The 249,761-nt window shown below is 48.7% G+C and overlaps 4 protein-coding genes and 2 long non-coding RNA genes across 10 annotated transcripts; 4 read left to right on the plus strand and 2 right to left on the minus strand.

The window, feature by feature from the left end:
* Positions 1-30,696: 30,696 nt before the first annotated feature.
* On the minus strand, positions 30,697-53,032 carry LOC140386710 (uncharacterized). The gene is made up of 2 exons (XR_011933657.1): positions 52,786-53,032; positions 30,697-31,288 (listed from the first exon to the last, which is right to left on the minus strand). It is a non-coding gene; the product is annotated as an uncharacterized lncRNA (long non-coding RNA).
* Positions 53,033-60,259: 7,227 nt separating this feature from the next.
* On the plus strand, positions 60,260-88,028 carry rad51d (RAD51 paralog D). Of its 3 annotated transcripts, none has more exons than XM_072469297.1 (10): positions 60,261-60,622; positions 61,807-61,868; positions 62,739-62,857; positions 68,532-68,613; positions 74,845-74,979; positions 75,513-75,608; positions 75,796-75,886; positions 80,887-80,957; positions 84,588-84,797; positions 86,775-88,028. In XM_072469297.1, exons 1-10 carry the CDS (start codon positions 60,541-60,543, stop codon positions 86,874-86,876), a joined length of 1,050 nt encoding a protein of 349 aa, XP_072325398.1. In that variant the 5' UTR covers positions 60,261-60,540; the 3' UTR covers positions 86,877-88,028. The 3 variants fall into 3 exon arrangements, with proteins under 3 accessions (XP_072325400.1, XP_072325398.1, XP_072325399.1); XM_072469298.1 differs by having other exon boundaries at positions 60,338-60,622; positions 84,588-84,752; XM_072469299.1 differs by lacking the exon at positions 84,588-84,797 and having other exon boundaries at positions 60,260-60,622.
* A 401-nt stretch (positions 88,029-88,429) lies between these two features.
* On the minus strand, positions 88,430-133,827 carry LOC140386711 (uncharacterized). The gene is made up of 4 exons (XR_011933658.1): positions 133,553-133,827; positions 131,147-131,211; positions 104,449-104,494; positions 88,430-89,154 (listed from the first exon to the last, which is right to left on the minus strand). It is a non-coding gene; the product is annotated as an uncharacterized lncRNA (long non-coding RNA).
* On the plus strand, positions 100,761-210,546 carry LOC140386708 (complement factor B-like). Of its 3 annotated transcripts, XM_072469293.1 has the most exons (18): positions 100,761-100,873; positions 108,054-108,260; positions 110,505-110,690; positions 115,100-115,270; positions 135,972-136,046; positions 137,270-137,406; positions 138,975-139,107; positions 145,405-145,539; positions 146,604-146,684; positions 149,647-149,799; positions 160,177-160,316; positions 181,682-181,784; positions 182,608-182,752; positions 197,170-197,255; positions 200,319-200,449; positions 204,458-204,539; positions 205,146-205,195; positions 210,323-210,546. In XM_072469293.1, exons 1-18 carry the CDS (start codon positions 100,768-100,770, stop codon positions 210,443-210,445), a joined length of 2,244 nt encoding a protein of 747 aa, XP_072325394.1. In that variant the 5' UTR covers positions 100,761-100,767; the 3' UTR covers positions 210,446-210,546. The 3 variants fall into 3 exon arrangements, with proteins under 3 accessions (XP_072325394.1, XP_072325395.1, XP_072325396.1); XM_072469294.1 differs by lacking the exon at positions 115,100-115,270; XM_072469295.1 differs by lacking the exon at positions 110,505-110,690.
* An 11,865-nt stretch (positions 210,547-222,411) lies between these two features.
* Positions 222,412-228,222, plus strand: LOC140387112 (P2Y purinoceptor 1-like). The gene is made up of 2 exons (XM_072470122.1): positions 222,412-222,582; positions 227,215-228,222. The coding sequence occupies exons 1-2, from the start codon at positions 222,412-222,414 to the stop codon at positions 228,220-228,222; spliced, it is 1,179 nt and encodes a 392-aa protein (XP_072326223.1).
* Positions 228,223-244,724: 16,502 nt separating this feature from the next.
* Positions 244,725-245,897, plus strand: LOC140387249 (hydroxycarboxylic acid receptor 3-like). The gene has a single exon (XM_072470209.1). The coding sequence runs from the start codon at positions 244,826-244,828 to the stop codon at positions 245,813-245,815; it is 990 nt and encodes a 329-aa protein (XP_072326310.1). The 5' UTR covers positions 244,725-244,825; the 3' UTR covers positions 245,816-245,897.
* Positions 245,898-249,761: the final 3,864 nt, after the last annotated feature.

Below are 249,761 nucleotides of genomic sequence, written 5' to 3' on the forward strand. Positions count from 1 at the left end.
GGCGGCGGATACTACTGAACTGGAGGTCGGCAGCCCCGCCAGGGGTCACAGCTTGGTTGGGGGATTGGTACGGATTTCTTAGGCTGGAGAAGATAAAGTTCGCCTTTAGGGGGTCGGAGGAGGGTTTTTACGTGCGCTGGAGGCCGTTTCTGTCCATGTTTGAAGAATTGTTCGTCACGGGTTGGGGATTAAAAGGGGGGAAAATTGAACACACTGTATGTACTTTGTTTATTTTGTGCTATGTTGCATGGTTGAAATAAAATATATTTTTTAAAAAGGGATCAGCAACAACATAGAACTCAGAGCTGGAGCAGTCCATTCGGCCCCTTGAGCCTGCTCCCCCATTCAGTAAGATCATGGCTGATCTGACAGTAACCCCAACCCCACATTCCTGACTACCCCGGTAACCTTTCACCCACTTGTTCATCAAGAATCTATCTAGCTCTGCCTTAAAGATATTCAAAGACTCTGCTTGCACTGCTTTCTGAAGCAGAGAGTTCCAGAGACTCACGACCCTCAGAGAAAAGAATTCTCCTCATCTCGGTCTTAAAGGAGCGGCCCCTAATTCTAGATGCTCTCACAAGAGGAAATATCCTACCCCCCCATCCACCTTGTAAATAACCCTCAGGATCGCAAAGATCAAGTTGCCTCTCACTCTTCTAAATCCAGTAAATACAAATCTAAGCTCTCCAACTTTTCCTCAATAGACAACCTGCCCATTCCTGGTGTTAGTCTAATAAAGGCTGGGGTTCTCTTTCAGAGGGTCAGAGCAGACTCGATGGGCCGAGTGGCCTCCTTCTGCACAGTAGGGCTGCTCTGAACTGTTTCCAATGCATTTACATATTTCCTTAAATAAGGAGACCAATAGTGTAGTCGCCGGTGCAGACTCGATGGGCCGAGTGGCCTCCTTCTGCACTGTAAATTCTATGTACACAATACTCTGGATGTGGTCTCACCAATGCCCTGTATAACTGAAGTAAAACCTCCCTACCTTTCTACTCAATTCCCGTCACAGTAAACAATAACATTCTGTTGGCTTGTCTCATTAGAAATGCTGGTCTCTCCAGCAACACCACATCCCATCAAAGAATAAATGCAACTTTTTGCATCATTAGCAGGCACATGGAATCAGACATCGTGGGTTGAATTTTTCAGTGGTGGGGGTCATACTGCACATGCCCACATTAGCGACCGACCAGCTGCTCGGCAGCGACATTACCCCGCGCGGGGCCTTCACCAGCGGAGAGTGGGACCTCTGCCCCTCAGTGGGAGAAAATGCCACCCTCGAGCAGGTGGCCAATCAGACTGGCCGGCAGCCCTTGCAACCCCCCAATGGCTCCGGAACTCGGTGGTGGGCGCCGTCAGAATGTCAAACAGTCCCACAAGGATGCATCATGGACACGGGAGCTCTCGGTAAAGTCCCAGGTTTTTGGGGCAGGGAAGGATGGTGCACCTTGGGGAGAAGGTGGAGAGTTTGAACCTGTATGGGGAGGTATAAGGGGGGTTATTATCTTGGGCGTGCCCTGATGCACAAATGGCAGCCCCACATAAAAGGAATACCCCTACTTCCTTCCCATCTATCGTGAAAAAACAGCCTTCCCACTCTGCCTACATTCCACTGCCCGCTTGGCCACTTCAGGGACCCACAGCCCCAAGGGTAAAGGGCACCTTATCCACCCATGATGCTTTAGACTTGAACGGTGTTGAGGGGTATGGGAAGAGCGCGGGAGCAGTTTCCAACCTCGCATTCGTGCCATTAATACGAATATCTATTTCCACATCCACAACACCACCTGACTTCACCCCATTTCCTGCTGAAACCCTTATTTAAGCCGTTGTTGCCTCTTGATTATTCCACTATACCTCCTGGCCGGTCACCATATTCTCCACTCATATTCAAAACTCTGCTGTCTGTGTCTCAACTTGCATCAAGTGCCAATCCCCTACCATCCCCTACGTAATCCCCAGACAAGCAGCATCTTTATTTGAAAATTCTCATCCTCGTTTTCAAATCCTTTCATGGCCTCACCCCCCCCTCCCGATCTCTGTAATTTCCTCCAACCCCACAACCCTCCATGATATCTGCGCTCCTCTCTTTCTGGACTCACTAACGTAGCTGATCTTGACCACTCCACACTTTGTACCCGCGCCTCAGTTGCCAAGGTCCCAAGCTCTGGAATATCGTCTCTCCACATCTCCTCTTCGTTACCTCCCTTTCTTCCTTTTTCTTAAGTGTATCTTCACCCACAGACTGTTTTTTTACTAGTGCGAGAGTGGAGGAAGGATACACAAGCTATTTATCAGTCCATTGACCACCTTATGATCACTCTTTCCATGGCCAACAGTTCTGTTGTAGGACTCGACCCAGAGCTTCTGGTCCAGAGGTAGGGATGCTACCTCTGCACCACAAAACCTCCTCTACTTTCTTTCTTTGACACTCCTTAAAATCTCACCTGACCTAATAGCTCCTTATGTCACTCGGTGTCATACTTTATTTTATAATGCTCTTGTGAAGCATCCGGGGACCTTTAAGTATGTTATTGGTGCGATAGAAATATAAATGGTTGAAAGAGTGTAGGGAAGGGCGAGCCGGAGGCAGAGGGCGAGCCGGAGGCAGAGGGCGAGCCGGAGGCAGAGGGCGAGCCGGAGGCAGAGGGCGAGCCGGAGGCAGAGGGCGAGCCGGAGACAGAGGGTGAGCAGTGAAGTGTTGGGTACTCTGATACACAGACGAACCAACACGGTTGCGTATGGTACAGAGCAGTTTTATTTCAATCAACTATAAACATAGTAAACTCTGGTACTCAGCACATGGTGAATGTCTGAGTGGCTGGCAATGAGCTCTGTGCCCTGAGCCGTCTCCTGCTCGAGTGCCCAGGATGTGTCGTGTTCCCTGTTTTGTACTGTGTATGCTCTTGTCTGTGATTGGCTGTCGTGTTGTGTTTTGATTGGTCCGTTGATCTGTCCATCAGTATTTATGTATGTATGTGCTGTGATGTTTACCTGAATATCATGACGTCCCCCCTTTTTTACAAGATTATGTGCCTACGTGTTTATAAATAGAGATGTGTACTGAGTGTAGCTAAATGTGTGTGTGTGCAATATCTACAGCATGTACATGGGGCTTAACTATATACAAGGGGCGATGTCGGGTGTGACATAACAACGAGGTTGTACCATAAACAAAGAACGGGGAAATGTTGAACGATAAAACAAATTCCTGTAACGATAAGAACATAAACATATTAACACAGTGGTTGCATGAGTTCAATGTATAAACAGGCTCATAAGTCCAGCCTAGTAGGTGGGCGACGAAATCGGGTTGACCGCCTCAAGGGTAGGTCTGGAACCACCGGCTGAGGAACGGGCCTGGCCACAGGCGACGATGGCATGGTAGCAGGCAGCTCCACGAAGTCGATATCAGGAACAACAGGAGGGCACGGTGTCAATGTAAGGTCTCGTAGCGAGCGTGAAAGCAGGCGAAGAGCCCGTCGATTGCGCCTACGAACGGATCCATCAGGCATGCGAACCAGGAACGAGTGGGGAACCACGTATCGGAGTACTTCGGCAGGTGCTGACCAGCCACCTTCTGGTAGGTGGATGCGGACCTCGTCTCCAGGGCGGGAAGATCAGTTGCCCGTGTGTCATATGACCTCTTCTGGCGACCGCGCTGCAGTTGCATGCAGGTGTCTTTGCAGGTCCTTATGACAGCGGACGACGTCAAATCGTGCAGGCGTATGACCTCTGGGTTGTTGGAGAAGTAGTCAACGATGATGACATAGTCCCTGCCGAGCGCGTGAAAGAGGTCCACACCCACCTTCGCCCAGGGGGACGTCACCAGCTCATGGGGCAGAAGCGATTCAGGAGGTTGCGCCGGCTGAAGCCTTTGGCAGGTGGGGCAGTTGAGCACCATGTTGGCAATATCATCACTGATGCCCGGCCAGCATACCGCCTCTCGGGCCCTCCGTCTGCACTTCTCGACCCCCAGGTGGCCTTCGTGTAGTTGGTCGAGAACCAGCTTCTGCATGCTGTGCGGAATCACAATCCGATCCAGCTTCAGAGGGACACCATCAATGACGGCCAAGTCGTCTCGGACATTGTAGAATTGCGGGCACTGCCCTTTGAGCCACCCTCCTGTCATGTGGCGCATCACACATTGTAGAAGGGGGTCGGCCGCAGTCTCTCGGCGAATACGGGCCAGACTGGAGTCGTCAGGTGTGAAGGCCACCTGCGCCTCAACCTGACATACGAACCCCTCCCAATCTGGCGGCGTGCTCACTGCTCTAGATAGGGCATCCGCAATGATAAGGTCCTTCCCTGAGGTGTAGACCAGTAGGAAGTCATACCTCCTGAGTTTAAGTAGGATGCGCTGGAGGCGAGGGGTCATCTCGTTCATGTCCTTGTTTATGATGCTGACCAGGGGGCGGTGGTCAGTTTCAACAGTGAACCGGGGAAGACCATACACATAGTCATGGAACTTGTCTAACCCGGTTAGCAAGCCCAGGCACTCCTTTTCGATCTGCGCGTAGCGCTGCTCTGTGGGGGTCATGGCCCGCGATGCATAGGCGACCGGGGCCCATGATGCAGTGTCATCCCGCTGCAGGAGCACTGCCCCAATGCCGGACTGGCTGGCATCAGTCGAGATTTTACTGGCACGAGACGTGTCGAAGAACGCCAATACCGGTGCTGTGGTGAGCTCGAGTTTGAGCTCCTCCCATTCCAGCTGGTGTGTGTGCTGCCACTGGAACTCAGTGGACTTTTTGACGAGGTGGCGCAGAGCTGTCGTGTGGGAGGCAAGGTTGGGAATGAACTTCCCCAGGAAGTTGACCATGCCTAGGAAGCGTAACACTGCTTTCTTGTCTGCCGGCTGCGGCATGGCTGTAATGGCGCTCACCTTGTCTGCATCCGGACGGACCCCTGACCGGGAAATGTGGTCCCCCAGGAACTTCAGCTCGGTTTGGCCGAAAGAACACTTGGCTCGGTTGAGGCGCAGGCTGTTTTCACGTATGCGTGCAAAGATGCGTTGGAGACGATAGATGTGCTCCTGTGGTGTGGTGGACCAGATGATGACGTCGTCCACGTATACGCGCACCCCTTCGATGCCTTCCATCATCTGCTCCATGATCCTGTGAAAGACCTTGGATGCCGAGATGATGCCAAATGGCATTCGGTTGTAGCAGAACCTGCCGAAAGGGGTGTTGAAGGTGCACAGCTTTCGGCTGGACGGATCGAGTGGATCTGCCAAAAACCCTGAGAGGCATCCAGTTTCGTAAATATTTTCGCCTGGGCCATTTCGCTCGTGACCTCTTCCTGTTTGGGTATGGGGTAATGTTCCCTCATAATATTCATATTGAGGTCTTTTGGGTCAATACAATCCGGAGCTCGCCGGAGGGCTTCTTGACACACACCATGGAGCTGACCCATGGCGTGGGCTCCGTGACCCTGGATAGGACCCCTTGGTCCTGACGATCCTGCAGCTGCTGCTTGAGGCGGTCTTTGAGTGGCGCAGGGACTCTGCGAGGTGCGTGAATGACCGGGGTGGCGTCTGGTTTGAGCCAAATTCTGTAGGTGTATGGCAGTGTTCCCATGCCCTTGAATGACTCCTGGTTGTGGGCGAGGAGCGATTGGAGCTGTGCGCTGAACTCTGCATCCGGGAAGTCAGATGTTCCGTCTGGAGAGAGCGAGTGGACTCGTTGCACGAGGTGGAGAGCCTTGCATGCCTGTGCGCCGAGCAGCGAGTCCTTCGATGAGCCGACTATCTCGAACGAGAGTGTGGCCGTGTGTGTGTTGTGTGTTACCTGGAGCTGGCAGGATCCCATAGCCGGGATAACGTTCCCATTGTAGTCGACCATCCTGCACCGGGACGGCTGAATTTGTGGTCTGACCTTCGTGGCGTAGAAGGCTGACCATGCTATGAGGTTGGCCGAGGCGCCAGTGTCCAGGTGGAAAGTTATCGGCGATCGGTTGACCATCAGGGTGGCACACATTCATCACCCGGGTTGATCGTGTTAACTCAGTTCCCATCAATGACCGCAACACGGAAGGCGTCTCGGTCGTCTGTGTCACCGGTCTGGATGTCGTCTGGGCACGATTCGTAATAAGGAGGCTGAATGGTCCGCACGTCCCTGCGAGGTTGTCGGAGTTGGGGAACGTTGACAGGTTGAGCTGGTCGACAGTAAGCAGCATAGTGGCCCACCTTGCCACAGAGGAGGCATTGTCGGGTTCTTGCGGGACATTGCCGCTTTAAATGTGCAGCTCCACCGTTGCCGCACGTCATGACGTCATGGCGTTCGTTGCGCCACTGCGCATGCGCAGTTCGGTCTTGCGTCGAGCACGCCTGCACATCACGTCCCTCAGTGTTGCCATAGGTTTTGGCGCGCACAAGCGCGGGAGGCCTCGAAAAGCGCGCGAAATGGCTGCCCTCGTCCGGGCCGCGGGCCGGGAGGAACTCGATCTCCTGGACCCGTTCGGCCTCATTGGGCACCTGGCTCGCCGATCCGGCCGCGTAGGACCCCCGCCGCGCTGATTCGGTCACCTGAAATTGGGCATAGCGACTAGCCGTGTTTTCGTGCAGGACACAGGCTTCGATTGCGGAGGCTAAGGTGAGGCCTTTTATTTTTAAAAGCTGCTGGCGTAGGGTGACCCCAAAAAGATCTGGTCCCGAATCATGGAATCGGAGGTGGTGTCGTAACCGCAGGACTGCGCGAGGATGCGGAGATGCGTAAAGAATGACTGAAAGGGCTCATCCTTACCTTGCAGGCGCTGCTGGAAGACATACCTCTCAAAGCTCTCGTTGACCTCGACGTTGAAGTGTTGGTCGAGCTTGAGAAGGACCGTCTTGTGTTTGGATTTGTCCTCGCCTTCCGCGAACACCAGGGAGTTGTAGACATGGATGGCGTGCTGCCCTGCGGTGGTGAGGAGGATGGCGATCTTTCTGGTGTCCGAAGCGCTCTCTTTTTCGTTGGCTTCCAGAAAGAGCTGGAAGCGCTGTTTGAACAGCTTCCAATTTACGCTGAGGTTCCCAGCGACTTGCAGTGTCTGCAGTGTGTTGACGGTGTTCATGGCGCAGGATGGCAGATTTGTGGGTAGGTATCAAATCACTCCTGGTATCATGCAGTGTTAGGTTCTCTGATACACAGACGAACCAACACAGTTGCGAATGGTACAACGCAGTCTTATTTCAATCAACTATAAACATAGTAAACTCTGGTACTCAGCACATGGTGAATGTCTGAGTGGCTGGCAATGAGGTCTGTGCCCTGAGCCGTCTCCTGCTCGAGTGCCCAGGATGTGTCGTGTTCCCTGTTTTGTACTGTATATGCTCTTGTCTGTGATTGGCTGTCGTTTTGTGTGTGTTGATTGGTCCGTTGATCTGTCCATCATTATGTATGTATGTATGTGCTGTGATGTTCACCTGAATGTCATGACAAGCCGGAGACTGCGGGTGAGCCGGAGACTGCGGGTGAGCCGGAGACTGCGGGTGAGCCGGAGACTGCGGGTGAGCCGGAGACTGCGGGTGAGCCGGAGACTGCGGGTGAGCCGGAGACTGCGGGTGAGCCGGAGACTGCGGGTGAGCCGGACGGAGACAGAGGATGAGCCGGAGACAGAGGGTGAGCCGGAGACAGAGGGTGAGTGAGAGTTGGTCAATGTTGGCATTCCAGATTCAATATCGAATGCGACAATTTCTGATCATAACCTTTCATCAGAACAGTTTATGATCCTGTGATTGCCTTTGACATCTTGTCTAGAGATATCTTTTGTTTATTACTTATCCCTTTGCCATTCCTTTGTGCCTTACCCCATCATCCCTCTTATCACGTGAACATTCCTGCCTTCCACCCGATCACAGACTTTCCCTTTGTTCTTTCCTCCGCCTGACCCGCTGTTTTTCTCCGTTCTGGCTGCAAACCGGTTACATCTCGAACCTTTCCCAGTTCTGACCTATGGCCACTAACCTGAAACGTGACCTCTGTTCCCCTCACCAAGGACACTGCGACCGCCATGCTGAGAATTTACATCATTTTCAGTTGATGGTTCAGGTCTCCAACATCTGGATTCTTTGTTGCTTCTACACTGGCATGGGGTGACATTCATGATTTGTTTCGGAATGTTATGGCAAGGCAGAAACCTAGTGACAAAGCTGATTGTAAAAGGATCGACACGTACCCAGGAAGACTAGTTATCAACGGTTATTAACGGATAAGATGGTGGCAGCAAGTATAACTGCTGTATATACGTTCTGCACTGTAAATTCTATGAAATAACAAAGGTATGCAAATATATTAGCAATGTAATAGTGGGGCAGAGACTGTTATAGAATGGAATTTGCATGGATACACTATCTTGTCTCCATTCCTGTACATGTATCATAGAATCATAGTATTTACAATGCGAAAGGGGGCCATTCGGCCCATCGAGTCCGCAGCAGCCCTTGGAAAGAGCACCCCACTTAAGCCCACATCTTCACCCTACTCCCACAACCCAGTAATCCCACCAAACTTTTTGCACACTAAGGGCAATTTAGCACAGCAAATCCACCTAACCTGCACCACCTTTGGACTGTGGGAGGAAACTGGAGCACCCAGAGGAAACCCACGCAGACACGGGGAGAACGTGCCGACTCCGCACAAACAGTGCCCAAGCCGGGAATCGAACCTGGGACCCTGGAGCTGTGAAGCAACAGTGCTAACCACTGTGCTACCGTATACGCTTAAAGGGAAAATAGTACATGAGCAGGAGGTGCAGTGAGAATCTGTGGGGTTCTTCTCAGTTACACGGTGGTCAGGTCTTAATGATGAGCTTTCACACAGAGGTGGTACGGTAGCACAGTGGTTAGCACTATGGCTCCATCGCGCCAGGGTCCCGGGTTCGATTCCCGGCTTGGGTCGCTGTCTGCGTGGAGTCTGCCCTTTCTCCCCGCGCCTGCGTGGGTTTCCTCCAGGTGCTCCGGTTTCCTCCCACAAGTCCCAAGAGATGTGCTGTTATGTGAATTGGACATTGAACTCTCCCTCTGTGTACCCGAACAGGCGCCGGAGTGTGGCGACTAGGAGCTTTTCACAGTAACTTCATTGCAGTGTTAATGTAAGCCTACTTGTGACAATAATAAAGATTATTATAATACATCAGTAAGATCACATTGAGGAGTACAATTACTTGATTGTGTATAACAATGGAAGGTGGTTCTCATTACATCGAAAGAGTCCATTTTCAGATTTGCACTGCCTCTCCCACATCGAAGATGTAATTGGCATGGCCACAAACTGTGGAGTAATCAAGATGAGCGATGTTTGCGAGTCCAGAGTTAGAGAAGTGCAGATATCTTGGAGGGTTGTGGGATGGAGGAAATGACCGAGATCTGGATGGGGGGGAAGGCAATGGAGGGATTTGAAAATGAGGGTGAGAACGTTGAAATAAAGATGCTGCTTGACTGGGGATTACGTAGGGGGTGGTAGGGGATTGGCACTTGATGCAAGTTAAGACGCAGTAGGCAGAATTTTGGATGATTGAAGTTTTCTCATCACCAATTGGCCTCAGTAATGCTGTCTGCAGTCAATGATCCATAATTATTGGCCAAGTCACCTTTCTTCAATTTGGCATACATTTATCGCCAACTTCAATTCACGTGGAGAATGGCTTCAGCCAATCGGGAGCAAGAGATTCTGAGGCCTAGATGTCTATTGGTCAATGATGAAACAGACTGGTGGACATTGTGAAAACTATCCCTTTATCAGTAGATTTTGAAAATAGCGCACGAGTATCCATAGAATCCCTACAGTGCAGGAGGTCATTCGGCCCATCGAGTCAGCACCAACCCTCTGAAAGAGCACCCTATCTAGGCCCACTCCCCCGCCTCATCCCCGTAACACCACCTAATCTTTGGACACTAACGGGCAATTTTCATTGGCCAATCCACCTAACCTGCACATCTTTGGACTGTGGGAGGAAACTCGGAGCACCCGGAGGAAACCCACGCAGACACGGGTAGAAAGTGCAGACTCCGCACAGACAGTGACCCAAGTGGGAATCGAACCTGGGCCCCTGACGCGGTGAGGCTGCAGTGCTAACCACTTTGCCACCGTCCAGTTAGAGCACATATCTCTGTGCTATCACAAGGTCCTGCATGTATACATTGCCCGATATCTTTGGCAGACTGTTAATGATTGTGTGGTTTTGCTCCTTGAAAATCTCACGATGTTTCACTACATTAAAGACAATGTTTAAATGCCAGTTTCCTGCTCTTGAACGAAACAAGTCTACAGTGACTACAGCAAATAATGCCCTGACATAGGCACAGCAGCGTTACACTAAATATAACGGTCACACCTCTCTGTACTCTGTGTCACTTGGCAGTTAAAACCAAACTGCCACAGCTAAAGCACCTTTCAGTACCTCAGAATGTCCCAAAGCACACTGCAGTCAATGAAGAACCATTCAAAATGTAGTCACTGTTATAGTATATGAAAGACGGCAGCCAATTTGCATACAGTAAGTTCTCATAGATAGCAATGTAATAATAACAGATAACGTGTTTTTGTTTCAGAGATTTCAGGGTTAATATTGTCCAGTATGCCAGGCAGAATACCCTAGCTCTCTTTCAAGATAAACCTATTGGGTATTTTACATCTGACAGGGAGGGTGGAGCCAATTCGAACATCGCATTCAAAAGGCGACGCCCCCAACAATGCAGCACTTGCTCAGTCCTGCACTGGAGAGTCAGCCGAGATTCCACCATGTCAGTTAAGAGAACTCCAGAGTTGCCCTCCGAGAGGCCCAGCGGGCACCATCAGCTAAATGAATATTGTGCTGACCTTCATTGACATTCATAATGCATTGCAGTCCCTACAGTTCTTCCTGTCCCGGATTGGACTCTGCAGTCTCCTCACGTGGGGTTCCTCTGCATCGGACTGTTTTATGGTAGACCGTACACACACATTATTATCCAACAACTGCAACAAGTTGTATTCATATAAATCATTGAACGTAATAAAACATGCCAAGGCACAATTTAACATGGAGCCACACACGGAGTTCCAAGGACAGGTAACCTAAATGCTTGGTCAAGCTGGTAGGTTTTAAGGGTGCCTTACAGGAGGAGAGAGGTATGGAGAGGCAGGGAGGTTTAGGGTGGGAATTCCAGAACTTAGAGCCTAAAAATCTGAAGTGACAAGAATCAGCTTTTCCTTGCTCACTTCACTAAGATTTATAAACACAGTTGTGCAGTGGTGGAAAGCTTCAGAGAGCTTGCCCTGTACTCAGCCCTGTACACTCCTGTGAGACTTTGGAATAGCCCTATCGAGCAGAGGAAGACACAGTCCTGAAAGAATATCAATTTGGCAAAATTGTTGTTTTAACCACAAATCTTTGACCACAGAGTTTAAACAAAGTATATTCCCCTCAGTGTTGCTGTAATGTCTCTTGAAGGGGTATCAGCATGACATCACTCGTAATGTCAATCAATCCAGTCTTCCTTTCACTTTGGAGCAGAGTTCACGTATCGCACACACGCACGCGCTCACGCACCTCACACGCACGCACTCACACGCACGCGCACTCTTGCACACGCTCACGCACGCGCACCCGCGCTCACACTCGCACTCACGCACGCACTCACTCATGCACGCACGCACGCACTCACGCACGCACTCGCACTCACACACACGCACACGCACTCACACACACGCACTCACAATTTCCTCCCACAGTCCAAAGATGTGCAGGTTAGGCAGTTTGCCCCTTAGTGTTCAGGGTCTGTAGGTTGGATTAAGGGGTTATTGGGATAAGGCGGGGAAGTGGGCTTGGGTAGAGTGCTACTTCAGAGTTTCAGTGCAGACCTGATGGGCCGAATGGCCTCCTTTGGCACTGTAGGGATTCTATGACAATGCTCTACTGCTGATGTCTTCAGCCTTTCTACCTTTGTATAAATGCTCCCATGTTCCCAGCCAAAATAAATCAACCCATAATAAGTTTCCCTTATGCGTGATTGGTCCCTTTATAACGTTATATAAATATGGCAAGTGTATCAGTGCATCTTGTCATCAGTGTGCTAGCAACCTCTTATGGAGAAGTCCTCTGTAAATAGTGACCAAAATCATAAAGGGGATGGATGGGGAGAGACCACTCACAATGGCTGGAAGGGTTGAGAATCAGAGGACCCCATTTTGAGGTGATTGGCTAAAGAAAAAGACAAAATGAGAGAAAATATATTTTTTTATGCAGCGAGTGGTTAAGATCTGGAATGCACTGCCCGGGAGTCTGGTGAAAGCAGGGTCAATTAAGGCATTCAAATGGGATCTGGTCAACTAACTGAAGTCCAGGGCTGCAGGGAGCTTGTACAGGCACAGCAGGGCGAATGGCCTCCATCTGTGCTGCCATGGTACCAAGAAAATGTGACACAAGGGCGACACCCAAATAAGGAGCGCGCAACATACATGGGAAGTGTAATATATTCCAGAAGGTTTAATAAGGGTCAGGTTGGGTTCAGAGTCCGGTTTCCTATTTATTAAATGCAAGTTGTTTCAGAATCTAAAGCTTGGTCTATAAACTATTACTCTTGCTGCAGTTCAACAACAGACTATGCTACACGAGAACAATGAGGTGCTAAAAATAGGCCTCGATCATTAGCAACAACACGATCGATGGGGGCAGCATCGCAGCCAAACAAAAGCAGTTTTTACTGGTTGACGCGATCCTCTCAACTGCAGCCCGCGTTGCGATGCTCTCACTGCAGAAGTATGAAAGTGGACTGATTGGAAGGAGGAGAACAAAAACTGCAGCTGAAAGCGCTTTGCCCGTCAATGCTCCTGCCAGGTTGCCATGGTGACGGGGAAAGAAGGATGTAGAATCCAGCACACAATCTCCATTCAGCAACAGTGCAGATTCAGATTGGGGGGGGGGGGGAGGAGGAGAGAGAGAGAGAGAGAAAAAACCTGCACTCGGCAGAACAGTAACCGTTTATATCCAGGCGTGCAGTTCGAGTCCCTCACAAACACCCAACCCATTCAATTCTATGGGCCCAACTTCTGAACCCAGTCTCTTTAAAACAGCCAGCGGCTGAAAAGGCATTTTGTGCTCATGACGGAGAGATCCCCGGCTCGAGGAAACTCCCTTCCAGCTGATTCATCTTTGAATGAATTATTAAGTCGGAGTGATATTTGTCAAAAGATTTACCGCTAAGGTGGTGGAGCTCATCTCACCTGGGACCTTTGTGCTGGCAGAAGCTTAATATTTAAAGAAAAGAAATCTCTCTTTGTCAAGTTAACCAATCCCATTTGGATCTTTCTGACCACTAGCCCATGTTTAAGCTCCAGATAAAACGAGCAGCCGCTTGGCCAAATGGTTTAATCCAGAATAAAATGGGAATTAATTGAGATGCACCAGTAGAAAAGGTAGTTCCAAGGCTCTAGGGAGTAGAACTTCAATGAATTTTAAAAAAAGATTTAGGGTACCAAATTATTTTTTTTCCAATTAAGGGCCAATTTAGCGTGGCCAATCAACTTCAGCTGCACATTTTTGCGTTGTGGGAGTGAAACCCACGTTGACACTAGGAGAATGTGCAAACTCCATATGGACAGTGACCCAGGGCCGGGATTCAAACCTAGGTCCTCAGTGCCGTAGGCAGCAGTGCAAACCACTGTGCCACCTGCCACCCTTAGAACTTCAATGCAAATGATAGAATTTAAATTTTAAATGAAAGATGGCAGGTTACATGACTGTAAACTGGGCGGGGAAATTGCCTCTGCTTGACCTGGTTCCAATTACCTTCTACCCTCTAACCTGGCTTGCTTCCTGCCAACAAAAATAATGTTTGGGCCTCTCCTAGAATCCTGACAGTGCAGAAGTGGGCCATTCAGCACATCGAGTCTGCACCGATCCTCTGTTATTTCAGAATTCCATGGATTCTGGAAGGGTCCCGGTTGATTGGAAACACGCTAATGTGGCACCTCTATTCAAAGAGGGAGAGGCAAAAAGTAGGAAACTATAAACCGGTTAGCTTGACTTCTGTGGTGGGGCAGTTGCTGGAATCAATCATTAAGGAGGACATTTGGAATGACAAAGCTCAATCCACCATTGTCAGCATGGTTTTATCAAGGGTAAAACTTGCTTGGGTTCTTTGACAAAGTTGCTCGAGTTCTTTGAGGACGCAACCAGCAAGGTGGATAGTGGGCATCCTGTGGATGTGGTATATCTAGATTTGCAGAAGGTGTTTGGCAAGGTGCCGCGTAAAGGACTGATCCAAAAGGTAAGATCTCAGGAGACTGGGGGATAGAGTACTAAATTGGATTGGGGATTGGCCGACTGCCAGAAAGCAGAGGGTTGGGATAAATGCGTCCTTCTCTGGCTGGTGAACTGTAACTAGTGGGGTGCCCCAAGGGTCAGTCCTCGGACCTCAACTGTTTAAAATCTATATAAATGATCTGCAAGCAGGGACAGAGTGTAACATTGCAAAATTTGCGGATGATACTAAAATAGGTGGGAAAGCAGGCAGTGAAGAGAAGACAAAGAGTCTGCAGATGGATTAGATAGGCTAGGAGATTGGGCCAAAATTTGGCAGTTGGAGTTTAATGTACATAAGTGTGAGGTTATCCAGTTTGGTCAAAAAAAGTCAAATTATTATCGAAATGGAAAGCAGATTCAAAATGCATCTGGACAGAGCGATCTGGGTGTCTTTGTTCATGAATCGCGGAAAGTCTGTAAGCAGGTACAGCATGTAATTAATAAGACAAATGGAATATTAGCACTTATTACAAAAGGACTGGAGTATAAAAGTAGAGAAGTATTGTTGCAATTGTGTAGGTTGTTGGTGAGACCACATCCGGATTATTGTGTCCAGTTTTGCTCTCCTTATTTGAGGAAGGACGTGGTGGCATTGGAGGTAGTTCAGAGGAGGTTCACCAGATTGATTCTGGGGATGAAAGGGTTGAGGTAAGAGGAGAGATTAAACAGTTTGGGTTTATACTCGCTGGAGTTTAGAAGGTTGAGACGGGATCTGATTGAGGTATATAAAATACTAAAATGGATTGATAAAGTAAACGTAGACCAAATGGTCCCCCTTTTGTGGCAACCTAGAACGAGTGGTCAGGGATTTTGGTTGATAGGTGGAAGATTTAGAACTGAGATGAGGAGGAACACCTTCTCGCAGAGGGTGGTGAAGTTGTGGAACTCGCTGCTCCATAGTGCGGTGGAATCGGAGTCATTAAATGGTTTCGAGAAGGAGATAGATATATTTCTGATTTTAAAATGGGTTAAATGGGTAAGGGGACCAAGTGCGGAGGTGGATTTGAGACCAGAAAGAGATCAGCCATGATCTGATAGAATGGTGAAGCAGCCTCGAAGGGCTGAATTGCCTATTTCTGCTCCTGATTTCTATGTTCCTATGAAAGAGCACCCTACCCAGGCCCACTCCCCCACCTTATCCCCGTAACCCCACCTAACCTACACGTCTTTGGACACTAAGGGCCAATTCAGCATGGCCAATCCACCTAACCTGCACATCTTTGGAGTGTGGGACGAAACCGGAGCATCCGGAGGAAATGCACGCAGACACTGGGAGAAAGTGCAAACTCCACCCAAGGCCAGAATTCGAACCCCAGGCCCTGGCACTGTGAGGGAACAGTGCTAACCACTATGCCTCCATGCCGTCCTGTTCCAGGTTGCCCCAAAACCCCCAAATCCACAGGATCCTGAAGAACGCCACCTCCCCATGCCCCCTTGGCTGTCTAACCTTCCACTGCCAATAAGTGGCTGTTTTGTGCAGGCAGCCTGATAGACGGAAGGTAAAATAGCCCAGGACTCAATTTAATACCTTTAGTGCGGCTTTGATCCTTGCCCCTGCCATTCCCAGTTAACGTCCCTCCTCGCCCTCCAAGGGGGGTGGGGTAGGGTGGGGAGGAAGATAAGAAAGTGGAGTGACATTATACAAATGTACAGCATGTGAAGAGTTAATGTTATGTTAAGTCTAGCCACTAGAGAGAGCGCTAAGGGACAAAACTATGAATTGCACTGGCTCTTGGGCTTGGGGGAGTGGGGGGGGAGAGAGATTAGATTGGAGCTGAAGAAGACAAGATTCATAGTGTATTGCAGAGCTAGTTAAGATATAATAGTTATAGTTAGTAGATAGAGATAGTGTTAGTGAGTGTAGTTTAATTCTTACATGTATGTTTTCAATTTAGAATAAGTGTCGAACTCAAATTTAGAAGTGTGAGTAAAATTAGTTTAGTTCTTCAAAAGAACTTTGCGTGTCCTTGTGATCACTACGCCTCCCATCCTGAAAACCCCTCACAAAGATCACCACAGATGGGATGCGTGCTTTTGACAAAATAAAAAGGGTAAGATTTTGACATCAAACCACCTAGGGAGAGATTAGAGAGGTGATCAAATGCTTGGTCAGAAAGAGGGGGCTTAAGGCAGAGAGGGGGTTAGAGGGTGGAAAGATTTAGGATGTGAATTCTGGAGCTTCAGAACCAAGGCCTGAAGGCACGGCCATCAATGGTGGAGCGATTAAAATCAGGGCAGCTCAAAAATCAGAGAGTGAGAGGAGCACAGAGATCTCAGAGGGTTACAGGATTGGAGACGTTTACAGTGACAGGGAGGGCGAGGCCATGAAAGGATGTGAAAATAAGGATGAGAGTTTTAAAATCAAGATACATCATAGAAAATTTAAAAACAGAAAATGCTGGAAAGACACAGCGGGACTGGCAGCATCTGTGGAGAGAGAAACAGGAGTTAACGTTCTGAGTCCAATGGGAGTCTTCATCAGAACAAATTCAACTCAAAACATTACCTCGGTTTCTCTCTTCACAGAGGCTGCCGGACCAGCTGAGTGTTCTAATTTCCGATCTCCAGTGTTTTACTTTCATTCAAAATCAAGGCATTGCTCAATTGGGAACCAGTGCGGGACAGTGAGCGTGGAGTGTGTGGGTGTTAGGGGACAGGCAGCAAGGTTCTGAATAAGCTCAGGCCCACAGCGGGCTGGCCAGGCGTGCGTTGGAATAAAAGACTCAAGTGATAGTCGATCGAGCCACTGTACACTGCTTGACCTAATGCAGTACTCCCTATCCACTAGCTGTGTCCATTTTGAAGTCCAATTCACTATCTCTGTCGCAGCCCCATCATGGCATGGTGGCAAGGCGATTAGGGACCTGGGTTCAATTCCAACCTTGGGTAACTGCCTGTGTGGAGTTTGCATGTTCTCCCCATGTCTGCATGGGTTTCCTCCGGGTGCTCCGCTTTCCTCTCACAGTCCAAAGAAATGCAGGTTAGGTGAATTGGCCATGGTAAGCCACCCCTTAGTGTCCAAAGGTGTGCAGGTTAGGTGGGGTTACAGGTGTAGGATGGGGGAGTGGGCCTAGGTAAAGTGCTCTTTCGGAGGGTCGGTACAGACTCGATGGGCTGAATGACCTCCTTCTGTACTGTAGTGAACTGAACACACATACATAGGGAACATGGCTGTCCCAAAACCCTGGGGCTTAGATTGTTCATACGAAGGACAGCAAAGCCTGCGGGAAAAGGATTGTGTAGGTTGTTGGTGAGACCACATCTGGAGTATTGTGTCCAGTTTTGGTCTCCTTATTTGAAGAAGGACGTGGTGGCATTGGAGGCAGTTCAGAGGAGGTTCACCAGATTGATTCTGGGGATGAAAGGGTTGAGGTAACAGGAGAGATTAAACAGTTTGGGTTTATACTCGCTGGAGTTTAGAAGGTTGAGACGGGATCTGATTGAGGTATATAAAATACTAAAATGGATTGATAAAGTAAACTTAGATTAAAGGATTGGTTAAGTGATATGGGCATATTGGAAATCCCATCATGGTTCACTCTGACTTCCCAGGTGCTAGCACTCACTGGGAGTTTGCGGGGATAATGCGGGAAGGTGGAGTTGCAATAATAGAATCGTGAGCATTTTATTGAATGGCAAAGCAGACCAGAGGGCCTTCATGGACTGTTAGGAAAGAGTTAATGTTCCCCAGTGCTCAAGTGCTTGGAGTTTTTAATTATTTGATAGACCACACTTATTGTTTGACAGACTGCACATAAAGGGGTGGCACTGTGGTGTTGCATGAGAAGTAATTGTAGAATACAATAAAATTGGAATTGAAGATGCCAAGACTTGCTTTCCAGTTTTTATTACTGAGATACCATCAGAGCTAAACATGGACCACTGCTATTACTTTTGTCATAATCGGCATGGGGCTTAAAAGTGGTAATGATTAAACTCCCTGGAGCCTCGCTGAATACGAGCTCCCCCGATAAAGGGGGTGGGAACCCTAAACCATGTATAGTTAATCCTCTGTATAAAGTCGGGCAGTTTAGATACCGACAAGTAGGGGAGACCCGGCTGGGATCTTTCTTGCCAATTAAATAATAGTTATAATAATAAAAATTTATTTCTTTCGACACCTCGGTGTGGGGGCTGCCTTTGTGGTCTACTAAATGTTTATTCTTAGGTCCTCAAATGTATTATCAGCACTAATATCCCTGAGTTTGAGAAGCATCAAATGTCAATCCTGTCAACTACTGGATCAAGAATAAATTGAAAAATAACAAATTCCCTCCCTCCTCGTAGCATTGATCTTGATTAATTCTTGCCGATGATAGAGTAAATCTTCGGTAGACCTGCTGAGTTTGAGGGAGGTTCAGGTCATATTCATAAAGGTTGTGTACAGTATTCGCTGGACAGACAAACTACACTTAGACCCAACGTACTGACCCTTAAACCTACCGACTGTGGTATTGTAATAAAACAAACAAGTAACAGCAGAAGGTTTCATTTCAAATCATCAGGAAATTCCGGAACCATCTATGATGGAGGAAAAATGTTGCACAGGAAAGATTTATATCTGGTTCCATTTAATCCACTGGCAGTATTGACATTGAAATAGATTTAATTGGTACGTTTACAGAATTAATGTTGGCTTCCTGAGGTAGATTTAGGGTAAAGTCACTGGCAGGTTACTCTACAATCTTTATCACGGTCAGGGACAGAGAATGTTAGGAACACTAAGAATAATTCATCGAGGCATCATCCGCTGTGCATGGATCTAGACAAACCAGGAAAATCCCGGGTGTCAATACTCACTACCTGGGTTCATACCAAGATGCTCTGTCCATGCCACTCATAATCTTGTAGATCTCGATCAGGTCGTCTCTCAATCTCCGTCATTCCAATGAGAACAGATCGAGTTTATCTAACCTCTCCTCATAGCTAATGCCCTCCATACCAGGCAACATCCTAGTAAACTGCTTCTGTACCCTCTCCCAAGCATCCAGATCCTTCTGGTAGTGTGGCGACCAGAATTGTACACAATAATCCAAATTAGGCCTAACTAAGGTCCTGTACAGCTGCAACATGATTTGCTAATTTTTATATTCAATGCCCGTTCGATGAAGGCCAGAGTGCCATTTGCCTTCTTGACCACCTTATCCACATGCATTGCCACTTTCAGTGATCGGTGGACATGCACGCCCAGATCTCTCTGTCTGTCAATACTCGCAAGAGTTTGACCATGAACTGTAATTCCTACATGCATTGGACCTTCCAAAGTGCATGACCTCACACTCGTGCGGATTAAACTCCGTCTGCCATTTCTCCGCCCAAGACTCCAACCAGTTTATATCCTGCTGTATCCTCTGACAATCCTCTTCACTATCCACAACTCCACCAATTTTTGTGTCGTCTGAGAACTTACTAATCAGACCGGCTACATTTTCTTCCAAATCATTTATCTACACCACGAACAACAAAGACACCAGAACTGATCCCTGTGGAACGCCGCTAGTCACATCCTTCCATTCAGAAAAGCACCCTTCTACTGCTACCCTCTGTCTTCTGTGTCCATGTGTACAACATCTACTGCCTTTCCCTCATCTGTCATCTTTGTCACTTCCTCAAAAAACTCAATCAAATTAGTGAGGCACGACCTCCCCTTCACAAAACCATGCTGTCCATCACTAATAAGTCCATTTGTTTCCAAATGTGAGTAAATCCTATCTCTAAGAATCTTTTCCAATAGTTTCCCTATCACTAACTTAAGACTCACCAGCCTATAATTTCCTCCATTATCCCTGCTGCTTTTCTTAAACAATGGAACAACATTGGCTACTCTCCAGTCCTCTGGAATGTCACCTGGAGCCAATGAGGATACAAAGATTACTGTCAAGGCCCCAGCAAGAGTCCTGACCTGTGCTTCAGTGATGGTCTCACTGCCCTACGCCAGCTGATGTGGAGGCTGCCAATGGGCTGAAGAATTTCAAATTTGACATCTCGCTGTTCAACAGTGCAAACTATAGTAGTAGTAATCAATACAAAAACCCATCTGGTTCACAAATGCACTTTAGGGAAGGAAATCTAGCATCTTTTCCCAGTCTGGCCGACATGTGACTCCAGACCCATAACAATGCAGTTGACTCTTAAATTCCCTCTGAAATAGCCTAGCAAGCAACTCAGGACAGACCCAGGGCAGCACAGTGGTTAGCACTGTTGCTTCACAGCACCAGGGACCTGAGTTTGAGTCCCGGCTTGGGTCACTGACTGCGGAGTTTGCACGTTCTCCCCGTGTCTGCGTGGGTTCCTCCGGGTGCTCCGGATTCCTCCCACAGTCCAAAGATGTGCGGGTTAGGTCGATTGGTCACGTTAAATTGCCCTTAGTGTCCAAAAGTTAGGTGGGGTTGCTGGGTTGTGGGGATGGGGTGCTCTTTCAGGGGCCGGTGTAGACCCAATGGGCCGAATGGCCTCCTTCTGCACTGTAAATTCTATTCTATGACCCAGCAAAGGTGGCGGTGGCACAGTGGTATACAATGGGAATGAGCTACACTGGGAGTCCTCAACATGGACCCTGTACCCCATGAAGTCTCATGGCATCAGGCCAAACATGGACAACGATACCTCCTGCTGATTACCACCTACCACCCCCACCAACCCCTCTGGCGATGAATCAGCACCCCTCCATGTTGAATACAACCTGGAGGAATCACTGAGGATGGCAAGGGCACAGAATGTACTCTGGGTGGAGAACTGCAATGTCCATCACCAAGCGGGGCTCAGTAGCACCACTACAGATTGAGCCTTAAAGGAGATAGCTGCTAGACTGCGACTGCGGCAAGTGGTCGAGGGAACAAACAAGGGGCTGGTTTAGCACAGGGTTAAGTAGCTGGCTTTTAAAGCAGAGCAAGGCAGGCCAGCAGCACGGTTTAATTCCCGTACCAGCCTCCCCGAACAGGTGCCGGAATGTGGCGACAAGGGGCTTTTCACAGTAACTTCATTTGAAGCCTACTTGTGACAATAAGCGATTTTCATATATTTCAAGTATTTAATAGATTGAGCTAAGAGATCTCACACCCAATGGATTGGATCTAAGCTCTGCAATCCTGCCACATCCAGCCGTGAATGGTGGTGGATAATTCAACAGCTCACTGGAGCAGAACGCTCCACAAATCTCTCCATTCTCAACGATGGAGGTGCCCAGCATCAGTGCAAAAGACGAGGCTGAGGCATTTGCAACAATCTTCAGCCAGAGGTGTGTCAAGTGGATGATCCATCTCGGCCTCCTCAGGAGATCCCCAGCATCACAGATGTCAGTCTTCAGCCAATTCGATTCACTCCACGCGATACCGAGAAACGGCTGAAGACACTGGATGCAGCAAAAGCTATCGGCCTAACAATATTCCGGCAATAGCACTGAAGACTTGCCGCACCTCTAGCTAAGCTATTCCAGTACAGTTATAACACTGGAATTTACCTGGCAATGTGGAAAATTGCACAGTTAAGTCCTGTACACAAAAAGCAGGGAAACCCCAACCTGGTTAATCACCACGCTATCAGCACTTGATCAACAGCAAAGTGATGGAAGGGATCATCAACAACGGCACTTACTCAGCAATAACCTGCTCACGGATGCCCAGTTTGGGTTCTGCCAGGGTCACTCAGCTCCTGACCTCATTACAGCCTTGGTTCAATCATGGACAAAATAGCTGAGCTCCAATGATGAAGTGAGAGTGCTTGCCCTTGACATCAAGGTAGCATTTGACCAAATATGGCATCAAGGATCGCTAGCTAAACTGGAGTCGATGGGAATCTGGGGGAAAACTCTCCGCTGGTTGGAGTCATTGCTGGCACAAAGGAAGATGGTCATGGTTGTTGGTTGGAGGTCAGTCATCTCAGCTCCTAGACACCACTGCAGGCGTTCCTCAGGATAGTGTCCTAGGCCCAACCATCTTCAGCTGCTTCATCATAAGGTCAGAAGTGGGGATGTTTGCTGATGATTGCACAATGTTCAGCACCATTTACCACTTCTCAGATACTGAAACAGTCCACATACAAATGCAGCAAGACCTGGACAATATCCGGGCTTGGGTTGACAAGTGGCAAGTAACATTTGTGCCATACAAGTGCCAGACAATGACTATCTCCAACAAGAGAAAATCATGGACAAAAGAGCGGAACACCGGAGGTGAGGTGAGAGTGACAACATTTGACATCAAGGCTTCATTTGACTGAGTGTGACAACAAGGAGCCTCCGTTCCAGGACATCACTGCACCAGTTCCTCAGGGTAGTGTCCTACGCCCAAATATCTTCAGCTGTTTCACCAATGATCTTCCTCCATCATAAAGTCAGAGGTCAGGATGTTCGCTGATGTTTCCATAGTGTTCAGCACCATTCACGACTTCTCAGATACTGAAACAATCTGTGCCCATATGTAGAAAGATATGGACAACATTCAGGCCTTCCCTAATGAGTGGCAAGTGACATTTGTGCCACATAGGTGCCAGGCAACGACCATCACCAACAAGAGAGAATCTAAGCATCTTCCCTTGGCATTCCCATCGCTGAATCCCCCACTATCAAGATCCTGGGGGTTACCATTGACCAGAAACTGAACTGGACGAGCCATATAAATACTGTGGCCACAAGACCAAGTCAGAGACTTGGAATTCTGCAGAGTATAACTCACCCCCTGACTCCCCAAAGCCTGTCCACCACCTACAAGGCATAAGTCAGACGTGTGATAGAATACTCCCCACTTGCCTGGATGAGTGCAGCTCCATGAGTGTTTCAAGAGGCTCAACACCGTTCAGGACAAAGCAGCCCACTTGATTGGCACCCCATCCACCACCTTAAACATTTACTCCCTCCAACACCGATGAACAGTGGCATCAGTGCGTACTGTCTACAAGATATACTGCAGCAACTCACCGAGGCACCTTCGACAGTACCTTCCAAACCCGCAAACTCTACCATCTAGAAGGACAGGAGCAGCAGATACATGTGAACACTACCACCTGAAAGTTCACCTCCAACCCACACATCGTCCTGACTTGGAAATATATCACCGTTCCTTCACTGTCACTGGGTCAAAATCCCAGAACTCCCTCCTAACTGCACTGTGAGTGTACCTACACCACATGGACGCAGCGGTTCAAGAAAGTGGCTCACCACCACCTTCTCAACGGCAATTAGGGATGTGCAATAAATGCTGGCCTGGCCAAGAACAAATAAACATAAAATAAACTGCTCCCAACAGTGAACATTTTCAAGAGAGGTGGGAGCAAAACTGCCATAAAATAGACATGATTAAAAAAAAAAACAAGGAATAATTGAGAGAAAAGTTAGAAACTAGTATTTATTTATCCAACCTATAATTATATTTCTTGAATGGATGGGATTCAAACAATGCATGAAAGGTGGCCAGGTTTAGGATCAAGTGACAGGGTTACTGCCAAAGTTAAAAATTACTGCTGCTTTAGGTCAATGTGCAAAAGTATCCTTGCCGCTATTTTAATAAAATCAGTTGCCTCTTGTTAGTAAAGAGTTAACATCTTGGTTAAAATGCACGTGAGAGATGCTGTCATACTGGAGTCTGGATAGTCAGAGGGTTCTTCCGATTGTCTCGCTTAATATCTGTGGAGATGCTGGAGTGATGGCAGAAACACACGGATATGCTCTTTCTCCATCTCTGCACAGTTATTCCAATTATAACAGGCAATCGGAAAGGGGGGGTGGGGGAGGTCTTGTGGCGCAGTGGTAGCCCCCCTACCTCTGGATCAGAATCTGTGTTCGGAGTTATTGGGGTTATTGGCCACGGAAGAGTTCATACTGTGGTTTCAACGGGCTGGTAACCAGCTCAGGAATCCTTCCTCCACTTCCCCACTAATCCCCAAAAGGGTCAAAAAAACAGTGTGGGCATAAAGATAGGAAAACAAAAAATTGCAAGTGGCCCCAGTGAAGGTCCGACCCCTCGCATATGGTTATGCATAATAATACACATCATATATAATGTAAATGACATGGGCGGCGCAGTAGCTAGCACTGCTGCCTCATGGCGCCGAGGACGCGGGTTCGATCCCGGCACTGGGTCACTGTCCATGTGGGGTTTGCACATTCCCCCGTGTCTGCGTGGGTTTCGCCCCCACAACCCAAAGATGTGCAGGGTAGGTGGATTGGCCATGCTTTGTCCCTTAATTGGAAACAGAAATGAATTGGGTAGGTAAATTTAGAAAAATAAACTTAAAAAAGAATGTAAACGATGAGCTCACCTTCCCGCTCGAAAGCAGCACAATGTCGCTCTGGGCTGGACATTCCTGTGAGCCATTTGAACTGTTTAGGGAAGAGTTTCTATTTGCAAAGGGATCGGGCTGTAAATCACAGATTGAGAATGCGTAATATCCTGAGATGGACTTCCAGGAATGTGGAAGTGGAAATTCTCCCCCGTGGTTCCCCAGTGAAGGCGCCTAGCGGCTGAATTTTGATCCTCGGTGCTCCTATCCTGGAGCTCTGTGTTCTCCTATTTCTGATGTTTGCTCCTCCTGTGAGATTGCAAGATGCAAGCTCCAAAACTAATGCCTGGCTCCCACATTAAGTCCTTACTTATACAGACCGTGTAACTTAAATGTAGTAATTTTGTGTTCAGACAACCTGAAGACGTTGTGAACACAAAGACACTGTTATTGCTACTCTTTTTATAATGATTGAATTAACACTGGTAGCTAAAGCCTCAACTAATGTTTAGTGAAGTGTTATTCTGAAGGCAAGGAAGCTCTTATCAAGGTCGGAAAATCAAGAATCAGAATCATAGAATTTACAATCACAGAAGGAGGCCATTCGGCCCATCGAGTCTGCACCATAAGACCATAAGACATAGGAGCGGAAGGCCATTCGGCCCATCGAGTCCACTCCACCATTCAATCATGGCTGATTTCAACTCCATTTACCCGCTCTCTCTCCATAGCCCTTAATTCCTCGAGAAATCAAGAATTTATCAACTTCTGTCTTAAAGACACTCAACGTCCCGGCCTCCACCGCCCTCTGTGGCAATGAATTCCACAGACCCACCACTCTCTGGCTGAAGAAATTTCTCCTCATCTCTGTTCTAAAGTGACTCCCTTTTATTCTAAGGCTGTGCCCCCGGGTCCTACTCTCCCCTGCTAATGGAAACAACTTCCCTACGTCCACCCTATCTAAGCCATTCATTATCTTGTAAGTTTCTATTAGATCGCCCCTCAACCTCCTAAACTCCAATGAATATAATCCCAGGATCCTCAGACGTTCATCGTATGTTAGGCCTACCATTCCTGGGATCATCCGTGTGAATCTCCGCTGGACCCGCTCCAGTGCCAGTCTGTCCTTTCTTGAGGTGTGGGGCCCAAAATTGCTCACAGTTTTCTAAATGGGGCCTAACTAATGCTTTATAAAGCTTCAGAAGTACATCCCTGCTTTTATATTCCAAGCCTCTTGAGATAAATGACAACATTGCATTTGCTTTCTTAATTACAGACTCAACCTGCAAGTTTACCTTTAGAGAATCCTGGACTAAGACTCCCAAGTCCCTTTGCACTTCAGCATTATGAATTTTGTCACCGTTTAGAAAATAGTCCATGCCTCTATTCTTTTTTCCAAAGTGCAAGACCTCGCACTTGACCACGTTGAATTTCATCAGCCATGTCTTGGACCACTCTCCTAAACTGTCTAACTCTTTCTGCAGCCTCCCCACCTCCTCAATACTACCTTCCCCTCCACCTATCTTTGTATTATCGGCAAACTTAGCCAGAATACCCCCAGTCCCGTCATCTAGAGTGTTAATATATAAAGAGAACAGCTGTGGCCCCAACACTGAACCCTGCGGGACACCACTCGTCACCGGTTGCCATTCCGAAAAAGAACCTTTTATCCCACCGACCCTTGGAAAGAGCACCCTACCTACCCAAGCCCACAACTGCATCCTATCCCAGCTAACCTATTTGGACACGAAGGGCAATTTATCATGGCCAATCCACCCAAGCTGCACATCTTTGGAATGTGGGAGGAAACCGGAGCACCCAGAGGAAACCCAGCCAGACACAGGGAGAACGTGCAGACTCTGCACAGACAGTGACCCAAGCCGGGAATCGAACGTGGGACCCTGGAGCGGTGAAACAACTGTGCTAACCACTGTGCCGCCCTGAACCAATGAACCAATTTCTTAAAATGTATTGCTTGATCTGAGAGTGCTCCACGAATTTTACAAAGCTACTTCTTGGCAAGTAAAAATACTCTCCGAGCATCGAGGGAGCTGAGTCACCAACAGGAACACTTAAAAGAGACAGAAGCCAAGGAAGTCTACAATTTAAGATGGTGTTAAACTGCACATTCTGCAGGTTCTTCAGTAGTACAGTCTTTATTGACTTCCAGCAAGCCCTAGCTGTAGAATTGCAATATAACACTTACCCTGAGAGTTCGATATCAGGAGAATCAAAATAAGTGAGGCAATCTCCAAAGCATGGCATTAGTCAAATAAATCCCACTATTAAAGCTCAGGTGATCTCCACTGCACTGAGTTATTGATCAGAGAGAGTCGATAAGACATTCAATCTTCGAGCGGCTCAAAGGTGCGTGAACTCTGCCCCATCAAAAAAAAAAAAAAATGTTCTCTTCTCTTCTGAACATAAAGATCCATGCTGTGATACAAAGAACTCAACCAAGGGCCCATTCCTCCTGCAGGAATCTGGGTTAGACAGCAAATGCTCGCAGGTTATTTTAACCAAGTCAAGGCAGACCGGTTAGAGTCACATTCAGCACAAAGGAAGATGGTTGTGGTTATTGGAGGCCAATCATTTCAGCCCCAGGACATTGCTGCAGGTGTTCCTCAGAGTAGTGCCTCAGACCCAACCTGCTGCTTCGTCAATAACCTTCCCTCCATCCAAGGTCAGAAGTCGGGACTTTTGCTGTTGATTTACAGTGTTCAATGCTATTTGTAACTCCTCAGATAAGGCATAGGAGCAGAATTAGGCCACTCGGCCCATCGAGTGTGCCCCGCCATGCAATCATGGCTGATATTTTTCACATCCCCATTCTCCTGCCTTCTCCCCATGACCCTTGATTAATCAAGAACCTATCTATCTCGGTCTTAAAAACACTCAGTGAATTGGCTTCCACAGCCTTCTGCAGCAAAGAGTTCCACAGATTCATCACCCTCTGGCTGAAGAAATTCCTCCTCATCTCTGTTTTAAAGGATAGTCTCTTCAGTCTGAGATTGTGCCCTCTGGTTCAAGTCTTCCTTACTGGTGGAAACATCCTCTCCACGTCCACTCTATCCAGGTCTTGCAGTATCCTGAAGTTTCAATAAGATCCCCCCTCATCCTTCTAAACTCCAACGAGTACAGACCCAGAGTCCTCAACCGATCCTCATATGACAAGCTCTTCATGCCAGGGATCATTGTTGTGAACCTCCTCTGGACCCTTTCCAAGGCCAGCACATTCTTCCTTAGCTACGGGGCCCAAAACTGCTGGCAATACTCCAAATGGGGTCTGACCAGAGCCTTATACAGTTTCAGGAATACATCCCTGCTTTTGTATTCTAGCCCTCTCGACATTGCATTTGCCTTCCTAACTGCCGACTGAACCTGCACATTAACCTTAAGAGAATCTTGAACTAGGACTCTCAAGTCCTTTTGTGCTTCTGATTTCCCGGATGCTGAAGTAGTCCATGCCCAGATGCAACAAGGTTAACATTCAAGCTTGGGTTGATTAGCGGAAAGGAACATTTGTGCCAGACACGTGTCAGGCAATAACCATCCCCAACAGGAGAGGATCTAACCATCTCTCATTGACATTCAACGGCATTATGTCACTGAATTTCCCACCATAAACATCCTAACCAATAATGCCCAAATCCCATGAAGAATTAAAAAACACTCAGTATTCATCGTGCACTTTTCAGCTATGTCAGGTGATGGGAAGCAAGGTGCAGGAACTCTGAAGGATTATTCCTTTGTTTTACATTTGGGGGCTTGTCCAACAAGTGTCCCCCTACTGTAGCTGAAGTCAGTTAAATCTGAGAGGACTGGAGATCGAACCCTGGGCCTTTTCTGACTTGATGCCTCACCAGGGCATTGCAGCTCGCAATCATACTGTTCTTTTTATTGTACATTCAATTACAGTGCGCCAAAATGAAATAATCAAAACATTTGAAAAGCTTGAATGGACATTTGGATTACTGCCCATTCTCCAGGTTGTCCTTCAATTATTCGCGGAATTGCAGTAATATTTACCAGAAGAAATCAGGTGGGACGAGGTTCAAGGTGGGTAGTAGGTTATCCACCTTGAAAACATGGGACAAAAGGGTGGTTTTAACAGCTGGATCTCATTTACAGCTATGCTGCTTGACTGGCAGGATTCAATGCCCAGTAGCATAAGGCGGAGGAGTTCTGAGGAGGGGCTCACAATTGGCTATCCATGTGGGCTCTGGAGGAGGCCTTTTCTGGCTCTCAGTTCCTATTCCCACTGAAGGGACCTGATGGATTGCTCACTCAATCCTGGATGACACCAGCAAAGCCCAGCCTACAGATTGGAAAAAAGGACCTTGGCAGGTGTCGTTCCTGCCTACTTAGGAAAGCTGGTTAAAATCGATCATGATGGAAAAATAATATGAATCTTTATAATAATAATCGTTATTGTCACACTGCAATGAAGTTACTGTGAAAAGCCCCTAGTCGCCACAATCCGGTGCCTGGTCGGGTACACAGGGAGAATTCAGAATGTCCAATTCACCTAACAGCACGTCTTTCGGGACATGTGGAAGGAAACCAGAGCACCCGGAGGAAACCCACGCAGACACAGGGAGAACGTGCAAACTCCACAGAGACAGTGACCCAAACCGGGAATCGAACCTGGGACCCTGATGCTGTGAAGCAACAGTGCTAACCACTGTGCAGAGAGAGATATCAGTGATTAAATCCCCTGGGTGATTTTAATTGTCCATTCCATCAGGTGGGGAAGGTTAAAACTGCCCCTTAAATACCTGGCGTATAACACAGCGAGATAACCAACTCAGGGCAAGGTTTGAGCAGAGATCCAGTTCTCACAAGAACACCGTCCTACTTCCATCTCACTTTTAAAAAGCCCTGCATCACAAACGAGTCCTCACCTACCAGTAACTCCGACTGACAAGGATAGAGTGGCTTCCATCAAAGCTGCTGAGGGTACAAACTGCGCAGTGATTGTGTAGAGTGGCCTCGTCACACAGATACTCTTGAACTGTCTAGATTATGTTCAGCAAGGAACTAGGTTGGTTTGGTGTCACTGATATCTGGGAATGAGTTAAATAAGGAATACTGGATCTGTCAGTGAATTTGAAGATCTACGTCTCCATGCAGATGGTGGTTTAGTGTGCGATAGGAGGCAGGTGGACTGTTGTTGAATCATTCCAACAGAGACTCTCTGGGCTCAAAACCAACAACAATTCTACAAATTCTGCGGGGTTGGCTTTGACTTTGTGTGACAAACACAGGGCAGCACGGTAGCACAAGTGATTAGCACTGTGGCTTCACAGCGCCAGGGTCCCAGGTTCGATTCCCCGCTGGGTCACTGTCTGTGCGGAGTTTGCACGTTCTCCCCGTGTTCGCGTGGGTTTCCTCCGGGTGCTCCGGTTTCCTCCCACAGTCCAAAGACGTGCAGGTTAGGTGGATTGGCCATGCTAAATTACCCGTAGTGTCCATAAGGGTTGGGAGGGGTTATTGGGTTGCGGGGATAAGGTGGAAGTGAGGGATTAATGTGGGTCGGTGCAGACTCGATGGGCCGAATGGCCTCCTTCTGCACTGTATGTTCTATGTAATCTATGTAATCTATGGAGGGAGTCAGCTGCCAAGTTACATCTCTCCCGATATTTATTCCCATTGAAGTCAACTCATTCACTCCGGCCCACCTTATAACACAAAGTCAGAATTACCCAACATCCAACAGCATTGGCCTCTGCTGCCCATTCATTACGTTGATGACATTGGTCAGGGACTCAAACATGGATGACAAAGTCAAGGCCCGAATTTCTACACAAACCCTTTGCTCATTGTCGGAGATGCAAACATCGTGCTGTTGTAAGAGCTTTGAAACGTGAAGCACCTCGAAAACTGGCTATGCATTATCCCTCTTGCACAAGATGTGAAAATCTAAGGCTAACATTACCATCCTGCAGCCTACTTATTTTGGTTTGGTACAATCACTGTGCTCTGCGGATCAGATTGGTTTTGACCAATACCGTGTTAAAAGGAAGAGGTTTCAGAGACAGGAACTCCAGTAGTAAGCGCCGCCGTCATTACTCCTTGTTTGAATCCCTGTCTATCCTTTATTTAAGACACTAAACATTGAGGTGGAGAGACAGAGAGCTGGAAAACCACTGAAGCTCAAAAATAAAGATGTAATCATTCTGCAAAAAAACAAGCACACACACGCAATCATAAATCACCTCGTGTTTTATTATTGGTAGGAAGTGAACATGAAACAAATTGGTGTGGAAAAGTGCTGTCAGAGCAACTCAGCAACTGAGAACTCACATTATAAACTTGCCTTTTTGTTTGCTTCACTCTCTCCATCTGGTCCATGTTCTTTCTCTCTTTGTTCTCCCCTCCCCTTCTTTTATTTCTTTTCACATCTCTTCTCTCCTACTTTCCCTCCTCACTTTCTCCCCTTCTTTATGTCATTGCATTGTCCTGCCCCTCTCTCGCTCCCTTCGTTCCATCCCCCTCCTCAATTTTGTTTCCGTGTTTTCCTCTTCCTCCAGGTCAACTTGAAGTGAGGGTGGATAATTGGAAGTGAACGCTGCTTGGCTTTGTTGCGCTTAACGTGCTCAGCCACCATTATTATGTTCAGCACTCTTCATGAAAAGTAAAACCACAGCCGACACTACATACAGCTGCTCAGTGTTGTTCCTGCAATGGAACTTCCTGCTTTGCTGTTCCGCCAACTGATGAGCGAAGCCCTTTTAATGCATCGACAACCCAGGCGACTTTCTCTTGATTGCTGCCCCACCCTCTCGAGCTGATCTTTCTACTAACAATAAAGATGGGGGTGAACGGTTACGAAAGACCAAAAGAACAGCAATGTCCCGCGGGAGGTGTTTAATGTCCCAGTATTCTCTGATCCATAGTTTATGGAATATTCGGATATCATCAGTTGGGCATTATGCGACAATCTAGCTTAAGAATGTACAAGCTAATTTACCCCAAAGGGGAGGGGGATCTGGCTAGAGAGGGGGGTGTGTGTGTGAGAGAGAGAGAGAGAGAGAGAGAGAGAGAGAGAGAGTGAGGTGGTGGAACGCAGACAGGTCGGATCATGTGTAGAGTTCTGATGGGTGGGGGTTCCAGCTCCCCCTCCCCATCCATCACAGTCCTCACCCATTTCAATGGGAGGGCAACACTTGTTAAGTAATGGGTTAAGAGACGTTGCAATTAGTTGTCTCATTTATGTTAAGTAGCCATTAATTGACACTGATATGTAAAAGGGCTTCAGGTGGCCTCTGTCAGGTGATGGATGGTTAGAGTTTTGTGCAAAGGCTGTTGGAATAAAATAAATGTGTGTTTGTGAAAAAGGAACAGAACTTTAGACTCTTCATATCACAGCAACTAAAACGTCTAACAATTGGTAGCAGAGGATGGGTGCTGTGTAAATGTGAAGGGTTGAAAGATACAACTTTTCCAGATCAAACCAAGGAGTGAGTGAGAGAAAAAAAAAAGGGATATATGGCTGAACCGAGGATAAAGATGGCTGGATATGACTATCCTCCCTTATTTTCTGAAAGGGGATCGTACGACCAATGGAGAAGTGCAGTAGTTATGTGGACTAAAGTAACTACTTTGGGAAAGAGAAAACAAGGTATGGCATTGGCTCTTTCTCTACCATATGGCAGTAAAATCCGAAACAAAGTGCTTTCTGAGCTGGAATTGGAAGAGTTAGACTCAGAAGAAGGTCTGGAGACTTTATTACATTATATGGATAAGATTTATAAGAAAGATGACTTGTTAAGTGCGTATGAAGCATGGTCGGATTTTGATAAGTTCCGGAAAATGGAGGATACTTCCATGGAAGACTATATAATGGAATTTGGCAGACTATATAAAAAGCTACAGAAACACAACCTGGAATTTCCACAGTCTGTGTTGGCCTTTAAATTACTTGACTGTGCTAGAGTGAGCAACATGGATAGGCTCCTGGTTTTGACAGGAGTTCAGTTTACTGATAAGGATACCTTATTCGAACAGATGACAAAAGCTTTACAAACGTTTCTGGGGAAACATTCGATTCCGATGGCTCTGATGACCCAAATAGGTCAGCCTGCAATAAGGAAGATACACTACTAACAGGATGGCGAAATCGTATGGCTACGAACAGGGCTCAAGACTATAGAAGGAGACCGAGACAAGGAAATTATGAAGACAGAAACCCAGTTAGAACCTACAATAGGAAGATGAACCCCAGAAATGCACGGGGCATGATAAATCGATGTTTTCGATGTGACTCTCAATACCATTATGCTTTCAACTGTCCAACTCGTTATGATAGAGTGTTTGAAGCGACACATGACACGGAAGAGTCAGAAGAGGAAAAAGATAGTGACTAGAAAGAAGGTATTGCCCGATTGACAAGCAGTTTTACGCCGGTAATGAGGGTGTTGGTTGCAGAATCCTTCAACTGTGCTGTATTGGACAGTGGCTGCACATCTACTGTGTGTGGAATTGACTGGTTAAAATGTTACCTGGACTCTTTGAATGCTGAAAATCGTAACAAGGTTAAGGAATTTGAAAGTTCCACAAGTTTCAGGTTTGGGGATGATAATACTCTGAAGTCGCTGAAAAGAGTGGTGATCCCTTGCAATATTGCTGGAGTGAATCATTTCATTAGCACGGATGTTGTATCAAGTGAGATACCTTTGCTTCTGAGCAGACCGTCGATGAAGAAAGCACACATGAAACTGGATATGGAACAGGATAAGGCAACCGTTTTTGGAAAGACAGTGGACTTACAATTTACACAGACAATTTACACGGTCGGGACACTATTGTATTCCATTACTGACAAATAATATTTCAAGTAGAGTGGTTAAGGATGTGTTAATGGCAGTTGAAAATGGGACTTTAGCTGATAAAAAGCTTGTGGTACTAAAACTGCATAGGCAATCTGCACATCCATCTCCTTGGAGGCTGAAAAATGTATTAAAGGATGCAGGGGTAAGGGATGACGACTATACTAAACTGATAGAACAGGTTAGTGACCGCTGTGAAGTTTGTAGGAATGATGTGGAGATGCCGGCGTTGGACTGGGGTGAGCACAGTACGAAGTCTTACAACACCAGGTTAAAGTCCAACAGGTTTGTTTTGATGTCACTAGCTTTCGGAGCGCTGCTCCTTCCTCAGGTGAATGAAGAGTTTGTAGGAAGTACAGAAGGACACCAGCACGACCGATTGTAACCCTACCTGTGGCCAGGGATTTTAACGACATTGTGGCCATGGACCTTAAGATATGGGATAAAGCAAATAATATATTTATCTTGCATTTTGTAGATTTAGCAACCAGATTTAGTCAATCAACGATTGTACGAAGTAAAGAAAAGAGAGTAATTCTGGATCAAATAGTGGAAAAATGGATAGGGACAGGAATGGGTCCACCGGCAAAATTCCTTACGGACAATGGGGGAGAATTTGCTAATTGTGAGTTTAGGGATATGTGTGAAAACATGAATGTCAGAGTTATGAATACGGCTGCAGAAAGCCCATTTAGTAGTGGTGTCTGTGAAATAAATCATGCTGTCATCGATGACATGCTTCGGAAAATTTTGGCAGATCGACCAAATTGCAGGCTAAATTCAGTTTTAGCATTGGCAGTACATGCAAAGAATTCATTGCAGATGGTTGGGGGCTATAGTCCTTATCAATTAGTGTTTGGTAGAAATCCTAAAATTCCGTCCATTTTGGATGACCAGCCTCCAGTTTGGGAGGGGACTACAATTAGCTCTGGTTTTGCTGAACATTTAAATGCATTACATAGCAGTAGAAAAGCTTTTTTGGAAGCAGAAGTCTCTGAAAGAATTCGCAGAGCTTCAAGGCATAACGTACGGCGTTTTTCAGCAAGGAGGCATGGTATACTATAAGAGAGACAATTCTAATGAATGGAAAGGCCCAGGGAAGATCATAGGCATAGATGGCAAAACAATTATTTTGCAACATGGTAATCAAACTGTTAGGGTACATTCATCAAGGATAATGGGTACAGATTACAAATTTTCTAATTTAGACAGAGCAGACAGACATGACGAGGAACCAGAGTCATCTGGTACACATGTGTTACAGAACTATGAGGACCAATTAACTGATATAGACAGGGTTTCTGTGGAGGAACACAACACTTCTGATGAATTAGAACAGGCCATTTTCCCGAAAGGGCAACTGCCAAAAGTTGGTACAAAAGTGACATACTTACCTGAAGGGTCTAGTCAATGGAAGGATGCAACTGTTATTAGTAGAGCAGGGAAGGCCACTGGAAAGTATAAACATTGGTTGTATGCACAGCATGCAGGGGAAGGAGGCAGGACAATGGATTGGGAAAATGAAGTTCAAAAATGGAGGGCACAGAAACGCAGTGCCAGTTCAGATAGTACATCAGATAGTGAACAGGTCCGCAGGAAAAGGTCGAGAACTATTGAAAGGACATCCCACAGCAGAAGGGAAAGATCAAGCAGTAGCAGTACAGAACGAGATACCAGGCGGGAGAGGGGACGTAGTTTATCAAGATCTCGGAACAGGAGTAAGACTACGAATACTAATAGGAGTAGAAGCCCACATGCACGTGAGATTTTGGTGGCTTCAAATAAATTAGATGAAAAAGTTATCAAAGAAGTAAAACAGCAAGAATTGCATAGTTGGAGTGAATTTATGGTATACACGGACGTACCGGATAGGGGACAAAGAGCTCTATCCCACAGATGGATTTGCACGGAAAAGGTTCTTCCGGATGGAACTTATAAGGCAAAGGCCAGGCTTGTGGCAAGGGGATTTGAAGAAAACTTAGAAGATCAGGATTTAACGGTAGATTCACCTACAGCAGGAAAGGTTATTTTAAAGATCTTCTTGGCTTTATTAGCCACAAAGGCATGGGAATGCAAATCTATAGATATAAAAGCTCCCTTTTTGCAGGGGCATCAGCTCCAGAGAGTCATTTTTCTCCGTCCTCCTAAAGAAGCAGCTAACATAGAAGGGGTACTCTGGAAGTTGAACAAATGTGTATATGGATTAAATGATGCATCTAGAGTCTGGTATTTTTCGGTAAGGTCAGTTTTGTTAAAGTTAGGCTGTTGCCAGTTGAAAGCAGATCCTGCAATGTTTTACTGGCACTATGAAGGAAATCTTTCTGGCATTTTTATGATGCATGTCAATGATTTTTCATGGGGTGGGACTAGTGATTTTGAAGCTACTGTAATCTCTGGTTTGAGGAAAGAATTCAGGGTTGGAAGTCAGGCTTCCGGTGCATTTAAATATATTGGACTGGAAATTGGACAGACTAAGTTAGGGGCAACTTTACGTCAGCAACCTTATTTGGAAAGCATCAGCCCAATAGCAATTAGTCGTGGCCGAGTTTCACAAAAAGACGCAATGGTTTCAAAGATAGAAAAAGAGCAACTGCAAAGTTTAATTGGGCAACTGAACTGGCTAGGTAGACAGACTAGACCGGACGTGAGTTTTGATGTCTTAGAGTTGAGTACAAAAATGAATGATCCCAAACTGGAAGACATAATAAGAGCAAATAAAGCGTTGGCCAAACTAAAAATGCAGGGGTATGCTTTGAAGTTCCCGGTTTTAGGTGACCGTAGGCACTTGAAACTCATCGTTTATAGTGATGCGTCCTACGCAAATTTATGTGATGGGGTTTCAAGCGCAGGAGGTTTTATAATTTTCCTTTTGGGGAACAATGGTAAATGTTGCCCGCTTGTGTGGGAAACAAAGTAAATAAGGAGAGTGGTAAAAAGCACTTTGGCTGCTGAGACGTTAAGCCTTGTAGAGGCGGTGGATATGGCTTTTTATATAAGTATGATATTGACAGAAATTTTGGGATTAGGGGATTTGGGTAATATACCCATTGACTGTCACATTGACAATAAATCCCTGTGGGAAAATGTGCACTCTACAAAAAGTGTCAATGAAAAGAGGTTACGGATAGACATCGCAAGTTTGAAGCAGATGTTGGACAGAGGGGAAATAACAAAAATTAAATGGGTCGACAGGAGCTATCAACTGTCAGACTGTTTTACGAAAAGAGGGGCGAATTCACAGAAACTTTTGGATATTGTTAATGAAGGGCGCTTGTTTCTGTGACTGTTTTTTTTTTCTTTCTCGTCCAAACAAAATAAAAGGGGGGGAAAATCATGTGTGTGTTTTTGAGTTTCTTGAAATTTTGTTTTCACCTAATTATTTTTTTTCCTCCAAGGGGAGACTGTTAAGTAATGGGTTAAGAGACATTGCAATTAGTTATTTCATTTATGTTAAGTATCCATTAATTGACACTGATATGTAAAGGGGCTTCAGGTGGCCTCTGTCAGGTGATGTATAGTGAGAGTTTTGTGCAAAGGCTGTTGGAATGAAATGAATGGGTGTTTGTGAAAAAGGAACAGAACTTTAGACTCTTCATATCACAGCAACTAAAACGTCGAACAACACTTTCCCGTGGGTTCTGTAGTTTATCTGAATCTTACTCGGCAGGTTTTTTCAAAATTCATTTACGGTATGTGGGCGTCATTGACTAGACCAGCATTTATTATCCATCTCTAGTTGCCCTTGAAAAAGTGGTGGAGAGCTGCCTTCTTGAACCACTGCTGTCCACGGGGTGTAGGTGCACCTACAGTGCTGTTATGAAGGGGGTTTCGGGATTTCAACCCAGCGACAGTGAAGGAACAGCAATTATATTTCCAAGTCAGGAATGTGAGTGACATGGAGGGGAGCTTTCAGATGGTGCTGTTCCCATGTATCTACTGCCCTTGCCCTAGGTGGTTGCAGCCGTGGGTTTGGAAGGGGCTGTGTAAGAAGCCCTGTTGAGTTCCTGGAGTGCACCTTGTAGATGGTACATACGGCTGCCATAATTTGTAGGGGGTGGAGGGGCAGGATGTTTGTAGAAGGGGTGTCAATCATGCGGGCTGCTTTGTCCTGGATGGTGTCGAGCTTCTTGATAGTTATTGGAGCTGCACTCATCCAGGCAAGTGGAGAGTATTCCATCACACTCCTGACTTTGTGCCTTGTAGATGGTGGACAGGTTTTGGGGAGTCAAGAGATGAGTTACTCGCTGCAGGATTCCTAGCCTCTGTCCTGCTCTGGTAGCCACAGTAGTTACATAGCTAGTCCAGTTCAGTTTCTGGTCAATGTTGATATATATTGGGGAGTCAGCGATGGTAATGCCATTGAATGTCAAGGGGCTATGGTTTGATTCTCTCTTTTTGGAGATGGTCATTGCCTGGCATTTGCGTGGCACAAATGTTACTTGCCACTTGTCAGCCCAAGCCTGGATATTGTTCAGGAGTTGCTGCATTTGGACATGAACTGCTTCAGTGTCTGAGGAGTCACAAACGGTGCTGAACATTGTGGAGTCACCAGCCAACATCCCCACTTCTGACCTTATGATGGAAGGAAGATCAGAGGTTGCAGTCCAGTGAGTTGTGGACACAGGCTCACATCTCCCACACATCTGTGTTCATGAAAATGGAACATTCCGGTGAACAGCACACAGGCACAAGGCTGTTTGGAACTGCAGACCTCGATGAATTGATTTCATTTATGCTCACACAAGAGCTTCATGACGGCAATTATGAAAATAGAGATCTGGCAGGAAATGTTCCAGCCAATGTTTCAGCCCACCCTGGTGGGAACCTTGTGCGAATTGGGTACAAGTTGTTGCCCACAATGCCATGTCCAATGTTGCAGGTCTGAATGCCAACTGATATATAGTGGGAAGAGGCTAGTGTGCAGCACAAATGCTGGTATAGAGCAGTCAGACAATGGGGATGGTCTGTTTCTGTGCTAGAAACTCTGTGTAATTTGATGATGTTCACACAGTGCGTGTGCCAAGAGCTGAGAAAGTAAAATCCTCAGCCAGCTCTTGCTCTCTGTCACTCTGCCAAGAAGCAGTGTAACATTCCAAGATACTCCAGCCCACGTATTGGTCAGCAATACTGTGAGAACTGGGTTTGATCCCCATTCAGACCGTTGGAAGGATTGCCTCAACTACCTCTGGGAGTCAATAGATGAAACAAGTTTACAAGATACGAGTCCGAAGAGGAAAATTGCCCAGAATTAATGACAAACTGATATTAGCTGGGTGGCACGGTGGCACAGTGGTTAGCACTGCTGCCTCAGAGGGCCAGGGATGCAGGTTGGATTCTGGCCTTGGGTGATTGTCTGTCTGGAGTTTGCCCTTCCTCCCAGTGTCTGCATGGGGTTTCCTCCGGATGCTCCGGTTCCTCCCACAATCTAAAGATGTGCAGGTTAGTTGGATTGGCAATGCTAAATTGCCACTTAGTGTCCAAAAGGTTAGGTGGGGTTGAGGATAGGGTGGGACCCTAGGTAGGGTGCTCTTTCAGAGTGTTGGTGCAGACTCGATGGGATGAATAGCCTCCTTCTGCACTATAGGGATTCTATGATGAACACTCTCACTCAGACACATTTTCTGCGTGATCACAAAGATGGCGGGGATGGGAGGATGAGAAGTACTTCAATACTAGAACCAATGACGTAAAGGATGATTCACCAATGTTATGGCCAGGTTGCATAGTTTGAACGAGTTTCAGGGTCTTAACTCTTTACCTGACCCATGCTGCATCTGAACCGGCAACGCCTGATGCCCACTGGAAGCCTAATCCATGATACACACAACTGACAAGGCTTCAACTGGAAACACAGGCCAGGATTTTGTGCCCTCCTGCCTTGTGGATGTGCCATTCAATCTGGCAGGTAGAGATTATGCTTCTTACTTTACTATGACTTGCAAATCTCAGAGGTATGAAATATTTTAGAGCAAATTGTGCCAATACTCTTACGTATAATTGTCAGAGGGCTTTATAATGTATGTGTAAAAGGCGAGGTTTAAAATTAGGGGACTAACTTATGCAGGAGTAATATTTACACGAGGTTGAAATCCATGTGTGTTCGAGCGACAACTGTTAACATGAAACATGGAAAATATTTACCAATTACTAGTAAGCTGCACCATGTTTTCAGTACGCTAAGCAGCAGTAGCTGTAGCCTAGATTGCATCTTACTGGATACAATGAGAGAAAAACCACATTTAACTGCTATTATCCACTTCAAATCTAGAAATAATGATTTACCTCCCACTTTAATTTCTATTCTTTGTGGTGCCGTCCTTTCCCATAGTCTAGCTTCCTAACTGTTTACGGCTGTACATAATAATTTTTATTATTGTCACAAGTAGGCTTTGTACTGTGGGAGGGAACCGGAGCACCCGGAGGAAACCCACGCAGACACGGGGAGAAAGTGCAAACACCACATAGACATTCACCCAAGGCGGGAATTGAACCCGGGTCTGACACTGTGAGACAGCAGTGCTAACCAATGTGCCGGCCCATGTAGATATAGGATTTTTTTTGACGGCAAGTCAGGGGTCAGCTTTTACTCAGGATTAACTATTATTAGAGGATATGTGATAATTAAGATTTATTTTTATACACACACTCTGCTATTCCATATTATGTTTTGAAAAAGGTTGGTGCTGGGCGAGTAAAGCTCCATTGATGCATTTTAGAAAAGTGTTGTTTGTTGCCTGATAACTGATCTGGAGTTAAACAAAGCACAGACAATAATAGATGTTTAAATGCAAGAATGAAACGGATTTGTTTTCAGTTGATTTACTGTCGCATGGCGAGGGTGTGGGGAGCGTGTTCAGTGACTCATGCCACGACCTAGAAACATGTCACCCTACAGCCTGGAAAATGGATCAAGTAGTACAGCAGAAATAACCATTCTGGTCCAAATGAGTGCGCGCTCCTATCAAAGCCCGTCATTTGAATGGCAGATTTAGCCCCTTTCTCTAATGATTGGTGATATAATTAAACTGGGCAAAGAAATACTGGATACCTGAACTGTGATATTACACCAAGTATTTTTGACGCTGTTATGAGTTCCGAGACCGCAGCTATCGGATTTTGTGTTGGTCGGGATGCGTTTAGTGACAAATTTACTGGCTCTCCATTACAATTCAGAACAGCTGCATAGCCAGCCTCTACTCCCAATTAACAGCTGCTGTAGATAACATAGACGAGGTGCTCTTACCAATATCCAGGGTCTTAAGAGCCCAGTAAAGGGGGACAGTAACTGGCATCGGACATTATAAAGGGTTGTTTGCAGAAGTAATTCTTCTGCCTTTTACGAAGGTTAATGAAATTATGCAGTCAAACTAGGAGGTATGGATTCAAGGTCATTGAGGAACCCACAACCCATTTATTTTCATTCTTTCATGTGAGTGTCACTGGTTAGGCCACCATTTGAAGCCCATCTCTAATTGCCCTTGAGAAGGTGCTGGTGAGCTGCCTTCTTAAATCGCTGCTGTCCCAGAGGTGTAAGTAGAACCACTGTGCTTTTAGGGAAGAAGTTTTAGGATTTTGACCCAGCGACAGTGAAGGAGCGCCGATATATTTCCAAGTCGGGGTGGTGTGTGATGGTAAATTACAAGTGGTGATGTTCCCATGCGTCTGCTGCCCTTGATCTTCTAGCTGATAGGGTCGTTGGATGGGATGGTGCTGTGTAAGGAGACTTGGTGGGTTTTTGCACTGCATCTTGTAAATGATACACAATGGCTGCCACTGTGCAGAGAGAGTGAATGCTTGTGCAAGGTGTGCCAATCAAATGGCTGTTTTGTCCTAGATGGTGTCGAGCTATTTGAGTGTTGTTGGAGCTGCACTCATCCAGGCAAATGGGGAGCATTCCATCACACTCCTGACCTGTGCCCTGAGGGTGGTGGACGGGCTTTGAGCAGTCAGGAGGTGAGTTAGTCTCTGCAGAATTCACAGCCTCTGACACAGCATTTATATGGCTAGTCCAGTTCAATTTTTTTTAAATCAATGGCAACCCAGGATGTTGATAGTGGCAAATTCAGTGATAGTAATGTAATTGAATGTCAAAGGGTGATGGTTAGATTCTGATTTGTTGGAGTTAGTCATTGCCTGGCACTTGTGTGGCGCAAACATTATTTGCCACTTATTAGGTGAAACCGTCCATTCCTTGCTGCATTTGGACATGGACTACTCCAGTATCTGAAGAGTCACAAATTGTGTTGAACACAATGCAAGCATTGACGAACATTCCCGCTCTGACCTGAAGATGGAAAGATCATTCATGAAGCAGCTGAATGTGATCGTGCTCAGCCCCGGGGAACTCCTGTAGTGCTGAGGTGATTGGTCCCCAACAACCATCTTCGTTTCTGCCAGGAATGACTCTAACCAGAGGAACGTTTTCCCTGATTCCCATGCTCTTCAGTTTTGCTTGGGCTCTTCGATGCCACACCCAGTCAAATGCTGCCTTTATTTTAAAGACAATCATTCCCACATCACCCCTATAGTTCAGCTCTTTTATCCATGTTTGGATCAAGGCTGCAATTCAGTCAAGGCTCAAACGGCCCTGGTGGAACCCAAACTGAGAATCAGTGAGCAGGTTATTGCTAAGCAAGTGTAACTTGATAGCATTATTGACAACTCCTTCCATCACTTTACAATTACAGACCAATGGGGCTGTAATTGGCCGAGTTGGATTTTTCCTGTTTCTTGTGGACTGGCCACACCTGGGCAATTTTCCACATCATCCGATGTAGTTGTACTACACTGTAGTTGTACTGGAACAGTTTGGCTGGGGATGTAGCTAATTCTGGAGCACCAGCATTAATACCCGCAGGCAGGATGTTGTCAGGGCCCATTGCCTTTGCAGTAACCACGGCTTTCGGCCTTCTCACGATATCAGGTGGAGTGAATCGAATTGTCTGACGACTGGCTTCTGTGATGCTGGAGATCTTTGGAGGAGGACGAGATGAATCAGCCACCTGACAGTTCTTGCTGAAGCATCGGAAAGGGTTTCTTGCCAAGGTAACACAAATGCAAGGTCAGACACTTCAGATATGGAAAAATAAAGCGGGTGTTTTACCATCTGTGCCCCCTGAAAAAAAGTGAGCCTCATAATATTGACCCCTTTTCAAGAAGATTCTTATTAAAAGGTACTCAGAAGGGGCTTGCACGTGGACCTTTTTTGAAAAAAGGTCCTCTATCATTATGATGTATTTTCTTGGTTGAGAAACAGATGTAAACAATGGTGTCACTAATATGTCACATGTGGCTCTTCTTTATTTTAATATAAATTTAGAGCACCCAATTATTTTTTTCCAATTAAGGGGCAATTTAGTGTGGCCAATCCACTACCCTGCACATCTTTTTGGGTTGTGGGGGTGAGACCCACGCAAACATGGGGAGAATGTGCAAACTCTACATGGACAGTGACCCAGGCCAGGATCGAGCCCGGGTCCTCGGCACCGTGAGGCAGCAGTGCTAACAATAACATTTTGTCAAATGTGCTTTTCGAAAACATTACTCTTTTAAAAGTCAAGCTTTCCTAGATAAACGCCTTTTAAATATCTAACTGGTTAAAAAAAAAACACACGATTGTTAAACTTGACTGATTCACAGATCACCACGAAGTATGAAGTTGCAGTGTGCCTTTTTCAAAAGTGCCGGTGATATAACTGGGAATTTAACCAGACTGATCCATTGTGGAGGGTTTAAAGAGGAAAACCATGGAGGTTCTGAGACAGGAAGTTGTGCTCCGTGACCTGGAGTGCAAATTTGTTCTCGTCAGTGGGAAGAAGACGTGGCCAGGTTTGCATAATGCTGAGCGACATGGTCAATGTTGATGGGATCATTCAAGTGATTCACAAGGGGCAGAGAAGGGAGAGTTAAACAACTGATAAAGCTGACTTGAAGTGAGTAGGGTTCTTCCCCATGACGCAATGCTGAGTCTATACAGCAGCCTCTCAGGTAAATCACCATGCCCTAACTTGTTCCAATACCTTTAAGAGCTGGATAACTCTTAATTGATGACAAGATTTTGAAGAAGAAAGGAGACATTTGGATGCTGCGGGCTTGGGAATGGCATACCAAGGAACGCAAACAAGTCAACATTTCTTTGAGTTCAACACTAACTGTTATAACCTGCACGGGTCTTACAGGGTAGGGATGTTTAACTACCCCGTGGTTTCTGCGGAATACAAACTCCCCCGATAAGGGGGCGGGGGACCATTAACAATCTCTAGATGTGTAAATAGAGTCGACCAGTAAGGGACCGACTAGAGGAGACCCAGTAGGTAACTACTGGAGCGATATATAACAATCATTGTAAAATAAAGTTTTTGTTTCAACGTACTCGGTGTGGACTCTTCATTTCCCTTGCAAAACTGGCGATGAGGATGGGATAAAAAGCGGATAGATGGTACACACTGCTGCTACTGTGAGTCGGTGGTGGTGGGAATGAATGGGTGGATGGGAACAGATAGCTATCGACACTGCTGAGCCCGCTCCCCTTACATCTTGGATACCGGTTGGAAATGTTCTTTCATTGCGCCTCTTTTCGGACATTTGGACGTGTTTGATGCCAGACTCGAAGATTGGAATCTGTACGCACAGAGGATGCGTTACTTTTTCCAGGCCAACAATATCGCAGAGAACAACCTCCAGGAAGCCATCTTGCTAACTGCCTGTGGCGCGCATACATTCGGGCGTGCTACGGAGCCTTACATAACCAGTGGCCCCAGCCACTAAAACGTTTGATGAGCTTGTGGCTTTAGTGGGGCAACCTTTTGACCCAACCCCCTTCCATTATAGTACACTGGTACCGGTTTAATATCGCCATAAGGACCCCAGGTGAGCCCGTCACCGAGTTTTTGTTCCAGATTATGTAAAATTGCAGAATTCTGTGAATATGGCGCCATCCTATCTGAAATGCTACGTGACCGCTTGGTTTACGGCATTAACAGTGCGGCATCCCAGAAGAAACTGCTAGCCGAGCCTTCCCTGACCTTGCAACAGGCCATCCAAATTACGCTGTTACTACATCTTGTGGTCTATCATTTGTCAGATGCTGAACTGGACTATCCATACACTGCGGCTACAAGAGCAGGTCAGAGTCTGAGAATTCTTGGTGGGTAACTCAGCTCCTAACTCTCCAAAGCCCATTCACCATCTACAAGGTACAAGTCAGGAATGTGATGGAATAATCTCCACTTGCCTGGATGAGTGCAGCTCCAACAACACTTAAAAAGCTTGACACTGTCCAGGACAAAGCAGCCCCACTTGATTGGCACACCATCCACCATTCATTCCCGCCACTACCGATGCACAGTAGCAGCCCTGTGTACCATCTACAAGATTCACTGCAGGAACTCACCAAGGTTCCTTTGACAGCACCTTCCAAACCCACGGCCACTACATTTGAAAGGACAAGGGGCAGTAGATACCTGGGAACACCAGCACCTGGCGGTTCCCCTCCAAGTCACTCACCACCCTGATTTGGAAATATATCCGCCGTTCCTTCACGGTCTCTGGATCAAGATCCTGGAACTCCACATGGACTGCAAAGGTTCTAGAAGGAAGCTCATCACCACCTTCTCAAGGGCAATCAGGGCTGGGCAGTAAATGGCAGTGACAGTCACAGTGACATTTTGTGAAAAAATAATTTTTTTTAAAATTAAAGATCACAAAACACTGGTCAAAGAGGCTAAAATGGCAAGATTGTGTCCTGGACAATTCTGCCACAGGCTATTCCGGAAATCAAAATCTTCCCAAACACAGGTGCAAAGCAAGGAAGAATGCAGTTTGATCTCAGACTTCACAAACCACATATAAAACTTCAGTGTGTAATTGTCACGTGATACAAATCTAATCGGGAGTCGATCCCCCTCCTTACAGGTGCTGGGGTCTCCATTTCAGGCCCTGTTGCTGGCCAACAGTTTCTGCCATGCACAACACTGATAACTGAGGGTTAACTGCAGAGCAACAGTGCGCTGCCACTATGCCCTCCATGGTCATCTACTCGGACTTATCATACTGACTGCAATTGTGACTGTATCATTCTCAGCATTGCTCTGAATACTGCCTGTGGGTGAAGTTAATGCCCTGCTGATGGCGTGTCTTGTGGGGGAGGAGGGGATGCGCCCCCCCCCCCCCCCCCCCCCCCCCCCGGAACCCGGCTTCCCATCTCTGCTCCCAATTAAGTCCATGGCCAGATGGGCTGTGGACGTCCTTCCTGCCCCGCCACATTTGAGGCCCTTAAAAAGGCTATTAATGCCCTCTTAATTGCCTCAATGCTGTGGCTGTTGCTGTTATCCACCCAGCACCAGGTAAGGAAAGCCCATAACACAAATCCTGTCATGATTGTTCGTGAGCTTCTGGGGTGGGAGTGGGCTGTTATTCAAAAAGTAGTTTGAGTCTTTGAGAGTTCCTCTAGGCAGGGGGAAGGCTGTTCAGAGAGCCCCATCCTTGCCCTTGCTGCTCATCTGCCTCCCAACCCCGCAATTTCATGCCCTGCTCCTCCCGAAATCCAACCCTGCGGGTTGGACGCTCTCATCATCACGCACCTGTTGCCTGGGCCCCTGCCAATTTTGCCCTCGGGTAGGTACATTACCAGCAGCCCCCACCGCCACTGAGTGGCTCTGCTGAGCAAGAAAAGCTGCAGGTCTCTGATTGGCCAGCAGCTCTCACTGGTCCTGGACTTCTGCCCTCAGGGTCCTTGATCCTGGGCAAGGCCTGCCTCTGCCCAGTTAAGTGCCTCATTGGCACTCAACTTGACAGCCCTTCCCGAAAAGAGGTAACACGGGGCTCTCGAACCAGCGGGGAAGACCCTATTCGCTACGTTAAATTCTGCCCCTTATCTGGGTTTGAATGGATGCAGACACCAAGGGTAGATTTCCTGCAGCCGTGCTTGCAATGCAGAGGTTTGTGTTATAGAAGTGTGCATTTGGAAACTAGGTACAATTGGGAAGTTACCGCACACCATTTTCTGTCAAGTGCAAATGATCATGCAAAATGCATCTTTCACCACTTTCCACAATTCTTTCCTGTCACCAGCGACCCTCAACTGCCGAGTGACATTTACCCCATGCCTACAGCTCCTTCAATGGAATCTCAGATGAGGATGTTAAGAAAGCTCCCCCCAGTGGGGAAATGCAACATTTTGTGTAGAACGTGGCTGCTCAGGACTAAACATTGGCCAGAGTGGAGGAAGGGGATGAATGGGCTCAATGGGCCGGTGCTAGGAAGGGGAACTCCAGCCAGTTGCCCCACCCAATGGCTATCCGGCTTTCTTTGCTGGCAAGCTTACCCTTGCAGACATTGGCCAAAGATTGAACATGCTCCAGGTTATGATCGATGGTCAAATGGCATGTTGGCACATAGGATGTACAACAAGCCAATTGGCCCAACTGGTCATTTCTGCTCCACACAGTCCTTCTCTCACCCTCCTTCATCAAATCCCATCAGTATATCAATAGATTCTACTAGGTGATGGATAGCAAAGTAACAATAGCATCAATGCCTGTGGAAGGGAAGATAGAATAATTGGGGACTTTGACATGCAAAGCCTCGGAACGAGCAGCAAAAGGCTCTACAATTCATGTAAACTTCACCAAGTCAGTAGTTTGTTGCTGGACAATATTGCAAATGCCTGCACATCTCAGCAACCAATCAACGTCACAACATCACCAAACACCAAAGAAATGAAACGATTACTTAGTAGTGCAATATGTTATCTTCTAGGGCGGCACGCACCACACAGTAGATTTAGATGTGTACTGAACTTTACTCTTATATACAAGGGGGCCTCTGGTTTGCTCTGACTGGTTGAGAGCACCATCATGTACACACAACTCAACTCTGGACTGTGTCGACATTCACAGGCACGAACAGTGACATTTCAGGAGAAGACTAGAATCCCACTGCCTCCTGACCAGGAATATCTTAGCGATTGGGATCGCTGTTTCATTTGTTTCTCACACATTATCCCCTTTATGGAAAAAGCACTTGAAGGATTTTCTCTCCATCATGCTACTGAAGGTTTTAATGAACACAGTTTTCTATTATTATCAAATGGTTATCACCTTTAGACACACATTAAACTTGAATGATAAAGAAAGATGTACATTTATATTACATTTTTATGCTCAGGCCATCGCAAAGCACCTTATAGCCAATTAGGTGTATTTTTTGGAAGTGCATTTGCTCTTGTACGAAACCTGGCAACCAATGTACGCACAGTGAGGTTCCCACCAGCAGAAATGTCTTCATAATCTGTTTTACTAATGTTGGTTGTGGCATAAATCTTGGTCAGGGTACCCTGGACAACCTCTTTGAATAACGCCAGTAGGAGCCTTTGCACTGGCTTGAGAATAGACAGGGCATCAGTCTAACCTCTCATGGGAAATTAAGGGCCTTGATGGTCCAGCACTTCGTCATTACTGGATTTCGTGCTCAGGTGCCCGCAACCCACAACCTTCTGACTCCGAAGCTACAGTGCTACCATTGAGCCATAGCCGATACCCAATTACAAATCATGTTTTTTTTTGTTTGAAGGCAGAGGATCAAGTTAAGCATGTAGAAGAGCAGAGATAGAGAACGGAGATGTATGATTGGAGAAGGTCACAGGAATGTAATAGAGAAATAGGGAGCTTTGCTGGCCAAAAGAAACATTTTAGAGTGTATACTCCAGCCAGGTGGTAGTTGCTGAGAGTGGATGGCAAGGGGTGAGCGGGGGTTGTAGTGGAATAGATTTGGCTTCAGATTGAGGGGGTTTTAATCAGCTGGCCTGGGAAGGCCGGTCAGGCCAGCATGGAGTAACGGTCCCTCCTATTTATTCCCTGGTTTCCCCTTTCTCTTATTTTTGCCGTTACATTTTTGATCCATGGATGATTAATGAACATGTGTCTTTAAGGCAAGCAGAGGAATCCGGAAGGTTGTGCTGGTATAAACCGGAGTTGCAGACTGGTCAGCACCAGTGAAAGAGATGGATTATGACTCGTTTAGATTGATTTGGTTTGTTGCCCAGCAAATTGGCGCATACATGCCGTGTAGAAAAGTGTGCTGAAAACCATCATCTGAAATAAAAACTCGTTCTTACTTTTGCTTATGATTTTTATCCCTTTCCATTCCTCTGAGTTTGTCTGTTTTGTGTATGTGTGTAATTAACTTTTAGTTAACTAGTTGTATGCCTCATTACAGTTCTTGTTATAAATAAACAGTAATCGTACATACATTTACAACCCTAGTGACTGTGATTATTAGGCAGCCAAGGCCAAAGACTTTGGGTGTTTCTATAATAATTATAAAAGCACCCACGAGCCCAGAGTGTGGTACCAATTGGGGGAAAAAACAAGTCTTCAGGAGATGAGTGTGGGTCTGAGGGTGGACAGGTGATATTCCTAAGACAGAGATAAACAATTCCGGTGAGCCAGACTTGGGCGGATATCTAGTGAGCAACATTTTTACCAAAGGGGAGCAAGATAATGGCCATCTCCAGCAAGAGAGAGAAACTAATCAGCTCCCCTCGATATTCAAAAACCATTCCTGAATCCCTCATCGTCAGCATCCTCGGGGTTACCATTGACCAGAAACTGAACTGGACTAGCCACATAAATACTGTGGCAGCAAGAGTGGGTCAAAGACTGGGAATTCTGCAGTGAGTAAATCACCTCCTGACTTCCTAAAGCCTGTCCACCATCTACAAGGCACCAGTCAGGAGTGTGATGGAATACTTCCCACTTGCCTGGATGAGTGCAGCTCCAACAGCACTCATCAAACTCAACGCCATCGAGGACAAAGCAGCCCGCTTGATTGGTACCCCATTCACGACCTTCAACCTTCATACACTGCACCACCAGTGAACCATGACTATGGCATGTGCTATATACAAGATGCACTGCAGAAACTTGCAAAAGCTCCTATGACAGCACCTTACAAAGCCGTGACCTTACCACCGAGAAGGACAAGGGCAGCAGACACATGGGAACACCACCACCTGGAGTTCCCCTCCAAACAACTCATCATCCTGACTTGGACATATATCAGCATCCTTCACTGTCACTGGAGTTCCTTCCCTAACAGCACTGTGGGTGTACCTACACCACATGGACTGCAGCAGTTCCAGAAGTCCGCTCACCATCAGTTTCTCAAGGGCAGTTAAAGATGGGTAATAAATTCTGACCTCGTCAGCGATGCCCACATCCCACAAATAGATAAATAACCAAAAATATATAGGATTTAGGCTTCAAAGCTCAGCACAAGACACTGCACATCTGCAGTTCAATATAACCCACATTTGAGGTGGGAGATGGGGCCTGAAGCAGGACACTTTTGAAGGAGCTGAAAAATATATCTTTAATAAAGGACACGGGGAGGGCAACACGGTAGCCCAGTAATTACCATTGCTGCCTCACGGCACTGAGGACCCAGATTCGATCCCAGCCCGGGTCACTGTCCGTGTGGAGTTTGCACATTCTCCCCGTGTTTGCGTGGGTCTCACCCCCACAACTCAAAGATGTGCAGGGTAAGTGGATTGGTCATGCTAAATTGCCCCTTAATTGGAAAAAATGAATTGGGTACTTTAAATTTATTTTTAAAATAATAAATAAGGACATGGGGAGTCCACACGGAGTAATGATAAGAACAAAGTTTAATTTACAAACCATATATAATATATATAATATCTTTAGTCTTGGTGATCAGCAAAAGTTCCTAATCATCCAGAAATTATCAGTCAGACCATGGTGAAATCAGGAATATAATCTAATGGGTGGAGCAACAGTGTCCATAAGGAAATTAATCCTTAGATGACGTTAACGGATATGATGCCTTGGAGCAGAATAAAGGTAACTGTGGAGATTGGGAGGATAAACCTGCATAGGAGGCAAACTGACCACCTTGGGGCAAGGAGGAATGGTACTAGAAGAGGGCAGTGCCGTGGAGGAGCAGCACCTACAGGTTGCTGTGGAGGAAGATGGAATGCCTGACCATGTTAAACGCAATGAAGAGGACAAGGAAGGATAGCTCCTTCGGACAACCTTGAAGACAAAGGGAACATTGTTCAGTTGATTCCAATTTCAACAGCAAGAGGCAGGTATGGGATTATGTTCCATAGGTTAGGGCCCTTCGGTTGACAAAAGTGCTCATACTATATTGGCGAGCATCTTTCATTTCCCCATTCTGCCATGCTTCTAATCTCGGAAATGGTGACAGCTGAGGAACCATCTGTAGGGCTGGCTAAGAGCACAGGAAATAAGAGCAGGAGTAGGCCATTCGATCCATTGAGTCTGTACTGCCATTGAATAAGATCATGGTCGATCGGATTGTAACCTTCACTCCATTCTCCTGCATCTCCATCATAACCATCGCCTCCCTCGTCAACTACCGTGGGGCAGCACGGTAGCATTGTGGATAGCACAATTGCTTCACAGCTCCAGGGTCCCAGGTTCGATTCCGGCTTGGGTCACTGTCTGTGCGGAGTCTGCACGTCCTCCCCGTGTCTGCGTGGGTTTCCTCCGGGTGCTCCGGTTTCCTCCCACAGTCCAAAGATGTGCAGGTTAGGTGGATTGGCCATGCTAAATTGCCCTTAGTGTCCAAAATTGCCCTTAGTGTTGGGTGGGGTTACTGGGTTATGGGGATAGGGTGGAGGTGTTGACCTTGGGTAGGGTGCTCTTTCCAAGAGCCGGTGCAGACTTGATGGGCTGAATGGCCTCCTTCTGCACTGTAAATTCTATGGTAATCTGTCAACTCGGCCTTGAATATTTTCAATGACCCAATCTCTGTGGAAGAGAATTCCAAAGACCAACAATCTGCAGAGAAAAACTCCCTCCTCAACTCCATCTTAATCATAGGATCCCGAAAGTACCATAGGAGACCATTTGGCCCATCGAGTCTGCACCGACTCTCCAAACGATCACCCTACCTAGGCCCACTATCCGCCCTATCCCCATAAAACCCCACCTAACCTGCACATCTTTGGACTATGGAAGGAAACCCGGAGCATGCAGAGGAAATCCACACAGACACGGGAAGAACTTGCAAATTCCACACAGCCACCCGAGGCCAGAATTGAACCCGGATTCCTGGTGCTATGAAGCAGCAGTGCTAATCACTGTGCCGCCCTGGAAGACCCCCTATTTTGAAACTGTGCCCCCCAGTTCGAGATTCCCCCATGAGCCTCCTTTCAGCTTCTACCCTGTCGAGCCCCCCCACACCCCCAGAGTCTTGTATGTTTAAATAAATTCACCTCTCATTCTTCTAATCGCCATTGAAAATAGGCCCAATCTGCCCAATCTTTCCTCATAAGCCAACCCCTTCATTCCAGGAATCTGCTTAGTGAAGAGCTTGGTTCAGTCTGGGACAGTTACCGGGAGAAGGGATGGCATTGGTAGCTCGGGGAGGGTTTGGAGCACGGTGGGTGATTCTGCCCAAGATCCTGTACTGGATGTAGGATAAGCAGTCTGGTGATTTAGTAACAGTGGAGGAGTCGGGGGCGGAGAGGGATTAGAGGAGGATGGTTCATTCAACAGTGTCAAAGACGGCTGACAGGTTGAAAAGGGCATGGACAGACCGTTTACCCTGGTCACAGTCACATAAGATGTCACCCGTTTCTATTTTGGGGTCTATAATGGGCCGGTTTAGCTCAGTGGGCTAGACAGCTGGTTTGTGATGCAGAACAAGGCCAGCAGCGCGAGTTCAATTCCCATACCAGCTTATCCGAACAGGGGCCGGAATGTGGCAACTAGGGGCTTTTCACAGTAACTTCATACTTGTGACAATAAAAGATTATTATAATTGGAGTTTCACAAATGATGTGCAGAGATTTGGGAAGCGATGGAGCATTGACTGGTCCTTGAGAGTCTCACAAGAGATAACACTTTCCCTGCCTAGACAGCATCATTCTGCATCACAGTTACCCCTGATGCAGACTCCATTTTCAAGAAGAAACTTAAAAAACAAAATTGATTTTGACACCAACCCCCTCGAGCCTTTAAGTTGAAAACCACCAAACTATTCAGTTAACAATAACTCCAACTTGCATTGATATAGCCCCTTTCCACTTCACAGGAACGTCCCACCATTTGACACTGAGCCACATTAAGGTTATGCTGGGGCAGGTGAATCAATGGTAACTGCAGCTTGCGAATGCTCTGGTGATGGGTGCAATTCCAGCAGTGTTTGGCTTGGCCTGGCACAATAGCACTCCACGCGAGTTGTGCATTTTTGCAGAGCTGCCAGACCCCGATGTCATCCCTTTAGACAGGTGTCAGCAACAAAACAAAAGGAGGTGTGTGGAGGATGTGATCACCCGGCTCTGTATCCGACCAAAGGAAACGCAATCACTGTGTCAATGTGAACAATGGTGCTGCTGAGGCTGACCGAGTCCCCAACAGGAGGACAGGTCCTCAAAATAAAATAAAAATGATGTGCTCCCAAGTCTGTATTCCCTTACCTTCTTTGGGGCCGGCTGTAGCTGCAGAGCCTCGACCCATGGGACTGGAGTGCTTGTTGACCCGGCCTGGGGCTTTGAGCCCACTTGGTTTCAGTAAGCTCATTCTCTTCACGCCTGGCTCTCTCTCTCTCTCTGTGGGGCAGACAATAATACTCTTTCTCTAGGAGGGCTGGGGATTGCTGCAGGCCAACACCTCAGACATCTCTCCGGTTAACCGTTCCTCCCATCCTTCCAACACCCAGTGGCTAATCTGAAAGATAAAGAACAGGGTGGGTGTGGGTGGAGGGGGTAAAAATTGCATCACAAGCCTTAACCAAGCCGACCGCCTGAACAGCACAAGACGACACCAGTCCACCCCAATCTCTTACTGAGCAGCCCCTGCTATTATCTATCAGCACTGTGGTTTCAGCAGCATCCTTACTGTGGTCTCGCCTCCTGTCCAGATTCCCTGCTTCACAGAGGATTGGCAACGCTCTGGCTGAAGTCCTGCCCTGCAGGCAGCTCTCCTGCCTCTCCCCACTGGGGTTGCTTTCGGTAGGATGCAGAGAAGACAGAGAGAGAATCTGACAGCACCTCGCTCACATGGACCTGCCCAGGCACACACTCTCTTTCTTGCGTGTCTCCCCCCCGCCCCCAATCCACTGGAAGACTGGAAGAATTGGGAGAGCTGCACGTTTGCCAATCATTCAGGGTCGGGAGCCCGGGGTGGGGTGGTGGTGGTGGTGGTGGGGGGAACTGTCCAATGAAGGCTTCTGTAAATAAATAAATAAATAAACCAGCATTTTCACACAAAGTAGCCGCAAGCCTAACGAGACCTTGCACCGCTCCCGGGATGGAGAACGTCCCCCTTTTTAAAAAATAAATAAATACATAAACCCTAAACAGCAGAAGGGACTGGAGCTGCGAGTGATCCCAGTGTGCTGGGGGAGCAGGAGGCTGGCAATGCACTGCAGGGGCTGCGATTGACTGCCTGCTCTGCTACTGGATAAATGAACAAAGGGGAAAGTGATCTAGGAGAGGGAGGGGACAGGGCTGCTGCTGCCGCCTCCTCCTCCTCCAGCTGTCTGCTGTGTCTGTGCCAGCCGGGTTTATGGATTATTCATTGGGGGAAGCAGCTGGGACAGGAAATGAATGTCAAACAAAGGCGGAAGCTGGAGTCTGGTTAAAGCGCCCCTGCTCCCAGCCCGCTACAGAGAGAGCGAAGCTGGGGATGGAGGTGGGAACAGGTCACGTCGAGGAAAGGGTTAAATTGTGTAGCTCTTTGTACTGCAATGTGGAACGGTGACATTTTCATCACAAAGAAGGAGAAATACTCCCTCAAACATATTTTTTTTAAAAATATTGTGCGTGTTGTGTGAAGACGATTATTCTGAAACTCGATATTTAAATGACCTTACGTCTTGCCACCTCCCAGAATCTGGGGAGTGGACATCAGGCAGCTTCCTCAGTCCTGAGCACTGACCAGTGACCCCTGCTGGCAAGTGTAAGCAAACCGGGCAGTAAATAAGTGAGGAGAAGAGCGTGGAAGAAAGTTAAGACTGACATTTATTTACACGGCACCCTTCATGATCTCAGGATGTCCCAACTCGGGTGCTTTTTGAACTGTATTCACTGTTGTAATGCAGGACACACACACACTCATGTGACAACGACCAGACCGTCTGACTGAGGGACTCTGGGGTTAACGCACTTCTTCAAGATAGTGCCATGGGGTCTTTCACACCCACCCGAGGTGGCAGACAGGGCTTCGGTTTAATGTCTCAACCAAAAAACATAAGGCTTGGCTGTGACGCCTTCCATAGTTGAACATCTGCCAACACCCAGTGGGTTTGCAGGTGAAGCTTTGTCCTTTCGAATGAGATACTGGGAAGATTTTTTAACATTTTGGTTCATGGGATGTGGGCGTCGCTGGCTGGGCCAGCATTTATTGCCCATCTCTGAGGGCATTTAAGAGTCAATCACATTGCTATGAATCTGGAGTCACATGTAGGCCAGACCAGGTAAGGTCGACAAAGTTACTTCCCTAAAGGGCATTAGTGAACCAGATGGGTTTTTACGATAATCAACAATGGTTTCATGGTCATCATTAGACTTTTGCTGCTGCCACACATGTGTCCGTATACAAACAAGCGACACTAAGGTAGCAGTTCAGCCAAGATCCTGGGTGGCACAATGGATTAGGGTCATTGCTGATTCTCTCAGCACTGGAAATCAAATGTAGCCCAGGATGATGGCTTGAGTGCTCCTCGCCCAGCTAACCACATCGTCCTGGTGAGCCACATCGTCCTGGGTGAGCCACGTCGTCCAGGGTGTCCAGTCTCAGTTCAGTTCCCTGTGGGCCCACATGTTAGTGAGAATATAAACAGGAAGTCCAGCAGTGGAGTGGCCTTGAATATCCACGAAGTTTAATCGGAATTTTGTGAAAATGGGGCAACTTCCGTCCGAAAGTCCAGCTGTAAGTGTTATTGGCCAGTGTTTGGTAGGCCAAGAATGATCAGCTTTTTAAGGAATATGATGGGTGTGAGGAAATTTCCCAGATGATGACTGGGAATCAGCAAAGCTGATAGTAGCAAAGGAGATGGACATGTTTGGGGTTCATATGCTGAGGGTTACTGGAAGGATGCCATCAGAACAAACACCTCATTAGATTCAGTAGGATGGGAGATGTGACAGCATTAGAAATGCAGAGTGCTGGAATGGATTAATGGGTTTTTAAATGCAGAGATAAGAGTCCAAAAAGCAATACAGGTTTAAAATAAGTGGCCACTTTCTAGAAAAGACAGCAAGTGAAGTATTGACAAAAGTAGAAATAAGGATGTTACAGAAGTGATGAGGGAGCAGGAAAACAGAGTTACTGCGGGCACGGTTGGTTAGAATCATAGAATGGAATCACTTCAGTGCAGAAGGATAAAAGCAAATTGCTGCAGATGCTGGAACTCCCAGTGTGGTCTCCACTATATTGGATAGACCAAACGCAGACTGGGTAATCGCTTTGCTGAGCACCTTCGGTCTGTGTGCGTTCAGGACTCTGACTGTCCCGTTGCTTGCCATTTTAACACAAGACCCTGCTCCCATGCGCACATGTCTGTCCTTGGCCTGCTGCAATGTTCCAGTGAAGCTCAATGCAAACTGGAGGAACAACATCTCATCTTCAGGTTAGGCACGCTACAGCTTTCCGGTCTCTTCATCAAATTCAACAACTTCAGATGATTAGCTCTACCCCCCACAAAGAGGAGAGGTTGGAACATCAGAGGGTAATAGATGAGGTGCTGGAGATAAACAGGAGGTATGCAGAAGATAGGGACCCAGCGCAGTTGAAAAAGAGGAAGGAACTCCAGGTGAGCTTTGACCGACTATCTACCAGGAAGGCGGTATGCCAATTGAGGCGAGCAAGCAGTTAACAAGCATGGAGAGAAGGCGGGCCATATGTTGGCGGGTCAGCTGCGGCAAAGGGAAATTGGCCAGATGAGGGACAGGGCAGGGAAGTTGGTGGTAGCTCCAGATCAGATTAATAAGGTCTTACGGAATTCTATGAGAGGTTGTACAGGTCAGAGGTCCCTGGGTGAGGCCGGGAGATGCAGGAATTTCTAGATGGGCTGGAGTGCCCGAGGTTAGGGGAGGGGAAGAGGGCTACATTAGAGGGGGTGATAGTGGAGCAGGAGATAAAAGATGCAATTGGGAGGATGCAGTCGGGGAAGGTGGCAGGGCCGGATGGGTTTCCGGTGGATTATAAAACATGCAAAAATAAGCTGGTACCGCTGATGGTGCGGATGTTTGAGGAGGCGATAGGAAGGGGGTGTTACCACAAACTTTGGGGCAGGCATCGATTTCCCTGTTACTTAAGAAAGATAAGGATCCGACGGAGTGTGCGTCGTATAGGCCCATATCACTTTTAAACGTGGACGCAAAGATATTGGCGAAGGTACTGGCAGGTAGGCTAGAGGAGTGCCTCCCGAAGGTGATAGGTGAAGATCAGACGGGGTTTGTGTGAGGGAGGCAGCTCTTTTCGAACATTAGGAGGGTATTGAACATGGTTATGGTACCGGCGGAGGGGAAGGAAACAGAGGTGGTTGTGGCATTGGACACCGAGAAAGTGTATGACCGGGTAGAATGGGGGTACTTGATGGCAGTTCTGGAGCAGTTTGGGATTGGTCCATGATTTGTGGACTGGGTAAAACTATTATATAAGGAGCCGAGGGCCAGCGTCCGCACAAATAACATCAGCTCAGAATATTTTCCTCTCCACCGTGGGACTAGGCAGGGATAGCCTATGACCCCCCTGCTGTTTGAACTCACAATTACGCCATTGGCCATCGCATTAAGAGGTTTGGGGGTATGGAAAGGGATAGTGCGGGGGGGGGGAATAGAACATAGGGTGTCCTTATATGCCGATGACTTGTTATTATATGTGTCAGAACCAAATGTGTCAATAGGGGGAATACTGGAGCTGCTTCGGGTGTTTGGGTCTTTCTCAGGGTACAAATTAAATATTTTGTGGTGTCTCGGCCAAGGATGGGGGCAGGGGTGGGGGGCTGCCATTCCGTAAGGCAGGGACTCACTTTAGATACCTGGGGGTGCAGGTTGCACGAGATTGGGGGGGGGGCTCCGTAGGTACAACATTTCTAGTTTGGTGGGGAGGGTGAAAGCTGATCTGGCAAGGTGGGATGGTCTCCCTCTGTCACTGGCGGGTCGGGTACAGGTGGTTAAAATGAATGTGCTGACGCGATTTCTGTTTATTTTCCAATGCCTGCTGATTTTTCTGCCAAAGGCATTTTTTAGAGAGATTGAAGGGATGATTACCTCATTCATAATGGGGAGGGAAGGTGGCCAGAATTAAAAAGGTGCTACTACAGAGAGGAAGGCAGGCAGGGGGTTGGGTCATCCGAACCTTATGTACTATTACTGGGCGGCGAATGTGGAGAAGGTGCAGAGCTGGGTCAGAGAGATTGACTCCCAATGGGTCATAATGTAGGAGAGTTTGGATAGGGGGTCGGGATTGAAGGCGCTAGCGACAGTGCCGCTCCCAATAGCCCCGGGGAGATACTCAGGGAGTCCGGTAGTAATAGCTTCGTTGAGAATTTGGAGGCAGTTTCGACAGCACTTCAGGTTGGGGCAGGGTCAAGGGAAATGCCGATTCGGGCTAACCATAGATTTGAGCCAGGGAAGTGGGATGGAAATTTTCGGAGATCGGAGGAGAAAGGAATTAGGACACTAAAAGATTTATTTCTTGGGGGTAGTTTTGTGGGATTGAAGGAGCTGGGAGCGAAGTATGGGCTGGAGCAGGGGGAAATGTTTAGATACATGCAGGTTTGACACTGCCAGAAAGGAGATACAGAGCTTCCCAGTAGAGCAGGCTTCCCATTGCTGGAGGAGGTGCTGACGACAGGGGTACTGGAGAAGTGGGTAGTATTGGCGGTTTACAGGGCTATTTTGGAGGAGGAGAAGGTGCCGCGAGAAGGGATCAAGGCAAAGTGGGAGGAAGAGTTGGGATAGGGGTTCTGGTGTGAGGTGCTCCAGAGGGTGAATGCCTCCACCTCGTGTGCGAGGTTGGGGCTGATACAGCTGCAGGTGGTGTATAGAGCGCACCTTACAAGGGCGAGGGTGAGCCTGCTCTTTGTGGAGGTAGAAGAAGTGTGTGAACGTTGGTCCTGTCCAAAGCAGGAGGATGGCTGGAAAGAGGTGTTTAGGGTAATCTCTAAAGTGGTGCAAGTGAAACTGGACCCGGGGCCTCAGGAGGCCATATTCGGGGTGTCGGACCAGCTGGGGTTGGAAACGGCGCGGAGGCAGATGTTGTAGCCTTCGCCTCATTGATCGCCCAAAGGCAGATCCTGTTAGGGTGGAGATCAACCTCTCCACCCTGTGCCCTGGCGTGGCCGAGGGACCTGCTGGAATTCTTGACGCTTGAAAAGGTTAAATTTGAACTGAGGGGAAGGATGGCGGGGTTCTACAATTTATGGGCGTTATTCATTCTGCACTTTCGAGAATTTGATCACATCGAACATTAGGGGGGTTGGGGGCTGGGGGGAGGGGGACTGTGTGTGTTAATGGTGACTATGGGTGATTCCTGATTCCTTTTTGTCATTTGTTTATGTTAACATGCGGGCTAATGTCTGGGGTTTGGTGGGAGGGTGGGATCGTTGCTGTTGATATGGTGATTAACATTACATTCATTACTGATTATTGTTTATTGTTGGGTGTAAATTTGGGAGAAAATGTGAAAAAGGAAAATATTTTTTTTTTAAAGATTAGCTCTGCTCCCCATCGACCCATTTGTTTTTATCCTATTTAATTTTAACTGTCTTTTACCATTTCTTTCTCTCTTGTCTTTCTTTATATATATTTAACCCCCCCTCCCCATCTTATCCACCTTTCCTGACGCTTTTTCCCCATTTGCTTCCCCCTTTCCCTCCCCCCACATCTACATCTGTCACAGTTTACCCTCTGATGTTAGTTTGTCTGCTGTTTGGCCTTTCACACCTTTTGTTCTCTCTGGCGACTGCCATTAGCACTCTTTCCCCCTGTTTTCTGTGGCTATTAGCACCCCGTTTCCCAGGGTTTCTGTGGCCATGGCTCATCTTTCATTCTCACTCCACAGTATAAATATTTCCCACTTTCTCTGTATCATAGCTTTGACAAAGGGTCATCTGGACTCAAAACGTTGGCTCTCTTCTCTCCCTACAGATGCTGCCAGAACTGCTGAGATTTTCCAGCATTTTCTCTTTGGTTTCAGTGCAAAAGGAGCCATTCGGCCCATTAAGTCTGCACTGACCCTCCAAAAGGGCACCCCACCTCGACCCCCACCCCATCTCTGTAACCCAGTAACCCCACCTAACGTTTTGGACACCAAGGGGAAATTTAGCATGGCCAATCCACCTACCCTGCAGACCTTGGACTGTGGGAGGAAGCCGGAACACCCAGGGGAAACTCACTGCAATAATCCGCATGGGACCTATGGGATGGAGTGCGAATGCACGTCTTCCCCATGCTCCTTGGGGAGGACAAGCCCCCCCTCCCCCACACCACTAGTAAGGCACCGACCAAGCATGAACCCAATATTGGGAAGTGTATATATAGTTTGTAAATAAAATTCTCTGCTTATTTTAACCCCATGTGGGCTCCCGGTGTCCTTATTAAACCCACGCAGACACGGAGAGAACGTGCAAACTCCACACAATCACCCGGTCAGAATCAAACCTGGGTGCCAGGCGCTGCAGCGATGCTACCCACCGTGTTGCCCCATTTCCTTTTATTAAAATTTAAAGAACCCAATTAATTTTTTTCCAATTAAGGGGCAATTTAGCGAGGCCAATCCACCTACCCAGCACATCTTTTTGGAATGTGGGGGTGAGACCAACACAGGGAGAATGTGAAAATTCCATAAGGACAATGACCCCGGCCGGGATTGAACCCGGGTCCTCAGCGGCGTGAGGCAGCAGAGCTAGCCACTGCGCCACCGTTATTGCCAATTCGAATTGATATGATTATTTACGGTGGGAGGGTTTTTTAAGGGGTCGGATTACACAAGTATTTACGTTTTTTTTTAAAAACCCAAGCAGGATGACATCACGAGGCTCTGGAACTTTATGACCGTAAATTCGATTCTGTCAGTTTCTGGCGGGAGAAAATGTAGCGAGCGGAGGAGTTACAACCAGGAAGGAAGCGGGTGTCCTAACAGGACAGTGTCAGACTCGGAGTGCCGGGGCTGGGGATAGAGCTGGCAGCAAACACAAGGCTACACACTCTCACCCCGACAACATGGTGTTCCTGCGGGAGGGGATCTGTCCAGGGGCCACCGCCCAGCTCATCCAGTCTTTGAAAGAGCAGAACGTAGTAACATGTAAGTAGGGAGGGAGCAACCAACCAACCAACCTCTGCCTCATCTGTTACCCCCTCTTCCCCGATGGGCGTACTCACATGGGAAGACTTCCATTTCTATTATCGCCTTTCGGGATGTCCCCAGTCTCTTCCCGGCTTGTTTTATCGCAGTCACTGTTTCAATGCTGTACGCAATCTTTTTTTAAAAACAGGACTGTCCTAAATTAATCCCAGCAAGTCACTTCCCTCACAAACTGAATCTCGCCAGCCTTTTTAGTTAGCTGCAATTCAATCGGTGATGACAGTAACTATCCTGCGATTGGACCATTCATCCCAGAGTCGCTCCCGCCTTCCCGGATGTCACTCCAAGGAGAAAAATCCTGGAGGTTCTATTTATTTCTCTTTCAAAGCCCCTCAACTCCTTTGTTGGGACACAAAATGTTGGGAGAGGGGAAAAGGCTGTTTGGCACCAGGTAGGGTGTTTGAAACCAGAATGCAATGAAAACCTCCAGATATGTCTCCAACCTGAGTTGGCAAGCTTTCCCTCGGTGGTAATGTGATATTCATCTGCTAATTGACCCCCAGGCAAGTGTTCTAGATACAATATAAATGTTAGCACTGTTTACATCTGGGACTTGGTTTCCAATTCTGGTGTACAATGTCTCTCCACTCTGCTGGTCCCAAGGACCTGACCTGAGTAAGTCATAGAATTTACAGTGCAGTAGAAGGCCATCGGCCCATTGCGTCTGCACTGGCCCTTGGAAAGAGAACCCTACCTAAGCCCACACCTCCACCTCATCCCCCTAACCAGTAACCCCACCCAACCTTTTTGGACACTAAGGGAAATTTAGCATGGCCAATCCACCTAACCTGCGCCTTTGGACTGTGGGAGGAAACCGGAGCACCCGGAGGAAACCCACGCAGAAACGGGAAGAAAGTGCAATCTCCGCATAGACAGTGACCCAATCCGGGAATCGAACCTTTGACCCTGGAGCTGTGAAGCAACTGTGCTACCGTGCCCCCCATAAATCTCATTTGGCCTGTGAGATCACAGCACTATCCCCGCCACCCTGGTACCACACAAGTGGGCATTGCTCCTGCTGATAGTTAGAAGAATGGTGGGTTAAGTTAACTGAAGTGTCACATTGGGATTTTGGAGTTGGAAGATGTCTAATCCAGCCTTGTCCGCTCTTCCATCTTTTTCAGTGGTGCACTTGGTGTCCGCAGATATTGAAGACCTGGCACAGAAATGTTCCATTTCCTACAAGGTAATGAGGTCACTGATCCGAGTGGTCACTCTAAAGGCGGCCTATTTAATATTCAAGGTCTTGTGTATGAAGCTGCTGCCGAGGGTTTTAAGAATTATCGGCCAGAGTTAATGAATGGCGCAGCCCTGTTTCAAGCTGCCATTCTATTGAATGGATTCTCTGGCAGCAAGCATCCCTGGAAGACTGCCTTTTATTCCCCACTGTTACTTACCCTCGCTTGACTTGATACAACGGGATGAATTACGAGAGCAATTTCAGAGGGCGGGTGAGAGTCACCCACATTACCGTGGGATTGATGGGACAGCTGTCCTAAAGGATTTATTTATTTATGGGGGTGGATGTCAGCATTTATTGCCCATCCCTAGTGGCCCTCAAACTGAGTGCCCATTTCAGAGGACATTTAAATGTCGACTTCAGATTTAACCAGATAGGTTGTTACGACAATGGTTTCGTGTTCATCATTAGACTTAATTCCAGATTTTTAAAATTGGATTACAATTTCACCTTCTGCGGTGGGGGGATTGGAACCTGAGTCCTCAGAACATTTCTCTGGGTCCCTGGATTACCAGTCCAGTGACAATATCGCTACACCCGTCAACTGTCTGCTGATCTGGCTTGGCGTGGTACTTTGTTTTTTAATGCTCCTGTGAACCATCTGAGAAAATTACATTATGTCAAAGGTGCTATTTAATTATTGTTGTAGTTAGGTTTGTAACAATCTGCTGGTCACTTTTTCACTTTTACTACAACCAGCTTAATTTAAACTGAAATCAAATTCTTGAAGCTGGGAATTTGAACTTGAATGATTCAGTTGCTGGTTTAAAGTTCTGCATCTGAATATCTGATGGTAATGGTGGGATCTTTCCTCAGATGCTGGTTGCTGTGAGACGTGTGCTACTTGCCCAGTTTTCTCCATTTCCTTCCAACGGTGCTGTTCTCTACGAGGAACTTCTAGGTTCCACAGCCATCCTGTCAACAGGAAACCAGAAGTAGGTATTGCCCGATGCACCTTTAACAGAAGGCTGAGCTCATAGTATCCCTACAGTGCAGGAGGAGGCCATTCGGCCCGTCAAGTCTGTACTGACCCTATGAAAGAGCGCCCACCCTGACCTATTCCTCCACCCCATAACCCCACCTAACGTTTTGACACTAAGAGGCAATTTAGAATGGCCAATCCACCTAACCTGCACATCTTTGGACTATGGGAGGAAACCCACGCAGACACTGGGAGAACGTGCAAACTCCATACAGGCGGTCACCCGAGGCCAGAATCAAACCCAGGTCCTTGGCGCTGTGAGGCAGCAGTGCTAACCACTGTGTCATCCTGTATGTATGAAACAGGACTAGGCCATTCTTATCTTCAAGCCTGTTCTGTTGTTCAATTAGTTCATGGCTGATCGACTCCATTCATCTGCCTTTGTTCCATATCCCTTGACATCCTTGTGTAACAAAGAACTATCAATCTCAGTGGTCACATTTTCAATTATCTCCACATCTCTCTTTGGGGGGAGGGTTCCAGACTTCCACCCTTTTGGGGAACAAATCGTCCTAATTTCACCCCGAATCTTCAAACTCCAATTTTAACGTTGTGTTTTTTTCCCCACTACTTGAAGAAACCTCGTTCCTTCATATATCCCATCAAACCCCTAAATATTTTAAACACCTCCCTTCTGTCACCCTTCAACCTTCACAACCTGGGGTGGGGGTGGGGGGTAGTCACCAGGTTTAATCAACCTGTTGGTAAATTCCAACCCTTGAAGTCCCGGTTTCATTTCTGGTCAGTTTGCGCCATGCTCGTTCCTGATTTCTCTGCTCCTCATTCATACACAGACAGGAGGAACTGAGGAAAATTAATATTCGGAGAGCCCAAGATTGAGCTTACTGATCTACCTGTGCTCTGTGGCCTTTTTGCACTGATTTAACTTCCCTGGATTTTTTTAAGGATATCATGAAATGGTGAAAGCCAACTAATAGGTTTACGATGATGAAAAAATCCTTTCAACTTGTCCAGAATTGTAGATACCAATACAGTATATATATTGCCCATTAACAGGATACCTGTACCCTATAGTCATTCCTCATTAACACAGGGAGCTGGATTTAGCAGTGTGAAAAGTATGATGAATGTAGAAATTGTTACATATCATATTTTCTGTTTGTGACAGTAATGTTATTTTAAAAATCCTGGTTTAAAACACATAGAGGGAGTGTGTCTAAGAAAGCTGTAATTAAGAAGTCATGAAAGTGAGGTAACCATTTACTTGTTTCCATATAGATGGCTAATGGATACTGTTTTGATTGCTGAAGATCCCTGGTGTGTAGATAATTTATGGTGGGATGGTGTTTAGTCAAAGCTAAGCAGTTCATGGACATCTTAGTGGGATACAGACGGTCTAATTAATGGGAGGAGCCAGGTCTGTCTGTACTTTTGCAGTTTGCTGGAAGATTTTAAGTTGAACAGCAGCTTACCATGGGATTTGAGTCTGACAAGACGAAGGCTTTTCAGCTTGTCCCCGAAAGGGGCTTTCTCACCAAAGGTCAGCACAGATAAGCAAGTTTGTTAACCTTATTTATAAGTGGCATTTGAACTGTATTGAGTTACTTAATTCTAATATAGTGGCAAATGTTTTTTTTTAATTTAGAGTACCCAATTCTATTTTTCCATTTAAGGGTCAGTTTAGCATAGCCAATCCACCTACCCTGCACATCTTTTTGGGTTGGGGGTTGAGACCCACGCAGACACGGGGAAAATGTGCAAACTCCACCTGGGCAGTGACCCAGGGCAAGGTCAAACCCGTGTCCTTGGCGCTGTGAGGCGACAGTGCTAACCACGGTGCCACCATGCTGCCCTACAAGTGTAGATAGTAAATTAAAGTTTTTCCTTTTATTTAAGAATTGTTTAACTGTTAATTGTGAAGCTATTTCTTTGATGTTTATGTGGTTAATTCTGTATTTAAATTAAAGTTCTTTTTAAGATAAAAGATACATGGTGGCACAGTGGTTAGCATTGCTGCCTCACGGCATGAGACCCCGGGTTCGATCCCGACCCCGGGTCACTGTCCGTGTGGAGTTTGCACATTCTCCCTGTGTCTGTGTGGGTCTCACCCCCACAACCAAAAAGATGTGCAGCAGGTGAATTGGCCACGCTAAATTGCACCTTAATTGGAAGAAAATAATGAATTGGATACTCTAAATTTTAAAAAATATATAAAAGATACATGTTGGTCAGAATAGTCACTTCTGGGGTGAAGTATCCTTTCCTCACAGTAGTACAAATTGAAAATTGTTTGGGGTTTCTCGTCCGGTACCTGAAGAAAATTTGGGGAGCTGGATTTGGCAGTGCCTACAGAGGGAGCTGGATTTGACAGTGCCTACAGGGGGAGCTGGATTTGGCAGTGCCTACAAGGGGAGCTGGATTTGGCAGTGCCTACAAGGGGAGCTGGATTTGGCAGTGCAAACAGGGGGAGCTGGATTTGGCAGTGCAAACGAGGAGCTGGATTTGGCAGTGCAAACAGGGGGAGCTGGATTTGGCAGTGCAAACGAGGAGCTGGATTTGGCAGTGCGAACAGGGGGAGCTGGATTTGGCAGTGCGAACAGGGGGAGCTGGATTTGGCAGTGCGAACAGGGGGAGCTGGATTTGGCAGTGCGAACCGGGGGAGCTGGATTTGACAGTGCCAACAGGGGGAGCTGGATTTGGCAGTGCCTACAGGGGAGCTGGATTTGGCAGTGTGAACAGGGGGACCTGGATTTGGCAGTGTGAACAGGGAGAGCTGGATTTGGCAGTGCGAACAGGGAGAGCTGGATTTGGCAGTGCGAACAGGGAGAGCTGGATTTGGCAGTGCGAACAGGGAGAGCTGGATTTGGCAGTGCCAACAGGGGGAGCTGGATTTGGCAGTGCCTAGAGGGGAGCTGGATTTGGCAGTGCCAACAGGGAGAGCTGGATTTGGCAGTGCCAACAGGGAGAGCTGGATTTAGCAGTGCGAACAGGGAGAGCTGGATTTGGCAGTGCCAACAGGGGGAGCTGGATTTGGCAGTGCCTAGAGGGGAGCTGGATTTGGCAGTGCCAACAGGGAGAGCTGGATTTGGCAGTGCCAACAGGGAGAGCTGGATTTGGCAGTGTGAACAGGGAGAGCTGGATTTGACAGTGCCAACAGGGGGAGCTGGATTTGGCAGTGCCAACAGGGGGAGCTGGATTTGGCAGTGCCAACAGGGGGAGCTGGATTTGGCAGTGCGAACAGGGAGAGCTGGATTTGGCAGTGTGAACAGGGGGAGCTGGATTTGGCAGGGGGAGCTGGATTTGGCAGTGCGAACAGGGGGAGCTGGATTTGGCAGTGCCAACAGGGGGAGCTGGATTTGGCAGTGCCAACAGGAGGAGCTGGATTTGGCAGTGCCAACAGGGGGAGCTGGATTTGGCAGTGCCAACAGGGGGAGCTGGATTTGGCAGTGCCAACAGGGGAGCTGGATTTGGCAGTGCCAACAGGGGGAGCTGGATTTGGCAGTGCCAACAGGGGGAGCTGGATTTGGCAGTGCCAACAGGGGGAGCTGGATTTGGCAGTGCCAACAGGGGGAGCTGGATTTGGCAGTGTGAACAGGGGGAGCTGGATTTGGCAGTGTGAACAGGGGGAGCTGGATTTGGCAGTGTGAACAGGGGGAGCTGGATTTGGCAGTGCGAACAGGGAGAGCTGGATTTGGCAGTGCGAACAGGGAGAGCTGGATTTGGCAGTGCCAACAGGGGGAGCTGGATTTGGCAGTGCCAACAGGGGGAGCTGGATTTGGCAGTGTGAACAGGGGGAGCTGGATTTGGCAGTGTGAACAGGGGGAGCTGGATTTGGCAGTGTGAACAGGGGGAGCTGGATTTGGCAGTGCGAACAGGGGGAGCTGGATTTGGCAGTGCGAACAGGGGGAGCTGGATTTGGCAGTGCCAACAGGGGGAGCTGGATTTGGCAGTGCCTACAGGGAGAGCTGGATTTGACAGTGTGAACAGGGGGAGCTGGATTTGGCAGCGCCAACAGGGGAGCTGGATTTGGCAGCGCCTACAGGGGAGCTGGATTTGGCAGTGCGAACAGGGGGAGCTGGATTTGGCAGTGTGAACAGGGAGAGCTGGATATGGCAGCGCCTACAGGGGAGCTGGATTTGGCAGTGCGAACAGGGGGAGCTGGATTTGGCAGTGCCAACAGGGGGAGCTGGATTTGGCAGTGCCAACAGGGGGAGCTGGATTTGGCAGTGCCAACAGGGGGAGCTGGATTTGGCAGTGCCAACAGGGGGAGCTGGATTTGGCAGTGCCAACAGGGGGAGCTGGATTTGGCAGTGCCAACAGGGGGAGCTGGATTTGGCAGTGCCAACAGGGGGAGCTGGATTTGGCAGTGCCAACAGGGGGAGCTGGATTTGGCAGTGTGAACAGGGGGAGCTGGATTTGGCAGTGCGAACAGGGGGAGCTGGATTTGGCAGTGCGAACAGGGGGAGCTGGATTTGGCAGTGCGAACAGGGGGAGCTGGATTTGGCAGTGCGAACAGGGGGAGCTGGATTTGGCAGTGTGAACAGGGAGAGCTGGATTTGGCAGTGCCAACAGGGGGAGCTGGATTCGGCAGTGCGAACAGGGAGAGCTGGATTCGGCAGTGCGAACAGGGAGAGCTGGATTTGGCAGTGCGAACAGGGGAGCTGGATTTGGCAGTGCGAACAGGGAGAGCTGGATTTGGCAGTGCCAACAGGGAGAGCTGGATTTGGCAGTGCGAACAAGGGGAGCTGGATTTGGCAGTGCCAACAGGGAGAGCTGGATTTGGCAGTGCCAACAGGGAGAGCTGGATTTGGCAGTGCCAACAGGGAGAGCTGGATTTGGCAGTGCCAACAGGGAGAGCTGGATTTGGCAGTGCCAACAGGGAGAGCTGGATTTGGCAGTGCCAACAGGGAGAGCTGGATTTGGCAGTGCCAACAGGGAGAGCTGGATTTGGCAGTGCCAACAGGGAGAGCTGGATTTGGCAGTGCCAACAGGGAGAGCTGGATTTGGCAGTGCCAACAGGGAGAGCTGGATTTGGCAGTGCCAACAGGGAGAGCTGGATTTGGCAGTGCCAACAGGGAGAGCTGGATTTGGCAGTGCCTACAGGGGGAGCTGGATTTGGCAGTGCCTACAGGGGGAGCTGGATTTGGCAGTGCCTACAGGGAGAGCTGGATTTGGCAGTGCCAACAGGGGGAGCTGGATTTGGCAGTGTGAACAGGGGGAGCTGGATTTGGCAGTGCGATCAGTGGGAGCTGGATTTGGCAGTGCGAACAGGGAGAGCTGGATTTGGCAGTGCCAACAGGGGGAGCTGGATTTGGCAGTGCCAACAGGGGGAGCTGGATTTGGCAGTGCGATCAGTGGGAGCTGGATTTGGCAGTGCGAACAGGGGGAGCTGGATTTGGCAGTGCCTACAGGGGAGCTGGATTTGGCAGTGTGGACAGAGGAAATTGGATTACTAGCTCCTGGTCTTCTGTTCCCCATACAGTGTCATTGTAGAAGCCACTAATAAAATTTGGTAATGTTCAGCCAGGCCATTCTGTCCATCTTTCTTCTGCGAGGTGCTGCCTCCACTATGTAATGCGGGTAGCATTGAGGTGTTTGGGTTTGGACTCCCTTCTGAACCTGGTTTCCAATTGCTCTGAATGGTTTGATTCCTGTGATCTTTACAGATTGGACTCACTGCTGGACTCGGGCCTTTACACCGGAGAGCTGACCGAGTTTGTCGGAGCGTCAGGCTGCGGGAAGACACAGGTCAGAACTAGTCAAACCTAGTCACCAATCATGCTTGAAAGCCTTGCAGATTATCCAGGTTAAAATTGCAGTTACCATTTCCTTTAAAGAAACAAAGTTTCTTTCCCAGAACTTTTTACAACTGTCACGATTCACCCCCCCCCCAATCTCTCTCTTTCCGCCTCCCGTGTCTCTTTCCTCTTACATTCGGCAGAATTTTAGCATCCAAGCCAGTTATGATCTATCACCGGTTACCTCATCCCCTCCTGTGTTATTTATCCTTTGCTGTGCCCTGCGCCAGGAGCCATGGTTAATCACTTCCCAAGAATCTGGGCAATGCACCTAGGGTAGGATGAAGGGTGTATTGACCTCAGAGTGGGTGTAGTAGAGATTCACTGGGATGTTATCAGGATTTAGAGGACTAAATTATGAAGATATGTCCCATAGGCGCGGCTTATATTCTCTTTAGTACAGAAGGAGGATCGAATTAAAATGTTTAAGCCAGGGATAGATGCCGAGAAACCATTCCTTCTGACTGGAGAAATAATCTTAGAATGCGAGGTTAGCCATTCGGGAGCAAAACCAGCAAACACTTTTCCTCACAATGGAAACCTGGAACTCCCTTTGCCCAAAAGGCCGAGGATGCTGGGACAGGTAAGTGAGAGACGGGGCGGTGCAAAATGGAGGCACACTCTCACCAACATTTTGAAATAAAAACCGGCCTCTGTAGCCAGGCCACCATTGTTGGGGGTACCCCACCCACAGGGCAGCCTACGACAATAGCTGAAGCCAGGCATTTGAGGAGGGCTTCTAAATCTGTGTGGAGCATTGTGGGGCCCTGATCTGCCAGCAGCACCCTACCGCCAGACAGATTCACAGCTCACCATTACCTCCAGGGACCAGGTAACCTTCAACCATGGGCATTTGGTGCGCCGTAAACGAGCTGCATTGGCTACCCTGCTGCCCGCTCTTCTCCCATCACACCTCGGGGCAAATTGCCCATGGGGGGTGGGCATGCAACGGAGCCAGGGAAGCTAGCATGCCGGCTGGTGGAGTCAAATTTCACACCTGCTCACCACTATGTCCATTTCCCCTCGGACTAAAAATCCTCCCCGAACCGTCACCACTGCTCCAAAGCAATCTAGATTTACCGCCCCTTGTTGGTTGTGTGATGATGCTATGCCTTGTGAACTTGCTACTCTGAGTTTTGTTGCAGTTACACCAGTGGATTATTCGGGAAATTAGTGGGACAGAGATGAATACATGTTCCTGTGATTTAACCTCTCTCTTTTGTGAGGGCCACGAAGAATCCAGCACGAGTTTTAAGGATACAAAGAAATAACATTTACTTACAATAACATATATATATATACATACACACACACAACAGCAGCAACAACTTCGCTTGCTGCTGACTCCTTCCTGGCTGGTTCCAAACTGGCCAGCTTTATTTATACAGGGAGTCTGCTAATGATTTCTTCGCCCCCCTCATTGGGGAAGATCATACTCCCACAGGATTGTGGGATTGTCATTAGTCCCCAGCCAATGGTAAGCAGGCAGGTTATAACATCCCTTCCCCCTCCCCCCAAAGTCCAAGAAATCCACCAAAGGAGGGCGTCGGACTCGTTTTGTCGCAGGCCGGACACCATTTCCACGAAGCGCTGGATCGGGCGGCGTGTAACGAGACGGAGACCGGCGCTTCCGTGATGAACAGCATAATGGTTGTACATCCACGGCCCGTGGGCCCGAGGATTCCCCCTCTGATGCGTCCTGTGTCTCTATCTCGGAGTCCGAGTCTGCTGCCTCCGTCATCTCGGTGTCTCTATCTCCACACGGTTCTCTAATGACCTGCGCAAGCTTTGAGTGAGGCACCAGAGGATGATTGTGAGGACTACTTTCCATTGTGTCTGGTCTCTGTGGCTGTAGAAATGAGCTCCGGGGGCGGGGAATCTTTGGAAGAGATGGTCTTCTGGACCGAACGTGGTCTACATGTTTGCGCTGGAGACGACCCTGGGCTTGCACCTGGTAAGATATAGGGCCCGTTTGGCGAAAGATTACGACAGGGACCCATTGGGCACCACCAGCAAAATTCCGAACGAACACTGGGTCACCCGCGCAAACTGCCGAATCGGCCGATGCCGAGAAAAACCGTGTCCCTGCCGTTCTTGTGTGCGGCGCACTTTTGCGCCAATGTCCGGGAAAACCATGCTGAGGCGGGTGCAAAGTCTCCGGCCCATTAAGAGTTCTGCGGGAGCTACCCCAGTCACCGCATGGGGGGTGGTCCTATACGAAAACAAAAAGTGAGCCAGTCTCGTGTCCATTGACCCGGAAGACTGCTTCTTTAGGCCTCATTTGAATGTCTGCACTGCGCGCTCCGCCAAACCATTTGAAGCCGGGTGGTAAGGGGCAGTGCGGATATGGCGTATGTCGTTCATCTTCATGAACCTTGCAAACTCCTCACTTGTGAACGGAGTGCTGTTATCCGTGACCAGCACCTCAGGGAGGCTATGCGTACTGAAAGACAAACGCATCTTCTCAATTGTTGCGCAGGACGTTGTGCCTACCATCTTATGCACCCCTAGCCATTTAGAGTGGGCGTCGATTAATAGAAGGAACATGGATCCTTGAAAATTGCCAGCGAAATCCGCAAACAAGCGCGCCCAAGGCCGCCCTGGCCATTCCCAGTGATGTAGGGGCGCGGCCGGCGGAAGTTTCTGATGTTCCTGGCAAATGGAGCAGTTTTGGGCCACCTTCTCAATGTCGGTGTCGAGGCCTGACTACCAGACATAACTCTGGGCCAAAATTTCAATTTTGGTCACACCTGGATGCCCATTGTGCAAGTCTCTTAGTATCAGCTCCTGTCCTTTTTCCGGGACAATCACACGCATCCCCCACAAGAGGATGCCGTCTTCCACGCTGAATTCTGACCGCTTGGAGGAAATGCCCGCAACTCGCCTGGGAGCTGTCTATGCTGCCCACCATACACGACTATGTGCCAAACCTTTGACAGGACTGGCTCCGTCTGGGTCACTCACGGATCTGTGATGCCGTGACAGGCAAGGTGTCCATAAAATTTAGGGTTGCAACCACCTCACCGGTCGTGATGGTCGACATGGGGCCGGTCGATAAAGGCAATCGGCTCAGTGCATCGGCATTTGCTATCTGCGTTCCTGGTTTGTGCTCCAGAGAATACTCGTAGGCAGCGAGCAACAAAGCCCAGCGCTGGATCCGTGCGGAAGCAATGGGCGGTATTGGCTTATCCTCTCTGAAAAGTCCCAGCAGCGGCTTATGATCAGTCACGATAAATGAAGTGGTGGCCATACACGTACTGGTGGAAACATTTCACCGCACAGACCACTGCCAGGCCCCCCTCCTCGATATGCGCGTACTTTTTTTCCCGCTGCAGTCAATGTGCGGGAGGTGAAAGCTATCGGCCGCTCGGCCCCGTTCTCCATCTTGTGGGACAGGACGGCCCCAATACCATATGGGGATGCATCACATGTGATGAGCAAAGGCTTTCCAGGATCATAGTGGGTTAGTAACCCAGACAACGACAATTGTTGTTTTACCCGCCGGAAAGCGGTTTCTTGCGGCTGACCCCAAACCCAGGTGTGATTTCTCTTTAGCAGAAGGTGCAACGGGGCCAGCGTAGTTGCCAGATTGGGGAGGAACTTCCTGTAATAGTTTACGAGGCCAAGAAAAGAACGAAGATGCGAAGTGTCAGTCGGGCGGAGGCCTGTTGAATCGCGCGCACCTTCTCTGCGACGGGGTGCAAACCTTCGCGGTCCACCCGATAACCCAGGTAGACTACGTCCTTCGCCTGAAAGACGCACTTTGTGCGACGTAAACGGACTCCAGCCTCCGAAAAGCGCCTAAAGACAGCCTCCAGATTTTCCAAATGTTCCTGCTCCAACGTCCCTGTGATCAAAACGTCATCTAAGTAGACAGCGACACGTGGTAAACCTCTCAAAATGCCCTCCATAACGCGTTGAAAAATAGCACAGGCAGAGGATACTCCAAAGGGTAAACGTGTATATTCATACAGACCCTGGTGTGTATTAATCGTTACAGCACACTGGGCTAAATCGCTGGCTTTTAAAGCAGACTAAGGCAGGCCAGCAGCACGGTTCGATTCCCGTACCAGCCTCCCCGAACAGGTGCCGGAATGTGGCGACTAGGGGCATTTCACAGTAACTTCATTTGAAGCCTGCTTGTGACAATAAGCGATTTTCATTTCATTTCATATGGTCGGGAGGCAGGGTCCAGCTCCAACTGTAGGTAGGCGTGACTCATATCTAATTTTGTGAACGAGAGTCCACCTGCAAGCTTCGCGTAGAGATCCTCTATGCGAGGCATTGGACATCGGTCGAGTCGGGAAGCCGTATTCACTGTAAGTTTATAGTGGCTGCACAAGCGAACTGTGGCATCTGGTTTCATTACAGGTACAATTGGTGCTGCTCAGTCAGCGAAACGGACGGGCCTGATAATACCAGAAGTTTCCAAACGGGTGAGCTTCCCTTCTACCTTCTCGAGAAAGGCGTAAGGCACCGGGCACGCCCGGAAATAGCGCGGTGTGGCTCCTGGTTCGACTTGGATACGGGCTACGGCCCCTTTTATTTTCCCCAAACCGGGCTGGAATACATCTGGGTATCGTCCTAGCACCTCAGTCAACCCTCCAGAAACTGTTTGGAGGATGTGCTGCCACTGCAAGCGCAAATGGCGCAACCAGTCCCGACCCAACATGCTGGGCCCATGGCCGCGTACCACGATAAGTGGGAAACGCCCCTCCTGGCATCCATAAACAACAGGGGTCATTGTAGTTCCTGCAATGTCCAATGGTTCCCCCGTGTAGGTGGCCAACCTGGCCTGTGTGTCGGTTAATGTAAGGGTCTGTATACCCTACTTGATGTGGTTGAATGTCCTCTAGTCGATCACGGAGACCGCTGCGCCAGTGTCCAAATCCATATCAAGCGGGTGACCATTGACCCGTACTGTCACCTTAATGGGGGCCACACGGGGAGCTGCCACACAATGCAGCTGCAGGCAGTCGTCCTCCGTCTCCACGTCCTCCGGAGTAGTCGCCACAGGTTCATCCACATGGAAGGTACGCCCCCTGGGCTGGTCCCAATTTCGGTCGAAACGACGGTGCCTCTGGCGCCCCCAGGACCAGCGTCCGCGACGGGGTCGGCGCCTACAAGTCTGACACGGACATGGCTCCTTATCCATTGGTTCTGGAGAAGGCTCCCTTCGGGGAGGAATGTCCCGGACGTCGCCTCGCCCAAGGTACCGCAGGAGTGCGGGGGGACGTTTTCGGATGGACGGGGTTGCGCCCCAAGGCATGCACCTCCATTCCCTGTAGCTCCTGCACTCCTCGTTCTGCGCTCTCTCGGGACAATACTATTTGAATGGCCTGTTGAAAAGTCAATGTTGGTTCAGCTAACAACTTTCTCTGGGTGGCTGCATTGTTAATACCGCAAAACCAAACGGTCGCGTAACATTTCTGACAAGGTCCCACCATAGTCACAGTACTCCGCAATCCTGCGTAGCCTGGATAGAAAGTCGGCAAGGGAGTCTCCTGGGGTCATCTCAGCGGTATTAAACCGGTAACGTGACTACCGTGGACAGGGTTGGGTTAAAATGTTGCCCCACTAAGTTCACAAGTTCATCAAACGTTTTGGTGTCCAGCGCAGCTGGGTACGTAAGGCTCCTAATCACCCCAAACGTATGCGGGCCGCAAGCGGTGAGCAATATGACCACCTGGCGCTCGTTTTCAGTGATATTGTTTGCCTGGAAATAGTAACGCATCCGTTGCGTGTACTGGTTCCAGCTTTCCAGCGCAGCATCAAAAACATCCAAACGTCCGTACAGAGGCATGGTGTAATAGAAAACAACTTCCAACCTGTAACCAACAAAAATCCAGGGAGGTGGCTTCAGCAGTGTAGACAGCTATTCACTTTAACCCTCGTCGCCAGTTTTGTGAGGGCCACGAAGAATCCAGCACGAGTTTTAAGGATACAAAGAAATAACATTTATTTACAATAACATATATATACAGCAGCAACAACTTCGCTTGCTGCTGACTCCTTCCTGGCTGGTTCTAGACTGGCCAGCTTTATTTATACAGGGAGTCTGCTAATGATCTCTCCACCCCCCTCATTGGGGAAGCTCATACTCCCACAGGATTGTGGGATTGTCATTAGTCCCCAGCCAATGGTAAGCAGGCAGGTTATAACACTTTCCTTCCTGTTAAAGGTGTGCCTCAGCTTAGCAGTGAACATATCGTGTGAGCTGAAGCAGAAAGTCCTCTACATTGATTCGACCGGGGGACTGACCGCCTCTCGTCTCCTACAACTGATCCAAAATCAGGTCGACAGCATAGAAGGACAGGTAGGAGTAGGTTTGGCTCTCTCACGCTTACCTCTATGCTCCCTACGCTTTCAAAAAAAAAAATATTCAATTTTTTAAAGAAGTACCTCATTGAGTCACAGAACTTGGCCGCAGTGGTTAGCACTGCTGCCTCACAGTGTCAGGGACCAGGTTTGATTCCGACCTTGGGTGAATGTCTGTGTGGAGTATGCACGTGCTCCCCGTGTGTGCGTGGGTTTCCTTCGGGTGCTCCGGTTTCCTCCCACAGTCCAAAGATGTGCAGGTTCGGTAGATTGGCCGTGCTAAATTGCCTCTTAATGTCCAAAGATGTACAGGCTAGGTGGGGTTACGGAGATGGGGTGGGAGAGTGCGCCTAGGTAGGTGCTCTTTCAGAGGGTCGGTGCAGACTCACTGGGCCAAATGTCCTCCTCCTGCAGCAGGAATTCTATGGTTCTATGTAGAGCCGTGCTCGATTCTATAGCGATGCAAAGATTTGTTTCCCCTTCTCTTTCCAGTCCCTCTCCTTTGTCACATTTGCTCTTCCTATTTTGCAGAGTGAAGCCCTCCAGAGGATAGAGGTGGTAAGTGTGTTTGAAGTCTATCGATTGCTGGACGCACTGCAGGACCTCCGGATGAGCTTCATACGACAGGTAGGGAGTGGCAGAGAGCGGATTGAGTAAGGGTGCAGATTAGGAATATCAGGGTAGTGAATTACACACATCTTCTTCACCCCCAGAATGATGGTTCCGTTCAAGATTCCCGTCCCCCGCTCACCTCAGTGATATCCTTTCATTGTGTGATGCTGATTTCCCACTGACGGTTCTACTGTTTCCACAGGTGACGGGAGCTCGCAACTCCATAAAAGCTGTTGTGATCGATTCCGTCTCCGCTGTGCTCTCCTCCATTTTGGGCGGTCACCAGCTGGAAGGTGAGATAGCGTTTCAAATGCTCCCATTCAAACTGGCTGGCTCTGTGCAGCTCCATCGGATTAAATGTGATAAGGTGGAGGGGGCGGCACTGTGCTGGGGCACACCAGGTTGCCTGGGGCGGGATTCTCCGAAATGGAGGCAGAGTGTTCGCGCCATTGTGTACGCCGTCGAGGTTCACAATAGCGCGAAACGGCCCCTATCACGACCGATAATGGGCTAGGAGCAGCGCCGCGTCATTTACGCGCGCCATGCCTTGGCGCCACGTAAAGGCGGCGCCGCATAACTGACGTCACCCGCGCATGCGTGGTTGCCGTCCTCTCCGAGTCCGCCCCGCAAGAAGATGTCAGACGGATCTTGCGGAGCTGCGGAAGAAAGGAGGTCCTCCTTCAAAGAGGACGGCCCGACGATCAGTGGGCATCGATCGCGGGTCACACCCCATTTCAGACCCCCCCCCCCCCCCCGCGTTCCCGCGCTGTTCCCGCCGGCAGCGACTAGGTGTGGACGGCGCCGGGGGGAACCCGCCGTTTTGGGCTGGCCGCTCGGCCCATCCGGGCCTGAGAATAGCAGGGGTGCTGGAGAATCGCCATTTTGGATGTCTCGGGCAATTCTCCGCCCTGCGCCGCGCGGAACTCGACGGGGCTGTTCTCGCCGCTTGGGAGAATTGCGGGACGGCGTCGGACCGGCGTCGGGGGATTATTTGGCGACCCAGGCGATTCTCCCAACCGGCGCGGGAGCGGAGAATCGCGCCCCAGGTCTGTGGCTGCAGTGAGTTGACTGTCTCAGCTGTGCCACTAGAGGGCAGGGTGCACGGGGAAACTGACTTCCCTGTGCACCAGGATTAGAAAGGTTTTGAGAATGGTTCCATGGACTTGACTTGTATTCTTTCACGTATAGAAGAATAAGGGGAGACCTAATTGGGCTGTTTAATTTGATTTAAATAATTTAATAAGGTGGAGAGGGTGCAATTATTTTCCGAGGTGAGAGTCCAGAACTGTAGTAAAATAACCGTAAAATTCGAGTCAGGCCACTGGGGGGTGATGTAAGGAAGCATATCTTTAGACAAAGAGCAGTGAAAACCTGGAACTTTCTCTCTGCCTAAAAGTCGTTTGGGAGTATCAAGAATGTGAAACCAAGGCAGATTTTTAAACAATTTGTATACGGGATGTGGGCTTCGCTGGCAAGGCCAGCACTTGTTGACCATTGAGCAGATGGTGGTGAGCTGCCTTCTTAAACCGCTGCAGTCCCTGAGGTGTAGATACACCCACTGTGCTATTAGGGAAGGAATTCCTGGATTTTGACCCAGCGACAGTGAACGAACAGCGATATATTTCCAAGTCAGGATGGCGAGTGACTTGGAGCAAAACGTCCAGGTTGTGGTGTTCCCAGGAATCTACTGCTCTTGTCCTTCTAGATGGCAGGGGTGATGGGTTTGGAAGGTGCTGCCGAAGGCACCTTGGTGAGTTCCTGCACTGCATCTAGTAGGTGGCACACACGGCTGCTACTGTGTGTCAGTGGTGGAAGGAGCGAATGTTTGTGGATAGGGTGCCACTCAAGCGGGTTGCTTTGTCCTGGATGGTGTCGAGCTTCTTGAGTGTTGTTGGAGCTGCACTCATCCAGGCGGGGGGGGTGGGTATTCCAGTACACTCCTGGCTTGTGTCTTGTCGATGGTGGACAGGCTTTGGGGAGGTCAGGAGGTGAGTTATTTATATGGCTATTGTCAGTTCAGTTTCTGGTCAATAGTCACCCCCAAGGATGTTGATTGTGGGGGATTCAATGATAATAATGTCATTGAATGTCATGGGGTGATGATTAGATCCTCTCTTTTGGAAATGGTCACTTGCCTGGCATTCGTGTGGTGCGAATGTTAGTGCCACTTGTCAACCGAGCCTGGATATTGTCCAGGTCATGCTGCATTTAGACATGGACTGCTTTAGGGTCTGAGGAGTTCTGAATGGTGCTGAACATTGTGCAATCCGCGAACACCCCCGCTTCTGACCTTATGGTGGCAGGAAGGTCATTGATGAAGCAGCTGAAGATGGTTGGGCCTAGGACGCTAGGTAAATGGCATGAAGATACAAATTGGCCTCGATCCAGTTGGTTGCCACAAAGACTTGGAAGGGGCAAATGGTCTACCCCTGTTCCTCGGTGTATTGTGACAATGTTAAGTGCAGCGTGGGATGAGAACAGTCGCTAACCTCTCCCGATAGGGATGGTGAGCGGGACACAGGGAGGCAACATGAAGGAAACTAGAGCAGCACCTTCAGCTGCCAGGAGCTGCTTGAGCCGGGGCGGGTGTGGGCCTGTTGTCTCCTAAGGTGAAGAGGCCTTTGATCTGCACGACAAAGGGAATAAGCGAGAAATGAGTTTCAGTGAGGAGCACCATGAGAGCTGGAAGTGTGCCAGCAATGAGGTGAGGCACTAGTGCTGTGATAGGGGTGTCAGCCATCCAGGATTTGGGTTGGGTTACCAAAACTTCAGGATTGTCCTGAAATCGCCAGGATTTGAAGATTATCAAGAATGTGAAACCAAGGCAGATTTTTTTAACAATTTGTATACGGGATGTGGGCTTCGCTGGCTAGGCCAGCACTTGTTGCCTATCCCCAGTTGCCCTTGAGCAGATGGTGGGGAGCTGCCTTCTTAAACAGCTGCAGTCCCTGAGGTGTAGATACACCCAATTAACAGCTGCTGTAGATAACATAGACGAGGTGCTCTTACCAATATCCAGGGTCTTAAGAGCCCAGTAAAGGGGGACAGTAACTGGCATCGGACATTATAAAGGGTTGTTTGCATGGGTAATTCTTCTGCCTTTTACTAAGGTTAATGAAATTATGCAGTCAAACTAGGAGGTGTGGATTCAAGGTCATTGAGGAACCCACAACCCATTTATTTTCATTCTTTCATGTGAGTGTCACTGGTTAGGCCACCATTTGAAGCCCATCTCTAATTGCCCTAGAGAAGGTGGTGGTGAGCTGCCGTCTTAAACCGCTGCAGTCCCTGAGGTGTAGATACACCCACTGTGCTATTAGGGAAGGAATTCCTGGATTTTGACCCAGTGACAGTGAACGAACGGCGATATATTTCCAAGTCAGGATGGCGAGTGACTTGGAGCAAAACGTCCAGGTTGTGATGTTCCCAGGAATCTACTGCTCTTGTCCTTCCAGATGGTAGGGGTCATGGGTTTGGAAGGTGCTGCCGAAGGAGCCTTGGTGAGTTCCTGCACTGCATCTTGCAGGTGGCACACACGGCTGCTACTGTGTGTCAGTGGTGGAAGGAGCGAATGTTTGTGGATAGGGTGCTAATCAAGCGGGTTGCTTTGTCCTGAATGGTGTCGAGCGTCTTGAGTGTTGTTGGAGCTGCACTCATCCAGGCGGGGGGTGATTCTGAAGGGGCTGGTTTAGCAGAGTGGGCTAAGACAGCTGGCTTGTAATGCAGAACAAGACCAGCAGCACGGTTCAATTCCCGTTCCAGCCTCCCGAACAGGAATGTGGCGACTAGGGGCTTTTCACAGTAACTTCATTGAAGCCTACTTGTGACAATAAGCAATTATTATTACTTTCCAGGTCATTCCTGCGAGCAGTCTGGAGGAAAGAAAAATCACGGGAACGTTAATTGTGCTTTTATCAATTTCCTGGTTTATAAAAACTTTGATGGGGTGGGAACGGCAAAGGCAATGTCGTTGAGAGTTAAGAATCATCTAGGCGGGGATGAGATTGCGGGATTGGTGTGGGGTGCGATACAGTGCCAGGTTGCATCTGTTGGGAGACCAATGGGGGCAATGTGGTTGGAGGCCATTCAATAATTCAACCAGTGCCGGCAATTCTAAGTGTGGACTATCTGGGATCTACAAAGCGCCCAGGAGGAGTGAGCTCTCAGATCCTTGTGGTGGACAAGCTAAGGAATGCCGAGTTCGGGGACCAATTGGCTACACCCCCTGGCTGGTAAGCCGGAGAAAATACAATTGGGAAAGGGGGGGGGGGGATAGTCAAGCCAAACAGAGAAGGTGGGTTAACTGAAGGTCCATTCCAGGAAAAAGCCTGATGTTCAATTGGATGGTCAAGCTGAGTACGTATGATATTGAATTAGCAACCTGAGCAGGCAATTTCTATTCCCTCCTTGTGGCCAGTCGGAAAATTGGAATCATGAAATGTGATCCTTTGTCGCTGAAACCAGGAAAGTGACTCGTATAAACTGAATTCTGGTGAAACCTATTAATGTTCTTCAGGGACCTCAGCTCTAATTACTGAGCTCTTTCAGGCCAAGAAGGCCTGAAAAGCTTAGCAGGTCTGGCAGCATCTGTGGAGGGGGAAACGTTAGTTAACGTCTCAAGTCCGTATAACTCCGCTGGAAAAGAGTCCTATTGGACCCAACATTAACTGTTTCTCTCAGGGCAGCACGGTGGCACAGTGGCACAGTGGTTAGCATTGCTGCCTACGGCGCTGAGGACCTGGGTCACTGTCCGTGTGGAGTTTGCACGTTCTCCCTGTGTCTACGTGGGTTGCACCCCCCCACAACCCAAAGGTGTGCAGGATAAGTGGATTGGCCATGCTAAATTGCCCCTTTAATTGGAAAAAATAATTGGGTACAAAAAAAAACTCTGTTTCTCTCTCTCCAGATGCTGACAGACCTGCTGAGTTTTTGCAGCACTTTCTGTTTTTATCTTATTTCCAGCATCCACGGTATTTTGCCACTTCCCGGGTTGGCAAATACCCACCAGTGCTGAAGGGACCTTCCATGACCCCAAAAGCCAAGGGCTCCAGATAGGGGATATCTCAACACGTTTGTGTTGCGCCGTGCAGAGCCTCCTCCATCTGGGTTTTTGGGGAGTAAACTGCCTTATGGAGGTAACCGGGTGAAGAGATGAACCCCACAGTATGAATGCAGAGATTCCCTCAGGCCCTACAGTGTTGCCTTTGACTCCCAGTACTGAAGTCAAAGTTTACCATTGATTCAACTCTTTGCTCGTTGTGTCTTTGGATTTAATTTTTTAAAATATTTTTAGGTATGTCTCTCATGATGCAGCTTGCGAGGGAACTGAAGACGATGGCTAGAGAGTTGGGTGTCGCTGTAGTGGTGAGTACTGAAAAGTCTGTTTGACCGGTTTAGAATCTATAGTGCAGAAGGAAGCCACTCGGCCCATCAAGCCTGTACCGACCCTCTGAAAGAGCACCCCACCGCCCGCCCTATACCTGTAATTCCCACCTAACCTTTGGACACTAAGAGCAATTTAGCATGGCCAATCCACCTAACCTGCACATCTTTCGACTGTGGGAGGAAACCGGAGCACCCGAAGGAAACCCATGCAGACACTGGGAGAACGCGCAGACTCCACAGACCGTGACCCAAGATTGGAATTGAACCCGGGTCCCTGGCGCTGTGAGACAGCAGAACAAACCACTGTACCACCGTGCCACGATTCACCATAATCGGACTAAAAGTCGTGGGACTTCATTTACCTAATGACACTGGAGAAACAAGATTATTGCCCTTCAACTAGAGACGGTTGTGAGGAGATTTAGTAGAGGTGACCAAAATAGTGGAGGGTTTTGGTAGAACAAATGAGGGTAAACTGTCTCAAGGCAGACAGGGGTCAGTAATCAAAAGACACTGATTTAGAAAAATTGGCAACAGAAGCAGAGGGAATTTGAGAATTTATGTTATGCCGTGAGTTTTTCTTTTTTGTTTAATTTAGAGTACCCGATTCATTTTTTTCCAATCAAGGGACAATTTAGCGTGGCCAATCCACCTAGCTTGCACATTTTTGGGTTGTGGGGGCGAAACATAAGAACTAGGAGCAGGAGTAGGCCATCTGGCCCCTCGAGCCTGCTCCACCATTCAATGAGATCATGGCTGATCTTTTGTGGACTCAGCTCCACTTTCCGGCCCGAACACCATAACCCTTAATCCCTTTATTCTTCAAAAAACTATCTATCTTTATCTTAAAAACATTTAATGAAGGAGCCTCTACTGCTTCACTGGGCAAGGAATTCCATAGATTCACAACCCTTTGGGTGAAGAAGTTCCTCCAAAACTCAGTCCTAAATCTACTTCCCCTTATTTTGAGGCTATGCCCCCCCAGTTCTAGAAATCCACGCAAACATGGGAGTTTTTCTGATCGGGAATACCTGAAAGGGTGATGGAAGCAGATCGAACAGTAATTTTCAATTGAATAAATTCCTGAAAAAGAAAACTGTAGGGCTACGGGGAAAGAGCAGAGGAGTGAGATGAATTGGTTTATCTCTCTCAAAGAGCCAGCACCGGTGCAATGGGCTGAATGGCACCCTTCTGTGTTCTGTTGTCAGGCAGCTTATCCAGCATCTGGGATTGGATGGGAGGAAAATTGTTCCAGTTAAATGTTCGGATGACTGAAGCCATTGCCAAAATTTTCCGGCCCTTCCCGCCGTCATGATCTTCCGGTCCTGCCGATGGCGGCCCCCGGCAGCAAATCACGGAAAAAGCTGTTGACATCGGCGGAACTGAAAAAACCCTCCACCAGCGAATGGCTGCCTGCCTCTGCCGCCACAAAACACATGGAGGAGGGGCGTCGGAAAATCACACCCTTTTTTTTGGTCCCCCCTCCAAACTCTCGTCCCCAGATACTGACTGCATGTCTCTCCGTAGCAGCTGTCTGAAACTGTTCACACTTTTGGTGTCATATTTGACCCTGAGACAAGCGTCTGACCATATATCCTGCACCATCGCTAAGACCGCGTATTTCCACCTCCGTAACACCACCTGACTCCACCCCTGTCGTCTCCGCTTGTCTGCTGCTGAAACCCTCATTCATGCCATTTTTGCCGCTAGACTTGCCCATTCCAGAGCTTTCCTGGATAGATTTCCACATTCTGGCCTCTGTAAACGAGGTCACCCAACACTGCTGCCTGAGTTATAACTTGTGCCAATGCCCTTCCTCCCCTCAAGCAACGTCTTGATTTTAAAAATTCTCCTCCTTTTCAAAACCCTCTATGATCTTGCCCCTCCTCAATTCCGTAACCTCCTCCTGCTCCAGAACCCTTCCGACATCTGCAGTCTTCTAAACCGGCATTGTGAGTATTCCTGACTTTAATCGCCCACCATTGGTGGCTGCACCTTCAGTTGCCAAAGCTCTGGAATTTGTTTCCCCCCCCCCTTTCCTACATTAAGTTGCCCTTTAAAGCCTACCTCCTTTGACCAAGCTTTTAGTCATCGAATAGCATCATAGAAAAGTTACAGTACAGAAGGAGGCCATTCGGCCTATCTTGTCCATGCCAGTCCGAGGACACCCAGATGCCCTTTCTAATCCCACCTTCCTGCATCCGGCCGATAGCCCTGTAGCTTACAGCACTTAAGGTGCAGGTCCAGGTACCTTTTTAAAAGAGTTTAGGGACTGTGCCTCCACCACCAACTCAGGTAGCGAATTCCAGACTCCCACTACCCTCTGTGTATAAACATTCTTCCTCATGTCCCATCTACACCTTCTGCCATTTATCTTGAATCGATGTCCCTTGACTCTAGGATTCTCCACCAAGGGAAATAATTTTATCAAGTCCACTCTATCTCTTCCCCTCATAATTCTGTACACCTCAATTAAGTCACCCCTCAGCCTTCTTTGTTCCAAGGAAAATAACCCCAATCTATCTAATCTCTCTTTATAGCTACAGTTTTCTAGCCCTGGCAACATTATTGTAAACCTCCTCTGCACTCTCTCCAGAGCAATCACGCTTTTCCTGTAATGTGGTGACCAAAATTGCACACACTACTCTAGTTGTGGACTCACCAGTGTCCTATGCTAATCCAACATTATATCCTTCTATATTCTGTAACTCTGCCAGTGAAGGAGAGCATTCCATATGCTTTCTTGACAACCTTGTCTACTTGAACTGCTGCCTTTAGGGACGGGCCTGTGTACCTGTATACCAAGATCTCTCACTTCATCGACCCCTCTTAGTATATTCCCATTTATCGTGTACTCCCGAAAACTGTTTGGCCACCCTAAATGCATGACCGTACACTTTGTGTTAAATTCCATCATTCTAGCCATCCGACCCAGCATCCCTTTACGTAGCTCAGGGGCCGGTTGAGGTCAGATAGGCAGGACAGCTGATTCATGACGCAGAGCAAGGCCAGCAGCATGGGTTCAATTCCTGTACCGGCTGAGGTTGTTCATAAAGGCCCACCTCAACCTTGCCTCTCACCTGAGGTGTGCTGATCCTCAGATTAAATCGGTAAAATCACTTAAATCAGTTAAACCAGTCAGTTGTCGCCCTCAAAGGGGAAATCAGCCTATGGCCATCTGTGACTCTGGCGACTTCACCTTCACCTCTTCACGGAGCTCCGTGACACATTTTGTTTTAGAATTGCTCCTGTGGGTCGCCTTCGGACATAATTCACATTAAAGACGCTGTATAAATCTAACTTGCTGTTCTGTAATTACTTATCCATTTTTGCTCCTTTGTGTGTTTGTTGAGATTTCATTTCCAGAAGGCCGAGGTTTGTGCAGGGCCGCACTTCGATCAGAGAAAAGGACACTTTCACTTATCTGGTGCCTTTTAATCTGGAAACAAAGTACTTTCCAGCCAGTGAAGTACTTTTGAAATGTGGCTCCTGTTGCAGGATGTGTGGCAGCTGATTTTCGCACAGCTAAGGTCCCAAAACAGATAATGAGATAATGAGCGGGTAAACTGTTTTCATTGACTGGTTACACTGGTTATTCTCACTTGTCAGGTGACGAACTGTGTGGTCCAGGACCCTGGCGGGGGGGTGAAGCCAGCTCTGGGACGCTCGTGGAGTTACGTTCCCAACATCCGCGTCCTCCTCCAGCACAGGACTGAAGGAGCAGACCCACACTCCGTGAAGCGCACTGCAACTATCCTGAAATCATCCCGGCGGGTGTGTGGGCAGTGCCAGCTGTATGGAAACCAAAAAGCTCACAGAGTGGGCACCTGACCTCCTCATCCTGCTCCTCATCCAGCAGCCCTCTCGCTCTCTCCCCCTCACACCCATTCTCTCTCGTGCTGTCCCTCCTTCTCTCTCGCGCACTCCCTCTCTCGCGTGCCCTCGTCCTCTCTCGCGTGCCCTCGTCCTCTCTCGCGTGCCCTCGTCCTCTCTCGCGTGCCCTCGTCCTCTCTCGCGTGCCCTCGTCCTCTCTCGCGTGCCCTCGTCCTCTCTCGCGTGCCCTCGTCCTCTCTCGCGCGCCCTCGTCCTCTCTCGCGCGCCCTCTCCCTCGCGCGCCCTCGCCCACTCCCTCGCGCGCCCTCGCCCTCTCCCTCGCGCGCCCTCGCCCTCTCCCTCGCGCGCCCTCGCCCTCTCCCTCGCGCGCCCTCGCTCTCTCCCTCGCGCGCCCTCTCCCTCGCGCGCCCTCTCCCTCGCGCGCCCTCTCCCTCGCGCGCCCTCGCCCTCTCCCTCGCGTGCCCAATCCCTCGCGTGCCCTCTCCCTCGCGTGCCCTCTCCTTCGCGTGCCCTCTCCCTCGCGTGCCCTCTCCCTCGCGCGCCCTCTCCCTCGCGCGCCCTCTCCCTCGCGCGCCCTCTCCCTCGCGCGCCCTCTCCCTCGCGCGCCCTCTCCCTCGCGCGCCCTCTCCCTCGCGCGCCCTCTCCCTCGCGCGCCCTCTCCCTCGCGCGCCCTCTCCCTCGCGCGCCCTCTCCCTCGCGCGCCCTCTCCCTCGCGCGCCCTCTCCCTCGCGCGCCCTCTCCCTCGCGCGCCCTCTCCCTCGCGCGCCCTCTCCCTCGCGCGCCCTCTCCCTCGCGCGCCCTCTCCCTCGCGCGCCCTCTCCCTCGCGCGCCCTCTCCCTCGCGCGCCCAATCCCTCGCGCGCCCAATCCCTCGCGCGCCCTCTCCCTCGCGCGCCCTCGCTCTCCCTCGCGCGCCCTCGCTCTCCCTCGCGCGCCCTCGCGCGCCCTCGCCCTCGCGCGCCCTCGCCCTCGCGCGCCCTCGCCCTCTCCCTCGCGCGCCCTCTCCCTCGCGCGCCCTCTCCCTCGCGCGCCCTCTCCCTCGCGCGCCCTCTCCCTCGCGCGCCCTCTCCCTCGCGCGCCCTCTCCCTCGCGCGCCCTCTCCCTCGCGCGCCCTCTCCCTCGCGCGCCCTCTCCCTCGCGCGCCCTCTCCCTCGCGCGCCCTCTCCCTCGCGCGCCCTCTCCCTCGCGCGCCCTCTCCCTCGCGCGCCCTCTCCCTCGCGCGCCCTCTCCCTCGCGCGCCCTCTCCCTCGCGCGCCCTCTCCCTCGCGCGCCCTCTCCCTCGCGCGCCCTCTCCCTCGCGCGCCCTCTCCCTCGCGCGCCCTCTCCCTCGCGCGCCCTCTCCCTCGCGCGCCCTCTCCCTCGCGCGCCCTCTCCCTCGCGCGCCCTCTCCCTCGCGCGCCCTCTCCCTCGCGCGCCCTCTCCCTCGCGCGCCCTCTCCCTCGCGCGCCCTCTCCCTCGCGCGCCCTCTCCCTCGCGCGCCCTCTCCCTCGCGCGCCCTCTCCCTCGCGCGCCCTCGCACGCCCTCGCCCTCGCACGCCCTCGCACGCCCTCGCCCTCGCTCGCCCTCGCACGCCCTCGCCCTCGCACGCCCTCGCCCTCGCACGCCCTCGCCCTCTCCCTCACCGCAGCATAGTAATTCCCCAGGTATGAACCTAGCATGTCCCCACTCCATGATTAACTGTCAATCCCCGTCTCACCTCCAACTCCATTCTGGACCCAACCCGAACCCCCCCCCCCCCCCCCTCCATTCCAGACGCGTATAACCCCCTCCATTCCAGGCACGCATCATGCATCCTCTGCCATAATTCCAGACCCCCCCCCCCACCACCACCACCATTCCAGACTCGCAAGCCCCCCACCCCCCACACCAGACAAGGAATTCCGGATAACCCACCCCACCACCATTCCCGATACACACCCTTCGCAGTCCAGACTCTGATATTTTGTGTCTTTTTGCTTCCAGCCTACCAGAGTGAGTGCAGAGTTTGACATCACTTCCTGTGGGACACTGAGCAACCAAACTGCTTCATCTCAACACTCAACTCGTGAACGTAGCGACACGTAACCATGCCTGGCTGAATGTTCCATAAATGAAGAGCCTGTAAAAGTTTCTGTTACAATGAATACATGAAGAAAGGTTTGATGAAGGGGAGGCCACTACTGCCCCTCAGCTGTTGAAGACTGGGGGCAGTTGCATGTTGTTGTTGGCCAACTCGTGGTTTCTATGTTGTAGCTGCAGAACTATCAGTCGCTCTATGTGTGATGGGCATTTTTGGCCTGTGGAGACGTAGCAGTGAGGTGTTAGAAATCTCAAGGTCCCAGACAGCGGCATCTTCGTTCATCCAGATATCTGACAGCGCTGCAGAAGACTCTTAGGTTTTGTTAAAATAATTATTTTTAGGGCACGACTTTAAAGACATCGAGGAGCTCGCAACTGGAAAGTGTACCGCGTTGGAAGTAAGTAAAGCCAGGTGACCATTGGCTGCTTTCCCCTTTGAGGGGGAGAGCAGACTGGTGGTGATTTAACCCGAGGGTCAGTGAGGGGCAAGGTTGAGAAGGCAGAGCCGACATGAATGACCTCAGCCGGTACGGGAATTGAACTCGCGCTGTTGGCCTCGCTGTGCACCACGAAACAGCTGTCCAGCCAACTGAGCTAAAATGGCCTAGTGTTTTAATACATTAAACATTGAATGTACAGTGGCCCAATTGTCTTTCATGTAACAACAATCGCTCGCATTTATATATGTCGCCAGTTCAAGGTTACATTTTATAGCCTGCACACTTTTGTCCATGGTCTTGCCACAGGGAATTGTTGTGTGGCCTGATCCTGACATAGTATTGGAAGATCAAAGCAACCTTGACTGGATGGGAACTACGGGCATATTTGACATGCAGTGCCCTTCAGCTACCCTGAACACTCTGCCTTTCTCTCCTTGGGAATGGGTGACCTGAACTGCTGAACAGACCAGCTACCCTTTCGCTGGACCTGTAGCTACATTTGTGACGCAGGCCAATATGACCGTGATTAAAGAACAATAACTATTCTGAGTGTGAGACCACATAATCTACAATAAAGTTCTATACGGGGGAAGCATGTTCCTACAAGGCTGCACAGCCAAATTGGTACATGGTGATAGCAATATTATCCCCTACTTTGCAGTGCCTGTCTGCCGCTTCTGTATAATCGAGGTGTAAATAAATATGATTAGTTATGTTAGCCTGCCTCATTTGTCAGAGTCCTTGCTGTTTATTTACTAATAATCTAACACCTAATTTTATTTGTGTTGCGACTCCGAGTCAAGTGGGGCTGGAATCGACTGCGCACGAGCCCAGGATGTGGTGACAAGTCAGTGGTGAATGTGTTTTCCACGTTAGAATTGAAAGGAAACACGACACAAATCCCAGTGCTTGGAGAACTGGGTCAATTCTTAGACGGCGGGGGGAGCACTGGAGACCGATACTCCCCATTTCAACTGCTCGGGGGCTAACAGTGCCTAAAGCGCCACGTTTTGTGAGCAATCCCACAGCAGCCACAAAGTGGAATCCGTAATCAATCTTTAAACTAAAATGTTTTTCAAATTAAAATTTAAAAAATATATATTATTTCATGCACAGGATAGGAAGAGAACACTTTATTGAAGTGGCGATGAGGAAAATTCAGGACTCGTGATGAGGGCCTGCAATTCGCTTTTACTGCGATTCTCGCAGGGGCTGTGTCCAGACTTCAGCTGATACATCACGGAGCACACCACACGCTACTGCCATTCAGATAAGGCTTGGTCTGAGATTGGGTCGATACTCATACTTGTTGCGTCCTTCAACCCAAGGCACTTATTCAATCTTCGTGGTGGTATGGGGACAAACTGCAAATTTTGCTCATTGTCTCATCCCCCGAACTTCCCTCCCTGATTGACACTTTGCAAATCTTGGACCCCGCGTCACCGTGGTGTTTCCTGGCATGCTCACCACCCGCTGTTTGCCTCTTGTATTCCTGTAAATAGACTGACGCAGTATTGTCAGTGCTGGAGGTTATTTCACAACCTCTCCTTTGTAAACACTGATTCTGTGCTTCAAATATGGCATTCAGTTAACCGTTAGTCCCCCCTGAAGTCTCCTTCTTCTCTAGATTTGTGGCAGTGAACTCATAAACAAGCTATGGGCCAGCGTTTGCTCAGAAACGGCTCATTGGTTTGTCAACACAGCGATGGCAATTTAAAATGTCCCACGTACAGAGCAGAAGGTTGCCGCCAAGTGCCAGCAGTGGCCAAGTAGTGATGCTCTCCCCACTGGCGGTGGTGCCGTGTTTCAGATAACTGTTGCCCCAGCTGGATAGAGACGATTCCCTATTTGAAAGAACGAGCAAGAAAGTTACCCAACATTAATTCCGCAACAGAAATCACTAAAATAGTATTAGCTCAAATCTGTGGCGGCCGTTTGTGAGTACATTTTCTGTATTACAATAATGGCCACATCCGTCATTGGCTGTATGATGTCTTTTCGATTCATTCATGGGATGTGGGCTGTTGCCCATCCCTAATTGCCCTTGAACCTTGAACTGAGTGGTTTGAGTAGGCCATTTCAGAGGGCAGCTTTGCTGTGGGTCTAGAGTCACATGTAGGCCAGGCCCAGGCAAGGACAGCAGATTTCCTCCCCTAAAGGACATTAGTGAACCAGATGGGTTTTTAACAACAACCGACCATAGTTTCATGGTCATCATTAGACTTTTAATTCCTGGCGCAGTGGTTAGCACTGCTGTCTCAGCGCCGAGGTCGCAGGTTCAATCCCGGCACTGGGTCATTGTCCGTGTGGTGTTTGCACATTCTCCCCATGTCTGCGTGGGTTTCACCCTCACAACCCAAAAATGCAGGGTAGGTGGATTGGCCATGCTAAATTGCCCCTTAATTGGAAAAAATTAATTGGGTATTCTAAATTTATTTTAAAAAGAGACTTTTAATTCCAAATGTTCTTTTTTTATTGATTTCAAATTTCACCATCTGCCTTGGCACGATTCGAACCTGGATCCCCAGAGCATCACCCCGGGTCCCTAGATTACTGGTCCAGCGTCAATACCACTTACGCTGCCACCTCCCCTTCTGAGCTATTGTAAGGTGTTATATAAATGCATTCCCGTCTTCCAGCCCCCAATCCTGTCCTGGTTGAGTAGAGCAGGATAAGGGTAAGATGGAGGATGGAATCATGGTAAGACCTGGGTTGGGATTTTCCCATTCTGTGCTCCTGTTCACAAGATAGAGATCAGCAGGTGGGTGGAGTGGGGAAGTCCAACCCTGCAGTTCGCTTTGTTGCTGACGGAAGTTCGGCATTACCTCTCTTAACTGTCATGTGAGAGTACCTTTAAGAAATGGATGTTTAAGCAATGTACCTTTAAGAAATGGAGCTGATAATATTACTGAAGTGATGTCAGAGGGTGGGGGAGCTGAGCTCACTTCTGCTTTTTGAGTTTCAGTTTGAGAACCCAGCTGAGAGTGTCTGTGTGTTTTGCTGAGAGCTGCAGGAAGAAACACAGAGCTGGTCTGTTGATTTCTGCAATCCAAAGACTATAAATCTATTGAATGTAACCTAATGTGCTCCTATATTTGAAGGTTTGAAGGCTTTTGGATGTTTAAAGGAACAGTTTGAAGGATTATTTAGTGTTGTAGTCTTTTGGGGTTATCTTTGAAGTAATGGGTGTTAAGATATTCAATGTTTGTTTTAAAAGATTAACTTGAGTTCATAGAATAAACATTGTTTTGTTTTAAAAAAACACTTGTCCATTTCTGCTGTTTCACACCTGGCGAGTACGCTGTGAGCTTCCCACACCACAATCTATTAAAACTTGTGGGTCGGTTGAACTCCATGAAACACTTTGGGGTTCTGTAAACCCGGACCCATAACAATTGGGGGCTCGAGGGGGATAAAAGTCTATCGGTCGGATTGGCTTAACAAACTTAAAGACAGTGAGGGGTGAGCATATTGTGGTTGCTTTTCAGGTGTGGTATTTTAGTTTAAGTGGGAGTGTGTTGTGGACAATGGCTCTTTCAGAGGCTCAGGAGGTTTTGGGGGTGGACACGGTAACACACACTACCTTACGGACAGAGACTAAAAGCAGGCTGTTAGATTTGGCAAAAGCATTCCAGTTAACATTGCCTGGCAAGCGGCAGCACGGTGGCAGAATGGTTAGCATTGCTGCCTCACGGCACCGAGGTCCCAGGTTCGATCCCGGCTCTGGGTCACTGTCCGTCTGGAGTTTGTGCATTCTTCCCGTGTTTACGTGGGTTTCGCCCCCTCAACCCAAAGATGTGCAGGATAGGTCAATTGGCCACAGTAAATTGCCACTTAATTGGAACAAAATGAATTGGGTACTCTAATTCTTTTTAAAAAAAACATTGCCTGGCAAAATGCGAAAAGATTAGGTACTTACCGCGGTAGCTGAGCATTTCAATTTGCCTGAGATACAATCTGACTCATTAGAAATGGCAAAGCTCCAGTTGCAGATTAAGCAATTTGAACATGAAAAAGAATTAAAGCAGCTTGAATATTCAATGAGAGAAAAAGAAAAGGAGAGAGAAGAAACAAAGAAAGAGATAGAGAGGAAAGGGAAAAAGAGAGAGTTTGAACTTCATAAAATGGCTATGAAACATGAAAATCAGTTAAAATTGGCAGACGCAAAGGGAAACATACAGTTGGATGAGATTGATGCGAAAGTGAGACAGAGCGTCATAGTCGAAGACGTGGTGGGGATCTATTTAAATATGTCCAAGCATTGCCAAGGTTTGATGAGAAGGAGGTAGAAGCCTTTTTCATTTCATTTGAGAAGGTAGCTAAACCAATGAAATGGCCACAGGACATGTGGGTATTACTGATTCAAACAAAGCTGGTAGGTAGAGCTAGTGAAGTGTTTGCATCACTACCGGAGGAGGTATCTGGAACATATGAGGAGGTGAAAAAATCCATCTTAGGTGCATATGAGCTAGTGCCTGAAGCTTACAGACAAAGGTTTAGAAATTTAAGGAAATAATTTGGTCAAACATACATGGAGTTTGAAAGGCTCAGACAGAGTAATTTTGATAGGTGGATAAGGGCTTTGAAAATAGATCAAACGTATGAAGCTCTCAGAGAAATTATACTTTTGGAGGAGTTTAAAAATTCAATTCTTGATGTAGTGAGAACTCATGTGGAAGAGCAGAGGGTTAAAACTGTGAGATTAGCAGCAGAAATGGCAGATGATTATGAATTAGTTCATAAATCAAGGCTTGGTTTCCGACATCAGTTTCAGCCGGTGAGGGATAGAAACTGGAGACATGAGAAATACTCAAGTGGTGAAGGTAAAGGTGATCTGATGGGAGACAATAAGGAGAGTGTACCTCAGATTTTTTTTTTTAATCCAGGAGTGTGGAAGAGAAATTAAAAGTTTCAAATGTTTTCACTAATAAACTAGGCCATGTAAAGTCACAGTGTTGGTGGTTGAAGAAAAGCACTGGGAAGGCTGATGTGGTAAAATAGGATATGGCAATGGGGTTTGTTAGAGTTTTAAAGGAAAGCCCAAGGGAAGCGAAGGAGATGCAAACGATTGTACAGCCTGTTCAAGAAGTAATTGATAAGAAGGTGCCAGGTGTCTTTAAAGAATTTACTTGTGTGGGTAAAGTTTACTCATGTGTATCAGGAGGAGCAGGTAAAGAACAAAGAAATGTACAGCACAGGAACAGGGCCTTCGGCCCTCCAAGCCCGTGCCGACCATGCTGCCCGACTAAACTACAATCTTCTACACTTCCTGGGTCCGTATCCCTCTATTCCCATCCTATTCATGTATTTGTCAAGATGCCCCTTAAATGTCACTATCGTCCCTGCTTCCACCACCTCCTCTGGTAGCGAGTTCCAGGCACCCACTACCCTCTGCGTAAAAAAACTTGCCTCGTACATCTACTCTAAACATTGCCCCTCTCACCTTAAACCTATGCCCCCTAGTAATTGACCCCTCTACCCTGGGGAAAAGCCTCTGACTATCCACTCTGTCTATGCCCCTCATAATTTTGTAGACCTCTATCAGGTCTCCCCTCAACCTCCTTCGTTCCAGTGAGAACAAACCGAGTTTATTCAACCGCTCCTCATAGCTAATGCCCTCCATACCAGGCAACATTCTGGTAAATCTCTTCTGCACCCTCTCTAAAGCCTCCACATCCTTCTGGTAGTGTGGCGACCAGAATTGAACACTATACTCCAAGTGTGGCCTAACTAAGGTTCTATACAGCTGCAACATGACTTGCCAATTCTTATACTCAATGCCCTGGCCAATGAAGGCAAGCATGCCGTATGCCTTCTTGACTACCTTCTCCACCTGTGTTGCCCCTTTCAATGACCTGTGGACCTGTACTCCTAGATCTCTTTGACTTTCAATACTCTTGAGGGTTCTACCATTCACTGTATATTCCCTACCTGCATTAGACCTTCCAAAATGCATTACCTCACATTTGTCCGGCTTAAACTCCATCTGCCATCTCTCCGCCCAAGTCTCCAAACAACCTAAATCCTGCTGTATCCTCTGACAGTCCTCATCGCTATCCGCAATTCCACCAACCTTTGTGTCGTCTGCAAACTTACTAATCAGACCAGTTACATTTTCCTCCAAATCATTTATATATACTACAAAGAGCAAAGGTCCTAGCACTGATCCCTGTGGAACACCACTGGTCACAGCCCTCCAATTAGAAAAGCATCCTTCCATTGCTACTCTCTGCCTTCTATGACCTAGCCAGTTCTGTATCCACCTTGCCAGCTCACCCCTGATCCCGTGTGACTTCACTTTTTGTACTAGTCTACCATGAGGGACCTTGTCAAAGGCCTTACTGAAGTCCATATAGACAACGTCCACTGCCCTACCTGCATCAATCATCTTAGTGACCTCCTCGAAAAACTCTATCAGGTTAGTGAGACACGACCTCCCCTTCACAAAACCATGCTGCCTCTCACTAATACGTCCATTTGCTTCCAAATGGGAGTAGATCCTGTCTCAAAGAATTCTCTCCAGTAATTTCCCTAACACTGAAGTAAGGCTCACCGGCCTGTAGTTCCCTAGATTATCCTTGCTACCCTTCTTAAACAGAGGAACAACATTGGCTATTCTCCAGTCCTCCGGGACATCCCCTGAAGACAGTGAGGATCCAAAGATTTCTGTCAAGGCCTCAGCAATTTCCTCTCCAGCCTCCTTCAGTATTCTGGGGTAAATCCCATCAGGCCCTGGGGACATATCTACCTTAATATTTTTTAAGACACCCAACACCTCGTCTTTTTGGATCTCAATGCGACCCAGGTTATCTACACACCGTTCTCCAGACTCAACATCTACCAATTTCTTCTCTTTGGTGAATACTGATGCAAAGTAGTCATTTAGTACCTCGCCCATTTCCTCTGGCTCCACACATAGATTCCCTTGCCTATCCTTCAGTGGGCCAACCCTTTCCCTGGCTACCCTCTTGCTTTTTATGTACATGTAAAAAGCATTGGGATTTTCCTTAACCCTATTTGCCAATGAATTTTCGTGACCCCTTCTAGCCCTCCTGACTCCTTGCTTAAGTTCCTTCCTACTTTCCTTATATTCCACGCAGGCTTCGCCTGTTCCCAGCCTTTTAGCCCTGACAAATGCCTCCTTTTTCTTTTTGACGAGGTCTACAATATCTCTCGTTATCCAAGGTTCCCGAAAATTGACGTATTTATCCTTCTTCCTCACAGGAACATGCCGGTCCTGAATTCTTTTCAACTGACACTTGAAAGCCTCCCACATGTCAGATGTTGATTTGCCCTCAAACATCCGCCCCCAATCTATGTTCTTCAGTTCCCGCCTAATATTGTTATAATTAGCCTTCCCCCAATTTAGCACATTCATCCTAGGACCACTCTTATCCTTGTCCACCAGTACTTTAAAACTTACTGAATTGTGGTCACTGTTACCGAAATGCTCCCCTACTGAAACATCTACCACCTGGCCGGGCTCATTCCCCAATACCAGGTCCAGTACCGCCCCTTCCCTAGTTGGACTGTCTACATATTGTTTTAAGAAGCCCTCCTGGATGCTCCTTACAAACTCCGCCCCGTCTAAGCCCCTGGCACTAAGTGAGTCCCAGTCAATATTGGGGAAGTTGAAGTCTCCCATCACCACAACCCTGTTGTTTTTACTCTTTTCCAAAATCTGTCTACCTATCTGCTCCTCTATCTCCCGCTGGCTGTTGGGAGGCCTGCAGTAAACCCCCAACATTGTGACTGCACCCTTCTTATTCCTGATCTCTACCCATATAGCCTCACTGCCCTCTGAGGTGTCCTCCCGCAGTACAGCTGTGATATTCTCCCGAACCAGTAGCGCAACTCCGCCTCCCCTTTTACATCCCCCTCTATCCCGCCTGAAACATCTAAATCCTGGAACGTTTAGCTGCCAATCCTGCCCTTCCCTCAACCAGGTCTCTGTAATGGCAACAACATCATAGTTCCAAGTACTAATCCAAGCTCTAAGTTCATCTGCCTTACCCGTAATACTTCTTGCTCTAAGTTCATCTGCCTTACCCGTAATACTTCTTGCTCTAAGTTCATCTGCCTTACCTGTAATACACAATTTTAAGAGATACAGGAGCTAGTCAATCTTTAATGGTAAGAGATGAGGAATTATGTAATTTTGGAAGAATGTTGCCAGAAAAGGTATTAAGATGTGGAATTCAGGGTGAGAGGAGTAGCGTTCCATTATATAAGGTAAGGTTGGAAAGTCCAGTGAAGAGTGGTGAAGTGGTAGTAGGAGTAATAGAGAAACTGTCTTGTCCAGGAATACAGTTTATCTTGGGCAATGATATAGCTGGATAGCAGGTGGGAGTGATGCCTACTGTGGTTGATAAGCCAGTGGAAAATTAGACAAGTGAAGTGTTGAAGGACGAATATCCTGGGATTTTTCCAGATTGTGTAGTAACAAGGTCGCAAAGTCACAGGTTAAGACAAGAGGAGAAATCAAAGAGTGAAGATGAAGTTGAAGTGCAATTATCAGAAACGATTTTTGATCAGATGGTTGAAAAAGAAGAAGAACAGGTGGAGGATGAGGCAGATATTTTTAGTTCAGGAAAATTGACGGAGTTACAACAGAAAGATGTAGAAATAAAACGGATATATCAGAAAGCATATACGGAAGAGGAATCAGAGAGTATACCAGAGTGTTATTACTGTAAAAGTGATGTCTTGATGAGAAAATGGAGACCTGTACATATGCAGGCGGATGAAAAGTGGGCAGAAGTTCATCAAGTAGTATTGCCGGCAGGGTATAGAAAGGAGGTGTTAGGAGTGGCACATGAGGTACCAGTGGGAGGTCATTTGGGGATAAGGAAAACTCAAGCTAAAATCCAGAATTTTTTTTATTGACCTGGACTACATAAAGATGTAGTTCCATTTTGTCAATCATGTCACACATGTCAAGTGATAGGGAAATCTCAAGCAGTGATAAAACCAGTGCCCTTAATACCCATTCCAGCATTTGAGGAATCTTTTACAAGGGTCCGAATTGATTGTGTAGGACCGCTTCTTAAAACAAAAAGTGAGAATCAATATCTTTTGACTATAATGGATGTGTCTACTAGGTTTCCAGAGTCCATTCCAGTACATAATATTGCAGCTAAAAAGATGTGGAGGAGTTACTTAAATTCTTTACTAGATATGGACTACCCACAGAAATTCAATCGGATCAAGGATCAAATTTTATCTCAAAGTTATGGATAGCTTAGGAATAAAACTGCGTACCATCCAGAATCGCAGGGAGCGTTAGAAAGGGGCATCAGACATTAAAGACAATGTTGAGGGCGTATTGTCATGATTATCCAGAGGATTGGGGTAAAGGAATTCCATTTGTACTGTTTACAATTAGGGATGCACCTGATGAGTCAACCAAATTTAGTCCTTTTGAACAATTTTTGGTCATGAGGTAAGAGGACCACTTAAATTGATTAAAGAAAAATTGGTGGGTGAGAAATCGGAAATTACATTATTGGATTACGTGTCAAACTTTAGGGAACGATTAAATAGAGCAGGTGAATTGGCTAGACAACATTTGAAAGTTGCACAAAATGTGATGAAACGGGTAGCGGACAAGAAATCCAAAGTTCGTAGTTTTGCCAGTGGAGATAAAGTTTTAGTGTTGTTACCAGTGGTAGGGGAGCCTTTAAAAGCTAGGTTTTGTGCACCGTATCAGATTGAAAGGAAATTAAGTGAGGTGAATCATGTGGTAAAAACACCAGATAGAAGGAAGACTCACCGAGTGTGTCATGTGAATATGCATAAAAGGTACTTTGAAAGGGAAGGAGAGAAAAAAGAGGTTTTGATGATTCTAACTCAAAGTGACAAACCAAATCCAGATGACTGTGAATTTGACATACCTCAAATTAAATTGGAAAATGAGGATGTTCTTAAAAATTGGGATGAATTGTTAAGTTACCTTCCAGAGGAAAAACAAACTGACCTGAAAGAGTTATTGATATCACATGGGCAAGTTTGTAGAGATAAATTGGGAAGTACTAAAATGGTTATACATGATGTAGATGTGGGAAATGCTGTTCCTATCAAACAACATCCATATAAACTTAATCCTTTAAAATTGGCACAGGTTAACAAAGAGATTGAGAGTATGCTTAAAAATGGCATAATTGAAGTGGGTTGCGGCCAATGGAGCTCACCCATAGTAATGGTACCTAAACCAGACGGTACCCAACGGTCGTGTGTGGACTATAGAAAGGTGAATGCAGTTACAAGAACGGACTCTTATCCTATCCCATGTTTGGAGGATTGCATTGAGAAAGTGGGACAATCCGCTTTTATTTCAAAATTGGATTTACTTAAAGGTTACTGGCAGGTACTTTTATCGGCCTGTTGGTTATTTTTCAAAGAAATTGAATTCTCACCAGAAAAAGTGTTCGACGATTGAGGAGACTTTGAGTTTGGTGCTGGCTTTGCAACATTTTCACATTTATGTGACCAGCAATCCGTCTGACACCATTATATATACTGATCATAATCCGTTGACGTTTTTGGAACGATTCCGGAATAACAATGCAAGGCTGTTTCGCTGGAGTTTATTGTTGCAGCCATTTCATTTAAAAATAATACATGTGGCAGGACGGGAAAATGTGATAGCCGATGCTTTGTCACAAATGTGATGAACAGAAGGATTTTGGTTGGAGGAAGAAGAACGGGGGAACAAATGGACTATATTATTATACCTGTTTGCGTGTGTTGTTTTTTTTTGAACCGGTAAGGTGTTTTTACTGTATGCATTTCTTGATTGATGGTGCAAAGGTGAAAAATGAAACCATCTTGAAGTTGATGGTTTTTTTTCTTGGGGGGTGGGGGGGGGAGGGGGGGTGTCATGTGAGAGTACCTTTAAGAAATGGATGTTTAAGCAATGTACCTTTAAGAAATGGAGCTGATCATATTACTGAAGTGACGTCAGAGGGTGGGGGAGCTGAGCTCACTTCTGCTTTTTGAGTTTCAGTTTGAGAACGCAGCTGGGAGTATGTTTTTTTTGCTGTGAGTTGCAAGAAGAAATATTGAGATGGTCTGTTGATTTCTGCAATCCAAAGACTATAAATATATTGAATGTAACCTAGTGTGCTCCTATTTTTGAAGGTTTGAAGTCTTTTGGATGTTTAAAGGAACAGTTTGAAGGATTATTTAGTGTTGTAGTCTTTTGGGGTTATCTTTGAAGTAACGGGTGTTAAGGTATTCAATGTTTGTTTTAAAAGATTAACTTGAGTTCATAGAAGAAACATTGTTTTGTTTTAAAAACCACTTGTACATTTCTGCTGTATCACACCTGTAGAGTGGGCCATGTGCTTCCCACATCACAATCTATTAAAAGTTGTGGGTCAGTTGAACTCCATGAAACACTTTGGGGTTCTACCCGGACCCATAACAAACAGCAAAATGGCCACTTGCAAATCTCCGCAACAAAGCAGCAAAAGGACATGGAGGACACGTTCCACCAGCAGCACAGTTGGAACGGGATCCATTTCCACGTCTACCTATTCGGAAATGTTGCACAAATCGTAAATTGGATGAAAACACAGGCAGATGCTAATCCCATTTTCTTAGCTGTGGGCCCAAGGAAGAGGTCTAACGTTAAGCCACTGCCCACTTCATTAGCTCGAAGCCGGGTGGCTAGGTGGGGCAAGTGGACAAACCGGGTCAAAGGGGACAAGTGATCAATGCTTTAAAAAGGTTGTGTGGACAAAGCAAACAGGCTCCATAAACAGTAGTCTGCCTCTCTTCCCATTCCCGTCCCCATGATGGTATCCTCCAACACTGCCCAAGTAGACAATGAGCCAAGAGTTTTTTTTTGGACCATAGCAATATCTACATATCCTCAGGGAACACTGGATAGATTGGGAATAGAAACTGGCCTTTTGGTGTAGCCCAGAGGACCCACAGGATGCATCCCATTTGTTGAATTAGGATTGTGTCTTATCTGGAGTTTTACAGCTAACTCCCCCACTAAAGATTTTGGGGTGGGGGGGGGGAGGGGGAGGGTAGTCTAGGGGCTCACTAGATCCCATTGTGACAGTCTGGTGGTCCGTTCATCCACTGAAAGCCCTGAAATTCTCAGAAGATGTTAGCTGACTTGGGGTTGTATGTGTGAGGGGGGAGAAGGGTGGATCTCCGAATCACACCCAACTGCCCTGAAGAAGATCTGCCTTTTACCCCACCCTCCATGGCCACCGACTGCCTTAAACAGTCAAACCAAAATTGCCCCCCATTTAGTCTAGATTCCCAGATTGGCTTTCGTTCCCCCTGCTTTCTGGAGATGAGACCATTTCAATCTGCATCCAGTTGCCAAAGCCTCAGGATTGAACTGGAGTTCCCGGGAAATTCAAGACTAATCTCCATGAAACTTGTGAGCAACTCGGGAGAAGAAACACGGGGGGATTAAAACTTGGGAATTTAGAAAAAAAATCTTTGTGTGATTCTGTTTATTAGTTATTTTAAAAATTGAGCCTGAGGAAAAAATGGCTATTTAATTGAGTCATGAATCACCCAATGGATAATGAGAATTATCACCTTTCCAATTGATGGGAAAAGGCGTTGTGCCCCCAATATTGGGCATGTTGGGTGATCAATGGCCAGATCATTGGTGGTAGGGGGCAGGGAGGTGGAGGCCGGACATCGTGCGATAATTCCTCCATGAATATGTCCAGCATTGGCACTGATTCCCATCTGGGGCTGGAGCATACGAGATCCAGATATTGGGAGCCCACCTCCCACCAATCACAATATCTCATGGAGGCAGTTGGTAGACTCCCCCACAAGACAATCTCTGAAACTAGCACGACAAGAATACCAGCCCGTTTTTGGCTTTTGCACCAGAGCACTGCCAAATGTACAGCTGGAGTCCACCAGAACTGCTTCAGGGTCAGCGACTACACTTAGACCACCCAAGGACCCCATTATCCACCTGGAGCCTAAACTTTGTGGTCTCTGATGCAGTTCTTCAGGCAACAGCCAGGAGATACACGATAGCTGTCTAGGTGCCCACACCCACCATCCCAGCTCTCTGCCTAGAAACCAGTGTTCTTCCTTCCTTTGGGAAGAATGTCCCCTTCGCAACATTCCCCCGACTACATAGAGTTGTTCAGAAAGTCCTCCATCTGTCAGGAGAGTTGGGCGATACTCAGCCTGTCGAGACCTGAATAAAGAAAAGTGTTTTGTCGAAATGTGTATCATTTGGCAGTGGGGGAGCACCAGAAACCACAGAACCAAACTCCATGCTCCATCCCTCTGTATAGACTGATTAACGGTTAGTGTTTCAACAGCAAAGCAAACACCAAATTAAACATTCCAGGAAATGGTTGGCATTGGAAATCTGTCTCCAGCTTATCCTAACTGCAATCATTAACCAGCAGAAACTGCACAGCAGGTCACATCCTATTTTCAGATTGGTAACTCTGCTGATGGCTGTACAATTAAGCACAGACTTTCGTTGGGCCAGACTGCATGGACTGGCTATGGAATTCATGGTGCTGCTAACTATTGGAATTTTGCCTGCTGTAATATGTGGTACAGTGCTTCTTAAATGATAAATTTATATTCAGTTTTTACTTAACTAATTGGTGTGGTTGTAAATGTTTTCTTGTGTTGCTTTCTTGGTGGCAAATGGAGTTTAATGTAGAGAAGTGTGAGGTGATTCACTTTGGAAGGAATAACAGGAATGTGGAATATTTGGCTAATGGAAAAGTTCTTGAAAGTGTGGATGAGCAGAGGGATCTAGGTGTCCATGTACATAGATCCCTGAAAGTTGCCACCCAGGTTGATAGGGTGGTGAAGAAGGCCTATGGAGTGTTGGCCTTTATTGGTAGAGGGATTGAGTTCCGGAGTCAGGAGGTCATGTTGCAGCTGTACAGAACTCTGGTACGGCCGCATTTGGAGTATTGCGTACAGTTCTGGTCACCGCATTATAGGAAGGACGTGGAGGCTTTGGAACGGGTGCAGAGGAGATTTACCAGGATGTTGCCTGGTATGGAGGGAAAATCTTATGAGGAAAGGCTGATGGACTTGAGGTTGTTTTCGTTAGAGAGAAGAAGGTTAAGAGGAGACTTAATAGAGGCATACAAAATGATCAGAGGGTTAGATAGGGTGGACAGTGAGAGCCTTCTCCCGCGGATGGAAATGGCTAGCAAAAGGGGACATAGCCTTAAACTGAGGGGTAATAGATATAGGACAGAGGTCAGAGGTAGGTTCTTTACGCAAAGAGTAGTGAGGCCGTGGAATGCCCTACCTGCTACAGTAGTGAACTCGCCAACATTGAGGGCATTTAAAAGTTTATTGGATAAACATATGGATGATAATGGCATAGTGTAGGTTAGATGGCTTTTGTTTCGGTGCAACATCGTGGGCCGAAGGGCCTGTACTGCGCTGTATTGTTCTATGTTCTATGTTCTTAGGAGATTTGCGTACGTGATCTAGTGTGAATGCTAGCATGGCCATATCTACTGGGATAGTAATGTTACACTGGTCAGGGTTAGGATCTGAGAATCATAGAATCTCTACAATGCAGAAGGAGCACCCTACCTAGGCCCATTCCCCCGCCCTATCCCCATAACCCCACCTAACGTTTTGGACACTAAGGAGCAATTTAGCATGGCCAATCCATCTAACCTGCACATTTTTGGACTGTAGGAGGAAACCAGAGCACCCGGAAGAAACCGACGCAGACACAGGGAGAACATGCAAACTGTGCACGTCACACAAGGCCGGAGTTGAACCCAGGCCTCTGGCGCTGCAGGGCAGCAGTGGTAACCACTGTAGCATTGTGGATAGCACAATTGCTTCACAGCTCCAGGGTCCCAGGTTCGATTCCGGCTTGGGTCACTGTCTGTGCGGAGTCTGCACATCCTCCCCGTGTGTGCGTGGGTTTCCTCCGGGTGCTCCGGTTTCCTCCCACAGTCCAAAGATGTGCAGGTTAGGTGGATTGGCCGTAATAAATTGCCCTTAGTGTCCAAAATTGCCCTTAGTGTTGGGTGCAGGTACTGGGTTATGGGGATAGGGTGGAGGTGTTGACCTTGGGTAGGGTGATCTTTCCAGGAGCCAGTGCAGACTCGATGGGCCGAATGGCCTCCTTCTGCACTGTAAATTCTATGTACCACCCTTCTGCTAGCAGTGATCAGAGCAGAACACCTGGCCAGATGTACGCAGGGGTCACCTCGACCTTTGGGCATGATCAAGGGCTGATTCACTATTCGTGTGGTCTATGCACTAAGCGGGGTCTGTTGGGCTTCACTCTGACTCAAAGATGTCATACCTGAGAATGAAAGTTCAGAACCAAGTTAACTCCCTGGCAGATTGAGTAATATGAAATGTGAGTAAGTTGGTGGGGGGTGGGGCATAGTACATCAGGGCACTGCTGGTAATTATTGCTGACCAGCAATAATGGAATCTGGAGGGGTAGATTGTCACTAGGGGTGACGATTCTTCCAGTCCAATCTGGATAACCCTGCAAGGCTTTACTGTAATAGAGATATTGTCCCAACTGGGCAAGCAGCAGGGAAGACACAGAGCTCTGCATTTATAAACTGCCTGTTTTCTGCCAGCCAGCAATCTTCTATCCAATATGTTCCCCCTGCACTGAGCTTTTAATTTTTGCAATAACTCTGGGTCTATACTCGTTGGAGTTTAGAAGGATGAGGGGGGATCTTTTTGAAACTTACAGGATACTGCGAGGCCTGGATACAATGGACGTGGAGAGGATGTTTCCATTTGTAGCAAAAACTAGAACCAGAGGACACCATCTCAGACTAAAGGGACGATCCTTTAAAACAGAGATGAGGAGGAATTTCTTCAGCCAGAGGGTGGTGAGTCTGTGAAACTCTTTGCCGGAGAAGGCTATGGAGGCCAAATTACTGAGAGTCTTTAAGACAGCGATAGATAGGTTCTTGATTAATAAGGGTATCTGGGGTTATGGGGTGAAGGCAGGAGAATGGGGATGAGAAAAATATCAGCCATGATTGAATGGCAGAGCAGAATCGATGGGCCGAGTGGCCTAATACTGCTCCTATGTCTTATGGTCTTATAACCTCTGATGTGGCACCTTATCAAATGCCTCCTGGAAATCCAAATACAGTATATCAACTCTATCCACAGCACATGTACTCCTTCAAGGAACGCTAGTAAATTGGTTAAATATGATTTCCCTTTCATAAACCATGTCAATTCTCCCCAATAACGTTGAGCTTGTCTAAGTGCGATAATCTCTTTAATGATCGATTCTTACACCTTCACGATGACACAAGTCACGCTCACTGGCCTATAATTTCCTGTTTTCTGCCCCCTTCCCTTCTTGGACAGAGGAGTTATATTTGCTGATTTCCAATCTGATGGAACCTTTCTCGTGAATTTTGGAAAATTAACACCAACGCATTTACTACCTCATTCGCCACTTCTTCTAAGACCCACAGGGTGAAGCCCATCTGGACCCGGAGACTTGTCAGCTCACAGCTCCCTCAGTTTGCTCAATATTGATTTCCTAATGATTGTAACTTCACCAAATTCCACTCTCCCCTCCAATTCCCGATTAACGGCTATTACAGGAATGTTTTTGTATCCTCTATGGTGAAGACAGAAGCAAAATATCTGTTCATTTCATCCACCATTTCCTTATTATCTACTATTAATTCCCCATTCTCACTCGCCAGAGGACCAATATTCACTTTACTTACTCTGTTTCTGTTTAACTACCTGTAGAAACACTTGCTATCTATTTTCACATTGCTAGATAGTTTCCTCTCGTGTTCTAATTTTTCCCCCCTGATCAACCTTTTAGTCATTCTCTGCTGTTCTTTATATTCTGGCCAATCATCAGACCAGTCACTCATCTTTGCGCAGTTATATTTCTTCTTTAAATTTGATGTTTTCCTTAACTTCCTATCGAATCATTGATGGTGGCTCCTCCTTTAGAATTTTTATTTACATCAGAAATATACTTATTCTGTGTATTCTGAAACATCACCTCAAATGCCTGCCACATTCTATGTCTCCAGAAAAGCCAACCCTGTAAACTATCTCCCCATCAGCCCACTCTTTATCATCAGCAAAGTGATGGAAGAAATCAGTAAAGCTATGAAGTGGCACATACTCACCAGATACCTGCTAGGTTGGGTTCTTGACTCCATATCTCATTATGAGCTGCAACAAATGTAGAAATTTCAGGTATATTGTATTATATGCATTTGGTGCAATGAGGGTTAAAAACCTGGGATAGTGCGTGACTGCTGCAGTCATGTTTTAATAAAAATCCTGGTGTGAAAGGCAGCTAGACTTTTTGGAAACAGAGGTGCAATTAAAGCATCGTAAAAGTTTGGGCCAATGGACTTGTGTTTATATTGAGAAGGTTTCCTGGGGAGTAAATAATTAGACTCATGTGTTTAGTTTCAGTAAGATTATGTAGCTAATTGGGGAGGGGCGGTGCCAAGGACTGAAGCAGTCAGCTGTTGAGTTCTTCAGCTTTGAAATTCAATTTTATATTGGGATGTCGACAGACAATTAACTGTGGTCTCAATATAGTTTGGTTAAACATCAGTTAGGGATTTGGCTGGGGACAAGCCAGCAGCTTTTCTCAAAGCAGTTCAGTTTTTTAAAAAATGCCTATAAAAAGAACAGCTTCTGGAAAGATGGCAGGCTAAACTGTGATTTGATTCAGGTAAGAATCTGCAGCCGGTTCCTGAAGGGCCTCTCTTTCCAAAATGGTTTATCCAAGTCTTCTCTTAATAGAAAGTATTCCTGCGCGTCTGCCAGCCCAGCCCGGGGAACCGCAGTGCTACCTCAGCAGCCAGGGCCAGAACCCCCGGCAGCGTTGCACAGCCCGCACAGTGACGTGCAGCGACTGTGGGAAAAAGGGGCACTTCGCTAGAGTCTGTTGTCTGGGCCGACCTAAGGCTCAGAAATCGAAAACGCACCAGGCCCGACCCATGGACTCGCAGCCCCACAGACCCCGCAATGTAGCTGCGTGCCTGCCCGATACGCCCCCGTCAGATGCGTCATCAGCATCGTGCGACGCGTGGAGGCTGCCATCTTGGTCGCCGGCCCCAACACTGAATCGGATGGTTGTGGACTACAGCCAGATAATTAACCGGTTCACGCAACTGGATGCGTACCCCCTCCCCTGCATAGCGGAGATGGTCAACCAGATCGCGCAGTACCGTGTGTTGTCAATGGTCGATCTGAAGTCGGCCTAAGACCAGCTCCCGATCCGCCCAGAAGAGCGCCACTACACTGCTTTGAAGCAGCCGGCCAACTCTTCCACTTCCTCAGAGTCCCCTACGCCGTCACTAACGGGGTCTCGGTCTTTCAGAGAACGATGGACCGAATGGTGGACCAGTACAGTTTGCGGGCTACATACCCGTACTTGGACAATGTCACCATCTGCCGCCATGATCAGCAGGACCATGACGCCAACCTTCAGAGGTTCCTCCAGGCCGCCCAATCCCTCAATCTCACATACAACAAAGAAAAGTGCGTCTTCCGTACTACCCGACTAGCCACCCTCGGCTACGTCGTGGAGAACGGAGTCCTAGGGCCCGACCCTGACTGTATGCGCCCCCTCACAGAACTCCCCCTCCCCCACAGCCTCAAGGCCCTACAGCGATGCCTAGGGCTGTTCTCATACTATGCCCAGTGGGTCCCCAACTATGCGGCCAAAGCTCGCCCACTTATTCAAACCACCAGTTTTCCCCTAACAGATGAGGCCCGCTCGGCCTTCAGCCACATCAAGGCCGACATCACCAAGGCCGCAATGCACGCGGTGGATGAGTCCATCCCCTTTCAGGTAGAGGGCGATGCGTCAGATGTCGCAGTGGCCGCCCCACTCAACCAGGCGGGCAGGCCAGTAGCATTCTTCTCTAGGACCCTCCACGCTTCTGAAATTCGACACCCCTCAGTCGAGAAGGAAGCACAAGCCATAGTGGAAGCCGTGCGGCACTGGAGGCACTACCTAGCCGGTAGGAGGTTCGCCCTCGCCACCAACCAGCGGTCGGTCGCCTTCATGTTTGGCAACGCACAACGGGGCAAATAAAAAATGACAAAATCTTGAGGTGGAGGATCGAACTCTCCACCTGCAATTATGATATCAAGTATCGTCCTGGGAAGCTCAACGAGCCCCCAGATGCCCTGTCCCACGGCACATGCGCCATCACGCAAGATGACCGACTTCGGGCTATCCACAATGACCTGTGTCACCCAGGGGTCACCCGGCTTTCCCACTTCAAGGCCCGCAATCTGCCTTCTCCACCGAGGAGGTCAAGGCAATGATCAGGGACTGCCAAGTCTGCGCGGAGTGCAAACCGCACTTCTACCGGCCAGACAAGGCCCGCCTGGTAATGGCCTCCCGGCCCTTTGAGCGCCTAAGCATTGACTTCAAAGGGCCCCTCCCCTCCACCATACTTCCTCACCATCATCGATGAGTACTCCCGCCTCCCCTTCGCTGTCCCCTGCCCCGACATGACCTCGGCCACTGTAATAAAGGCACTGCACAGCATCTTCACACTGTTCGGTTTCCCTGCCTACGTCCACAGCGACCGGGGCACATCGTTCATGCGCGATGAGCTACATCAGTACCTGCTCAGCAAAGGCATCGCCTCGAGCAGGACTACGAGCTATTACCCGCAGGGAAACGGGTAGGTGGAGAGGGAGAACGGGACAGTATGGAAGTCCGTTCTCCTGGCCCTCAGGTCTAGAAGTCTCCCGATCCCCCGCTGGCAGGAGGTCCTCCCCGACGCCCTCCACTCTGTCAGATCACTCCTCTGCACAGCCACGAACGAGACCCCTCATGATCGTTTGTTTATCTTCCCCAGGAAGTCCATCTCCGGTGTCTCGCTTCCATCTTGGCTGACAACTCCGGGACCAGTCCTTCTCCGGAGGCACATGAGGAGCCATAAGACCGAGCCCCTGGTCAAGGGGGTCCAGCTGCTCCACGCCAACCCCCAGTACGCCTACATCTCGCACCAGGACGGACGGCAAGATACGGTCTCCCTATGGGACCTGGCGCCAGCTGGTTCCCCTACCAATGCGCCCCCCTCCCCACTGCCCGCCGCCACCCCCAGTGCCCCGTAAGCTCCCCTGGGTCTCGTATTGTCCCGCGCCAACACTGCCGCCACCCATCACCCCCCTGCCTACCCCCACACCCCAACCGTCTCCGACACGCCAGACTGAGGCTCAAACTCCAGCCACAACACCCCTGGAGTCACCACCTGCAACAACCGTGCCCGCCGCACCGCCAAAGCTGAGGAGGTCGAAGAGAACGATCCAGCGTCCAGATAGACTGAATATGTAGTGACCCCACGTCACCCCCGCTGGACTTGATTTTTTTAACGGGGGTGAATGTGGTGAATGTATTCACCTAATGCATGCATGATACTGTAACCTATGACCTGGAAGTGGTGATACGAGCTGCTCCCAGGTACTGTAACCCCGGTCGGGGCCATATATAGACCGGCCGCCTGTGGGCGGCATTCATCTGTACAACCGACTCTGGCTAGGCAAGTTCATGACTAATAAAGCCTAATGTTCACTCGCTCTCTCTACCCCTCGGTGAATTGAAGGTATATCAAGACGTATACATGTTACAGAAGGGTAAATATATTCATTGTAGAGAGGAAAAGATTCACTGGAGTGTAAATTCAAATGTTGAAAAGTGAACTGCACACTCATCTCTAATGTTGTGCTCTTTGTGTTCATTATGACACTATAGGAGATAAACTTTGCAGCAATGACGAGGTAATTAAAGGCGGAAGAGTCGAATGGCCCGAGAAAACAGTCGAAGGAAGTGTGATGACTTACATTTGCCCTGATGGATTCCGCCCCCAGCCAGTCAGCTGGAGATACTGCACCAAGTACAAAACTTGGAGTCAACTGAGAAACGTTTTTCGCGAAACTGCACTTGAGGCAACGTGCAAAGGTTTGTCTTGAGAACGTGAAAGTCCCCTTTACAGTGATCTGACTCTCTAATTTTTAATTGAGTTAAAATTCAATATAAACTAAGGCGAAATGGCTGAAGGAGTTGGGGCCGATACGAGAGGAAGGGGTGTGAGGCGTTGAGGAGGGTGAATGTGACATCGTCTTGCACCAGGCTGAGCCTCATTCAGTTAAAGGGAGCTTTTCGAGCTCCTCACTAAAGCGAGGATGAGCAGCTTTTTTGAAGGGACGAAAGATAGTTGTGAGTGTTGTTCAAGGGGCCTACACATCACACAGACACGTTCTGGTCGTTGCCCCAAGCTGGTGGAGTTTTGACAATCCTTTTTTGACACCATGTCGACAATCCTGTCCACTGGTGCCAATTTTTGGGGTCGCCTTTGTGTCAGAATGGGGGCATGGGCGTTCTTTGGTGGCCGGAGGCATATCTTATTGCGCTGGAGAATGGCGGCACTGCCAAAGGCTACAGCGTGGCTGGGTAATTTGATGGAGTTTGTGCACCTCGGGAAGGTCAAATTAACCTTGAGAAGGTTGAATGAGGGGTTTTATTGAAGATGGCTACCGTTCATTGTGTACTTCAACAAATTAGCCACTGCTAGAGTTTAAGGGGGGGGGTTTACCTGTTTACGGGGGGGGTAGCACGGGTGGGGCGGGGGTTGCGGGGGAGTGGAGGTGAGAGTCTATGTAAAAGGTGTTTGTTGATGGAATCTTGTTAGAGAATGTTTATTATAGTTCACATATTTTATATTTTTTTGTATGCAATGTTAAAAATGTAATAAAAATCATTTCCCAAAACTTTTTTCCAAAGCATGATGCAGCTCTGTATTTGCTGCACCTTTTTATCAAATCACATTAGTCTAAATTTAGAAAATCGGTCTTGGCTTCGGCAAACCAATTATAAATTGGTACTTCAGATCCACCCAATTTGGATGGCAGCCTATCCCAATGACACAGGGATATCCGAATCACAGCCCCCAAGACCCTAGTCCATTAAGTCCAGTTAATTCAACTCCATGGTCACTTATATTTCATACCCACTGGCTTCTCCCATTTGAGTTTCAATAACCTGAAGGTTCAGAAATGTCAATTCTTTGTTCTGTTGCCAAATTGGTGAATCCATTGATGGCACAGCGGCACGCTGGTTAGCACTGCTGCCTCACAGTACCAGGGACCCGGGTACAATTTCGACCTTGGGTGACTGTGTGGAGTTTGCACCCTCTCCCCGACTCTGCGTGGGTTTCCTCTGGGGCCTCTTCCCACAGTCCAAAGATGTGCAGGTTAGGTGGATTGGCCATGATCAATGAGCGGGGATAGGGCGAGGAGAGTGGGCTTGCGTAGAGTGCTCTTTTGTAGGGTCGGTGTAGAATCAATGGGCCGAACGGCCTCCTTCTGCACTGTTGGGCTTCTATGATTCAAAGAATTTCTAAATTATAGCATCAGGAACTATTCGCATCACCAATTAAAGATACAAGTAAACTTACAGACTGAAGGATTGAAATTTCTAACTGGCCCCGGGGTTGGGAATCTCAGAGACACCCCCCCCCCCCCCGCAGCCCCCCCCCCCGCCCCCCCCCCCCGCCCCCCCCCCCCCACCACCACCACCACTGTGCTTGCATCAGTACATCCTTTTTCTCTGTTACTGTTACACAGAGAGATCAGAGGCTATCAAATTATATCTAGTGATCCCTTTGTGTCAGAGCATGGTCATTTTTTAAAATATAGATAAGCGAGATAATCCGGTGAAAGCTTAATATACTCAAGCCAAATTCATCTCTTCGATATACCAATAGCAGCATTAACTCATTTATATTAAACTGTCGCTGAGTCTAATCTTTAACCTCTGATGCTTCCCTCTGCAATTCTATAGCACATTCTGATAGATTTTCGAAGAGGAAAATCCGTCAGGCAGTTTGAATTCTCACACAGTCAGTCTTGAAGAGTATACTATCAAGGCGAGCTTGGGGCTGTCGCCTCTGTACCAGGGACTGAGACTTCTACCCTGCACATTTTTAATTAATCTGCTTTTAATCATAAATCAGTGGAAAGTATGAATGCAGTTCCCCATTACCATGGGTTTTGCAGTCGATTATCCATATTTGGGGGCTTCACAGGCAACACCTGATGTGTAATAGGTCAACCTAGTCCTGGAAAATCCTTTCCTTTTTTCCCCCAAAATACACTTCATTTATAAAATAATCAACTTTAATTGTCCCCTGAATTGTAATTGCAGAAATGACCTGTCTGGCGCCATCTAATTTTGAATTTGGATCATTTGACCCTATTAAGAATGTCTACAAAGTCAATGATTTGGTCAGGTTTCGGTGCTTTGATGGATACCAGATGATTGGTCCAGCTACAAGGACCTGTCTACCAAATGGCCAATGGACTGGCAAACTGCCGAGATGTAACTCTGAAGGTATTTATTTGTTCCTTTACACTGTTCATGAGGACAACAACCTCTTGGATGGAAATATAGAAATAATGGATAAGGCTTTAGATTTGTTTCCAGGAATTCTCTGCCTTATCGTGAGAACCATAGCATTGACTTAGAAGGTATAGGTTAGGGTTAGGATCCATGTGGAGTTTGCACATTCTCCCCATGTCTGCGAGGCTTTCACCCCTACAACCCAAAGATGTGCAGGTTAGGTGGATTGGCCATGCTAAATTGTCCCTAAATTGGAAGAAAAAAAAATTGGGTACTCTAAATTTTTAAAAAACTTAGAAGGTGTAATAACTGAAGGGGAAATAGAGAACAAAAATAAGAGAACAATAACATCACCCTGACTGCTCAACCGCAGTGGCCTGAAGTGTATTAGTTTCAACGGCAGAAGTATAGCGGGTAAGGCAGATGAACTTAGAGTGCTGATTAGTACTTGGAGCTATGATGTTGTGGCTCTCACAGAAACGTGGTTAAAGGATGGGCAGGATTGACAGCTGAACGTTGGAGGATATAGATGCTTCAGGAGAGATAGAGGGGGATGTAAAAGGGGTGGGGGAGTAGCATTACTGATTCAATAGAGTATTATAGCCGCACTGTGGGGGCCACCTCGGAGGGCTCACAGAATGAGGCAATCTGGGTGGAGCTCAGGAACAGGAAGGGGGCAAGCACAATGTTGGGGTGTTTATTACAGGCCCCCAAACTGCCAATGTGAGATAGAGGAGCAGATAGGTAGAGAGATTTTGGATAGGTGCAAAAGTAACAGGGTTGTTGTGGTAGGAGATTTTAACTTCCCCTATATTGACTGGGACTCACTTAGTGCTAGGGGTTTAGATGGGACGGAGTTTGTAAGGTGTATCCAGGAAGTCTTTTTGTTGTAATATGTAGGTAGTCCAACTAGGGAAGGGGCAGTACTGGACCTAGTATTGGGAAATGAACCTGGACATGTGGTTGAGGTTTCAGTAGGGAATATTTTGGGAGCAGTGACCACAATTCCCTAGGTTTTAGGGTACTTTTGGATAGGGATGAGGGTAACCCTCGGGTTAAGCTGCTAAACTGGGGAAAGGCAAATTACGACAACATTAGACAGGAATTGAAGAATTTGGATTGGGTGCGGTTGTTGGAGGGTAAATCAGCATCGGACAAGTGGGAGTCTTTCAAGCAACAGTTGATTAGGATTCAGGAAAGTCATGTTCCTGAGAGAATGAAGGATAAATATGGGAAGTTTAGGGAGCCTTGGATAATAAGGGATATTGTGAACCTCGGCAAAAAGAAAAAGGAGGCTTTTGGGTCTAGAAGTGTGGGGACAGTCGAAACCCTTGAGGAGTATAAATAAAGTAGGAAAGTACTTAAGCGGGAAAATAGGAGGGGGTCATTGAAATTCCTTGGCAAGTAGGATTAAGGTGAATCCTAAAGCTTTTTATTCATATGTATAAAGCAAGAGGGTGGCCAGGGAAAGGATTGGACCACTTAAGGACAGTGGGGGGAATCTATGTGTTGAGCCAGAGGAAATGGGCGAGGTACTAAATGATTCCTTTGCATCAGTGTTCATCAAAGAAAAGGACTTTGTGGAAGATGATTCTTGGGTAGGATGTGTGGATAGTCTGGGTCATTTTGACATCAAAAAAGAGGATGTATTAGTTGTTTGAAAAGACATTAAGGTAGATAAGTCTCCTGGGCCAGATGGGATTTACCCCAGAATACTGAGGGAAGCAAGGGAGGAAATTGCTGGGGCCTTGACTGACATCTTTGTATCCTCATTGGCTACAGGTGAGATCCCAGAGGACTGGAAATAGCTAATGTGGTACCGCTGTTTAGAAAAGCGGGGATAATCCAGGAAACTATAGGCCAGTGAGCCTCACGTCAGTTGTAGGTAAATTATTGGAGAGAATTCTCAGGGACAGGAATTATACCCATTTAGAAACAAATGGACTCATTAGCGATAGACAGCATGGTTTTGTGATGGGAAGGTCGTGCCTCACTAACTTGGTCGAGTTTTTTGAGGAGGTGCCAAAGATGATTGATGAGGTGAGAGCGGTGGATGTTGTTTACATGGACTTCAGTAAAGCCTTTGACAAGGTGCCTCATGGGAGACTGGTACAAAAGATGAAGTCACACGGGATCAGAGGTAAGGTGGCAAGTTGGATACAGAACTGGCTCGGTCACAGAAGGCAGAGGGTAGCAGTAGCAAGGTGTTTTTCTAAAGGAAGGTTGTGACTAGTGGTGTTCCACAGGGATCGGTGCTAAGGCCTATGTTGTTTGTTGTATACATAAACGATTTGGAGGGAAATGTAGCTGGTCTGATTAGTAAGTTTGCGGATGACCAAGGTTGGTGGAGTGGCAGATAGTGTTGAAGATTGTTAGAAGATACAGCAGGACATAATAGGTTGGAAACCTGGGCAGAGAAATGGCAAAAGGTGTTTAATCCAGACAAATGTGAGGTAATGCATTTTGGTGGTTATAACATAGAAGGAAATATACAGTAAATGGCAAAACTCTTAGGAATATAGAAAGTCAGAGAGACCTGGGCGTACAGGTCCACTGATATTTGAAAGTGGAAACACAAATGGACAAGATAGTCAAGAAAGCATACGGAATGGTTGCCTTCATTGGATGGGGCATCGAGTATAAAAACTGGCAAGTCGTGCTACAGTTGCATAGAGCCTTTATAAAGCCGCACTTGGAATATTGCGCACAATTCTGGTCGCGACATTACCAGAAGGATGTGAAGGGTTTGGAGAGGGTGGAGAGGAGGTTTACCGGGATGTTGGCTGGGCTGGAGGGTGTTAGCTATGCGGAGAGGCTGAATGGACTCGGACTGTTTTCATTAGAACGACGGAGGTTGAGGGCCAACCTGATAGAGGTCTATAAGATTATGAGGGACATGGATAGAGTCGATGGGCAGGCACTCTTTCCCAGGATGGAGGGGTCAGTCACTAGGAGGCATAGGTTTAAGGTCCTTGGGGAGTTTAGACGAGATGTGTGAGTCAGGTTTTTTACACAGAGGGTGGCGAGTGCCAGGAAAGGTTGTGGAAGCAGATACATTAATGGCGTTCAAAAGACATCTCGACAAATACATGGATAGGACGGGTATCGAGGGATACGACACTAGGAAGTGCTGAGGGTTTTGGCCAAGGGTGTTATCATGACCGGTACAGGCTTGGAGGGCTGAAGGGCCTGTTCCTGGGCTGTATTGTTCTTTGTTCTTTGTACTCTCCCACTTCAGTTCTTCCGCATAGCCCGGCTCAGTAACAAGGACACATTTAAGTTAAATGTAACTGGGTTCACTCCGAAGATAACGTGGATGAAACAGGGCAGTTTTCTCCGTGACAACTACTTTATTGCACAATGTCAACCAAGTCAACTAGAGGGTAATTGTGCAGACCTTGAGGATGACTGTGCAGTATTAACGGTTCAATTTAATACAGTATAACAATTACAGATTATGCGGTAACATGGGGCAGCATGGTGGCCCTGTGGCTAGCACTGCTGCCTCACAGTGCCAGGTACCTCTATGTGGAGTTTGCACATTCTCCCGAGGTCTGAGTGGGGTTCCTCCAGGTTCCTCCTGCAGTCCAAAGGTGCGCAGGTCCAAGTGGATTGGCCATTCTAAAATTGCCCCGTCATGTCCAAGGGTTAGGTGGGATTACGGGGGTAGGGCGGGGGGATTGGGCCTGGGTGGGGTGCTCTTTCAGAGGGTCGGTGTAGACCCGATGGGCTGAATGGCCTCCTTTTGCACTGTAGGGATTCTATGATTCTTCTTGGTTGGGTTTAACTTATTTTAATAGGTTGACCCCTTATAGGTTGAAAGAGTGAAAGATGTACTTAACGGCTTCAACCCTTTCACACAGATCGGAGATATTTCAGTTTAAATAAGGAAAGGAAACCCTGTATTTGTATGTCTTATCTCATTTGCCAGGAGCATCCCAAACTGCTTTACATAGAATGGACTGTGTCCCCTACATTCCTAACAATATTATGCTGCTGTTATGTAAATAGGTGAGAAGGAAAGAGACGCAGCTTGTATTTATTTAATGCCTTTCGCATCCCCAGCACATCCTAGTGAGTTCTACAGACAATGAAGAATCTTTGACCTGTAATCACTGCAACAAAATAAAACAGCAGCTCATTTCCATACTGCAAGCTTCCAAAAACAGCAGCGAGAGTAACGTAAGGAACCGGAGCCGGGCCAGATATTCAGGATGTAAATAACGAAAAATCAAATATGGAAAATTATTCCAGTTCTCATGTGGGCACAGTCACCACCAACTGCAGTGTTTTAAACAGGCAGTTTGACAGGAGCAGATTAAGATTAAAATCAGAATCTGGGTCCAGCTCGTATAGGGGAGGTACCTATATTCAACGTGATTGTATTTTTTTCCATTTAGACATGTTTTGCCCCAACCCTGGAATCCCCTTCGGTGCGAGAAAGGAAGGGAAGATTTATGATGTCTTTTCAACTGTCCACTATCAGTGTGGCAAACACACTTTACGTGGTTCATCACAACGCAAATGTTTGGAATCTGGCCAGTGGTCTGGAGTGGAGCCTCGATGTGAAAGTATACCTCATTATATCTTATTCCTTTCAAACCTTGTATCATAAATATCCGGTCTCCCACGGCATCATTTGCAATAAGGAATTCGGGAGAAATATCTTTAAAGAAAGAATCTATAGAGTACCTTTCATGACCGCAGAACCTATTTAATAGCTTTTCAACCAAAGGAACGTAGGAATTAGGAGCAGAAGTCGGCAATTCAGCCCTTTGGGCCTGCTCCACCATTCAATCAAATCCTGGCTGATCTCGTCCTGGTCTCCAAGCCACCTCCCCACTTGTTTCCCATATCCCTTTAACCTGTTTTTTAAATCAGAAATATATCTTTCTCTTTCTTAAAACCATTTAGTGACTCAGATTCCACCGCACTATGGGGCGGGGCAGCGAGTGCCACAAATTCACCACCCTGTGTGAGAAGTAGTTCCTCCTCATCTCAGTTGTAAATCTGCCGCCTTTCAACCGAAATCTGTGACCTCTCATTCAGCATTGCCCTACAAAGCGGAACACTTGGTCTCCGTTTACTTTATCAATCCCTTTTAGTATTTTATACACTAAAGTACTCTTGAAGTTTTGTTTTTTTAAAAATAATTTTTATTAAAGTTTTCACAAAATATCAACAACAAAATGTAAAAGGAACCCAATGGAATTAAATACAAAACAAAACAAAACAACCCCGTGCCCCCCTCCCCCCTATACATAAATAATAAATTAACACCCGCCGAAACACATAGCAAACATAGCAAATATATACACCCCCTCAGATCCCCCAGTATAGACAAACAAAAATAAAATAGAACTCACCCCCACCCCTCTCCCCCTGGGCTGCTGCTGCTGACCATTGTCTACCGTTCTGCCAGGAAGTCTAAGAACGGTTGCCACCACCTGAAAAACCCTTGCACTGATCCCCTAAGGCAAATTTCACCCTCTCCAATTTAATAAACCCCGCCACATCGTAGATCCAGGATTCCACGCTTGGGGGCCTCGCATCTTTCCACTGAAGAAGAATCCTTCGCCAGGCTACCAGGGACGCAAAGGCCAGAATACCGGCCTCTTTCGCCTCCTGCATTCCCGGCTCCTCTGCAACCCCAAATATTGCGAGCCCCCAGCCTGGTTTGACCCTGGATCCTACCACCCTTGACACCATCCTCGCTACGCCCTTCCAAAATTCCTCCAGCGCTGGGCATGCCCAGAACATATGGGTGTGGTTTGCTGGGCTCCCTGAGCACCTCACACACCTGTCCTCACCCCAAAAAAAAAAACCGGCTCATCCTTGTCCCGGTCATGTGTGCCCTATGCAGCACCTTAAACTGTATGAGGCTGAGCCTCGCGCACAAAGAGAAAGAGTTCACCCTCCCCAGGGCATCTGCCCACGTCCCCTTCTCGATCTCCTCCCCCAACTCCTCCTCCCATTTACCTTTCAGCACCTCCACCGAGGCCTCCTGCTCCTCCTGCATCACCTAGTATGTTGCCGAGATCTTCCCCTCTCCAACCCACGCCCCTGAGAGCACCCTATCCTGTACCGTGCGTGGCGGCAGCAGCGGGAATTCCACCACTTGCCGCCTGGCAAACGCCCGTACCTGTAGATACTTAAAGGTGTTTCCCGGGGGGAGCCCGTACTTCTCCTCCAGCTCACCCAGGCTCGCGAACATCCCATCCACAAACAGGTCCCCCAACCTTCTTATCGCTGCCCTGTGCCACCCCGAAAACCCTCCATCTACTCTCCCTGGGACAAACCGGTGGTTCCCCCGTATCGGGGTCCACACCGAGGCCCCCACTTCCCCCCTGTGCCGCCTCCATTGCCCCCAAATTTTGAGGGCAGCCACCACCACCGGGCTCGTGGTATACCTCATTGGAGGGAGCAGCAGCGGCGCCGTTGCCGGCGCCTCCAGACTCGTACCCACACAGGACGCCGTCTCCAGCCTCTTCCATGCCGCCCCCTCCCCCTCCATCATCCACTTGCGCACCATCGCCGCATTGGCAGCCCAGTAGTACCCACAGAGGTTGGGCAGCACCAGTTCCCCCCCATCCCTACTCTGCTCCAGGAACACCCTTCTCACCCTCGGAGTCCCTCGCGCCCACACAAACCCAGTTATGCTCCTTTTGACCTGCCTAAAAAGGCCTTCGGGATAAGAATGGGGAGGCACTGGAACAGGAACAAAAACCTTGGGAGCACCGTCATCTTGACTGACCCTACCCGCCAGGGACAACGGCAACGCGTCCCACCTCTTAAACCCCTCCTCCATTTGCTCCACCAGCCTCGTGATTTTAAGTCTATGCAGGGCCCTCCAGCTCCTGGCCACCTTGACCCCCAAATACCTGAAGTTCCTCTCTGCCCTTTTTAGTGGGAGCTCGCCAATCCCCCTCTCCTGGTCCCCTGGGTGAACCACAAACAACTCGCTCTTCCCCATGTTGAGCTTGTACCCTGAGAAATCCCCGAAATCCCTGAGGATCCTCATTACCTCCGGCAATCCCCCCACCGGGTCCGCCACATATAGCAGCAAGTCGTCCGCATAGAGCGAGACCCTATGCTCCTCCCCACCCCGCACCAGCCCCCTCCAGTTCCTCGACTCCCTCAGTGCCATAGCCAGGGGTTCAATCGTCAGTGCGAAGAGCAGGGGGGACATGGGACACCCCTGCCTCGTCCCTCGATTCAACCGGAAGTACTCAGACCTCCTCTTGTTCGTGACCACACTCGCCATCAGGACCTCGTACAACAGCCTAACCCACTTGACGAACCCCTCCCCAAATCCGAACCTCTTCAGCACCTCCCACAAGTACCCCCACTCTACCCTATCGAAGGCGTTCTCAACGTCCATCGCCCCCACTATCTCTGCCTCCCCCTCCCTCGCTGGCATCATAATAACGTTCAGGAGCCTCCGCACATTCGCGTTCAACTGCCTCCCCTTCACGAACCCCGTCTGGTCTTCGTATATGACCTGCGGCACACAATCCTCAATTCTCGTGGCTAAGACCTTCGCCAGCACCTTGGCATCTACATTTAACAATGAAATCGGCCTGTAAGACCCACACTGCAGGGGGTCCTTGTCCTGCTTCAGGATCAAGGAGATCAGTGCCCGGGACATCGCCCCCCCCCCCTCCCTTGCCTCATTGAAGGTCCTAACCAGCAACGGGCCCAACAGGTCCACATATTTTTTGTAAAATTCGATCGGGAAACCATCCGGCCCCGGTGCCTTCCCCGCCTGCATGCTCCCCATCACTTTGGCCAGCTGCTCCAGCGCAATCGGGGCCCCTAATCCCGCCACCAGTCCCTCCACCACCTTCGGGAACCTCAGTTGGTCCAGAAAGCGGCCCATCCCTCCCTCCTCCAGTGGGGGCTCGGACCGATACAGTTCCTCATAAAAGTCCCTGAAGACCCCATTGATGCCAACCCCACTCCGCACCACACTTCCCCCCCCATCCTTAACTCCCCCGATCTCCCTAGCTGCATCCCACTTCCGAAGCTGATGCGCAGCATCCGGCTTGCCTTTTCCCCATATTCATAAATCGCCCCCTGGGCCTTCCTCCACTGCGCCTCCGCCTTCCTGGTGGTCAACAGGTCGAAATCGGCCTGGAGGCTACGCCTCTCCCTCAACAGTCCCTCCACCGGCACCTCCGCATACCTCCTGTCTACCCTCACCATCTCCCCCACCAGCCTCTCCCTCTCCCTCTGCTCTCTCCTCTCCTTGTGGGCCCTAATGGAGATCAGCTCTCCCCTCACCACCGCCTTCTGCGCCTCCCAGACCATCCCCACTTGGACTTCCCCGTTATCGTTGGCCTCCAGGTATCTCTCTATGCTTCTTCGGACTCGCTCGCTCACCTCCTCGTCCACCAACAGCCCCACCTCCAAGCGCCACAACGGGCGCTGGTCCCTCTCCTTCCCCAGCTCTAGGTCCACCCAATGCGGGGCGTGGTCCGAAATGGCTATCGCCGAGTACTCGGTATCCTCTACTCTCGCAATCAGCGCCCTGCTCATAACAAAAATGTTGATCCGGGAATAGGCCTTATGAACGTGTGAGAAGAATGAAAATTCCCTAGCCCCCGGCTTGCAAATCTCCAAGGGTCCACCCCTCCCATCTGGTCCATAATCCCCCTCAGCACTTTAGCCGCCGCCGGCCTCCTACCCGTCCTAGACCTGGAGCGATCCAGTGCCGGATCCAACACCGTGTTACAGTCCCCCCACCCATTATTAGGCCCCCCACTTCCAAGTCCGGGATCTGACCCAACATGCGCCGCATAAAACCCACATTGTCCCAGTTCGGGGCGTAGACTTTGACCAGCACCACCCTCTCCCCTTGCAGCTTACCACTTACCATTACGCACCTGCTGCCATTGTCTGCCACAATGCTCGACGCCTCGAACGACACCCTCTTTCCCACCAAGATCGCCACCCCCCGATTTTTGGCATCAAGCCCCGAATGAAACACCTGGCCTACCCACCCCTTCCTCAATCTTACCTGGTCTGCCACCTACAGGTGTGTCTCCTGGAGCATGACCACATCTGCCTTCAGCCCCTTCAGGTGTGCGCGAACACGCGGGCCCGCTTAACCGGCTCATTCCAGGTTATCAGCCGGATCAGGGGGCTACCTGCCCCCCCTCCCCCGCCGACTAGCCATAACCACTCCTCGGCCAGCCACGCGCCCGCACCCCACGCCCGGCCCGTTTCCCACAGCGGCAGACCGCCATCCCAACCCCCTCTACTCGCTCCAGCTCCCCCTTGACCATACCAGCAGCAACCCAGTTCCCCCCCCCCCTCCCCCAACCCCCATCTAGGACCCCTCATAGCTGCATTGCTCCCCCCATTGCTCTCCCGCGAGTCAGCTGACTCCTGCTGACCCCGGCCGCTCCCGCCTGTCCTTCGACTCCTCCCATTGTGGGACTTCCCCTCCACCTCCATTACCCACCAGCAGGCTCTCCGCCTCCCCCTTCCATCCCAAGCGCGGAAAAAAAAGTACTCTTGAAATTATGTCGCTGTTGTAATGTAGGAGACAGAGAAGCCAATTTATGCACATCAAGAACCCGGAAACAGCAATGTGATAATGAGCAGATAACCTGTTTTAATGAGGAACAAAAATATTTATATTTATTTTCAGAAAATTATTGGTCAGGCTGTTTTATTCCAGAAAACCACTTGGTAAAGGATGATAAAAACATATCCCTGCAGATGCTGAAATCTGAAACAAAAACTGAAAATACCGGACATTCTCAGCCGGTCTGACATCTGAGAGGGAAGGGAGCAAACATTTAGAGTCTGGGTGACTCTTTGTCAAAGCTATAGAGAACTAGAAATATAAATTTCCTTCCATTTCCAGTTCTCTCTAGCTTTGAGAGAGTCACTCACCCAGACTCGAAACATTAGCTCCCTTCTCTCTCCACAGATGCTGTCAGACCTCCTGAGATTATCCAGTATTTTCTGTGTTTGTGTTGATAAAAGATGATACTGGATCCAATCTGTATTTAGTCTTACATTTATTTGCAGAGAGAAATATTGCAAGCTTCAACCTCCTAACTCAAGTGCCCCCCAGTTTAAGTGTCTCTTCCTGTGTGCTCAAGTGAAATCCCAATGAATGTCCTTCACCTATATATAATCAAACACAATTGATATGCAATTAACACAATTCAAGTGTGAGAACTCAAAGTAGATGCTAATATAAATTTCCTTTTGATTAGCAATGGATTTTTTAATGTTTGCCCAATCGGGCAGCCCTGTCTTAACAGCTCAGTCAAAAGATGGTACCTCCGACTGAACAACACTCCCTCAGTATTGCATTGGAATGCCAGCCTTGCATAAGTGTTCAAGGCTTTGGAATCGGCCTAAACTCATAATCTTCAGATTCAGAGGCAAGGGGCTGGATTCTCCGCCGGTGGGATGCTCCGTTTTGCCGGCTGATCGGGAGTTTCCCGAAGGCGTGGGGCTCTCCCACAATGGGAAACCCCTTTGACCAGCCGGCGTAACGGAGCATCCCGCCGGCGGGGTGAAGCAGAAATGTGGCGCGGCGGGGCAGAGATTCCAGCGCAAGAATTCTGCTGCTGAGTCACTGTCCCCATCAAACTAGAGTGGTTGGAATGTGGAACTTGTTCCCACACTGAGGAGAACAGCATGGTTAGATTTAAGAGGAGACCAGGATGTATGAGAATGCTATGCAGAATGGGAGGTTTGGGAATTCGCAATGCAGCTCACTGTACAAATAAGCCCACAACGTAAAATGTTGTGTTAGTTCGGTTAGGATAGCAAGAGTTGTAAAAGAAAGGGAAGATGGAGATGGGATGTAAATCAGCCATGACGGAATAGTATGCACAAGGGTCCGAATGGCCTCGTTCTGCTCTTAATGTTTTCATCCTAACCCTGAACTGCCTAATGGCCATCAGATCTTACTTTCTGCACAACATATCTTGAGGATAATTGGAGGTTAATTGCTTTCAGTTGCATGGTTTTTAAAAAATATATGTTTTTATTAAGAATTTTTCAACAATATTTTCCACCTTATAAACAAACCCCCCCCCCCCCCCCCCGTAACAAAGAAAAGAAAGAGAACTCGCGTGGCAAGACATGAACATGGCAAGTCAATAAGATACAGAACTTTGTACATTGGATTCTTCCCGTATATGTCAGTTTCCGGATCATTCATGTGTTTTCTTGCTCAAATGCCCCCCAGAGAACCCCCCCCCCCCACACACACACACACGAACGATGTCCCCCCCCCCCCCCCCCCCCCCGGGTTGCTGTTGCTGCTGTCCGACCTTCATCTAACGCTCCGCGAGATGATCCAGGAACGGTTGCCACCGCTTGTAGAACCCCTGCGCAGACCCTCTCAAGGCAAACATTATCCTTTCCAACTTTATGAACCCAGCCATATCATTTATCCAGGCCTCCACGCTGGGGGGGGCTTCGCCTCCTTCCACATTAGTAAGATCCTTCGCCGGGCTACTAGGGACGCAAAGGCCAGAATGCCGGCCTCTTTCGCCTCCTGCACTCCCGGCTCGTCCACTACTCCAAATATTGCTAGCCCCCAGCTTGGCTTGACCCGGACTTTCACCACCTTAGATATTGTTCCCGCCACTCCCCTCCAGAACCCCTTCAGGGCCGGGCATGACCAAAACATATGGACATGGTTCGCCGGACTTCCTGAGCACCTCCCACATCTGTCCTCCACCCCACAGAACCTACTCAGCCTCGCCCCCGTCATGTGCGCTCTATGAACCACCTTAAATTGTATCAGGCTAAGCCTGGCACACGAGGAGGAGGAATTAACCCTACTTAGGGCATCAGCCCATAGCCCCTCCTCAATCTCCTCCCCCAACTCCTCCTCCCATTTCCTCTTCAGCCCCTCTACCAAAGCCTCCCCCTCTTCTTTCATCTCCTGGTATATCGCCGACACCTTGCCCTCTCCAACCCATACGCCCAAAATCACCCTATCTTGAATCCCATGTGCCGGGACTGGCGGAAATTCCCTCACCTGCCGCCTCACAAACGCCCTCACTTGCATGTACCTGAAAGCATTTCCCGGGGGTGGCCCAAACTTCTCCTCCAGCACCCCTAAGCTCGCAAACGTCCCGTCAATGAACAGGTCCCCCATTCTTCTAATCCCTGCCCGATGCCAGCTCTGAAACCCCCCGTCCATCCTTCCTGGGACAAACCGATGGTTGTCTCTGATTGGGGACCACACCGAGGCTCCCGTCGCACCCCTGTGCCATCTCCACTGCCCCCAGATCTTTAGCGTTGTCGCCACCACCAGGCTCATGGTGTACCTTGCCGGCGAGAGCGGCAGCAATGCCGTCACCAGCGCCCCCAGGCTCGTTCCCTTGCAGGACACCATCTCCAACCTCTTCCACGCCACCCCCTCTCCCTCCATCACCCACTTACGGATCATTGCCATGTTGGCTGCCCAATAGTAACCAGCCAAATTCGGCAACGCCAACCCTCCTCTATCTCTGCTACGCTCCAGGAACCCCCTCCTTACCCGCGGGGTCTTGCTCGCCCACACAAATCCCATAATGCTCCTGCTTACACTCTTAAAGAAGGCCTTAGTAATCACAATTGGGAGGCATTGGAATACAAAAAGAAATCTCGGGAGGACCACCATTTTAACCGACTGTACCCTTCCCACCAACGAGAGTGGCAACATGTCCCACCTTTTAAAATCCTCCTCCATCTGTTCCACCAACCGCGTCAAATTAAGTTTGTGCAGTGCCCCCCAGCTCCTAGCTACCTGAATCCCCAAGTATCGAAAGCTCCTTTCCGCCCTCCTCAACGGTAGGTCGTCTATCCCTCTTCCCTGTGGTCACGGATGGATCACAAAGAGCTCACTCTTTCCCACATTGAGCTTATAGCCCGAAAAATCTCCAAACTCCCGTAGGATCTGCATTACCTCCACCATCCCCTCCACTGGATCCGTCACATACAGCAACAGGTCGTCTGCATACAGCGACACTCGATGTTCCTCTCCCCCTTGAACCACCCCCTTCCATTTCCCTGACTCCCTTAACGCCATGGCCAAAGGTTCAATTGCTAATGCAAACAGCAGAGGGGACAGGGGGCACCCCTGCCTCGTCCCTCGGTACAGCCGGAAATACTCCGACCTCCGCCGGTTCGTGACCACACTCGCCACCGGGGTTTTATACAGGAGCTTAACCCAACTAATAAACCCTCCCCCAAACCCAAACCTCCTCAACACCTCTCAGAGATACTCCCACTCTACCCGTTCAAAGGCCTTCTCCGCGTCCATGGCTGTCACTATCTCCGCTTCTCCCTCTACCGATGGCATCATTATCACATTTAGGAGCCTTTGCACATTAGTATTTAACTGCCTACCCTTAACGAATCCCGTCTGGTCCTCGTGAATCACCCCCGGGACACAGTCCTCAATCCTCGTGGCCAACATTTTTGCCAGCAACTTAGCATCTACGTTAAGGAGCGAGATCGGTCTTAACGACACACATTGCAGTGGGTCCTTATCCCGCTTCAAGATCAAAGAGATCGTTGCCTCCGGCATTGTCGGGGGCAGGGTCCCCCCCTCCCTTGCTTCATTGAAGGTCCTTACCAGCAACGGGGCCAACAGGTCTACATACTTCCTATAAAACTCCACCAGGAACCCATCCGGCCCCAGGGCCTTCCCTGCCTGCATGCTCCCCAGTCCTTTAACCAGCTCCTCCACCCCAATTGGCGCCCCCAAACCAGCCACCTCCTGCTCTTCCACCCTTGGGAACCTCAATTGTTCCAAGAATCGCCGCATCCCCTCTTTTCCCTCTGGGGGCTGGGACCTATACAGTTCCTCGTAAAAGGCCTTAAAAGTCTCATTCACTTTCCCCGCACTCCACACCGTAGTTCCCCTACCATCTTTGACTCCGCCTATTTCCCTCGCTGCCATCCTCTTGCAGAGCTGATGTGCCAGCATCCGGCTCGCCTTCTCCCCATATTCATATATCACATTTAGGAGCCTTCGCACATTAGTATTTAACTGCCTACCCTTTACGGGCAGTTAAATTAGTATTTAACTGCCTTCCTCCACTGTGCCTCTGCCTTCCCTGTGGTCAACAGGTCGAACTCCATCTGGAGACCTCGTCTCTCCCCGAGTAGTCCCTCATCAGGAGCCTCTGCATAGCTCCTGTCCACCCTTAAAATCTCCCCCACTAACCTCTCCCTTTCCCTGCCCTCTCTCTTCACCCTATGAGCCCTGATGAAGATGAACTCTCCCCTGACCACCGCCTTCAGCGCCTCCCATACTACTCCCATCTGCACCTCCCCGTTGGCGTTGGCCTCCAAATACCTTTCAATACACCCCCGCACCCTCCCGCACACTTCCTCGTCTGCCAGCAGTCCCACATCCAACCTCCACAACGGGCGTTGGTCCCTCTCCTCCCCCAGCTCTAACTCCACCCAATGCGGGGCATGGTCTGAAATGGCTATGGCCGAATACTCCATTCCCTCCACTTTCGGGGTCAATGCCCTGCCCAGAACAAAAAAATCTATCCGGGAGTAGTCCTTATGTACGTGGGAGAAAAAAGAAAATTCTCTGGCCAAAGGCCTGGCAAATCTCCACGGATCTACTCCCCCCATCTGGTCCATAAACCCCCTAAGCACCTTGGCCGCAGCCGGCCTCTTCTCCGTCCTAGATCTGGAGCGATCTAATGCTGGGTCCAGCACCGTGTTAAAATCCCCACCCCGGACCTCTGGGTGCGGCGATGACCAGCTAAGTCGCACGTTTCGGCAGCTCCCGGTGGAAAGGACTTTTGGGCTCTTAATAGGAGCCCCAACGGCAATTTTAACGGCTAAAAACACTGTGCGGTAAACCAGAAGGGAATCCCCCCTGGACACGGATGGAAAAAGGAGAGGAAAGTGGCCGGATTGCGGTGGATCCTCTAGAGCAGCGGCCAGGAAGGCAGGCACAAAGCAAGATGGCGTCGGAAGGAGGCAGTTTAATATGGGGCCCTGACCAACAAGAGTTCCTGCGGCGTTGCGTGGAAGAACTTAAAAAGGAGATGAAGAAGGAGCTGTTGGCCCCGATATTACAGGCGATTGAAGAGCTAAAGGAGGAGCAAAAGACCCAGGAGCAGGAGCTTCAGGTCGTGAAGGCAAAGGCTGCTGACGACATACAGGGCCTGGTGGTGAAGACAGAGATGCACGAGGCACAACACAAAAGGTGTGTGGAAAGGCTGGAGGTGCTGGAGAATAATGCGAGGAGGAAGAATTTAAGGATTCTTGGTCTTCCCGAAGGTGCAGGAGGGGCGGACGTCGGGGCATATGTGAGCACGATGCTGCACTCGTTAATGGGATCGGAGGCCCCGACGGGCCCGTTGGAGGTGGAGGGAGCCTATCGAGTTATGGCGCGAAGACCGAGGGCTGGAGAAATTCCTCGAGCCATAGTGGTGAGATTTCACCGATATAAGAACAGAGAGATGGTCCTCAGATGGGCAAAGAAAACTCGGAGCAGTAGGTGGGAGAACGCGGTGATCCGCGTATATCAAGATTGGAGTGCGGAGATGGCGAGAAGGAGGGCAAGCTTTAATCGGGCTAAGGCGATGCTGCACAAAAGGAAGGTTAAATTTGGAATGCTGCAGCCGGCAAGACTGTGGGTCACACATCAAGGGAAACACCACTACTTTGAAACGGCAGAAGAGGCGTGGACATTTATTGTCGAGGAGAAACTGGAATAAACGGGCTAGAAAAAGAACGTTTGGGACAAAGTGGTGGGGCGAATATGTGGGGTGAAGAGGGGGGAAAGGGGGAAGAGATGATTTCCCAAGTTGTCAATCCTGCGACCCTGTAACTTTTCTCTCTTCCCCATGTCGTGGGGGAGGGGGGGAGGAAGGATGAGGAGCTGGGGGCGCCAGCCATTGGGGGCGGGGCCAAATGGGAAGCGCGGGCTTTGTTTCCGCGCTATGGTAATCATGGCGGGAACAGGGAAGCAGGAAGGAGGGGGCCTCGCACAGTGGGAGCCGAGGTCACGGGGGGAAGCCGAGGTCGGCCAGAATTTGCTGACTTCTGGGAGCAACATGGGGGGTGCAATTACGCTAGTGAGGGATCTAGTGGGGGGGGGGGGGGGGTGGGGGGTTAACTGGGTTGCTGCTGCTGGGGAGAAGGGGGAGCTGGTATGGGGTGGGGTGGTCGGGGCGGGAGGGCGCCGTTGGGGGGAGATACGGCTATGTGGGAACCGGGTGAGGAGCTGGATTGAAAAAGGAGATGGCTAGTCGACAAGGTGGGGGGGGGGGGTGGGTAAAGAGCCCCCCAACCCGGCTGATCACGTGGAATGTGAGAGGGCTGAACGGGCCGATAAAGAGGGCACGGGTACTCGCACACCTAAAGAAACTTAAGGCAGATGTGGTTATGCTGCAGGAGACGCATCTGAAACTGATAGACCAGGTCAGACTACGCAAAGGATGGGTGGGGCAGGTGTTTCATTCGGGGCTAGACACAAAAAACAGGGGGGTGGCTATACTAGTGGGGAAGCGGGTAATGTTTGAGGCAAAGACCATAGTGGCGGATAGTGGGGGCAGATACGTGATGGTGAGTGGCAAATTGCAAGGGGAGGCGGTGGTCTTAGTGAACGTATATGCCCCGAACTGGGATGATGCCAACTTTATGAGGCGTATGTTAGGACGTATCCCGGACCTAGAGGTGGGGAAGTTGGTAATGGGTGGAGATTTTAATACGGTGCTGGACCCAGGGCTGGACAGATCGAGGTCCAGGACCGGAAGGAGGCCGGCTGCAGCTAGGGTGCTTAAGGACTTTATGGAGCAGATGGGAGGAGTAGACTCCTGGAGATTTAGCAGACCTAGGAGTAAGGAGTTTTCGTTTTTCTCCTATGTCCACAAAGTTTATTCACGGATAGACTTTTTTGTTTTGGGAAGGGCACTGATCCCGAAGGTGACGGGGACGGAGTACACGGCTATAGCTATTTCGGATCACGCTCCACAGTGGGTGGACCTGGAGATAGGGGAGGAAAAAGAACAGCGTCCACCCTGGAGAATGGACATGGGATTATTGGCAGATGAGGGAGTGTGTTTAAGGGTGAGGGGGTGTATTGAAAGGTACTTGGAACTCAATGATAATTGGGAGGTTCAGGTGGGAGTGGTCTGGGAGGTGCTGAAGGCAGTGGTTAGAGGGGAGCTGATATCTATTAGGGCACATAAAGGAAAGCAGGAAAGGGAGCGGTTGTTGAAAGAACTTCTGAGGGTGGACAGACAATATGCGGAGGCACCGGAGGAGGGACTGTACAGGGAAAGGCAAAGGCTACATGTAGAATTTGACTTGTTGACTACGGGTAATGCAGAGGCACAATGGAGGAAGGCACAGGGTGTACAGTACGAATATGGGGAGAAGGCGAGCAGGTTGCTGGCCCACCAACTGAGGAAAAGGGGAGCAGCGAGGGAGATAGGGGGGGTGAGAGATGAGGAGGGAGAGATGGAGCGGGGAGCGGAGAGAGTGAATGGAGTGTTCAAGGCATTTTACGAAAGATTATATGAAGCTCAGCCCCCGGATGGGAAGGAGAGAATGATGTGCTTTCTGGATCAGCTGGAATTTCCTAAGGTGGAGGAGCAGGAGAGGGCGGGACTGGGAGCACAGATTGAGACGGAGGAAGTAGTGAAAGGGATTGGGAGCATGCAGGCGGGGAAGGCCCCGGGACCAGACGGATTCCCAGTTGAATTCTATAGGAAATATATGGACTTGCTGGCCCCGCTACTGATGAGAACTTTTAATGAGGCGAGGGAAAGGGGGCAGCTGCCCCCGACTTTGTCAGAGGCAACGATATCGCTCCTCCTAAAGAAGGAAAAAGACCCGCTGCAATGCGGGTCCTATAGGCCTATTTCCCTCCTGAATGTGGACGCTAAGATTCTGGCCAAGGTAATGGCAACGAGGATAGAGGATTGTGTCCCGGGGGTGGTTCATGAGGACCAAACTGGGTTTGTGAAGGGGAGACAGTTGAATACAAATATACGGAGGCTGCTAGGGGTAATGATGATGCCCCCACCAGAGGGGGAAGCGGAGATAGTGGTGGCGATGGATGCCGAGAAAGCATTTGATAGAGTGGAGTGGGATTATTTGTGGGAGGTGCTGAGGAGATTTGGCTTTGGAGATGGGTATATCAGATGGGTACAGTTGCTGTATAGGGCCCCGATGGCGAGCGTGGTCACGAATGGATGGGGGTCTGATTATTTTCGGCTCCATAGAGGGACGAGGCAGGGATGTCCTCTGTCCCCGTTATTGTTTGCACTGGCGATTGAGCCCCTGGCCATAGCATTGAGGGGTTCCAGGAAGTGGAGGGGAGTACTCAGGGGAGGAGAAGAACACCGGGTATCTCTGTATGCGGATGATTTGTTGCTATATGTGGCGGACCCGGCAGAGGGGATGCCAGAGATAATGCGGATACTTGGGGAGTTTGGGGATTTTTCAGGGTATAAATTGAACATGGGGAAAAGTGAGTTGTTTGTGGTGCATCCAGGGGAGCAGAGCAGAGAAATAGAGGATTTACCGTTGAGGAAGGTAACAAGGGACTTTCGGTACTTGGGGATCCAGATAGCCAAGAATTGGGGTACATTACATCGGCTTAATTTAACGCGGTTGGTGGAACAGATGGAGGAGGACTTTAAGAGATGGGACATGGTGTCCCTGTCACTGGCAGGGAGGGTGCAGGCGGTTAAAATGGTGGTCCTCCCGAGATTCCATTTTGTGTTTCAGTGCCTCCCGGTGGTGGTCACGAAGGCTTTTTTCAAAAGAATCGAGAAGAGTATTATGAGTTTTGTGTGGGCTGGGAAGACCCCAAGAGTGAGGAGGGGATTTTTGCAGCGAAGTAGGGACGGGGGGTGATGGCACTGCCGAGCCTAAGTGAGTACTACTGGGCCGCCAATATCTCAATGGTGTGTAAGTGGATGGGAGAAGAGGAGGGAGAGGCGTGGAAGAGATTGGAGAGGGCGTCCTGCAGTGGGACTAGCCTACAAGCTATGGTGACGGCGCCGTTGCCGTTCTCACCGAAGAAATACACCACAAGCCCGGTGGTGGTGGCTACATTGAAAATTTGGGGGCAGTGGAGACGGCACGGGGGAAGGACGGGAGCCTCAGTGCGGTCCCCGATAAGAAATAACCATAGGTTTGTTCCGGGGAGAATGGATGGAGGATTTGGAGCATGGCAAAGAGCAGGGGTAGCACAATTGAGAGATCTGTTCGTAGATGGGACGTTTGCGAGTCTGGGAGCGCTGACGGAAAAATATGGGTTGCCCCCAGGGAATGCATTTCGGTATATGCAACTGAGGGCTTTTGCGAGGCAACAGGTGAGGGAATTCCCGCAGCTCCCGATGCAGGAGGTGCAGGATAGAGTGATCTCAGAGACATGGGTGGGGGATGGTAAGGTGTCGGACATATATAGGGAAATGAGGGACGAGGGGGAGACCATGGCTGATGCCCTACGTAGGGTAAACTCATCATCCTCGTGTGCCAGGCTAAGCCTGATACAATTTAAGGTGTTACACAGGGCGCATATGACTGGAGCACGGCTCAGTAAATTTTGGGGGGTAGAGGATAGGTGTGCGAGATGCTCGAGAAGCCCAGCGAATCACACCCACATGTTCTGGTCATGCCCGGCACTACAGGGGTTTTGGGTGGGGGTGGCAAAGGTGCTTTCAAAGGTGGTGGGGGTCCAGGTCGAACCAAGCTGGGGGTTGGCTATATTTGGGGTTGCAGAAGAGCCGGGAGTGCAGGAGGCGAGAGAGGCTGATGTTTTGGCCTTTGCGTCCCTAGTAGCCCGGCGCAGGATATTGTTAATGTGGAAGGAAGCCAAACCCCCGGGTGTGGAGACCTGGATAAACGACATGGCAGGGTTTATAAAGTTAGAACGGATTAAGTTCGTACTAAGGGTTTCGGCTCAAGGGTTCACCAGGCGGTGGCAACCGTTCGTCGACTACCTCACAGAAAGATAGAGGGAATGGAAAAGAAGAAGACAACAGCAGCAACCCAGGGGGAGGGGAGGAATCGGACGGACTCTCAGGGATGCTATTGTATATGTATAGGCACTTGTTTTAGGTAATGTATATTGGACTGTTGGATTGTATCTTTGGAGAGTATCTATTTTTGACAAGGCAGTTGCCATTTAGTTTGGTTTTTGTTTCTGTTCATATATTATTTATTTATTTGTTTAAAACTGGCCACTGTTATTTATATTGCTTTATTGTTGTTTAAAAGAAACAGTACGTACTGTTATGTTTGCCCAAAAATCTTGAATAAAATATATTTTTTAAAATAATTTTTTTTTTAAAATCCCCACCCATTATCAAGCTCCCTACCTCCAGGTCTGGAATATGCCCCAACATCCGTTTCATGAATCCAGCATCGTCCCAGTTCGGGGCATATACATTCACCAGTACCACCTCCGTCCCCTGCAACCTACCACTCACCATCACGTATCGGCCTCCCTTGTCCGCTACTATGTTCTTGGCCTCAAACGACACCCACTTTCCCGCTGTAAAAAAAAAATTCCTGACATGACCTCCAGTTCTTTGACTGGTATCAATAAATCTGTGTCCTTGTACCATGTTACGTTCTAGTGCGTTGCAATGTTTAAGTCAATGCACCAAAGAACATCTAGTTCGTGACGAGTTAAGATTTATACATTATAATAACGTGGGTAGAAAACAATACTAATACTATTAACGAACTGTAAACTGTTAACAACTAGAATACGAGAGCTAATACAAAACACAGCTATCCACGACGACTCCTCACCCAGATCTCCGAAGCTGCAGTGTCATGTGGTGTAACTTTACTGCCACCTGCTGGTTGGAAATCTATGCCTATCATTTTTTAAAAATCTTCTTATTCTTCTCATTGTCAACATTTTCATCAATAAACAACGAAAGAAAAAACAAACAGAAACAAATATAATAACAATCTCCCCCACATGCAAACTGCACCCCGCTCAATATACAGACCAAAACATCCACCCGTACATTCCAGGTAAAAAACACTAATTAATAATCAATCCGTAAACAGTGCAACCAAAGACAACAATACTGCCGACCCCCCTCTAATGTTCAATGGCAACCCATTCTCGGAGGTGCATAGTATACAGCCCCCATGAATTGTGAAACGCTTCTCTCATTCCCTTCACCTTCCCGAGAGTCAAAGAAATTTGAGTAGGTCCCCCCCCCCGCCAAGCTGTGTCAGGGGATGGAGCAGCTGATATCTACCCCAACAGGACCCACCTCGGGGCAATCAGCGAGACGAAAGCTAAAAACAACTGCCCCCGCACCTGCCTGCGGCCCGAACCGGTCCAACACCCTGAAAATGGCTTCTAGGGGCCCTGGTTCCAGGTTCACGAGCCCTACCCCCGAGATAACACTGAAAACCTTCCTCCAACAAACCCTTCCATTCCACCTAACTATCCTAACCGGGGGTCTCTCAACTTATGCATATCATTACACTGGTCACTGAACTTTATGTTGCTAGAAACTCTTTCTCCTTATTTAATTTAGCAAAACCGTTCATGATTTTGAACACGTCTGTCAAATCTCCCCTAAATCGCCTCTGCTCTAAGGAGAACAACCTCAGCCTCTTTAGTCTTTCCACATAACTAAAATCTTTCATTTCAGATACTGCTCGAGTGAATTTCTTTCTGAATTCTCTGAGGCCTTGCCATCCTTCCTAAACCATGATGCCCAGTCCTAAACGTTACATTCACTGAAACCTAGCAAGTATTTATAAATGTTTAGTATTACGACACTCTGGGAAAGTGCACGATTAGTTCCAGCCCCACAGAACCTGAAGTACCAACATAAGTGAATTAACCAATGATTTGTGCATTTTCCAGAGATCTGTAACCCTTCACTGGAACGAAGAAGTTTGAGAGGCGGCCTGATAGAGGTCTACAAAATTATGAGGGGCATAGACAGAGTGGATAGTCAGAGGCTTTTATCCCAGGGTAGAGGGGTCAATTACTAGGGGGCATAGGTTAACGGTGAGAGGGGCAAGGTTTAGAGGAGATGTGCGAGGCACGTTTTTTACGCAGAGGGTAGTGGGTGCCTGGAACTCGTTACCGGAGGAGGTGGTGGAAGCAGGGACGATAGTGACATTGAAGGGGCATCTTGACAAATCCATGAATAGGATGGGAATAGAGGGATACGGACCCCGGAAGTGTAGAAGATTGTTGTTTAGACGAAAAGCATGGTCGGCACAGGCTTGGAGGGCCGAAGGGCCTGTTCCTGTGCTGTGCTTTTCTTTGTTCTTTGTTTGACTGCTCCAATCAGCTACAGGCACCAGATTTATATGTAAAACATTAACAAACTGTTTATTTATAACAAGAGTAAAAGATGAACATATAAAGGAAATAATGGAACGATTGTCTACGAGTCTGCCTATTCCCAAAGCCCTGTCCCACCTCCACCCAGATACACAAGACAGACACACGGTAAGGGGGGTGGGGGGGGGGGGTACGGGAAGACCTCAAATAACAAGTATTGAATTGAAGGTAAAGGTTTGAGATTAATTTTTGCTGCTGGTAGGCACTGGTCTCCAAATGCCACCCTCTGTGGAATGGATTTACACAAGAGATTCAGGTCAGTACAATTCTGTCCTTTCACCACCAGATGGAGCACTACACAGGAGATTCAGGTCGGTGAAATTCTGATCGTCGACCACAAGATGGAGCTACCATTTCCCTGAGATATTATTGGAGCTTAAAACTTGAGAAATCAGACTTTTCCGTTCGCCTGATCTCTGTGCAGTGACTCCAGATGTATTACGAAGAGTGTTCTCAGACTGGGCTTTTCTCAGTCATTCAGACAGAGGATTAAAGTATTACAAACCTGGTGAGAAACTGCTTGCAGCCTTTCACTCCAGAAGCTCCCTTCACAGATCTAACTGCTGCCTGCAGATGTCCAAATCAGAGTGCCTTCACAGGCCTGGCTAGGGTGTCTTTTAAAACACCTGGCAGAGAGAGAGAGCAGAGAGAGAGTGCCTTCCAGCTGCTTCTTGCCTGTATCTTATTACCAAATCCAAGACAAAAATGCAACTCTTCACATGCCCCCCCTTTCTTCTGGAAGATTTTGAATGGCTCCACCGATCACAAGCAACAACAGGAGATCGCTTAGAATTCCTGATTGGCTGCTTGCCGAATTGACATCACGGGCTCTACCACCGAACCTAAAATGGAAGTCCTGGGCTAGTCCATTAGACCGGGAGTGTTTCGGTTTGCCTAAAGTCTGGAGTTTAAGCAAAAAGCTCAATGTTGCAGCAGCCAGCAAGAACTGTAGATCAAAGGCAGTCAGCGGGACAGGAATTAAAAAGAAAACGCAGAGCAGACAAAGGTTTTACACCAGTATCCTAACATTAGTTTAAATAGCGTAACATGATAAAGAGCTCCTTCCAACAGGGGAATTGAATCCTGACTGAAGGATTCCAGGCCTGCTGCAGTGGACTTTTATGCTTCTTCGGACCAGGGGGTTTGACTTGGGCAATTAGACTTCAAGCCAGATTACATGTGCATTTGTAGCTGGCTAAGTGGTTGACTTTCACATTTGGTTCTAGGCCTATTCCATTATATATCCGTGCACAACCACCTATGAAAATAAATGGAGACCTTTCTTCTCATCCATTACATCCTAGAATGATCCCAATGGAGATGCTAATGCAATTAATGTTAATGTCATGTTTGATGTATTGTTAAGGTGGAGAGTATTGATTGAATAAGTATCTTGAACAGGTATAAAAAGAGACTCCTGCGGCTACGTTCGCGGCCAGGTGTCTTTGGAGAGGCGGCATGCGGTGTCCACCGACCCGCTTGAGGCGTTCCGTAACCCGTGGGCACCGCGGAGGCTGGAGTGCATTACCGGCCCTCAAAATGGCATCTCCTTTTTATCATAGAATTTACAGTGCAGAAGGAGGCCATTCGGCCCATCGAGTCTGCACCAGCTCTTGGAAAGAGCACCCTACCCAAGGTCATCACCTCCGCCCTATCCCCATAACCCAGTAACCCCACCCAACACTAAGGGCAATTTTGGACACTAAGGACAATTTATCATGGCCAATCCACCTAACCCGCACATCTTTGGACTGTGGGAGGAAACCGGAGCACCCGGAGGAAACCCACGTGCACACAGGGGGGATGTGCAGACTCCGCACAGACAGTGACCCAAGCCGGAATCGAACCTGGGACCCTGGAGCTGTGAAGCAGTTGTGCTATCCACAAGGCTACCGTGCTGCCCAATATTTGTGTGATGGGAGAGTAGTCTGAATTGGGTTGTGAGATTGCTGACCTCACCTCACACATTGAGCTTACCAAGCCAGCCAGAAGCCATTCCCATTCCAGGGAGCAACTGCATCCACAGTCCTTCCAACTGCTTCTCCTGCTCTCTGTTACAACCTGAATCATATCTCTGGTAACTTCCTCACCTGCATCAGGTAATACCCTGCAAGAACAGTGATTGGCTCTTATCTCAGACCTTCCCCAAGGTACTGGTAGTGATTTACACTCAGCATGTGACCTCAATGGTGAGCTTCCCACCACTAACTTCCCACCACTTTTAATTTGATAAGTTTCCTTTAAGATTTTCTCTTTTGTTCCAGTGCCCCTTTGGGGCTATCACTAAATCATAATTTTAAAATCATAATTTAATTTGTTAGCTTGTTAATTTGATCATTTGTTTCAAGTAATTTAATGCACAAAAGAGTATAAAAAGGAGATTGCTGGGACACTGGGTTGGTTGATAGCTAGGAAACAAGTATGTAATGCTACATTCTGCAAATAAAGTAAATATTAAGGAAAGGATTGTGTCTAGAATCATGCTTCACCATCTGGTTTGAGATCCATTCAACAGTTAACATATGGAGGCAGTCTGAGAGGCTGGAAAATTCCCTCATGACCACCTATCGCATCTCCTTCAATTGGGGTGAGCTTATAAGTCAAGGAATGGCAAACGATTGGACCACAGCATTTCACATTTGGCACACTCACTGGAGGGACAATAAAAATACAAATGATTCCCTGACGCATTGAACTTTGAGATGTCCAATGACTCATCATTCAAACACCCAGTGGTGGGGGCAGGCAAGATCTCATTTATCATCCTATCTTATTAAATTGCTAGTGCATTGAACAGTGAAGGTGAGATATGCGAGGTTGAGGCATAAAAACTATTCTATTAATAAGTGCACATTTTTAATAAGCACTGTTTAAACAGCACAAAGCAATCCCCCTGTGACATGCTACATTCCGTTGTTGAATAGGCAAATATGCTTTTGATAATGTGGAGGATCTGACAATGGAATTGGACACCTTGGAGTCAACGATACGCAACAGAGGTAGGATCAATGCATTTTTTAAAATTCTTTGACGGGGATGTGGGCATGACTGGCCAAGCCAACATTTGTTGCCCAATCCTAATGGCCCTTGAAGTGAATGGCTTGCTAGGCCATTTGAGAGGATAGTGAGGAGTCAACCACGTTGTTGTGGATCTGGGGTGAAGTGTATGCCAGACCAGGGAAGGATATCAGAATTCCTTCCCAAAAGGACATTAGTAAACCTGATGGGTTTTCTCGATTGATGATTGGTTCAGGGCTACCGTTACTGAGATGAGCTTTCCATTCCAGATTTGGTTCATGGAATTCAAATTCCACCAGCTCCCATGGTGGAATTTGAACTCATGTCCCCAGAGCATGACGCTGGGATTCTGCATCACTTAGACAAGTGGCATTACCACTGCACCACCATCTCCCCCATTGCATATCGGATTTTCATTATTATTGTTACCAACCATTTTCCTGGGGGCTGCTGCTGGTGGGTAGGTTGAACCAGGTAATGATGTTTTAAAAATTAATTGACGGGATGTGGGTGTCACTGGTTAGGCCAGCATGTTTAGTTGCTAATCTGGCCTGTTCTTTTAAGATTACGAGACTGCATTTTCTGCGGTGGACTAGCCCACAAACTTGTACACAGTCACAAGACTTCCCAGGACTCAGTAACTGTCATTCAGGCAGGTCTCAAATTGCAGCCTGTATGCATTGAATGGATTTATTCCATGAGACGTTGCAGGGATGTTGCAATGGCAGAACCCAAGCCCGCTTGGTGTCTGTACAGGTCAACATTTCAACTGATATTTTCACAAAGATACATTACCACCAAAATATAGCCATGATGTGGAGATGCCGGCATTGGACTGGGGTGAGCACAGTAAGAAGTCTTACAACACCAGGTTAAAGTCCAACAGGTTTGTTTTGATGTCACTAGCTTTCGGAGCGCTGCTCCTTCCTCAGGTGAATGAAGAGGTAGCTCATACCTCTTCATTCACCTGAGGAAGGAGCAGCGCTCCGAAAGCTAGTGACATCAAAACAAACCTGTTGGACTTTAACCTGGTGTTGTAAGACTTCGTACTGAGCAAAATATAGTGGAGAGGACTCTGAGGAACAAACACAGAGGCTGCTTCAAGGCTTTCCTTCTTAATAAAATTCCCAGTAATGAAGCCAGTGTAACATCATTATGCCACTGCCTTGATTCGTTCTGCCCACATGTGCTTCTATTTCCTCAGATCTTAGTTCAGGAACACTAGTCAACACGGCTCAGAGGAGTAAGTTTGATATCTTCTTTGTCATCGATGCCTCAACAAGTGTTGGAAATGAAAACTTTATCAAGTCTTTGAACTTTGTTACAACCTTTATTGACCGGGTAAGTGGGACTGTTAGAACTATAGGATAATTCCAGTTCCAAAAGCCCATTTCCAAGTTCCAAAGACTAAAGACTTGAGTTGCCAAGGACTGCGACAACGCAAAGAACATCCTGTGCCCATTGTCAATGACCTGGTCTTGGGTTTATTCTTGAAGTGGGTCACTTTCACATCTTAAACATATTTCAAACTTTCATTCTTTGAGTGATGACTGGACAGCCCGTTACAAGGTGCAGTTTAATATTTTACAAATAAATTTAGAGCGGCCAATTATTTTGTTTTTCCAATTAAGGGGCAATTTAGCGTGGCCAATCCACCTACCCTGCCCATCTTTGGGTTGTGGGGGTGAAACCCACGCAGACACGGGGAGAATGTGCAAACTCCACACGGACAGTGACCCAGGGCTGGGATCAAACCCGGGTCCTCAGCGCCATGAGGCAGCAATGAACTACAGTTTAATTGAGTGATTTAGCTTGATTATATAACCTATATTTCTATAGTACCATTAATATCATAAAATGTCCTAAGGTGCTTCACAGGAGCATTTTAAGTAAAGATTGGCACAGAGTTAAAGCAGATAAGGTAGGGGTGGGCGGCCGGTGGCGCAGTGGTTAGCACTGTGCCTCACGGCACCGAGCACCCAGGTGAATTTACAGGCAGTCTGGGTGGGGGAAAGGAAGGGTGTCAGCAGAAACAGTTGATCTTACGGTCTAATTCTTAGTGACAAAGATTCCGTGAGCTCCTCACTTATAACTTTGGAGGTGAGCATGGAGGAGACAGGGGAGGGGTTTAAGAAGACAGTTTGCAGTAAAGACAAGAAGCCTGGGATTATGCTTAGATTCCTGAATGAGCGTGGAAAAATGAGTTGTTTTCGAGCAGGGCTCGACTGTGCTTTGTCCAGTCCACCTGGCGGCGAATGACCATACCAACTGTCCACCAACCATTCAAGCCGGAATACTTAAACTAAGACGGCACTTCAGTTGGATCACCAGATTAAAGGTTCGTTTCAGAATACGGAGCTCCTAGTTAAGAGGGACAGCTGAAGGACTTTTTTTCTCTCTCCGAGGAATTTATCTTCTCACGTCGCAGGCTGAGCCATTGGATATATTCAAGGTCGAGTGAGACGCATCTTTGATGCACAAAGGGAGACAGGGTTATGGGGGGAGGTGGGGAAGACAGGAAAGTGACGTTAAGGCCACAATCCGGTCGGCCATGATCTTATTGCATGGCAATGCAGGCTAGAAGGGCCGAATGGCCTTTTCCCCGTTACTGTTTCTTACGTTCTTTTATTAAACTTTAGAAGAGCTGACAGCTGCACGAGTAATCAGCATTAAAACCTCAATCTATGCAAAGGGATCTTGACTGTACAAAATTGGCTGTTCTGTTTGCTGTGCTGAACACGTCAGTATGCAGAGCTCTGAGATATGACAAGATATTCTAGAATTGGAATGATTCCTTTCACACAATATACATTTATACAGATATGCAAATTAAAAGCGCGAAAAGGAATGATATTGAGAACCTGGTGCAATATTTAATTTGAGAAATCTTCTTTCCTGCTATTCTTTAGGTATCAGATATTAATGGCCCAGTTCGATTTGGAGTTATCACATTTGGATCATACCCTATTATTATCACAGACATCAAGGAACACCTCACTCCTAAGGCTGTGATAGAAAGGATCAAGCTAGTTGAATATCGAGGTAAGTTCAACCATGTCCATTTGTTCCTTCATGAAATGTGGGCAACAGCATTTATTGGCTAAACATTCTTCTTTCTTCTTGCCCCTGGCTCGAGAGACAATGGGTGTGTGCCAATGGGTCACTGATTGGTTTGGCAGTGTCCGCCTCTCTCTTTCCGCTGTCGGCTTGTGCCTTGCCAGCTGCTGTGTCTCTTCTCCCCAGTCTCTTTTCACTCCCTCCTTCAGTGCTGTCCACCAGCTCTGGCGATCGCTGGCAACTTGCCCCCAGCGCTTGTGCCCCATGTCGCAGGACTTCATGTCACATTTGTGATGCGCAATCAATTACTCTCGAGACAAGGTGAGTCATAACTAATAGGCTTTAATCTGCTAGAACTGTTCCCCAGCATCTTCGATACAGAAAGTGAAGGCTGCTGGGACGGCATTGGGTCTTATACTCCGCCACTCAGGGCGCAGCTATGTACATCAGCCTATGGTAGACTCCTGGGTCTAGCCAATAGTCATCCACATCTCAGGTACCGCAATACCTGGTATTAACACATTCACCCCCTATTAAAAAAGAGCCCTATTAAAAAACAACTCATTTTTCCACGCTCATTCAGGAATCTAAGCATAATCCCAGGCTTCTTTTCTTTACTGCAAACTGTCTTCTTAAACCCCTCCCCTGTCTCCTCCATGCTCACCTCCAAAGTTATAAGTGAGGAGCTCACGGAATCTTTGTCACTAAGAATTAGACCGTAAGATCAACTGTTTCTGCTGACACCCTTCCTTTCCCCCACCCAGACTGCCTGTAAATTCACCTGAGTGCTCGGTGCCGTGAGGCACAGTGCTCACCACTGCGCCACCGGCCGCCCACCCTTACCTTATTAAAAAAGGCGGGGTGATGGCCAGCGTTAATGTCGCCTTTCGCATGGTAGGACCAGGTATTGAGGTGCCGTGATGTCGAGGGTAATAGCAAAGTGTTCATGGTGCAGCAATCAGTCGATCGGGTGGCCTGGTCGTCCTTCTGGAGCGTCTGGGCTTCGGTGGTGATCCTGATGGGGGTCCCGGCGGTTGCGATTCCGGGAACGTGGTGTCGTCCTCCCAGGCAGCTTCGTCACTCCTAGGCGGCGCTGTTGGGGTGAAAAGTGGGGAGGGGGGAGCGCCTGTAGGGGGCGTCGGTGCTTGCTCGGGCCTAGGCAGGGGCGGCGGGAGTACTGACCCTCCGGTCAGGTGCTGCGGGGAGGGTAGGGGTGGGGACACTGGTGCGGGTGCGCGTGGGGCTCCTGCGGGCGCCAGGTCCCGAAGGGAGGCCATGTCTTGGCGGCCGTCAGGGAACGCTACCTAGGCATACTGGGGGTTGGCGTGCAGCAGGTGGACCCTCTCGACCAAAGGGTCCGACTTGTGCGCCCTCACATGTTTCCGAAGCAGGATGGGTCCGGGTGTCGCTAGCCAGGTTAAGAGCGAGGTCCCAGAGGAGGACTTCCTGGGGAAAACAAGGAGACGTTCATGAGGTGTCAGATTTGTGGTAGTACAGAGCAGCGACCGGATGGAATGAAGGGCCACCGGGAGGACGTCCTGCCAGCGGGAGACTGTGAGATTCCTGGACCATGGGGCCAGCAGGACGGTCTTCCAGACCGTTCCGTTCTCCCTCCCTACCTGCCCGTTTCCCCGGGGGTTGTAACTGGTCGTCCTGCTCGAGGCGATGCCTTTGCTGAGCAGGAATTGACGCAGTTCGTCACTCATAAAGGAGGACCCCCTATCGCTGTGTATGTACGCGGGGAAACCGAACAGTGTAAAGATACCCTGGAGGGCCTTGATGACGGTGATTGTGGTCATGTCTGGGCAGGGGATGGCGAATGGGAACCGGGAGTACTCGTCAATCACATTCAGGAAGTACGTGTTGCGGTCGGTGGAGGGGAGGGGGCCTTTGAAATCCATGCTGAGGCGTTCAAAGGGACAGGAAGCCTTTATCAGGTGCGTCCTCTCTGGCCGGTAGAAGTGCGGTTTGCACTCCACGCAGATTTGGCAGTCCCTGGTGACGGACCTGACCTCCTCGATGGAGTAGGGCAGGTTGCGGGCCTTGATAAAATGACAGAGACGAGTGACCCCCGGGTGACAGAGGTCCTCGTGGAGGGCTCGGAGGCGGTCCACTTGTGCAGTGGCACAAGTGCCGCGGGATAGGGCATCAGGAGGCTCGTTCAGCTTCCCCGGACGGTACAAGATCTCGTAATTGTAGGTGGAGAGTTCGATCCTCCACCGCAAGATCTTGTCGTTCTTAATCTTGCCCTGCTGCGCATTATCGAACATGAAGGCAACCGACCGTTGTTCCTTGAGGAGAGTGAATCTCTGCCAGCCAGGTAATGCCTCCAGTGTCGCACAGCTTCTTCTATGGCCTGGGCCTCCTTTTACACCGAGGAGTGGCAAATTTCGGAAGCATGGAGGGTACGGGAGAAGAAAGCCACAGGGCTGCCCGCTTGGTTGAGGGTGGCCACCAGAGCTATGTCGGACGCATCGCTCTCGACCTGGAAGGGGAGGGACTCGTCGATGGCGCTCATCGTGGCTTTAGCAATGTCTGCTTTGATGCGGCAGAAGGCCTGGCGGGCCTCCGTCGACAGGGGGAAGATTGTGGACTGGATATGGGGTCGAGCCTTGTCTGCGTAATTGGGGCCACACTGTGCGTAATAGCTGAAGAAGCCGAGGCAGCGCTTTAGGGCCTTGGGGCAGTGAGGGAGGGGGAATTCCATGAGGGGGCGCATGCGCTCCGGGTCGGGGCCTATGACTCCACTTCGCACTACGTAGCCTAGAATGGCTAGACGGTCGGTGCTAAACGCACATTTATCGTTAATGTAAGTCAGATTAAGGATATTCGCGGTCTGGAGAAATTTTCGGAGGTTGGTGTCGAGCTCCTGCTGGTCATGGCCGCAGATGGTGACGTTATCAAGATACGGGAACGTTGCGCGTAAGCCGTACCGGTCAACCATTCGGTCCATCTCACGTTGGAAGACCGAAACCCCGTTCGTGACACCGAAGGGAACCCTTAAAAAGTGATAGAGCCGCCCATCTGCTTCGAAGGCAGTGTACTGGCGGTCACCATGACGGAGGGGTAGCTGGTGGTAGGCAGACTTGAGATCCACCGTGAAGAAAACCTTGTATTGCGCAATCCTGTTCACCAGGTCGGCTATACGGGGGAGAGGGTACGCATCCAGCTGCGTAAACCTGTTGATGGTCTGGCTGTAGTCGATGACCATCCTATGCTTCTCCCCGGTCTTTTCCACCACTACTTGAGCCCTCCAGGGACTGTAGCTAGCTTCGATGACCCCTTCCCTCAGTAGCCTTTGGACCTCTGACCTGATGAAGGTCCGGTCCTGGGCACTATACAATCTGTTCCTGGTGGCGACGGGTTTGCAATCCGGGGTGAGGTTCGCAAACAGGGAAGGCGGGTCGACCTTAAGGGTCGCGAGGCCGCAGACAGTAAGGGGGGTATAGGGCCGCCAAATTTAAAAGTCCGGCTTTGCAGATGGCACTGGAAATCCAGCCCAAGGAGGGTGGCTGCGCAGAGACGTACAGACGGAAATTGTGGAAATCCCTGCCTTGGACAGTGAGGTTCGCTAGGCAGAACCCCTTTATCTCCACCGCGTGTGACCCGGAGGCCAGGGGGATCCTTTGATTTACGGGATGGGTGACAAGAGAACAGCGCCTTACCGTGTCAGGGTGAACAAAGCTTTCCGTGCTCCCAGAGTCAATCAGGCGCGACGTCACATGGCCGTTGATGGAGATCGTCGTTGTAGCTTTCGCAAGTGTCCGGGGCCGACTCTGGTCCAGAGTCACCGAGGCCAGCTGCAGTAATGGAGAGTTCTGGTCGGGTAGTGTGTAGTCGGCTATGCTGGGGGCCTGGGGCCCCAATCCAAGATGGCGTCAGCCATGGGTCGCACATGGAGTCTGGGGATGAAGAAGATGGCGGCGGTGAGGGACAAAATGGCGGCGCCCACCCATCCAGCGTGGTGGCCGGGGGGCAAAATGGCCGCGCCCGCGGGTCGCACGCGGCCTGAGGATGGGGGGTGGCAGTGGGCGCTGGACGGCCGGGGCCTGAAAGGGGGGCTGCTGATAGTCGCTGGAGACCGCGGCCATGGCGCGGGCCTGGCAGACCCCGACATAGTGGTACTTCTTGCCGCACCCTTTGCAGGTGGCGTTGCGGGCCGGGCAGCGCGGGCGGGGATGATTCGCCTGCCCGCAGAAGAAACAGCATTGTCCGGCGGCGGTAGCGGGCCGTCTCGCCGCGCAGGCTTGCGGGGTTAGAGGGAAGGTCTGAGGGGCTGCCGCAGAGGGGTGCCACACAGCCCAGGGGGCCGCCGCGTGTCCGGGAGCAAAAGCCAGCGCGTTTTTATACACAACGTCCATGGACCCCGCCAGGGCCCGTGCCTCAGTAAGTCCCAGAGTGTCCATTTCTAGGACCCTTCGGCGGATATCGGGGGAGGTCATACCTGCCACGAAAGCATCCCTGATCAAAAGTTCCGTGTGCTCGTTCCCCGAAACTGGCGGGCAGCCACAGTTTCGGCCCAGCACCAGCAGCACCCGGTAGAAGTCTTCCAACGTTTCCTCGGGGCTTTGCCTCCTAGTCGCCAGCAGGTGACGAACGTAGACCTGGTTCACAGGGCGGATATAATGTCCTTCTAACAGCTCGATCGCTGCAGCATAATTCTCCGTCTCCTCGATCAGAGGGTAGATCCCAGGGCTGACCCGCGAGCGTAGAAGGTGCATCTTTTGTCTTTCCGTGGGGGTGTCGGCGGCCGTGTCGAGGTAGCCCTTAAAGCACGCCAGCCAATGTTTGAAGATAGCAGCAGAGTTGTCCGCGTGGGGGCTGAGCTGAAGGCACTCCGGTTTGATACGGAGATCCATCCTTTCAACTGAAGTTGTAGCCGATTAAATTGATGCGCAATCAGTTACTCTCGAGACAAGGTGAGTCAGAACTAATAGGCTTTAATCTGCTAGAACTGTTCCCCAGCAGCTTCGATACAGAAAGTGAAGGCTGCTGGGAAGGCATTGGTTCTTATACTCCGCCTCTCTGGGCGGAGCTATGTACATCAGCCAATGGTAGACTCCTGGGTCTAGCCAATAGTCATCCACCTCTCAGGTACCGCAATACCTGGTATTACCAGAATTTGCAGCCGTCTTTGAAGCCTAGATAAGGGCGGCAACTGCATCGGTGCCGATGGGAGGGGGAGGTGTAATGCTGTGGGCAATCAGGTCCCAATCTTGGCCCTGCAGATGGTGAAATTAGAATTCTATAAATATCTGGAATTAAAAGTCTGGAATGAAACCATTGTCGTAAAAACCCATCTGGTTCACTAATGTCCTTCAGGGAAGGAAATTTGCCACCCCTACCTGGTCTGGCCTACAGTGACTCCAGACCCACAGCAATGTGGTTGACTCATAACTGCCCCCTCAAGGGGCAACAAGGGATGGGCAATAAATGCTGACCCAACCTGCGACGCCCATGTCTCATGAACGAATTTTTAAAAAGTTGTCAAAGATTCAAAATGCAAGAGAAAATGTTGCAGGTGAGATAGACACTCGAAACAACCGCAGAGGGCGTATTCAAGGTCGCAAGAGACATTGGCCGGAATTCTCTGGCCATTGTGGTTCACTTCTCCCGCCGGCAGCACACTCACATCTGCGGGTCTCTCGGCGGCGTGGGGTGGTTTCAATCGGAAATCCCATTGACAAGCAGCGGGAAGACAATCCCGCCGCAGCGAACGGCACGTCGCCCAGAGACATGCGCTGGTGGACCGGGGAATGCCACCCAATGAATACGTCGCAGATGCCATGGCCTCCGCCCGCATACCACTCTGTGCCCTTTCAAAGCCAAAAAAATGGAAAGGCATTTCAGGAAGATTCCAGATCCAAACAACATTAGGGTCTTGGGTTTTTCATTTGAAAATTGTCACACAAAAAAAATTCTTTGATATATTTGTAACCCTCTCAAGCCATTGAGCCATTTCACCGCAGCTGTTCGGGAATGCGCAACATCTGGGAGTGTTGTAAATTATGATTAAGGGCAGTTAAGATTACAATAGTGTGTTCCAATTTTGTCCGCGTGGACTTGATATTTTGTTTAAATTCAGTCACGTCTTGAGGGTTTAGTTGACAGGCGGCTCTCTGCAACGTGTACCTTCACCTTGAAGCTGTGGGAATGTACCTTGGATGCAAGGAGTAGAGGAAGGGAGGATGGGAAGAGTTAAGTATTTGATTGATAAATCCAAGTGGATATCTCACATTAGTTTGAAGTGTTTTTTTGATGCAAAGCTTTCTTCTGTTGAAGAATATCACAACAACACTGGAAGAAGGACAGGTCTGGCACTGGAGATAGTCCACTCCTCCATCAACCAAACTCTGAATCTTCAAGCTGCACGTGGACAACCTATCCCAAAACAGGTCATCATTGTGATTACCGCTGGTGAGTCATTGAGGGGGTTCAGATGTCCTTCAATAAGCACTTGTATACACGGTGGGGAACGGGATTGGGCGGCACAGGGGTGAGATTATGAGATGCATTGCAGCTAGTCAAACTTCATCCAAACCCCCCTCCGCAACAAGCTCAATAATCGATGCCTCTTGTGCCCCACTCAAGCAAATTAAACCAATCAATCGGCTACAACAAACTCTTAGAAAGCAGGGGACAATCTGCCCCAAAACAGGACTGCCTGGGAAAACTCACTAAAGTAACACTGCATGCCTCAGCAAGGGTTGCCAATCCTCCAGGATTGGCCTGATGTCTTCGGGATTTGGAGACCAATCTCCATGGCCCTGCTGTGCAATCTGGAAGAAAATTTAAAATGGGTAATGAGTCTTTCCTTTCCAATTGGTTTAGGAAGGCAGTACATCACAAGGATGGATGTTTTGGCTGATATGGTGGTGGGTTGATGGGGGTGGTTCAGAGAATAGGGGGGCAAATTGGTTGGGAAGTGAATTCTGATTGGTCCATTCCAATGTTCCAATGGCTGACCTCCCGCTGTCCACCCATCGTAAACTTCAGCTCATTCCCTCCTCCAGCCCCCACAGAGACCCCCATTCCCCGAAACCCTCCATTCCTCTGTCCCTGCCGTCTTGTGCACTCCCCACCCCCTCAGCAAACCATCGGCAGTTGTTCCATTGGCTGCAGAGCCACAATATGGGATTCCCTTCCTAAACCACCAGCTCGACCAATTCCCCCGCCGTCAGCACCTCCTCGTCAGGGATCTAATCAGATTTTTCTATTGCGCAGCGGAGGTGGCTTCAGGAACATGTGTTCAACATTTCTGTGATTATAGTACATGTTGTTGCTGTTTATAATTTTCATTTACTTCAGAAACCTGTTTTAATTTTTTTCTCTTCCAATTTAAATCTATCCTTCCATTATCATGTGAACAGGTAGATTTTGCAGTGCCAGTACTCAATTCCTTTGCTGTGTAAGTTGTTTCCCTCAGTGGGTTATTCTCTGCTGTGGCAACACTCCTATTTTTTTGTCTTTTCTTTCAATAGGACAGTACAATGGAGCTCCGACACCTTTCATCGTCTCATACAAAATTTTCAAACTACTCTCCCACTTGCCGGCCCAACTAGGTAATCTCTCGAACTCTCCGCTTAACCTGAATGGCTTGTGGAGCCCATGATACCAGCTCGGTGACCTCTCAACGCTGTCAGCTATGCTTCAGTTGGTAGCATGCGTGCCTCCGAGTCCCAAAGTCCTGGGTTGAGGGCCTGAGCACTGTAGGGGAAGTTTCAAGACCTGTGTATTGAGTTAGCTTCCACGTGGAATTCTTCCCTGTGGCTCAACGCAGTACAGAAAGCAACAGACGCATCAGCAATCTGGATAAGATGGCTTATTTGTTAACCCAAGCTTGATTTCGTGTACACGAGAGTTGGACCTGGATAATGCCAAGATCAATCTGCTGAACACTGATAAAAACACATTAATTATACGATTTCCAAAAATCAATAGCCCACCCCAGTTGGACTCGATCCAAACCCTGAAGCTGTCATGTTTAAACCTTATCCAATAAAATAACGATCAGCCCATGATTGAGCCTCATCCTGTTAGCTGTGTTTATAAAAAGGCTTGACATCAGTCTCAGCATCCTAAGTTGTTTTTTCCCCATCTCAGCATCCCGTGCACCCATTGTTCATGCGGAACAGGATGGCAGAACTTGCATCCTCTTTACTCCATGGATTGTTTCAGAAAGCCAGGATACCAAAAGTGACTTCCTTTTCACTTCCAGAGGATATCGGGGGCCACTGATAAAAACGTGTGTTTATTAGTAATTTGCTGATCACACATTTCATGTGTTTCAAAAACATGGTCAAGTTAGCTAGCCTAAATCCCATCATGCATTGTGGCCACTGCTTGTAGCCAGAGTTTGATTACTTATTACTGCTATGTCCTAAAAATGCATGTTTAATGGTTAATAATGATTACTCAGTACACTTCCTATAATTAATCTCAATCCTTAATAAGCTAATTTATGTAAAACTACTCGAGGGGCATCCTAGCTATTCAGTTTTATAGGTCTCACCGCTGGATCCCCCCTTCAAGCACAAAGATCCAAGCTGGCATTTCCTGGAGTGTCAGTACTGAGGGAGCACTGCACAATCAGAGGTGGCATCTTTCAGATGAAACGTTAAAACTGAGGCTCTGTCTTCCTTTTGTGGTGGATGTAAAAAGATCCCATAGAAGTATTTTGAAGAGGGGCAGGGAAGTTGCCTTGGCCAATATTTATCCGTCAATTAATACCACAGAAACAGATTGTCTGGTGGTTAATCCCGTGGCTGCTTGTGGGATCTTGCTGTGTGTAAATTAGCTGCTGTGCTTCCTCCATTGCAACTGTGACCACTTGAAAAGTCGTTGGTTGTGAAAAGCGCAACATGAATGCAAATCCTTGGGGTTTTTTCTATCAAAAAAATTCCTGGGACCTAATTTGTCACAATTGACATCAATACGATAGTGAAAGCCTCAGAATGGGCTCAGTGGACTTAACCCCTGCCATTCAAACCAGCACTCTGCTCGCTGTCTGTCACTTTTTAAATGCCCATCTGTTTCATGAGGTAGGTCCCTTTAAATATGCAAATGAGAGTCTTGATGTGTATAGGACCCGACGGCCATTGTTTTTTAGACAGGACGGTCGAGGCTTGAGCCATTCTTGCTCCGACTAGCTTAACTGGAGATGATGCTGAAGAGGAGCCAATAGTGGAAAGAAAATCATGGCTGCGACTGCCCAGAATTTTCCACAACCACAATCCCTGATGCCACTCCCGTCCTCCGCTTTCTGGCTAAACAGCCGGCACACTCTGCAATATTGTCACCAGTCCGCATCTAGCAGGCTGCAAATGGGAAGCCATTTTGGGGCAGAAAGCCCACCAGTTGGGATTCTGCTGAGCAGAAGGGGGCAAGTAGCCAGTGTGCCCTGCTGGCTGCCCACCCAACAGTTAATATTGACTAGCTTCATGTCTAAATGCAGTCAATCACTACCACAATATCCCATTCAATTTTACATCATGCTAACTGCACTTTAATAACAGCTGAAAACTCCTACATTGTGAGAATAGGTTGACTGGATTGAACCCAGCTCTCACTGGATACTAGCAGATTGAGAAGAGTATTATCCAGGTCTTTAGAATTCAGGAATTCAATATAATGGTGCCTCCCCTTCCCCTCCAGTCAACTAAGTTGTCTCTCCATCTTTCTTGAGGAGACTGACTCAAAGAGGCCGTTTTTTTGACACTCTCCTGAGTGTCCATTCTACATGTGAGAGCACAGTGAGTATCAGCAGGACATTGAAGTGTCAAAGGCTTAATTGCTGAATTTGTTCTCCCCTTCACCCTCCCATAGCGATCATTGAATAATGGTTAGGACTGGCAGCCCTTGTTCCCCCGTCTGGATCAGAGGCACTGAGACCAACTGTGGTGTCACACAAACATAAGGACCACAGGATCCCTACAGTGCAGAAGGAGGCCATTTGGCCCATCGAGGCTGCACCAACCCTCTAAAAGAGCACTCCACCCAGACCCACTCTCGTGTCTTATACCCACAACCCCACCCAACCTGCGCATCTTTGGACACTAAGGGGCAATTTAGCGTGGCCAATCCACCTAACATGCAGATCTTTGGACTGTGGAAAGAAACCGGAGCACCCAGAGGAATCCCACACAGACACAGGGAGAAAGTGCAAACGCCACACAGTCATCCAAGGCCAGAATCGAACTGGGGTCCCTGGCGCTGTGAAGTAGCAGTGATGACCACTGTGCCGCTGTGCCATCCATAAACTGACCAAACATTTGGTCATCTTCCTGTATGCCTGGCTGCCAACTTAAAGTGGCGAATTTCCCAGGGCAACCACGCACTCGGTGGTATTCGGCACAAGAGGTGGAAATCAGGGTTGGATAATTTGTTAAAATATTTGATTGAAGTATTTTTCCCCCTCATTTCCAAATGAGTCTTCCCTAATCATATGTGAGACAGAAATTCCCTTGAATAGCATCAGCTCACTTGGCGATGCATTCTAATTGTCTATCACTCTCTCAACTGCAGATATCTTTGCGATTGGAATTGGAGAATTACTCAAATCCTATCTTGAAACATTGGTACCGATGCCGTTAAAAGCAGCAAAAGGTCACCAATATGTCTTTTATCTACCAAGCTACCATCATCTGGAAAAAGCACAAGAACAGACGAGCAAGAATGGTAAATTGAGTTAATCTGCATATAATACAGACTTGCTAACTTGTTGCAACCCGTTCAGAATCTCAGCCATGGTCAATGGAGAAGGCACCAGCGACTATCTATCCAAAAGTGCATTCTTCAAATGTGATCTGGATGATTTGTCGATGAATCATTGATGGGATTGATTCTAGGCCACCAGTGAAGTGAGGTGGTGAAGCGATACGTTACCTTTGTCTAGGATGAGTTTAGTAGGGAACATAAAGGTGCTGTGACAAAGGGCGGCACGGTGGCGCAGTGGTTAGCACTGCTACCTCATGGCGCCGAGGACCCGGGTTCGATCCCAGCTCCAGGTCACTGTCTGTGTGGAGTTTGCACATTCGGGGAGTCTGCATGGGTCTCACCCCCACAACCCAAAGATGTGTGGGGTAGGTGGATTGGCTATGCTAATGCCCCTTAATTGGAATTTCTTTTTAAATGGTACTGTGACGGATTGTATCCTGGCCTCTTTGCTCTAATGCAATGTTGTGGCATTAGACAAACTGCAAGACCCAGATATTCATAATATTGTGACGATCAGGTGAGATGGGATAGAATGGCTCCCCTCTTTCCCTCCTCCTTGTCTGATGGTAACAGAGTTTTTTCAAAGGATGTGCTTTCCAATTCAGTGAGTGTTTAACTGTTTACACCCTGTGACTATAAAAGACACCAACAGACAGGTATGCTTGAGGTTTATTTTAAATAAAGAGAATGATATTTATTGTACCTCAACTGGTGAAAGAAAATAATAGAAATGCTTCAACTTCCAGAGACACACTCAAAGTTCACAAACACACAAATAGATTGTAGAATGGGAGAATAATTTAAGCAATTTGAAGTTTGGTGAAGTTAAAGGCATGCACAGCTTTTGAATGTTGGGGACTTGGCTGGCTTAGGGCTGAAAATTGATGGTCCTTCTGGACAACCCATAGGGTCTTGTTTCTTCAGCACCTCATTTGCTTGTGCACAGGGTCTGCAGGGAAAAACAGGTGCTGAAGCACATGTGGATTGTCACATGGCCCTCTTTCCAACTGTCTAGTGACCCAAATATGGTCACAGCTAATGGATTCCAGTTACCAGGCTTACATGTTTAGATTACATCTGGGCACATTCATTCCATTGGCAGAGTACCATTGTCCAAGTGTCTCCGCCCAGTTAAGTATCCAGTGATGGTTTGGATGCTTTGCTGATGGGGTTGGAGATGGCTCCCATTCATATTCCTTCAAGACAATTGTTCCTGGTGAGACTTTGCAGACAGATTGTCTCCATTTCAGTAGCTTTGGAATACAGAAGATACAGAGATGCAAATATTCAGCCAACTTTGACTGTGATTCAAATCATTTGTATGTGGCTTGAACTTTAAATAAATTAGTGGTTTCAAGCCAGTAAATTCATAAAGTCATTTTCAATGAAGCATGGCTTCATAACGATATACTGAAGAAGGTATGTTGAACACAAACCAGCATGGACAATTAAAAAGTAAGCAAACAATCTAGAGGTCCACTTACAAACAAGATATTTGAAAGAATTGAAGAAACATTGCGTGGACAACCAGTGGACCGAGTAGGGGAATAAACAATATTCAATCCCCACGCAACTACCTGGAATGATAACTTGACTTCAAACCAATCAGAGTTGTTGCATAATAGTATTGTCACAGGACTAGTAATCCAGACACCCAGGGTAATGCACTGGGGATCGGGTTGTAACCCCACCACATCAGATGGTGATATCTGAATCAATAAAAATCTGGAATTAAAAGTCTAATGGCGACCATGAAACTATTGTCAATTGATGTAAAAAGCCATCTTGTTTGCTAATGTCCTTGAAGGAAGGAAATCTGCCACCCTTACTTGGTCTGGTCTACATGTGACTCCTGATTCACAGCAATGTGGTTGACTCTTAACCGTCCTCTGAAGTGACCTAGCAAGCCACTCAGTTGTATCAAACCATTAAAAAATCTAAAAGGAATAAACTGGACAGAGCGCCTGGCATCAACGTTGGGACTGGTAATGGCAACAGCAAACTCAGCCTTGTCAGCCCAACAGAGTTCCCCTTACTAACATCTGGGGGCTTGTGCCAAAATTGGGGGAGTTGTCTCACAGACTAGTCAAGCAATGGTCTAACATAGTCATACTCACTGAATCATACGTTACAGATAATGTCCCAGACCCCACTATCACCATTCCTGGCTATGTCCTGTCCCACCGGCAGGACAGACCCAGCAGAGGTGGTGGCGCAGTGGTATACAGCTGGGAGGGAGTTGCCCTGGGAGTCCTCAACATCGACTCTGGACCCCATGATGCCTCATGGCACCAGGTCAAACATGGACAAGGAAACCTCCTGCTGATTACCACGTACCGACCACCCTCAGCTGATAAATCCGTACTCCTCCATATTGAACACCAATTGGAAAAAGCACTGAGGGTGGCAAAGTACTCAGAGTGTACTCTGGGTGGGCAACTTCAATGTCTATCACCAAGAGTGGCTCGGTAGCACCATTGCTGATCGAACTGGCTAAGTCCTAAAGGACATTGCTGTTAGGCTGGGTCTGCAGCAGGTGGTGAGGGAACCAACAAGAGGGAAAAACATACTTGATCTCATCTTCACCAACCAGTCTGCTGCAGATGCATCTGTCCAGGAGAGTTTCGGTAAGAGTGCACAGTCCTTGTGGAAACAATGTCCCGTCTTCACATTGAGAATAGCCTCTTCATGTTGTGTGGCACCATCACTGTGCCAAATGGGATAGACTTTGAACGGATCTAGCAAATCAAAACTAGGCATCCATGAGGCGTTGTGGACCATTATCACAGCAGAATTGTACTCAACCACAATCTGCAACCTCATGGCCTTGCATATCCCCCACTCTACCATCACCGCCAAATCAGGGGATCAACTCTGGTTCAATGAAGAGTGCAAGAGGGCACACCAGGAGCAACATAAGACATACTGAAAAATGAGGTGTCGACCTGGTGAAGCAACAACACAGGACTACTTGCGTGCCAAACAGCATAAACAGCAAGTAACAGCAAGACACAGCTAAGTGATTTCACAATGAACGCATCAGATCTAAGCTCTGCAGTCTTGCTATAACTTGTCATGAATGGTGGCAACTAAACAACTCACTAGGGCAGCACGGTGGCACAATGGTTAGCACTGCTGCCTCATGGCACCGAGGTCCCAGGTTCGATCCCGGTTTGGGTCACTCTCCGTGTGGAGTTTGCACATTCTCCCCGTATTTGCGTGGGTTTCGCCTTCACAACCCAAAGATGTGCAGGCGAGGTGGATTGGCCATGCTAAATTGCCCCTTAATTGGAAAAAATGAATTGGGTACTCTGAATTTATTAAAAAATAAATAAATAAACCACCCTCTGGAGGAATAGGCTCCACAAATATCCCCATCCTCAATGATGGAGGAGCCCAGAAAAGTGCAAAAGACAAGGCTGAGGCATTCACAATAATCTTCAGCCAGAAGTGCCGAGTGGATGGTCCATCTCGGTCTCCTCCAGAAGTCCCCGGCATCACAGATGTCAGTCTTCAGCCAATACGATTCACTCCACATGATATCAAGAAATGGCTGAAGGCACTGGATACTGGAAAAACTATGAACCCTTACAATATTCCGACAATAGTACTGAAGACTTGTGCTCCAGAACTTGACGCACCCCTAGCCAAGCTGTTCCACTACAGCTACAACACTGGCATTTACCCAGCAATGTGAAAAATTGTCCAGGTGTGTCCTGTACACAGGAAACAGGACAAATCCAACCCAGCCAATGACCACTTTATCAGTCTACCCTCAATCATCAGTAAAGTGATGGAAGGGGCCATCAATAGTGCTATCAAGCTGCACTTGCTTGGTAATAACCTACTCAATGACACTCAGTTTGGGTTCCGCCATGGTCACTCAGCTCCTGAGCTCATTACAGCCTTGGTTCAAACATGTACAAAAGAGCTGAACCCCAGAGGTGACGTGAGAGTTGCTGCCCTTGGCATCAAGGTAGAATTTGATCGACTATTGCATCAAGGAGCCCTAGCAAAACTGGAGATAATTGGAATCAAGGGGAAAACCAGGGCATCACTGCAGGAGTTCCACAAGGTAGTGTCCTGGGCCTAACCATGTTCAGTTGCTTCATCAATAGTTGTGTTCTGTGATCCCACCGTTATAATGATATACACAGAACATCTAATTGTTTAACTAGAACAATGATTTTATTAGCAAACACGTGGAAAGAACTAACAGATTGCTATACAGACAAAGTTACTAAGTGAGTTTGGTGAACTCTCCTAAGTGCGACTATCCTGTTGTACGTCTTACTACCAACTGACTGGTATCTCTGGTAACGTGATGTATGTCTGGCGCCACCAGCTGGTTGGAGGTCGCATTACTAACTATATACAAAACTGTGCACAGGCATATCATCACATCAATGACCTCCCTTCCATCATAAGGTCAGAATGGGGCTGTTCACTGATGATTGCATAATATTCAGCACTGTTCCCGACTCCTCAGACACTATCCAAGATGGGCTGACAAGTGGCATGAACACCACACAAGTGCCAGGCAATGACCTTCTCCAACAAGAGACAATCTAACCATCGCCCCTTGACATTCTATATCATTAACATTGCTGAATACCCCACAATCAACATCCTGCGGGTTATCATTGACCAGCAACTGAACTGGACTAAATAAATACTCTGGCAAGAGCAGGTCAGATGCGAAGAATCCTGCAGCGATCTCACCTCCTGACTCCCCAAAGCCTGTCCATCATCTACAAGGCACAAGTCGTGTGTGATGGAATACTCTCCACTTGCCTGGATGAGTGCAGCTCCAACAATACTCAAGAAGCTCAACACCATCCAGGACAAAGCAGCCTGCTTGATTGGCATCCCTTCCACAAACATTCACTCCCTCCACCACCGACACACAGTAGCAGTGTGTATCATCTACAAGATGCTCTGCAGGAACTCACCAAGGCACCCATGACCTCTACCAACTGGAAGGGCAAGAGCAACAGACACATGTGAATACCACCAAGTTCCCCTCCAAGCCTCTCACTATCCCGACTTGGAAACATATCACCGTTCCTTCACTGTTGCTAGGTCAAAATCCTGGAACACCCCCTCTAACAGCACTGTGGGTGTACCTACACAACATGACTGCAGCAGTTGAAGAAGACAACTCACCACCACCTTCTCAAGGGCAATTAGGGATGGACAATAAATGCTGGCCTTGCCAATGATGCTCTCATTCCATGAATGAATTAAAGAAAGAGTATATGCCATATCCTCCAACTTTCTCAGTTATTAAAGTTCTAATGTTAGGGCGCAGTGGTTAGCACTTCTGCCTCCTGGCACCGAGGACCGGGTTCAATCCCAACCCCAGGTCCCTGTCCATGTGGAGTTTGCACATTCTCCTCGTGCCTGTGTGGGTCTCACACAGACACCCCAAAGATGTGCAGGGTAGGCCGATTGGCCATGTAAAATTGCCCCTTAATTGGAAAAATTATTATTTTAAAATTAATATTCTAAAGTCCACATTTTCTGACCTTCCTAACTCTTATGGGTCCATGCTAATTGACAGATAGTGAGCCAGAAATAACACAAACTAAATAAAAACCTTTGCTTGCTAAATGGTGACAGCCAAGGCAATGAAACATGATAGATTCTTCTTGCTGGAGCAGCGCATGTCACAGTGTAGCCTTCAGTTAGACTTTTATCAGCTTGAGGTTTTAAAAAAAACTGTGTTGTAACTTGCGCAAGTGTGAGCTGCTGACAGCCCAGTGAGAGTAATGAGGCGTCTGGGTACAGAGTGATTGCTTACCTGGTGAGAAAGAAACAATAAAACCTGAGAAGAAAGATATCCAGTGTGGCCAGAAAGAGAAATAAAGAGAGGGAAAGAAAGCATGGATTGAGACAGTGTGTGGTAGTGCGGCCCCTTTAAGCGGGGAGATGCTTCGCTGGCCATGTGACCCATCCGGAGCCTATGGGGACAGAGTGCGCGAACCTTAGCCTGTCAGGCGTCTAGGCGCAGGCCTTGCTGGTGGTATATCATCAGAGTAAGCTTCAGAGTCACAGGAACTAGATCAGTGTTGGAGTTGTGCTGTTCTGTGGTTATCTTTTGTTAAATAAATCACCGTTGTAATTCAACACCATCTCGTCAGATTGCCTCGCACTACAGCATTGGCGATGAGAATAAATCAATCCAGTCGAAGGACAGTCGGCGAATTTTGAAAGGATGGGAAGAGTGGCCTCAGAGTTCCGAAGAAAGATAAAACAGCGTCAGCAGTCGAATAGCTATGCCACTATTCGGGAAAATTGATCTGGAGGTTGAAAGTTGGGGCCAATATGTCGAAAGGCCTTGATACTTTTTCACTGCCAACGAAATCATGGCAGAAGATAAACAGAAAGTAATATTATTTACAGCTTGCGGCCCACAAACAAAAAACCTTGTGCGAAGCCTAATATCTCTGGAGGCTCCAGACTCCGAGTCTTTTGATCAATTGGTGCAACCAGCGAGGGACCATTCTAATCCCCGATCCTCCATTATTATGGAGTGTAATAAATTCCATACAGCTATTAGACGGCCTGGAGAAACAATATCTGCTTTTGTGACCAGACTTCAACAGATGTCGGAACATGGTGAATTTGGTACATCTCTTAGCAACATGTTATGTGACCGGTTGGTCTGCAGGATTAATAACTTAAATATTCAGAAGAGGTTGCTGTCAGAAAGCAAGATACCCTTGGACAAATTGTTCGAGTTGGCTCAAGTAACTGAAAACGCTGAACAAAGCACTTTTGAAGTACAAGCCGTGCAGAGCAAGATGAACCAGTAATGGCGGGAAGCACCGGCTGCTCGTACTTCCCGGAGTGAGTGATCAGCAGAGTCTGAGAAGAAGGAACGTGGCTGACAGACACAAGGGTTAGAGGCTTGTTACCGGTGGGGCGGAGAGCATTCCAAAGAATGATGCAAGTGTAAGGAATTCATCTGTTTCAGATGTAATAGAAAAGGCCACAAACAAGCCAGATGCAGAGTCAGACAGACAACCCCCAGCTCCCCCCAAAAATGTTCCAGTCACCAAGTTTGAAGAAGACCCTGAGGAAAATTTCGAAGTATATAAACTCAACAAGGTGAGATTACATAAAACAACCCCCCCCCACCCCCCCACACATTGTGTTTGTCCTTGTGTTGATACTTGGGCGGCTGCCACTGGGCGACCAAATGTTTAGGTATCCACAGGGTGGATCGCAGCCACTTATACTGGGAGGCACTGAAGATATTGGGAACGGCGGCAATACCAGTACTGTACCAAAACAAGTCAGCCCAGCTTTCTTTAACCGTTGTGATGGGACAGAGTCCAAGCTTCTTGGGGCTATATTGGCTGACGAAAATCAAGCTAAATTGACTAGAAATATTCAGCATCACAGACGGGGTTTTCTAGGAACTTCTATGCAACTACCGCAAGTTTTTCCAGAGAGAGGTGGGGTGCGTAAAAGGCGTGAAAGCAAAGATCGACATCAAGCCGAAAGCAACATCAGTGCCCAATGCTCTGCACCAGAAAGTAGAGGTGGAGTTGAAGCGTCTGGGAGACCCAGGGGTAATTACTGTAGCACAGTTTTCAGAATGGGCAGCACCCATCGTCTCAGTGGTGAAGTTGGACCACACAGTCCGAACCTGCAGTGATTATAACATAACCGTGAACAGGGCTCCTAAAGTAGATAAATATCCTGTACCTAGGATAGAAAATTTATAGGAGGAGGCCTCAAATACACCAAGTGAGAATTAAGCCATGCATACCAGCAACTTGAGCTGGAAGATCAGTCAAAAAGGTTTGTCACCATAAATACTCATAAAGGTTAGTTCCAATATATGAGATTGCCCTTCGGTATCTCGACAGCCTGTGCAATATTCCAACTCACAATGGAGAGCCTATTGCAGGGAATTCCGAAGGTTGTCTTGTATCTGGATGATGTCCTTGTGACAGGAGCAACACCAGAGGAACACAGAGAAAATTTGGAAGAAGTCTTCAAGAGATTTAAAGAAGCTGGTATTTGTCGAAAGCAAGAGAACTTCACGTTTCAGGCTGATTATATCATGTATTTAGGTTTCAGAGTTGATGCGAAGGGATTGCATCCACTTAAAGATAAGATAAAGACAATAAAAGGGGTACCTGAACCAAGGAATACATCCTTGAAGTACCTAGTTCAACGGAACTAGACCCGTGTTGTGGTTGTGGTGTTCTGTATAAAAGAAGACCCTGAGGAAAAGTTTGAAGTATGGTGAAGTATGGTGAAGTTCTGGTGCAGAGCTGAACAAGGTGAGATTACATAAAAGAACTCCCCCCACCTCAAAACAACATCACCAATGTGATTTAACACTACCTTGTAGTTTTCCCTCCTAGAAAGTAAAAGTTTCACAGAGAAAGTAAAAAGGCACAAAAAGGAAAAGAAAAACTGTTAAAGTTTTCATTAAATTTTTAAAAAACTCTCCAACAACAATTTACAACATGAATGAATGAGATTGAACACTCTAAATTGTTTATTTTCTGAGCCAGAGAGGTTGATTGTCATTGGATCAACAATGATAATTTCTTTAAAAGTCTACTGATATATTTAACACCAGACCTAATGCTCTGATGTGAAACCATGGGAAATTAACGTGTAAATCCAGCTGGATCTTAAAAATAAAAAGGAGACTCAGGGCGAGATGCTGTTTGTGTGAAACAAATAGCTCAGCGGTGTAAATCAATCAGTAAACTCTGAGATTCATGGCATATCTCTTAATCCCCCAAATCTCCTACCACTGTGTGTTACCTCCCCAGCAAGATTCAGCTCGATGAACCATGTCTATCATACAGCTAATAGCAGGAGCATATGTTCATGTACATTCATGTAAATGTTCAAGTTGTTTTCTTAAAAATGGACAAACTGCCATATGAGGAGAGATTGACTAGGTTAGGATTGTTCTCGCTGGAGTTCAGAAGAATGAGGGGGGGAATCTCATAAAGACTTATAAAATTCTAACAGGACTAGACAGGGTAGATGCAGGGAAGTTGTTCCCGATGGTGGGTGTGTCCAGAACCAGGGGTCAAAGTCTGAAGATTCAGGGTAAACCATTTCGGACAGAGATGAGGAGATATTTCTTCACCCAAAGAGTGGTGAGCCTGTGGAATTCATTACCACAGGAAGTAGTTGATGCTAAAACATTAAATATATTCAAGAGGTGGCTAGATATAGCACTTGGGGCAAATAGGATCAAAGGTTACGGTGAGAAAGCAGGATTAGGCTATTGAGTTGGATGACCAGCCTTGATCGTGATAAATGGCGGAGCAGGCTCGAAGGGCCAAAAGGCCTCCTCCTGCTCCTATCTTCTATGTATCTATGAATCCTTCTTTCTACAGGCTCCGTACAAACTCCCCAGGGATCCCCACTGCAAAATATCTCCCAGGCCTCACAGTTAAATTAAAACAAAGTTGCAGAATGCCCATGTACCTTACATCCCAGTTTACAACATTTACTTTCCTGAAAAGGATTATTTATATCCTTTGCACAGTTCAGAGGCAGTTTTTGTATTCAATCCCCTCTATCAGCATTTATTCTAGTATCCCTCGATTGCATTTTATCCAGATGTTTATCAAACTGACTTTTCCCTGCCACATTTTCCCCTCCCTTTCTTGTGATATTATACAAATGTACAGCATGTGAAGAGTTAATGTTATGTTAAGCCTAGCCACTAGAGGGAGCTAAGGGACAGTATTATAAATTGCACTGGCTTATAAGCTAAGGGGAGGAGATTAGACTGGAGCTGACGAAGATATGATTCATAGTGTATTGCAGAGCTAGTTAAGATATAATAGTTATAATTAGTGGACAGAGATAGTGTTAGTGAGTGTTGTTTAATTCTTACGTGTTTGTTTGCTATTCAGAATAAGTGTCGAACTCAAATTTAGCAGTGTTAATAAAGTTAGTTTGGTTCTTCAAAAGAGCTTTGTGTATCTTTGTGATCAAGACGCCTTCCATCCTGAAACCCCTCGCAAAGATCACTACATTTCTGGCCATCTCAATAAATTTACTCCCATCTGTCAGCTGGTCATTCTCGTAGGAGCTGGTGACTATCAGCAGACCTTTCGTCTGCAGGAGGGAGTTCCATCATTTCGCATCTTCGCACCTGCCTCCACTGGATTCCCAGGCAGGCTTCTACTGAATGTGACGGTGTTAATTTAATTTAAACTGGAGAAGTTCAGGACATTTGGAGCCTCAAGTTCAGTTCACTCCTCCTTTTAGATTGCGCGTGAGCAGAAAGATACTGCAGGTAAACAGTTCAACTTCATTGGACTTTGCTTTCGTCCTTCTTAGAAACCGTACCCGCCTTACCCGCCTTTGATTGTGGCGTCCGAGGGAATGTGATACAAAGACCCATTTCGAGAATATTTGGCGGTATCAAATCGAAAGAATACGAGTGGCCATGGCAAGTCGTCATTGATATGCAAAACAGAGTAAGTGAACATCGTTTGAAAATTCCAAATAACAGAATGTTAAGAGTGCTGTTTCATATGACCAGAAAGCAGAACACCCACCTGGCGCCCATGAATGTTTTCACTTTGATCTTTTAACCATGAACGGCTTCTCTTTCTGGACCCACTCAATAGTGTTTCCTCCTCCTCCACCCTACCTATGTTCTGCCTTCCAACTCCCATTATCACTCTTTCCACATCCTTTTGAAGATATCCTTTCCAGTCCCACCTATCTTTCCATTTTTGAAATACCTTGCTATCCTTCAGAACCCAGCTTCTCTCCCCATTTCTTCTGAACTGAATCCCCCGTGATCTTGGTGTCTTCATGCAATTGATCTTTTCTGTACGGCTTCCCATTTGTACCAACATGGCTTATCCCTTCATGAGCTGAATCCAACTGACCCAGCAGTCAGACTCCCTCAGAACACTTTTCTATCATGAGAATAGTGAGGCCTCTCTGGTAGAGGCTGCTTCAGGAAACCAACTAGTTTCCGATTAATGAAACACTGACAAAAATTAATGTTACACTGATAAAAGTGACAGAGCCCCTTCTTTTTTAAGCTAGTGCCATCATTAAGTACTCCCCGTGATAGGTATAGCACAATCTAAGTTCAGACACACTTCTGCTTGAACTGGGTAATTAGCCTGATCCAAACACCAGAAGCAGAACCTTTAATTCTCTGGTGTGACATTTCCATTTGCCAGACACCTTTGGCCTTACAGGACATAAGACGCGGTTTAGTGGCCTCGGTTTACATGAGTGAGAGCGCGACGAGGCCGGTGAATAGCAGGAGAGGCTAAAAACGCACCAAGCGCAAAGCCGTTTGCAATACAACCGGTCCACTCCCATAGGCAAAGTCGGGATTCTGCCGTGGCGTGGCGAGAAACCAATAATCACCACTTGAGCCCTATTTCCATACAATTAACGGGAGCCACCCCATATCCAACGGCCTCCCGTCATTCATCAGCCTCCCCAGCAAGTGCTCACGCTGGCGCCAATTAGTGCTCCTTTTAAAAAACGTGAACCTGGCGGAAGGGCTACTGTGAGGATCCTGGGAGATGAGCAGCCACCTTCGCTCACAGGCCATGAGCTCAGGGGCACTGGGCTTGCTGCCCCATTGCTCGGAGGGGGGTGAGGGGGGCAACCGGTTGGGATGGGCCACCAAGGGGGGGTTGGGCTGGGGGCGTTTCGGGGTTGGAGGGGCTCTGCTGGGGGGGACAACCGTACACGGGTCCTCCATGCCAACCCATGGATTGTGTGTACCCATTCTGGGGGCAACCCTAGTCCCTGCCTATCTGCCCCCACCGACCACCCACAACTCCTACTGACCACAGATGCCTCTGGCTGTGTGGCTGGAGGCCATTGCAAGTAGGGAATTGGCAATTGTAGTTAACTGAGCACTTCACACAACCCAAGTGGGTCCCAGTGGGTGGACGTGCCATGTAGCATGTGGGGCTCATTGTCTACCATCCCTATCACACCTTGATGCATGGTCACTGTACTTGGTCACTGCAGGAGGCAGCATCACAGATGCAGCGGCCAACCTTCGATCACCCAGGGGGTGACGTTCCTTTTGGGTGTCTGGGGTGCAGGGTATGTGGTCCAGTGAGCAGGGCCCCCCCACCGGGCAGGGTGTCAGGTTGGGGAGAGGGTACGGGGGGGGGGGCAGAACTCCATGTCTGGGAGATGGAACATGGGATTGGTGGTCGGCCTGCACCGTGGAACAAAGAGCCAGAGTCACCATATTGGTTGTGGTGAGGGTATTTTAATGTCTCGTACAAGAGTACACCACTGCCCCACTCTGCCGATGGTGCCGCCCCACTCTCCCTCCCCTCCACCCCCAATGTCCCCACCTCCTCCCCCATGCACGCTCCCCTCCTTACCCCCTACCAACCTCCCCCCCCCCCCCCCCCCCCTCCCCCCCCCCAGTGCCCTCTCAGTGATCTTCGACATGCTAGGCCTTCCTTGCTCTCCCACAACATCTAGGTGTGACCCCAGGATGCACATCAGAGGTGGAGGCAGCCAGCTGCTTACCATGTCCTATGGCCTTTCATGCCCCTGGCGGGCGACCTCTGGGGGCTCTGGGAATGGCCGTGCCACCCTGTCCCGGGTGCTGGCTGCGGGACGTGGCACAAGAGAGGGGTGGAACTTGTGGGAAGCAGGTGGCAGTTGCCGCCAGTCCATGGGATGGTTTGGGTTGTCACCCAGTGCCCCCTCCTCCCGGTGGGTGCAAATAGGGCCCTGGGGTTCACCTCGGAACGGAGAGGCAGCTGTATTGAGCCCCGGCTGCCCTTTCATCATCTGGCTCTGCCAGTCCTAGTGGCTCCCCCAATGTCTGCACCATGGTGTTGACACCCTTGGTGATGTTTCTCAGTGACTGGGCCACGCCCTACAGTGCCTCAGCAGTGCCCACCTGCGAGTGGGACAAGCTCCACAGAGCCTCGACCATTCCCATTTGAGAGCGGGAAATTTCCCGCAGAACCTCATCTAGGTCAGCCTGGTACTGGGTCACTTCCCCTTGTGAGTTGGACAGTCTACCGAAGCCTTCAGCCATGGCCGTCACCGACTGAGCCACCCCTTGGACACCTCCACTAATACTGCTGATGTTGTACCCCAATCTCTCCACTGCGATCACAACCCTAGCAGTATTGGCCTCGGTGCCACGCATTGCCAGCGCCATCTCCTGTGCCCGTAGCCTCTGGGACTCCTCCAATTGGCTATGGATCTGCTGGAGTATTGCTGACATCTCCCTCTGGATGTCCCGGTCTCTCCCTATTGTCGCCATCAGCTCTGGGTAATCCTGTTTCAGAAGCTCAGCATCAGGCTAGGACCCAGCTGGGTCCTGGGATCCAGCAACCTTCCGACTGCTGTCTCACCTGGGGATTCTACACCTGATGTGCATCAGTAACTGAGTGGTGCTCACCAGATTGTGTCCCAGAAGCCTGTGCACCAACGTTGCCCACTGAGGTGTGTATATCTGCGCTGGTGGAGGGTGGGGGTGACAGCTGTGATGCGTTGATGGTTGCATCCTCGGAGCTCTCCTCCAAGGTGGTCTCATGGCAGACAGGGTGGGGGACAACCCTGGATGGGTCAGCACCATCGGCTGGAGGTCTTGCGGGAGAATGGACACGCGGTCAGTAGTGGGAGGATGAGTCAGTCTGTATGGCTGTAACAACTCACATTTCGCAGGTCCTCCGGGTGGGGCCTGGTGGCGGATTCTCACCTCTGTGGCGTACGCTGAACTCTGAGTTGATGACTGATTTGCCCTCGGCCACCCCGTGCCAGTTCCTCAAAGGAGGTGAGGAATTTTATGTCTGGCACCCTGCCTCCAGTCTGGGCTCTCTCCCGGTGATTCTCCTGCGGAGACACAGAGAGGGTATTGTTAGCCGCACACGTGGTTCACAGTGGTGGTGTGGGGGTGGGGGGGTGTGGGGGGGCGGGGGGAAGGAAGGGTTGGGGGGTTTTGTGAGGGCCACGAAGAATCCAGCACGAGCTTTAAGGATACAAAGTAATAACATTTATTTACAATAACATATACATATATAACAGCAGCAACTTCCCTTGCTGCACACTCCTTCCTGCTGGTTCCAAACTGGCCAGATTTATTTATACTTGGAGTTTACTAATGGTTTCTCCGCCCCCCTCATTGGGGAAGCTCATACTCCCACAGGATTGTGGGATTGTCATTCGTCCCCAGCCAATGGTAAGCAGGCAGGTTATAACATCCCTTCCCCCTCCCCCCAAAGTCCAAGGAATCCACCGAAGACCCTGGCGAAGGAGGGCGTCGGACTCGTTTTGCCGCAGGCCGGACACCATTTGTACGCGGCGCTGGATCAGGCGGCGTGTAACGAGACGGAGACCGGCGCTTCCGTGATGAACGGCGTAACGGTTGTACTTCCACGGCCCGTGGACCCGAGGATTCCCCCTCTGATGCGTCCTGTGTCTCCATCTCGGAGTCAGAGTCTGCTGCCTCCGTCATGTCAGCGTCTCTATCTCCATTCGGTTCTGTAACGACCTGCGCAGGCTTTGAGTGAGGCACCAGTGGAAGATTGTGAGGACTACCTTCCCTTGTCTCTGGTCTCTGCGGCTGTAGAAATGAGCTCCGGGGGTGGGGAATCTTTGGAGGGGATAGTCCTCTGGACCTAACGTGGTCTACATGTTTGCGCTGGAGACGACCCTGGGCTTGCACCTGGTAAGATATAGGGCCCGTTTGGCGAAAGATTACGCCAGGAACCCACTGGGCACCACCAGCAAAATTCCGAACGAACACTGGGTCACCGGGCGCAAACTGCCGAATCGGCCGATGCCGAGAAAATCCCTGTCCCTGCCGTTCTTGTGTGCGGCGTACTTTTGTGCCAATGTCCGGGAAAACCATACTAAGGCGGGTGCGAAGTCTCCGGCCCATTAGGAGTTCTGCGGGAGCTATCCCAGTCACCGCATGGGGGGTGGTCCAATACGTAAACAAAAAGCGAGCCAGTCTCGTGTCCATTGATCCGGAAGACTGCTTCTTTAGGCCTCTTTTGAATGTCTGCACTGCGCGCTCTGCCAACCCATTTGAAGCCGGGTGGTAAGGGACAGTGCGGATATGGCGTATGCCGTTCATCTTCATGTACCTCGCAAACTCCTCACTCGTGAATGGAGTGCTGTTATCCGTGACCAGCACCTCGGGGAGGCCATGCGTACTAAAAGACAAACGCATCTTCTTAATTGTTGCGCAGGACGTTGTCCCCTGCATCTTATGCACCTCTAGCCATTTAGACTGGGCGCCGATTAATAGAAGGAACATGGATCCTTGAAAAGGGCCTGCGAAATCTGCATGCGAGCGTGCCCAAGGCCGCCCTGGCCATTCCCAGTTATGTAGGGGCGCGGCCGGCAGAAGCTTCTGATGCTCCTGGCAAATGGAGCAGTTTTGGGCCACCTTCTCAATGTCGGTGTCGAGGCCTGGCCACCAGACATAACACCGGGCCAACATTTTCATTTTGGTCACACCTGGATGCCCATTGTGCAAGTCTCTTAGTATCAGCTCCTGTCCTTTTTCCGGGACAATCACACACATCCCCCACAAGAGGATGCCGTCTTCCACGCTGAATTCTGACAGCTTGGAGGAAAATGCCCGCACCTCGCCTGGGAGCTGTCTATGCTGCATACCATACAGGACTATGTGCCGAACCTTTGACAGGACTGGCTCCGTTTGGGTCCACTCACGTATCTGTGATGCCGTGACAGGCAAGGTGTCCATAAAATTTAGGGTTGCAACCACCTCACCGGTCGTGGGGGTCGACATGGGGCCGGTCGATAAAGGCAATCGGCTCAGTGCGTCGGCATTTGCTATCTGTGTTCCTGGTTTGTGCTCCAGAGAATACTCGTATGCAGCAAGCAACAAAGCCCAGCGCTAGATCCGTGCGGAAGCAATGGGCGGTATTGGCTTATCCTCTCTGAAAAGTCCCAGCAGAGGCTTATGATCAGTCACGATAGTGAAATGGCGGCCATACACGTACTGGTGGAAGCGTTTCACCGCAAAAACCACTGCCAGGCCCTCCTTCTCGATCTGCGTGTACTTTTTCTCCGCTGCAGTCAATGTGCGGGAGGCGAAAGCTATCGGTCGCTCGGCCCCGTTCTCCATCTTGTGGGACAGGACGGCCCCAATACCATACGGGGATGCATCACATGTGACGAGCAAAGTCTTTCCAGGATCATAGTGGGTTAGTAACCCAGACGACGACAATTGTTGCTTTACCCGCCGGAAAGTGGTTTCTTGCGGCTGACCCCAAACCCAGGTTGTAGCGCACAAAGACTCCGTGAGACGAATAGAGTGAAGTCGATGAGGCTTTATTAAGCATGTCTGTTCCCCCGCAGCTCGATAGTAAACTGGCCTGCGGGGGAAGACTCCGGCTTCTTATACTCCGCCTTCAGGGCGGAGCTTGAGGTCAACGGCCAACCAGGACCCGGGATCTGTCAGCCAATGACATTAGGGCTTCCAGTCCCACATGACCCCCAATACATACTACCACATTCACCCCTTGTCAAAAATGAACCCGGCGGGGTGATGCTTCGTATGGTGGTAAGGGTTTACAGGGCTGGTCCTGGGAGGACAAAACATTCACATGGCAATACAGTATTGGACAATTTCGTCCTGTTGCAACTATTTACAGAGGGTATAGGAAGAAAAGCAAAACGTTCTTGTGAACAGTCCATATTTGTTTTACATCGACGCCACGAGTCGGTCGGGCGGTCTGGTCGTCCGTGTCGATCGCCTCGGCCCCGGCGGTGGTGGTGGTGCTTGTACCAGTGTTGTCGCCTCCAGGAGCCGTACGGTTTCAGCTCGGGCTTGATTCTTGGTCGGTGCTGAGGGGAGGGGAACCGATCCTCCTGGGAAGGGGGCGGTCGCGGGGTGCGGCGGTGGCAGGAAGGGGGGGGGTTGGGTTGATGGTGTCGGGGGGGTGTGCGTGTTGCCGGCGGGCGCCAGATCCCGCAGGGAGACCGTGTCCTGTCGGCCGTCGGGGTACTCCACGTAGGCGTACTGGGGGTTCGCGTGGAGGAGGTGAACCCTTTCGACCAACGGGTCCGCCTTATGTGCCCGCACATGCTTTCGGAGCAGGATGGGTCCTGGGGCCGCCAGCCAGGTCGGCAGCGACGTACCAGAGGAGGACCTCCTAGGGAAGACAAGGAGACGCTCATGAGGCGTTTTATTAGTGCTCGTACATAATAATGACCGGATGGAATGGAGAGCGTCCGGGAGGACCTCCTGCCACCGTGAAACTGGGAGGTCCCTGGACCGTAGGGCCAGTAGGACGGCCTTCCAGACCGTACCGTTCTCCCTTTCTACTTGCCCGTTCCCCCGGGGGTTGTAGCTGGTCGTCCTGCTTGAGGCTATGCCCTTGCTGAGCAGGAACTGGCGCAGCTCGTCACTCATGAAAGAGGACCCCCTGTCGCTGTGGACGGATGCGGGGTAACCGAACAGTGTGAAGATGCTGTTCAGGGCTTTAATGACTGTGGCCGCGGTCATGTCAGAACAGGGAATGGCAAAAGGGAAGCGGGAGTATTCGTCCACTACATTAAGAAAATATGCGTTGCGGTCGGTGGAGGGGAGGAGCCCTTTGAAATCGAGACTGAGGCATTCAAAGGGGCGGGAAGCCTTAATCAGGTGCGCTCCATCTGGCCTGACAAAATGCGGCTTGCATTCCGCGCAGATGTGGCAGTCCCTTGTGACTGTACGGACCTCCTCTAAAGAGTATGGGAGATTGCGGGACTTGATGAAGTGGTAAAACCGAGTGACCCTCGGGTGGCAGAGGTCCTCGTGGAGGGTTTGGAGGCGGTTAATTTGTGCGTTGGCACATGTGCCGCGGGATAGGGCATCGGACGGCTCGTTCAGCTTTCCGGGACGATACAAAATCTCATAGTTGAAGGTGGAGAGCTCGATCCTCCACCTTAAGATTTTGTCGTTTTTGATTTTGCCCCGCTGTGCACTATCGAACATGAAGGCTACCGACCGTTGGTCCGTGAGGAGAGTGAATCTCCTGCCGGCCAGGTAATGCCTCCAATGTCGCACAGCTTCCACTATGGCTTGGGCTTCCTTTTCTACTGAAGAGTGGCGGATTTCTGAGGCATGGAGGGTCCGGGAGAAAAAGGCCACGGGTCTGCCCGCTTGGTTAAGGGTGGCCACTAGAGCTACGTCGGAGGCGTCGCTCTCGACCTGGAAGGGGAGGGACTCGTCGATGGCACGCATCGTGGCCTTTGCGATATCCGCTTTGATGCGGCTGAAGGCCTGGCAAGCCTCTGTCGACAGAGGGAAGGTCGTGGTCTGTATTAGGGGGCGGGCCTTGTCTGCGTACTGGGGGACCCACTGGGCGTAGTACGAAAAGAACCCCAAGCAGCGTTTCAGGGCTTTTGGGCAGTGCGGGAGGGGAAATTCCATGAGTGCGCGCATACGTTCGGGGTCGGGGCCTATTATCCCATTGCGCACTCCGTAGCCCAGAATGGCTAGCCGGTCGGTGCTAAAAACGCACTTGTCCTCGTTGTACGTGAGGTTCAAGGCTTTGGCGGTCTGGATGAATTTTTGGAGGTTGGCGTCGTGGTCCTGCTGATCGTGGCCGCAGATGGTTACATTGTCGAGATACGGGAACGTGGCCCGCAACCCGTGTTGATCAACCATTCGGTCCATCTCCCGTTGGAAGACCGAGACCCCGTTTGTGACGCCAAAAGGGACCCGTAGGAAATGGTATAATCGCCCGTCTGCCTCGAAGGCTGTGTACTTGCGGTCACTTGGGCGGATGGGGAGCTGATGGTAGGCGGACTTGAGGTCCACGGTGGAGAAGACTTTATATTGAGCAATCCGATTGACCATGTCGGATATGCGGGGGAGAGGGTACGCGTCTAGTTGTGTGTACCTGTTGATGGTCTGGCTATAGTCAATGACCATCCTTTGTTTCTCCCCTGTCTTCACTACTACCACCTGCGCTCTCCAGGGACTATTGCTGGCCTGGATTATGCCCTCCTTTAGTAGCCGCTGGACTTCAGACCGAATGAAAGTCCGGTCCTGGGCGCTGTACCGTCTGCTCCTAGTGGCGACGGGTTTGCAATCCGGGGTGAGGTTCGCAAACAAGGACGGGGGTTGCACCTTGAGGGTTGCGAGGCCGCAGATAGTGAGTGGGGGTATGGGGCCGCCGAATTTGAACGTAAGACTCTGTAGATTGCATTGGAAATCTAATCCCAGCAAGGTGGGGGCACAGAGTTGGGGAAGGACGTTTAGTTTGTAGATTTTGAACTCCCTCCCCTGCACCGTTAGGGTAACTATGCAGAATCCCTGGATCTGTACGGAGTGGGATCCTGCAGCTAGGCAAATCTTTTGTGCGCTGGGATAGGTGGTCAAGGAACAGCGTCTTACCGTGTCGGGGTGTATAAAGCTTTCCGTGCTCCCGGAGTCGACTAGGCATGGCGTCTCGTGGCCGTTTATTAGTACCGTTGTCGTCGTCGTCTGGAGTGTCCGGGGCCGAGCTTGATCGAGCGTAATCGAAGCGAGCCGTGGTTGTAGTAGTGGAGTGGGGTCCGTTGTTGCCATCCAAGATGGCGTCGGGGATGAACAAAATGGCCGGCCCCATACATCGCACGTGGCTGGGGGTCACAAGATGGCGGCGGGGGTGGACAAAATGGCCGCCCCCACGCGCCGTACAGGTCTGGGGCGGTCCAAGATGGCGGCGCCCCTCCTCCCCTCGTGGTGGCCGGGACCCAAAATGGCGGCGTCTGCGGGTCGCACATGGTGTGCTGGGGGGGCTGGGGGGCGCTAGGACCGCGAGCGCTAGGACCGCGAGCGCTAGGACCGCGCGGAGCTCCCTCACCGGGGACAGCGGTGGTCGGGGCCCAAGTAGGTGGCGCCGGCGGGTCAGGCGTGGGGCGCGGGGTGGGGGTTAGGGTGGCGTTAGGGACGCGGAAAACTCCCTCCTCTCCGTGGAGAGTGTTGGCCGGGACCCAAAGCGGTAGCGCCGGCGGCGGGTCATACATGGGCTGCGGGGAGGGGGGTTGGGGAGCGTAGGTGGCGTGCAGGGCTCCCAGTTCTCCCGGGACCGCGGTGGTCGGGACCCAGAGCGGCTGCGCCTGCGGGTCGTACATGGCGTGCTGGGGGGGTTGGGGCGCGTAAACTGCTTGCAGGGCTCCCTGTGCTCCCGGGACGGCGGCGACCTCGCGGGACCGGCACACAACCGCATAATGGCCCTTTTTCCCGCAGCTTTTGCAGATAGCTGCGCGGGCCGGGCTGCGCTGTCGGGGGTGTTTCGCCTGGCCGCAGAAATAACAGCGGGCGCCCCCGGTGCGACTCGGCGTTTGGACCGCGCAAGCCTGTGGGGTGTCCGGGGGTGGGGGTAGGGGGTTTGCCTCGACGGGTACGTATGGGGCCCAATGGGTTGCCGCGCGGTCGGGGCCGTAGGCGCGGGTATTACGCGCGGCCACGTCTAGGGAGGCTGCTAGGGCCCGTGCCTCTGAGAGTCCTAGCGACTCTTTTTCTAGAAGTCTTTGGCGGATTTGGGAGGATTGCATACCTGCCACAAAAGCATCGCGCATTAACATGTCCGTGTGTTCGTTTGCGTTCACCGACGGGCAGCTGCAGGCTCGTCCCAAAATCAGCAGCGCGGCGTAGAACTCGTCCATCGATTCTCCGGGAGCTTGCCGTCTCATCGCGAGCTGGTAGCGAGCGTAGATTTGGTTAACAGGGCGGACATAGAGACTTTTCAGTGCTGCGAACGCCGTCTGGAAATCGTCCGAGTCTTCGATGAGGGAGAAAATCTCCGTGCTCACCCTCGAGTGCAGGACCTGCAGTTTTTGGTCTTCTGAGACTCGGCCGGTGGTCGTTCTGAGGTAGGCCTCGAAGCAAGTCTGCCAGTGCTTGAAGGCTGCTGCCGCGTTCACTGCGTGGGGGCTGATCCTCAGGCATTCCGGAATGATCCTGAGCTCCATAGTCCTTTTTTTTTAGGCACGCTTAATAAATTGTAGCACACAAAGACTCCGTGAGACGAATAGAGTGAAGTCGATGAGGCTTTATTAAGCGTGTCTGTTCCCCCGCAGCTCGATAGTAAACTGGCCTGCGGGGGAAGACTCCGGCTTCTTATACTCCGCCTTCAGGGCGGAGCTTGAGGTCAACGGCCAACCAGGACCCGGGATCTGTCAGCCAATGACATTAGGGCTTCCAGTCCCACATGACCCCCAATACATACTACCACACAGGTGTGATTTTTCTTTAGCAGAAGGTGCAACAGCGTAGTTGCCAGATTGGGGAGGAACTTCCCGTAATAGTTTACGAGGCCGAGAAAAGAACAAAGATGCGAAGTGTCAGTTGGGGTGGGGGCATGTTGAATTGCACGCACCTTCTCTGTGACGGGGTGCAAACCTTCGCGGTCCACCCGATAACCTAGGTAGACTACTTCCTTTGCCTGAAATACGCACTTTGTGCGACGCAAACGGACTCCAGCCTCCGAAAAGCATCTAAGGACAGCCTCCAGATTTTCCAAATGTTCCTGCTCCGACGTCCCTGTAATCAAAACGTCATCTAAGTAGACAGCGACACGTGGTAAACCTCTCAAAATGCCCTCCATAACACGTTGAAAAATAGCGCAGGCAGAGGATACTCCAAAGGGCAACCGTGTATATTCATACAGGCCCCGGTGTGTATTAATCGTTACATATGGTCGGGAGGCAAGGTCCAGCTCCAACTGTAGGTAGGCGTGACTCATATCTAATTTTGTGAAGGAGAGTCCGCCTGCAAGCTTCGTGTAGAGATCCTCTATGCGAGGCATTGGATATCGGTCGAGTCGGGAAGCCGTATTCACTGTAAGTTTATAGTCGCCACACAAGCGAACTGTGGCATCTGGCTTCATTACAGGTACAATTGGTGCTGCCCAGTCAGCAAAACGGACATGCCTGATAATACCCAAACTCTCCAAACGAGTGAGCTCCCCTTCTACCTTCTCGAGCAAGGCGTAAGGCACCGGGCGCGCCCGGAAATAGCGCGGCGTGACTCCTGGTTCGACTTGGATACGGGCTACGGCCCCTTTTATTTTCCCCAAACCAGGCTGGAATACATCTGGGTATCGTCCTAGCACCTCAGTCAACCCTCCAGAGCCTGTTTGAAGGACGTGCTGCCATTGCAACCGCAAATGGCGCAACCAGTCCCGACCCAATAGGCTGGGGCCATGGCCGCGCACCACGATAAGTGGGAAACGCCCCTCCTGGCGTCCATAAACAACAGGGGTCATTGTAGTTCCTGCAATGTCCAGTGGTTCCCCCGTGTAGGTGGCCAACCTGGCCTGTGAGTCGGTTAATGTAAGGGTCTGTATACCCTGCTTGATGCGGTCGAATGTCCTCTGGCCGATCACGGAGACCGCTGCGCCAGTGTCCAACTCCATCTCAAGCGGGTGACCATTGACCCGTACTGTCACCTTAATGGGGACCACACGGGGAGCTGCCACACAATGCAGCTGCAGGCAGTTGTCCTCCGTCTCCACGTCCTCAGGAGTAGTCGCCGCAGGTTCATCCACATGGAAGGTACGGCCCCTGGGCTGGTCCCAGTTTCGGTCGGAACGACGGCGCCTCTGCCATACCCAATACCGGCGTCCGCGACGGGGTCGGCGCCTACAAGTCTGACACGGACATGGCTCCTCATCCATTGGTTCTGGAGAAGGCTCCCTTCGGGGAGGAATGTCCGACGGCCACTGGCCGTCACCTCGCCCAAGGTACCGCAGGAGTGCGGGGGGGACATTTTCGGACGGAAGGGGTTGCGCCCCAAGGCATGCACTTCCATTCCCTGTAGCTCCTGTACTCCTTGTTCTGCGCTCTCTCGGGACAATACTATTTGAATGGCCTGTTGAAAAGTCAATGTCGGCTCATCTAACAACTTTCTCTGGGTGGCCGCATTGTTAATACCGCAAACCAAACGGTCGTGTAACATTTCTGACAAGGTCTCACCATAGTCACAGTACTCAGCAATCCTGCGTAGCCTGGATAGAAAATCGGCAAGTGATTCTCCAGGGGTCCTCTCAGTGGTATTAAACCGGTAATGCTGGACTATCGTGGACGGGGTTGGGTTAAAATGTTGCCCCACTATATTCACAAGTTCATCAAACGGTCTGGTGTCCGGCGCAGCTGGGTACGTAAGGCTCCTAATCACCCCAAACGTATGCGGGCCGCAGGCGGTGAGCAATATGACCACCTGGCGCTTGTTTTCGGTGATATTGTTTGCCCGGAAATAGTAACGCATCCATTGTGCGTACTGGTTCCAGCTTTCCAGCGCAGCATCAAAAACACCCAAACGTCCGTACAGAGGCATGGTATAATAGAAAACAACTTCCAACCTGTATCCAACAAAAATCCAGGGAGGTGGCTTCAGAAGGTAGATAGCTATTCACTTTAACCCTCGTCGCCAGTTTTGTGAGGGCCACGAAGAATCCAGCACGAGCTTTAAGGATACAAAGTAATAACATTTATTTACAATAACATATATATATATATATATATATATATAACAGCAGCAACGTCCCTTGCTGCACACTTCTTCCTGCTGGTTCCAAACTGGCAAGCTTTATTTACACTTGGAGTTTACTAATGGTTTCTCCGGCCCCCTCATTGGGGAAGCTCATACTCCCACAGGACTGTGGGATTGTCATTAGTCCCCAGCCAATGGTAAGCAGGCAGGTTATAACAGGGGGTGAAGGGAGGATTGGGGGGGTTGCGAAGGAAGGGTTAGGGGGGCTCTTCGCATGGGGTGGGAAGGTTTTGGGTGGTTGGTGTCAAATCACGCATGTGGCCCATTGTAGGCCGCTGACCTTTTTGCAGAACTAGAGACCAGTCCTCCTGGTCTCGCTGCTGGAGATGCCGGCTGCTGCCACTTCATCCCAGGCGGCACTGGCTGCCCTGTCACTCACCCTCCAGGACCATCGGGAGAACAAGGCATTCCTCTGGCCTCCACCGCATCTAGGAGCCTCCCCAGGTCCACGTCTCCAAATCTTGGGGCCGGTCGTCTCAGCGCCATGGCTGCGAGCTGAGTGAGGTTGGCTGTGCAAGTGCTGTTTAAGCGCTGCTCGACCTTGTTAGCGGGGGGGGGGTTGGTGAGCGTGTCCCGGTGAATCGGCTGGAAAGCCTTCAGTTGCGGCGTGAAGCCAGTGGGGCCTCGTTAAGTGGGCCAATTAATATTGTATTGTGTTGTCGGCCTCACTGGGCCGAGCGCCTGGAAGCTCACGGCAGTTCTCACTCGCTATCACACTTAGAAATCTTTCAGGAGAATCGTGCCCATGAGAAGAGTAGACCATTCAGCCCCTCGAACCTGTTCCACCATTCAATAGATTATGGCCAATCTCGACATGAACTCCATTCACCCACTTTTGTCCACAACATCTCTATAATCTCCATTTCTAAACTTCTGATTAGAGCTCAAAACGGGAGATGAAATTGCAGTGTTTGTAGGAGTTGAATTTATATATTGCCTGATCTCATCTTTCACTAAAGCTTCAAAGTTCACACACAATGTGGAAGCATGGCCCCTTTAAGGGGGGGGGGGCGAGCTCACTGACCACATGGTCGACTTGGGGGCCAATCGCGCGGGAGCGCACAAACCCCGCCCAATGGGGAGTTTGCTCGAGGCCCTGGGAGCAGGACCCTGGGCTGTGTGGACAAAGGAGCTGAGGAGGAAAGACCTGTTGTATAATGTTCTATGCCTGCCATATTTGTCTTCCATCAAATAATCACTTTTGTTAACTAGTGGAAGTGCATGTCTCGAACCAGCACGGTAGCATTGTGGATAGCACAATTGCTCCACAGCTCCAGGGTCCCAGGTTCGATTCCGGCTTGGGTCACTGTCTGTGCGGAGTCTGCACATCCTCCCTGTGTGCGCGTGGGTTTCCTCCGGGTGCTCCGGTTTCCTCCCACAGTCCAAAGATGTGCAGGTTAGGTGGATTGGCCATAATAAATTGCCCTTAGTGTCCAAAATTGCCCTTAGTGTTGGGTGGGGTTACTGGGTTATGGGGAGAGGGTGGAAGTGTGGACCTTGGGTAGGGTGCTCTTTCCAAGAGCTGGTGCAGACTCGATGGGCCGAATAGCCTCCTTCTGCACTGTAAATTCTATGATATCTATGATATCTATGATATGATATAACCATCTCACACAATGAATTACTTCTAAGGTGTTATATGAGCAGGAACAGCAACTTTTTTCTGCCTAGTTTGTTTGTTGATGTCATCTCTGTGATGTTCCTTGTATAGTTCTCCAAGATGGCTAAAAGTCGTAGTGTTTACAAAGAACATCAAGCTATGTATTTAAAACAAAGCTAGTTTATTTTACACTACTTTAAATGGTTCACACACTCTACTGAGTAATAGCTAACAAAAGAACAGTATTGAATCTATGTTACAGTAATCTATTATGTCGCTCTAATACAACCGACACTCTATCTCAATCTTGCACTATCCTTCTCCATAAGCTTCTCCCAGAATGCTTCGAGACGCAGCCTTTCATAAGATGACTCAGTGATGCCATCTAGTGTTGAGATACATGAACATCATCTTGTTAACCCTTTACTCGCCTTAGATTATACATATCATTACATCCCGCTTTTTTGTTAGATGTGTGTACAGTACAAACAGGAAAATATAAGTAACGATATTACATGATACATTGATATGTATGCCAAAAATTAACCTGTGAGTCACAATTTGTTAAAAAATTTGTTTGTTTTTCTTTACAAATTAAGTCTTTCAGGTTTCTTTCTGATTCTGGATGATCTCCTCAATCCAGTCGATTGAGTTGCAGATGTTTCCAATGGCTTCTGAAAGTCATCTTGTTTATCATCAGGTCCTGTAGTAGTATGTAATAAATTACCATCAAACTGAAGACATGAATATAAAGACTTGACTTTCAAAAGAGCACGTCAGTTTCTTCTAAGAACAGAACCTTTGTCACTTTAACAAATTATGAGTGATGTGCTGCTTGGCGTCTGATCTTAGCTAAGTCAGACCATCCTCCAGTGGGAATCTGAATTCTCACTAGATCATCTGCATCAAATGGTTCCATCGATTTTGCATGCCCATTGTAGTAGTTCTCCTGAAGATGCTTTTGATGTTGCATTTTCTCTATGACTTGCTGAAGATCAGGTAGTTGTAAACATGAAAGAGTTGTACGCAATGATCTGTTCATTAACAACTGAGCAGGAGATAAACCAGTTGAGAGAGGAGTAGCCCTATAATTCAATAAAGCTAAGAACATGGGCGTCATTCTCTGACCCCCCGCTGGGTCGGAGATTCGCCAGGGACTGCCGTGAATCCCGCCCCCGCCGGTTGCCGAAGTCTCCGGCACCGGAGATCCGGCGGGGGCGGGAATCGCGCCGCGCCGGTTGGCGGGCCCCCCCGCTCCATTCTCCGGCCCGGATGGGCCGAAGTCCCGCCGATAAATTGCCTGTCCCGCCAGCGTAAATTAAAGCACCTATTTACCGGCGGGACAAGGCGGCGTGGGCGGGCTCCGGGGTCCTGGGGGGGGCGCGGGGCGATCTGGCCCCGGGGGGGTGCCCCCACGGTGGCGTGGCCCGCGATCGGGGCCCACCAATCCGCGGGCGGGCCTGTGCCGTGGGGGCACTCTTTCCCTTCCGCCTCCGCCACGGTCTCCACCATGGCGGAGGCGGAAGAGACTCCCTCCACTGCGCATGCGCAGGAAACTATCAGCGGCCGCTGACGCTCCTGCGCATGCGCCGCCCCGACATGTCATTTCCGCGCCAGCTGGCGGGGCACCAAAGGCCGTTTCTGCCAGCTGGCGGGGCGGAAATTCCTCCGGCGTCGGCCTAGCCCCTCAATGTTGGGGCTCGGCCCCCAAAGATGCGGAGCATTCCGCACCTTTGGGGCTGCGCGATGCCCGTCTGATTGGCGCCGTTTTGGGCGCCAGTCGGCGGACATCGCGCCGTTTCGGGAGAATTTCGCCCCATATCTGAGCCAGAGTCAAGTGCTTTCTTGAAAAGTTGTTTCACAATGTGAACGCCTTTTTCAACCTTGCCATTAGATTGCGGATAAAGATGACTAGACGTGATTTGAGTGAAATTATAGTTACGAGCAAATTCTGTCCAATCATTATTATCAAAGCAAGGTCCATTGTCTGTCATAACTCTGCAAGGTATTCCATGACGAGCAAATATTTCTTTGGTCGCTTTGATCACGGATTTCGAAGTAGAATCAGACAATTTCATTACTTCTGGGTAGTTTGAAAAATAGTCGATGATCAATACATAATCACGACCATGAAAATGAAAAAGATCAATACCCACTTTTGACCACGGAGTCTTCTCGAGATCGTAAGTTGTGAGTTTCTCTTTTCTCCCTATCGGATGATTCCGCTGGCATGTCTCACATTCTAATACAAAATTGGCTATGTCAGTACTTATTCCAGGCCAATATACTGCTTGTCTCGCTTGACATTTACACTTTCCTATACCGAAATAACTTTCATGAACCTTCTGGAGGATCATGTGTCTTAGCGTTGTAGAAATTACAAGACGATCAAGACAAAGTAGAAATCCATCTACGACAGTGAAGTCAGATCTAATATTTCTAAAATTTGAATAGCTTCCTTTCGGCCAACCATTTTTCATATGGCTGATTACTCGTTGTAACATTGCATCTTTTTCAGTTTCTGCTCCGATGAGCTTGAGTTTTTCCATCAGAGACAGGAAGAGTTTCAGCTAAAAGTTCTGCTTGAGCTTCTACAAGTTGAATTATCTCAGGTTGCTGCTCATCTGTTTCTGTGGCACGAGATAATGCCTCGGCAATAATAAGATCTTTCCCTGGAGTGTAGACCAGTTGAAAGGCCTACCTTCGTAGTTTCATGATAATTTGTTGCAGTCTTGAAGTCATATCATTCAAATCTTTCTTGATCATATGAACTAGTGGTCGGTGATCTGTTTCAACCGTGAACATTGGAAGTCCATACATATAGTCATGGAATTTTTGTATTCCCGTAAGCAAGCCGAACACGCTTTCTCGATCTGAACGTAACGTTGCTCTGTGATGATCAGAGATCTGGATGTATATGCAATGGGTCTCCAAAAAGCATCATCATTCGTTTGAAGGAAGACTGCCCCAATGCCATTTTGACTTGCATCTGTGGAAATCTTTGTTTCTCGCCCAGGGGCAAAGAAGGAAAGGACAGGTGTGGTGGTCAGTGCTGACTTGAGATCAGACCATTCTTTCGTGTGCTCTTCAGTCCATGAGAAGAATGTGTTCTTCCTTGTGGGGTTAAACAAGGCAGTTGTTTGTGAAGCAAGGTTGGGGATGAATTTTCTTCAGAAATTCACTACACCAAGGAATCTCAGAACTGCTTTTTTTAATCTTCTGGGATGGATATATTCTGGACAGCAGCAATCTGATCATCATCTGGTTGCACACCATGTTCCGATATTTGGTCACCCAGAAGGGAATCTGTTGGGCTGGTCGACGTGTAGCTCCAGACCCACAGCAATGTGGTTGACTCTTTTAAAAAAAAAATGCCACTCAGTTTGACTTGCCTGCGATGCTCACACCCCATGAAAGAATAAAGGCCCTCATACCAGTTTTCCTTGACCTCCTCACATGCTTCTCCTAACTGCTTCTCTATTTGTCCTCCTTCTCTCCGTCGTAACTAATATTTCCGTCTCCTCCTCTCTTGACTGTCTCAGTCACTGCATGCTCCGTGCTCTGTTTCAAAGCATAGTAAGACCTCACAAAGAACAATGAGATTGTTGACTAGCTAAGCATTTTTAGTTTCCTGTGGGGGAACATGTTTGGGCATCTATCTCTCCTTTAAATAGTGTGGTAGTCACCACTAGCGGTATTATATGTATTACGGCACTGCCCGTATAGTAGAGGTACATGGGTAAATCCCTTTCTGCTGGCTCCGCCCAGTAGGCGGCGTATAAATGTGTGTGCTCGCCGGTGCTGCAGCCATTCTGGCTCCAGCTACAGGAGGCACAATCTTTGCTCAGTAAAGACTTGATTATTCCACAACTCTCGTCTTTGTGGCAATTGATAGTGCATCAATTTATTGAGCAACGATTTTTTAAATGATGGATCTTCGCATCAAGCCTGATCGCCTGCAGCTGAGCCCTCAAGCAGCCAATGCTACGTCTGCCTTTGACCACTGGCTAGCCTGCTTCGAACGCTACCTCCGAACAGCCGCTGAGGAATCCTCGGACGCGCGGAAGCTCCAAGTCCCTCATTCACGGGTGAGCCCTGACATTTTTCCTCTCATCCGGGATGCGCCCACTTACTCCGAAGCGATGGAGCTCCTGAAGGGACATTACGTTCGGCCAGTCAATCAACTATACGTCAGGTATCTCCTGGACAGCAACTCCCCGGTGAGTCCCTGGACGATTTCTGGCGTGTCCTGCACAACCTGGGGAGGAACTGTGACTGCCAGGCAGTTTCGGCAGTCCAGCACACAGAACTTTTAATCCGAGACGCCTTCGTTACGGGCATGAGGTCTGCGTACGTCCGCCAGCGCCTATTGGAAGGGGGTACGCTTGATCTTGCAAGAACTAGGCAGCTCGCAAACTCGTTAACAGTGGCCTCCCGTAACGTCCAGTCGTACGCCTCCGACCGCGCGGCACCCTCGTGGGCCCCACCAGCTGCCGACTCCAGCTCACCGCAAGCCTGCGCCGCGCGGCAACCAGCCAACCCTGGGGGGCCCCAAGTGCTATTTTTGCGGGCAGAACAAACACCCCCGCATCGCTGCCCGGCGCGGCGGGCGACCTGCAATGGATGTGGAAGGAAGGGACACTTCATTTCTGTTTGCCAGGCCCGGTCAGTCGTCGCCCAGCGTTCCTGCACTCCCCACGTGCGACACAGAGGTGCCGCCATTTTCCTCCTCGCAAGCCACGTGCAGACCATGGGCACCACCATCTTTGATGCCACAAGCCACGTGCGGCCCGTGGGCGCCGCCATCTTCGGTGCCATTTTGGACGGCGCCTCAGGACCCCTGCTCGTCTGGAAGCTCATCTGGCCGTTCATCACCTGCCGCTACCTCCACCACCGCTGGCCTCCCAGCATCTGCCACAGATCGTCTCGATCACCCTGGACCAGTACCTGCCCCGCAACCTCGCGACCGCAACGACAACGGTGAAGGTCGATGGGCACGAGATGTCCTGCCTTTTTGATTCCGGGAGCACAGAGAGCTTCATCCACCCCACGACAGTAAGGCGCTGCTCCCTCGCAGTACACCCCGTCATCCAGAAGATCTCCCTGGCCTCCGGATCCCATTCTGTGGAAATCTGGGGGTACTGCTTCGCGACCCTCACCATCCAAGGCATAGAGTTTAGCAACTTCCGGCTCTACCCCACCTCTGCGCTGCCCTGTTACTCGGCCTGGACTTCCAGTGCCACCTCCAAAGCTTAACCTTAAAATTCGGCGGACCCCTACCCCCCCTCCCATCCACCGACCGCAATACGTATTTTCTGAACATGGTCGATGAGTACTCCCGGTTTCCTTTCGCCATCCCATGCCCCGATATCACTTCTGCCACGGTCATTAAAGCCCTCCACAGCACCTTCACACTGTTCAGTTTCCCCACCTACGTCCACATCGATCGGGGATCCTCTTTTATGAGCGATGAGCTGCATCGGTTCCTGCTCAGCAAGGGCATTGCCTCGAGCAGGACGACCAGCTACAACCCCCGGGGAAATGGACAGGTGGAGAGGGAGAATGGGACAGTCTGGAAGGCCGTCCTGCTGGCCCTGTGGTCTAAACATCTCCCGGTCTCCCGCTGGCAGGAGGTCCTCCCCGACGCGTTCCACTCCATCCGATTGCTCCTCTGCACGACGACTAATGAGACCCCTCACAAACGGGTGTTTGCCTTCCCCAGGAAGTCCACCTCCGGGGTGTCGCTCCTAACATGGCTGACAGTTCCTGGGCCCGTCCTCCTTCGGAAGCATGTGCGGACCCATAAGTCGGACCCTTTGGTCGAAAGGATCCACCTCCTCCTTGCCAACCCGCAGTACGCCTACGTGGCACACCCCGACGGGTGCCAGGATACAGTCTCCCTCCGGGACCTGGCACCCGCTGGGTCTTCACCCACGGCCCCCGACCTGACACGGCCCCCCCCCCCCCCCCACCGATTGCCTCATTCACCCCTGCGCCACTCCCCCTCCCTCCAGCGAACCTCACCACAGCCCCCGCCCCAGTAGGATCCGTCCTTCCACTGGCTCCACTCAGGGGTGCAGAAGACGAGGACAACACGCTCCTGGAGTCGCAGGTGACCAAGTCGGCGCCCACATCACCACCAGGACTGAGGCGATCGCAGAGGAGGGTCAAGGCCCCCGACAGACTGAACTTATAATTTTTTCCCACCACCCCGCCGGACTCTTTTTTTTAACAGGGGGTGAATGTGGTAGTCACCACCAGCAGTATTATATGTATTACGGCACTGCCCGTATAGTAGAGGTACATGGGTAAATCCCTGCCTGCTGGCTCCACCCAGTAGGTGGCGTATAAATGTGTGTGCTCGCCAGGTGCTGTAGCCATTCTGGTTCCAGCTACAGGAGGCACAACATCTTTGCTCAATAAAGCCTCGATTATTCACTACTCTCGTCTTTGTGGTAATTGATAGTGCATCAAATAGCACCCTTCTGCCCTCAACATTTATTCAAAATAGGTGCATGGAGACTCAGTTTAATTTCCAAAGGTGCCAGTTCAAACAATGTTTGTGCACATTTGATGGGCCAACTGGCCCTCTTCTGCACTGTAGGGATTCTATGATTTTATGAATGTAACACTCCCTCTGTACCCACTCGTCAAATAGTCTAAAGTTTTTTCAAGTTGTTCTACCTATTATTTTTATTTTCTGCCATTTCTCTGTATAGGATTTCTGTGGAGGTTCAATCATCTCAAGACACTGGATTCTCTCTGCTGCACACTGTTTTAATGATACTATAGGAGAGATTACCAACTTTACTGTATCGGCTGGTAAGAGCAAGATTTTTCTAAAAGCTTTGTCCAGTTCTTCGAGGAACTGGTTTTGTCTGTCTGACTCATTGGCCGGCATTCTCACCTCTGAATTCAATCATTTAGGAGGCAAAGCTCAACTCCAGGATTTTAGCTGATCATTCATTCTAACACTGAGTGGGTGCTGCATTGTCAGAGGTGCCAAACTTCGGATAAGGCATTAAGCTGAGGCTCAAAGCATCAGAGAATGCAAAAGTTGTCATGAAATGCCACTTGACAAAGAGTATGGAGTTCTCTTCGAGTTCCCAAATCCACGCAGACACAAGGACAACGTACAAACTCCCCACACAGCCACCCAAGGCGGGAATCGAACCCGGGCCCCTGGTGCTGTGAGGCAGCAGTGCTAACCACTCTGCCACCTGAGCTCTTATAGCTGTTGTTTATGAAGGCCTTATTTTCAGACTGTTGCAGACCTTTCAATTGTTCCACCAGCCCCTGCCAGCCAGCCACCTTCTCACCATCCCCATTTCAAAGAGTAGAGACCTATATTGAACCAGTGGACACCTGGGCAGGCACAGATTATGTCAATTCAGATGGACCCCACCTGACATGTTGAGTGCAGTGAAGACACTGGGGCTCTGCAATGAATTGGGATTATTTATGTCCTTTACTAATCGTCATACCTTGAATCAAAATACAACACAATGGCTCTTTGAGCTATCAGTTTAGCACAGGAAATGCCAGTAGGAATAAAAAAGGGTTTCTTTTATAAACTGTGTAGAAGGGGATCAGTTCTGACCTTGGTCTAAGAGATGGGAATTAACTTACGATCGTTCCCTTTCAGGTTCCATCAGAAGAAGGGAAGGTTTGCAAAGATTAGCTGTGGAAGAAGTGATTATCCATGAAGATTTTAGCTCACCTTCAGAGATGAACAACGATATTGCTCTTTTGAAGACTAAGGATCCCTTCATATTCAGTCCTCATGTGAGGTACCTACCACCCACTTTGGGTATTAGAATGTCCAAAGTTTGCTTGAATACTTTGTTGGTGAGGAGAGTCAGATAGAAAATGAAAGAGGAGTGATCTATTGAAAAGATAAATGCCTTGATGATAGGATGCTTGTGGAATGCTTTTCAAAAAGATTACTGTGTGGATGGAGGTCATTCAGTCCTTTGTGTCAATGCTGACCTTTTGGTTCTGTAGTCCAAAGCCATGCTCTCTGAATAATTTGTTATTCGGGGTATTTGTTTGATGGGGGCAGGCGGTGTATTGTATCAGGAGAGGGGTTGAGTAAGCCACTCAAATTTGGTCTCCCCACCCCATCTGCAAGATTTCAGAACAAGAAAATGGGCCTCCAGCTCCACCTCGTACCAACACGAGGAAATGTTATACAGGGCAGGGGAAAGGTCGGCACGGTGGCGCAGTGGTTAGCACTGCTGCCTTATGCTGCCACGGACCCGGGTACAATCCCAGCCCCAAGTCACTGTCATGTCTGCATGGGTCGCATCCCCATAACCCAAAGATGTGCAGGTTAGGTGGATTGGCCACGCTAAATTGCCCCTTAATTGGGGAAAAAAAAGAATTGGGTACTCTAAATTTATTTTTTAAACAGATACAGAGCAGGAGGCACCAGTAATGCTGTTTGCCAAACACAAGATGCAGAGGTTCTACTTATTCTTAAAGGCAGGCTGCCTCTCAAAGGACAGGTGAAAGAAAATGATCGGAACAGTAGACATTGTTGGAAAACGAACACTGGGGCAGAGAGCAATCCAAATAAACGGATGCGGCACTGGAGGCATGAGTGCTTCAGGTAGGCAGGAGGAGGGACTCCATGGTTCTCCAAGGGGCAGGGGGTGGAGGGGGGAGGGGGGAGGAGACCCGTAAGGACCATTCATGGAAGAGAGTGGGGGCAATGACCAGGGAAGTCAGTTCCCCAAGTCTGGGCAGAGGGTCTTGCAGGAGTGCCACAAAGTGACCTCACAGTGGCCCCATGAGGTTGGTAAAGGTCAGGTGAGTGTAACTCACCTCCTGGCTCCCCAAATCCTGGCCCCCATCAACAAGGAGTCAGGAGTGTGAGAGAATACTCCCCACTTGCTTGGATGAGCGCAGCTGCAACTTGAGAAGCTCAAAACCATCCAGGACAAAGAGCCCACTTGATTGGCACCGCATCCACAAACATTCAATCCCTCCACCACCGACGCACAGTGCTAGCCGTGTGTACCATTTACAGGATGCACTGCAGGAACTCACCAAAGCTCCTTAAGCAGCACCTTCCAAACCCACGACCACTACCATCTAGAAGGACAAGGGCAGCAAATACCTGGGAACCCCACCGTCTGGAGGTTCCCCTCCAAGTCACTCACCACCCTGACTTGGAAATATATCGCCGTTCCTTCACTGTCACTGGGTCAAAATCCTGGAATTCTCTCACTAATAACACTGTGGGTGTACCTACATCACACAGTCTGCAGCGGTTCAAGAAGCCAGCTTACCGCCACCTTCTCAAGGACAGCTAGGGATTGGCAATAAATTCTGGACCCGCCAGCCACGCCCTCATCCCGTAAATGAATAAATTAAAAAATTAATAAGACCTCCTCCTCACCAGACCTCTCACATTGCTCAATGCACCACACTCTCATCACTCACCCAGCACTAATCGCTGGCCCTCAGAACTCACCCACAAGATCCAGATAGTCCCCTCACCCTCGCAGGCTTTCCAATGTTGCCAAACATACACCCACCACTCACTGCCTCGACCTACCTCCAGCTATTCAGCTATGGTAGGCACAGCACCCAAACAGTCACTGACCACTGACATCCTGTCCCCTCTCTCAGAGGACAAAGTGGCACACAATAGAGCTTTGATGAGAGAGGATACGGAGTCCTATGGGGGAAGATTGCTTTCAGCATCATGCTGCTATCTCTAACGCTGAGAACATTGAGGATATTCTCCCTCAGGCTCTCTCATTGTGCTGTCTGGCACAGTGAGCACGTTGTTGACGGGTGTGACCATGGTCCTCTAGATTCTCAATCTCCTTCTCTCACACCAATTTTCCTGCCCTCATTTCCTGCTTTTAGGTGCCCATGAACTGCCACTTGCCCAGTCGCAGGAACGTGATTCAGGAGGGAAAGTGGCAGTGCGGTGGTCAGATTCTGTCAGATTCTGGCAGCCACCAGTTCAGATACTACAATATGCTGGAGTATAGAGTTGGGGTCAGCACGTGTCGCGTTATCTGGGCACGCATGGGCTGAAGTCAGTCCCGGGGTAAAGGAGGGTTTGCAGGCTCTCTGTAGAGTGAGGTCGCTGACAAGTTCTACTGCGGAAGGCTGAGTTGAGGACTTCACGCGGGCTGCTTACGGGATGACATTGATGTCTGTCACCCTGAGGTGCTGGGGTGCATTGGCTGGCCTGCCAACAGCCTCCTCTCAGTGTAAAGGAGTTGGGAGGAATCTGCCTCCCAAGCTGGCAGAGGCCATGACATGGAACATGTCCTCTCCACATCCTCTGCCCCATCTCTTCTGCAGATCCAAGGCACTGCCACCTACTGTTGCAGCCTCTGTGTGGACAGGTCACCAAATCCCCTGACCTCCCGGATGAGGATGTGACAACACTCTCCAGTAAATACTTCAAAACACATCCAAAGACCTTAACATGAATAGAAAAAGTTCATGAATTGTCCCCAAATGAAGTTGTCCCATTGGACAGGTGCAGCATGGGTTCATAAAGGGCAGGGTCGTGCCTAACTAATTTAGTTGAATTTTTTGAGGATATTACCAATGCGGTAGATAACGAGGAGCCAATGGATGTGATATATCTGGATTTCCAGAAAGCTTTTGACAAGGTGTCACACAAAAGGTTGCTGCATAAGATAAAGATGAATGGTGTTAAAGGTAAAGTAGTAGCATGGATAGAGGATTGGTTAAGTAATAGAAAACAAAGAGTGGGGATTAATGGGTGTTTCTCTGGTTGGCAATCAGTAGCTAGTGGTGTCCCTCAGGGATCACTGTTGGGCCCACAATTGTTCACAATTTACATAGATGATTTGGAGTTGGGGACCAAGTGCAATGTGTCCAAGTTTGCAGACGACACTAAGATAAGTGGTAAAGCAAAAAGTGCCAAGGATACTGGAAGTCTGCACAGGGATTTGGATAGGCTAAGTGAATGGGTGATGGTCTGGCAGATGGAATACAATGTTGACAAATGTGAGGTTGTCCATTTTGGTCAGAATAACAGCAAAAGGGATTATTATTTAAATGATAAAATATTAAAACATGCTGCTGTGCAGAGAGACCTGGGTGTCCCAGTGCATGAGTCGCAAAAGGTTGGTTTACAGGTGCAACTGGTGATTAAGAAGGCGAATAGAGTTTTGACCTTCATTGCTAGAGGGATGGAGTTTAAGACTAGGGAGGTTATGCTGCAACTGTATAAGGTGTTAGTGAGGCCACACCTGGAGTATTGTGTTCAGTTTTGGTCTCTTTACCTGAAAAAGGATATACTGGCACTGGAGGGTGTGCAGAGGAGATTTACTAGGTGGACTTCCGGTTGCGGCTATGCGGAGCTAAGCCGCACGTTCGGCAGCTCCCGCTTGGAACGGACTTTTGGGCTCTTTTCAGGGTCCCCAATGGCATTTCTTTGACGTTTCCCGGTGTGGGAAGGAGTCTACAACAGCTCCCCATCAGTATATGGTTTCAACTAGGAGCGGGGCGACAAAAAAGGTGGTGGTGGACACGAAGAAGGTGCGAGGGAAGAAGGACAAAATGGCGGCGGGCGGAGACCAGGCAGCATGGAGGCAGTGGGCGGAGGAGGAGCAGGAGGGTATCCAGCGCTGCTTCAGAGAGATCTAAACGGACTTGTTAGAGCCGATGAAGGCTTCTATTGATAAGCTGCTGGAGACACAGACAGCCCAGGGAGTGGCGATCCGCGAGGCTCGATAAAAGATCTCTGACAATGAGGACAAGATCTTAGTCCTGGCGGTAAAGGTGGAGGCGCACGAGGCGCTCCACAAGAAATGGCAGGAGCGGTTCGAGGAGATGGAGAATCGGTCGAGGCGGAAGAATCTGCGGATTCTGGTCCTCCCTGAGGAGCTGGAGGGACCGGACGTGGGGGCCTATGTGGTCACCATGTTGAACTCGCTGATGGGAGCGGGGTCCTTCCAGGGGCCCCTGGAGCTGGAAGGGGCCCATAGAGTGTTGGCGAGGAGGCCCAAGGCTAACGAGCCTCCGTGGGCGGTGCTGGTGAGGTTCCATCGGTTCGTCGATCGGGAGTGTGTGCTCAGGTGGGCCAAGAATGAGAGGAGCAGCAGGTGGGAGAATGCGGAGGTTCGAATATACCAGGACTGGAGTACGGAGGTGGCGAAGAGGAGGGCCAGGTACAATCGAGCGAAGGCGGTGCTGCACACGAAGGGGGTGAAGTTTGGCATGTTGCAGCCGGCGCGACTGTGGGTCACCTACAAGGACCGGCACCATTATTTTGAGTCTCCGGAGGAGGCGTGGGATTTGTTCAGGCCGAGAAGTTGGACACAGATTGAGGGTCGGGACGGGCGATTGAGGACTGCGGTTGATATGTTATGTTTATTTTATTTTATTTTTTTCTCGGGTATTTTTTTGTATTGCTCCGGGTTTCTTTTTCTCTGTGTTTTTCTCTTTCGGGTCGGTGAGGGTTGCTGGGGCGGGTTGGGCACTGTTTTGGTTGGGTTGGTCGGGGGGGCTCTTGGAGGGGGGTAGGTAAACGGAACAGGGGTGGTGGCCGGCGGTGAGATGGGGCCCTGCGGAGGAGGGGGAGGCCCGAGTCAGGGGTGAGGGGACAGGGCCTGTAAAAGGAGCTGCGTCAGAGGTGGCGGGGCCTGGTAGGTGGAAAGCGTGGACTTTTTCTCGCGCTGAAGACTGAAGGGGGCAGGGCCGGGGCGGGGAAGCGAGGGTTGTTTCCCGCGCTTAGAACGGAAGGGGGAGGAGGGAGAGCCTATGGATGGGGAACGGGAGAGGAGGGTGTGCCACACAATGGGAGGAGTCGAAGGAGAGGCGGGGGTGGCCGGGGTCAGCAGTAGTCAGCTGACTTGTGGAAGTGCATGGGGGGAGTAAATCAGCTAGGATGGGTCCTAGTCGGGGGGGGGGGGGGGGAATCGAGTTGCTGCTGCTATGGTCAAGGAGGAGCTGGAGCGAGTGGGAGGGGGGGAGGGTCGAGACGGGGGTATGCCGCTGTGGGGATCGGGCCGGGTGTGGGCTGCGGGCACGTGGCTGGTCGAGGAGGGGTCATGGCTAGTCAGCGGCTGAGGGGGGGCGGGCAGCCCCCTGATCCGGCTGCTAACCTGGAATGTAAGGGGACTGAATGGGCCGGTTAAGCGGGCCCACGTGTTCGCGCACCTGAAGGGGCTCAGGGCGGATGTGGTTATGCTTCAGGAGACACACCTGAAGGTAGCAGACCAGGTAAGATTGAGGAAAGGGTGGGTAGGTCAGGTTTTTCACTCGGGGCTAGATGCCAAAAATCGAGGGGTGGCGATCTTGGTGGGGAAGAAGGTCATTCGAGGTGTCGAGCATTGTGGCAGATAATGGCGGTAGGTACATAATGGTAAGTGGTAAGTTGCAGGGAGAGAGGGTGGTACTGGTCAATGTGTATGCCCCGACCTGGGATGATGCGGGTTTTATGCGGCGTATGTTGGGTCGGATCCCAGACTTTGAAGTGGGGGGCCTGATAATGGGGGGAGATTGTAACACGGTGCTGGATCCGGCACTGGATCGCTCCAGGTCTAGGACGGGTAGGAAGCCGGCAGCGGCTAGAGTGCTGAGGGGGTTTATGGACCAGATGGGAGGGGTGGACCCTTGGAGATTTGCTAGGGAATTTTCATTCTTCTCACATGTCCATAAGGCTTATTCCCGAATCAACTTTTTTGTTTTGAGTAGGGCGCTGATCGCAAGAGTAGGGGATACTGAGTATTCGGCAATAGCCATTTCGGACCGCGCCCCGCATTGGGTGGACTTGGAGATGGGGGAGGAGAGGGACCAGCGCCCGCTGTGGCGCTTGGAGGTGGGGCTGTTGGCGGACGAGGAGGTGAGCGAGCGGGTCCGAGGAAGTATAGAGAGGTACTTGGAGTCCAACGACAACGGGGAGGTCCGAGTGAGGATGGTATGGGAGGCACTGAAGGCGGTGGTTGTAGTGCACAATGACTTACGAGAGAGACGAATAGAGGTGAAGTCGATGAGGCTTTATTAAGCGTGACTTGTTCCCAGCAGTTCGGCAACAGACTGGAGCTGCGGGGAGAAGCCCAGGTTCTTATACTCCACCTTCAGGGCGGAGCTAGGGATCAACAGCCAACTAGGACCCGGGATCTGTCAGCCAATAGCATCACAGCTTCACAGTCCCACATGACCCCTAATGCATACTACCACAGTGGTGAAGGGAGAGCTGATTTCCATTAGGGCCCACAAGGAGCGGAGGGAGCAAGGGAGAGGGAGAGGCTGGTGGGGGAGATGGTGAGGGTAGACTGGAGGTTTGCGGAGGAGCCCGAGGAAGGATTGTTGAGGAAAAGGCGTAGCCTCCAGGCCAAATTCGACCTGGTGACCACCAGGAAGGCGGAGGTGCAGTGGAGGAAGGCCCAGGGGGCGGTCTACGAGTATGGGGAAAAGGCAAGCCGGATGCTGGCACATCAGCTTCGGAAGCGGGATGCAGCTAGGGAGATCGGGGGAGTTAAGGACAGGGGAGGGAGTGTGGTGCGGAGTGGGGTTGGCATCAATGGGGTCTTCAGGGACTTTTACGAGGAATTGTACCGATCCGAGCCCCCACAGGCGGAGGGAGGGATGGGCCGCTTCCTGGACCAATTCAGGTTTCCAAAGGTGGAAGAGGGATTGGTGGCGGGATTGGGGGCCCCGATTGGGCTGGAGGAGCTGATCAAAGGGATAGGAAACATGCAAGCGGGGAAGGCACCGGGGCCGGACGGTTTCCCGGTCGAATTCTATAAAAAATATATGGAACTGTTGGGCCCGCTGTTAGTCAGGACCTTTAATGAGGCAAGGGAGGGGGGGGGGAGTGCTTTGCCCCGACGATGTCCCGGGCACTGATCTCCTTGATCCTGAAGCGGGACAAGGATCCCTGGCAATGTGGGTCTTACAGAGCAATTTCCTTGCTAAATGGAGATGCCAAGGTGCTGGCGAAGGTCTTAGCCACGAGGATTGAGGATTGTGTGCCGCAGATCATCCATGAAGACCAGACGGGGTTTGTGAAGGGGAGGCAGTTGAACGCGAATGTGCGGAGGCTTTTGAACGTTATCATGATGCCGGCGAGGGAGGGGGAGGCGGAGATAGTGGTGGCGATGCACGCTGAGAAAGCCTTCGATAGGGTAGAGTGGGGGTACCTGTGGGAGGTGCTGAAGAGGCTCGGGTTTGGGGAGGGGTTCGTCAGGTGGGTTAGGCTGTTGTATGAAGTCCCGATGACGAGTGTGGCCACAGACAGGAGGAGGTCCGAGTACTTTCGGTTGCACCGAGGGACGAGACAGGGGTGTCCCCTGTCCCCCCTGCTCTTTGCACTGGCGATTGAACCTCTGACTATGGCACAGAGAGAGTCGAGGAACTGGAGGGGGTTGGTGCGGGGTGGGGAGGAGCATAGGGTGTCACTTTGTGCGGACGACCTGCTGCTGTATGTGGCGGACCCGGTGGGAGGAATGCCGGAAGTAATGAGGATTCTTAGGGAATTCGGGGACTTTTCGGGGTACAAGCTCAACATGGGGAAGAGTGAGCTGTTCGTGGTTTACCCAGGGGACCAGGAGAGGGGGATTGGCGAGCTCCCACTAAAAAGGGCGGAGAGGAGCTTCAGGTATTTGGGGGTCCAGGTGGCCAGGAGCTGGGGGGCCCTGCATAGGCTTAACTTTACAAGGCTGGTGGAGCAAATGGAGGAGGAGTTCAAGAGGTGGGATGCATTGTCGCTGTCCTTGGCGGGTAGGGTGCAGTCAATCAAAATGACGGTGCTCCCAAGGTTTTTGTTCCTGTTCCAGTGCCTCCCCATGTTTATCCCGAAGGCTTTTTTCAGGCGGGTTAACAGGAGTATAGTGGGGTTTGTGTGGGCGCGAGGGACTCCGAGGGTGAGAAGGGTGTTCCTGGAGTGGAGTAGAGATAGGGGGGGACTGGCGCTGCCCAACCTCTGTGGGTACTACTGGGCCGCCAATGCGACGATGATGTGCAAGTGGGTGGTGGTGGGGGAGGGGGCTGCATGGAAGAGGCTGGAGACGGCGTCCGGTGTGGTACAAGTCTGGGGGCGCTGGCAACGGCGCCGCTGCCGCTCCTTCCAAGGAGGTATACCACAAGCCCGGTGGTGGTGGCTGCCCTCAAAATCTGGGAGCAGTGGAGGCGACACAGGGGGGAAGTTGGGACCTCGGCGTCGACCCCATTACTGGGGAACACCGGTTCGCCCCAGGGAGAACAGGTGGAGGGTTTGCGGGGTGGCACAGGGCAGGAATACGAAAGTTGGGGGACCTGTTTTGGACGGGAAGTTCGCGAGCTTGGGTGAGCTGGAAGAGAAGTACGGGCTCCCCCCCCCCGGGGAACACCTTCAGGTACTTACAGGTAAGGGCGTTTGCCAGACGGCAGGTGATGGAATTCCCGCGGCTACTGTCACACACAGTACAGGACAGGGTGCTCTCGGGGGGGTGGGTGGGAGTGGGGAAAATCTCGGAAACTTACCAGGTGATGCAGGAGGAGGAGGAGGCCTCGGTGGTGGAGGTAAAAGGTAAGTGGGAGGAGGAGTTGGGAGAGAATACTGAGGAAGGGACGTGGGCAGATGCCCTGGGGAGGGTGAACTCTTCCTCATCGTGCGCGAGGCTCAGCCTCATACAGTTTAAGGTGCTGCACAGGGCACACATGACCGGGACAAGGATGAGCCGGTTTTTTGGGGGTGAGGACAGGTGTGTTAGGTGCTCGGGGAGCCCAGCAAACCACACCCATATGTTCTGGGCATGCCCAGCACTGGAGGAATTTTGGAAGGGCGTAGCGAGGACGGTGTCGAGGGTGGGAGTATCCAGGGTCAGACCGGGCTGGGGGCTCGCAATATTTGGGTGGCAGAGGAGCCGGGAGTGCAGGAGGCGAAAGAGGCCGGAATTCTGGCCTTTGCGTCCCTGGTAGCCCGGCGAAGGATTCTCCTTCAGTGGAAAGATGCGAGGCCCCCTTGGATCTTGGAATCCTGGATCAGCGATATGGCAGGGTTCATTAAGTTGGAGAGAGTGAAATTCGCCGTGAGAGGGTCGGTACAAGGGTTCTTTAGGCGGTGGCAACCGTTCTTAGACTTCCTGGCAGAGTGGTAGACATTGGTCAATGGCAGCAGCAGCTCGGGGGGGTGGGGGGGGGGTTTACAGTATGTTATTACAGTTGAGTTGTTAATAAAATAGAGTTACACCATCTCCAGCCGTGTTGACCTGTTTGTAGACCAGAACACCCAACACAACACTTTATTCACTCGCTGTCAGGATCTCTGTCCCTTTAAATAATACCACTACAGAGCCAATCTTGCTGCTTCATTCTTCCTTTTACATTTCTGGACAGCACACTACTGCCAGGAGTGAAATTTGGTGCCCTGGTGTCCTATCAGCAAGTCTGGTTGTGTGACATCAGGATTAATATCTGTTTCCATGTATTGTGGCCAATTCTCTGTGTGAGCTCATATCAATATCAATCACTCCAAAGCAGGAAGGGGGTGTTAATCCACCATCTGAACTCCTCTACTCCCCTGTTTAATTGGGGAGGGGGAGCCAACAGGCGAAACTTTCTCCTCGAAAGGTTTTCAGACATCAGGACAATTTCCTTGTCCCAACCCCACACAGATCAGGGAGATTCGTCCGGGAGGTGACCAATTAACACACCAGCTCTACAGTCACTATCCAATTAAGGGCAGCGGATGGGTTGCCAGAGTCGGGAGTCCAGAGAACTGGGCCTACTCTCGCAAAGAGTGTGAGGACAGTAGGTGTGCTGCTGAGGGCCAGATTGATGGAGTAGCGCTGCAGCCACCTTTATGGTCGGAGTGGATGCACGATTCACTGCATATGGTCATTGGAAACGTCCATCTCCAAAATGTCTTCACTCAATGATGACGCAGCGATACGGGTGAACGGTAAGGCTGCCGTTTGCTGCTGGTAATCTCCATCAGCAGCCTCAAAGGTAATGAGAGTCTGACCTCTCACAGTGAGGCTGCCTTCTCTCACTAGGGAGCAGTTGTAGTAGTTGGGGGGGGGGGGTTCATGCTGCTGGTGTTTTTATCACCGAACCACAGAATTGTCACAGCACAGAAGGAGGCCATTTGGCCCAACGCGCCTGCACCAGCTCTCCAAACGAGCGTAATGACTAATTCCCATTGTCCTTCCTATTCCTCATATCCCGGCACATTGCTTCTACTCCAGTAATCATCTAATGTCCTCTTGAATGCCTCGAAAAAACCTGCCTCCACCACACTGCCAGGCAGTGCATTCCAGACCCCAACCACTCGCTGTTTGAAAAGGTTATTTTTGTCTCACATTACATTTGCCTCTTTTGAAATTCACTTTATATCTGTGCCTCCTTGTTCTTGATCCTTTTAAGAGCGGGAACAGTTTCCCCCTCTACCCAGCCCCCTCATTATTTTGAACACTTCTATCAAATCTACCCTTAGCCGCCTTCTCTCCAACGAGAACTTTCCCAACCTCCCCAATCTATCCTCATACGTTTTATAATGAGATCCAAAGATAGTGAGGGTCTGGAGACATTGAGGTCATGATTAGCACAACAACAGGGCGTCCCAACACAAGCGGGGGGCTGGGGGATGTGGTGTACTAGTGTCCCAGTCACAAGATTCCAGCTGCAACCAAAAATAGAGGCTAATTGCCCTTTGTTGTGCCTTAATTCAAAACCAATGTATGTTATATTACTCTTTGGTAATATATCTCGTTACTCTTTGCTTCGTAATCCAAAATGGTCTGATGGTGTGATCCTGAAGAAACCACCAATCTTTAACTTAAAGCAAAACAATTGATTAATATTGAGTTTGCACACTCCACAGAATTACAACTAGTAATCAAGTAATCTATATTAAAGCATTAACTAATTTAAACTACACGTGCTAAACTAAGCTGTGATCTATCTCTCTTACACACTACTGTCTAGTCACTCCTGGTTGGAAGAGACCAAGATCCTTTGCGTTCTAATATTTATAGTGGGAACTAGTGGTGCCCTCTAGTGGTTGTGTTACCCTGAGATGTAATAATCAACCCTTTACTTGTCTACATCTGTACATATCATTACAATGTCACAGCTGTCATAGGAAACCTGCGATAAAATCTTACCATGGCAATATGTCAGGGTGCCGACCTGACCAGTGGCATTCCAATTTTCCATTCCACCTAACTTGGGCTGGGAAGATTCGATCCAACATCTCACCCTCGATGTTCATATGTAAACCCAGTGGTTCCCAAAGTATGGAGTGAGACACTGGTGGTCCACCAGGGTCCACCAGGAGGTCCGTGGGCTGGTCCAAAATGCAAACGATTGACGCGCAACGCCAGACTCGAGAACAGGCCAGAATCCTCAACCCCACCACTCGCAGGACATCACACAACCAGACAGTCAAGGGCCCAGCAGACCCACAGCAATGTGGTTGACCCTTAGCCACACCCTGAAATGGACCAGCCACTCAGTTCAAGGGCAATTAGGGCTGGGCAACAAATTCTGGCTTTGCCAGTGATGCCCACATCCCATTAATTATTAAATATTTTAAAAATCTGTGTATGGCATGAATTACCATCAGTATGAGCTGTAAGATCTGTGAGAATGTAGTTTCATAAGTAAGATTTATATTACTGTTGACTTTGTTTGATTACTGCAGATGTAAGATTATAGTGTAAGGGCCCTTTCTGTTGATTCCCTTTTTTTCCTTTCCTCTATTTTTGCTGTTAGCATTTTGATCCATGGATGCTTAATGGACTTATATAGAACATAGAACATAGAACAATACAGCGCAGTACAGGCCCTTCGGCCCACGATGTTGCACCGAAACAAAAGCCATCTAACCTACACTATGCCATTATCATCCATATGTTTATCCAATAAACTTTTGAATGCCCTCAATGTTGGCGAGTTCACTACTGTAGCAGGTAGGGCATTCCACGGCCTCACTACTCTTTGCGTAAAGAACCTACCTCTGACCTCTGTCCTATATCTATTACCCCTCAGTTTAACGTTATGTCCCCTCGTGCCAGCCATTTCCATCCGCGGGAGAAGGCTCTCACTGTCCACCCTATCCAACCCCCTGATCATTTTGTATGCCTCTATTAAGTCTCCTCTTAACCTTCTTCTCTCCAACGAAAACAACCTCAAGTCCATCAGCCTTTCCTCATAAGATTTTCCCTCCATACCAGGCAACATCCTGGTAAATCTCCTCTGCACCCGCTCCAAAGCCTCCACGTCCTTCCTATAATGCGGTGACCAGAACTGTACGCAATACTCCAAATGCGGCCGTACCAGAGTTCTGTACAGCTGCAACATGACCTCCCGACTCCGGAACTCAATCCCTCTACCAATAAAGGCCAACACTCCATAGGCCTTCTTCACAACCCTATCAACCTGGGTGGCAACTTTCAGGGATCTATGTACATGGACACCTAGATCCCTCTACTCATCCACACTTTCAAGAACTTTACCATTAGCCAAATATTCCGCATTCCTGTTATTCCTTCCAAAGTGAATCACCTCACACTTCTCTACATTAAACTCCATTTGCCACCTCTCAGCCCAGCTCTGCAGCTTATCTATTTCCCTCTGTAACCTGCTACATCCTTCCACACTATCGACAACACCACCGACTTTAGTATCGTCTGCAAATGTACTCACCCACCCTTCTGCGCCTTCCTCTAGGTCATTGATAAAAATGACAAACAGCGACGGCCCCAGAACAGATCCTTGTGGTACTCCACTTGTGACTGTACTCCATTCTGAACATTTCCCATCAACCACCACCCTCTGTCTTCTTTCAGCTAGCCAATTTCTGATCCACATCTCTAAATAACCCTCAATCCCCAACCTCCGTATTTTCTGCAATAGCCTACCGTGGGGAACCTTATCAAATGCTTTGCTGAAATCCATATACACCACATCAACTGCTCTACCCTCATCTACCTGTTCAGTCACCTTCTCAAAGAACTCAATAAGGTTTGTGAGGCACGACCTACCCTTCACAAAGCCATGCTGACTATCCCTGATCATATTATTCCTATCTAGATGATTATAAATCTTGTCTCTTATAATCCCCTCCAAGACTTTACCCACTACAGGCGTGAGGCTCTTTAAGTAGAGCAGGGGAAATGAGGAATTCAAAGGTTACAAAACTAGAACTGTGCTAGTTTTGGACTGCAGAACTCAGACCTTTCGGCACTCAAGAGATTGGTGGGACTTGGTGCAATTGGTTGGCTGGTGGCTAATGAATTGTCCAAAAGGCTGTATTCTGCCTGGTAACAGATGGTGCTTGGATCATGCCTGAGTAGGATTACTTCCAAAGACCTTAGGAAAACAGAGTTTGTATCCTGGAAGGAAAGGACCTGCTCTCTCTCACTCCCTTATGTATTCTCCAGTAAAGCTGCTATATTTCTGAAACTGCAGAGACCTGAATGAATCTACAGTGAAAACCTCAAACTGAAAGCCTAAATTTAAGGAAGGTGTGCTGGACAACCGTCTGAAACAAAGGCTCTTTATCATTTTACTTATTATTTTATACCTCTCTCCTCCGCTCTGTGGTTGTTTGTCTTGTCTGTGCATGTGTGTAGAGGTTGGAGGCAAGTTCAAGTGGGGGGGGGGGGGGGGTTGGAATTAGATAATGGTGAACCATTTGTATTTGCTTCATATTTAATTATAGTTCTTGTTATTGATAAATGTAATTGTGTTTAAATTTACAAACCTGGTGACTGTAATTAATGGACAGCCAAAGGCCAAAGACTTTGGTTGTTTTTCTAAGAATTATTGATCAATTTCAATTCTGTTGCGACTCCGGGTCAAGTGGGGCTGGAATTGACTAGCCTAGGGGGTGGTAACAATGTTTCTCAGAAGAAGATTATTGGGCTGAATTCATAATACAAATTAAAATGTTTCTGATAAACATGTTGTTTTGTCTGTTTGTAACCTGAAAATGGCTAGACTTCTATTTCTCGGGTGAAATAATAATTAATTGATATTTTTAGAAACAAAATTGAAGTACGTAATTTTATTACAAGCGGGAGTGAAAAAGCAGCGAAATATTTATCGTTTCCGTCGGTTCCCGTTAATCCTGATCAGTCTTTTTTTGCAATCCTGATCGAAAGCGGGTGGGTAAGATCAGTCCACGATTCACGGGATATTTTGCCCCAACCAAGGGTCAGTGGACCAAATGATCTGAGAAGCCAGCTGAATCAACCCATCGGTTTATATCTTGCAGGCCCGTTTGTTTGCCTTGTACAAAGAAAAGCGCGGAGATTCTTTCCTCGGTAGCGGGCACTTGGGATGAAGTGTGTCAGTATGAAGGTAACGCAACTGGCCCCAAGCTTCTTTCTTAACGGCAAATCCCAGGCGGACTAATAATTGCCACCAGAAACAGTCCGATTGCGTCTTATGATTTGTGTGTATCTTGTGATGCATCTCCCCCAGGTTCAACTTCTCTAGTCTCTCCCTCATTAGAGGACATGTGCCAAGATCTTCCATTCTCGCTCACGGTTGCGATCCTCCGGTGCCACGGAGTTTTGGCTGGAATGCCAAATTTCCAGTTCTCGCTGGCAATGAATCCCGCCACAGACGAGACTTCGAATCCCACCTATAGTGTCCATTCTGACCAGTGGTTACCTCTGCTGCTCAATGTTTAATACAATGCAGAGATCTCTGTGGTGTCAGGACAATGAACCCATGTGAGCTGACTGCTGTAACCTCACACATTGGAAAAGGAAAGAATTTACATTGATATATTTCCAAACTCCCACATGCATTTCTCCTATCTTTGGAAAGGTGGCATCCTTCAGTTAAATGTGGCCAATTTAACCTCCCTCCTTGCTTGTAGCTTTACACATAAATGTGAACGAACAAAACAATATTTGTAAAGAATTTCAGTAGATTCCAGAACACTTCCCACAACATTGGAAATGCCCGGAACACATACTATCTCTGTCCATGGGCTACATTTCTTTCTCAGGCTAGCAAATTGGGCTGAACTTTCACAGAGTTGGGGAGATGCTACCGACTTTTAAAAATGGTGGCTGAGACCAGATTCTGACATCCCTGGCCCCAATTTACGTCAAAGCGGAATAAGGGTGCGAGATGGTGCGGGTTACAAGCCTGCACTCTGCACTCCTGATTTGCCCACCTCCATTTCGGGGAGAGGAGTCTCCTCGCCTGCCACAATCTTCATGGAATCCGGCCAGCTTTTCAAGGAGTCAAGGTGCATGGTCCCTCAGAGATGTCGTGAACCATTGTCTGGGTGAGGAAACTTTTTGAAAGGTAAGTTGAAAAGGTCTTAGCCATTCCCTTCTGCCAAGCTATGTTCCCTTCACTCACCCTTCATGGACCCGGATATCTTCCATGCCAACCTGTGCCCCTTCATCCACCCCACCGTGACCGCTCATATCTTCCGTGCTCATCAATTCACTTCCATGCCCATTCATAGAATTCATAGATTTATTACAATGCACAAGGAGTCCATTCGGCCCATTGAGTTTGCACTGACTCTCTGAAAGAGCACACTACCTAGACCCACTGCCCAACCCTACCCCCATAACCCCACCTAACCTGCACATCTTTGGACACTAAGGGGAAAGTTAGCATGGCCAATCCAACTAACGTGCACATCTTTGGACTGTGGGAAGAAACTGGAGCACCTGTAGGAAAACCAGGCCGACGACGGGGAGAAAGTGCAAACTCCACACAGTCACCCAAGGCTGGAATTGAACCGGGTCCCTGGCACTGTGAGGCAGCAGTGCTAACCACTGTGCCATCGTACCACCCCCCCATGCACTATACATGCTGTACTGAACCAATGAACACAATAGTACAGTCATGGGCAACATGCGGCCCAGGGGCCACATCCGGCCTACCTGGAGTCTGAATACAGCCCACGAGACATTTTGTTGACTGTTGCCCACACGAAGGGTTACCACATTCTGCTGATTTTCATCCACGTAGACTTTTTCCCTACTGGTACAACTGAATTGATCTGCACATAAAGCAAGGGCAAGTGAAGTGAGGTGCATACGATTGTATATAACATTGACTGTGATAGCAGTAATTTCAAAGTCTAAATATTTATTTTGTTTTAATCATTTGAAGTTGATAGTTTGATTCATATGTAAATGATTAAACATTTTCTATAGCTCGGTATCAAATATTCAACACGTATTTAATGTATTTAATCTTATACAAGGAGGTTAATGAACAAGCCCAATTTCAATCTTGCGGCCCACTGGAATATATGGGGGCCTCCCATGTGGCCCACTCACTAGGCCAGGTTGCCCGTCACTGCTATAACAGCCATATCACATGTGAAAAAGCTTTTTAAAAAGTTGTCCATTCATAACTTTCTGAAAAAACTGCTTTTGCTACACCCCTGTTTCAGTGTCCACCAACCAGACCTTTAAAGTATTAATAGCAGAAAGTGTAAGCACTTAACTCCTCTGTCTTTTTTTTCTTTGATGAATGTGGCGACCCTGGCTAGCCCAGCATTTGTTGCCCATTCCTGATTGCTCTGGAGAAGGCAGTGGTCAGCTGTCTTCTTGAATCCCTGCAGTATATGTGGTGCAGGCGCACCCACAGTGCTGCTAGGAAAGGAATTCCAGGATATAATAAAAATAATCTTCATTGTCACAAGTAGGCTTACATTAACACTGCAATGAAGTTACTGTGAAAAGCCCCTAGTCGCCACATTCCGGCGCCTGTTTAGATATATGGAGAGAGAATTCAGAATGTCCAAATTACCTAACAGCGCGTCTTTCGGGACTTTTGGGAGGAAACCTGAGCACCCGGAGGAAACCCACGCAGACACAGGGAGAACGTACAGACTCCGCACAGACAGTGACTCAAGCCGGGAATCGAACCTGGGACCCTGGTACTGTGAAGCAACAGTGCTAACCACTGTGCTACCGTGCTGCCCATATTGACTCAGTGGCAGTGATGGAACACCAGTACAGTTTCAAGTCAGGATGTTCTGTGGTTTGGAGTGAGATTGGATGTCAGGCAATCATTTCTTTCTTTTTCAGCATTTTCCAATCTTATCTGACGGTTGCCCCAATGTTGGTTGGTCAAACCCTTCATATCATTCCCTTTTTTTGTTGGATTTGGTGGGTAGTGTAGCAGCCGAAGGCCTTTCCTGCTGCTGACGCCCTCCATTTATCTTGCCTGGCGACGGGCCCTGATTGGCTCACCCGCACCAATGGCTGCAGGTCAATCAAACTGACAAAATTAGGCCTCCTTTTGGGCCATTACCAACAAACTGGTTCTTGGCTCTAGTCAGAAGATTAAATATCATTGTCTTGGTACACATTAAAATAGCGTTGCGAGATCAGTTGAATAATTGGAGTTGAATATCTTTTTCATGTTTTCTTGCAGATGCCCTCCTGACAGGTCGTGGTGGAAGAATGCAAAAAATAATATCAGGTTATGTGAGTGGGTGGGGATACTATAATAAAAAAGGAAAAATATTATCTCACAACCTCTACCATGCACAAGTGGACGTTCAGGTACAAAATTTATAGTTTCTGAATTGTATCACCTTTCCGTCATAGCTCCTATTCTTTCTTTTTCTAAAAAAATTTAGAGTACCCAATTAATTTTTTCCAATTAAGGGGCAATTTGGCATGGTCAATACACCTGCCCTGCACATCTTTGGGCTGTGGGGGCGAAACCCACGCAAACACGGGGAGAATGTGCAAACTCTACATGGTCAGTGACCCAGAGCCGGGATCGAACCTGGGACCTCAGCATAACAGGGCTAACCACTGTGTCACCATGCTGCCTTAGCTCCTATACTTGGATAATTGACTGGAGTCCATGACCATATTAAAATGGGTATACGATACCAGGGCAGCACCGTGTTGAGTTTTAAGCTTGATACCTTTAAGATTCTAGGGCGGGGAAGTGGGCCTAGGTCGAGTGTTCTTTCAGAGGCCGGTGCAGACTCGATGGGCCGAACGGCCCCCTTCTGCATTGTGGGGACTCTATGGATTAAAGCTGCGGGGCCAAATCGATGCAGATCCAATGCCCAATTCATTCAACTTGTGATGTCAAAAGAACCAGGGGTCAAGATAATGGATGCTGCCGGATCTGCTGGCAATCTCCCAGCTGTACACTGGTGACGGACGCAGTGGCCACCGGTGACAGGCTGCATGCTGGGAGAGAAGATCAAGCCAGTCGGAAAACAGCCATCAGTTACAGAAGGGGAGCTCAGTGGAAAAAAGAACATAGATTTGAAAATGCACAATAAGTGGTGTGGGTAGACTAACAATGAAAATATAAACCTGAAAATAACAGTTACGTATGATAAGATTTGTATTTTTTATGACCACCGGGCATTACAAAGTTTTTCAGCCAATGAAGTATATTTGAAGTGAGTTACTGTTGTAATGCAGGAAGCACAGCAGCCAATTTGCACATAGCAAGATCCCACACAGCGATACAATAATGGCCAAATAATCTGTTTTTCTGATGTTAACTGAGGGATAAATATTGTCTAGGACACCGGGGAGAACCGCCCCGCCCCCGATCCTGCGATCTTTTATGTCCAGCTGCAGGAGAAGGCAGGCTCAGTTCTAACAGCTCGTCTGGAAGACCATCACCTCTGACAGTGCAGCACTCCCTCTGTATTGCACTGGCGCGTCACCTTGTTCCCAAGTCCTGGGATGAGGCTTGAACCCACAATCTTCTGCTGCAGAGGCTACCAACTGGGCCTTGACACTTTAAAAAAAAAAGTAATCTCCCCGAACAGGAATCAAATCCAGGGCAAGGTGTTGCGAATGCTAGACCCTGGTCATGAGACTGCCAGGGGACTGATGAGTGGACACTGAGCACAATGTTCAGGCCAGTATTCTAACACAGGTGTTAGTTTACTTCTAAATGGATTAACAGATCTATTAAAACAGCCACAATAGGAACAGGTCAAGCCACCTTCAATCATTTCTCGTATACTGTCCTCTCAAATTGGCATTAATTTGATTTTCCCCAATGCAGAAGTGATTATTGGATGGAAAGCTGTAATTTCAGGATTCACGCTTCTGGCAAGAGTAATCCCACACTGAGATAATCTAATATCAGAATCAAATACAGAACCCTCTGGATGTAACCCCTTTGCACGCATTTCCCTTTACGAGTGACCAGAATCTGAGAGCTCTTTGAGTGTGGCCCAGGAGACATTTTGTTCACCGTCGCCCATGGGTAGGGTGCCACATTCCACCGATTTCCAGCCCCGTTTTTTTTTTCCTGTTGGTATGGCTGAAGTGATTCCCACGTAAAGCAAGGGGGGGGGAGTGAAGTGAGGTATGTGCTGATTGCTTACAACATTGACGGTGAGAGCCGTGCTCTGCGGCAAACTGTATTTATTTTGTTTTTACCACTTGACGTTGATGACAATTCTATTAATATATAAATTATAGACGAGAATCCCTACAGTGCAGAAGGCGATCATTCGCCCCATTGAGTCTGCACCGACCCTCTGAAAAAGCATTCCATTCAAGCCCATGTCCCTGCCCTTAACCTAACCTATATGTTCCTGGACACTAAGGGGCAATTTAACATGGCCAATGCACCTAACCTGCACATCTTTGGACTGTGGAAGGAAACCAGAGCACGTGGAGGACACCCATGCAGAGAAAGTGCAAACTCCACACTGATAGTCACCCGAGGCCGGAATTGAACCCAGGTCCCTGGCGCTGTGAGGCAGCAGTGCTAACTGCTGTGCCACCCGTGATTAAGCATTTTCTATAACTCGTTGTGAAATATTCAGCGTGTATTAAATATTTCATGGGGTCACGGTTAATCAACAAGCCCAATTTCAGTCTTGTGGCCACTGAGATGAAGGAGGGGCACTCATGATGTGGATTCACTGGCCTGGGTTGCCCATCACTGCTCTACACTCAGCAAACTGAGCGACCCGCTGAGCAGAAAGAAACATAATTAAAGTGTCATTATATTTGTTCACCGTGTTGCCAACTTCCATGCTGGTGCCTGCCTCCCTCCATCAGCAATGACAAAGCAAACAGAGATAAATGACTCCATCTGTCTATCTGTGGTGATGGAGTTCTCAAAAATGAAAAGAAGTAACTAAACAATTCTCATGTTTACACATTTAAAATCTCACACTTGCTTCATAACTTCTCGTACCAGCCTCCCCGAACAGGCGCCGGAATGTGGTGACTAGGGGCTTTTCACAGTAACTTCATTGAAGCCTACTTGTGACAATAAGCGATTATCATTATCATAACTCTGTCTGAACTGACAGTGAATTGGTGCTCAACCCTCTCCTGGTCAGGTCTCCCTGGTTTACTGAGACGGCTCAAAGGGCAGTTTCTCTGGTTAGTACCTTGGCCTTTGTTGAATTAGTCTACTTACCGGACTGGCCACTTCTACTCTCGATATGCAGATACAGGACCAGGAGTACATTGGGTTTAGCATTTTAACACATAAAAAACTGTTGAGTTTTTTTGCTGGTTGGCATGTAAAAAAATCTGAAACCCCAACTTTACTTCAAACCTCCCGTTCTCTGTTTTAACAGAGGGTGCAGGCAGCCAACCTGCTCCCAGGAGATGGAATGGTCATCTTAAAATCGTAATGAGATTGCGTGCCACCATTTTAAATGCAACCATGGCTGGCTGGGATTCCCAATCCTTGATCGCCCCATGACCCACCTTCCGATCATGCAGTCCAAATTCTTCCAATGTCCTTCCCTGAAACTTAATCTGCCCATCCCGACCATTCCAATCTCCGCACCCCCCCCCCCCACACCACCACCACCACCACCCCTTCCAATCTCTCCCCATAACTGCAAACTTCCAATCTCTCCTGTACCTTCCGATCTCTCTCACAACGTTTTTCATCTTCCAGCCCCACCCTTTCCCATCTCTGCCTCCCCCCAGCAATACCACCCAATCACCCGCCCCCCCCCCCCCCTCCAGCACTCCAACCAAGGCCCCTACAATCTTCCCCCCCTTCCTCCCCATTTCCTGGCCGTGGTTTATTGCCAGGAATCATGTCCTTCCATTAAATTTAGCGAAAAATTAGGAAACCTGACTTTCTACATTTTCTGATCTCAATACATACCTTCCCAACTCCAAGTAAATATCCAGATCACGAGGCTGTCACCCCCCGCACTTGCCTTAAGATTCTCCAAGTACAGATTAACTGAGCTGGCTCCAGGAGAAAGCACCAACCCGGAGTAAACTTGGTGATCAGTCTCGTGGGGGGGGGGGGGGGAGGTTCCCAAAGAGATCCAGTTGAACTGAGGGCATGCAGTGATCCCAGGTGGTAAGCTGAAGGCTCACGGGTTAAGCAACTTAAGAAAAGCCCTCAATCTGCCCTAAGGTAGCCCTGGGGTCACAATTCTCAGTACCTAGGAGTGGCTGCTCTGTAGCTCCCTCCTGTTTGCCATCCTCATGATCTTAAAGCAAGGCCTGAGGGAGACCTGGAGATTACACTGGGCTCTCTGGTGTTTAAAATGTGCAATATACTAGCTCTGGTAGTGTTCTGTTCTTTTGCAGCATCATCTTACCTGTGGCTCACCGCATCCATTAACTGAAACCATGTTCTGTGCTAAAGGCGTCGAAACAGACAGCTGCAAAGGTAAGTCTTTCTTTGGTCACCCTACCCTGACCTTTCGCCCCCTTGCCTGAAGCCTTGGCTCCAACTACCTCACACAAGTAGCCATTGACAAGGGAGGGTATTTAACCATGAGTTATCATAGACAACTTCATTATTCATCTCTACACACACACACACACACACACATACAAATGGGAACAAGACACTGGAGGATTTCCACTTCCTAAACTAGGGATCCCGAGGCCAACTGTAATGTCCTATGATCGCTCCGGGTTGGGATTCTCTGCCCCTGTTTTTTGGCCGGTGAAAGCCGGTGAGGGCGGAGAATCCAACGGGAATCCCAAAGCACCTTTTACGCTGGCGGAATTTCCCATTGAGATTGTTCCTGTCCTCCCAGCAATGACGTAATGGGGTTCCTGCCATGAAAGGTCGGGAACCCCATTACCATACATTTAAATATCATCAGCAGGCTTCCCCACTGTACCCTCCAAGGTTAGGATTTCCCCATGTGGGCACTGCACCCCCCCCCCCCCCCCCCCCGGTACTGTAAAATCCTGCCCACTGTGTCCTACTAACTCCTTGTACCAGTTGTTGAAGTTTGACTATTTCCCTTCCTCACTTTGGCAGGAGATTCCGGGGGACCCTTCGTCATGGAGAGAAACCGAAAGTGGATCCAGGTAGTTGGTCCGGGCTCCTGAATATGTTGGAAATTCCATCCAAGCTTTAGTTTGATTTAATTTATCTTTAAACACAGTCCCGTCCTCCTAATTCAGAGTCACTTGATTCTGTTTGAATTTTTCTTTACACTGCTGCCATTTTATTTATGTTATTTAATTGTAACTACTGAATATTTACATGCTCCTGTTAGAGAAATGAAGGAACATTAACAGTAGACTATGGGCGCGAGGATAGGGTACAGGAGCCGCACTTTTTGAGGCGGAGCCTCCTGCGGCACCCGCTGTCCGTCATCTGTTCGAATGACTATCGACGCCTGTACACCCTGGGCTGTCGCGGGACTCCCGCTCTGGGTTCCTCCCTAGTCTGATGGGCGGCCAGGTCCTCAGGGTATGGGGGCGGGGTTTGGCACATGGGCCGCTACCACGAGCATCTGGTGGCGCTGCTGCCGCCAGCGCTGTCTCCGGCGTCTGTCTGCATCGCCTCCCAGCAGCACCACTCGGGCAATTTCTGCATCCAACATCCCTGCCATAGCGTTCAATATCTGTATGTAATTGGGAGAGGTATTAGACTGGCAGACGACCCGGGACCCATCCCCCCCCCCCAACCCAGAATGCCCTGCCCATGGACCGGGCCACAGTGGGCCCCCCCTCATCAGACACCAGACCCTGTACCCTGGACACCCACTCAAAACGTCAACTGGACCGAGCACTGGTCCCCTCCCCATGGCACTCACGTACCCTCCGGTCCCGGACATGTCCCCATATGCCCCATCCCCTGGGTGGTCGGATGTTGCATGCTGCGTCTGTGGTGTTGCCTCCTGCAGTGTTCAGGTACACTGTCCAGGCACCACAGTCTGATTGGGATGGTTGGCAATAATTCCCACATGCTACATGACCCACTCATCCAGAGATTCCCACTCGACCAGAGCCACAGGCCAGCCAGGCAACGCAGAGAACGAGAGGGCTGGGCTGGGCAGCAACTGGAACGAGCAGTGAGGGCGAGAGAGAGCAGAGGCCAAGCCATTTAGCCAGAAAGAAGAAGGCATTGATGTCATTCAGGACGGGGTTTAATGTTATTGGCGGCGGGACTCAACATCATTGGGGGCTGCCCACCATGTCACCAGGGGCAGTGTGTGACGTGGAGACCCCGCCAAGAGGGAGAGCGCGGGCTCCCAAAAGTATAAGTCTGTCTCTGGTGTGCATCTTCATGTCCCATACTGATAATCCTTGTAATCAGAGCCAGCACTGACCGTGAGATCCACTCCTCGCTGGGAGTGTTCAATCAGGGAATCAGCCCTATGGATGTTGGTCACATGTGAATGAAACATTGTGCTCTCACACCAACAGGGCTGCATTTGCTGCCATCGCCGTGCATGCACAGTTTGTGTGTGTTTTTCCATGTCCTCATTGCAAGGGACAGAGTAAGCAGGGGCCAGTACCAAAGATGGAGCTGCTCAAATCATCACAGCTCTGTTTTAAGCACCAGCGCCATTTTGTCCATCCTTCGAGCTTCCTTAATGCCCTCATAAAGTTTTTTAAAATAAATTTAGAGTACCCAATTATTTTACTTTTTTTCCAATTAAGGGGCAATTTAGCATGGCCAATCCACCTAACCTGCACATCTTTGGGTTGTGGGGGTGAAACCCACGCAGACATGGGGAGAACATAGAACATAGAAAATACAGCACAGAACAGGCCCTTTGGCCCACGATGTTGTGCCGAACCTTTGTCCTAGATTAATCATAGATTATCATTGAATTTACAGTGCAGAAGGAGGCCATTCGGCCCTTTGAGTCTGCACCGGCTCTTGGAAAGAGCACCCTACCCAAACTCAACACCTCCACCCAACACCAAGGGCAATTTGGACATTAAGGGCAATTTATCATTGGCCAATTCACCTAACCCGCACATCTTTGGACTGTGGGAGGAAACCGGAGCACCCGGAGGAAACCCGCGCAGACACGGGGAGGACGTGCAGACTCCGCACAGACAGTGACCCAAGCCGGAATCGAACCTGGGACCCTGGAGCTGTGAAGCAATTGTGCTATCCACAATGCTACCATGCTGCCCTTGAGAACAAATAAATCTACACTATATCATTTTACCGTAATCCATGTACCTATCCAATAGCTGCTTGAAGGTCCCTAATGTTTCCGACTCAACTACTTCCACAGGCAGTGCATTCCATGCCCCCACTACTCTCTGGGTAAAGAACCTACCTCTGATATCCCTCCTATATCTTCCACCTTTCACCTTAAATTTATGTCCCCTTGTAATGGTTTGTTCCACCCGGGAAAAAAGTCTCTGACTGTCTACTCTATCTATTCCCCTGATCATCTTATAAACCTCTATCAAGTCACCCCTCATCCTTCTCCGTTCTAATGAGAAAAGGCCTAGCACCCTCAACCTTTCCTCGTAAGACCTACTCTCCATTCCAGGCAACATCCTGGTAAATCTTCTTTGCACCTTTTCCAAAGCTTCCACATCCTTCCTAAAATGAGGCGACCAGAACTGTACACAGTACTCCAAATGTGGCCTTACCAAGGTTTTGTACAGCTGCATCATCACCTCACGGCTCTTAAATTCAATCCCTCTGTTAATGAACGCGAGCACACCATAGGCCTTCTTCACAGCTCTATCCACTTGAGTGGCAACTTTCAAAGATGTATGAACATAGACCCCAAGATCTCTCTGCCCCTCCACATTGCCAAGAACTCTACCGTTAACCCTGTATTCCGCATTCATATTTGTCCTTCCAAAATGGACAACCTCACACTTTTCAGGGTTAAACTCCACCTGCCACTTCTCAGCCCAGCTCTGCATCCTATCTATGTCTCTTTGCAGCCGACAACAGCCCTCCTTACTATCCACAACTCCACCAATCTTTGTATCGTCTGCAAATTTACTGACCCACCCTTCAACTCCCTCATCCAAGTCATTAATGAAAATCACAAACAGCAGAGGACCCAGAACTGATCCCTGCGGTACGCCACTGGTAACTGGGATCCAGGCTGAATATTTGCCATCCACCACCACTCTCTGACTTCTATCGGTTAGCCAGTTTGTTATCCAACTGGCCAAATTTCCCACTATCCCATGCCTCCTTACTTTCTGCATAAGCCTACCATGGGGAACTTTATCAAATGCCTTACTAAAATCCATGTACACTACATCCACTGCTTTACCTTCATCCACATGCTTGGTCACCTCCTCAAAGAATTCAATAAGATTTGTAAGGCAAGACCTACCCCTCACAAATCCGTGCTGACTATCCCTAATCAAGCAGTGTCTTTCCAGATGCTCAGAAATCCTATCCTTCAGTACCCTTTCCATTACTTTGCCTACCACCGAAGTAAGAATAACTGGCCTGTAATTCCCAGGGTTATCCCTAGTCCCTTTTTGAACAGGGGCACGACATTCGCCACTCTCCAATCCCCTGGTACCACCCCTGTTGACAGTGAGGACGAAAAGATCATTGCCAACGGCTCTGCAATTTCATCTCTTGCTTCCCATAGAATCCTTGGATATATCCCGTCAGGCCCGGGGGACTTGTCTATCCTCAAGTTTTTCAAAATGCCCAACACATCTTCCTTCCTAACAAGTATTTGCTCGAGCTTACCAATCTGCTTCACACTGTCCTCTCCAACAATATCGCCCCTCTCATTTGTAAATACAGAAGAAAAGTACTCGTTCAAGACCTCTCCTATCTCTTCAGACTCAATACACAATCTCCCGCTACTGTCCTTGATCGGACCTACCCTCGCTCTAGTCATTCTCATATTTCTCACATATGTGTAAAAGGCCTTGGGGTTTTCCTTGATCCTACCCGCCAAAGATTGTTCATGCCCTCTCTTAGCTCTCCTAATCCCTTTCTTCAGTTCCCTCCTGGCTATCTTGTATTCCTCCAATGCCCTGTCTGAACCTTGTTTCCTCAGCCTTACATAAGTCACCTTTTTCCTCAATGTGTAAACTCCACATGGACAGTGACCCAGGGCCAGGATTCAAACCCGGGTCCTCAGCACTGCAGTCCCAGTGCTAACCACTGTGCCACATGCCACCCTCTGCCCTCATAACATTAATGCAACATAAGGCTGTACAGTGGCGCAGTGGTTAGCACTGCTGCCTCACAGCACCGAGGTGCCGGTTCGATCCCGGCCCCGGGTCATTGTCCGTGTGGAGTTTGCACATTCTCCCCGTGTCTGCATGCGTCTCACCCCCACAACTCAAAGATGCGCAGAGTAGGTGAATTGGCCATGCTAAATTGCCCCTAATGTGCAAAAAATAATAATTTGCTAGTCTAAATTTTTTTTTTTAAAGTTAATGCAACAGTTCCAAATCCACTAGATCCACCAATTATTTAAAATCACTGGGTTGTATTTTTAACCCTCAGTCAGGCAGAAATGTATTAAATAGACAATTTGGAGAAAAGTTCCAGATTGTAACCTGTCTCATTAAATGTGGTACATTTCCTGCAGATGAACTTTCTCCAGTTTCAAAATACATGTGTTTATGGAATAATACAGGGCTGGATTCTCCGATTCCCCCAGCCGGGTATTTCTCAGCGGTGCGCGGTTTACTGGCGGCGGGATTCTCTGTTCCCGACGATTGTCAATGGGATTTCCCATTAAAGCCACCCCATGCCGCCAGGAAACCTGGGAGCAGGGGTGCACTGCCAACAGGAAAAGAGAATTCCAATGGCCGGAGAATTCTGGCCATAGTTTCGGAGGAGGACTGCACGAGGGCATACTGACATCATTGCGTATGCGCAGAGGGGTACTGCTGGGCTGGTCGCAGCGGAGTGGCGGCATTGATTTTCTGCACATGTGCAAATAGGTGTCGGTGGCCATCTTGCATTGTAAAGCGAGACACAGAGTACAAACAGCACTCTCACATGCTTGAATCTCATGTTCTGCTGTACCACATCAAGGAGGCAATGAGTGTGACCAGGCCCTTTACTTGTAGAAAGAGAGGCAATGACAGAGACAGCGGCGTGCCTTCGACCACCACCAGCTGGTCTCAGGGCCGTGTTAGTCACAGATTAGAACATTGGTCTACTCGCTGAGCTAGGGATGACATTTGCTGCTCTTCCCAAGCTAACAAGAAACTCTTTTCTGACACCATCCACAGGTTGGCATCGTCAGCTTTGGAAGAACGCCCGATTGTGGAGTGAACTTCATGGGGTTTTATAGTAGGGTGCCCAAACTGATGAGCTGGATTAAAGAGCGAGTCACCGATCTGGAGTACGAATAAACAGTCAACAAGCCCATAGGAGACTGAATATGCCATGGGCTGGTGTTCAATAAGCTGGAACTTGCTAATAAAAGACTGAATGTCTCAGCTATACAATCCAATATAGACATATTACAGAGTTGTGTGTTAAATAATACTGGGTAAAAGTGACTGCTGGTGATATCGGTGGACAATTGGGCAACGTATTTAAAAGACATTCTTTATCCGCTGTTTTAACACAAACGTTAACTAGTGTATTTAAAGTCTGTTGATATTTCCAATAAGACAGCTGACAGACAAATTTTGTGCTGTGTCTGAGACATTCACCCAGTGAGATAAGCAACAGGCTTGAAAAAGCTTAACGTGAAAAAAAGTCTTGCTGCATGAATTCAAATATTCTGACCAGATTGATGAGAATCATTTAAAGTAGAGATCCATCCTTTAGGACATTTGGTGCTACCTTTGAAGCACTGACAGGCACAGTACATGAAGGTGTTCCCCGTTCCCCTTTATATTCTCCTTTATTCAACCACCTTTCAAATTATGTTAAATTCTAATTTGACTTGTGATAATGCAATTTCTAAGAACACATGGAGTAGGAGCAGGAGTAGGCCACTCGGCCCCTCAAACCTGCTCCTCCATTCAATAAGATCATGGCTGATCTGATTTTAACCTAGTGGTAGTCAGCACTGATTGTATAGTAGTTGTAATGATGATTATTAGAGGTAATACGGTAAGGCTCCTGTACTATAAGTACGGGGTAAATCACTGCCTGCTGGCTCCGCCCAGTAGGCGGAGTATAAATGTGTGTGCACACCCGAGCTGCTCCCATTCTGGTAGCAGCTGCAGGAGGCCACACATCTCTGCTTAATAAAGCCTCGATTATTCTCTACTCTCGTCTCGTAGTAATTGATAGTGCATCAATTTATTAAGCACAGATATTACAGCGATGGAACTTCGTACCAAGCCTGATCGCCTACGGCTGCACCCTCAAGCAGCCAACGCCACGTCAGCCTTCGACCACTGGCTAGCTTGCTTCGAAGCTACCTCAGATCACCGACTGAGCAACCCTCGGACGCACAGAAGCTCCAGGTCCTGTACTCATGGGTGAGCTCCGATATTTTTCCCCTTATCTGGGATGCGCCCACTTACACTGAAGCAATGGATCTTCTGAAAGGACATTACATTCGGCTGATCAACAAACTCTACGCCAGGCACCTCCTGTCCACGAGACAGCAACTCCCAGGTGAGTCATTAGACGATTTCTGGCGTGCCCTGCACATCCTGGCGAGGAACTGTGATTGCCAGGCAATTCCGGCAGTCGGACATACGGAACTTTTAATCAGGGACTCTTTTGTTACGGGCATGGGGTTGGCGTACATCCGCCAGCATCTATTAGAAGGGGGTACGCTCGAGCTCGCGGCGACCAGACAGCTCGCGAACTCACTAACAGTAGCCTCCCGTAACGTACAGTCGTACGCCCCCGACCGCATGGCACCCTCATGGACATCGTGGACCCCACCAGCTACAGCTACCGCCCCCAACCTGCCCATGCAGCAGCCAGCCAACCCCGGGGGGCCCAAATGCTACTTCTGCGGGCAGACCAAACACCCCCGGCAGTGCTGCCCGGCGCGGAGCGCAACCTGTAGTTGGCCTGCGGAAAGAAGGGACATTTTCCTGCGGTGTGCCAGGCCCCATCGATTGCTGCAGTTTCTAGCCCCAGCGTTCCTACACCCCCCATGTGCAACCCGTGGGCGCCACCATTTTCGTCCCCAAAGACCACGTACGGCCCGTGGGCGCTGCCATCTTTAACGCTGCCCGCCATGTGCGCCCCATGGGCGCTGCCATCTTCGCTGCCATTTTGGACGGTACCCCAGGACCCCTGCTCGTCAGGAACTTCGTCTGGCCGTTCATCGCCTGCCACCAACGCCGACCAGCCCGGGACCTACCGGCACCAGCCGCGGCTCGCCTCCATCACGCTCGACCAGTCCCGGCCTCACAACCTCGCAACTGCGACGATGACGGTGAAAGTCAATGGGCACAAGACTTCCTGCCTTCTCGACTCCGGGAGCACGGAAAGCTTCATTCACTCCACGATGGTAAGGCGCTGCTCCCTCGCGGTACACCCCGTTACCCAGAGAATCTCCCTGGCCTCCGGATCCCACTCCATGGAGATCCGGGGGTACTGCATCGCCACCCTCACCATCCATGGCGTAGAGTTCAGCAACTTCCAGCTCTACGTCCTCCCCAACCTTTGCGCTGCCCTGTTACTCGGTCTGGACTTCCAGTGCAACCTCCAAAGCCTAACTCGAAAATTCGGCGGACCCCTACCACCACTCACCGTATGCGGTCTCACGACCCTTAAGGTCGACCCACCTTCCCTGTTTGCAGACCTCACCCTGGATTGCAAACCCGTCGCCGGCCTTCATCAGGTCGGAGGTCCAGTGGCTACTGCGGGAAAGCATCATTGAGGCCAGTAACAGCCCCTGGAGAGCCCAAATGGTAGTAGTTAAGACTGGGGAGAAACACAGGATAGTCATTGACCAGTCAGACCATCAATCGATACACGCAGCTCGACGCGTACCCCCTCCCACGCATATCTGATATGGTCAATCAGATTGCACAGTACCGGGTCTTTTCTACAGTGGACCTGAAAGCTGCCTATCATCAGCTCCCCATCCACAAGGTGGGCCGCCAATACACTGCGTTCGAAGCAGACGGCCGCCTTTACCATTTCCTTAGGCTTCCTTTCGGCGTCACTAATGGGGTCTCGGTCTTCCAACGTGAGATGGACCGAATGGTTGACCAGTACGGACTGCAGGCCACCTTCTCGCACCGAGATAACGTCACCATCTGCGGCCACAACCAGCAGGACCACGACCGTCTCAAATTTCTCCACACCACCAAACTCCTTAACCTCACGTACAATAAGGAGAAGTGCATGTTCCGCACCAATCGCTTAGCCATCCTTGGCTATGTTGTGGAAAACGGAGTTCTAGGGCACGACCCCGACCGCATGCGCCCCCTCCCCCACTGCCCCAAGGCCCTGAAACGCTGCCTGGGTTTTTTTTCCGATTATGCCCAGTGGTCCCTAACTATGCGGACAAGGCTCGCCCACTCATTCAGTCCACAGTTTTCCCCTGACGGCTGAGGCCCACCAGGCCTTCAACCGCATCAAGGCAGACATTGCCAAGGCCACGATGCACGCGGTCGACGAGACCCTCCCTTTTCAGGTCGAGAGCGATGCATCGGACGTCGCTCTGGCCGCCACCCTCAACTAGGCAGGCAGACCCGTGGCATTCTTTTCCCGCACCTTCCATGCCTCCGAAATCCGGCACTCCTCAGTCGAAAAGGAGGCCCAAGCCATCGTGGAAGCTGTGCGACATTGGAGGCATTACCTGGCTGGCAGGAGATTCACTCTCCTCACTGACCAACGGTCGGTTGCCTTCATGTTCAATAATACACAGTGGGGCAAGATCAAAAATGATAAAATCTTAAGGTGGAGGATCGAGCTCTCCACCTACAATTACGAGATTTTGTATCGCCCCGGGAAGCTCAACGAGCCCCCGATGCCCTATCCCGAGGTACATGTGCCAGCGCACAAGTGGACCGACTCCGGGCCCTACACGATAGTCTCTGTCACCCGGGGGTCACTTGGTTCTTCCACTTCATCAAGGCCCGCAACCTGCCCTACTCCATTGCGGAGGTCAGGTCTGTCACCAGAGACTGCCAGGTCTGCGCGGAGTGCAAACCGCACTTCTACCGGGCAGATCGAGCGCACGTAGTGAAGGCCTCCCGCCCCTTTGAATGCCTCAGCGTGGACTTCAAAGGGCCCCTCCCCTCCACCGACCAAAACATGTACTTCCTGAACGTGGTCGATGAGTACTCCCGCTTCCCCTTCACCATCCCATGCCCCGGTATGACGTCTGCCACAGTCATTAAAGCGCTCAACAGCATCTTCGCCCTGTTCGGTTTCCCCGCTTACGTCCACAGCGACCGGGGATCCTCCTTTATGAGTGATGAGCTGTGTCAGTTCCTGCTCAGCAAGGGCATCGCCTCGAGCAGGACGACCAAATACAACCCCCGGGGAAAGGGCAGGTGGAGCGGGAGAATGGGACGGTCTGGAAGGCCGTCCTGCTGGCCCTGCGGTCCAAAAATCTCCCGGTCCCCCGCTGGCAGGAGGTCCTCCCCGACGCGCTCCACTCCATTCGATCGCTACTCTGCACTGCAACTAATGAAACCCCCCATGAATGTCTCCTTGCCTTCCCCAGGAAGTCTACCTCCAGGGTTTCGCTCCCAACGTGGCTGGCAGCTCCTGGACCCGTCCTCCTCCGCAAACAAGTGCGGATCCACAAGGCAGACCCGTTGGTCGAAAGGGTACAACTGCTACACGCGAACCCGCAGTATACCTATGTGGCGCACCCTGACGGGCGGCAGGACACAGTCTCCCTCCGGAACCTGGCAACAGCTGGATCCCCACCCACGGCCCTCCACCCGACACCGCCCCTCCGATTGCCCCGGCGCCACTCACCCTCTCCCCAGCGCACCTCACCACAGCCCCCGCCCCAGGACGATCCATCCTCCCACTGGTTCCACCCGGGGATGAAGACGAGGACAACACGCTCCCGGAGTCACAGGCGACCAAGTCGGCGCCCGCATCACCACCGGGACCGAGGCGATCACAGCAGAGGATCAAGGCACCCGACCGGCTGAACTTGTAAATGTCACCTGAACTGTAAATTTTTCAACCAAACTGTAAATTTTTCCACCACCCCATTGTACTCCTTTTTAACAGGGGGTGAATGTGGTAGTCACCACTGATTGTATAGTAGTTGTAATGATGATTATTAGAGGTAATACGGTAAGGCTCCTGTACTATAGGTACAGGGGTAAATCACTGTCTGCTGGCTCCGCCCAGTAGGCGGGGTATAAATGTGGGTGCACACCTGAGCTGCTCCCATTCTGGCAGCAGCTGCAGGAGGCCACACATCTCTGCTTAATGAACCTTGATTATTCTCTACTCTCACCTCGTAGTAATAGATAACCTCAACTGCACATCCCTACCTAGCTCCAATAACCTTGCACCCCTTTGCTTATCAAGAATCCATCTGCGGTTAAAATATTCAAGGACTTTGCCTCAACCATCCAGTGAGGAAAATAATTCCGAAGTCTCACAACCCTCTGGGTGAATTCTTTTCCCTCATCTCTGTCCTAAATGACCCCTCATTTCAAAAGGGTGACCCCCTATTTTCTAGATTCTCCCACAAAAGGGAAAAAAAATTCCACCGTCACCCTGTCAAGTCCCTTACATGTTCCCATCATATTCTTCTAAACTCCAGCAGGTATAAGCCTAACCTGTCCATCATTTCCACATAAGTCAACCTGCCCATTCCTGGCATTAGTCTAGTAAACCAACTCTGAGCTCTTTCCGATGCATTTATCTCTTTCAAGGAGACCAATACTGTACACAGTACTCCAAATGTGGCCTCAGCAATGCCCTGTATAACTGAAGCATAACTTCCTTACTCTTGTATTCAATTCCCCTCTCAATAAATGATAACATTCTATTAGCTTTCCTAATTACTTGCTGTATATGTATACCAGCCTTTTGTGATTCATGCACTAGGACACCCAGATCCCTCCGCGCATCAGAGCTCTGCAATCTCTCACCATTTAGATAATACGCTTACATTGATTCATCCTGCCAAGATGGACAGTGTGGTAGTATGTATTGGGGGTCATGTGGGACTGGAAGCCCTAATGTCATTGGCTGACAGATCCCGGGTCCTGGTTGGCCGTTGACCTCATACTCCGCCCTGAAGGCGAAGTATAAGAAGCCGGTGCCTTCCCCCGCAGGCCAGTTTACTATCGGGCTGCTGGGGAACAGACACGCTTAATAAAGCCTCATCGACTTCACTCTATTTGTCTCACGGAGTCTTTGTGCGCCACAGACAGTCTCTCATTTTCCCACATTATACTCCATTTTCCAGATCTTTGCCCACTCACCTAATGTAGCTGTATGGTTTTGTAGCCTTCTATGCCCTCTTTACAACTTACCAAACACTGATCCTTGTGGCACCGCAGTCGCACATCCTCACAACCAGAAAATGTCCCATTTATACATACTCTCTGGTTCCTGTTTGCTAGCCAACCTTCTATCAATTTCAATACTTTACTCATGTTCTAGTAACACCCTACCTTTCTGCTACCTTTGTGTTTTTGTAAAAATCCACGGTGTATTCTACTTTTTATATCGGTCACTCAGTCGGCAACTAATTACCTTTCTGGGGGCCAGTTTAGCTCAGTTGGCTGGACAGCTGGTTCATGATGCAGAGCGTGGCCAGCTGTGAGGGTTCAGTTCCCGTGCCAGCTGAGGTTATTCATGACGGCCCCGCCTTCTCAATCTTGCCCCTTACCGGGAGCGTGTTGTCCTCGTCTTCATCCCCAGGTGGAACCAGTGGGAGGATGGTGTGGTGATCTTCAGGTTAAATCCACGGTTTAACCCAGCTCTTACCTGAGGTGTGGTGATCTTCAGGTTAAATCCACGGTTTAAGTCAGCTCTCCCCCTCAAAGGGGAAAACAGCCTGTGGCCATCGGGAACTATTACCAAAATGGCACCTTTCATCATTTTGAAAACCCCCATTTGGTCCATTCTTCATCGATATAATCTCTCATTCCTGGTATCATTCTCGTGAATCTTTGCTGTCGCCCACAAATGTAATGGGATTGCCTGGACTGCTTATAATATTCCAGACTTGGCCTAATAATGTTTCTTCAATTTTAACATCATTTGCTGCTGCTGCGTTTGAATGTACAGCACAGCATTGTCCGATTTTGTGAAAATGCTTTGAAGAATGTAATCATTATTAAAAAAACAGATATTCATTTTTCGAACATAATTCGCAATTGTGGCACAGAGCTAGGAAGTTCAAATGATGCTGAGTTCCTGAAATGATCTGCGGATTAGTAAGCTGGGCATCAATTGTACTATTTTAATAGGCATTGGCATTTATGGATTAAAGCAAAGATAAAATTCCTCCTAATTGGTATTTAGCAACTCTAATTGGTATTTTAGTAACTCTGGTGGTTCGAAGTGTGATTGAGCGTTTATATAGACTTATCTCTCTTGGTACAAATTCAAGCTCCGCATCCCCTTCCCCCTCGCTGCTAAGATCAATAACTTCTTCGAACCAATCCCTCCGCCAACATGATTGGCGCCCACCGCAAAAACTAACAACTAAAATAGACAAAACGAAACCTCAGAAAATGTGAATGGCAATGACGGAAAGGAATTTCCTCCCCAGTTACTCAACAGGGGAAAATCCCGCTTGGTGCTAACAGTTTTGCGCTTTTCATCACAGCTGCCGATGGCTTTCCCAATTACCATCGCACTTTTCACCATAAACTGTGCCAGTAAAACAAATCGCCTTAGGTCAAACACTGAGCACACACTCAGGACTGAGTTCGAACTCGCATCTTTCAGATCAAAGTCGCAACTGCATTCTGGCTATTGGGGTTCCATGGATCTGATCGTAAAACTACCCTTTATCATCATTTTCACAGTTCTTATCTGACACCAAGAACCAGATTTTCCCAGAGTTGTGGCGACTCCATGCCTTATCCAAAATGGTGCCAGGCCCCATGAACCATCCCCATTTCCTTTTTTTTTTTGAAAAAGGGTTTTTTCTTTTGATCCACTCCCATTTCAAAAGATCCTGGGGTGGATTATCCATTCAATGCTGCTTGTCATGGGCTAGGCTTTAGAGAACCCCAAAGTGTATCATGGAGTTCACCTGACCCACAACGTTGTGGTTATGGGGAGCACAAGGGCCTACTTTACAGGCGTGATGCAACAGAGATCTACAGTACTTTTAAAAACAAAACCATGTTTATTTATGAATCCAGTTAATACTTTATAAACACACAGTAAATATCTTAACAACTGTCAACATCAATAATCCCCGCAGATACAATATTCTATAAGTAACCCTTAATCTTTCCTTGCAACATCCATAAGACAAATACCCTCTTCAACACAGCCATCAGGTTTAAATTCTCTACTGAAAGCAGTTATCACTTTTAAGTTAGCAAGTGATTTGAAGACATTCCTTTCATGCAGAAAGAAATCAGAATTACACCTGGTTTTGCTGGATGCAGCTCCCAATCTGCAAAACAAAACTAAACACAGTTGCTAGCTCAAAGCGAAAGTAAAATAGGCAGACAGCCTCAGCTCCACCCACACTCCGACATCACTGCAGCTATTTGATAAACATCCATTTCTTAAAGGTACTCTCACATGACACGCTCTAATCGGGATTCCTGATCAGGTGGAGAATGGAGCATCAAGGGAATAATAGGACCCCAAGGTGGTCAGAGCATAACTGCTCAAAAGGTGCTAAGTGCTTTCTACAGAGAAAAAGAAGAATTTAACTCCTTTTGATGTGGTGTTGAGCTGTCAATCATAGCAATCGTGTTTATAAACATTATGGTTAGTACCAAAGCTGGGTAATGGTGACACATCCAAGCGTAAAGAGAAAAATAAAAGAATATTTCCCCTCAGCAGCAGTGTCTGGACCAATAAAATTGTCAATCATTGGCTAGTGAAATGTATTATTGTGTGGAATTGAATGGAAGATTTGCATTCCAAAGACTGTCAAGAGATTTGAAGCCCTTTGAAATGTACTGGGCTTTCCAGGAAGCTTCCGACACTTGTAACAGCTGCTGCTTTGAACACTTTTGGCTGAGGCAGCAGATGTTACAGAAGGGTAAGTGAAAATGCAACCTGCTGCCTGGACTACTGTTCAGCTTTCAGGCAGGGGTGACTGATGGAGGTCTCTGTTGGGTGTTCTGGTGGGGACGTTTCTGATGGGGGTCTCTGATGGGAGTCTGATGGGGGTGTATGATTGAAGGGGCTGCATGGGTTCAGTGGGGAGGGTCGGGTCACCCTCATGCGCGCATGCTGTGTGTGTGTGGGGGGGGGGGTTGACCTGTTATATCCATGGTGAAAGAGGGTAGGATGCCCCTGCCTGTCAGTAGGGGAGGTGGGGAGGGGGGGTGCAGGATTTGCATTGTGAGGGTAGGGGGCCCATCGCTGGACCCTGCTCAAAATGGTAGCTCGATACCAGTATTCCAACAAAATCCCGTGAGCTCTTCCCATGAATAAGTTAGCATGGTTAAAGGGGACAGACTCACATACTGGGTCTGCTCCTGGTGCCAGCGGAGATCAGTAATGATTTCCCCACTGGCAGGAGCACTTAGATTCCAGAAAGGAGAATTCCAGCCCCTATTTTTGCCAGCAGTGAAATGGGGGCAGAAAAGGGGAATGACTCACACACAGAGGAAACCCAAACCCAGCAGGATCATTTGAACTCAGTTGAAATACACACATTTGCTGGTGTGACTGTCTTTTCCCACAGTGAGAGACTTGGGATTTTTTTTTAAGAGTAGACATAAATGCTTATAAAAGGCGGATAAGGCCTATGGAACTGTCGAGCTGTCAAGTTATTTAAATCACTTGCCCTTTAACTTTTGAAAAAAAGACAGCCTGCTTGTGTCTGAGATGAAAATAATTGGTGCTTGCAGTTTCAATATCAGTTTGTTGACATAACTCTAAGGGTTATCACAGCAAGGGGAGGCAGTGGCATAGTGGTATTATCACTGGACTAATAATCCAGAGACCTAGAGTAATGCTCTGGGTTCGAATCCCACCAGGGCATATGGTGGAATTTGAATTCAATAAAAATCTGGAATTGAAAGTCTAATGATGACCATGAAACGATTGTCATAAAAACCCACCTGGTTCTTAATGTCCTTACCTGGTCTGGCCTTCATGTGACTCCACTCCCACAGCAATGTGGTTGACTCTTAAATGCCCTCAGGGATGGGCAATAAACCTGGCCCAGCCAACGACGCTCACATAGAATCACAGAATTTACAGTGCAGAAGGAGGCCATTCAGCCCATCGAGTCTGCACCGGCCCTTGGAAAGAGCATCCTACCTAAGCCCACGTTTCCACCCCATCCCCGTAACCCAGTAACCCCACGTAACCTTTTTTTTTGGACATTAAGGGCAATTTATCATGGCCAATTCACCTAACTCCATGAACGAATAAAGGAAAAAAGTATTATTACAGTTTGACTGTTTCCACAACCTATCATTATCACAAGAGGTGCTCTAACTTCATAATTTGACAGCTACAAGAGGTTATTAAGGGATTTAGTTACATTTGATGAAGGGTTATGGATTTTACAAGGGATGAAGTACATGAGGGGATTTAAATGTACTAAGAGGGGTGAGTGCCTAATATTGAACAGTAAGAGTTGGTGAAGAAAACCGAGACAGGTTTTATTAACCAGGCTGCCTCGATGCTCAGAGCCCCTGTGGCTGCCTCTAAAATGTTTCTGTGAGTGACAGGCTTGACTCCAGAATGCACCCACCCCCAGAATGAAATTCCCACAATTTGGGGCACTTTCTCTTGAGGTGAGCAGGAAAACATCCAGACTATGTACACTCACCTCAGAAGTAAAAGTATAGTACAAAGAACAAAGAAAAGTACAGCACAGGAACAGGCCCTTCGGCCCTCCAAGCCTTCGCTGACCATGCTGTCCATCTAAACTAAAATCTTCTACACTTCCGGGGTCCATATCCCTCTATTCCCATCCTATTCATGTATTTGTCAAGATGCCCCTTAAACGTCACTATCGTTCCTGCTTCCACCACCTCCTCCAGTAGCGAGTTCCAGGCACCCACTATCCTCTGTGTAAAAAATTGCCTCATACATCTCCTCTAAACCTTGCCCCTCGTGCCTTAAACCTATGCCCCCTAGTAATTGACCCCTCTACCCTGGGAAAAAGTCTCTGACTATCCACTCTATCTATGCCCCTCATAACAGAAAGTGCTGGAAAACCCAGCAGGCCTGGCTGTAGCTGCTGGGAGGAAAAGTCGGCCGTGAGGGTGGGGGGATTTACTTGCTAACGCCCTTCATTTTGCAAAAGAGTCATGTTTGACTCAAAGGGTTAACTATGGGGGCAGAATGTTCTCATCTTTTGGCTGAGTGGCACAATGTGTGAGAAAAATGACATTGCTGTTACATCATTGGCGGAAGTGGGGAAAATTGCAAAGGGAAATCCCACGGGCGTAAATCACGGTTTGGGCCTCCCGCAGGAATTTCTGCTACTGCTGCTGATCCTGCCACCGATAAAGGGAGAGAAAAATCCCCCCACCCTCACCCCCGACTTTTCCTCCCATCAGCTACAGCCAGACCTGCTGGGTTTTCCAGTACTTTCTGTTTTTATCTCACCCTCCTTTTCCTCACTGCACCTCACCTCCGGCAAATACCCCACGGTGTGGATCTAATCTACGGAACAGATGGGAAACTGTTCAACCGCCTTCAATCCAGAATCACTCCAACTTCAGTTATTGAGCTCCATCCGACACGTGTGCGCATTCACTCGAGAAAATGAGCTCCAGGTCATTGTCTACTCCTTCTCCGAAGCATATATGATAATGAGCCTGTCACTAAACCCCCAGCAAACTAAGATCCTCTTCCAACCAGCACCCACAGCACAACACCTCCCTCTATTGATTAAAATCAACAGCAAGACGTTGGAAAATGTGGACCGTTTGCCATAACTTGGGAGCCACGTCTCGATGAAGACAGACATAGATGACAAATTTTACCATCGCCTCTAATGTACCTGCTCAGCCTTTGGCCAACAGGCGAAATGAGTATTTGAGGACCAGGATCTCAAACCCAAAACTAAAGTCTTGGTTTACCAGGCAGTAGTGATCCCTGTGCTCCTATTTGCTTCAGAAACTTGGACAACGTGCAGCAGGCGTCTCAGAACACTGGAGAAGGACCATCAGCCGTGTTTTCTCAAGATTCTTCAAATCTGGTGGTCAGAAAGGTGGTCCAACAGCACCATCATCTCCAAAACCAACTTGCCCGGCATCGAGGCGCTAATCACTCCAGCTCCACTTGGCAGGACATGCCTGACTCCAGGCTGCTGAAGTACCTGTTCCAGTTGGAATTTGCTCGTGGCAAGAGATTCCGAGAGGGACAGCGGAGATGCTTTATGGATGTCCTCAAAGTAATCCTGAAGATATCAAACTTTCCTGCTGACTTACGGGAGATTCTGACTTGTGACCGATCAAAAATGGTGACGGTTCATTTGGGAAGACACTGAGCACATCGGGAGACTTGGTCAGGATGGGGCAGAGGTGAAGTCGCAGCATCAGAGGGAGGGGCAAAACCCCAAACAACCCATCCAACCAACCCTTCAAGCAGCACCTGTGGGTAGGGTCATGGACAGAGAATGGAGGAGTCCATTCAGCTGATGCCTGCACCAAAGTGGCTCAGGACTCTCCGTGGAGAGATTGGCCAACCTCATTGAGAGCCAGAAGCAGTGTACTCACAGTTCTCACTGTACCTCACTGTGTTGCCTGGAGCAGTCGGGGATGCATGTGGCACTGAGATGTTTGGAGTGGGTGCCAGTGGCATCCCAGCTGGTGCCCCCTCCTAGTCAACCAGAGCACCAGCCAAGGGCTGAGGATATTGCTGAGGAGGATGAGGGTGCCACCCCTCACAAAGTGTGTGTGCAGCAGGGCCCAGTGAGTGACAGACGTTGCCTCCGCAATGTTGCAGGCGTGGTAGTCCCTGGACATGCCCCCGAGGGCACCATCTCAAGGAGACCAAGCACCCATGTGCAGCTCAGCCGCAGACCGAGACAAGTGGGCAACTGCTATCACCTCCTCGGAGGCCACAGGAGGAGCACCGTGCAGGCGAAGCATCACGCAGGAGACCGGGTGCCTTCTTACTGTCACTGTGCACCATTTTCATTTTTAAAAAAAATTTAGAGTACCCAATTCATTTTTTCCAATTAAAGGGCAATTTAGCGTGGCCAATCCACCTACCCTGCACATCTTTGGGTTGTGGGGGCAAAACCTACGCAAACACGGGGAGAATGTGCAAACTCCACACGGACAGTGACCCAGAGCCGGGATCGAACCTGGAACCTCGGTGCAGGGCTAACCCACTGCGCCACCATGCTGCCCCCATTTTCTTTTTTGAGGGCAGATGTGGTATCAGTTTAACATCTCATTCGGGAGATGCGCCTCGGACAGTGCAACACTCCCTAGGTAACACACTACCATGCACCAGAGTGGGATTTGAACCCACAACTGTATGTTTCCTGGGAGAGGCTGTTACCCATTGAGCCAAGGCAGGCACTTAAATGGTGAAATTTGAATTCAATATCTGGAATTAAAAGTCTAATGATGACCATGAAACCATTGTTGATTGTCGTAAAAATGGAGCCAGCGCTGATCCCGGGTGTTATACTGTTTCCAACCCTTCAGTCTCAGTCTACATGCACTGACCCTACCTCTTTATTTCTTGTCTTGTGCTGTAACATTTCTTCAAGTATCAGGGGCAAAATTCTCATACCCGCCCCGCCACATTTCTGCGCCGACCGGCCGGCGGGAGTCTCCGTAACACCGGCCGGTCAATGGGGTTTCCCATTGTGGGGCAGCCCCACGCCGTCGGGAAACCCCCCGGTGCCAGCAAAACGGAGACTCCCGCCGGCGGAGAATGACGCCCCTGATGCCTGAGCTTTTCTAACAAATCTCTTGTGAGACATCTATCTGAAGATCCCCTTTTAAAAAGGGTGTGTGCGGTCCTAGAGTTCATTGCCCATTCCCAGTTACGCAAATAAGATAGGCCACTTGATCGAGCCGTGAAGAGTCAGCAACTTTAGTGTGGGATTGGAATTACATCTAGGCCAAAACAAGGTTTTTCTCTTCCATACGACACTGATGATTCCAGTTGGTTATTTTTTAAGATCATTCTGACAGCAACATCATCTCTGATAGCCAATTTATGATTTTCATACAAATGCAAAATACCAGAGATGCTGGGAATCTGAAATAAAGACGGAAAATGTTAGAAAAACTCAGCAGGCCTGACAGCATTCAAGGAGCGAGAAACCGAGTTCACGGGCTGGGTGTTATGAGCGATGTGTTCCTGGACCCACCCCCCCACCCAACCAAAACTAAAAAGTTGATTGGGGGCCCGCCCATGGAAGACACAACCACTTTACACTCAACAGGATGTTTAATTGGCTCAGGAGGAATTTCCCCCATCTTGGGAGGAAGTCCTGCCAAGTCCTGAGAGTTTCTAGCCAATTTAATTGGCCAACGGTTCTACAGTGCCAGCAGTGGCCAATTTCAAGCATCGGTAACTGTCGGGACTACGGCAGACCCCCCCCCCCCCCCACCGAAGAAAAGGAGACCATGGAAGCTGGACTGAAAGTAAATCTGAGGTATTGGTGAGGCCAGGCTAGCATTCCCCAGCAAGAGGATAGTGGGAGGTGGGTGGGTGGGTGGTGGGTTTGAGAGGCCAGGGGGAAGGGCTTCAGGTGGGAGGTGGAGATACATCTGAAAGACACCCCAAAGGAGGTTCCCCTCATTCCTGCCCAAAACTAGCTCGACCAATAAAAGCTGACAGGCTACCTGCTTGGCCTGAGCCTCCTCCCGCAGGATGAGGCCTTTTATTGGCCACTTATATGTTTCAATTAAGGCCAAGAGAGGGCAGGCCGCCAAACGTCCCAACCCCGTGCCTGGAAAATGGGAGTTAGGTGAAAAGTGCAGGGGAGGCTGGGGTTGCTGAGTGTTTCCAGAATTTCCTGTTTTTTGCCCATATTGAATCAAACTGAATGCAAATTCTATCAAAGTGCTGTTTTGGACTGGAATCTCTCTGTATTAATCCTGGCCTTTTGGACGACCAGTTCAGTAACACAACCATCACACCACCTGTTATAACCTGCCTACTTACCATTGGCTGGGGACTAATGACAATCCCACAATCCTGTGGGAGTATGAGCTTCCCCAATGAGGGGGGCGGAGAAACCATTAGTAAACTCCAAGTATAAATAAAGCTGGCCAGTTTGGAAACAGCAGGAAGGAGTGTGCAGCAAGGGAAGTTGCTGCTGCTGTTATATATATATATATATGTTATTGTAAATAAATGTTATTACTTTGTATCCTTAAAACTCGTGCTGGATTCTTCGTGGCCCTCACAAAACCACCATATACCTGTACATGGTGTGTCCCAGAGTAAAGGCAAATTCATTGGGGTCATAGAGAAAAGACACAATGCTGAGAATCGGAAACAAATGCAAATTATGGAATTCAGGAGGGGGTAAACCATCTGAAAAAGAAACGGGCAGGTTAATGTAGAGATGAGAGGCCCCATTTATGACATTTTTCATCTTTCAGACACACACTGTTGTTCCCTTCCAGAATTTCCAGATTTTATTACAAAATACACTATTTTCACTTGGTGGTTTAAACACTCGCCGGATGCCATTGGCGTCCTGTATTCGGACTTCTTTTTTTAAAGGTTTCATTATCATCACGAATAGTAACAATTGCGAAACAAGCCTTGATAAATAGGCTCACTGCCAGCCACAGCATCATCCTAACAGCATGTTGAAGAACATTGAGACCAAAAGCCCAGTAAGTACTTTGCGAAATTTGATTTTTCAGTGAGTTAGCACTGCTGCCTCACATCGCCAGGGACCCGGGTTTGATTCTGGCCTTGGGTTACTGTGTGGAGTTTGCACGTTCTCCCTGTCGGTGTCCAGGAGCTCCCGTTTCCTCCCACAGCCCAAAGATGTGCAGGTTAGGTGGATTGGCCATGGTCAATGCGTGTTGTTTTTTTTTAATTTAGGGGATCCAATTTTTTTTTTCCCAATTAAGGGGCATTTTAGCGTGGCCAATCCACCTACCCTGCACCTCTTCTTGGGTTGTGGGACCCATGCAGACATGGGGGAAATGTGCAAACTCCACATGGACAGTGATCCGGGGCCGGGATCGAACCCAGATGCTGGGCGCAGTGAGGAGATTAAAGAGTCTATTATAGGAATCTCAATCGGTCAGTATTTGGAAGATACTGGATAAATGGTTTGAAACCACAATACAATGTGCATGTGTTACGTTGTCCTAAATCAGACCAACTATTATTTTAAAGGGAAGCATAGACCAACATTGATTTAAAAGGAGAGCTCTTGGATTTGCGAGAAAAGAGAATAACCAGTACTGCTGATCGCGACTGGAGCTTCGGTTCCGAACTGTCCTCACTCTTTCCAAGGGCACTTGTTCCAGCTCCTCTGCAGAATTAGAAAGGACTCTTTCATTTCTTTCAAAGGACTAGAAGGAGTGCTCTTTTGATGACCCGATGGACTGAATGGCCTCCTCTGCCGTCTAGGGATTCTATGGAAATTGGTCGGACAATACATGTTTATAGGGGTCAGAGTGGAGGAAAGGGGAGAACATTGATCAGGGTCACACAGGGTTCAGTAATGGGGCTATTGCTGTTTTGAATTTATATAACTAATCTGAACTCAAGAACTGAGTAGATTACAAAGGGCTATTAGGGTACATATTATTAACTAATTAAACTTTGGGGCTATGAAAACCGGGTGTGTTTCATGTTAACATCATGATCTCGATCTCGCCCTCAGTGGGCCGGAGAGAGGGCAGTCCCCAAGACGGAGGTCAGCATCGGGCAGGCAAGTGAGATCCTGGTGAGTTGCGATTTCCCCATGGCACAAGTGTAGCCACCCCCCCCCCTTTCCACCCACCCATCCCCCTATCCGCCCCTCCTTTTCCACCGGCCCCCCCCTATCCACCACCCCTTTCCACCCCCCATCCACCCATCCCACAACCTACTGGGGGATAATAAATTGAGAAGCTCTGGTCCAATAAATTAAGTCTTATTCTTTTATTTCCAGGCTGCTCCTCTCAAAGAAATGAATAATTCATTTGTCACAAATGTGACTAATGTAACATGTCTGTTGGATGAGACATTCCTGACAATAATGATGCCTCCAGCACTTTCAATCATCTTCATTTTAGCTGCAAGCTTCAACAGTGTTGCCCTCTGGATATTGTGCTTCCATGTAAAGAAAAAGACTCCCATTGATATTTTGATGACCAATCTATGTGTGGGAGACTTGGTTTTCTCACTTACCTACCCCTTGATAATTATTTACCATGGTACCAACAATCATTGGATATTTGGAAACTTTATGTGCAAACTACAAACATTCCTCATCTATTTCACCTTGCTGACGAGCGTCTTCTTCCTGATGTGCATCAGCACCTTTCGATGTTACATGATTATCCAACCATTCCAGTCCCAACGCAAAATAACAAAGAAATTCACTATTGGCCTGAGTGTCTTGATCTGGTTGTTGGCCGGTGGGTTCATGAGTCCAGCCTTCCTTAGGGTCAATGTCTTTGAAATGAATGGAAGACTTTATTGTATGAGCTTTAATCAACCAAATGTAATGAAGCAATTCCAGTCTTCCACCATTCTATTATTTACTCTGAGCTTTGTGATTCCATTTGGATACCTACTTATGTCCAGTTTACTCATTCAAAGGAAATTGGCCAATTCTACAGTAACATCTCGATCTCAAAGAGGCCAACATGCTGTCAGGATGGTAACAGTGGTATTGTGCATCTTCGTCACATGCTTCCTTCCTGCAAATATAATACGTCTCACACTGTCTGTTGTGGATCGTAATGACTGTACCCTTTTACAAAGGCTTGGAGTAACTTACTACTGTTGTGTTTTAGGCCTTTATCTCAACAATGTCCTGGATCCTATTGTGTATTTTTATGCTGGCACCAAATACAGGTCAAAGCTCATTAATGTTTTCAGACGCTTTATTTTTTGTAAAAAACACCATATAACCCCCAGCAGTGCTCTGCCCAGCAATGAATCAAAACTGTGATGCATTAATGCAAAGAGCCATGGGCTTGGAATATGTTAACATGGAACCAGATACACTGCAAAGGAATGTAACTTTTGCAACAATACCAGAACTTTAGTTGCACCTTTAACCTGCAGATCAGGTGTTTAGGCTAAGGCCAGTCGTCCTGTCCCTGTGTTTCATGACCAACCTCCTGGAATATTCATTCGGAGGAGGAAGTTCTTGCTGTGTCCTAGCCACCATTCTTCTCTTAACTAACATTACCAAAAACAGATGAACTGGCCATTCTTCTTACTTATTAGTGGCAACTTCTTCCTCTGTGCACAGTATTCAACCAATAATAATGGCAGAACTTCAAAACTGAATCATTATGACTCGCTTTGGAAAATTTCTGAAAGATGCATCAATATACACATATATATCTCTATATATGTGCAAGTTCTTCACACAGATGCTTTATATTATACCAATGTATTTCTGAAGTTATTTTTGATCGATGTATCTATCTACATAAATAAAATTACTGAATACAGCGTATTTCCTATCTGAAACTGTTGTTAGGAAGTAGAGCTGGTTTTAAAATCTATAGTTGCATTGTGGATATCAGAAATAAGCTGCCAGTTTAAGTTTGAGCTTAATTTGTGTTTCTGTATTTGTATGCTACGAAAAGGTTAAAACCTCAGTTGGCTTCACATTAATCAAAGGTGGCTGTATGTCTATAGGTTTTAATTTCACTTTAAACTATGCAATCAGGAGCAGATTGAGAGGCTTCCAGTTAAAGACAGCTGAACGGTGCAAACCTGGAGAAGCCAGACACCTGAAGTAAGCCTAAGGTTGGTGACACCTTCATACAGCCTGTGAAGCAGTGGTGCTCTGTTGGGATGGCCGGGTACCTGAAAGATGGTGTGGGAAGCTTGAATGTGCGTAACAATCCAAAGCAGAGGAATACTGAAAGGAGAGGTTGAAATCTTGGAGGTGGATCCTTGGTGAAGGCATCCTGTGGGAGCAGACTTCAAAGTGTGTCCTTCAGGAGTGGAGCTTGGAAACACTCGTGTGGAAACCAGAGTTCCAATGAGACCAGTTAGTTCACATTGTGACAAGCACCAGGGAGAATTTGATGAGAAGTCCAGAGATGCTGTGCTGGGTGGCAACTGTCACTTGGTTTCAGAATGTGGTGTGTCTGACCAGAGTTCTCCTCTTGGTTTACATGGACTGTGTACTTACTGAGAACATTAGAATATAAGATGCTTTGCAACTTGTGTAATCCTTATAAATCTGTGTATATCTGTAAAGGTGTAATGGGAGTGAAGAAATAGTGTATTATTGTTAATCTTTTCTTGTTTAATAAATGATTTATTCTTTTGTTAAAAGTTAATCGTCAGTCCTGTGACTTTGTTCATCCATGTACCTAAACCAAAAATAGACTTTACAATTTATTGAGCAAAGGTTTGGCTCTGGGACCTGGTTGCCCAGTGGTAACATCGGCTGGGATTGTAACACTGCGGTTTCAAAGGTACCACAGTAGCAATCGGGTGAAATCAAATATGCTACGGATTAAATACAGAAGATGCAATTGAGTGATATTGCAATTTTAATATAGATAATGCGCCATTGAGGACAAGTTAATTAAACAGTAAAGGAATATTAGAGCACACTCCAAGCCATGAAATACAAGAGTTAGGAGGCTCGATTGAATGTTTTGGGGCTTTGAGAAGATTTTAAATGGAGGAGAGATGGCAAGGTTTACAGAGAAGCTTTCGAAGGCAGAACAAAAAGGCTGAAAACTGGTGGGATAAAAAAATGCTTCCAAAATTCGCTCTTAAATAGCTTAAATCTAATTTTAAGGTCATATCTTCTTTTTCTCTCTCCGTGTCTGCTTGGGTCTCACCCCCACAACCCCAAAAGATGTGCAGGGTAGGTGGATTGGCCACGCTAAATTGCTCTTTAATTGGAAAAAAAAATAATTGTATACTCTAAAAAAGAAAAAACAAATATCTTCTTGTTCTGACCGTAGGAACAGGAGTAGACCATTCGGCCCCTCAAACCTGCTCCGCTATTAATAGGATCATGGTTGATTCGGCATTCCCCACGTCTACCTTACTGCCCTTTCCCCATAACCCTTGATTCCCTTACTGATCAAGAATCTCTCTCTCTCAGCCTTAAGTATTCACAAGGACTCTGCCCCCACAGCTCTCTGTGGCAAGGAGGTCCAAAGACACTCAACCTTCTGAGAGAAGAAACTCCTCCTCTTCTCAGTCTTAAATTGGCACCACTTTTTTCTGAGACTATGCCCTCTGTTCCTTGACTCTCACATGAGTGGAAACATCCTCTCAGCATTTACCCTGACAAGCCCCTTGAGAACCCTAAATGTTTCAATGAAATCACTCTCATTCTTCTAAGTTCTATTGAGTCCCAACCTTTGCTCATAAGACAATCCCTCCACACTGGGGATCATTCAAGTGAACCTTCTCTGAACTGCCTCCAATTAAATAATATCTTTCCTCAAGTAAGGGGACCAAAACTGCTCACGGTACTCCAGATGTGGTCTCACCAATACCTTGTACAGTTGCATCAAGACTTCCCTCCTCTTACACGTCATTATCAATCGAAAACATTGTTTCAGCATCTATTTTATTCTTTCATGGGATATGGATGTCACTGACTTAGGCCAATGATTGTTGTCTATTCATAATTGCCCTTGAGCCACGTTCTTGAACTGTTGCAGTTCATGTGGTCCCTCTATTAAATGTAGAATACCCAATTCTTTTTTTTCCAATTAAGGGGCAGTTTAGCGTGGCCAATTCACCTACCCTGCACATCTGTTTGGGTTGTGGGGGTGAGACCCTCGCAGACATGGGAAGAACATGCAAATCCCACACGGACAGTTACCCAGGGCCGGGAACGAACCTGGGGCCTCAACGCTGTGATGCAGCAGTGCTAACCACTGCTCTACCGTGCCACCCAGCTACCTCTTTATTGAACAGTATTTCTGTTTCTATTAAAAGAAACACCACCTTCAATTGGGGCTTTAAAAAAAAAATTCAGAGTATCCAATCATTTTTTTTCCCAATTAAGGGGCAGTTTAGCATGGCCAATCCACCTAACCTGCACATCTTTGGGTTGTGGGGGTGAAACCCACGCAGACACAGGGAGAATGTGCAAACTTCACACGGACAGCGACCCAGGGCTGGGATTCGGACCTGGGTCCTCAGCGCCGTAGGCAGCAGTGCTTGCCACGTGCCGCCCTCTCAATTGGGGCTTTGACAAACTGGGCAATGGTTCTCTTCTGCCCTGTAGCCTGAAATATAGAAATGTTTTCCCATTCTCGGCTGACACTCTATTGCAATATTAAGAGGGTGCAACACCATTGGAGGTGCAATCTTTTGGATGTGACATTAAATCATGGTTCCACTTGCCTATTCTGGTCGATGCAAAATAACCCATGGCACCATTTTGAAGAACCGCCCTCCCTGAAGCACCGTCTTCCGAATCCTCGCTACAGTACCTGCACATACAAGCAACAAAATCAACTGTTCAACCCCCATAAAAAATGCCTGAGGCAAAAAGACCAGTAAGTACTGGAATAAAAATAAAAACTGTGACAAGATATTCATCTTTACTACCCAGCCCGCCAATGATAAAGGAAGGCTGTTCCACCTTGACAAATCCGCCTTAACCCTACCCAACAGGCTCGTAAGAGTTCAACATGTGGAGCCGGGCTCAGCCCCGGGCCACCTGCACCCCAGGTACCTGAATTGAGTCCCCCAAGTCAGCCCCTATCCCGGAGAAGAAACCAAAAAGCACTCGCTCTTTTCCAAATTCCAGCCCCATTTTATCCCAGACCATGGGACCCGGGTTAGAAATATACAACAAAAGATCATCTGCATACAAGGCCATCCAATGCTTCACCCTTCCCTCTGCCGCCCCCCCTCTCCTCCACTATCCCCTTACACTTATTCGAACACCACAGCGCAATGGCCAAGGGCTCTATTGCCAACGCAAAAAAGAGTGGAGATCACGGAACACCCCGTTTCGTGCCCCGATGTCACTGAAAATAGCCCAAATTCATCTCATTCGTATGCACACTCGCCTTCGGCTCCTTATTTAACAACATAGCCTACGCCAGAAACTTAAGCCTAACTCCACCACTCCAACACTGCAAACAAGTAACTCCACACTACTCGATCGAACGCCTTCTCCGCATCCAACGCCACCACCATCTCTGGCTCTCCCTCTCCCTTCTGATGGGGAGAGCACCACGTTTAACAAACGGCGCACCTGTGAGGACAGCTGCCTACCCTTTACAAATCCTGTCTTACCTTCCCCAATCACCTGTGGCAGGCACTCTTCCAACCTAAGCGCCAACACCTTGGCAAGAATCTTGGCATCCACATTGGCAGGAATATTGGCCGATAAGACTCACACACCACCAACTTCTCCGGAAGCACCCCCTTAGCCACCGCATCCTCAAAGATCTCCACCAGCAATGATGCCAACCTATCCAGAATTTTTTAATAGAAATCCATGCTTTATCCGTTTGCATCTTCCCTGTCGCTGTCCGAACCTCCTCAATCCCCAATGGCTCTTCCAACCCTGCCCGCTCTCCTCTCCTACTCTAGGACACTCCAGGCCCCCCAAAAAGTCCTTCATATCCAACTCATCCCCAGGGGGCTCCAGCCTATATAACCTTTTACAAAACTCTTCAAATACCCTGCTCTGGCGCCACCACCAGCACCTTCACCCCATCCCAGACCTGAACAATGTCTCACACGGCCGCCTGCTGGCAGAGCTATCCCGCCAACAAGTGACTGGCCTTCTCCCCATTTTCATATACTATCCCCTTCAGCTGCCTCAACTGATGTACACTTTCTCTGTAGACAAAATGTCAAGCGTTGCCTGCAATCTCTTTCTACTGACCAAAAATTCCATCGAGTGGGATCTTCCGCATACTTCCCATCAACTTGCAGTATTTCAACTACCACCGCTGCCGCTCCTCTCTGGTCTGGGTGGCCTTAAATGCCACCCAGACCACCAACGGTGAGACCTCCCAATTCTTATTAAACCCTACACTGTTATCAATCACCTTCCCCATCCTTGCACAAAAACTCGGATCATCGAGCAGCTCCACATCCAAACTCCACAGCGGCCTCTGTGCCAGGACAACATCCACCAAATGCAGAGCATGATCCAAAATGAGAATCGCCGAGTATTCCGCTTTTCTCTTCCCCGACAACAACCTCCCCATAATAAAGAAATCAATCCTAAAATATACATTAGGCTATGGCGAAAACAATGAATACTCTCTATCCCCTGGATGTAAGAACAGCCATGAGTCCGCTCCCTCCGTCTCCTTCATAAACACTGCCAGCATCTTCACCACCACCACCACCCCGCCGGCGGGGTGAACGAGCGCGGTATAGACCGATCCTGCTTCGGATGCAACACCGTGTTTAAGTTTCCACCCAAAATGAACTGATGCATGTCTAGACTTGACATAGCAGCCAACATGTTAAGATTCGTCTTATCTCTCGCTCATAGGTAAGTCAGTCCAGTTGAATGAATGTAAGCAAAGTTTATATCTTAAAAACACATTTTGGTACATTCACACAAAATTAACTGGAAAATGCTTTTACCCTGTCTCTCGAAATGTCCTTGAAGCACCAACAAGTGTAAACAGAAACTTCAGGATAAAAGTAACTTCAGATTTACAAAATTAAAAGTCATTTCAACAAAGGCCTTTGTTGTAATGTTTATTCTCCGACGGCTATAATTTTCTCAAATCAGTTAGACGGACCACATTCTTAAGGGAATCCTTAACTGGGTTTAGCCCCTCACTCAGTTTCATTGGTTCTAATTCTCAGCTGAGACCCCCTTGATTCGGTCAGGAAAGTGTCAGTCACTTAACAGGTGATCGGTTAATTAGACATTAATCAATTACCCCAAATTAATTAACTGTCCCATAGCTTTTGTCCCACGTTTAAACTCCCCAGGTCATGTCTGGTCTCAGCTATGATATTGTTTCAATCTTGTCGAATGTACCTTTCATATCAGATCAGATCAGAACTTGCAATACATTATTCGTAACATTTGAGACAGCCATGGACAGTATTCAAACAATTATAATTTCTACAAATTCAGTAATTTTCAAGAATCATTTTAGCTAATATTTTAAAGGACCCCCTTCTATAATTGCTGAATCCAACAGTGAACGAGCGCGTTCTAGACCGATCCTTCTTCGGATGCAACACAGTGTTTAAGTCTCCAAACAAAATTAACTGATGCACATCTAGACTTGACATGGCAGCCAACATTCCCTTCATAAACTCTACACCATCTCAATTCGGAGCATACACGCTAACCAACACCACCAACCTCGCCTCCAAAGCACCCATCACTATAACGTATCTGCCCCACGATCTGCCATCACCTTCACCATCTGAAACCTAACTCTTTTACCCACTAGCACTGCTACCCCCCTGGCTCTACTATCAAAGCCCGAGTGGAACACTCAACTCACCCAACCCTTCCGAAGCTCTCAAGCTCTTCAAATGCAAGAAAACTCTTGCTCACTTAATCGGTCCACCCAACCCCCGCACGTCCTTCGTTACCATTCAGTGAGGGGGTCTCTCACCCCCCCTCCCCTCCTGTCAATCATGACCATGGCCTTGGCCCCAGCCCATGAGCGGGACCCGGACCTGCCCCTAGTCACCATCATACAGCTACCCGTCTTCCCCTCCCAAGAAACCACCCAACTACTTCCTCTGAAAACCACGCTCTCTGCATACTCCCCATTCTCCACTCCATTCACACCTCCCAGGCCCATCGAAACCTGCCCACATGGGCTCGGCTGGCCACAGTCCCTCCCCCCATGTTGCTCATGTTCACTAACTAACTTAAGTTTGATAGCAAGGTCACTCCAACAGAGCCCCCTTCTTCCACAAGCAATACAAAACAGGGTTAGTTGGCTCATCGCATGGTTCCCTCTAACCAACTGACCAGTTACCCAAACATGGTCATAGCTAGTTGATTCCAGATCTATGGTTGATTATTGCTGGAAGTGTTCCCATCTCAGCGAGGTTTCATTGTCCAAAATGATCCTGTCCAATGGCTTGTTCCCCACCCAGTTGAATACACAAGTGATTACAAGTGCTACTGTTCAGTTTTTAAAAACAAACCAGTGTTTTAAGTCCAATAAATAAAAACTCATTTTCGATACAAAGCATTGCATCCCACCAGCCATACCTTGCTGTTTGCGCGAGATTGCTGTATTTCCTTCATTACAATAGTGACTTCATAAACTTACTTCATTGGCTGCAAAATGCCATGCAAAGCACTATATATATATACAAGTTTTCAGAGGGGTTTTTTCCAAATGGTTTCATCACGTTGAGAGATGTAGCAACAATTGCTAAACAAAGTTCTGTGTTCATTAATTGCAGCATTGTCATGGGTGTAAGATGAAGCACAAGGAGAACGCAATCTGGTAAGTTGATAGAACTTTGTCATTTCCATCAGAATTTGCAAAATAGCTTAATGTGTTAATGTTCTACCACAAAGAGTACCAAAGAAAAATGAGTAGCAAGGTTTTAGATTCAATACCGAAACTGTGTTGTGTAAAATTATCGCAGTTCACTAGAGGTGGGAGGATTTCATATGACCAAAGTACAACTGGGCTGGGGACAGATAAGAGATCAAAAAACATCTGTAATCCCTGCACCAAAGATTTCTTTCAGTGAGCCATATGTGAGGCAGAGAGGGACAGAGCGAGGGATTGGGCTACAGTGTCTTCCTTAACAATCACTCGTAAACGAGTATGATGTCCACCCAAGAAACTCGGTGTTACTGGTCATGGGATCTGTGGGTCCTTGTATGGTGGATGAGCCCAATCTTAGAGTCACATCTTCAACCAAACTATGTCTCTTCAATCAGGAGGTTTCCTCCAGGTAGGTGTCTTCTGAGCAAGGCTTTCCCAGGGATTGATATATATATTGCATTTATTGAGCTAAGTTTTCAGGGTCTCTTTGAAGCATTTCCTTTGTCCTCCTCTAGTTCAGGTGCCTTCCTGAGCTGGATGAAGATGATTTGCTTTGGCTATCGGAACTCTGGCATCCTAAACACATGGCTGGTCCAGGGAGTTGGCTTTGGATGACCATGGTCCTAGTCCTGGTGCTCTTGGCTCCTTCAAGGACGCTGATGTTAGTACGCCTGTCCTCCCAGCTGATGCAGAGTATCCATCTCAGACAGTGTTGATGGTACCTCTCCCGGGCCTTGAGGTGGGGTCTGCATGTAGTCCAGGTTTTTGAGCCGTATAGAAGCCTTGTACACGAGGATCGTAGTACCAGCCCGGATGTCACAGTCATCAAAAACTCTCATCCTTAGGCGTCGCTCGTGGATTGGATATGATGTTGGATCACCACATCGACCCTAGATGAAAGATGGCTTCCCAGGTAGGGGAAATAAAGAGGGCTCCTCCATTGATCTTAAAGGAGGGAGAGACTGGATCTTTCCCCGGGGAGGATCAGTCAAGGACTTGAGTCTTCTTGAGGTTGAGGCTGAGGCCAGTTCTTTGGTACGCTTCTGTGAAAGCATCCAGCATGACTTGGAGTTTCTCTTCCGAGAGTGGAGATGGTGATGTCATCCGTATACTGAAGTTCTACGAGCGACGTCAATGTCTTGGATTTCAACTCGTTAAGGTTGAAAGGGAGATAGCGAGAAAACAGGGAACTCAAGACCAGTGAGCCTAACATCGGTAGTAGGGAGGTTGCTGGAGTCCATTATCAAGGATTTCATAGCACAGCATTTGAAAGCAGTGGTATAATCAGACAAAGTCAGCATCAATTTACGAAAGGGAAATCATGCTTGACAAATCAACTGGATTCTTTGAAGATGTAACTAGTAGAGTTGACCAGGGAGACCCGGTGGATTTGGTTTATTGAGACTTTCAGGAGGCTTTCGACAAGGTTGCACAAAGCAGGTTACAATGTAAAGTTAAAGCACACAGGTTTACGGGTAGTGTCTTGAGATGGATAGAAAGCTGGTTAGCAGACAGGGAGCAAAACGTTGGAATAAATGGGTCTTTTTCTGATCGGCAAACAATGACTGGTAGGTACTGCAGGGATCTGAGCTAGGACCCCAACTGGTCACATTATATATTAATGATTTGAGGGCAGCATGGTGGCGCAGCGGTTAGCACTGTTGCCTCACGGGGCCGAGGTCCCAGGTTCGATCCCGGTTCTGGGTCACTGTCCGTGGGGAATTTGAACATTCTCCCCATGTTTGCGTGGGTTTTGCCCCCACAACCCAAAGTTGTGCAGGGTAGGTGGATTGGCCATGCTAAATTGCCCCTTAATTGGAAAAAATGAATTGGGTACATTAAATTTATAAAATAAATTAAAAAAAAAAAAAAATTATATATATATTAATGATTTGGATGAGGGAATTAAATATATTAGTTCCAGATTTGCAGATAATACAAAGTTGGGTGCGAGGGTGAGCTGTGAGGAGGATTCAGAGATGCTTCAGTGGGATTTGGACATGCTGAGTGAGTGGGTAGATGCAACATAACATAGATAAATGTGAGGTTATCCACTTTAGTAGCAAAAAATAGGAATGCAGAATATTATTTGAATGGTTGTAAATTGAGAGAGGTGGATACTCAGCACGACCTTGGTGGCCTCATGAATCAGTCACTGAAAGTAAACGCGCAGGTGAAGCAGCCAATAAATAAGGCAAATGGTATGTTGGCCTTCATAGCAAGAGGATTTGAGTATAGGTTTTACTACAATTGTATCGGGCATTGGTGAGGCCACACCTGGAGTATTGTGTGCAGTTTTGGTGTCCTTATCTGAGAAAGGATGTTCTTGCTATGGAGGGTGTGCAGCAAAGGTTTACCAGGCTGATTCCTGGGATGGCGAGAGAGTCATACGAGGACAGACTAAATCGGTTAAGATTATATTTATGGAAGTTTAGAACAGAGAGGATCTCAAAGAAACTTATAAAATTCTAACAGGCTATGACAGGGTAGATTCAGAAAGAAAGATCCAGATAGTGGAGCAGTCCAGAACTAGGGCTCATAGTTAGGGTGTCCTGGAGCGAACAGTCCCTTCAGGATGCTGAAAGGGAGGGGAAGGTGCACTTGGAGGTGCCATCATTCTGGAGATGGCAGACTGTGATCAATTCAATAGGGAGTGCTGGTGGGGTGGAAGTGGAGGACAGGTGAAACCTTATTGTGGTTCAGGGAAGGAGGAAGGGCAAGAAGAGCAGAAGTGTTCAGTAGATAAGTGACCAAGCACGGAGGGCCCTGTCTAACCAGGGTGGGAGGAATTCTTGGCTGAGGTAAAAAGGAAGGAATCGCGCAAGCGCTAATTTGGAAAGTTGTATCATCAGAAAATATGTGACAGAAACAGAGAAATTGGAGAATGGGATGTGAGGATGTGTAGTCAAGGTAGCTGTGGGAGTCAGAGTTGGGCCATGTGAAGGTAAGGGAAGGGTGGAAATTGGAAGCAATTCAATTACATTTTTTTTGGGGGGGGGCGCGGGGGGGGGGGGGGGGGGCGGGGAAAGAGGTTCTGCTGAGTAGGACTGGAGCTAAGTAAGAGTATTCCACTCCACAAAGATAAGCATAGCTCGAAGCCATGCAGGTATCCACGGCAACTTTTCTTTATTTGGATGAAGTGAGTTAATAGAGAAGTTGTTCAAGTTAATCCAGACAGAGGAAGGTGGTGTTCGACGTTTAGCTGCTGTTGTATAAAGAGTCAAAGTTACTGTTCCTTTTCTCAAACACCTTTATTTCACTTTAACAGACTCTGCACAAAACTCTATCATCACATCACCTGACACAAAGGCCACCTGAAGCCCCTTCACATATCAGTGTCAATTATTAGATACTTAACATAAATGAGACAACTAATTGGAATGTCTTTTAACACATTACTTAACAGTCTCCCCTTCCTTGGAGAAAAAATAATTAGGTGAAAACAAAATTACAAGAAACTCAAAAACGCACACGCAATTTCCTCCCTTTTTCTTTAAAAAAAAAACAACAGTCACAGAAACAGGCGCCCTTCATTAACAATATCCAAAAGTTTCTGTGAACTAGCCCCTCTTTTTGTAAAACAGTCTGACAATTGATAGCTACTGTCGACCCATTTAATTTTTTGCTATTTCCCCTCTGTCCAATATCTGCTTCAAACTTGTGATGTCTATCCTTAACCTTTTTTCATTGACACTTTTTGTAAAGTGCACATTTTCCCACAGGGATTTATTGTCAATATGACCTTCAATGGGTATATTACCCAAATCCCTTAATCCCAAAATTTCTGTCAATATCGGAGATATACAAAAGGCCATATCCACCGCCTCTCCAAGGCTTAATGTCTCAGTGGCCAAAGTGCTTTTGACCACTCTCCTTATTTTCTTTGTTTCCCACACAAGAGGGCAACATTTACCATTGTTCCCCAAAAGGAAAATTATAAAACCTCCTGCGCTTGAAATTTGTCGTGGAAATTATAATAAAGATGAATTCCTCGCGGTTCGATTTAAAGACATTTATTTACACAAACATATTTGCGGAGAGTGTGTGTTCCGGCTGCAAAGCCAAGGCACTGCACGCTGAGTTTCGATTGAAGGAAGCATATTTTTATAATCTGAAATAACAGCTTGAAGTAAACAGCCATGCTTATATTAAATAGACCTTGGAAAGTATGTAAGATGAAATACGTAGTACGTATGTTCTTGCCCGTGGCTAAAAACTCGAGTACACATTTTGTTATCTTTCGGAGGACAGTGTGTTTTCATAATAAGGCCGAGACCAGAATATTAAGCAGTATTTTGTTTATGTTACCTGACCTACTTATTTTCATTCAAAAGCAGTGTTGAACTATAGTCAAGCATTTCCCAGCATGCTTCTAAGTTGGCAACTCATTAATTTCCCTTCCACAATTCCCTCCTTGTTGATCTTTTGATCAAGACCTTTTAGAACATTATCGTGTCCACCGTAAAGAAGGGTGGTTTATAATGTAAGGGGTACAGACGTATGACAGTTCCCTGAGTGTTATGAGCCTGGTACCAAGGAGGCAAGGCGGCTAAGGCTGTTCCTGTGTTCGTACAATAAAAATATCTTGCGCAACAGTAAAACAGTAACCATACGACAATCAAGGTTACAATGGCGATTATAATCCAGAACACAATCCTCTGTCCTGACGATCCTACCATCCAAAGCCGAAGTCCCATCCCTCATTTTCATGTAATCTTGTTACCTCTCCACAAATGTGATCCACCAGATTATCAATTTTTCTGAGTTATCAGGGATGTTTGTGCAACAGTCACTGCCAATCAGGGCACAAGTACCTCCCTTTTCAGCTAAGAAGAAATCAGGAGCCATTCTATTCAGCAGGGCAACCGCTCTTATAGCACCCATCTCAGTTTCTATCTGGTTAACAGCTTCTGCAGTGTCATTAGCTACCTGCTCAAGGATGTCTTGTAGTTCACGTAGTTCGTATGCATTAGTGGCTATTCCTAATGGTGGTATCATTATTCCCCGCAGTTGATAATATTCATAATATTCCATTTCATAATACTTTGTGTCGTTCTGTGATGGAGATAGTCCTGCAATTGCTGAATGTGATGCACATAAGGGACTACGTATCCCAAATAGCAGGAGCCGTCCCAATTTTCTGGTAACCAAGGATATGCCTTATGGCCACAGATAAAATACATGCAGTCATATGCCATCAGGTTTCCTCTACTATCAGTCATCATTAGTCTAATTGATCCCCTTCCCAGGAGCCTCCACTAGTTTAATTTTCAACTCCTGACTAATCAAAGATGAATAATCCTTTAGCTGTAACGTGGAACATAGGGGGTTGCCAATTCAAGGTCTGATCACACTGACTCGTGCCTACTGAGTGGGTCCCATATGTTTTATGATTCTTAAAGCATATACTTCCTTTTGGGGCTCCAGTATAATTGGGAAGGATCAACCAGGACGATTGACGTGTTACATTAAACCTAGGCCCCCACCATTCCTCAAACCTATTCATATTGTATCCAGCTAATCTCCAATCTAACATATTCTGTGCATCTTCACCACGTCCTGTACTATTTTGTCTTAGTGCCCATTCTGCTATCTCTTTACTGGTGAATGGGATAGGTCACACAGGAAGCCCTCCCCCAAGCATCTAAGAATTTGTGTACAAACCCAACAACTGGACTTATTGACATTCTCTGCGTATGAGTGAGACATGTATATCAAGGTGTTAGTATGCAGTTTACCCTCTACATGATGTTAGATTAATATGCTAATACATAAGAACAGTAGCGTCGTCATTCTCTTCAGGTCAGCGTTTCACGAGTACTCTCAAAGTTCCGTATGATGTAGTTTACACCGAGTTGCGTGGATCCAATCTGGCTTTTTTTTTTACTTTAACGGCTGTTCGTGTTGTTAGCAGCACTTGGTAGGGTCTGTTTCACCGAGGAGAAAAAGAATCTTTGTTTAGTGCTTTCACATATACTTGATCTCCAGGTTTAAAGGGTGTGTATTTCCCTTTTTGGATGCATCTCAGCATGTCGCACCTTTTCATGTTTTTTTTCCCCCCAGCTGTTTCACACATGGCCTGGGCATATTTTAGTGATGCCTCATCTGCCCATATTAAGGCTACTGCCGCTGGAGTCATTGGGGGTTTAGTTCCAGTTGTCATGGGACGTTCCATTAATATCTCATACAGGGTTAAACCCGTATTAAGATTTCTCTGATTTCTCAGGGCATACATTTCTATGGGTATGGAATCTGGCCAGAGCAGCCCATTTTGTTGACACACTTTTGTAACTGCAGTTTTAATTATTCCATCCACCCTTTCCACCATTCCTGAGGAATGTGGTTGATATGGTATATGCAATTTTTAATCCAATCCCATGGCTTCTGTTAGGGCTTTGGTCAATTTGCTAGTGAAATGAGTTCCCCTGTCACTGTTAATACCCATCGGTATCCCAAACCTAGGTATTATTTCCTTTAACAGAATATTTACCACTGTTCTAGCATCACTCTTTTGGTTGGAAAAGCCTCTACCCACCGTGCAAACATGTCCACTATCACCGATTATTCCTTTGACAAATCATACATGTGCGGGCTACTTTTTCAATTGTTACCATAATACCTCGAGCATACCATTGTTGACATATGGCATGTGTCATTCATCCCTTGCCCATGGGCAAGGCAACATAGTGGCAAAAACAGACTTCTGGGGCATACTGCGCGGGTATCTGGGTGGATCCAGATTTGATGATTGTCTTGATAGCAACCCACTTTTAGCCAAGAGCGATGCTCCTGTAGCGAGGCTTGCTCCTGTGCCTGTTTTAACTTTGATGTGGAGATTTCATAGAATTTACAGTGCAGAAGGAGGCCATTCAGCCCATCGAGTCTGCACCGGCTCTTGGAAAGAGCACCCTACCCAAGGTCAACACCTCCACCCCATCCCCATAACCCAGTAACCCCACCCAACACTAAGGGCAATTGTGGACACAAAGGGAAATTTATCATGGCCAATCCACCTAACCTGCACATCTTTGGACTGTGGGAGGAAACCGGAGCACCCGGAGGAAACCCACGCACACACGGGGAGAACGTGCAGACTCCGCACAGACAATAACTCAAGCCGGAATCGAACCTGGGACCCTGGAGCTGTGAAGCAATTGTGCTATCCACAATGCTACCGTGCTGCCCCCAAATGCCGGCGTTGGACTGGGGTGAGCACAGTAAGAAGTCTTACAACACCAGGTTAAAGTCCAACAGGTTTGTTTCAAACACTAGCTTTCGGAGCGCTGCTCCTTCCTCAGCTGAGGAAGGAGCAGCGCTCCGAAAGCGAGGGGTTGTGGTGACTTCAACTAATTGTAAACAGTCATGATCATACATATGTTCTGCTTCCGAGGGCGCGGGCAAGAGTGTAGCAGGGTTGACAGCTGGTGCTCACTTGTAGGTAAAGTTGGTGTTAGAGAGGATTACTTTGTACCCAGTGCGTCGAGCCGCAGCAGTAAAATGCTGCGTTGCGGATGAATTAAGCAGCAGCAAAACAGAGTGAGGAACCAATACTGTACAAGGGTGGTCGAGTACAAGGGGTACTGATTTTTCTACTGTGGCTGCTACTGCTCTTAAGCAAATTGGCATACCCTTTACCACAGCACAGAGGGCCACCGAGTAATAGGCAAGGGGTCTTTTTCCTCCTCCATGCTCTTGCACCAGGACCCCTGTTGCAAATCCCCCTGCTTCATTTACAAAGAGTAAAGGGCTTGCTGAAATTAGGAAGTCTCAAGGCAGGGGCGCTGATCATGGCTTGTTTCAAATTACGAAATGCTTGCTCCCTCTCTGGGATCCAGGTAACAACTGAAGAGGTGTCCTGTAGGGTAGCCTTGCGCAGTACTGCGTCCATCTCTCTATAGTTCGATATGTAACCACTGCACCACCGTGCCGCCCAAACCAATCATTCGTCGAGAAACACCCAAAGTCTTGGGTCCTTGGCTGCCCAATAATTACAGTCACCAGGTTTGTAGAAGTAAACACAATTTTTAAAAATTAATAACAAGAACTGTAAACAAATATGCAGCAAATTCAACTGGTTAACTGGTATCTAATTTCTAATTCCACACTTCAACTTGCACTCATCCCCACTCTCTACACACAGACACAAGACAGACAAACACAGAGGGAAAGAAAGGGGTAAAATAAAATCAGAAATAAAAAGGGAAAATATTTTTTGTATCAGATGGATGTTTCCAGCACCTTACTCCTCTTCAAACTCTACTTTTAGTCTGAGGTGTTACTGTAGATTCATAACTACAGCACTCATAGACTTGCTGGGGATAAAGAGGGGACAGAGAGAGTGTGTGTCTTTGTTTACCACCTGTAAGGTTTTCCTATAGATTCATGAATCAGTTTCTCTGCAGTTCCAGAAATACAGCACTCGCAGCCTTTCTGGAGAAAACGCGAAGGAGAGAGAGTCCTTGCCCCTTTGCTTCCAGGAGTCAAACTGAACTCTGACCTAGTGGAATGATTTTCAATCACCAGCTGCTACCAGACAGAATACAGTCTTTTGGACCAATCCATTGGCCACCAGCCAATCAATCAAACTGAGCCCCAACCCGATTCTCTCTCCGGTGCTGAAAAGTTCCTGTTCAAACTAGCAGTGTTCTCTCTCCTGTAACCTTGGAGTTCCTCATTCTCTCTGCTGCTTGACTTAAAGATACAAGTCCATTAATCACTCATGGATCAAAACAATAACGACAAAATAAAAGAAAGGAAAAATAAGGGAATAAAGGGAAATGAGCCTTACAAATGTCATTGGAAAGAAAAAATGTGTAAATACTGATAAGTTAACTTAAAACTATGAGTGTTTTAATAAACCAATAAACATTTTTCATCTGCAGCAATGCTGATGAAGCTACAAAGATATATTGAATACACAACAGTCCAGCAAGTGTTTAATGGGGGAAACATGTTTTTTTTAAACAATGTTTTTTTATTTTTGCTTGCAATCCAAAATTACTCTGTTCAACCAACGCAATTCAGAAACCTATATCCTAATGCAACATATGTACTCTCGTCTTGCAGAAGAAGACTGTTTCGGCTGAAGAAATGGGCAATTCATCAGTTACAAGTGCAGTTAATACAACATGTCTGTTCAATGAAGAGTTCCTCACAACAATGATGCCTCCGACCCTTACAATCTTCTTCATTTTAGCAGCAGGCCTCAACGCTTTCTCTTTTTGGGTATTGTGCTTTCAAATAAAGAAAAAGACTCCCATTGATATTTTGATGCTCAATCTGTGCGGATGTGACTTGCTGATGGCGCTCACCTACCCCCTTTTGATCACTTACTACAGTAAGGACAATCACTGGATATTTGGAAACTTTATGTGCAAACTCCATGCATTCATCACCTTTTCCAGTGTGTTGGCAAGTGTCCTCTTCCTGGCATGCATCAGCAGCTACCGATGTTACATGATCGTCAAGCCTGTACAGGCTCAATACAGAATTACAAAGAAATGTACCATTGCCCTCAGTGCAACAATATGGTTGGTGACTTGTGGTTTCATGAGTTTGATCTTTCGCATGGTCAACGTTTTTCAATTGAATGGAAAACTGCATTGCATAAGCTTCAATGAAGCAGGTATATCGAAACATTTACTGCCATCAACTATTCAGGTATTTGTTTTGGGTTTTCTGATTCCATTTGGATTTCTGCTCGTGTCCACAATATTAATCAGACAAGAATTGGCCAAACCCTCATTAACATCTCAATCGCAACAAAGGGGCCAACATGCTGTCAAGATGATGGCCGTCGTGTTGTTCATCTTCACCATCTGCTTTCTTCCGACAGTTGTGTCACGTTTTCTGATCGCCACTGTGGATCGCAGGAACTGTTCACTTTTCCAAAAGCTTGGCATAGCTTACTATTCAAGCCTTCTCTGCCTTTATCTCAATGGCATTCTGGATCCCATTGTGTATTATTATGCTGGCACCAAGTACAGATCAAAGATCATCCAAGTCATGAAAAGCTGGAAAAGCTTTAAGAAACCGATGGCTGCCAGCAGCATCCTGAATGTTAGTGAATCAACGCTGTGACACGCTTATGAAAACTGCGATGCATTTGGAACATGGTGACAACTAGCCCAACAAAAGATTGTTGCAGCTTCAAAATTCACTCATCGCCGATTTCTCGAAGTTATTTTCAGCTTTGTTGTACTATTTACATTTTTGAAACTTTTGAAGTAAATCATATATTATTAAACATTTAACATCTGCATATTGCTCCAGTCTATAAATTTTCTATTCAATTATCATTGTTCTTGACTCAAAAATGTTCCAATTGTCTCATACAATAAATTCCGTACCAGCGCAGTTCAGCCATCATACTATTGAATGGCGCAGCAGGCTCGAGGGGCCGAGTGGCCTACTCCTGCTCATAATTCTTATGTTCACATCATCAGTTTTCCCATCAGCTGTGTCTTCATCCTTTACAATTGTGGGATTATCCTTACAATCACAGGATTTAGTCCTTCAATGGTACAACCCAAGTTTTGTAAGGGCCACGAAGAATCCAGCACGAGTTTTAAGGATACAAAGTAATAACATTTATTTACAATAACATATATATATATATATATATAACAGCAGCAGCAACTTCCCTTGCTGCACACTCCTTCCTGCTGGTTCCAAACTGGCCAGCTTTATTTATACATGGGGTTTACTAATGGTTTCTCCGCCCCCCCTCATTGGGGAAGTTCATACTCCCACAGGATTGTGGGATTGTCATTAGTCCCCAGCCAATGGTAAGCAGGCAGGTTATAACATCCCTCCCCCCCAAAGTCCAAGGAATCCACCGAAGACCCTGGCGAAGGAGGACGTCGGACTCGTTTTGCCCACCATTTGCACGCGGCGCTGGATCAGGCGGCGTGTAACGAGACGGAGACCGGCACTTCCGTGATGAACGGCGTAACGGTTGTACATCCACGTCCCGTGGACCCGAGGATTCCCCCTCTGATGCGTCCTGTGTCTCCATCTCGGAGTCAGAGTCTGCTGCCTCCGTCATGCCAGTGTCTCTATCTCCATTCGGTTCTGTAACGACCTGCGCAGGCTTTGAGTGAGGCACCAGAGGAAGATTGTGAGGACTACCTTCCATTGTCTCTGGTCTCTGCGGCTGTAGAAATGAGCTCCGGGGGTGGGGAATCTTTGGAGGGGATAGTCCTCTGGACCTAACGTGGTCTACATGTTTGCGCTGGAGACGACCCTGGGCTTGCACCTGGTAGGATCTAGGGCCCGTTTGGCGAAAGATTAGTCCAGGAACCCACTGGGCACCACCAGCAAAATTCCGAACGAACACTGGGTCACCGGGCGCAAACTGCCGAATCGGCCGATGCCGAGAAAATCCCTGTCCCTGCCGTTCTTCTGTGCGGCGTACTTTTGCACCAATGTCCGGGAAAACCATACTAAGGCGGGTGCGAAGTCTCCGGCCCATTAGGAGTTCTGCGGGAGCTACCCCAGTCACCGCATGGGGGGTAGTCCTATACGTAAACAAAAAGCGAGCCAGTCTAGTGTCCATTAATCCGGAAGACTGCTTCTTTAGGCCTCTTGAATGTCTGCACTGCGCGCTCTGCCAACCCATTTGAAGCCGGGTGGTAAGGGGCAGTGCGGATATGATGTATGCCGTTTATCTTTATGAACCTCGCAAAGTCCTCACTCGTGAATGGAGTGCCGTTATCCGTGACCAGCACCTCGGGAGGCCATGCGTACTAAAAGACAAACGCATCTTTTCAATTGTTGCGCAGGACGTTGTCCCCTGCATCTTTTGCACCTCTAGCCATTTAGACTGGGCTTTGATTAATAGAAGGAACATGGATCCTTGAAAAGGGCCTGCAAAATCTGCATGCAAGCGCGCCCAAGGCCGCCCTGGCCATTCCCAGTGATGTAGGGGCGCGGCTGGAGGAAGCTTCTGATGCTCCTGGCAAATGGAGCAGTTTTGGGCCACCTTCTCAATGTCGGTGTCGAGGCCTGGCCACCAGACATAACTCCGGGCCAACATTTTCATTTTGGTCACACCTGGATGCCCATTATGCAAGTCTCTTAGTATCAGCTCCTGGCCTTTTTCCGGGACAATCACACGCGTCCCCCACAAGAGGATGCCGTCTTCCACGCTGAATTCTGACAGCTTGGAGGAAAATGCCCGCATCTTGCCTGGGAGCTGTCTATGCTGCCCACCATACAGGACTATGTGCCGAACATTTGACAGGACTGGCTCCGTCTGGGTCCACTCATGGATCTGTGATGCCGTGACACGCAAGGTGTCCATAAAATTTAGGGTTGCAACCACCTCACCGGTCGTGGGGGTCGACATGGGGCCGGTCGATAAAGGCAATCGGCTCAGTGCGTCGGCATTTGCTATCTGCGTTCCTGGTTTGTGCTCCAGAGAATACTCGTATGCAGCAAGCAACAAAGCCCAGCGTTGGATTCGTGCGGAAGCAATAGGCGGTATTGGCTTCTCCTCTCTGAAAAGTCCCAACAGAAGCTTATGATCAGTCACGATAGTGAAATGGCGGCCATACACGTACTGGTGGAAGCGTTTCACCGCAAAAACCACTGCCAGGCCCTCCTTCTCGATCTGCGAGTACTTTTTCTCCGCTGCAGTCAATGTGCGGGAGGTGAAAGCTATCGGCCGCTCGGCCCCGTTCTCCATCTTGTGGGACAGGACGGCCCCTATACCATACGGGGATGCATCACGTGACGAGCAAAGGCTTTCCAGCATCATAGTGGGTTAGTAACCCAGACGACGACAATCGTTGCTTTACCCGCCGGAAAGCGGTTTCTTGCGGCTGACCCCAAACCCAGGTGTGATTTTTCTTTAGCAGAAGGTGCAACGGGGCCAGCGTAGTTGCCAGATTGGGGAGGAACTTCCCGTAATAGTTTACGAGACCGAGAAAAGAACGATGATGCGAAGTGTCAGTCGGGGCGGGGGCCTGTTGAATCGCACGCACCTTCTCTGCGACGGGGTGCAAACCTTCGCGGTCCACCCGATAACCTAGGTAACTACTTCCTTTGCCTGAAATACGCACTTTGTGCAACGTAAACGGACTCCAACCTCCGAAAAGCGTCTTAAGGACAGCCTCCAGATTTTCCAAATGTTCCTGCTCCGACGTCCCTGTAATCAAAACGTCATCTAAGTAGACAGCGACACGTGGTAAACCTCTCAAAATGCCCTCCATAACACGTTGAAAAATTGCGCAGGCAGAGGATACTCCAAAGGGCAACCGTGTATATTCATACAGGCCCCGATGTGTATTAATCGTTACATATGGTCGGGAGGCAAGGTCCAGCACCAACTGTAGGTAGGCGTGACTCATATCTAATTTTGTGAACGAGAGTCCGCCTGCAAGCTTCGCGTAGAGGTCCTCTATGCGAGGCATTGGATATCGGTCGAGTTGGGAAGCCGTATTCGCTGTAAGTTTATAGTCGCCACACAAGCGAACTGTGGCATCTGGCTTCATTACAGGTACAATTGGTGCTGCCCAGTCAGCAAAACGGACGGGCCTGATAATACCCAAACTCTCCAAACAAGTGAGCACCCCTTCTACCTTCTCGAGCAAGGCGTAAGGCACCGGGCGAGCCCGGAAATAGCGCGGCGTGGCTCCTGGTTCGACTTGGATACGGGCTACGGCCCCTTTTATTTTCCCCAAACCAGGCTGGAATACATCTGGGTATCGTCCCAGCACTTCAGTCAACCCTCCGGAAACTGTTTGGAGGATGTGCTGCCATTGCAACCGCAAATGGCGCAACCAGTCCCGACCCAACAGGCTGGGCCCCTGGCCGCGCACCACGATAAGTGGGAAACGCCCCTCCTGGCGTCCATAAACAACAGGGGTCATTGTAGTTCCTGCAATGTCCAGTGGTTCCCCCGTGTAGGTGGCCAACCCGGCCTGTAAGTCGGTTAATGTAAGGGCCTGTATACCCTGCTTGATGCGGTCGAATGTCCACTGGGCGATCACGAAGACCGCTGCGCCGGTGTCCAACTCCATCT

The sequence above is a fragment of the Scyliorhinus torazame genome, chromosome 12 (genome assembly GCF_047496885.1).
Source record: "Scyliorhinus torazame isolate Kashiwa2021f chromosome 12, sScyTor2.1, whole genome shotgun sequence".
NCBI classification, from domain to species: domain Eukaryota; kingdom Metazoa; phylum Chordata; class Chondrichthyes; order Carcharhiniformes; family Scyliorhinidae; genus Scyliorhinus; species Scyliorhinus torazame.

Bases quoted from the DNA above. Each gene is read 5' to 3' on its own strand.
- rad51d (XM_072469297.1), top strand. From the start codon at position 60,541: ATGGTGTTCCTGCGGGAGGGGATCTGTCCAGGGGCCACCGCCCAGCTC. The intron at 62,858-68,531 runs GTAGGTATTGCC...TGATCTTTACAG, and splicing joins CTGTCAACAGGAAACCAGAA to ATTGGACTCACTGCTGGACT. The intron at 74,980-75,512 runs GTAGGAGTAGGT...CCTATTTTGCAG, and splicing joins TCGACAGCATAGAAGGACAG to AGTGAAGCCCTCCAGAGGAT.
- LOC140386708 (XM_072469293.1), top strand. From the start codon at position 100,768: ATGGCTGTACAATTAAGCACAGACTTTCGTTGGGCCAGACTGCATGGA. The intron at 108,261-110,504 runs GTTTGTCTTGAG...TTGTAATTGCAG, and splicing joins ACTTGAGGCAACGTGCAAAG to AAATGACCTGTCTGGCGCCA. The intron at 115,271-135,971 runs GTATACCTCATT...GTTGTTGAATAG, and splicing joins AGTGGAGCCTCGATGTGAAA to GCAAATATGCTTTTGATAAT.
- LOC140387112 (XM_072470122.1), top strand. From the start codon at position 222,412: ATGCCTGACTCCAGGCTGCTGAAGTACCTGTTCCAGTTGGAATTTGCT. The intron at 222,583-227,214 runs GTGACGGTTCAT...TTTTATTTCCAG, and splicing joins CTTGTGACCGATCAAAAATG to GCTGCTCCTCTCAAAGAAAT.
- LOC140387249 (XM_072470209.1), top strand. From the start codon at position 244,826: ATGGGCAATTCATCAGTTACAAGTGCAGTTAATACAACATGTCTGTTC.